This window comes from Schistocerca cancellata, chromosome 1, assembly GCF_023864275.1.
Source record: "Schistocerca cancellata isolate TAMUIC-IGC-003103 chromosome 1, iqSchCanc2.1, whole genome shotgun sequence".
In the NCBI taxonomy this organism is placed as follows: Eukaryota; Metazoa; Arthropoda; class Insecta; order Orthoptera; family Acrididae; genus Schistocerca; species Schistocerca cancellata.
In genome coordinates, this window is record NC_064626.1 from 514,979,202 (window position 1) to 515,267,559 (window position 288,358).

Below are 288,358 nucleotides of genomic sequence, written 5' to 3' on the forward strand. Positions count from 1 at the left end.
AGAGACGTTTTTTTCTTTTTTCTTTTAAGAATAAAGTCAGGTGATAGGCAGACTGAATAGGCCGGTTTAATATGAATTGATAGTCATTAGTCAATTACTGTCAACGGTTTATTATGAATTGGGAATCAATTTCTGGTGACAAAACGTTAAATGTAGTTGCTATTCTCGTATCATTGTTTCCTGAAGACATCAAAATCGTTAGACAATTAGCAGTGCACAGCCGGTCTATGACGAGACGCTTCTTTTAATCGTGCAGGTCGCAGTTATTAACAACTTTGGTTGGATGTATTTTATGTCTTGGAGGCGGTAGTATGTTTACAAATAAGTTGTGAGTAGTTCTTGACAGTGAAACGGAAGCATTTAATGCTATATACAAAGTATAACACGTGATTTGATGTTTTGGATGTCAAATATTGCCAGATCAGAGCGATGACAATGGATGTCAAAGGAAAAGTTACACAGTTTTCAATGGTGAGGTTAATCCCTTTACGTATCGAGACTACATTGTTATTGCACTTTTTTCTCACGCGGCTAGCGCTGTAGGAATGTGACATTCGCGTATTATCTTTATTTGGACCTAGGTTTTGATGCTTTTATTATTAGGCTGCTTGTCTTCACAGGAGAATTGTTGACTAAATTATGAAACGAAGATTTTGCTGAGATGGGAGTAAATTATATTCATTATGACCGCCAAGGTTAAAATAAAATAACCTTCCAGCATCACCGTAATTTCGTTGAAATGAGTGAAATTCAGATGGCAACTATCGTTCCTACCGTAAAATTTACATTTAGTTTTGATTCTCCAGCCAGTTTTTTTTGTTCAGAAATATGGACAGGGTAGATTTTGGGACGCAGAAAACTTTAGGTAATGTATTTTACATACTTTAATTCATCCATGTCCTGTGAGATAATATTATCGGTGATTGCTCAATTAGACGGAAGGTATGGTATTCCTTATGCTATGGGAAAGGAATAACAATTACCGAGCGGGATTTTATTAAATTGAGAATATTAACTACTTCCTCACTATACGTTCTAATGAAATTTGCACCGAATTAACCATTTAATTTCGAGGGCAATACAAATATCCAGTACTCACAAATACGCTTATTGTAGGCCCGGTACTAGAAGTGCAAATAAACTACAATAGTTGTACCATCCATGGATTCAAACATTAACACAAAAAAGGAGAGAATACGTTCTCCTAAAATATTTTGATGTTCCACTCACAGAAATGACACAGGGGGAAAACGTGTGCTTCTAAATTTGTATTTTGTGTGTTTCTCCTCAACAACCAATTTTCCACAGAGCAGTTGTTCAATGGAAGTAAGTAGGCCTATAAATTATTTATCGTGGATACAATTTCTTTAATAAACTAAATTGCCATCTGAGTGTGGTGTAAAAGTGTGAAATAAAATAAAGAATTACGAGTGCTCCATTGTGTTCAGTTAATAGTATACCTTCCTACCTTTATCAGACTTGGGTTAGAGAGCGAGATTTTTGAGAGAAAGATCTGTGCTAGGTCCAGCCATGTACAAATCACAAAGCAATAGTGTTAAATTTTTGAACTGCTGCTTTGGTGGCCATCATAAGGTACAGCATTTGGAGATTGTTACTGTCAGTAAAAGAAAATGTGTGTGAGAGAGAGCAAGCTTTAGGGTTAGCTGCATAGAACATGATGTTGATTTAAACTGCTCCAAAAAGAAATCTAAAGATGAATGTCTTTTGAGGAAAAAAGAAAGAAAAAACATTTTAATATTTAAGATGAAAACACTTTTTAATGTTCTGCAAAATCGTATTTATTTTCTCACAAACTGGTATTCGGATTCTCATGCCATCTCCAGGTGATAACTGAATGTTGCAAACACATTCAGTTGTCACCTGAAGATTGCCTGAGAAGCTGAAAGCCAGTTTGTGATAAAATAAATACAGTTTTGCAAAACATTAGGAAGTGTTTTCCTCTTTAATATTATTGTCATGTTCTGCCAAGCACCAACACACAATTCAGTAAATGTTTAAAAAAAAACATTTTTGTAATATTTCGACAACCTGATGCCTGTTATCATTTAAGGCTTCCTTAGATGTTAGAATCGACATCAGAGTTAACTGTTATTTTCCTAGCTGCTCATGAACTAAAATGGAGCCTTTTTCTTCTGTTTCCAAAATTCCAAGTAGCCTTGGATGCTACTGCCAGAATATTTTGATCACTGTTATAAAGGAAGAGGGGACGTTTGATAAATTATTTATTACTTTGCAAATGGATGGAAAACTGGAAAAACGAATCAGAACAAAAATACTGATTACAATTGTAACGTCCTAACAGATTACTTAACTTCTAAAATCGAGGTCCTCGGATGATGATGATGATGATGATGTTTGGTTTGTGGGGCGCTCAACAGCGCGGTTATCAGTGCCCGTACAATTTCCCAACCTTTGCTCAGTCCAATTTCACTACTTTCCTGGATGATGATGAAATGATGAGGACAACACAAACACCCAGTCATCTCGAGGCAGGTGAAAATACCTGACCCCGCCGGGAATCGAACCCGGGACCCCGTGCTGAGGTCCTCGGAGATTTCACAATGAATACTGAATTATCCCCCACCTGAAATCCAGTCAGTGTGTTCAAAGATTTAATAAATGATGATTTTCATATAACTGTAAATAATATACCATACCATAGGAAATAGGCGAGTCAGTGGAAACCCGTAATGAAACATAGTCTTCATTTTAACATTAAAATCACCAACACTACCAGACTCTACAGTAACTTGACAAGAGTAGTTGGATACTGTGGACTTGTGTGCTTGAGTACTCCAGGTTAAGAGCATTATCCTGTACAACTGTAAACTTTTGGCATGTCTGAGTGATTGCTGTTAGGCATGACAGTGGATAATTGTGGTGCAGAGAGCAGGGACGTTGACTTAACCACTTGAATCATTAAGAAGATACAGATGTTGTGCTTTCTTTTTTTGTGTCAGTGTGAGCTGTGTGCCACCTGGGTGCATTTTGTGTCAAGGCAAAACAATTTTTAGCTGGGAAAGTATAGGGCATATACTACCTCATTGGCTGAGTTACATGGGGTTTTATCTGGTTTTCGATGTATTTTCCTTGCTGCTCATTGAAACAGTTTAGGAATCTAAAAGTGAGGAAGTAAAAAGAAAACAGACTCTCATTAGAATGTAGTAGATCACTGGTGTAAACAGAGAACCACTTAAGACAGCAATTTCTCCGTAGTAGCTACGTACACATGGTCACTTTAAATTGTGTCATGACATGTGCCTTATTATGTACTCATTTGGGCTTAGCCAAGTGAGTCATTACTGGAGGTAGAAATCTTGTATGTACTAAACACTGACAGAAATGAAAACGTTCCATCATTAAGTGCCAGTCTGATATTTGTCATGGAGATGTTCATTAAGTGTTCAAACTTTCATTCTATTTTGAATGGATGTCCATCAGTTGTTAACATCAGTGTGAGATATGACTGCCACTGGCAATAAGATGCTGATGTATTTGTTGTGGTATTGAAGCAAACAGTCTCAGAGTGTCATCTTGAGGAGTTTGTCATGTCTGATACATATTTGGTGTCAGTTCTGCTGGAGACTGGCATGAAAATATATGTCTTCTCATCACATTCTAGACATACTCTGTAGATGACAAAACAGGGAAGCAGCCAATCCAATCAAGGCTCCATGCAGTCCTCTAAGCATTTGCTGGTTAACTGCATTGTGGGGTCTTGCATATCCTTCTGAAAAATGTCGCTTGGCACACAGGTCAGAATATGGTAACATGATTTGCCATCCTTGCCACAGACTGACGAGCATTCAGCCTCCTTTCAGAAATTTCCAGATCAATCTTGTCATATCCAGTAGCTCCTCTCATCATGATTCCAGGAGTTGGGGGGACATGAGTCTCGAGAATCACTCCTTCCAGTGACATTTCACCATTTCATATAAAGACACATGGATATTATTCTGAACACAACCAAAAGAAGTGAGACTCATCACTGAATACCACAGGATACAACTCAATGTCCCAGTTGACTCTACCTCTGCACCATACAAGTCTCTGTTGTCTGTGTAGTGTATCAGTGGTAATGAAGCAAAACCATCTGAGATCGTAACCCAGCTTCCAGTAATCTGTTCCTAACATTTCTTGGTGACACTCTGCATGTAACCCCTTACCAGATTTCAACTGCAGTCATCCATCTACTCATCAGAGCCAGTGTAGCAATTCTATGATCTCACAGTGTATTCCTTGTGGTAGGACATGTGGTTGCTCTTGTGAAAGTGTTCGTTGAGTCCATCTTGTCACCACACATTCTGCAGTCATTGTACTACTGCCAGCCCACTGTGTGATCTGTTGTTCGATGCTGTTATCCCTCAGGCAAATGGCTCGACCTTTCTCAAAGTGTGGAAAAAGTTGGTGTTAAGCTGCACATGCACTTGCTCTGAGCATGATGTGTTGTGAATTTCTCCAGCAGAGTTCCAGTAGCACATCCAATAGCCATTAGGTGCTTACACCATTCATCATCTGTGGGAATAGCTTTTTTTCTTTGCTGAAAATATACTCACATGATGATGAAAATTTAATCAGCATATCCCACTGGATATATTGGAGTAACAGTGTTGTGACATTTGATGAGTGTGTTTAAAGTGTAACACATTTCATTTACATGTGGGTGTTTTGGAATGTAGGCTGTGGTGACAGATTGACCTATACTGTAGTCAGAGGTCCAAGGTAGGCTGAAACATAACAGTTTGATTGTGTGTTGGCAGAGCCAACTGGTATGATGTCATGAGAATAATGCTGATGGTATGTGGAGCAAAGCAACCCCTGCCAAATGTGGATCAGTCGGACATGAATAAAATCAGGCTTTTTGCAGATGACACAGTTATCTATAATTAAGTGCTATCTGAAACAAGCTGCACAAATATTCAGCCAGATGTTGATAAGATTTCAATGTAAAGAGATTAGCATCTTGCTCTGAAGGTTCAGAAATGAAAAATTTTGTACTTAAGAAAATGAAAATATTTAGTATCCTAAGGCTAAAATATCAGTGAGTCACTGCTGGAATCTGCTAACTCGTACAAAAACCTGGGTGTAACACTTTGTAGTGATATGAAATGGAATGATCAAATAGGTTGAGTCATGAGTAAAGTAGGTGGTAGACTTCGGTTTATACTGGGGAAGTGCAGTCAGTCTGCAAAGGAGGTTGCTTACAAATCACTTATGTGACTGGTTCTAGAATATTGCCCAAGTGTGTGGGACCCATACCACATAGGACTAACAGGTGATGTTGAAGGTATATAGAGAAGGGCAGCACGAATGGTAACAGGTTTGTTTAATCCATGGGAGACTGTCACAGAGATACTGAAGGAACTGAATTGGATGACTTTTGAAGATAGACGTAAACTATTCCGAGAAAGTCTGTTATCAAAGTTTCAAAAATTGGCTCTAAGTGATTACACTAGGAATATACTACAACCCTCTATGTATCAGCCATATAGGGTTCATTAGGGTAAGGTTAGAATAATTGCTGCACATACAGAGGCATTCGAAGAATCATTCTTCCCTTGCTCCATATGTGAATAGAACAGGAAGAAATCCTCACAAGTGGCACAATGGGACATACCCTCTGTCATGCACCTCACAGTGGTTTGCAGAGTATAGATGTAGATGTAGAGTTGGGCACACCATCCATTTTGCATTAGTTGCTCTCGTGATCAGCCAGTGTGGAACAAAGACCATTCTGTTTCTGTGGAGAAGAAATGAAGGTCTTGGAATGAGTATCTCATATTGAAAGATGGTAGGATGTAATGATATAACAACACCAGTGTTTGCTTCATGTGTGGCTACATTGTCAGGAAGAAATTTGCAAAAATACAAATTGCTGCAGACACTAGGTGTTACTGCCTCACATACCACCTACATCTGTAACTGTATATGCAAAGTAATGCCTGTAGTCAGCAGAGGGACTTTTTGGAGAACTTCTCCAGGCAAATAAGACATAAAGTAAAACTGCTTTTGGCACAAAATGTCCATCAAATGGCAGCACTGGCTCTCCCTCTCAACGCATATCCTTTCCCAATAAAAGAAAATAGTAGACAAAGAGGAAACCAGGCAGTGAAGAAATAAAATTGAGAAGCATCTGAGTGGACATCTCTTATGTTGATGGAAATGGCTCCAAAATGGAGCTTCATATACGTACTGCAGAAACAGAAAGTCATAATGAAGTTTCAAGTTAGTGCACATTCTACTGCGTTTGAAAGATTCATTCTGGAAGTTCCAAGACACTTTCCTCCAGTGTCCTGGACTCACAACAACGAGGCTTTACGTATACAGTGTGATATGAATTGATTCAGGATTCCAGCAGAAAAAATTGAAACTCTTTGCACTGGAACATTTATGTCTCGACACGTTTAGTAGGATAGCAGTTCGTATCCCCATCTGGCTATATGGATTTAGGTTTTCCATTGTTTCCCTAAATTACTTAAGGTGTATGCTGGGATGGTTTCTTTTAAAAACACATGACCACTTTCAGCCCACCCCAGTCTGAGCCTCCTCTTTGATAGGTTGTTCAACCTCAATCTTTATTGCTTCTATGGGAGACACTTAAAAAGGCTGACACACCTGACTTAGGAACTACAGTTTGCACAAAAGGGATGACCTTTGTAGTTTTAGGGCAAAAGCTGGGCTAACTTCTTCTTCTTCTTCTTCTTCTTCTCTCTCTCTCTCTTCTTCTTCTTCTTCTTCTTCTTTTTTTTTTTTTTTTTTAAAATGACACATACCAATCTCACCACAGAACTACAAGCAGTTGCTGGCAAATTGTGCTATTGCAAATAACAGCATGCTTTTTATACCCGGCACAACATGATCCTATAGCAGGCCTGGCCTAGATTTGCTCTCTCAGAGTGCACTTGCAGTCCACAAATGCAGTCAAGTGTACTGAGAGCTCTAGCATCCCCTGCCACTGCACTATTCCTTGCAGGTGTGAGAGTGAGATGGATATACACTGAAGGCTACAAATGAGAGAAAATTGTAGCAGGGTTTTATTGGTAGTATTTGTTTCCAACCCTCTCTCTTTTTTGTTCCAAACTTATTACTTAATTATCTAAGTGCATTATATAGCGCAAATACAGCAGGCGGAACTACAAAAGTCTTTACATGCTTCATTTAACATTAAGATGTGTTGATTATAAATTTATACACATTTTGATTTATAATATAGAATGTATATGGATCTTTGGTTCGTGATACAGTCAAAGGACTATGTCAAATTTATAACAGAAAAAAGTTCACTCATAATGTATATTGAATGGAACCCAGAGATAAATTGAATGGCTTGTCTGTGCAGCTGAGGATATTACTCTTGGGGCAGCATTTTATAAAAAGTCTTTTAAATTGCTGGTTTGGACAAACAGATCATCAGATGACAATTTCATTATATCATCTCAGTGGCTGGTGTTGTAATGGTGTTTCCCTAACTCACAATAGTGCAATGGCATTTTAAGAATTTTACATGGCCTTTAAACTAAGTGGAGAGTAAAGTAATCTCAATTCTGTATTGAATGATGTGGCCTTTCCACTTTTTTTTGAGAAGTGGATGGGCACTATAGCATAGAACATAATTATAATTTAACACAAGATGACGATCTTCCTATAGCGACGTCCAGCTTCAGCCTCCCTTTTCCTTTCCCTTTCCCTTCTCTGCCTTCAGCTCCACTCACTGCTGTGCTTGGAGTTCTAGACAGGAGATTGGCTGAAGTGATCATAGAGCTGTGTTTGGCTAGGCCTGCCCTATAGACATAGAAGCTCTCGGAAACCTCAGAGCACATAAGTTTGGGAGTTGATGCTGACAGTGTTTTAGGGAAGGACAATACACTTCCTCTTATGATCATATTGATAAATGGTATGTCTAAAAATATGGCTCAGACAATGACAGAACACTTCCTTAATGTCACTGCTGTAGAAACACACAATCCAGCATTGCAGACCATTTAGAGAACTGTGGAGGCAGAAAGTTGTATGGTTTTTTCTGTTATTTTTTATATATTTAGGTATCATAGAGAAAATACACAACCAACCATTATACATGTTGCAACTGCAATCTGTGAAGTCTGTAATACAAGAAACATCTCCAGGATCAGGGCAATTACAGTATGCCATGTTGTGTCATCTGTGCTCCACTGTTAAAGATGAACCCACAGAATCTCTAATAAAATATGATTTTACGCAGTACATGGAGCTATGCAATAATTACAGAGGGGTGGACAAAAGTATGGACATAGCAGGACACAATACATTACCATGCCTAAAACGGCGTGGAAAATTATTGGCATTCAAAACAGCTTCTAGTCACCTCGTAATAGATAAATTCAGATCATATGTGGTTTTCAAGGAGTTCTTACACCATTCTTCCTGCTAAACAGTGGCAACTGCCGAAAATGATGGTAGAGGTGGATGGCAATCACACACTTTTCCCACCACTGTAGACCACCAATGCTCAATAATAGACCTAGTGACTGCGGTGACCAGGACAGATGCAACAGCTTTCTCCGTGTGCTCACAAAACCAGTGCTGGACTATAGAGCTGTATGAACAGGAGGCTTGTTGTCTTTTAACACAGCATAACCATTGCGGAACAAATGTTGTACTGCATGATGGACCTGATCCGCCAATATGCTTACATAATCCTTGACAGTAATGTGACCTTGCAGTGTAATCGTGGGGCCCATGGAATACTGTAATATGGCTGCCCAAATCATCAAGTGGTCTGCATCATATGCTTGGGACAGTGTGTGCTGGACACAAATTCGGCCAGAAGTTGGAAACAGTATGAAAGAAGACGCAGTTGACCAAGTTACTTTCTTCCATTACTCAGTAGTCCAGGTTTCAATGGCTTTGCCACCACATTTTCTGGTTACATGCATTTGCATCATGATGAGTGGTTTTGGAATTCCAGTTTGTCCCGTGGTTCCAGCTTAAGGACCTCCCTTCATGTTGTTTTGCTGCTGACAGGGTTTTGAGAGCGACATTCAGTTCTGCAGTGACTTTTGCAACTGTTGTCCTCTTACGTTTCACCACCATCCTGTGACTCAACACAACTTTTTGCCTGCATTGTGACAAATCCTAATATTAAAATCCTAATGATAAACTGCCAAAGCATTCACAACAAAGTGTCAGAGTTTTGAAGCGCTCAAGAACAGCAGTGAAGTTCACATAATACTGGGTACAGAAAGTTGGTTGAAACCTGAAAATGATAGCAGTGAGATTATTGGAGAAAATATAAGTGTTTGTCGAAAGGATAGGCAAATGGAAAGTGGAGGTGGTGTGTTTGTCGCAGCAGACAATAAACTCAAATCCACTGAGGTAAATACTGAAGCTGCATATGAGATTGTCTGGACAAGCCTCAGTATCAGGTGTGCGCGATAATTGGATCCTTCTATCACCCATCAGACTCAACTCCTGATGTAACTGAAAACTTTAGAGAAAACCTCAGTTCACTAGTATGCAATTTCCCCAATTGTACTGTAATCATTGGTGGAGACTTTAACCATCCAACAGTTAATTGGGAAAATGATAGTTTTGTTAGTGTTGGATGTGATGAGACATTCTATGAAACTATACTAAATGCCTTTTCTGAAAACTACATAGTTAGGAACTCCACTCATGATGGAACTATATTGGATCTAATGACAACAAATAGATCTGACCTCTTTGAAGATGAGCACATCAAAACTCGTATCAATGACCATGACACAGTTGTGGCACCAGTGATTACCTGTGTACAAAGGACAGCTAAAAATGACTAAAACAAGCAGTAATATACATATCTGTTCAGTAAATTAGATAAAAAATCAGTAGTGTCATATCCCAATGAGAAATCTGAAACTTTTAGCACAAGGGAGGAGCAATTTTTTTTAGTATATGTACCACTGAAGTGAGTATGACAGGAGCCTGTAGACGAGTTATGGCTCAAGTTAAAAGAGTAGTTGACCATGCGTTGAATAGAAAGGTACCGAGTAGAACAGTTCATAATGGGAGGGACCCTCCATGGTATGCAATCACTGTAAAGAAACTTCAACACACATTACTGCAAAATATGTGTAAAACAAAGCATAGAGCTATAGATAGAGAGATGCTGAATGAAACACGTTTGGCTGTCAAGAGAGCAATGCATGAAGCCTTCAATGACTACTGTAGAATAATATTGTCAAGTGATCTTTCACAGAACCCAAAAAATTCTGGTCATTTGTAAAGGCTGTTGGTGGCACAAAAGCTAGTGTCCAGTTCCTGGTGAATGAGATAGGAACTGAATTTGAGGGTAAGCAAAAGCTGAAGTGTTTACTTCCATTTTCAAATGCTCATTTACAAAGGAAAATCCAGGAGGGTTGCCCCAATTTAATCTTCATACCACTGAAAAAAATGAATGAAATAAGTATCAATGACAGTGATATTGAGAAACAGCTGAAATTGTTAGAACTGAACATACACTATGTGATCAAAAGTATCCGGACACCCCAGAAAACATATGTTTTCACATTAGGTGCATTGTGCTGTCACCTACTGCCAGGTACTCCATATCAGTGCCCTCAGTAGTCATTAGACATCGTGAGAGAGCAGAGTGGGGCACTCCGCCGAACTCACAGACTTCGATTGTGGTCAGGTGATTGCATGTCATGTGTGTCATATGTCTGTATGCGAGATTTCCGCACTCCTAAACATCCCTAGGTCCACTGTTTCCTATGTGATAGTGAAGTGGAAACATGAAGTCACACATACAGCACAAAGCGTACAGGCTGACCTCATCTGTTGACTGACAAACTGCTGTTAGTTTAAGAGGGTCGTCATGTGTAATAAGCAAGCATCATTCCAGACCATCACACAGGAATTCCAAACTGCATCACAATCCGCTGCAAATACTATGACAGTTAGGCGGGAGGTGAGAAAACTTGTAATTCATGGTCGAGTGGCTGCTCATAAGCCACACACAACGCCGACAAATGCCAAACAATGCCTCACTTGGTGTAAGGAGTCTAAACATTGGATGACTGAGCAGCAGAAAAACATTATAAGGCGTGACAAATGACATACACAATGTGGCAATCCGATGGCAGGATGTGGATATGGCGAATGCCCGATGAACGTCATCTGCCAATGTGTGTAGTGCCAACAGTAAAATTCGGAGGCGGTGGTGTTACAGTGTGGTTGTGTTTTTCATGGAGGGGTTTGCACCCCTAATTTTTTGGTGTGGCTCTATCACAGCGCAGGCCTACATTGATGTTTTAAGCACCTTCTTGTTTCCCACTGTTGAAGAGGAATTCAGGGATGAATATTGAATCTTTCAGCACAATTGAGCACCTGTCCATACTGCACAGCCTGTGGTGGAGTAGTTACACGACAGTAACACCCCTGCAATACTCTGACCTGCACAGAGTCCTGATGTGAATCCTGTAGAACACCTTTAGGATGTTTTGGAACGTCAACTTCATGCCAGGCTGCAACAACCGACATCGATACCTCTCCTCAGTGCAGCACTCCGTGAAGAATGGGCTACCATTCCCCAAGAAACCTTCCAGCACCTGATTGAATATATACCTGCGAGAGTGGAAACTGTCATCAAGGCTTAGGGTGGGCCAACACCATATTGAATACCAGCATTACCGATGGGGTGCCACAAGCTTGTAAGACATTTTCAGCTGGGTGTGTGGATACTTTTGATCACATAGTGTAGTCCGAAGGCCCGATGGAATACTTGACAGATTCTATAAAGAATTCGCAGCTGCGTTAACCCCTCTTCTAACTATAATCTATCGTAGATCCCTTGAACAAAAAACCGTACCCAGTTCTTGGGAAAAAGCACAGGTCACACTTGTCTACAAGAAGGATAGTAGAAGTGACCCACAAAACTACCGTCCAATATCCTTGACATTGATTTGTTGTAGAATCTTACATCACATTCTGAGCTCAAATATAATGAAGTATCTTGAAGAGAATGAACTCCTCATGCCAAACAGCATAGATTTCAAAAATGTTGATCATGTGAAACCCAACTCACACTTTTCCCACATGCCACTCTGAAAGCTTTGGGTCAAGGCAGTTAGATAGATGCTGTATTTCTTGATTTTGGAAAAGCATTTGACTCAGTATCACATCTACACTTATTGTAAAAAATATGATCATATGGGGTATCAAGTGAAACTTGTGACGGGATTGCGGACTTTTTGGTTGGGTGGACACAGCATGTTATCTGGGATGGGAGTCACTGTCAGATGTAGAAGTAACTTCAGATGTGCCCCAACAGAGTGTGTTGGGACCGTTGCTGTTCACGATGTATGTTAATGACCTTGCAGACAATATTAATAGTAAAATCAGGTTTTTTGCAAATGATGCACTTATCTGTAATGAAGTACTATGTTAAAGAAGCTGCATAAACATTCAGATAGATCTTGATAAGGTTTGAAAGTGGTGCAGAGATTACTTTAAATGTTTGGAAATGATTACTGTAAATGTTTAGAAATGTAAAATTGTGCACTTCACAAAATGAACAAAAAAAAAAGCAGCATCCTACGTCTACAATATCCATGAGTCACTGTTGGAATTGGCAAATCATACAAATATCTGGGTGTGACACTTTGTAGGGATATGAAATGGAATGATCGCATAGGTTCTGTCATGTTTGAACCTAGTTCTCTGTTTTGAATAACAGGAGAAGTGGAGCACTTACTTTAAAATTTTGTGTGCACCTTCCTTAAGTTGTCAGGAAGGAGATAGTAGTTTTTTTTAGGTTCGGCTAGGCAAATCACTATTTTTAACTTCTAATCACCCAGCCACTCACAAGTGGGTAAAAAAGTTTTAATATTTGTGTTCAGCCACTCAGTAAGCAATATTTTATTACAATTTTCTTATCTGCTTTTAGGTATACTAATTAGATGTTTAACAACATTCTGGTGATAATAGGATGGATATTTTAAGTGTTGTATGTTTTAGTGTATCTTCTGGACTCACCCCAAAACATTGGATGATTTTAATGTGGAGTAAGTTATCCAGTCTCATTTTCCTGTGATTATCCATATATACCTACCCATTTTATGATTTTATAAAAGAAATTTCTATAATGACCCAAGTATTTGATAGCAGGAGGACAAACACTGTTGGCATTGGTGAGGTTGAAGTGGTCAGTTCCCTCAGCAAGTTTGACCTTGAATGGAAGTAACTGCATAGTGCACTTAAAAACCTGCTGATACATGAAAATGTTTCATATTGCTATTTTTCGAATTGTGCTTAGTATTTTTTGTCCACCTCCCTCACTACCACCACTGCAAACTTCACACTGTAACAACATAAGTCAGGCGGTGTGAGCATTGATTGGATTTTGTTGGTGGTTTTGTTTAGGGTGTTGGTGTCAATTTTGCAGTTCTTGCATGGAATCACCCTCTTTATTCTGGAAAAAACTGACATTACCAAACATTCTTAAAGAAAAAGTGTTACTATATGCCGATGTGATAAAGTCACAGTAATACTGATTTTGAGAAAAAGTTCTTTATTCACTTTACTAAATGCGTTTTCAGCAAGGATGCTGATGACCATAATGTTGGACAACCTACCACCACCACGAGTACAGGCTGAATACATAGGCACAGGATTGATCAGTCTAAAGATTTAGCTAGATGTATCAGATATGCTGTATTGCTCCCCCCAGGGGGTTCACAACTCTTTTGTGGACACGTGCGTAGCGAGCACGGGACCCCGAGCTAATGTGGCCCTCCTTCCTTTCCGGGCTGCATACCTTCCCTTTCCTCATCCTTCCCCCTCCCCCATCTTCGCCCCCCCCTCACGTCTGGCTCTTTCCTTCCCTTTCTCCCCCTCTGGGAGTATGGTTTGTGCCTACGTCCGGAGACGGACGCTCTAAACTGTTACAAATTCCTTGCTTTCTATACTTGCAAGTCTTCGTCCTTCCTCTGTCCTTCTCTTTTCCTTCCCGCTTCTCTCTGCACTTTTCTCCGCTGCGGCGTTTGAGACCCCTGTTCTTTCCTTTCCCTTTCTCTTTTTTCCTCCCTGTGCGTGTCTGAAGGCCGACCCACGCACTTCCATGCGTAGCCGGTGACGGGGTAACGCATAATTCCCCGCCCCGGGTAGACAGGTAGGACACGTACGTACCCCCTGGTAACGGCCAGGCCCAGGGAGGGGTGATTACCTGAGCTGATACCTTCCGAAAGTGCTGATTGGTCCCTCCGTCCGTTTGTCGGGAGGTGTGACCTGAGGTGTGAACAATCACCTAAGGCGGGAGTGCCCTCAGTGAGGGCCCCCACAAGGGAGGAGCGCGCCATCGGAGACGCTGGTAATCATGGGGGATTCTTCCGCAATGGTTTCCTCACCTTCCACTATGTCTGCTCACAAACGTAAGTTCACTGAGTCTCAGCCACAGACAGTTCTTCCATCGTTGCCACAGTTCCTTGTTGTTTCTCGGTCTGACGAAGGTCACGACTTCTCCACGGTCAACCCTTTCATTATTCAGAAAGGTGTCGACGCAATTGCAGGTCCTGTAAAGTCTTGTTCCAGATTACGGAATGGCACCCTGTTGTTAGAAACAGTCAGTGCCCTCCAGGGCTGCGTACTTCTCTGCTCCACACCTTCCCTGTCCGGGTGGAACCGCACCGTACCTTAAATTCCTCGCGTGGAGTCGTTTATACACGCTCCCTCGATGGATTGTCTGACGAAGAAATTCAGCACTACCTGTCTGACCAGGGCGTAACGGCTGTTCATAGAGTTATGAAAAGGGTTGACACGAACATCATTCCAACCCGCACTGTCTTCTTGACATTTGACAAAGTTCAACTCCCATCGAAAATCAAAGCAGGCTATGAGATAATTTCCATTCGCCCTTATGTCCCAAGCCCTATGCGTTGCTATCGGTGTCAGCGGTTCAATCACACCAGCCAGTCCTGTTCCAATCCGGCCAAATGTGTTACGTGTGGCAAGGAAGTCCATGAGGGTGCTTGTCCACCTCCATCCCCTCGCTGCATCAACTGTATGGGTGACCATGCTGCTTCCTCTCGAGATTGCCCCGTTTTTAAGGACGAAAAGCTCATCCAGGAAATAAGAGTGAAGGAAAAGGTGTCGACCTTTGCTGCTCGAAAATTATTCGCCAGTCGCCAGCCCACTGTGCCTCAGACAGGAAAATACAGCACTGTCCTTGTTTCTCCTCGGCCAACAAAGGAGGCGGCCACACAGACTTGCGACCTCACCTTTAGTGCCACGGTCGTCAGATCGGCCAGTGCAAAAATCGCCCGTTCAACCTCACCACTTTCGCCTGCCCACTCTATGGCTCACCCTTCATCGGGTTCTGCTAAATCTCGAGCCCAAAAGTCAGACACCAAGCCTTCCAAAAAAGAGCATACTCGTGAAGAGTTTTTACGTACCGCAACTTCCCAACCATCGGTTCCTCCTTCATCTAAACATCATACTTCCAAGAAGGCTACAAAGAAACCCAGTTCCTCTCCTTCCCTGCCAAGGTGTGTCCCATCTACAGCACCATCTGGCGGAAATCGCCCTCGGCCGTCTTCTGTGTCGCCGAGGCGCACTGATGGTGGCCGGTCAACCGGCCGATCGCTGGTGGCAGGAGCTGCTCCTGACCAACCTATGGATCAGGATCTTCTGCCTTCGGCTGAATGCCATTCCATGCTGTCGGTCGCTAGCTCCGAGCAGTCTTTGAGTTGACAGCAACTTTGGTCACATTCCTCCATTTTCTGTTCACCCCATGTCCATTATCCACTGGAATATCCGCGGCATTCGAGCCAATAGGGATGATTTGTCGATCCTCTTACGATCCTACTCGCCGGTCATCTTCTGTCTTCAGGAAACAAAGCTGCGTCCCCATGACCGCTTTGTTCTCCCTCATTTTCAGTCCGTCCGATATGATCTCCCCTCTGTTGAAGGCACTCCAGCCCATGGAGGACTCATGATTCTTCTCCATGATACTCTCCATTATCACCCAATCCCCTTAAACACTTCCTTCCAAGCTGTCGCCGTCCGTCTTTCCCTTTCCGGATACACGTTCTCTCTTTGTACTGTATACATTCCATCGTCCACACCAATGGCACGAGCTGATCTCCTTCATCTTCTTGGTCAGCTTCCACCCCCCTATTTGCTGGTTGGGGACTTCAATGCCCACCACCCGCTTTGGGGATCTCCACATCCTTGTCCACGTGGCTCACTATTGCTAGACGTCTTCCACCAAGGGGATCTAGTTTGCCTCAACACTGGGGTCCCTACATTTTTGTCTGCCTCCACGACAAATTTATCTCATTTGGACCTTGCGGTCGGTACTGTTCCGCTGGCTCGGCACTTCGAATGGTTCGCCCTTGATGATACACACTCGAGTGACCACTTTCCATGTGTCCTTAGACTGCAGCCTCAACTGCCATATATGCGTCCGAGACGCTGGAAGTTTGCCCAGGCCGACTGGACACTTTTTTCGTCTCTAGCGACATTCGATGACCGTCACTTTCCCAGCGTTGACGATAAGGTCACACACGTTACCGACGTTATTCTTACAGCTGCGGAACGTTCAATACCACGCACCTCCGAATTGCCCCGGCACCCCCCAGTTCCTTGGTGGAACGAGGCATGCCGTGACGCAATACGCGAGCGGCGACGTGCTCTCCGCGTTTTCCGTCACCATCCTACTTTGGCCAACTGTATCCGCTATAAGCAGTTTCGAGCGCGATGCCATCGTGTCATCCGCGATAGCAAGAAGGCAAGCTGGAAATTTTTTATTAGCTCATTTAACACCTTCACTCCCTCCTCGGAAGTTTAGAGTCGGCTTCAACGGTTCTCAGGCGCACCTAGTTTCTCCACGGTCTCAGGGCTCACTGTCGCGCATGATACATTAGTGGACCCCATCGCAATTTCTAACTCATTGGGTCAGCACTTTGCTGAGATTTCGAGCTCTTCAAATTACCCGCCAGCGTTTCTCCCGAAGAAACATGCAGCGGAAGTGCGACCTCTTGCTTTCTCCTCTCAAAATCGCGAAAGCTACAATACTGTTTTCTCCATGCGGGAACTCCAACATGTACTCTCTTCTTCTCGCTCCTCCGCCCCAGGACCGGATGGTATCCACGTCCAAATGTTGCTGCATTTATCAACCCATAGTCTGCGTTACCTCCTCCGCCTTTATACTCGAATTTGGACTGACAGTACTTTTCCCAGACGATGGCGGGAAGCTATCGTCGTTCCTGTTCCGAAACCTGGAAAGGACAAACATCTCCCCTCCAGCTATCGCCCCATTTCTCTCACGAGTAGTGTCTGTAAGGTTTTTGAGCGTATGGTGAATTACCGTTTAGCTTGGTGGCTGGAATCCCGCAGACTTTTAACACCTGCCCAATGCGGATTCCGAAAGCATCGTTCTGCAGTTGACCATCTTGTTGCTCTCTCCACTTATATCATGAATAATTTTCTCCTGAAACGCCAAACAGTAGCAATATTTTTTGATCTGGAGAGAGCAGACGATACCTGTTGGAGGACAGGTATCCTCCGCACACTGTTCTCTTGGGGCTTTCGAGGTTGGCTGCCCCTTTTTCTTCGCGAATTTATGGCAGAGCGCACATTTAGGGTGCGGGTGAACACTGCTCTCTCCCGTACTTTCTCCCAAGAAAACGGGGTACCCCAGGGCTTCGCGCTGAGTGTTGTACTGTTTGCCATTGCCATCAATCCCATTATGGATTGTCTCCTTCCTGATGTCTCGGGCTCCCTCTTTGTGGACGATTTTGCGATCTACTACAGCTCTCAACGGACCAGCCTTCTAGAACGACGTCTTCAAGGATGTCTCGATCGCCTCCATTCTTGGAGCATCGACACCGGCTTCCGTTTTTCTCCCAGTAAGACCGTTTGTGTTAATTTTTGGCGACATAAGGAGTTTCTTCCGCCCGCCTTACATCTAGGTCCTGTCAACCTTCCGTTTTCTAACGTCGCTAGATTCTTGGGTCTTATGTTTGACAGAAAACTGTGCTGGTCCTCCCACATTTCCTATCTTTCGGCTCGCTGTCTGCAATCCCTCAACACCCTCCGTGTCCTGAATGGTACCTCCTGGGGAGCGGACCGAGTGGTCCTTCTCCGCCTCTATCGCGCCTTAGTGCGCTCGAAATTGGACTATGGAAGCGTTGTCTACTCCCCTGCTCGGCCGTCTATTCTTCGGCGTCTCGACTCTATCCACCACTGTGGATTACGTTTAGTGTCTGGAGCTTTTTACACCAGCCCTGTGGAAAGCCTTTATGCTGAGACTGCTGAACCTCCGCTGTCCAATCGGCGAGCAGTCCTTCTGAGTCGTTATGCTAGCCATCTGTCTTCCATGCCTGGTAATCCAGCCCATGACATTTTTTTCGATGCCTCCTTTGATGGAGGGTATGCAGGCTGCCCCTCCTCCCTACTACCACCGGGAGTCCGCTTCCGTCAATTGCTCCATTCTCTTTCCTTCCGCTTTCCTAAAACCTTCTTGACAACTTGGGGTACAGCACCGCCTTGGCTCCGTCCCCGGATCTGCCTGCTCCGAGACCTGTGTCGATTTCCGAAGGATGGTACCCCTTCACTTGTTTATCGTCGGGCATTTGCTGCTCTATGTGCACAAATGACGAACGCCACATTTATTTACACCGACGGCTCGAAAACATCGTTAGGTGTAGGGAGTGCCTATGTTGTTGGCGACACCCCAAATCATTTTCGGCTTCCCGACCAGTGTTCGGTTTATACTGCGGAGCTTTACGCTGTTCTCCAGGCTGTCCACTACATCTGCCGCCATCGGCAGATACAGTACGTTATCTGCTCCGATTCTCTCAGCTCTCTCCTCAGTCTCCAAGCTCTTTACCCTGTGCACCCTCTGGTCCACCGGATTCAGGACTGTCTGAGCTTGCTCCACCTGGGCGGCGTCTCGGTGGCGTTCCTCTGGCTCCCGGGACACGTTGGTATCTGCGGCAATGAGGCGGCTGATATTGCAGCCAAGGCTGCAGTCTCTCTTCTTCGGCCAGCTATTCAATATATTCCCTTCGCCGATCTACGGAGCGTTTTATGTCGTCGTGTTGTTCATTTATGGCACGTGCATTGGTCGACACTTCTCCAAAATAAGTTGCGGGACGTGAAAACTCTTCCTTGTGCTTGGACCTCTTCCTCCCGAGCGCGTCGTCGGGAGGAGGTAATTTTAACTAGACTCCAGATAGGGCACTGTCTTTTTAGCCATCGACATCTTTTAAGCGGCGATCCTCCCCCACTCTGTCCCCACTGCTCTCAGCTGTGGACGGTAAGACAAGACACCTTTTAATTGAGTGCCCCTATTTTCATCCGTTACGCGCCTGTCTACAGCTGTCGGCTGATATATCGTCAATTTTAGCAGATGACACGCGATCGGCCAATCGTGTTCTAGAGTTCATTCGTGCCAGTGAAATGACGTCAGTCATTTGAAGTTTTTTTTGGGATACCCAACCCCTTTCTGTAGTGGATTTTTAAGCCTTCCTTCTGCTTTTAGTTTCTCCAATTTTATGACTTTCTTTCCCACTGCTGCTGGTTTCTATTTTAGGTTTTTTACTGTTTCTTAAGTCCCGGACCGGGCGCTAATGACCTTAGCAGTTTTGCGCCCTAAAACCACAAAAAAAAAAAAAAAAAAAAAAAAAAAAAAAAAAAAAAAAAAAAAAAAAAATTCCTGTATTGCTACTAATGCCAGAAATTTTGGAAGTATTATGCTTGTTTATATTTGTCTTACCCCTTGCGAGAAATATGCCCAAGCAACACAATGTCAGGCTTGCTACATTGCGCATGCCTGAGGATTTTCACAACAAGTGGTCAGCACTATGGTTGTACTGTATGACTAGGTAAAATTAATGGCCAAGGATTTGGGAAGTAAGTGGTGGTTTCACTTGGACTGTAGTTTCAAGGGAAGAAAACATTCCAAACCATGTAGCCCACAAACTTCTCAGTTCTTTTGAGTCAGACTGAGAAGTTGAACAGCAGTAGTAGATGTATCCATGGACACAAAGAGAGGCAGGAAACTTAATTAGTACAGGAGATATATGTATCAGGCTGCCCTTTCTGTGGCTCAATGCCTAGTACAGAAACTCAAAACCTTTCATTGTCCCAAACTATCAGACAAATACAGAGTGATCGTGGTCAGAAAACAGCATCATATTCAAAAGAAGCTACAAGGCTCGTTGGATGTTCAGTCACACTAATGAAGTTGTAACAGTGAGAAAAGAGTGAGACGTTACACCCTATGAAGCTCATTTTGTCTGTTGGGCGTATTGAAGATGCTACTTTATGAAAAAATAAATTAAAGTTTGCTGGTTGAAGACCTTTTGTTCCACAGTCAAAACACTGTTAGTTGAGAGCTCACCATTTGTATTTTATTTGGTTTATGTTTAATAGGACCTTAGAACATTTGCAACAAAGTTGTTGAACTTGTCATAAAATGTTGTTGTTGTTGTTGTTGTTGTTGTTGTTATGGTCTTCAGTCCTGAGACTGGTTTGATGCAGCTCTCCATGCTACCCTATCCTGTGCAAGCTTCTTCATCTCCCAGTACTTACTGCAACCCACATCCTTCTGAATCTGCTTAGTGTATTCATCTCTTGGTCTCCCTCTACTATTTTTACTCTCCACACTGCCCTCCAATGCTAAATTTGTGATCCCTTGATGCCTCAGAACATGTCCTACTAACCGGTCCCTTCATTTTGTCAAGTTGTGCCACATACTCCTCTTCTCCCCAATTCTATTCAATACTTCATCATTAGTTATGTGATCTACTCATCTAATCTTAAGCATTCTTCTGTAGCACCACATTTTGAATGCTTCTATTCTCTTCTTGTCGAAACTATTTATCGTCCATGTTTCAATTCCATACATGGCTACACTCCATACAAATACTTTCAGAAACGACTTCCTGACACTTAAATCTGTACTCGATGTTAACAAATTTCTCTTTTTGAGAAACGCTTTCCTTGCCATTGCCAGTCTACATTTTATATCTTCTCTACTTCGACCATCATCAGTTATTTTGCTCCCCGAATAGCAAAACTCCTTTACTACTTTGTCTCATTTCCTAATCTAATTCCCTCAGCATCACCCGACTTAATTCGACCACATTCCATTATCCTCGTTTTGCTTTTGTTGATGTTCATCTTATATCCTCCTTTCAAGACACTGTCCATTCCGTTCAGGTGCTCTTCCAAGTCCTTTCTGTCTCTGATAGAATTACAGTGTCATCGGCGAACCTCAAAGTTTTTATTTCTTCTCCATGGATTTTAATACCTTCTCCGAATTTTTCTTATGTTTCCTTTACTCCTCGCTCAATATACAGATTGAATAACATTGGGGAGAGGCTACAACCCTGTCTCACTCCCTTCCCAACCACTGCCTCCCTTTCATGCCCCTCGACTCTTATAACTGCCATCTGGTTTCTGTACAAATTGTAAATAGCCTTTTGCTCCCTGTATTTTACCCCTTCCACCTTTAGAATTTGAAAGAGAGTATTCCAGTCAACATTGTCAAAAGCTTTCTCTAAGTCTACAAATGCTAGAAACGTAGGTTTGCCTTTCCTTAATCTTTCTTCTAAGATAAGTCGTAAGGTCAGTATTGCCTCACGTGTTCCAACATTTCTACGGAATCCAAACTGATCTTCCCCTGGTCGGCTTCCACCAGTTTTTCCATTCGTCTGTAAAGAATTCGCGTTAGCATTTTGCAGCTGTGACTTATTAAACTGATAGTTCGGTAATTTTCATATCTGTCAACACCTGCTTTCTTTGGGATTGGAATTATTATATTCTTCTTGAAGTCTGAGGGTATTTCACCTGTCTCATACATCTTGCTCACCAGATGGTAGAGTTTAGTCAGGACTGGCTCTCCCAAGGCCTTCAGTATTTCTAATGGGATGTTGTCTACTCCCGGGGCCTTGTTTCGACTCAGGTCTTTCAGTGCTCTGTCAAACTCTTCACGCAGTATTGTATCTCCCGTTTCATCTTCATCTACATCCTCTTCCATTTCCATAATATTGTCCTCAAGTACATCGCCCTTGTATAGACCCTCTATAAACTCCTTCCACCTTTCTGCTTTCCCTTCTTTGCTTAGAACTGGGTTTCCATCTGAGCTCTTGATATTCATACAAGTGATTCTCTTTTCTCCAAAGGTCTCTTTAATTTTCCTGTAGGCAGTATCTATCTTACCCCTAGTGAGATAAGCCTCTACATCCTTACATTTGTCCTCTAGCCATCCCTGCTTAGCCATTTTGCGCTTCCTGTCTATCTCATTTTTGAGAAGTCTGTATTCCTTTTTGCCTGCTTCATTTACTGCATTTTAATATGTTCTCCTTTCATCAATTAAATTCAATATTTCTTCTGTTACCCAAGGAATTCTACTAGCCCTCGCCTTTTTACCTACTTGATCCTCTGCTGCCTTCACTATTTCATCCCTCAGAGCTACCCATTCTTCTTCTACTGTATTTCTTTCCCCCATTCCTGTCAATTGTTCCCTTATGCTTTCCCTGAAACTCTGTACAACCTCTGGTTCTTTCAGTTTATCCAGGTCCCATCTCCTTAAATTCCCACCTTTCTGCAGTTTCTTCAGTTTTAATCTACAATTCATAACCAATAGATTGTGGTCAGAGTCCACATCTGCCCCTGGAAATGTCTTACAATTTAAAACCTGGTTCCTAAATCTCTGTCTTACCATTATATAATCTATCTGATACCTTCTAGTATCTCCAGGATTCTTCCATGTATAAAACCTTCTTTCATGATTCTTGAACCAAGTGTTAACTATGATTAAGTTATGCTCTGTGCAAAACTCTACCAGGCGACTTCCTCTTTAATTTCTTAGCCCCACTCTATATTCACCTACTACGTTTCCTTCTCTCCCTTTTCCTACACTCGAATTCCAGTCACCCATGACTATTAAATTTTCGTCTCCCTTCACTACCTGAATAATTTCTTTTATTTCATCTTACATTTCTTCAATTTCTTCGTCATCTGCAGAGCTATTTGGCATATAAACTTGTACTACTGTAGTAGGCGTGGGCTTCGTGTCTATCTTGGCCACAATAATGCGTTCACTATGCTGTTTGTAGTAGCTTACCCGCAAACCTATTTTTTTATTCATTATTAATCCTACTCCTGCATTACCCCTATTTGATTTTGTATTTATAACCCTGTATTCACCTGACCAAAAGTCTTGTTCCTCCTGCCACCGAACTTCGCTAATTCCCACTATATCTAACTTTAACCTATCCATTTCCCTTTTTAAATTTTCTAATCTACCTGCCCGGTTAAGGGATCTGATGTTCCACGCTCCGATCCGTAGAATGCCAGTTTTCTTTTTCCTGATAACGACATTCTCTTGAGTAGTCCCCACCCGGAGATCCGAATGGGGGACTATTTTACCTCCAGAATATTTGACCCAAGAGGACACCATCATCATTTATCCATACAGTAAAGCTGCATGCCCTCGGGAAAAATTATGGCTGTAGTTTCCCCTTGCTTTCAGCCGTTCGCAGTACCAGCACAGCAAGGCCGTTTTGGTTAATGTTGCAAGGCCAGGTCAGTCAGTCATCCAGACTGTTGCCCCTGCAACTACTGATAAGGCTGCTGTCCCTCTTCAGGAACCACACGTTTGTATGGCCTCTCAACAGATACCCCTCAGTTGTGGTTGCACCTACTGTACGGCCATCTGTATCGCTGAGGCACGCAAGCCTCCCCACCAACGGCAAGGTCCATGGTTCATGGGGAAGGCATAAAATGTAAAGAGCTCTTATTAAATAAGTTCCATCAATAATAATTATAAATGTCTATATACGCTGTTAATTTCAAATTACCCTTAGTGGGCACGAATAAGGAGTGCTAACAATGGCTGGCTAAGTGTTGGGAACCAACGTGGTGTTTTAAGATTTGGAGAAGGAAAAAAATCATGTTGATTGGAACATATGAGAATCTTGATCATTATTACGAGTTTAATATTTCCTATATTTCGCATGATTTAAGAAGCTATTATGAAAATTATTTCAATTAATGGTACATAATTTTCCTGTAGGTGGAGCTATCTTTCTCGTAGCCATCCATGTTTCTACACCTTGCAGTTGTCCTATGAGCTATTCCAGCTTAGCCATTTCTCCATTTCTGTTGATCTCATTGTTAGGTATCATTTCCTTTCACCTGTTTCCTCTTAATTTAAAAATATTTTCTGTTTTTGTCAGTTAAATTCACTACTTCCTGTGTTGTCCAAAGATTTCTACATGGCCTTGTCCTGTTACCTATGTGATCCTCAGCTGTCTTCAGTATTTCATCTCTCAGAGCTACTCATTCATCTTCTATTGTATTTCCTTTCCCCTCTTTCATTCCAACATTGCCTAATGCTTTCTGTGAAACTTTCAGCAATCTTTGGTTTCTTCAATTTATCTGTAAATTCCTACCTTTTTTGCAATATCTTCAGTTTCAATCTGCAGATCATGACCAATAAATTATGGTCAGACTTCACATCTGCTCTGGGAAATGTTTTACAGTCTAAAATGTGGTTTTGCAATCTCTGTCTCACCATTACACAATCAGTGTGAAACCTTCTCCACTGTGCTCAGGTCTCTTACAAATATATAACTTTCTTTTATGATTCTTAAACCAAGTGTCAGCAATGATTTAATTTTGGTCTGTAGAAATTTCTATCAGGCAGCTTCCTTTTACTTTCCTCCCCTCCATCCATGTTCTACTGTTTTTTCTTCTCTTCCTTTTCCTACTATTGAATTCCAGTCTGCCATCACAATTAAGTTTTTGTCTCCCTTAACTATGTGAATAATTTCCTATATCTTATCATTATCTCTTCTTCATCTGTGGAGCTAGTTGCCATGTAAACTTACACTGCTGTGGTGATTATTGGCTTTCTGTCTGTTTAGGCTACTATAATTTGTTTGCTATGCCATTCATCGCAGCTTAGCCGAGTTCCTATATTTTGTTATTCATTATTAGGACTACAGTTGCATTACTCTTATTTGATACTGTGTTGGTGACTGTGTACTTAACCTGACGGACAGTCCTGTTCTTCATGCTATTACACTTCACTAATCGATTATATTTTAGTTCAACCTATCCATTTTCCTTTTTAAATTGTCTCACCCAGATAAGTAATCGGACATTCAGCACTCTGAGTTGTGGAATGTCAATTCTATTTTTCTTGATGATGACATCCTCCTAAGTAGTCCCTGCCCGACATCTGAATGAGGGACTATTTACCTCCCAAATATTTACCCAAGGATGATGTCATCATCATAAGCCATACATTAAAGCTGCTTGGTCTCAGGAAAAAATAGCTGTGGCTTCCCCTTGCTTCCAGGCATTTGTAGTAGTAGCACAAGCAAGGCCATGTTAGCTAATGTTATAAGACCAGATCAGCCAATCGCCGAGTCTGTTTTGTGAATGCTGAAAAGACTGCTTCCCTCCTTTCAGGAACCATGGTAAGTCTAATGCCTCCACAGATACCCCTCCAATGTGGTTACACATATGATTGGCTGCCTGTATCATTGAGGCATGCAGTCCACCCCACTTTGGCAAGATTCACACTTCATGGAGTACACTACAATTTTGAAAACTTGGTTAATTTGTGCACTTGCATTGTAGGTGTGCCACATGCTTCATCTTCAATGAAAAGTAAAGCTTTCCTCAACACGAAGATTGTTTTGAATGCTGCAGCACTTCGCTAGGCACATTCCTATTGGGAATAATACAACCTTGCCATCCTCTGACCTTACAAATAACCTACCCAGCCATTTATGGGTAGGACGGGATGGGGTGGTCCTAATATTTAATGTGGACTAGGAAACATGGTGCACCTTGGCATTTTTCATATTGTCAGATGTGATAAGTGATAGAAAAAAATCCTTGGACTGACTGGCGATTCTACCCTAAACCTCTGTATTTGTAGTTTGGCATGTACCCATCAAATCACAGAACTTTTCTAAATTATTAGTAGTAGCAGGAAGGCATATTGGTGTGAACTCTTACATTCTGTAATCTGTTCCATCCATTAAACCTCAGAAAAGGGAGGTAATGACAGTGGCACGTAAAGTGCCCTCCGCCACACACCATTGGGTGGCTTGCGGAGTATAAATGTAAATGTAAATGTAAATCTACGGTAGTTTGAGAAACTATAAGGGCCGCTTCCAATTAAGGTGGAAGTGCTAATTTACAAGTGTAATACAAAGTGGAAACCTCCATATGAACCCCAAGGACATGACCCAGACTGTGGCAGAACATTTCGTTAGACATAAGCACTACTCCCAGTAAGGGTCCACCTCAGAGGTGGAACTTAATCCTTCCACAGATGAAACTTACAATTAACCCTTCTCCCTGGGAAAGTTGCATGTTACTCTTTTGTAGCTCATTAGGCAACACATACTCATGACAGAATTTATAGCAATGTGTTTCATTTTTCAAGCAATGTGAGAAAAATGGTAGTTTTTCAAACCTTGGAAGGACAATACTGACCTGAATGGTTGTCATAACATTCCCTTAACCATATAGGAAAGACCCGGATGTGAATGTCAACTTTATCTGGACTTCTAGATCTTGACAGTTTCTTAGTCAGTTTTCTTGTGGATTCAGCAGACAGAATTCTGTTGTTGATAATGTGGTGTTAAGGTGGCTATACAATAGGCTCCCCCAAGCAGTCAAGTATATATATGATGATAGTTCCTGGAGACTTCCTACCTAAAGGGGGGGATGGAAATGGCGCATCTGAAGATTCTTTCAGTGTCCTACTTATCCCAGTGCCACAATCAGTGATATCGTGCCAAAACAGTTTAAGTAAGAGAATGGTGTCACCTCGAGGCAGTATCTAACTGCAAGCATCTTATCATTCCAATAAACAGTAAAACAGCCTAAGTTGTGTGTTGATTGAAGTGTTCATTCCTGTTGGCTCCTTTTCCAACCATATTACAGTACCCCATCAGCTGCAATTGAGTGAGAGGTTGGACATGTGATTGGATCATATTGATTTCAGTGTCTCCACTGAGATGTGCACATGCACTGGGATTGCAAATGAAAGATGAAGTAATGAGTGTATAGATTTTTTAGATTACAGGGCGTCATATTTTATAACAATCTTTTGTTGTCTCCCCATCTACAGGATATCAAAGGTAGCCAATTGTAAGTTGCACCAAGAGGCAAAAATTATGCTTAAAGGTTAGCTAATCTTTTTACATAGCTACCTTACTAGTGGTCTTCCTCCCCAGGTATCATTCCAATTTTCCACACGCTCACATCAGAAACCCAAGCTTTTCTCTTAGGAAACAAGTTGGCCAACCTCATAAAACACTCTCTAGTCATTGCTCTTGCATGCCAGTTTAAGGCTGCACAGGTCATCAACAGTACAGTGCAATGGATCCTCCTCCTGAATTATCTGTGCTTCAAAACAATCCCATTTTAGTCCCACAGGGTGAAACATTTTGTTGTATTTAAAGACTTGGCACGTTTATCCATAAGTTTATCTTAAATTCCACATAAGTTCAGAAGCTTCACAGTACCACAGCTAAAACTGAACAATCTTTCGAATATTTTCATAGTTTGAGGCGGTGCAGTTGTAAGAAACTGTATTCGTACTTGGAATGACAGTAGTTCAGATCCCTATTTGACCATCCAGATTTAGTTTTTTTTGTGCTTTCCATAAATAATTTATGGGAAATTATGGCGACCTATGACCTTTGCATTCTGGTCCCTTCAACCCCACAAACCAACCAACCGGAAATTGTGGGATGCTTCCTTTGAAAACAAACGCAGTTGATTTCCATCCCATCACAGTCACAGCTTGTGCTCCATCTCTAATGGGCTTGTGTTCAATGCGAGGGAATTAAACCTCAAATCTTCCTTTGTAATGTTTCATTCTCTCACCAGTCACAGTACCATCCCTCAACCATTTTAGAAGTTCCTTAATACAGTGTGGCTTTACGGACTATTCTCATGTATGTACATCATGGAACCATCTTATCTCATGCTCGACTACAGAGTCTTCATTTCCTGAAAGCTGATGACTCCATGTTTCTTGTCCTTACAGGTAAGCAGGCTATTGCTTTTGTGTGTTTCTGCCACCACGATGCTGCCAACAAACTTGCAGAATTTTCTGAAAACCTCAGTCCACTCCTGTGACATCACTCATATTTAAATTCACAGAGTTTCTAACTTCACCTAAACAATACACTCACACTTGTTAACTCCTTCCAAAGGTTAGTACTAAGGTCATCCTGTAGTCATCAATTTCGAAGAACTTTTAGTGAATACAGCTCACAGATCACTCCACACACATCCATTGGCAAAGTTACAAATGACCAGTATGCGAAAGACCACTATTTCTGGTGAGGAGTAGACTGTTACCTGCAGTGGTGCGAGCATTGAGTGTGAGCGGTTGTCAGATTAGCAGGACAATAATCGTGCTTGTAGTAGCTATTTAACTCATTTGTATTATGAACCAATTGAGAGACTTATCTTTAGCTGAGTGTACCATTTACTAAGAAGCTATAGAAGGGAATGCTCCTGGGCAGGAAATGCAAATGGTAACCTCCCAAGGCTGGTGGGCAGGTACCAACTGGGCAACGATTGCAGCGGTAACAGACAGGACCACTAAGACTCAATCTGTAGTGGGTACCACTTCAGATGTGTGTTTCCTGTTGCCTACTGTGACAGCTGTGAAGACCATCTGAGTGGTGATTTATTGTCACAGATGTGATCCTTACTATCACATGGCTGGATTTCTTGCCCTCCTCTAATCTCATCGAGGACAAAAGGAACACTTCCATTTTGGTGCTGGATCATGTAGTTGAAGGTTGCAGGCCAGCCCACACAGTGCAGTGATCTGTCGGTACACTTCTTTGCCATGTCCCTGCCCCTGGTGCACCTGCTAAACGAGTTTCTGCCAATTGTACGACTTTTCAGGGTGCCATCTTCACTTCATCACTCCACAGTGCATCACCTGAGGACCTCACTTGGTCCTCCTGTATTGTCAACGCTCATATGACTGGCACCCAACAAACTCCACACCAGAAAAACAGAATTCAATGCAGTGGTCCAAGCAGGTGTGGCGTGACCGGATACCAATAGGGGTCCTCCCATTCATTTGGTGCTGAAGAAACTGATTGTTTAAAATGCCTGTCGAGACTACAGAAGACTTAACACTCAAAAGGAGAGGTTCCAAGGGGTGGGATCGTCTTATTGAAACCCCCTTTTCATTGATGTAGCTTAGTCTCCCAGATATCACAACCTGTAGCAATACATCCTGGTGTGCATACGAGTGTGAGTAATTGACAAAATAGAATTTCTCAAGATGTATTAGAGCCTTAAAAATACACTAACTGATGCTGAAGGTTGAGGTTTCATGTCCTGGTGGGTGCAATATACTTTATTCTCCGACCTTTATCATTATGACTGCGACCTAAAATGTTCGCATTTAAAGAAAATCATTATTTTAATTCAGTTGATTTAAATACAGTATTTCATTTATATTCCTCGGGTATGTCACTTTAATTATTGTTTATTTTCTCTCATTTTTTACTTACTTTTGTCCTTTTTCCATTTGGAATATTACACCAGGATGAATGGTTGCAGGATATAACAACTAGACCCATAACCTATACCGTTGTATAGGCAGCTTCGAAAAGCTGGTTCCAGCCCTGGGAATCTATTGTTGCTAGACAATTACTGATCGATATCAGGGATTTTGCATGCCATATGGTGCGGCACATTGTTTCCTCAACCTTGGAGCAAATAAAAGCCAAAAACCAAATGCAGTAGAGGACATCCATAAAATTACAATAACTACAGTCTTTGGACTATTTGAATATCCATACGTGCTCTGTGATGTTAAAAACATAACACGTATTCTTCAGTTCTTATCAATGATGTTTTGCAGGGATTGGACTTCTGTTTTGCATACATTGATTGTATGTTGGTGGCATCATATGAAAGACACCTGTAAATGGTTTTCCAATGATTTGATGAGTGTGAAATCATAAATTTAGCCAAATGCAATATCAATGCCAAAAAGGAGATGGTCCGCCGAAGTCAGTGCGCAAAACGTATTGGTTGTTAGGGGTGACACACTTTTACCTTCACTTTTTACTTTGACTGGATTAGGCCCATTTGCTGCTCCATGCAATCTTTGCTGGTCCCAAAGTACATGATTCCTTGCCTGTCATTAGGACTGAAAAACTACAGCTGGAATTTCCAGCCTGCCAGACAAGCCTCACTAAAGCCACTCTCACTGTGCACCTGATTGCCAACATACCACTAGAGATTTTCTCGGACGCCTCATCCTGCATTGGCACTGTACTAAAACAATGTTAATGAGTACAGACAACCTTTGGTTTTCTTTTCCAAGAAGATCACGGATAAGCAGCTACTATTTTACACAGAGCTTTCAGGCACATATGAAGCAGTTGTATTTCAGATTCATTGTTAGAAGACATGCCTTCACTGTATATGCAGACAATCAGCTGCTGGTTTTGCATTTCTGCTGCCATGGAATACTTGTAACTATTTTTCATTGCGAATCAACCTATTAAATGTGATATTGTAATTTATGACACACAATGTGCAAGCAAGCAGTTCAAAAAATATCACTGCCGACATTTTACCTTGAGTGGAAAGCATTTCTATTCCAGTGGATTTCTTCGAGCTAGTGGCAGTGAAAAATGACAAGGAGTTGAAGGACATACTGATAGTTGAGACAACTCTGCTCTTGCAACACACGTCACTGCCAGGCACTGAGTAGCTGATATATTGTGATGAGTCACCCGACTGGCACCAATTTTTTGTGCTTGCAATTCTATGATGATGGGTTTTCAACTTTCTTCATGGACTCGACCATCTGGGAAACTGCTGTGAGGGCAGTACTAATGCAGCATTTTGTATGTCCCAGTATATAGATGGACTGCTGTACAAGGACTCAGACCTGCATTACATGCCAGAAGTGCAAAATGATATGGCATGTACAGGGATTGAAGGAAAATATGGAAACACCACAAGAAGGGCATGCTTGAACATAAATGCAGACGCTAGCTGGGCCTACAGATGACACTGTTGTATTTGAGTATGAGCAGCACCTGTGCAATGCCTCATTACACTTCAAGTGTCAGTCGAGGTCAGAACAGTGCTTTATGGAGTCGTGAGCACATAATGTTGGAGCTGAGCTGGAACACGGGCATGTTGTTGGTGTTCATGTGGTAGATGCTTTCCTAACCAAGGTAGCCCAAGTGTTAGGTGCTTCAAGAAACACTGTATTGAAGATTTACACTGAATACAGAGGGAGCAGAAATACATCATCTGCTAAGTGAGTACACATACAAAAGTGTGTGTTGAGTGATTACGGCAGACAGCTTTCAGCGCCAGGCTATGATGGCTTCGGTTGCACAGCTTGAAGCTGCAGTGGATGGGCATCACTTTTGTGGGCCAGCCATGGGGATCCAATGGACATCCAGCACGTCTGAGTCTTCTAATTGGTCCTCACCAGTGGCTAGCCCAGTTACTGCTCGCCTCAGGGTGTGGCAGGTTGTGAAAGACTTCCCAGGGAGTCGCACTGTCGCTCAGCCCGATGCAGTCACCTGTCCTGTTTCAGAGGAAACCTTTCAGCCTGTAAGATCTGGGCAATTGCAGAGGGTGGTAGTTTGGAGCTCCAGTGTTAGGCATGTTATGGGTCCCCTTAGGAGCATGACTGCCAAGAAGGGGAAGAAAGACAATGTGCACTCCGTGTGCATACCGGGTGGAGTCATTCCAGGCATGGAACAGGTCTGCAAGGAATGCGTCCTTCCGGATGCCATGAAGAGCACAGGGTGCAGGCAACTGCAGTTGGTGGCTCACATCGGTACCAGTGATGTGTGTCACTGTGGATTGAAAGAGATTATCTCTGGTTTCGGGTGGCTAACAGAAGAGGTAAAGGCTGCCGGTCTTGCTTGCAAGATGAAAACAGAGCTCACCATTTACAGTGTAGTCGACAAGACCGATTGTGGACCTCTGGTACAGAGCCGAGTGGAGGCTCTGAATCAGAGGCTTGGATGATTCTGCAACCGTGTAGGCTGCAGATTGCTCGAATTGCACCATAGGATGATTGGGTTTTGGATTCTGCTGAATAGGTCAGGAGTCCACTAAATGCAGGAGGCAGCTACATGGGTAGAAGGGGCTGTGTGACATGGACTGGGTGGTTTTTTAGGTTAAACAGTCTCAGGAAAACACGAAAAGAACTTCAGTCTTTAAGGGTGCAGGGTGAACACAGGAAGAATATAGATACAGGAACCATTTGTGCAACAGTTGTGAATTGTCGTAACTGTGTTGAGAAAGTACAAGAACTCCAAGCACTAATAGAAAGCACTGATGCTCAAATCATTATAGGCACTGAAGACTGGGTAAAGCTGGGGTTAAGTTCAGCTGAAATTTTTGCGAAGAACCTAAAGGTGTTTCGAAAAGGATAGTCCAAACACAGTTGGCAGTGGTGTGATTGTTGCTGTTAAAAGTAGTTTAGTGTGTTGCAAAATTGAAATAGATAGTTTCTGTGAGTTAGTATGGTCAGAGGCCATTCTTGGCAATTGGAATAAAATAATAATTCCCAATGCAGATGATACAATTGCTGAAAGATTCAAAGAAACCTTGAGTTTGATTTCAAACACGTACCCGACTCATATAATTGTAGTTGGTGATGACTATTTTACCCTCAATATGTTGGCAAAAATACGTGTTTAAATCAGGAGGTATGCATAAAACATCATCAGAAATTGTGCTAAACATATTCTCTGAAAATTATTTTGAGCAGTTAGTTCAGGAGTCCACGTCAATAGTAAATGGTTGTGAAAACACACTTGACCCTTTAGCAACAAATAATCCTGAGCTAATAATGAGCATCAAAATGGATACAGGGATTTTTGAACACTGGGTTGTCATAAGGACCTTGAATATTGTAACCCGCAAATCCTCGAAAACTAAATGAAAAACATACCTATCCAAAGAGCAGATAAAAATTCAGTTGTTGCCTTCCTTAAAGACGGTCTCAAATCATTCCAAATTAACAGTGTAAGTGTAGACCAGATGTAGCTTGAAAAGCCAAAGTAAATAGTATCAGCAGCAATTGAGAGATTTATAGCAAATAAATTAACAAACAACGGAGCTGATCCTCCTTGGTGCACAAAACGGGCCAGAAAACTGTTGCAGAAACAATGTAAAAAATATGCCAAATCGAAATGGACACAGAATCTCCAATGGATACAGAAGCTCGAAATTTAGCGTGGACTTCAATGCGAGATGCTTATAATAGTTTCCACAGCAAAACTGTCTCGAAATCTGCCAGAAAATCCAAAGGGATCATGTTCGTACGTGAAGTACGCTAGCAGCAAGACAAATCAATGCCTCGTTGCACGATAGCAATGGAAATACTATTGACGACTTCACTTCCAAAGCAGAGTTGCTGAACACAGCCTTCCGAAATTCCTTCACCAAAGAACACAAAGTAAATATTCCAGAATTCGAATCAAGAAAAGCTGCCAACATGAGTAAATTAGAAGTAGATATCCTTCGAGTAGTGAAGCAGTTAAAAATCACTTAACAAAAGCAAGTCTTCTGGTCCAGACTGTGTATACCAGTGAGGATACTTTCAGAGTATGCTGATACAATAGCTCCATCCTTAACAATCATAGACAGCTGTTCACTCGATGAAAGCTCTGTACCCAAAGACTGGAAAGTTGCACAGGTCACACCAATATTCAGGAAAGGTAGTAGGAGAAATCTACTAAATTACAAGCCCCTATCATTAACATTCAGCAGGATTTTGGAACATATAATGTATTTGAACATTATTAATTACCTCAGAGAAAATGGTATATTGAAACACAGTCACCACAGATTTAGAAAACATCGTACTTGTGAAACACAACTAGCTCTTTACTCACATGAAGTGTTGAGTGCTATTGACAAGGGATTTCTAATTGATTCTGTTATTCTAGATGTCCAGAAGGCTTTAGACACTATACCTCACAAGTGGCTTGTACTAAAATTGCATGTTTATGGAATACCTTCTCAGTTATGTGACCGGATTCGTGATTTCCTGTCAGAGATGTCACTGTTTGTAGTAATTGACGGAAAGTAATCGAGTAAAACAGAAGTGATTTCTGGCATTCCTGAAGGTAGTGTTACTGGCCCTCTGCTGGTCCTTATCTATATAAATGATTTAGGAGACAATCTGAGCAGCCGTCTTAGGTTGTTTGCAGATGATGCTGTCGTTTATCTAGTAGTAAAGTCATCAGAAGATCAAAACAAGAAGATCAAAACAAATTGCAAAACAATTTAGAAAAGATATTTGTATGCAGCAAAAATTGGCAACTGTGACCCTAAATAACAAAACGTGTGAGATCATCCACATGAGTGCTAAAAGGAATCTGTTAAACATCAGTTACACAATAAATCAGTCAAATCTGATGATCATAAATTCAGCTAAATACCTAGGAATTACAATTATGAACAATGTAAATTGGAATGAAAATATTGAAAATGTTGTGGGGAAGGCTAACCAAAAACTGCATTTTATTGCAGGACACTTAGAAAACCTAACAGATCTACTAAAGAGATTGCGTACACTACGTTTGTCCATTCTCTTTAAGAATACTGCTGCACGGTGTGGGTTGCTTACCAGATAGGACTGATGGAGTACATTGAGAAAGTTCAAAGAAGGGCAGCACATTTTTTATTATCGTGGAACAGGGGAGAGAGTGTCACTGAAATGACACAGGATTTTGGGTGGACATCATTTAAACAAAGGTGTTTTTTGTTGTGGCTGAATCTTCTCATGAAATTTCAATCACCAACTTTCTCCTCCGAGTGCAAAAACATTTTGTTGACGCTAACCTACAACAGGAGAAACGATCACCACAATAATAGAAGGGAAATCAGAGCTCGCACGAAAGATATATGTGTTTGTTTTTTCTGTGCGCTGTATGGAATAACAGAGAATTATTGTGAATGTGGTTCGATGAACCCTCTGCCAGGCACTTAAAAGTGATTTGCAGAGTACCCATGTAGCTGTAGATATAGATGTAGATGATAAAATTGAAACAAATGAGTCCTTGATCACAATTTGTTAGTCTTATGAACCAGGTTTCAACACTTCTAAGAGTGCATAATGTCCACCTAAAATCCTGTGTCATTTCAGTTTGCAACCTGTGGCTGTACAGGTATGAGCAGCCCTTAGAGGCTTGCCTTCACACATTCCTTTTAAGTATTTTGTGACTAAAGCTCTTCTGGCTTGTTATTTATTTTATACGTGACATGTAAGTACTTTGTCTGTCTGTATTGTTAGTCAGTACTTACACTTTATATATATATATATATATTTTTTTTTCGCATAAATTTGTAATTATATTATAGACCACTGTAAATGTCTAAATTCTGATGAAGGCACTCTTAGAAATGTTGAAACCTGGTTAATAAGACTAAAAACTTGTGACTGAGGGCTCATTTGTTTCAATTTTAACTTATAAACGGTCACTGGACCAAGCAGCCATGTTCAAAACATTGAGATGTAGATGAAGAGGATTGTGACTTAAAATAAGAGGACAACAGCTGCAAAAATCACTGCAGAACTGAATGTCACACTTGCAAATGCTATCAGCACCAAAAACAACATGGAGGGAGCTCCATAAGCTGAGAATTGGAGGGTAAGCTGAATTCAGAAACTACACATCAGTGATGCTAACACTGCAACAGGAAAATGTGCCACTGAAACCATAAAACCTGGACTGTGGAGCAATGGAATTTGGTCAGATGACTCTTGCTGCACGTTGTTTCCAACAACTGACTGAGTTTACATCTGGTGTAAGCTGTTCCCAGCCTATGATGCAGAATGCTTGCTGCCAAGAGATAAATATGGCAGGAGTTGATGACGATTTGGCAGCCTTATTGTGGTATTCCATGGGCTTTATGATTACTTTGCAGATTGCATTACTGTCAAAGATTATGTTACTGTTTTTGCTGATCAGGTCCATCCCATGGTACAGTATTTGTTTCCTAATGGTGATGCTGTACTACAAGACAACAGGGCTCCTGTTCACACAGCTTGCATCATACAGGACTGGTTTTGTGAGGATGAGGATGAGGATGAGGATGAGGATGAATAGTTCGCATCTCCACTGGCTAACAATTATTACTGAACCTTTGTGGCCTACTTTGGAGAGAAAGGTGCATAATCGCTATCCACCTCCATCATCATTACCTGAACTTACCACTATTTTGCAAGAAGAGTGGTATAAGATTCCCTTGAAAACCATACAGAACATGTGTTTACCCTTACCAGTAGTAATAGAAGCTGTTTACAATGCCAAAAGTTTTCCTATACTGTATTAATCATAGTTGTATATTTGGTATTTCCATGGTTTTCTCCTCCCTCTGTAGGTGCTCCGCTTGGAAGTTTTGACATCCCAGAGACACAATTCTCACACGTCCACCTATGTTTTGTAGGACCACCTCCATTCACATGTAACTACTTGTACTACATCATGATGATCAACATATACACTAGGTGGCCAGAAGTATTCCTGTTGTAAACACGAACTGCTGAGGATCTGGTGCAGTTGGATTTCTCATTCTGGCTGTCACCAGCATTTGTCTTCTGAGTGGGGTCGGCAGGGAGAGGTGGAAATATTTTGTGCGATGGTATGGGTGTACAGGATACACATAACAAGTACTTCATCATATTGTGCAACTTCAAAAAATATTGTGGAACACCTACACCATTTCTTGAAGGACACTATTTATTACGTGGCATGTGATGAATTCGTGGATTGATGCCTTTCCAGCAGTGCTGCTATGATTATGAAGTGTATTAAAAGAACACTGGTGTACAGTGAAATGTTCGTGTGTGTCAGGAGATTCATTAAAACCATGTCGGCACGCAATGTAGCTGCACAGTCTGAGGTGCCTTGTCGCAGTCCGGGCGGCTCCCCCTGTCTGAGGTTCGAGTCTTCCCTCAGGCATGGGTGTGTGTGTTGTCCATAGTGTAAGTTAGTTCAAGTTAGATTAAGTAGTGTGTGGGCTTAGGGACCAATGATCTCAGTAGTTTGGTCCCACAAGACCTTACCACAAACTGGACCTCCGTACTCACTTAGGATTTCCTTGCAGGACTCCTGAGACAAGTAGAAACTTTGTAACTGGGTGGAACCACAAGGCTTGGGAAATGATCAACTTTAGCTTTCAAGGACCTGACATGGTCCACTGCACTGACTACTGAAGCTGCCCTGTCAAGGCCCTTACACAGTTGTGGATTGAAGTATTAGTGCACTCACTCAGCTTTAAAGGGTTAGATACATTTAGTGTGCAAGCCAGCTTACCTAACTCAGAAGACACCACTGAAACACAAGCCACCTCGAGACACAGAACACCTGCGACACTGTAGCTGTTGGCCATGCTGCGTCATCCAAGCAGTGCTGTCTGCCTGGGAACCAATTGGCCACCATTCACCGAGGTGCCGTAATTTCCCACCATCCTCCAGTCACAATAGAAACTCATCATACATAAAAAGTGTAGCTCCGTTTCAATCCAACGGAGATAGCATAGTCCAACTTAACTTTTAAAAAATGCATTTTTTAAATTTCCTCTTGGGGATGTGGTGCAACAACCTCAGTTAACAAGTCACTCCACAGATATCCATGGGCAACATCGTGAATGACTAGCAGTGACAGACAGAAGACGGCTTCCTCTTGCTCTGTCAGACATATGTCGTGAGAATAACGAGCGGGATGACTATTGCGCTTGTAGTGGTTACTTAACTTGTTCGTACAATGAAGCAAAAAACTAATCATTGTCTGAAATGTAGCGTTTACTAAGACTCTACAGACTTGCAGTATGACCAAGTGAGTTGGTACATTGATGTACATTTGGGTTGGAATTTCTTATGATTTCCTAATTTGCTTAATGCAAATGCTGGAATGCATCCTATGTAAAGACCACATCTGACTTCACGCCCCATCATTGTTCACTTCAAACTTGTTTTCCATCTGTAATGCCCAGAGGACGCTAAATTGTAATCTGATTTTCTTTGCATTGAATCCCATCAACTTTGACTAACAACATCTGCAGTTTATTGCCAGAAATATGCATCTGTATGTTAGACTCTGAACTGTCCCGCCCTGTCTGAAATCCTAGGTAAGTAACAAGCCAAACCTTCCATGAGTTATATTAATTTAGATGTTCTCATATCTGTTCATGTGAATGTTTACTCTCTGGTGTGGCAGAGATAGATATTTAAAATTAAAACCCATGCTTTCTCATCAGGTTGCTGGACTGTTTGTTAATCTATAATAATCATAAGCTTCTGAATCATTGCTGAGAAGATTGTTGGCAGCAATTTAGTCTTTCTTAGTATTATTCATGCTGTTTTACTAATTACTAGATAGTTACAAGGATTTCAGTTAGATTTAGAATGTGTGCCTTCGTTTAAAGAAATGGAAAAATGGTGTATTGATTGCCAGAAGACATGCTCTCATGTACTTGTTTTTGGTGGTACTATGATAGTCACTTAGTGAATGTATGGCCCCTGCTGTGATTGCTGAGTGTCTATCCTAGTTTTTGTATGCCTGGCAACTGAATAAATTAGTGGTAGTATAGTTAATAATATTAGTAGCAAAAATAATGTTTTATTGATTCATGTGTGTTGATACCTGATGATGAGCACTAGTGCCTAAAAACATGTCCATAAGAAATTATTGTCATAAGATTGACAATCTTTAAAGATTGTGAGGGACCATCATACACATATATATACCATATTTGATTATAATGCTGACATGGAAAAGTTATCTCCCAATATGAGTAATGATTATAATTTCTTTGGAATATGCTTCCCTGAAGAATTTGCAGTGTTTATTACAGAGATTTATGGAATTTTGAAGACACTAGAGAAGGTAAATTGTGGTCAAGTGAGGGATTATGTGATATGTTAAACTCAAAAAGTTATGATTACTCTCTAATAATTAGTGTTGATTTTCAGACACTATGTTTACTCTGTAATATGAATTACACCTTATCTCGAAGTAAATATAAATTTCTTTTAATAACGAACTATCTTTGTTTTAGAATAACAAAGATGAGAAGACGGAAGAGGTTGATGATGATTGGCGGAACTGCCCGTCACCCGACTCTCCAAGAAAACCAGTAAAATCGACAGCAGTTGTCAAGTATACTACAGTGCAAGCACCAGCCAACTTTGCAAGACTCCAGTGCAATACTAATTTAAATCTACCACCGTCCAATTGGCTCAGTAGCTCTGCTGAATCGTATGGATTACAGAATGTTCCTTTTCACTCTTCTGGCTTCTCTAGGTGAACTTATTGATGATTATATTTAACATCTTTACATATTATGAATTGTTAGTCCCCCATCACATTTTTCTGCCTATATGTGAAGGCTAATCTTAGGAACTGGTGTAGGTATTTTGGAACGATTTTCACTAATATGTAGACTGCTTCATGAGGAAGATTTGTGTCTATAATTTATTTCCACTACACCAGACAAATCGTCTGGCCGTAGATATTTAGTCCTACCCATACTAAGTCAGGGAAAGTCACTAGTTGTATAATAAATATGCGGATTATACTAAAGCGTCATAACATATAGCTCATGTGGGTTAATACTGCATCAGAGTGTCATTAATACTCAATTGTGTATGCGTAATGACAGTTTGTTCTGTGTTATAATAATTATTATGAAAATAATCAGCAAAGCCAGCAATGGGTTACATATCATTGAACAAGTATAAAGTGGTACATAGATATATGCAGAAGGGTACTAACTATTTCAGTGCCCATTGCATTTGCTTATCAAGCCACTGTAAAGGCAAAGAAAGATTCGCATGTCAATATCCTGGATTTTCCATTGTTTGAAAGATTCACATATAAATTTCACACTGTGTCTCATAACAGAACTGCTGGAAACTCATAAGAAGAGACTGTGAGTTGTCTTGAATATTGCTTCAGTGTGTAAGAGACTGTGCTTTGTCTTGAATATTGCTTCAAAGTGTACCTGTGATCATGTGTGTTTTAAAAATAGTAAATGTCTTTGTTAACAATTAATGAAAATTTCACCAATTTCAACTAATTATTCCTGGACTAGAGTAATTTAAATAAAATGCTGCATTTCTATACCCGCTGGCCATGTATACTACAGCCAGTCAACTAGACACGAGCACACGAGCACGTAAATCACCAGCTTGAAGGGTTAAAAGTCTGTTCTCTCAGCCACCAGAACCAAGCCTTCAAAGCTGAACTAAGTGAGATATCACAATGATGAAACACAGGACTTGTATTCAGAACCCCATCAAGCCTTCTAGATATAAGTTTTCCATGATTTCCTTAAATCATACAGGATGAATGCTTGGGCAGTTCCTTTGGAAGTACAGCCAGTTTCTTTCCCCAAGCTGAGCTTGTGGCAAGTATGTGACCCATCATTAGCAGTACATTAAGTGCTAATCTTCATTCCTCCCTTCCATCCTTGAAGATTGTTCAAAGTACATTGTTTGAAATGACCTTTCGGCCCCATCTTGAGCATCATTGGGTTGCCAGGTCACAGCTTGCCAAAATATCTGGTCAGTTTTATTATTAGGTATGATGTGGGTCAAAGTGTACACCATATTGAGGATATAGATGATTCAGTTCTTTAATAGTACAATTGTCAGGCTGTTTAAGCATACATAATACATGCAATTCTGTACTGCTCAAGGCAGAAATTTGAGAGTACTTGTTAAAGTGAAAATGGTTAATCTACAAACCAGACAGATTCCCTAACCTGATACTCCAGAAGCTTAATGACCTTATTGGAGATGATGTCATTATCATGATTGTTTGAAAGAAAATCTGCAGAGAAACCAAGGAAAGTCTCAGTTTTCACAATTAGACTCGTTGGAATATCATTCTTCACCAATTGAATTACTAGAAATGTATTTAACTGCAGAAATTTAGAGGGATAACATTGCTGTTATCTAGCTTCATTAAGATGGGTTGTAAGTTGGTTTTATTAGCCAGAAACAGATTTAATGGAACTACAGCACAAGCTCTATGCATCTTTCAAGAATGTGACATTTTTGAGGGCTTTTGCCATTGTTGAATTGGACGTGACTGGACTCTGAAAATTCAGTGTAATATGAAGCTACTCCATGCTGCAATCAAACCTTCTAAATACACTCCTGGAAATGGAAAAAAGAACACATTGACACCGGTGTGTCAGACCCACCATACTTGCTCCGGACACTGCGAGAGGGCTGTACAAGCAATGATCACACGCACGGCACAGCGGACACACCAGGAACCGCGGTGTTGGCCGTTGAATGGCGCTAGCTGCGCAGCATTTGTGCACCGCCGCCGTCAGTGTCAGCCAGTTTGCCGTGGCATACGGAGCTCCATCGCAGTCTTTAACACTGGTAGCATGCTGCGACAGCGTGGACGTGAACCGTATGTGCAGTTGACGGACTTTGAGCGAGGGCGTATAGTGGGCATGCGGGAGGCCGGGTGGACGTACCGCCGAATTGCTCAACACGTGGGGCGTGAGGTCTCCACAGTACATTGATGTTGTCGCCAGTGGTCGGCAGAAGGTGCACGTGCCCGTCGAACTGGGACCGGACCGCAGCGACGCACGGATGCACGCCAAGACCGTAGGATCCTACGCAGTGCCGTAGGGGACCGCACTGCCACTTCCCAGCAAATTAGGGACACTGTTGCTCCTGGGGTATCGGCGAGGACCATTCGCAACCGTCTCCATGAAGCTGGGCTACGGTCCCGCACACCGTTAGGCCGTCTTCCGCTCACGCCCCAACATCGTGCAGCCCGCCTCCAGTGGTGTTGCGACAGGCGTGAATGGAGGGACGAATGGAGACGTGTCGTCTTCAGCGATGAGAGTCGCTTCTGCCTTGGTGCCAATGATGGTCGTATGCGTGTTTGGCGCCGTGCAGGTGAGCGCCACAATCAGGACTGCATACGACCGAGGCACACAGGGCCAACACCCGGCATCATGGTGTGGGGAGCGATCTCCTACACTGGCCGTACACCACTGGTGATCGTCGAGGGGACACTGAATAGTGCACGGTACATCCAAACCGTCATCGAACCCATCGTTCTACCATTCCTAGACCGGCAAGGGAACTTGCTGTTCCAACAGGACAATGCACGTCCGCATGTATCCCGTGCCACCCAACGTGCTCTAGAAGGTGTAAGTCAACTACCCTGGCCAGCAAGATCTCCGGATCTGTCCCCCATTGAGCATGTTTGGGACTGGATGAAGCGTCGTCTCACGCGGTCTGCACGTCCAGCACGAACGCTGGTCCAACTGAGGCGCCAGGTGGAAATGGCATGGCAAGCCGTTCCACAGGACTACATCCAGCATCTCTACGATTGTCTCCATGGGAGAATAGCAGCCTGCATTGCTGCGAAAGGTGGATATACACTGTACTAGTGCCGACATTGTGCATGCTCTGTTGCCTGTGTCTATGTGCCTGTGGTTCTGTCAGTGTGATCATGTGATGTATCTGACCCCAGGAATGTGTCAATAAAGTTTCCCCTTCCTGGGACAATGAATTCACGGTGTTCTTATTTCAATTTCCAGGAGTGTATTATGGTATGAAACGAAATGAACTTGGCTATGTCCATGAGAAAGATCTCATGCAGTTCATATGTGGCTGGTTGCTGGAGGTTCTTGACAAATGAGTTGCTGATTTATTTGATGGTTGCCATGTCAGGGAATTGTGCCTTGTAATTTGGAGAAAGTTAACAAATTCCTCACCATGTTTGGCTAGGCATTATTGTGCTGAAATAAGACATGTGGATTTGCTTTAAGGAGTGCAGGTATTTAAAGTTTTTTGAATTCCTTAATATGTTGGCTGCTGTTTAGACTGCCTTCAATATGTATGAGTCTAGATCACATTTTGTATTCAGTCACAACCTAAACCATCACACTTAGTTCTTGTCTCATAAACTGCTTAGCAAAACAAAGAAAGTTTGAAAGTCTCCAGTGAATGCAATAAAGCCTGATCAAATGACTGTCACTGTAGGACAAGGTGAAGTTGTCCATAAGCACTGCATTTTGTTACTTGTAATTCAATGATAGTATTCATATGCCAATTGCAGTCTGATATTTTTTGTGGCTTGACAGCAATGGAAACAGATTTGTTGGTATGTATGACACCAATCTAGCCCACAGAAGGCAACATCAGAGTGTCAGTTGAGCCAGTAGTATGGTCTAGATGGCAACCATCCTGTGCTGTAGTTACATTGTGTGGTCCCATACCTATTCTTTGGTGAGTGTGGCCTCTTTTTATTCAGTGTGTAACCAGACAAATTACTGTTGTAACAGCATGCACTTTACAAGATAAAATTTCAAAGTATGACAAACCTATTTTCTGATGACATATCATTCTGTCTATGTGATACTGAAGTGCTGTTTCATATTGTTGCTTTATTTGGTGACTATTTACTGAGTTAGGAGTAGCATTGATTTTTACAGTCATACTAACTGTTAATATTATATTGCTGCTACAGTGTTCTATAAGTCCAAGGTTCGATTCATTTGGGATGTGTGTTCAAATTTTTTCTAATGCTATTGTAAATGTCTTGTGACTCCCAGGCTGGTGCAAACTTTACAGTTTGGTGCCATTTTGGCTACTTGTGTGTCAGATTTGTTCAATCTTTATTCAAGCAACTTAAATTGATGGTGGTGGTTATTTTTTGCAGTTTACAGAGGTTTTTATTGTAAGAGACTGACTTCATCATGATATGCTTGTTGTTGTTGTTGTTGTTGTTATGGTCTTCAGTCCTGAGACTGGTTTGATGCAGCTCTCCATGCTACCCTATCCTGTGCAAGCTTCTTCATCTCCCAGTACTTACTGCAACCCACATCCTTCTGAATCTGCTTAGTGTATTCATCTCTTGGTCTCCCTCTACGATTTTTACTCTCCACACTGCCCTCCAATGCTAAATTTGTGATCCCTTGATGCCTCAGAACATGTCCTACTAACCGGTCCCTTCATTTTGTCAAGTTGTGCCACATACTCCTCTTCTCCCCAATTCTATTCAATACTTCATCATTAGTTATGTGATCTACTCATCTAATCTTAAGCATTCTTCTGTAGCACCACATTTTGAATGCTTCTATTCTCTTCTTGTCGAAACTATTTATCGTCCATGTTTCAATTCCATACATGGCTACACTCCATACAAATACTTTCAGAAACGACTTCCTGACACTTAAATCTATACTCGATGTTAACAAATTTCTCTTTTTGAGAAACGCTTTCCTTGCCATTGCCAGTCTACATTTTATATCTTATCTACTTCGACCATCATCAGTTATTTTGCTCCCCAAATAGCAAAACTCCTTTACTACTTTAAGTGTCCCATTTCCTAATCTAATTCCCTCAGCATCACCCGACTAAATTCGACCATATTCCATTATCCTCGTTTTGCTTTTGTTGATGTTCATCTTATATCCTCCTTTCAAGACACTGTCCATTCCGTTCAGGTGCTCTTCCAAGTCCTTTGCTGTCTCTGATAGAATTACAGTGTCATCGGCGAACCTCAAAGTTTTTATTTCTTCTCCATGGATTTTAATACCTACTCCGAATTTTTCTTATGTTTCCTTTACTCCTCGCTCAATATACAGATTGAATAACATTGGGGAGAGGCTACAACCCTGTCTCACTCCCTTCCCAACCACTGCCTCCCTTTCATGCCCCTCGACTCTTATAACTGCCATCTGGTTTCTGTACAAATTGTAAATAGCCTTTTGCTCCCTGTATTTTACCCCTGCCACCTTTAGAATTTGAAAGAGAGTATTCCAGTCAACATTGTCAAAAGCTTTCTCTAAGTCTACAAATGCTAGAAACGTAGGTTTGCCTTTCCTTAATCTTTCTTCTAAGATAAGTCGTAAGGTCAGTATTGCCTCACGTGTTCCAACATTTCTACGGAATCCAAACTGATCTTCCCCTGGTCGGCTTCCACCAGTTTTTCCATTCGTCTGTAAAGAATTCGCGTTAGCATTTTGCAGCTGTGACTTATTAAACTGATAGTTCGGTAATTTTCATATCTGTCAACACCTGCTTTCTTTGGGATTGGAATTATTATATTCTTCTTGAAGTCTGAGGGTATTTCACCTGTCTCATACATCTTACTCACCAGATGGTAGAGTTTAGTCAGGACTGGCTCTCCCAAGGCCTTCAGTAGTTCTAATGGGATGTTGTCTACTCCCGGGGCCTTGTTTCGACTCAGGTCTTTCAGTGCTCTGTCAAACCCTTCACGCAGTATTGTATCTCCCATTTCATCTTCATCTACATCCTCTTCCATTTCCATAATATTGTCCTCAAGTACATCGCCCTTGTATAGACCCTCTATATACTCCTTCCACCTTTCTGCTTTCCCTTCTTTGCTTAGAACTGGGTTTCCATCTGAGCTCTTGATATTCATACAAGTGATTCTCTTTTCTCCAAAGGTCTCTTTAATTTTCCTGTAGGCAGCATCTATCTTACCCCTAGTGAGATAAGCCTCTACATCCTTACATTTGTCCTCTAGCCATCCCTGCTTAGCCATTTTGCGCTTCCTTTCTATCTCATTTTTGAGAAGTCTGTATTCCTTTTTGCCTGCTTCATTTACTGCATTTTTATATTTTCTCCTTTCATCAATTAAATTCAATATTTCTTCTGTTACCCAAGGAATTCTACTAGCCCTCGCCTTTTTACCTACTTGATCCTCTGCTGCCTTCACTATTTCATCCCTCAGAGCTACCCATTCTTCTTCTACTGTATTTCTTTCCCCCTTTCCTGTCAATTGTTCCCTTATGCTCTCCCTGAAACTCTGTACAACCTCTGGTTCTTTCAGTTTATCCAGGTCCCATCTCCTTAAATTCCCACCTTTTTGCAGTTTCTTCAGTTTTAATCTACAGTTCATAACCAATAGATTGTGGTCAGAGTCCACATCTGCCCCTGGAAATGTCTTACAATTTAAAACCTGGTTCCTAAATCTCTGTCTTACCATTATATAATCTATCTGATACCTTCTAGTATCTCCAGGATTCTTCCATGTATAAAACCTTCTTTCATGATTCTTGAACCAAGTGTTAGCTATGATTAAGTTATGCTCTGTGCAAAACTCTACCAGGCGGTTTCCTCTTTAATTTCTTAGCCCCAGTCCATATTCACCTACTTCGTTTCCTTCTCTCCCTTTTCCTACTCTCGAATTCCAGTCACCCATGACTATTAAATTTTCGTCTCCCTTCACTACCTGAATAATTTCTTTTATCTCATCATACATTTCATCAATTTCTTCATCATCTGCAGAGCTAGTTGGCATATAAACTTGTACTACTGTAGCAGGCGTGGGCTTTGTGTCTATCTTGGCCACAATAATGCGTTCACTATGCTGTTTGTAGTAGCTTACCCGCAAACCTATTTTTTTATTCATTATTAATCCTACTCCTGCATTACCCCTATTTGATTTTGTATTTATAACCCTGTATTCACCTGACCAAAAGTCTTGTTCCTCCTGCCACCGAACTTCGCTAATTCCCACTATATCTAACTTTAACCTATCCATTTCCCTTTTTAAATTTTCTAATCTACCTGCCCGGTTAAGGGATCTGACGTTCCACGCTCCAATCCGTAGAATGCCAGTTTTCTTTATCCTGATAACGACATCCTCTTGAGTAGTCCCCGCCCGGAGATCCAAATGGGGAACTATTTTACCTACAGAATATTTGACTCAAGAGGACGCCATCATCATTTATCCATACAGTAAAGCTGCATGCCCTCAGGAAAAATTATGGCTGTAGTTTCCCCTTGCTTTCAGTCGTTCGCAGTACCAGCACAGCAAGGCCGTTTTGGTTAATGTTGCAAGGCCAGGTCAGTCAGTCATCCAGACTGTTGCCCCTGCAACTACTGAAAAGGCTGCTGCCCCTCTTCAGGAACCACATGTTTGTCTGGCCTCTCAACAGATACCCCTCAGTTGTGGTTGCACCTACGGTACGGCCATCTGTATCGCTGAGGCATGCAAGCCTCCCCACCAACGGCAAGGTCCATGGTTCATGGGGAGGGGGGGGGGGGGGATGATGATATGCTTATTGACTTTCAATTGGGTGACACAAACACTGTGAACCTTCACCACCAAGGGAATTAAATATCAGTGCCTGATAAGTTTAATTTGACCTCAATTATTTTTTAAATTCCAGTTGTATGTGCAAGAAAGTCAAAACTGAAAGCAACGTAATCATAAATGGACATATTATAGAAAGTTTGCTCAATGTTCCCTATATTTACTGATGTTTAATTATATTAATTTTTTAATTTCTTACTTTAAAACACGATGTTATAGAAATGCATATTTTCTTTCTACAAAGTTGACAACATCTCTCTTCTGTATAAACTTTCCATTGTCTAATCAGATAATTTTACTATCTTTCCTGCAGTTTCTGCATGGCTCATATGTTCCCAGATTGTGTTGGAGAAGTGGATGTTGTATCAGACGCTGAAAATATAAAAAATTTACTGAAGATCCCATACAGTAAAGGTCCAGTAAGTACAGAAAAAAATGTTGAAATGGTAGTACATATGCTTGCTGTACAGCAAGCGGGAAAGTGTTTGCAGACATAATCTTACCAACAATGTGAACGTAAATCAGTGCACTTTGATGTTTTTAAAAGTAATACCCATTCTAGGTGAGCATGATGGTACATCGAATAGAAAATACATTGCTGATAGATGAATTTGATATACACAAACATCTTTTGCGGACAGCTGAATCCGAGTGGAAATGGCTGAAAAAGTTCTTCTATGAACACGTGTTCCAATCTCTTGGAGACAAGGTATGCTCTCTCCCTCTCCATCTCCTGCTTCCTTCTGCTCTTCCTGCATGGTGATTCTGATTCCTAATGACACTACTTTCATAATGCCACTGTGATTTCAGTTCCTTTGGATTTATCAGTTCAGTTTATTTTCTAGAATTCCAGTGATATATGCATAATGTCTGTGGCATCTCATACTAGAAATAAATAGCTCCCATTAGTAGCAAATAATTGTGGGGAGTATAATTTTAAAATCATCATTACAGGAGAAGATTGTTGTACATAAGGATAAGAGCCGATATGCTCTTCAGCAGAAGAGCCTAGTGTCCAAGTTTCTGTACCACAGCCTAGCAGTTACTGAACCAGGGTCACCACAAAAGGAAGATCTGCAGCCTGCAGATTCCATGCCTGTTGCTGAGGTAACTGTTGTAAGAACATGTTGGTTGAAGTGGAAATGAAGCAAAACAACACTCAGTTTGTTATATTCTGTCACTTTTGGCTTAATTGATTGTGAGAATGGTGAACAGTTTTGAGTTTTAAATTCCATCTCTTATTTGAACCATGAGTAGGGGTATTGCTTTTACATTCCAGAAGCTTCAATTGATTTGCAATAGAAATGTAACCAAAATTCATTTAAAAAACAAAACTAGATGTAGTTGACCAAGGGCAATGTGTTAGGTCTCATTTGTATAAGGGTATAGAAACATTATCAGAATTGTACATGCTGCATATTTGCATTATACATGGTTTTAAGTGTGTTTTGTGGTTTATTATGCAAATAGAGACACTAATTTGGACAACTGGTAGAAATATTTATATTAACGCTAAGTAAAATTATGACCACAGGTATTCACACAAAAGATTGTGTTAATATCACAGGACAAAATATATTCTGTAATTTCAAAGTGTATTGGAATAAGGAAAATAATTAGGTCATTGGAAGGGTTTGTCATGAGCGTTTGATCCTTTTTTCTTTTTCTTTTTTCAGTGTGAATACAGGAATAACAATTCTGTTAGCTCTTCATTTTGTTTATTGATATTGATTTGAGGCAGTGAAGCTTGTGTTCTGTAAAAACCATTATCAGAATTTTTGGGAGGAATTTGAACAGAATTTGTGTTCTTATGTGTTTCATGGTGCTTTGTCGGTTGTATTTCATGAAACAGATTTCCTAGCGTACCTATTGCAGATTTGCAAAGTAAGTCTGATGAAGGCAATAAGAACACACTTTGATGCAAATCTTATGTTCTGAAGTAATGTAGTCTCTTCAGTGGTCAAACGGGTCTCTTATTGAGGACTGTTTTCTTGACACCAAATGCTTGTAGTGTATGAAATAAGTATGTACTTTGCCAGTATTTGTATCACCTTTTCCATTGTAACTAGTACTTGTGTGCAGTAAAGCCTTACTGGTCTTTTCTGTGTGTGTTTTAGGTTTGGCCACCACTGCCTGATCCTCAATTTGAAGAACAACTGCCTGACCCATTATCAAATCACAAATTTACTCGCAATGTTCTGTGGACATTTGAGGACATCCAGATGCTTATTGGTACTGACATGCCAATTTTTGGAGGAACAACTCATCCTTGTATAAGTCTCAGGCTGAGGTAAATTGTGGATTTTTATGTACAGTGTGTTTCGAAATTACAGCAACAAATATCAAGGGGATATAGAACGTATCTTAAGGCACAAAATGTGGACAGAACCCCTGTCCGGACATGTCAGCCAATGACTCTACAGAGCGTCGAAGTTAAGGCACCAGTGCCTGTGATACCTTGATCATGATAGAAACTTTTGGGGACAATGGAGAAGAATAAATGAATAAATTTAAAGTAAGGGACCCTGGCCTAGAAACGAACGAGTCGGAAGTTATGTGATAATCATTGTGCTACCTCTTACAGTGGAATATGTGTATCAGGAGTATTGTTGCTAAGATTGTAGGGCAAGCAACTTCTAGAGGTGACAAAAAAAAAAAAAAGGTCCCATAAACATGGGCCCTAAAATGCATATCTGAGGAGCTGTGAGCAATTGTTCATCTTCCCTACTGTGAAACTTGTCACTTCTGTTGAAGAAGTGCTCAGAACTCTGAAGGTATTCATTTTAGAGCCAACATTTACTGAACATGTCTTCCTTGTTTTGGTCCATTCTACCACCTCTGAAAGTTGCCTACCCTATAGTCGTAACAACAAAAGTACTGGTACATGTATTCAAGTGTCGGAGGTATCAAAACAATTTTCACTTAAAACTTTCGATTTGTTCGTTTTCGGACCAGGGACCCTCATCTCTCATTTATACATTTATCCGTCTCTATCATCCCAGAAAATTTGTATCATCATCATCACCATTGAATCAAACCTGTCTGTGCATATATATGCAAGTGCTAGCATCTACAACTTCGTCATTGGATGACGTTTCCGGACACGGGTTCCTGTCTTCATTTTGTTTCTCAAGACACCTTCTACATCACTTCAAAGTTTGTTGCTATAATTTTGGAACATTCAGTATATGAGAGAACATATTGATTCATCAGTAATTATTCACAGTTTAAATGTTTAGAGTAGAGCTCATTCTTTGAATTCATTGAGCCTGCTAGCACTAGCTTGCCAATAATTTTCGGTTTTTTAAGGTAATGGTAGAACTTCAAAACTTTGAATAATAATTGGATGAACATTTTTGTTGCTGGAAAGTGGTACAATTGGAAGGTAACTAACATTATGAATATAGTTTTCTTGGGTTTTTAGGTTGCCACATTGGCTGAGGAAAGTGTTCTTCATTTCTGTTGTGCAGTTGCAAAGGGATTTTTCTATTGCTTAGCATTTTCTGTAGGCACTACCCTTCCTCGGATTCTTACTATTACATAACACTTCATGAGAAATTTTCTGTTAGCATTTCCAAGAAATCGGACATTTTTTGAGTGTAGATCACATGTAGAAAGTTATTTTTCAGTAGTGTGTGCCCCACAGCTTGGAGATGTGTGTTGAAAATCATATTTTACCACCATTAGCTGTTATAAAGACTTGTCTTATTGCTACTAATTTTGATTGTTACTGATCTTCATCAGTCACATGAAGTTTTGAAATTGCATTATCTGTTTTGATACATACATGATGGTCCTTCCTACTGTACAAATCTGGACAACAGAACTCTAACAATACAGCTGCTCTAAATATCAAATGTCTCAATAATGTAGTAGTACAACATATTCAACTTCCGTGTATGAATGGAGTAGCAAAGGTGACTGAAACATCTCCGAGCCTCTCTACTTTTTGACTAGAAAACTGTTTCCAGTAGCTTCATATCTCTTTGGCTATAAAATTTATATTGTAACATGGAATATTATGATTTTGCTAGACAACCTCAAAATTGATAACCCATGCTTCTGAACAATCCTTATTGCTTGTGATCATAAATGATATATTGTCAACATGGCTTAGATGTCTTAAGACCCAGACATGTTGTTCTGGAAAGAGAAACATTTGGAGAAGTCTGGCATTGATAAAATAGATTTTGCTGTTGAGAGTGATTTACTCAAATATATCTTGAAAATTACTGATGACATAAACAGTTGACTCATATTTATGAGACTGAATTTAAACTAACAAAAACGAACATTTCTGTATTTCCATTCTGGTAGGAGAAATTGAGACCAAAGAGGAGCTCTAGTCAGAGTTTCTATTATCATCATCATTATGCCTCATATATACAAAAATGACAAAATAATGTTCTTAGGAGATTTTAATGCCAGGTTGTGGTGAGCCTATCACATTTTGGCTGTAGACAACCGGGAGAAACATAATTATTTTATCTAATTAATGAAAATTGCTCCTAAGCAAGTGTGCGCAACTTAGGCTTCAGTTAAAGGGTCACTGACACCCAGGCATTCTGCCACCAACAAACATTGGCCAAAGAGGGCCAATCCTTTCAATTCAGTACTGCAATATGAGTGCTGTCTCGGTGCTACTGATTTCGAAACCTGAATGTACAAACTTCGGACAACAATCAGCAGAATTCAAATCGGTTTGTTTTCTTTGGTTGAATTGGTCAACTTTTACACAAGGAAGCCTGAATTGTGACAAACTTGTAAGTTTAATACTACAAAGAAGGAATTGGTGGCATCTTGAGGATGAGAAATATAACAACAGGGATATGTCTCAGGATGTATGGTCTCAAATCACTACTTTATTGGAAACCATAAGTTCCAAACAACTTAACAGTTTAATATTGATTAGTTAAATGTTACCATAGATTGCAGTACATATGTTCCATCGCTATCTAGCCATTTAAGGCACATCTATACTTTTTGCAGTATGTTATCTGCAACCCGAGCAAAATCTGTGTTAGAAATTTTAGGCCTAGATTGTAACCTCAAGCAATTACATGTTCAAGTGAGAAAGGTGACATATGTCATTTTGATGTGCAAAACGACTGTGGTAGATATTTTTTTGGTTGTGGTAGTAGAATATTATTTATCTGTGAATTATTATTAATGCTTGCTGGTGTTTCTGTTCCAGTATGATCATGATTCTGTTATGTGACGTGCTTTTACAAATGTTGTGTATGTTTTTGCAGTTATCAGTACTTCCGGTGTTTAGAGAACCTTATTCTAAAATATATGTTTGTCTTTCCCACATATGCTGAATGACAGTCATTGAAGGTTAATTGACATGTATCTGTTCAGCTGAAAATATTTGAAGTTGTGCATGGTGTTTGTTTTTCCTTTCATTGTCACCACAAATCATGTTGAGTTTGAAATAGAACATTTCTCAATTCATCACTAATAGTTGTGAAACTTGTCTGGTTAGCCCAGTAACTGAGAAAAGAGTGTACAATGCTCACCACATTCTTTTCACTACAGGTATTGGTCAGAATAGATTCGAACTTCTTTAATCCCGCCAAAAACTAATGAAGGTGATCAGTTGTCCTTTGACCAACCTGTTGGCCGATGTTGCCAAGTGACTTGTAATGAAGGCATCTGATGACCATTGTCTTTGCTGCTGTGAATGTAGCCTTAGTGATCCCTAATACCATATCTCAGCAGACTGATCACTGCAACACATTGTGATATAACCAAGATCAGAGCCTTTAAGAGCTAAAGAGCTTTAATGGTAAGTTGTTGTTCCAGAAAACTTTGTGAATACCTTCTGGATCTAAAATTTGATTTTTGGAGTAAACACAGATCTTTTTCTATACAGACATGTTTCACTAGAGTTGCAATATCATCAGCACTTTTTTTATTATTTTTTCCTATTAAATAACAGGGAAAAGTGCTTTATAGCATCTGTATATTTAGGAATATCAGCAATGCAGGAAAACACAGATTTGCTACTTATCATAAAGAAGACATATTAGGTTGCAGACAGGCACAATTAAGACACTTGCATAAAGCTTATGGCCACAACCTTCGTCAGTAAAAGAGAGACATACATCATTCATACACACAAGCAAGCTCACCTCATGCACACAACTGCCAGCTCCAGCATCTTGGGCCAGAATGCAACTATCTTCTGGGATGCAAGCAGCAATCTGGAAGGAACAGGGATGGGGAATGGGAAGGGGAAGGGGAAGGTGTGGGGAGGGGAGGGAGAGGAGGGAAAGGAGAGAGGAATAGTAGTGTACGGGTGGGGGGAGAGATGAACTATATCTGGTGGAGTGTGCAGGGCCTAGAATACCAACTGGTGCAGTGTCAGGAGGTTGTGAGGCAGGGAGGTGGGGAAAAAAGGAGAGGAGCTGTGAAAGATGAGTGGATGCATTGCCAGAGGATGGCAAATAAACAGGGTGGGAGATGAGAGAGGGGAGGAGATGATAAGACAGAGAGGGTGGGAACTCTTGGTTGGAGGCTGTGAGGACAGTGTGTTACTGTAGGTTGAGGCTGGAATAATTATGGGAACAGAGAATGTGTTGTAAGGATAACTCCCATCTACACAGTTCAGAAAATCTGGTGGTGGAGGGAATAATCCAGATGGCTCTCCCAATACTAGCAGATATACCACTATGCTCACTTGTTTCTGTGCATGCACAGCATTTAGCATACTCAGAAATGTAGAACTTCACACTCGGCAATAACCTACAGAGGTTATTGATGTCACTTGCTTCATCCTTGGTCACTGATTTATGTGCAAGTACAAAATGCGCAGGCACTTCAAGTTATCAATTTTGTCCCGTAAGTCCCTCATGTAAAAGTGGCTTTAGTGTGGTGTGGTGGCTGCGCTGGCTGTAGGGTGATGTAGCAAGTTGCCATCCAATAAGAGCTCACTAGCTAGAAATGGCTGACATTTCCTTGAATTTAAAAGGTTGATGATCAGTCTTGTTGCTGAGTACAGTATATTGGAAATATATGCAAAAAGACAAGACTGAGTTATAAGTGGCACAAGGAAAGGTGACAGCTGGACCCCTTCCTCATGTATTGTCTCGGTCCAGAATGCTTCGCATCAACTGTCCTGTTTTCCCGTTGCTGCCACAACCTAACACTAATTGTATCATAATTGCCTGGTGAAGCTAAATGTTGCAAGTTGTACTGGCAAAACTGATTGCGGATTACATCAGCATTCCCTCTGTCACATCTTAACGTTTTCACCATCCATGGTGTGAATCATCTGTCTTTTGTGCCACGTGTAACGCATTCAGTCACATCAAATGTCAGTAAGAAGAAAATGGGACAAAGTCAAACAAGAAGTTGAGTAAGAATGTAGAATTGAGGTGAATGTTAGTAGAAAGAAAATAAAATCATGGAATTTTTAGCATTGATATTATGGGTTTTTGCAGGGGATGCAAATTTATGGCATAGAAAAGCAAAGAACGTGAAATTGAAGTTGCACTGTAACTTTTTTATGTGTGCACCTTGTTAACACATGTTGTAGTTTCTGTGTCTGTATTTTGTGTTATAGCTGTGGCCAGATACCATAGTCATAGGTGAGAACACATTGGTATATAGTCACATCGGTGAGCATACAATAGGCAAATAAACAGAAGTGAGACTGAGGGCCTGGAATAGGCACAGCGCTTTGTGCGCATCTCTGCAGGTTGTGAAGTGACCTCTTTAGGTCGGCCATGGATGCACTTTTATTGCACACTGTTTAATTACATGCACACGCTATAAGCTTACAGCGGTCCTTTCCCCTTGGGGAAAAGTGTTCACTGTGGAGATGTCTACTTCCACGTCTTCCTCGGTAGGTGATGACTACTGGAGCAGGTGTGGTGCTGTCACAGGAGAATATGGACTGAAATGGCATGGGTGCAGACAGGCACGGTTGCCCATTGCCCTCGAGAGGCTGTAAGGGAGCACTGTTGGTGATGGTGCTGTATCCGTGTCCACATTCAGGTAGGTACTCGGCAATGGAGTCAGTAGAGAAGGCGGTGGCAGAGGTGACAGGGACTGCAGAGACAGAGATTGCCCGGCACTGACTACTCCACCTGACGGTGGCAGCATACTTAGTGAAGTGGTGCTGGAGCTGAAGGAGGCATGCAGCATGGCACGGGTGCTGATGCAGATGGTGGAGGCGGCCGTTGGAGGTGGAGGGTTCTCTGGTGCGAGGTTGGTCACATGTGGACGGAGCTGGTTGTAGAGTTGTGACAACAAGCCATCAGAGTTGTGCATGACACAGAGGCCAGTGACCTTGTAGTGATGGATGACTGCTGGTATTCACTTAGGACACAATCCAAATTTGTGGGCCCGGATGGTAGAACCTGGATGGAATCACTGCGAGTTGGGTGCCAGTGGTTAGCTGGGAATTGGCCAGAGTAGATGAAGCAGCATACGTAGCTGGCGGCTGTGATGCAACAACACCGGCTACATACGCCAACTGGAGTGAACCTATATGAACTAAGGAATGTATTGAGGGCTTCCTTGGGAGAAGATATGAGTGATATATATTTTTTTATCTGGGTTTTAAATGTATGGATCAGCCGTTCCACTTTTCCTTTGGACTGGGATTGAAAGGGAGGGGTCACAACATGCCAGATGACACACTTTGTTCATAAATTTTCAAAATCTTGAGATGCTAACTTCATACAGCAATCGTTCTAAGGGAAAGATCTTTGAGAGACCCCTGCCCCCTGACCTTAGCTGCTGTGGATGTGGACGGGCAACAAACCACATAAAGAAATTTTGAGAGAGCTTCAACTACTTCAAACCAAAAGGACTTAATGAATGCGCCTGCAAAATCAGCATGAATACATTCCCAACGGTGCTGGGCAGGGGGATGGGGGAAGGGAGTCATAGAGAAAGAGAGACCTGTGGTGCCACTTGATTGGTTGTGGGCAGGCTGTCACAATGCAGCCTCCCTGCCCCTCCTTCCCTCCCCCTCCCCCCTCCCAGGGGTCTTGCCACTTTTGGCAGACTCGTGCTTGACTACCGTGAGGCCCCAGCCTTTGCAGCATCCTTTCCCTTCCCTGCTGCATGCCTATCCTCTTGCTATTGTTTTTCCCCTCCCTTGGGGAACATTTTTATGGTGTTATTGGGAATGTTCCGCATTGTCTGTAGCTGACATAAGAACAGTCTCATCACTGTTTTTTGTTCCAATTTCCTTTCTTTCTTTCCCTTCTCTTCTCGTTCCTCTTTTTCTTCTCCCTCCCTGTGTGCTCCTGAAGGCTGGCCCACATGTCTGACGCGTAACAGGTGACTGGGTAACGCTTAATTCCCCAGCCCCGGGTCAACATGTAGGGTCTGCACATATCCCCTGGTACAGGCCAGGCGCGGGGGGGGGGGGGGGATTGTCTGAGCTGCTACCTTCCCAAATTGCCGATTGGTTCCTCTGTCGGGTGTTCGGGAGGTGTGAACAATCACCTAAGGCGGGTGCACACCCCCTCCCCTGTGAAGGGAGCCCCTAGCTGGAAGGAGTGCGCCATTGGAGGTGCTGGCAATCGTGAGGGATTTTCTGGCAGTGAACCTGTCATTTTCATAATCCATGTCTACAAAACGTAAACCGAATGAGGCTAATGATTCAAAAACGCTTCCAGCTGCACAACGGTTCTTCGTGGTTTCACGTACTGAAGATAGTCAGTCCTTTGCAAAGCTAAATCCATTTATTATTTAGAAAGGCATTGATGCAATTGTGGGCTCCGTGAAATCCTGCTCTTGTTTACGGAATGGCACTTTGCTTTTGAAGACTACTTCTGATTCTCAAGCACAACAACTGCTTGCCACCTGACTTCTCCATTGCTATCCTGTTCGTGTCAAGGCCTATACAAATTTGAATCCTTCCTGTGGTGTTATTTACACTAGGCTACTCGACGGTCTGACCTCTAATCAGGGTGGCAATGCCGTTCATCGGGTGATGAGAAAGGTAGATTCCTCCTTAGTACCCACAGACCCTCTTTTTCTTATCTTTGATAGCATGGTGCTTCCGTTCATGATCAAAGCAGGCTATGAAATTATCACAGTTCAATTGTACATTCTGAACCCGATGTGTTGCTACCAGTGTCATCGTTTCAAACACACTAGAACATCTTGTCGACACTCAACCAAATGTATCTCCTGTGGTAGACACGTGCACAAGGGCAATTGTCCACCTCCTTCTCCCTGCTGCAACAACTGCAATGGTGGCCAGTCCGCCTCCTCTCGAGATTGTCCCATGTATCTTGATGAGCAGGCTGTCCAGGAGATACGCGTAAAGGAAAAAGTGCCGTAACCGGTCGCTTGCAAGTTATTGGCTAGTCGAAAACCCTGCCTGCTTCTGTCTGGCCCTTGTAGTTCTGTTCTTGTTACCTCTTGCTCCAGAAGGACATGGACACACAGACATATGACCTCAAATTCAGCCCTGAGGTTGTGAAATTGCCCAGTGTCAAGGTAGCATCACCATCCCCTCATCCAGCTGTGCAACAAGCCATCAAACTCTAGCCTCAAGGGTTGAAGCCACCAGCTACACAACCAGCAGGTCAGAAAGGACAGAAGGAGTACTCCTGTGAAAACTTCCTATGACCCTCCAGCCAACCAACATCTGAGTCTTCCTCTGCTAACCAGAAAGGCTCAAAGCAGCCCAATAAAGGCAAACGGTCTTCTCCTTCTCTGACTCAAAGGTTCTCTTCAACAGTGTCATGACATAATATCTTCACCCGACTGTCCTCTGTGTCACCGTTGCACATCACCAGCCATGTTTCTGCGTTCGTCTCCTTAGACCGACAGCACAAGAAAGCCAAAGCTTCTGTGGGCCTCATTGAGCGTGATCCTGCTGCTCCTGTGCCCTGTAACAGTGAGTCTCTGCAGGTGGCACTCGGCAGCCATCGAGGTGGCATCTCTTCATTTTTTCATCATCATGACTCTCCTTCAATGGAATGTTCACAGCCTTCAATCCCACAAAGAGGATTTATGCCCACTTTTAGGATCGCAGTGTCCCTTTTACCCTACCTGCAGGAAACAAAATTGCGTCCTCACAACCGCTTTGAGCTTCTGTATTTCTTCCCAGTCCGTTTTGACTTTCCCCTCAAGGCTGGCATTCCATGTCATGTTGGAGTCGTACTGCTCATACGGGAACCGATCTCCTTGACTACCCGTCTTCAAGCTGTTGCAGTTCGCCTTTTCCTTCCTCACCTGAGTTTTTCCCTTTGTATCGTATATGTCCCTCCATCATTCAGTGTCACCAGGGCAGACTTGCTTCCACTTATTGGGCAGCTACCTCACCCATTTCTGCTACACGGTGACTTTAATGTGCCTCAGCGCCTTTAGGGTTCTCCCAGACGCTGTGAGAGAGGTGCCCTATTGGCTGACCTTCTTAATCAACTTGCCTTTTCTGGCTTAACACTGGAGCACCCACATTACTTTCCAACTCCTCGCACACTTATTCCCATTTGGACCTATCCTTCTGCACTGACCAGCTTGCCCTTTGTTTCGAGTGGTCCATTCTCTCCGACACCTACTTGAGTGACCATTTCCCATGTGCTATCCATTTGCTGTCTCCTACCCCATGTGAGGCACACCTAAATGGCAGCTTACTAAGGCTGACTAGTGGCTTTACTCCTCCCTGGCAATCTTTGAAGAACAAGATTTCCCCAGTTGTGATGACCTCAGTGAATATCTTACAAACATTCCCCTTACCACTGCAGAACATTCCGTTCCTTGCACTTTCATTTTACCACCCTGTGTTCAAGTCCATTGGTGGACTGAGGTATCTCGCGACACAATTCGCTCTGCGTTTTTAACTGTCATCCTAAGATGACAAACTGCATTCATTATAAACAGATGCGTACATAGTGTCATCACGTTCTTCGGAGTAGCAAAAAAGCCAGCTGGATTTCATTCACTAGTTAGTTTAACAGTTCCAACCCTTCCTCTGTGTTGCAGCACCTTTCTCTTGTGGGCAGGCACTTTCTGCTTAATACGTAGGTTGGAACTTAAATAGTGATGACACTGCTGTGGAGACACTATGCAATGGAATCTGCTATTGTTGCTTTTAGCACACATTGTTGACATACATACCTTACCTCCGAGCAAATGCGCTCATCTGTCCCACATCACTGGTGTGCGCACAATCGAGGGAAAGATAGTCACTTGTGAGTGAGGAGTCTAATGTAATGGTGTCACTATGTTTTTGAAACAGGAACAACGGAGTTGGATCAAGATTGAATGTGCCAGCGGTCGTACAGCACAACAGTGTCATCAAGATCTTCTAGAGGCGTGCAGGGAATCGGCATTGCCGTACAGAACAGTGGCATGTTGTGTAAAAGCCTTCTGTGAAGGACAGCAAACTATGGCAGACATGCATCAAGCAGGTCGTCCTAGTGTCTCTGAAGAAGCAGTGCCACGTCAGTGGACAGTGATTGATGCCATACGATTTGTGAGCGCACTTACAAAAATGGATTAGCGCATATGACTGTGCTTCGCATCCTGAAGGAACGCCTGGGCATGCGAAAAATTGGATCACGATGGGTTCCGGATGACTTAACGAAAATGCAGAAATGGATGCATTACGACGCTGCTCAGACGGACGCACTTGGAGCTCTGCGAGTGCGAAGGAGAGGCATTTTTTATGCCGTATTGTAACACTGGATGAGACATGGGCCACATCATACGGCCAAAATTGAAACGCCAATCCAATGAATGGTGTCATTATGGGTCGCTGTGAAAGTTGAAAGTGCGTCAGAGCCCCAGTATGGTGAAAGTTAAAGTTACGGTGATTCATGTGTACGACTGTGATGGTGTTATCCTAACGCATTATGTTCCTCCACTGTAGACTGTCAGTGCACAGTATTACTGTTTGTTTTTCGAGCAGCACCTGCGACCAGCTTTGTCAAAGAAGCAGCGACACTTTGTGCGCAACCCACCCATCATTTTGCACGACAATGCACGAGCGTATACAGTGCAGTGCCGTCTCTGTTCGGTCGATGGGACTGGGAAGTCCTTTACCATCCACCATACTCCCCGGACTTAAGTCCTTGTGACTTTTGGGAGGACGACGGTTCAATCCCGCGTCCGGCCATCCTGATTTAGGTTTTCCATGATTTCCCTTAATCGTTGTAGGCAAATGCCAGGACGGTTCCTTTGAAAGGGCACGGCCGACTTCCTTCCCCGTCCTTCCCTAATCCAATGAGACCGATGACCTCTCTGTCTGGTCTTCTCCTCGAAACAACCCAACCCTTGTGACTTTGATTTGATTCCAAAGGTGAAGGAACCACTTCGTGGCATTTGCTTCAGAACTGTTCCAGAGTTTCGATAGTCAGTAGACTGCTTCATTCACACCATCAACAGAACAGGCTCTGCTAATGGTATACTATGCCTTCCACATTGCTGGTAACAGGTTCTACACAACGTTGGTGACTACTTTGAAGGATAGTAACGGGTGCAAATATGTAACTCTTTTGTATCAGTTGTGAATAAATAGTTGCCACTATTTAAGTTACAACCCTCGTACATACAACTGCATCTGGGCAGAAGGCATGTTTCCCAGGCACTGGCATGAAACCACCATCGTACCCATACCTAAGCCCGGTAAGGACGAACACCTTATTTCTAGCTACTGCCCCATTCTCTCACCAGCTGTGTTTGCAAGGTGATGGAACGTGTGGTTCATGTCCGGCTGGTATGGTGGCTCGAGTCTCGTAATTTAATACTGACTGCACTGTGTGGATTTCGAGTGCGCTGTTCTGCAGTTGACTATCTCGTCACATTGTCCGCCCATGTCACATATGGTTTTCTGCGGCAATCCCAGACTCTGGCTGTATTTTTTGATTTGGAGAAGGCAAACAAAGCCTGCTGGAGTACTTGTATCCTCTGTACCCTCTACACTTGGGGCTCCCGTGGCCACCTGCCCTGTTTCCTTCAGGATTTTTTAAAAGAAAGAGTTTTCAAGTTGCATATGGGTTCTGCCTTGTCAGAAACCTTGATCCAGGAAAACGGTGTGCCTCAGGATTCCATCCTGAGTGTCATCCTCTTTGCTATTGACATTAACCCTATAATGGTCTGTCTCCCGCCTGGCATATCCGGCTTCCTTTTTGTTGATGATGCTGCCATCTACTGCAGTTCTCCACGGACCTGTCTCACTGAGTGGCGTCTTTAGCAATATCTTGATCATCTTGACTCTTGGAGCATCAACAATGGCTTTTGTTTTCCCACAGGCAAAACCATCTGCCTGACTTTTTGGTGGCAAACTTGATTTCTTCCACCATCTTTACAGCTTGGTCCTGTTGCTCTTCTGTTCATTTAAACTACGAAATTTGTGGGGCTCATGCTCGATAGGAAACTCCCATGTTGTGTCTTACCTGGCAGCTCGCTGTAAGCAGTCCCTCAATATCCTATGTGTCCTCAATGGTACTTCCTGGGGTGCAGATCGAACCACCCTCCTCCATTTTACCAGTCCCTTTTCCGTTGAAAACTAGATTATGAGTGCTTTATTTATGTGTCTGCACGTCTGTCTCTCTTATGTCTACCTAGAAGGGCTTTAAACAAGGTAGACTGGGAAGCTTTCACCTCTGTTGTCACTGTTGAATCTCCCCCACATGGTACCATCAATGTGTTAGTTGAGCAGGTCACTAGAATGATCATTTCTGCAGTGGAAAACACAATCCCTTGTTCTTTAGGGTGCCCCCCAGCAAAAGTCAGTACCTCGGTGGTCGCCGGAAATCGCTGAGGCCATGAAAGAGCGTTGGCAAGCCCTACAGCGACATAAGTGGCACCCTTCCATAGAGCACCTAATAGCTTTTAAATGGCTCCGTGCCAAATCTAAGTTGATATAGTTCCAATTTGATTTGCTTCCATGAAGCTACTGGGACTGGTCAGGCATGAAAAAGATGGGAATGTGCTGTCAGTTTCATTGTGATGTGAACCTTGGAATCGGTAGCACGCCCTAAACATTCCAAAAGCAGGGAGGAATGTTCCGAGCAGAATACGTCCAGTTGTTGTTGCGGAACTTGATGCGATACCAGATGCACTTCACCAGTAAAGAGAACCCAGAAATCTTGGTGTCTAACCCAAATAGCTTTTCAGTGTTGGGCTCATCTAATACTAGAAAAGTCAAAGGCCGAGCAACTGCTTTGTACACTACAAAAGTAGAAAACTGTCCCACTGTGGGTACTTGTTATTTGTTGTAACCCACTAGCGAAAGAGATATAGGAGACAACAGGACAATGCTGGTGATCTGTAACTCACCAACCAATGAGATACAGGGGACTATATTGGTGATCCAAGAGCTTCATAGGTTTGAAAATTTAATAAAGTAACTCTTGCACTCATGTCCACTTGCATTTTTAACATCTTTAACATTTACTTCATTTTAGAGTTTGTTTGGGGCTACCATCACTTGGGAAACACTGTTCACATCCATGTTCGTGAGTTGCACACAGGCACGATATGTCCATTTCTTTTACAGTGGTTGCACATCATCCAGTTCTTTGGGCATGCTGTCTGCTCATGTTGAACAAAACAATAAAGGCACAATGGAAGAGGAGCATGCGACCCCTGTTGTGCTGCTGCTGCTGCTGCTGTTTAGCACAGTGCTTCCCTATGCAGTGTGGAGCCCTGGTTGCACGGCTGCAACATTTGCTTTCCCCTATGAGCTAACGATGGTGGCCAAGGAGGAAAGGAAGAAATGGCAGCTATTTCACACAATGCTTATATCATATTTCCTGATGCCCTAGATACTTCAAAATAGTGAGCAATTTTCAGAACATCTGTGAGATAGAATTTCCACATTGTAAAACACACTCACGAATTTCCCTATCAGGATCCAGGCATGTTGTAGCATCACAATCCATCGAATCAGCATATGAGTCCCAGTGGGCTGCGGTGACAAACTTGCAATGATGGCTAAGCGCATGGTAGGACTCAGTGCGAGCAACAGTAATGTGAATATGTTTGCAACGACAATTAGTGAGCAACTGACACATTTCCTCAAAAGAGAGACTGGCAGTTTCCTGAAGAGGAGCTAGCTGACAAAATGTAATAAGCATGAGGAGAAATCCATGACAAAAATAAAGCGTTATACAAATTGGGGTTGATGACTCTGAAGCTTAAAAATTTTGCCGAAGGCGTTTTTCATATGCATCACAATCTCCCGCAGAATCATCATACAGAGGAAATGGTAGGGGCTATGTCAATGGATGTGGAACCAGTTGATCAATGAAGCTGCCAAATAGCTTAGTGCCAGCCTGCTGCTGGTTGGTGAGAGATCGCTGTTTTTCAGCAAGAGGTTGAAAAACTTCTTCTAACGATATGTTGGCTGTATATTGAAACAAAGAAACAAAGCACCTGGAGTAGAATGGTGCACTCATTGCCAAGTATGTTGTAACATTGTACAGACACAAAATCAGAAGTAACACCAACCACATATTATTGTGCTTCCACATGAAAAACTCCACAATTAAACTAAATTAAGTAAAGAGCAGTACAAAGTCCCATAACTATAGAACACAGCTTCGGTATATAGTCTTGTAGGTGAGCATGTGGTAAGCAAGTAAACATAAGTGAAGTAGAGGGCCTGGCAAGCCAGCCGTATTTTGGGCTGTTGTGCACACGCCGCATGTCCAGGCAACTTCTCTGGGCCTCTCTAGGCTGGGTGTGGAGACACTTGTATCCCTCGCTGTTTCATTATGTGACCACACATTATAGGCTTACGTCAAAGGTCTTTTTGCCAAAACCTCAATATGTATGGCAGTCATTTTGTTGTGTCTTTTTTGCGATGCAACATCTCCTCTATATTGTATCACGAGTAGCAATCTTTCTTTTTCTTAATAATGTTGTTATTCCATCCTGAATCAGGCAATCATGTGCGCAGTCTCTCTTTTCCTACATTGTTGACATTCCTACCTGGAGTTGCCATTGTTTGACAACTGATACTTTATATGACAGTTTTGTCAACCAGTACTTACCTTCAAGATGCGAAACGTGTAACGCTACGGATAGACATACACAGCGTGACTCAGGAGTAAAGGTACATGTTTTGAGGGGTGACAGTATTAGTGATTCTGAACAAAAAACTTGATATGGATGTATGCCATATTCTGAATGGCTTCAGAGATAGAACACATTTAATATCACTTTTGTATGTTTTTTTGAATAACTCAAAACTGCACCCTCCAGCGAAAATGTTTCACAATACAAAATTAGACTATATTAAATTTCCTACAAAAAAGGTCCTATTCATCTTTTTCCCTAGAACTAATAGTTTGTGCGAAGAGAGCGCAAGAATGTTGAAAAACTTGTTCCACGCGTATGCACTTTAGCTTATAGTTTTTGTAGGCCAATATGAGGTAGTTTCCTTACTTGATAGGCAACAAGTGTCCCATATCGAACTGTTCGTCTCAACTTGCTCTACACTATTGTGGTATATTGTAAACAGTGGCAATATTTGATAGTAAAGAAAATAAATAACAACGAATATTAAATGTGTTCTATCTTGGAAACCATTTGGAGTAGGGCATTAAGTCCATATGAAGCTTTTTATTCAGTATCACTAATACTATCCCTTAAAGCATGTACCTTTCCTCCTGACTCACCGTGTATAAAAATCAAAGTGGAACAAATTCCTTTGTCAGGAAGGAGGGAGGGATAGGTTGTTAAAAAGAAAAGCAGATTACTCAGATCCAAGGATGACAGGGACATATCGGCATAGAGAATGAGGGTAGATGAAGATCTTTGTTGCAAAAGCTAGAAAGTGCTTCACTTTCACTTTTATGTGAGTCTGTTGACAACACTACATATTATGTTTTGTGAACGTATCTTCTGGCCAGCAGTTCTGTCACATGATTTGTTAATTTTCTCAATTGAATTTTCTTTGATACAGTTGATACACTGTAGAACTGTCACCAGAGTGGTTTATTGATGTTTGTTGAGAGAATACTGTAACCTGATTAGTTTCATTCATATGAATGTTTTGGCAGATATTGAACCATCTAAATTTTAAACAATTATAAGAGGCACAAGTGTTTTAATTGGATAGATTGAAAAAATCTACTCACCAAGTGGTGGCAGAACACACACATAAAGTAAGTTATAATTAGGCAAACTTTTGGAGACAGTGGCTCCTCCTTCAGGCAGAAAGGTTGAAGGGGAAAGAAAACAACCAGAGAAGTCAAGGAAAAGGGGTGGATTTCAGAAAAATCACTAAGAATTGCGTGTCAGGAGAGACTTACAGGATGGGATGAGAAGAAAAGACTGTTGGGGTCAGCATTGGACAAGATTTGAAAACCTTAGAGGTCAAAGGTGGAAGACAGGGTAATATGCAAGACAGAGATTACTGCTTAAACATCATGCATGAGTTAATAAGAATGGAAAGTTCAGTGCATCATATGTAACAGACTTGGGAGGAGACCAGTGAAAAATAGACGGGCAAGACAATGAAATGATTCTTGAGTTTCTCCCGGCGTATTTGATAATCAAAATATCCACGGGTATGCTGCCGGTCTATAGTGTCCAACGGGCACAATATTTCGGCGATCAAACATGTCGCCATCATCAGGTGAACTGACGGACTGAGCTCCTGTGAACGTGCCGGCACGGAGATCCGTACGCTATGGCTGCTCAGAGGGAACTGGGTTCGGTCGCGGCGGCGGCCGATTTAAATACCCTCCGCCCGCGGCGCGCTCCCTCCGCCGTCCGCGCCCAGCGCCACGGTCGCGCGGTGGAACCGATTGCGACGGCGTCTGAGATGACGTCGGTGTGATGGCTCTGTCCGCCGTGGTCGTCACAACTATACGTCTGCTCGATTTACTCTTGATTAACCCGATCGCTGGTTCCCAAGCCTTGCTAAGATTATAGCCACAGTCCCGGTTTATGAGGTCGTCATTGGTGCGAATTTCGATGGCCTCTCTAACAACGCTGTCCCAGTATCTCGACGTCTGTACCAGAATCCTCGTGCGGTCATACTCCATGGCATGATTTTCCGACAAACAATGTTCAGCGACCGCCGACTTGCTCGGATACATCAGTCGAGTGTGCCTCTGGTGTTCACGGCATCGATCCTCGACGGTACGCATCGTCTGACCAATATACGACTTGCCACATTGACACGGAATCTGGTACACGCCGGCCTTCCTCAAACCGAGGTCATCTTTGGCGCTCCCCACTAGTGCACGAGTTTTATTTGGAGGACAAAACACAGTTCCGACCCGGTGTTTCTTCAGAATGCGGGCGATTTTCCCCGAGAGTGCGCCTGTGTATGGAATAAATGCAGTGCCTACCTCCTCCCTCGTGACTTCATCCATCTCAACAGGTTGTGCTGCAGTGGTTGGGCGGAGAGCACGTTGAATCTGCCAATCTGAGTACCCATTTTTTCGAAATACAGTTCTCAGATGTTCCAATTCCTGGGGTAGACTCTCTGCGTCGGAGATAGTGCGCGCCCTATGTACTAGAGTTTTAAGTACCCCATTCCTCTGTGAAGGGTGGTGACAGCTGTCTGCATGCAAATACAGATCAGTGTGCGTAGCCTTCCGATACACGCCATGACCTAGGGTGCCGTCAGCCCTTCTCTTGACCAAGACGTCAAGGAAAGGTAATTTACCCTCCGTTTCAGTCTCCATAGTGAATTTGATGTTGGGGTGTATGGAGTTTAGATGTGTAAGGAAGTCAAGGAGTTTATCCATACCATGTGGCCAGATGACGAACGTGTCGTCCACGTAACGGAAAAAGCAAGTAGGTTTCCATACGGATGACGACAGGGCTTCCTCCTCGAAGTTCTCCATGTACAAATTCGCTACCACCGGTGAGAGTGGGCTACCCATGGCGACTCCCTCCGTTTGCTCGTAGTATTCTCCATTAAAAAGAAAATACGTGGAAGTCAAGACATGCCTAAAAAGTTCAGTGGTCTTCTCATCAAACTTCTGACTAATCAATTCTAGTGACTCTCGCAGGGGTACCCTCGTAAACAAGGAAACGACATCAAAACTCACCATGATATCTGAGTCATCCAACCTGAAGCTATCAAGGCGTTTAACAAAATCCACGGAATTACGGATGTGATGAGGGCATTTACCCACATAAGGACTTAATATTCCCGTCAGGTATTTGGCCAACAAATATGTAGGTGCCCTGATGTTGCTAACAATGGGGCGTAATGGTACCCCCTCTTTGTGAACCTTCGGGAGTCCATATAGTCTAGGCGGTACCGGACCTTGGGGTAACAATTTCTTAGCGTCACCCTCCGGTAAATCTGCGTCTTTGAGAAGCGCCCTCGTCTTGTTCTCCACCTTCTTTGTAGGGTCAACGCTGATCTTCCGGTAGGAATCGTCATTTAGCAGGCTCTGCATCTTATCAGTGTAGTCCTTATGGGAGACAACAACTGTAGCATTGCCTTTGTCAGCTGGTAAGACAACAATTTCAGAGCGCTCCCTCAGATCACGAATGGCCGCCCTCTCTTTACTGCTGATATTTGACTTCATCGGCTTGGATTTCGTCAACGCACGACAAGTTTCACGACGTATTTCCTCGGCTGATTCTGGCGGAAGTCGAGCTGCAACCTGTTCAACAGCACTAACAATTTCTGCGACCGGAGTGAACTTGGGGGTGGGAGCGAAGTTGAGACCTCTCTGCAAAACCGAGACCGCATCATCACTCAACACCATGCCACTCAAATTGATGACAGTCTTGCACGGAACCTGCAGGGGTGGTTTGTCAAGGAGACGTGAGAACTTAGCTGTTTGACGTCCTGTAGCCTTCTTATGGGCGGAATCAGCTGACACCCAGGTGACACCATCAATCCAATCCCAGGAACAAGAAGTGAACTTACTAGCCAGTTGCAAATGTAGTTTGAGTAATTCCTGTGAGATAAACTCAAGGCTCCGGCGGGTGAATTGCACTCTCTCACGTACCAATGCGAGGCTGGCTCGTTTCTTGATTCTTTTAGCTGCTGCAGAATCGATGTGATGCATAACCTTAGCAAAATTTGGAACAACATTCTCGGAACGACATCTCTTTAGAAAGGCAAGAGTACTTAGCAAACGACATCTACGGTGGCGCAACTTTTCAAATTTCTTCATGCTGCGATACATCTCCTCCCCGTAAAGGTGTATGATGTGATTCTTGAGTTTCTCCCGGCGTATTTGATAATCAAAATATCCACGGGTATGCTGCCGGTCTATAGTGTCCAACGGGCCCTGCAGCAGCTAAAAGAATCAAGAAACGAGCCAGCCTCGCATTGGTACGTGAGAGAGTGCAATTCACCCGCCGGAGCCTTGAGTTTATCTCACAGGAATTACTCAAACTACATTTGCAACTGGCTAGTAAGTTCACTTCTTGTTCCTGGGATTGGATTGATGGTGTCACCTGGGTGTCAGCTGATTCCGCCCATAAGAAGGCTACAGGACGTCAAACAGCTAAGTTCTCACGTCTCCTTGACAAACCACCCCTGCAGGTTCCGTGCAAGACTGTCATCAATTTGAGTGGCATGGTGTTGAGTGATGATGCGGTCTCGGTTTTGCAGAGAGGTCTCAACTTCGCTCCCACCCCCAAGTTCACTCCGGTCGCAGAAATTGTTAGTGCTGTTGAACAGGTTGCAGCTCGACTTCCGCCAGAATCAGCCGAGGAAATACGTCGTGAAACTTGTCGTGCGTTGACGAAATCCAAGCCGATGAAGTCAAATATCAGCAGTAAAGAGAGGGCGGCCATTCGTGATCTGAGGGAGCGCTCTGAAATTGTTGTCTTACCAGCTGACAAAGGCAATGCTACAGTTGTTGTCTCCCATAAGGACTACACTGATAAGATGCAGAGCCTGCTAAATGACGATTCCTACCGGAAGATCAGCGTTGACCCTACAAAGAAGGTGGAGAACAAGACGAGGGCGCTTCTCAAAGACGCAGATTTACCGGAGGGTGACGCTAAGAAATTGTTACCCCAAGGTCCGGTACCGCCTAGACTATATGGACTCCCGAAGGTTCACAAAGAGGGGGTACCATTACGCCCCATTGTTAGCAACATCAGGGCACCTACATATTTGTTGGCCAAATACCTGACGGGAATATTAAGTCCTTATGTGGGTAAATGCCCTCATCACATCCGTAATTCCGTGGATTTTGTTAAACGCCTTGATAGCTTCAGGTTGGATGAGTCAGATATCATGGTGAGTTTTGATGTCGTTTCCTTGTTTACGAGGGTACCCCTGCGAGAGTCACTAGAATTGATTAGTCAGAAGTTTGATGAGAAGACCACTGAACTTTTTAGGCATGTCTTGACTTCCACGTATTTTCTTTTTAATGGAGAATACTACGAGCAAACGGAGGGAGTCGCCATGGGTAGCCCACTCTCACCGGTGGTAGCGAATTTGTACATGGAGAACTTCGAGGAGGAAGCCCTGTCGTCATCCGTATGGAAACCTACTTGCTTTTTCCGTTACGTGGACGACACGTTCGTCATCTGGCCACATGGTATGGATAAACTCCTTGACTTCCTTACACATCTAAACTCCATACACCCCAACATCAAATTCACTATGGAGACTGAAACGGAGGGTAAATTACCTTTCCTTGACGTCTTGGTCAAGAGAAGGGCTGACGGCACCCTAGGTCATGGCGTGTATCGGAAGGCTACGCACACTGATCTGTATTTGCATGCAGACAGCTGCCACCACCCTTCACAGAGGAATGGGGTACTTAAAACTCTAGTACATAGGGCGCGCACTATCTCCGACGCAGAGAGTCTACCCCAGGAATTGGAACATCTGAGAACTGTATTTCGAAAAAATGGGTACTCAGATTGGCAGATTCAACGTGCTCTCCGCCCAACCACTGCAGCACAACCTGTTGAGATGGATGAAGTCACGAGGGAGGAGGTAGGCACTGCATTTATTCCATACACAGGCGCACTCTCGGGGAAAATCGCCCGCATTCTGAAGAAACACCGGGTCGGAACTGTGTTTTGTCCTCCAAATAAAACTCGTGCACTAGTGGGGAGCGCCAAAGATGACCTCGGTTTGAGGAAGGCCGGCGTGTACCAGATTCCGTGTCAATGTGGCAAGTCGTATATTGGTCAGACGATGCGTACCGTCGAGGATCGATGCCGTGAACACCAGAGGCACACTCGACTGATGTATCCGAGCAAGTCGGCGGTCGCTGAACATTGTTTGTCGGAAAATCATGCCATAGAGTATGACCGCACGAGGATTCTGGTACAGACGTCGAGATACTGGGACAGCGTTGTTAGAGAGGCCATCGAAATTCGCACCAATGACGACCTCATAAACCGGGACTGTGGCTATAATCTTAGCAAGGCTTGGGAACCAGCGATCGGGTTAATCAAGAGTAAATCGAGCAGACGTATAGTTGTGACGACCACGGCGGACAGAGCCATCACACCGACGTCATCTCAGACGCCGTCGCAATCGGTTCCACCGCGCGACCGTGGCGCTGGGCGCGGACGGCGGAGGGAGCGCGCCGCGGGCGGAGGGTATTTAAATCGGCCGCCGCCGCGACCGAACCCAGTTCCCTCTGAGCAGCCATAGCGTACGGATCTCCGTGCCGGCACGTTCACAGGAGCTCAGTCTGTCAGTTCACCTGATGATGGCGACATGTTTGATCGCCGAAATATTGTGCCCGTTGGACACTATAGACCGGCAGCATACCCGTGGATATTTTGAAGACAATGAAAGATGCAGACAACTAAAACTGAGTGAAGAAAAGAGTAGCTACTGTGAAGAAATGCCAAGACAGAAGAAATTAATGTAAATTAAGGCCAGATGGATTGCGAGAACCAAAAACATGTTGTAGTGCTTATTCCCATCTGCGGAGTCTGAGGAACTGGTGTCTGGGGGAAGAATCTAGACAGTGCATGAGGTGAAACAAGCAACGAGGTCACAGGTATCATTTTGTAGAGCATGCTCTGCAGCAGGATATCGGATGTGGTCAGTGTACACCCTCTTGATGTCCATTCATCCTAGTTAATAATTTTATGGTAGTCATGCCAATGTAAAAGGCTGAACAGTGTTAACGTAACAGCTGGTATATGACGTATCACTTCATAGGTGGCTCTTCCTTTCGCAGTATATGTTTTGTCAGTTACAGGGTTGGAACAGGTTGTGGTAAGAAGGTGCATAGGGCAGGTCTTACAGTGGGGACGTACCCAGGGTAGGAGCCATAGGGTAGGGAGATGGGTGCAGAAGGAGAATAGGGTCTGACGAAGATATTGCGGAGATTGGGAGGGCGAAGAAAATCTATTCTAGGTGTGGTGGGCAAAATCTCAGACAGAATGAATCTCATTTCAGGGCATGATTTTAGGAAGTCACGGCTTTGTCGAAGTAGCTGACCAGGGTAATACTGAGTGACCGTGGTGAGCTCCAAAGCTGTTTTTTGGAGGGTTCAGCAGTACCAGTATTGGGAAATCTGCTTTTTGAACTAAGCTGGTGCGGTAATTATGTCCAGTGAAGGTTACTGTGTCAAGAGTCTGCTGTCAAGAATCTGCATCTGAACAAATATGTTTGCTTCGAATGCCATGACTATATGGGAGGGAATGTTTGACATGGAAAGGATGGCAACTGTCAAAAGCTAACTACTGTTGTTTGTTACTAGGTATAATGTGAACAGAAGTGTGTAGCTGTCCTTCGTTGAGGATGAAATCAACATCAAAAAAGTGGCACAGGATTCAGACCAGTTGAAATTTAATTGGAAGAAGGTAGGTAGAGATTCCAGGAATTTTAACAGGTCAGGCTCACCATGAGTCCATATGGTAAAGATGTCATCATTGTATCTAAACCAAACCAGGGACTGAAGACTTATAGATCCCAGGAAAGCCCCTCCAAGTGACCCGTGAAGAGGTTGGTGTAGGAAGAAGCCGGCTTTGTTCTCAAGGTCGTACCTGTAATCTGTTGATGTGTCTATCCCTCAAAGGTGAAGTAGTTAGTTGTAAGTAAAAGTTGATTAAGATGAGTAGGAAGGAAGTCGTAGGTTTGGAATCAGGTGAGTGCTGACTGAGGAAATGTTCAGCAGCAGACAGACCATGTACATTGTGGATGTTGTTATAGAGGGAGGTGGCATGAATGATGACAAGCAAGGTGTGCGGTGAGAATGGGATGGTCATGGATTTCAGAGGATCTAGGAAATGGTTGGTATCATTAATATGGGAGGAAAGTCTTTGTACTATGGGTTGCAAGTGCTTATCAATTAAGGCAGACATACTTTCGGTAGGTGCTTTGATGCCAGCTACTATAGGATGGCCAGGATGATAGAGTTTGTGGTTCTTAGGAAGAAGGCAATGGGTGGGGGTGCGTGGTGTGTGAGAAGTTCTATGTATTGAGGTGTCAGTCTTGTGAAGGGCCTGGGTTTTGTAAGGAGGGATTGCAGGTCAGGTGAAACCTTGACACTGTTTCCTAAATATTTTGATCTGCATCACTGACTTTTGGAGCAGTAGCTTATTTGATGATGGCTAAGGTAGGACTTGGAGAAAAAGCTTGCTAATTTACACAGCTGTAATTACTGTTCTATCATTGTCACCATTCTTTGTGTTTTCTTCTCTTTTGTCTTTTTTGGTCTTCCAAAACTACAGGATTGGTATAAAGTTGTTTCATATTGTTCTACTCTGACATTATATCTGAAAATATCTGTAACTTCCATTTTTATTACTTAGGTATGTGCAGTTATTGTGCAAATTATGGCAGTAATAACATTCCTCTTGCAAAGGATGAAATCTTATCTCTGTAACAGAAAGCGGAGGGTATCATTAACAGGCTGCATCTTGTAATTAGTGCTAACCTGAGAATTGCGAACATTACAGTGTGGAGTGGCAAAGGGATTGTTATTGGGTGCACTCTTGTTTCTGACCTATATAAATGATCTTCCAATGAATTTAAAGGGCACTTCCAAAACATTAATGTTTGCTGACGACACAAGCTTTCTCAACCATAGTAGACGCAGATTGGGTATAGCTGAACAGCCCACAAGAGGTTGACAGCTAACAGTTTAAATCTTAATCGCATAAAGGCTCATAATATGCAGTTTCAGACAAGTGATAATGACCTTTTATCACCAGAAGTAAACATTAAGGTCATACACTGAATGAAGCACAGCGTGTGATATTCCTTGGGGGTTAGCTGGATTACGAGTTAAAAGGAAGTCAACATATGAATAAACTAATCAAGAAGCTCAGTTCAGTGTTTCATACCATCAGAAATGTCTCCCATTGTGTTGACCAATAGACATATTTTCACTCTCTGTTGTCTTGTGCTTTTGGGGCTGTACACCTTAAGTCAATACAGTATTTCTTTAACAGAAGATAGTAAGAATATTATGTTAAGTAGACAAGTGTACATCCTGCAGAAGCCTTTTAATGATCTTGGAATTTTTGCCCTCTCTACCCAATACAGTTACTTCCTAATGGGTTTTGTTACTGATATCATAAACCAGTTTCTTATGAACTGTGATATATACAGTCACAATACGAGACACAGAAACAACTTTCATGCAGGGTCAGAATGGAGTAATGGTACTCTGGCAGTAAGATGTCATGTTCCCTTCAAAAGTGAAGCAAGAAATTGGAAAACCTTTCCTGTTCAAAAGAAAATTGAAAATGTACCTAATAAGCCACTCTTTCTACAAATTTTCTGAATATCTAAATCCAAGGATTTAAAATTTCTGTGAGCTACATCACAAGTAGCAATGTTTGTTGTGACATTGTGTGATAAGTAATAATGTACTATAAATAGCAGTAAATTGTAATAAAGCAAATATTAAGTTACTAATGATAGATAAAAAGCAGCTGTATAATAAAAAAATGAGGATATAGCAGTTGCGGTTCTTATTAAGTTACTCAATTAAATTTAGATAGCATGAGCATGAATAGGATCAGACAGTGTTGTGATGTTAATACGCTATACAGATTAAGTTTCTATGATGTCTCTGTCTCTTATTGATTTATACACAACTTGTTCTATGTCCCTGAAAGTTCTTCTTACTGATGGGATCAACAGGACAGGCATCCATGAATGAATGGATGAACTGTAGTTAATTTGACTTTCTTAATTTAGGTATCTATTATTCTTCATTTACAGGGATGCATCCAAGCCCATAAATGTACTGACAGGTATTGATTATTGGTTGGACAATCTGATGTGCAATGTCCCTGAACTTGTAATGTGTTATCATCTGGATGGCATTGTACAGAAATATGAACTGATAAAAACAGAAGACCTTCCACACCTAGAAAATTCCAAATTTTCACCGAAAGTGATTAGGGATGTAGCACAAAATATCCTTTCATTTCTAAAATCAAATGCAACAAAAGCTGGACACACATACTGGCTGTTCAAAGGTACATTACTTGTGACTATCACTTTCAATCTGCTATGCCATGTGTGTATATGTAAATTATATGTAGTAAAACATATTTTGCAGGAAAGGATGCTGACATAGTAAAATTATATGATTTGACCTCATTGTGTTCAGAGGTTACAGATGAAAAAGGACAGAATCCATTTACCATTCCTGTGGCCATGTTGTTATACAGGCAGGTAACATATGCCAAGTTTGATGTGTTATGCAGTAGAATGTATACTTAATGTTGTTCTTTTCTTATTTTTTTATACAGGTCCAAAGAAGATATTCTAAGAAATAACTTTATCAAATAATGAATATCAGTCAGTTGAATTCTTTTATTTTAATGAGATCTGATTGAAGATTTCACTGAATAGATACTTTAATGTCACAACAAGAAAAAAGTTAATCTAATGACTATTTTGATTGACAAGAGTCATTTGTGATTAATCTTTTGTAGTAGTTACTGAGAAACGTACTTACAAAAGTCGGTAAACTTTATGCCTCTTGGATTTCAAAAGCAGAAATGTAGTGCTCATGCTGCCTATATAGCCTTATTGATTATATCTTCATTTAAACTGCATGCTAGCAATTTTGATCAGATAGTTCATTGATGTCAGTAGGTAGCATGTTTTATTGCTTGTCATTGGAAGATTTCATAACTTTGGTATTTCAGTTCCTTACTTCACATCATTTTAATTTGAATGGGCTGAAAACTTATTGTTGCATCTTGCAGCATTTTTTTCTTGACCACTGTTTTCACTGTAGAGGAAAAAAGTTAGTTTTCTGGCAGTTGGGTATATGAGAGTACATAATTCTTTAGGTGTGAAACTAGGTATACATGCGAGAGAGGCTTTGCAAGTAACACATCTCTTGTAAACAGTGCTGAGAGTCACCTAACCATCAGTGTCCAAGAGTGAGGCAAGACCTTAGATAGTCGTGCTCTGCGAGTTTAGACTTCTCGTATAGATGCCAACCTCCATCACTCAAGAGCTGCTTGCTATTGCTCTCAGACAAGAAAAACTATACCAGGATTGTCAGGAGAGCTGAGAGTACTCTGACAGTGCTGAGCAGCCTTATTGCAGCCCAGATTTGTGCCATCTTTCACAGTTTGTACACTACCACTTCTTGGTAATATAGTTTGCCATTCTCATGCACACATTAAATAAAAGTACCAATGAAATGCTTGTTTTGAGCCATAATGTGTGGTCTTAGCATGTTTCTGAGCGAAGAAATTGTCCGTTTTACCTACCAAACACGAGCAGTTACCCTATTTCGAAAGTTCAAGACTTGAACAATGCTATGCAGCAAATAAAATGTAAAAATGTCATAGACATGTTATACAGAATTAACAAACGAAAATAAATAAAAAAGAATTAACAAATGAAAATAAATAACAAAAATTAAAAAAAAGAAACAATCACTAAAGAGACTCGATATGCCAGGTTAAAATGAAAACGTATATGAAAGACTAGCGCGAACCCACTACGCCACATGGACACTCAAACAGACTGCTCCATAAATGTGTACTGGCATTGTCAAGACAGTTGAAACTTCTCTCGCAATGGATATCCACTGTAAGTGAATGTTAGCAAAAAAAAGTGATGAATAAAGCTGCCAAAACATGGACTCAGGATAAAACTGCACTTTTAATTAGTTTGTATAATGAAAGGCCAATGTTATGTAATTTACAGTTACTTGATTACAGGAACTGAGATGATAAGAAAAGTTTTTTGGCTGAAATGACTGCACTTTGTAACACCTCCACAGAAGAAATTTACCAGAATATCCACTATTCAAGGAAACAGGAAAATAAGTTTTATAACATAATTTAATTAACATAGAGAAACACGTGAGGTTATGTTTGAAAGTAATCATTTTGGAACTTGGAAAAGTGCCATTTAACTTAAAGTAATAGAGCTTGTAATGAGTCGTATTATTATTATTATTATTATTATTTTCTTGTTCTTTTCTTTTTATTCATACAAGGTATATATAAAATAATAAGTACCATGGGGAAGGTTGTTAACAACTTGTAAGAAGGGAGTGACATATTCAGTCCACTTGGTATGTTTACAAGGTATATAAGTCCCCAAAAACCTATTGAATTCCTTAAACACCTTTTCTATGGAGGATGCTTCGGGATGAAATTTGGGTACTAAAAAGTGTTTGATTTAGTTGGAATCTACAAACTCTTTCCATTTACTCCAACAAAATATGTCTTCTTTTGACATGACTTCTGGTTTTTCTACTCTTGCAAAATAATCCTCTTTAATTCATCTTATTATTGAACTGGCTGTAACATTCTGTAAAGCATACAATTTTATGTATTTTGTGAAAATATCATGCAGGCTTACTATATATTTTACTCCCCCTTTACCTCTGGGATAGCGTCCAGCCACATCCAACAATACCTTTTCTAGAGGTTTCGTAGCTGCAATTGGATGTAGTTCTATCTGTTTGGAGATGTTTGAATGTTTTTCTTTCTGGCAAACAATACACTTTTTTACTACTTGTAGTACTCTTCATATAATGTTGGGGAAATAACAATATTTATGTATTTTACTGAGCATTTTGCTGTGCCATAATGGCCCCCAGCATTGTATGTGTATGAGATAAAATCATCCACATATTCCTCTGGCAAACTCATGCACTATTGTTCTAGTTCGGAAGGGTTCCTATGGAACGGAACACCTTTGTGAATAGTCAAAAACATTTTTAACTTTTCATCACTGTTATGTGTAAGTTTTGCTCTTACCTTACTCCAGCTTGTGTCTTCCTGCTGTAATTGCTCCATGTGTTTGTTTACACAAGTGGACATAGTATGGTTGAAATGTTTTGTCCCTCATCAGCATAGTTCTTATTTAACCTTCCTGCTCTAAAAGTTCGTTGAATTCCTCTAAGCCATGTGGTAGTCGAGAAAGAGCATCAGCTATTATGTTTTGATTTCCTTTTATGCATACTATTCCAAAATCGAATTCTTGAAGATACATACACCACCTGGCTATCCGTCGGTGTACCAATTTACAAGTTAACAAAAACAATAGGGACTGATGGTCACAGTATACTTTTTTGTGTTTACCCCATAGGAAATATTCAAACTTTTTAAAGGACCAAATTACAGCCAAACCCTCCAATCCCGTGACTGAATACGAACATTCAGTTTTGGATTAGATGTGACTGGAGAAACTAATTACTTCAGGGATGAGATTTCTCTCTTCTTCCTCCATTTGAAAAAGGACCATGAGAATATGTGTCAGTGCATAAACAGAAATCTTTCTTCATGTCTGGTTGAGATTAAATATTTGCATTTAATAAGGCTGGCTGGATGTTCTCGAAATTGGTTTGACATTGCTTGTCCCATAACCAAGGTCTGTTGTTCTGGAGAAGATTGAGCAAAGCATCACTGTTCATAAGTTGATTAGGGATAAATTTCCTGAAAATGACACTAGGCCTAAGTAGGCCTTTAATTCTCTCTTGTTTTGAGGAGTGGGGCAGTTCCTAATGGCATCAAGTTTTTTAGGATCTGTCAGTATACCTAATGAAGAGATTATGTGTCCTAAAACAAATTTACCTTTCTTGTCCAAAATTAGATTTCTTGAGATTTGCTGTTACTCCATATTCAGAAAAGCGGCTCAGTACTTGGTCAATTAATCTTAAACATTCTACCCAAATGGGTGTAGTGACTAAAAGGTCATGAGATGTTCAATCCAAATGATGATGCTTGAAATTTGTAGCTGCTGCCCCCCCACATATGAAGGTGGTATTCTTCCAACTTTAGTCATGTAGCTTTATTTTCCAATATAAAGACTGGAAGTCGATTATAGTAAGAAATTTAGCATTATGGAATTTCATAAGCTGTTTCTCTAAATTGTCTGGACGTGTTCGGGCTGGTACAATTATCTTATTAATGTTACTTGCATTTAGGACGAAGCACACCTTGCCGTCTGGCTTATTCATGGCCAAAATAGGACTACAATAAGGGGAAAATGATGGTTGTATTATGCCCCATTCAAGCAACCTGGTAATTTCTTACTGCTTCCCTCTTTGTCCATGGTATAGGGTATGAGGTAGAACGTAAAGTTTCATGAGGATACACTTCCATTTTGTACACAAAATCCTTAATAATACCTGGTCTTTTTTCAAATACATGTATATAAGCAAGTATCAGTTCCCTTAGTTTCGCTTGCTGTTCTTGAGATAAGCACTTTGATTCTCTTACCTTTGTGCTTATATTGTCGACATTTACTTCTGTTGCCGACTGTTCATTATTGTACGTGTTGACAAACACAACTATGGAATTAACCAATTGAATTTCAAAGTCACGTGTAACTTCAGTTTTACATCTATTAGTACTTCCTCTGATTAGGTCTATTACAAATAATTGGTTGTTCGCAGTGAAATGACTTGGGCCTTTTCCTATATCAGTTTGTAGTTGGTATGTCCTAAATGTATACATACCAATTAAACAATCAACTATTAATTTCTCTACTATCAAAAAATAGCATCCTACAGAGTCCTAATTGTATGGGAATTAGGGCTTGTATATTGACTCCTTTCGATTTATGACCAGTAGCAGTTTGTACCTTGCAGTTTTGGATTGGTAGTGTGGGTATACACCCACATTTCTTCAATTTTCGCAGGAATCCTTGTGACATCAAATTAGTCATAGCATCTGTGTCAAGCACAATGGGTACATCAAGATCAAATATTTTGGCTTTAATAGTAGCTTGTACCTCGCTCTCTGTCAGGTTTTTGTGCGTGCCCTCATTACCTTGATACAGATAATCTCTCACACCACTACCATGATATCTGGTAAAGCAAGCGGCGATCAAGCTTGTGTCTCCACTCTCCTCCAAAGTCACAGAATGGGGGCCTATTGTGACCAATTCAAGTTTTCTGGTGTTGCGGTGGCTGCGGTCTCTGGGTTAGGCGTAATTTCTACTACGTGGACTGTTGGTGTTTGGTTACACCAATTAGTATCCTGTGAGGCTCTTGACTGAAATTCTCTTTGCCTCTCCACGTTATTCGGCACATGTGTGTTACTTTGCTGGCCGAATTCTGCTGACTGTGGGTTATTCGGTTGTCTGGTATTTTTTGTGTTTCCCAAGCAATCGGCTGATTTTTGCCGATAGCTTGTGTCAGTACATATGATACAGCCTGGCCCGTTCTAGTTGTTTTTGGTAAATGTTTGCCCATTTCTTTTATATCTGCCTTTGAATTTATGTCTTTCTCCATTGCTGTTGCGATTACCGTTACCATTACCGCAGGTCTGTGTGGGGTAAGGTTGCCATCCATGATGTACTATGAATCCATTGTTTACTTGTTGGTCTGTAAATCTCTGTGACACTATTAGCACATTAACAGGCTTGGGTTTTACTGGTCTCTCTTCATATATAAAATCTATTGAGTCCAGTACAGATAGAAAGTATTTGGTGTCGTGGCCCGGAATGGTAATGAGTTTTTCCCTAGTGTGGGCAGAAAGACGGCTCTTTAAAATTTTCAGCATATCTACTTGAGATACTGGGTTTGTTCAGTATCTGGTTTTATTCAAATATTTTTCAAAATGGCCCCTTAAGCTTCCATACTTGCTATTTGAACGGAGCTGGGTTGAATACTTCACGTCTGAGCCTCTCTTGCATGGCCTTAGACCAATACTTATCCAGAAATGCTCTCTCAAACTGTTCATAATAGTGGCAACGTTCCGCCATGTCTGTAGCCCATAGCAGAACGTCACCCTGTCTCTACCCAACAACAAATCGTTATTTTCTGGGCTTCAATCCAGGTATGAGGTAAAACATTTCGAAATGCTCTAATAAAGACTGTAGGGCGTGTTATTTTCCCTTCAGAGGTAAATATTGGGAATTTCCAATGCCTAAGTAATCAATCATCTGCAAGTAATGTTGACAAATACGCCGTGCTGTCAGTAACAGGCATGTCTTGTTCGCTTGCGACCTAGTGTATGGCAACTGCACTTGCTCGACAGGATCAACTGCCGACAAGTGTTGTTGCATTGTGCAGCCTCCGCTATTTTCCTTCGATGGGCTAGCCCCATATGTGGGTAACCAGTGAAGATATCTAACTTCTCTAAAAGCATGGTATTTGTTTTCTTTCATATATTGTTTTGAAATGTCAGTAGTTTTAGCAACACTGCCTCATAACCTTTCCTCTGCTTCCTTTATACCCAAATCTATTTTAGCTAGACGTTGACTTTCTTTCTCTTTTAGAACTTCTTCTGCAGTATCTACATAAATTTTGCATTCTGACACTACCTTTTCAGCAAGGGTGCTGCACCTATCCGGCAACCCGGCTTCAGCTTTTTCCGTTATTTCCTTTACATCTGCACATAGCTTATCTCTCTGTTTTTTGGCAAATTCTGACTCTAAACTTAACTAGTCTACTCTTAGACTCAACTTGTGTATTTCTGTAGGTAGATTTTTGCATACATCTTGCAGCTCGCTGACTGCATTCATCACATCCACTTGGGGTTATGTCTCCTGAATGTGAGAATATGCTTCACTAAGGTTTGGAACTTACTTGCAAGTTGTTCCTGTTTATAGTAGGGATGTTACTTTTTCCGTTAATGTATTTATACTGCGGAACATGTTGGTAATTATTTCTTGTTTTAGCTGTTTACAGAGCTCTGTGAGCTTCCCGTATAACTGGTCAGATGATTAATTGCATGTAGTTTTGCTCACCTCACTGAACTGTTGACTAATACTGTTCTTGAAGCTATTAAATGCCTGATTTTGCTGTGTAAACTGTTGTGTTATTAGTTGCATGAGTTTTGTCAAATTGTGTGTCTCGCTAGTATTTGCATTGCTCGTATGAACTATTTCCTGATATTGCGTTCGCGCCGTTGTGAGCAAATAATCAAATGAATTTCCGCTGTCGATCACTCCAGTTTCACTATTTGAAAAAATGTTTCCCATTGAGAACTTAGAAATTGTTTCATTGATTGCCATAAAAGTGACATCATGATTAGTTGTATCACCAATGTCATCTTTTTTTTTTAACAGCGGGACATCAACCTAGTTGTTTTGGGTAGCAATTGGCCATTTCACGAGTTGGCGCTTTACTTTCAACTGTTGCCAACCTTGGATTTCTGACCTCTCGGCATATTGCATTTTTTAATGAGTTTTCAACAATGACCATTTCCTTTGACTCTACTGTGAACAGTGTTTAACAAAATAATGAAAAAGAAAGTTTCAAACATGAAATTTGGTTTGTATCGATACTTTTCAATTAAAGCAGTTTTATGTGCATATTCATTAATGAACCTGATTATTCTCCGAGACAATGTTAGAGAATTTGAATTAATTATTTTGCACTTTAATGTTGACTTTATACAGATTTTCGTCTTTTCTATAGAAATGAACTTTCCATAAATACATTAATTGGAAGGAAAAGAGATTGTCTACTGCAAGACAGACGGGACCATGCGCAGCATACAGATGTGTTCAAATTATTAGACTAAATACATTTTTTCCAAAACTTTACATTTATAACACATTTACATCCACATACAGATTATATTTGTACATTCAATACTTTGTATGCATGCCTTTGTTCTTAATCAGCATTTTTATCTTGACTGTCATGGTAGCAGATTTGCTCTTATTTCTCTGTGAGATCTTATTTGATGGTTATTGTAAATTTCCTTATCCTCTGTTTCATAATAGCCTGTAAATTTTCAGTTGGGTTCATAACAGGGCTATTCCGTGGCTAGGTCAACACTTTCAGTTGCTTTTGTTCCAAGTACTTGGAAACACTTGTGGCTTTGTGGCAAGATGCACATCATGCATAAAAATGGCAACTTTATTACGAAACCACTCATTTATTTGGGGGAAAGTTCCTTTTCAAGGATTTCATTATATTGTTCTTGCCACATTGTTCCTTCAACAATGTGTAATTTGTCACGACATTTCACGGACATAACACTCCAGACCATAACGAAAGCTGGATGCTTCACACATTGCTGCATACAGTCAGCTTTGAAGTATTCTCCAGGTCTGTGATGAACATACTGGCTGCTTTCTTCCATCACAGTGAGTTCGGAGTAATCACTGAAGCATACATGAGGCATGTGTACAAAATTGCAAGTTAGAAAAGTTTGGAATAGTAGTATAATTCAAATGTGCCTTTCTTCAGTGTCATAAAAACAGCACAGTTTCAAGCCAAAACTCATAACTTTAGATATCAGACACACTTAATTACCATATCATTGCACATACCTTAGCCCAGTTGTCACTTGTCCACTCCTGAAGTTGTTAAGCCCACTGCAATCTTTTTGTTTTCATGGCAGTATGATTTTCTGTTTTTTCCTTGGTCAGCATGCCTTTAAGCCGCATTCAAACAGCCTCCTCCTCACTGTCACAGGTGAAACTTCAACACCCAAACTTTCAGCTGATGTCTCATGTCTGTAGAAGTAAGTTTACAGTTCATTGTTACCATGTTTGTAACCCTTCTCATTGTTCTAGGACTGATTTTTCTTTCACGTCCACATTTTCCTTTTCTGTTTGGCTTGTATTCACCACCTTTCTGCACTGAAAGTTTGATTCTTCTGACAGTTTTCTGTGATTTTCTCATTCTGTCAGCAATTTCTCGTTCAGTATAACGATTTTCAGCAAGAAGTGCTACCACAGCAGAAACTTTCTGAGGTGAAACATCTTTTGTCTTCCCCATAACCTCACTTTCTTTGGAAACTCCGCGATTTATTCCTATAGCTAAAAACATGCAAGTTCACAAGCTGTATAATGTCTTGTTAATGTAACAAGAAGTTGATAGAATAAATAACAAGCTGGAGCACACCACAGAAACATAAAACATTACTGTAAACACAGTTTCAAAGCATGTAAACAGACAACTAACACCAACACGATTTGGAGGGAAAATGACAAATGTGAAAACTGTGAAAAATTCAGTGATCTGTGAGTGGCTGGGAAGGGAAATTTCGTGGCATCAATCAAACCATTAAAACAAATCAATTATTATGCTTTTCTCTCCTATTTTTACACCAGAAAACTTTGAGAATATCAAAAATAATTGTTTAGTCTTATAATTTGAGCACGTCTGTACAGCGTATCAGCTTTCTACCTTAACCGCTGAAATCAGCATTGCTGCTGCGTCTTGTTTGTAGGCAGATTTTGATAGTAATTAGCTCCTTCAAATTTTTATTGGTCCCAATCTCACGGACATGTAACAAATGCAACAAAAGTCTCATTAGTTTCTTGTATCAATAAAATGGATCATTTATCTCAAAAAATTTTTTAATCTGATCAATGGAAAGGTCTGTTCATATTCCACTCTGTACCGTCCTTTGAATGGTCACCATTGAATAGTGGCGAGAATGGGGGGGGGGGGGGTTAAAATATAATATATAAAGGAAACTGATTAATAACTGCTGCTAGAATAATTAAAAACAAATTTTGGAAAGAATAATTGAAAGAAATTGGAAGTTACACACATCCTGAGTGAACTTTAACTGGCGCTAATATCAGCAGACCTTTAAAGTCCATATATTTTTTAGATTATCCTTTGTCATTTAAATATACATACTTCTTTTTTCTGTTACCGCTATTGTGCATAGTACTTGGTATGACAGTATCGGTTCAGGATCACCCCTCCTCTGCTCACTAAAATTCTTCCTGCCTGCTTCAATCCTCTTGATGCAAGATTCTTGGCGGGGGCGAAATGATAAACAGATGTGGTTGTTAAGAAACTTCATTGCACTAATAAATTTTATAACATTTCTTTAATGTCCGGTTAGAATACACATTTTTGAACAATATTAATGTGGCGGAACTCTTCATCCGTCTGCCCGCTACGACTTATAGAGACAAACAGGTAAAGATACAGAAATTAATCAACTGAAGAGCATATTTCTACTTGTTTTGTATTTGTCCCAAAACACATCGCTGGTATAAAATAACTTGTTATTTTATATATAAACAAAAGAATAATAATAATAATAATAATAATAATAAAAGTAATAATAATATGATTCATTACAAGCTATATCTATAATTTTATATGATATATCTAAAAAGAAAGATGATGAGACTTACCAAACACACGTAGGAAAAATATACCTAAAAACAAAGATGATGTGACTTGCCAAATGAGAGTGCTGGCAGGTCGACGGACACACGGACGAACATGGGCATGCACACGGGATTCAGGCTTTCGCGGCAAACTGTTGCCTCGTCGAGGGAGGGACGAAAGGATGTGGGTTTTGGGGGGGAGGGTGGGGAGCCGTTCCGGTCCCGGGGGCGGAGGGACTTGCCTTGGGGCGGGGGGGGGGGGGGGATGGGTGTACACCGCACACACGTGCATATCCATCTGTATATGTGTGTGTGTGTGTACGCGCGAGTGTATACCCGTCCTTTTTTCCCCCTAAGGTAAGTCTTTCCGCTCCCGGGACTGGAATGACTCCTTACCCTCTCCCTTAAAACCCACATCCTTTCGTCTTTCCCTCTCCTTCCCTCTGTCCTGATGAGGCAACAGTTTGTTGCGAAATCTTGAATTTTGTGTGTATGTTTGTGTTTGTTTGTGTGTCTATCGACCTGCCAGCGCTTGTGTTTGGTAAGTCTCATCATCTTTCTTTTTAGATATATTTTTTCCCACGTGGAATGTTTCCCTCTATTATATTCATTTTATATGATATGGTATTTATTGATTATATTGGGTATTCAACAGACCTTTAGGAATTTACGAGTGGCCAAGTCAATACAAGTAAGTGTTCAGATAAATGTATGTCCAGGAATGCTTCATTTATCACATATCTGCTCTGTTTGGCTTTTGAACATCTATGGTTATCAAGATGAAATTGCTGTAATATTATTTCACTGTAATTGTTACTTTGCCAAATATTAAAGAGAATAAATGTAGGTGATGTTAGAAATATTGGTGTCACAAGCAGACTGTTTTTAAAACTAATGGATTTATACATAATAGTATCTAGATTGGCAATTCTGGGTCCAATTGTAAAGAGTATTTCTCTGTCTTATGTCGCTGTCATTCTCGTAAAATTTTGATTTTATTGTGGATTTTCCATCATAACTCAACAATGAATTTTTGCTTGCTCCAGAATCATTCCATTGCCTGATCCTCTCTCTTATCCAGTATGTACTCGGTCCTTTATGATTTTTCTTTGTCACTAAAAGTGTGAAAAGTGGAGCTGTAGCTTGATGCTCTTTCATCATAACCTCTTCCTTCATGCGCAGAACTTCAACAGAAAAATATTGTGGAAAGTGATCTGCCAGCTCTCAGAGAGATGCTCATCCTGCTGTGAGTAAATGGTTCTGACATCTGATGATGTGAGACTCTCAGACACTTACAGAACATACTCACAGGCAACTATTAGACAGTAACTATAAGCAAAAATTTGCCTCTAGTGTAAACATTTCTGTGAGTACTATTGATAGTGCCAAAATCTCTGAGAGCTAAAAACTTTCATGTTTACCCTAGCCCTTAGGTGAAAGTTGATATGTAAGAATTAACATAATGAATCAGAGTGTGAGGGGATATAGCTGAAACTTTAATGAAACTATACTTGTGAGACTGAAGAATTGTGCGTATTTTAATATCTCTCTTTATCTTAATAATTGTGGTTTGTGAATTTTTGCTTCATAAACTTGTCAGGCCAGGTAATCTAGCAGTAAAGTGCATATCTGGAAGCAGAGAGGTTTTGGGATAGAATCCTATTTTCACCGCAAAAATTTTCAGTTTGCCTTTAATCTAAGGCTTCACTGGCGCAATGGTGTGAGGTGTCACCAGGAATGTCACATGTTCTGGATTCTACATTAAATTGTAGGTTCCCTTTTCCCTGTTGGATAACTGGGGTAGATTAGGGACACGTGAGTTGCTGAAGTGGCATCTTTCAATTAGATTTGCTCTTGGCCATTGAGCCACACAGAATTTAGTTTTTTATTTATGACAGTGATGGCTTTGGCAAACATCAGAAATGATAGTATGACAATAATTACACTCACAAAATATATTACATTCTACAATTGTTGCATCTTATATCTATTTTTACTTTATTACTTTACAGCTGATATGCTACTGGTTTATATAATAAACAAACAAATCAAACAAAACACACAAATTAGGCCTCTGCCATGATCTGACTGGTTGACTGATATCTGCAAGGCAGTATGAGCAGTGATCTATGATTGTTGGCATGTGATCAGAATGTAGCCATTCCTTTCAGCCATTATTGCCAGGAGATGAATCTTGATGCTACTGCAGTTCCTCATTTGGCTTCATGCGGCTGAGTGTACCTTGCTCCAGACCTCCCTACTGCAGAAATATCTGAGGAGGTACTGTGAATCAAATTCAAGGAAGTGATGCTAACCATTTGGCTATTGAAGCAGTCCATATCACAAACAGAATTTTAAAATTCATAAAATTATAATAAACATTTTTCTACCACAGAATCTTTGGATTTTTCGTTAAAATGATTCTCCTTAGATGTTCTTGGAAAGTTTGGTAGTTTGTTAAACTGAGTCTGACCATTGAGGCATGATCTTCAGTCTGTCATTGTTAGTTTTGTTCTTTCGCAGAAGTAGTTAATATTTTGTACTAGTATTGTGATCGTGTACACCACTTCACTTGGTAATTTCAGTTGGCTGATTTCTACAACATTGTACTAACTTAATGTATAAAGAATGTATTGTTAAGTGTTTCTGCTGCACAAAGACTTCCTATCATGCATGAGGCTTATTGCTCTTTTTCAAAACAGCATCATCCTTTTTAAGTGGGCATCAGCAGTGGAGCTCCATAATTCAATTTCATTGTTAAGAAAGTGGTAGATTGTTCCACAGCCAAATATTACTGATTTTTGGCCACGAACTGTCTGTGTGAGCTTGCTATGGTGATATAAACCACTACTGGCTTTTACACATACATAACACTGGGGAACAGCCATTTTTTGTCCTAGATCTGTGACTTGTTCTCAACTAATTTTTGGTCCCTGAATTCAAAACTGTTAGCAGTTTTTCTCTGTCACACCAAGTTTTTAAACTAAAGGATACTCTCTCTTTACCCTAAAAGTCATTAAAACTGGGCATACAAAGGAAAATAAAGTGGGTACTAACCAAATGTAGTAGAATATTAGAATGTTTTATTCATTCAGAGGTTATTATAATATTCAAAGGTACATTGTGTTTATACAAATAATAAAAACAAAGATATTAGGGTACAAATTTTTGCTTATAACTTTTCCTACAATGTCTGGGGACATTCTCGCTTGATGCTCCAACAGTAGTCAGCCATCATACTGACATCCCATCTACCTTGATACCTTGCTTCCATAACCTTCAAATCTTGGTGGAATCGCTCACCCTGTTCAACGCTGACAGCACCAAGATTTTCCGGAAAGTTAGCAAGATGGCTATGTAAGAAATGCAGTTTGATACTCATGTTACAGCCAAGCTTTTTAAAGCTCCCTGAGAGTTGTTGAACAATTTCGATGTAATTCTGGGCTCGTGTATTTCCTAGAAAGTCCTTGACAATACTTTTGAATGCCAACCAAGCATTCTTTTCAATTTCGGTCATTGTTTCTATGAAATGTTCATCTTTAATAAGTTGTCGAATCTGTGGCCCATCAATGACACCAGCCTTCATCTTCTCATATAACAAGCTAGGAAATGCCAAAATGATATACTTAAAACAGTCCCCTTCAGTTGACAGAGATCTAACAAACTGCTTTTTGAGATCTAGTTTTATATGCAAAGGCCGAAATATAATGTTTTTTCTGTCAACGAGTGGGTGATTTACAATGTTTGGATCACCAGGTTTCAGGTCAGATCTTTTGCGGCCACTTTGACTGCACCCAATACTTCTCACGAGCTCTGCCGTCGCACATACACAGAAAACACGGATACTTGGTATATCCACGTTGCTGGCCAAGAAGGAAAGAAACCATTTTAAGGTCAATTTGTGCAAGTTATATTGCAACACATCAATGACCTTCTTTATGTCTTAGTATTTTCATGCAAGAAATTGGATGGCCTATTGGGACTGAACCGTATAAATTTCCATTGTGGAGGAGAACACACTTCAAGCTATGTTTTGAGCTATCTATAAACAATCACCATTTGGTTGCGTTATAGTCTGAAATTCCCAATTCCTTCAGTAAACCAGGTATGTTGTGGCAATACACAAATCCATCAGCACTCCAAAAGAACTGCAGAAATGCAGCCGGCCACGGTGGTCTAGCAGTTCTAGGCGCTCAGTCCAGAACCGCGGGACTGCTGCGGTCACAGGTTCGAATCCTGCCTCGGGCATGGATGTGTGTGATGTCCTTAGGTTAGTTAGGTTTAATTAGTTCTAAGTTCTAGGCGACTGATGACCTCAGAAGTTAAGTCGTATAGTGCTCAGAGCCATTTGCAGAAATGCACTTTCTCTCGATCGGAAGTATGTGATTTTAGCTCCTTTTACTAACAAGTTTTTTTCATGCAGTCTTGTTGCTATAAGTTCTGATGCTTTTTTGGGTAGTCCCAAATCCTGTACCAAGTCATTTAACTAATGCTGATTAAATCCTTTACGAACAGAGTCATCGTCACCTTTAAAATCTTTGTCGCTGCGGTCACTTTGATCTTCGCCCGATGCATCTTCTTGTATTTCCATCTCCAAAGAGGGTAATTCTTGACACACACACACACACACACACACACACACACACACACACACTGACGTTTTTACTATACAAAAGTAACAATCACTGGAGTGGTCTTTGGGCTCTCACTAAATCATTGGTATACCAAACGGAAGTTTATCACGTGTTCCTTTTGTCCACATTCTCAAACCCTCCATACACTGCTTGCAGACTTTGTGAGGGGCCCATGATTTATCTTGGTCGCCAATTTTTACTTTAAAATAAGCAAAATAGGCTTCTCTGACAAAATTACTGATGTTTGTCCGTTGACTGGGAATGGTAAAACTGCCACGTATAAAACACAATGAATCGGGGCTGTTTATGCACTTACTACGTGAACTACTAGTGGCAGACATAAAGAAACTTTTTTTGTTTACATATAAATAAGAAGTAAATACTGCTAATCTTGTGTAAATACAAGTTCTTGCACTACACATTGGAAACCGGCTTCACTATATCAGAGCGACAAGTACCCCTTTTTACTACAGCGTCTCAGCGTAATTGACCACATTAGTGTAGACAGTATGAATCTAAACCTGTCGCTCGGTATCACTATCCCCTCCAGTCGTCATTGGTTTAAGGTTCGCCAACAGAGTGCAGCATTGCTTTCTGTAACAAACAAGTTACCTGTCAGAAGTGTAATCACATACACAACAGTATAAACAAAACTTGACATGATAGGAAAAAACTAATTACAGTTTTGGAATTAGCATGTCTATTTACCCCTAAAACAGCCTAAGAATCAAAGTCAACAGAAATTAAGTTACAAATTGTTCCCCAGTGTAATTAACGTGATTTGTCCACCGAAAATTTTCATCAACTTAATCTGCAGAAATTTACTGCTGCCATTGTCTGTTGCTGAGATGTTACATACATTATTTACATTGGTGTCATGAAAACTACCTGTCTGAAATGCCAGTAACTGAGATATGGTGACATTACCATGAGACCCTGATCATTGAAGTACACTAGTGAACAACACTGATAGACAAAAATAACTTTCACATAATGTGTCACTGTCAAGTAACACAGATGGAAGCACCATGTAGGAATATCAACAATGTAGGAAAAGACATATTGCTACTTACTATAAAGAAAACATATCAAGTTGCAGACACGCACAATTAAGAGACGCTGACATAAAGCTTTTGGCCACAGCCTTCATCAGTGTAAGTGAAGACACACACCATTCATATACACAAGCAAGCACACATGCACACATGACCACCAACTCCAGCATTCCGGCCCGAGATGCTGGAGTTGGCGGTCATGTGTACATGAGGTGTGCTTGCTTGTGTTTATGAATGGTGAATGTCTCTCTTTCACAAAGGTTACTAGGAAAGTTTTGCAATTCAATAAGTTGCAGGAGGCTGATTGTTGCTGTGTTCTGAGAATACTTCATACTTGCATTGTAGCCACCGTGCCATGTGTGTGGACGCAGTCGTTCACTGGCAGAGTTAGTTTGAAGTGCTTGCTATCGCATCGAGGTCACAAAGTGAGATTCAGACATTTTTGTGGTACAATTTTGCACTTGGTTGAAACACAGGCCAGTGCTTTGAAGAAATGACTCTTCCACTTGGTGATCTATGCCCACATCATACAACTATATTCAGGTGGTACAGAGAATTCCAAAGAGGAAATTTCACTCTGGAGAATGCTGAGATGACAAGAAGGCCACTATCATCAGTTATGGAGGAAAACATTGATGCTGTGAGAAAGATGCTAAATGAAGACAGAAGAGTGACCTGTAAACAGATAGAGGATACCTTAGGGCTAAATGCACAGCAATTCGTTTGATTCTGCATCATCACTTGCAAGTAAAGAAACTTTGCTGTCTGTGGATGTCACATAGACTGATGGAAGAGCAGATAACATGATGTGTGTGACTTGGTACCAGGAGTTGTTAAAGAAGTTTTCTAAGGGACACTCTCAATATGTGAATAACATTGTGACAGGTGATGAGACTTGGCTGTTCTATTATGACCTGGCAGCTAAGATTCAAGACAAAGTTTGGGCCTTTGAAGATGATGATGCACCTGTAGCTGTCAAAAAATCCCGTTCAGTAAAGAAGAAAATGATAGCTTTTTTTCCCTAATCAAGTGGAATTGTGGAGCATGTTGGTTTGGACACAAGGAAGACAGTCACAGCTAAGTGGTACACTGAACACTGCGTGCTCAAAGTCATCCAGTCTTTGAAGAACCTGCAACTGAAGTCAAGGATGGACACTTGGTTCCTCCATCACAATGCTCCAGCTCACCGCACCAAAGCAAAGCACGCACCAAGTATTTGCGGGGTATAGAACTGAAACTTCTTGAGCACACTCCTTACAGTCCACACTGCGCTTCTTGTGACTATGCACTGTTGCCGCATTTGAAAATGAAGCTGAAAGGAGTGCAATTTTTAACTGATAAGGACCTTCTGAGGGCTTGGGAAAACGAGTGTTCCTTACTACCTACAGTAAGAACTGGTTTAGTGATTGGTTTCGGAGGATGGAGAGGTGTATTCAATGTGGCAGAAATTACTCCGAAAAAATTAAATAAATAAAGCTGTATTGCAAAACTTTCCTATTACCCTGTGTACTGATGAATGCTGTGGCCGAAGGCTTTATGCAAGTGTCTCTTAATTGTGCCTGTCTGCAACTTAGCTATCTTCTTTATGGTAAGTAACAACCTGTCTCTTCCTACACTCTTAAACTTGGACCATACATAAAATGAACTGTCTACTGTATAGTATGGAAGGCAACTGAAAGAAATACACAAGGAGACGAACAGAAATGACATATTTATACAAAGACAATAATTGTACTGAAGTCACTGCAATTAATGATGGTCCCCTAGACATTACAAAAGGAATGCATTGTTCTTTATAAAGTGGGTGATCACCATGGACAGCAATGCATGCTCTGCAACATGCTCCTATGCTGCCCACAACATTGGTAAGAAGTTCTTGTGGTAGGATATTCTATTCCTACCAACGTGGTTGGCAACTCATGGTTGGTTGTTTGTGCGGGTGGACATGATGCACGTTTCCCCAACGTATCTCACACTTGCTAGATCAGATTAATGTTGGGGGAATGGCAGGCAAGTTGATTCGCCGAAAATCCTCCCGTTCCGAAAGCTCCTCTGCCTGCGTTGCTTGATGCGGTTGTGCATTGTCATCTGTAAGAATGAAGTCGGGGCCAATTGCATCCATGAAAGGATGCACGTAGGGAATGAGCACAGTGTCACAATAACATTCACCGGTGTGTGTACCTGCTAAAAGGTTTGGAGGTCAGTACACCAGTGCAACATTGTTCCTCCCCACACCATAACATGTGGACCCCTAAAATGATCATGTTCAACATTGTTCCCAAGTGCATTACATGCCCCCGCCTCTCACCACATGAGGTTATATCCAGAATAACTGCTAAGACGGAATCTACTCTCATCAGAGAAGAGCATGTTACCCCACTCCTTGTCGGTCCAGTGCCTATGTTCTTGGCACCTTTGCAAATGCTGCAGCTCTTTGTGTGCCTACGGAACATGACATACTGGTTGTTGGGCAAAGAGACCACCTCCAGGCTGTCACCACAACAGTGTGAAGTGTGAGAGTGTGTGCATTGTGATACTGTTAAATGTGGTTGCAATTGCATCCACTGTTTGATGTGGGTGCCTTCTTGCCTGTTGCACAATGTAGAGGATATCTGCTGCTGTAGTTGACCATGGCCGACCACCTCCTTTCCTTTGGGCAGCAGTACTTATGCTTTCCGAAGGATCCTCATGCAAGTGAAACAATGCCATGAGCAATACCAGGGCTCTGTGCTACACTAATCACACTTTGTCCTTCTTTCAGTTTCCTAATGATTCTTCCCTGTCTGAAGTCCTCCAGAAGTTGTCTCTGGGCTATGTTGTACCGAACAACACTATCACAGTGCACTGTATCTGTTCACTGATTGACGTGCACTGTTTTTTCCTGCTTCATGTCATGGGGCCAGCCCATTTAGCACTATAGTCATGTTGACCCCATGCCATGTGATATCCAACTTCCTGTGCATTACTGGGAGACCTCTAGCAACATTCTCCCACACTTTCAATCGTTTCCACTGAATAGTTAATATGTTATGTTACTTTATTTAGCTTATTTATGTTACTTAATTAAGTTTTGGAGAGTTTTTTTTTTGTTACACCACTAGTAGCAAAAGGTTCTAGCTCCATATATTCTCTGCTATAAAATAAGATTGAAATGTTGCGTTTATAGCTTATTATATGCGAGTTAATAGGTTGTATTACTGAAAGTTTATGGTTTTATCATCTAATTTGTGTTTCAGTTCATTAGTTATGGTTCAGCAGGTATGTGACTAGAAGTTGCACGGCTGGCTCCCCAACACAACATGACTTCATTTTCTTTCTAAGTAACTTATGGTTTACTATGTTGAAGACTTTTGTCAGATCTAACTAGGGGAAACCACAACCACAATTTTTCCTGAGTGCAAGCAGCTTTACAGTGTGGTTAAATGACGATGGCATCCTCCTGGGTAAAATATGCGGGGATAAAGTAGTTCCCCATTTGGTTCTCCAGGCAGTGACTACTCAGGACATCATCATCAGGAGAAACAAAACTGGTGTTCTGCGGGTTGGAGCATGGAATGTTAGGTTCTGTAATCAGGCATGTAGGTTAGAAAATATAAAAAGAGAGGGATAGGTTGAAGTTAAATACAGTGGGTTAGTGAAGTGCAGTGGAAACAAGAAGAGAACTCCTCTTCAGGTAAGTACAGGGGTATAAATACAAAATCAAATGGGGTTAATGCAAGAATAGGTTTAATAATGAATAAGAAGATAGGAATATAGTAAGCTACTATGAACAGCATAGTCAATGCATTATCGTAGCCAATATAGACACAGAACATGCACCCGCAACCGTAGTACAAGTTTACAAGTTTATATGCCAACTAGCTCCACAGATGATGAAGAGATTGAAGAAATGTAGGACGAGAGAAGAGAAATTATTCTTATAGTTATGAGAGAGAAAAATTTAGTTGTGATGGGGGACTGGAATTCGATTGTAAAGGGAGGGGGGTAGGGAGAAGGGGGGGGGGGGAGAAGAAGAGTGGGTGAATGTGGACTGGGGTAAAGGAATGAAAGAGGAAGTTGCCTGGCAGAATTTTGACAGAGCATAATCTTTTCATTGCTAACACTTAAGAAACACAAAAGGAAGTTTTATATGTGGAAGAGACCTGGAGACACCAGAAGGTTTCAGATAGATATTATATAATGGTAAGATAGAGATTATTGAACCACATTTTAAATTGTAAGACTTTCCAGGGGCAGATATGGACTCTGACCACAATTTATTGGTTGTGAACTGTACTTTAAAACTGAAGAAACTGAAAAAAAAGTGGGAGATAGGACCTGGATAAGTCGAAAGAACAAGAAGTTTTTGAGAGTTACAGAGGGAACATTAGGCAAAGATTAACTGAAACAGGGGAAAGGAATATAGCAAAAGACAAATGAATAACTTTGAGAGAGGAAATAGTTAATGCAGTGGTGGATCATATAGATAAAAAGCCAAGCCTTGGTATAAATCGCTTGATATCTGAGGAGATATGGAATTTAGTTGATGAAAAGAGAAAATATAGAGATCCAGCAATGAAGCAGGCAAAAGGGAATACAAACGTCTAAAAAATGAGGTGGACAGGAAGGGCAAAATGGCGAAACAAGAATGGGTATAGGACAAATGTAAGAATTTAAAATGATATACCACTAAGGATAAGAGAGATACTGCCTAAAGGAAAGTTGCAGAGGCCTTTGGAGAAAAGAGAAACAGCTGTCTGAATATCAAAAGCACAAATGGAAAACCAGTTCTGAACAAAGAATGGAAAGCTGTAAACTGGAAGAAATATAATAGAGGGTCTATACAAGGCAGTGGAACTTTTGAAGGCAGTATTATGGAAAAGGAAGAGGACGTAATCAAAGATGTGATGGCAGATATGATACTGCAAGAAGAATGTGACAGAGCGCTGACAGATCTGAGTGAAAACATGACCCCTGGAGTAGATGACACTACTGATAGCATTAGGAGAGACAGACATGACACAATTATTGCATCTGGTGTACAAGTTGTATGTAGCAGGTGAAATACCCTCAGACTTCAAGAAGCATGTCATAATTCCAATTCCAAAGCTAACAGATGCTGACGAGCATGAATGTTACTGAACTGACAATTTAATAAACCATGGTTGCAAAGTATTAACATGAATTCTTTACAGAAGAATGGAAAAACTGATAGAAGCCAGCCTCAGGATTCCAGAGAAAAGTAGCTACACGGAAGGCAGTACTGACCCTATGCCTTATCTTGGAAGATAGCTTAAGGAAAGGCAAACCTTCAGTTATAACATTTGTAGTTTTATAGATAGCTTCTGACATTATTGAGTGGAATGCTCTCTTTGAATTTCTGAAGATATCAGGGGAAAATGCAGGGAGTGAAAGGCTATTTATAACATGTACAGAAACCAAATGACACGTATAAGAGCCGATTGGCATGAAAGGGGAGCAGTGGTTAGAAGACAGTGAGATAGGACTGTTGCCTATCCTTGATGTTACCTAATTTGTACGTTGAGCAAGCAGTAAAGTTAACCAAAGAAGAATATGGTTTAGGAATTGAAGTTCAGGGAGAAGAAATAAAAACTTCGAGGTTTGCTGACGACATTGTAATCTGCCAGTGACGTCAAAGGACTTCGATGAGCAGTTGAATGGAATGGACAATGTCTTGATAGAGCAATACAACATGAACATCAACAAAAGCAAAACAAGAATAATGGAATATAGTTGAATTAAATCAGATGAGGCTGAGGGAATTAGATTAGGAGACAAGACACTTAAGGTAGTTAATGAGTTTCGCAATATTGGGCTGCAGAATAACTGATGGTGGCCAAAGTAGAGAGGATATAAAGTATAGACTGGCAATGGCAAGAAAAGTGTTTCTGAAGAAAATAAATTTGTTAATATCAAATGTAAATTTAAGAGTGAGGAAGACGTTTCTGAAAGTGTTTGTGTGGAGACTAGCCGTGTATGGAAGTTAAACATATGTGGTAAACAGTTTAGACAAATAGAGAATAGGACCTTTTGAAATGTGGTGCTAAAGAAGAATGCTGAAGATTTGATGGCTCAATTGCATGGCTGATGGAAGGTACTGAGTAGAATTGGGAAGAAAAGGTATTTGTGGCAGAACATGACTGAAAGAAGGTATTGGTTGATAGGACACATTCTGAGACGACACAAGGTCACCAGTTTAATATTAGAAGGAAATGTGGTGGGTAAAAATCATAGAGGGAGACCAAGAAATGAATACAGTAAGCAGATTTAGAAGGATGTAGGTTGTGGTATTTATTTGGAAACGAAGAGGCTTGCACTGGATAGAGTAGCATGGAGAGCTACTTCAAACCAGTCTTCGGAGTGAAGACGATGATGACAACAACAACAACAACAACAACAGGCATGCATGCAATATGCATCCTCTGGTCCATCAGAGTGTACACTCCATGCAAGAACTATGTAATTACTGTGGTCATGGTTAGCTCTTTTGTGAAGCCGTGCTGAGAATATACAATCAGTATGTGTTTTGTGAGGGAGAAAAAAAGAGCACTTGATTGTGGCAGGATAATACTTTTGAATATCTTATTAAAGGTGGGAATTAGTGGTATTGGTCTGTAGTTGAAGACATCTTCCTTACTTCCTATTGTATGAGGTTGGTTTGAAAAGTTCTCAGAATGGAATAGAATAAAAGTACTTACATCACTGAAACTTTTTTATTTTTCAGTGTAGTCTCCTTGTAGATTAATGCACTTGGTCCAACGATTTCCAGTGTCTTGATTTGATCTCGAAAATGAGTTTCTTCAAGGCCTGCAAAATAGTTGTCACCTCTGGCTATCAGTTCTTCGTTTGAAGTGATTCTTCCTCCACCAAGAAAAATTTTCAGTTTTGGGAAGAGATGGAAGTCTGATGGAGCCATGTCAGATGAATAAGGTGGGTGTGGCAACAATTCGTACCTTGAAACTTCCTGGCAGATTAAAACTGTGTGCCGGACCGAGACTAGAACTCGGGACGAGGTACTGGCAGAAGTAAAGCTGCGAGGACGGGGCGTGGGTTGTACTTGGGTAGCTTAGATGGTAGAGCACTTGCCCGCAAAAGGCATAGGTCCCGAGTTCGAGTCTCGGTCCGGCACACAGTTTTAATCTGCCAAGAAGTTTCATATCAGCGCACACTCTGCTGCAGAGTGAAAATCTCATTCTGGAATTCATACCTTAGTTCATTTAATTTTGCCATGGCAATGGCACATGTGTGTGGGTGCGCATTATCTTGATGGGAGATGACTTTCTTCCTTGCTAAACCTGGCCTTTTTTCGCGTATATTTTGATGTAGTTTGTCCAGAAGGTTAGCATAGTATTCTCCAGTAATTGTTTGCCCAGTGGGGAGATAATCTACAAACAGAATCCCCTACACATTCCAGAACACTGATGCCATGACCTTTCCCGCGGAGGGAATTGTCTTTGCTTTCTTTGGTGGTGGAGAATCAGCATGTTTCCATGCTTTGACTGTTGTTTTGTCTCTGGCATATAGTAGTGCCCCCAAGTTTCATCTGTGGCCACAAACTGTTGCAAAAAATCTTGTTCGTTTCTCCTAAACTGGGCCAAACATTGTTCTGATATGTCCATTCTCATGTGTTTTTCATGCAGCATTAAGAATCGTGGCACCCACCTTGCAGATAAGTTTTTTATTTCCAATTCTTTGGTTAAAATGTGGTATACCCTTTCAGATGACATCTGGCAAGTGTGAGCAATTTCACGCTCTTTCAACCTCCATGACCATTTTGTGCACTTTTGAAATGATTTCTAGAGTAGTGACACATCTTGGCCAGCCATTGCATGGATCATCATCTAAGCTCTCCCAACCTTGAATCATTTGTCCTATGTATTCTGGAAATCGGCATGAATGTCTTTGCTTTCATACCTTTCTTTATGAAGTACTTAATCACTGCTCAGATCTCACTTTTTCCCATCTTTGCAAATCAGTACGCAGGAACAACAACAGAGCCATGCACCGCCACAGCTCTCTTCCAAGAGCAGTGACGTGGCATGTGTTTACAGGCAACAGTCCAATGAATATTGTGTCCAGCTGGTGAGTGCTGCGCATGAACTGGAAATGGCTGGCCGTGGTCTGTGTGACATGTGACCTGCGGCTGCGTGGCGGCAGACGCCATGGTATAGGCATTATACCACACTACCATTGTATTTGAGGCTGAATGCTTCTGTGTTCATCTTCTTGACACTTTTATGATATTTGTCGATTAGCTCTCAGGTTGTTTTACTTATATTATCAGATTGCACTGTTGCTTTGCTGTCAATGTGCTCCCTAAGGTTAGCAATTTCAGTCTTAAAAGATTTCTGTGCCTTATTCTACTTACCTCAAAATCTGTAGACTAGAAGATTTGTGAGGTAAAATTACATTATGTATAGTTTTCTTTAGTCTAATAGGACTTGGTGGGAGCTATAGTCTAGAATTACTTGCAATTTGGCAATGTTTTCCTACCTTCTGAATATTTCTGACAGTGTTGCAGTAGTCATTTTGCCTCAACAGCATTGAATAGAACACATTCAATTTGTCATCAGGCTCTTTCACCTGGTACACAGGATCCCATTTCTCCTCTGTTAGTTTTTGTTCATCATCATCATCATCATCATCATCATTTAAGACTGATTATGCCTTCCAGCGTTCAGTCTGGAGCATAGCCCCCCTTATACAGTTCCTCCATGATCCCCTATTCAGTGCTAACATTGGTGCCTCTTCTGATGTTAAACCTATTACTTCAAAATCATTCTTAACCGAATCCAGGTACCTTCTCCTCAGTCTGCCCCGACTCCTCCTACCCTCTACTGCTGAATCCATGAGTCTCTTGGGTAACCTTGCTTCTCCCATGCGTGTAACATGACCCCACCATCTAAGCCTGTTCGCCCTGACTGCTACATCTATAGAGTTCATTCCCAGTTTTTCTTTGATTTCCTCATTGTGGACACCCTCCTGCCATTGTTCCCATCTACTAGTACCTGCAATCATCCTAGCTACTTTCATATCCGTAACCTCAACCTTGTTGATAAGGTAACCTGAATCCACCCAGTTTTCGCTCCCATACAACAAAGTTGGTCGAAAGATTGAACGGTGCACAGATAACTTAGTCTTGGTACTGACTTCCTTCTTGCAGAAGAGAGTAGATCGTAGCTGAGCGCTCACTGCATTAGCTTTGCTACACCTCGCTTCCAGTTCTTTCACTATGTTGCCATCCTGTGAGAATATGCATCCCAAGTACTTGAAACCGTCCACCTGTTCTAACTTTGTTCCTCCTATTTGGCACTCAATCCGTTTATCTCTCTTTCCCACTGACATTACTTTCGTTTTGGAGATGCTAATCTTCAATCCATAGTCCTTACATTTCTGATCTAGCTCTGAAATATTACTTTGCAAACTTTCAATCGAATCTGCCATCACAACTAAGTCATCCGCATATGCGAGACTGCTTATTTTGTGTTCACATATCTTAATCTCACCCAGCCAGTCTATTGTTTTCAACATATGATCCATAAATAATATGAACAACAGTGGAGACAGGTTGCAGCCTTGTCTTACCCCTGAAACTACTCTGAACCATGAACTCAATTTACCGTCAACTCTAACTGCTGCCTGAGTATCCATGTAAAGACCTTTAATTGCTTGCAAAAGTTTGCCTCCTATTCCATAATCTTGTAGAACAGACAATAACTTCCTCCTAGGAACCCGGTCATATGCCTTTTCTAGATCTATAAAGCATAGATACAATTCCCTGTTCCACTCATAACACTTCTCCATTATTTGCCATATTTGTTTAAAGATATTAATGGTTGATCTATTCAGAGTTTTTCTTCTTCGGTACAACTCTTAGTATTTTTTGTAAAGCTGAATTTGTGTACTTTGTGGTTAGAATAATGAATATTAAAGCTACTTTAATTTACCTTATTTGCAACATTTATGCTGATTATAGCATAATCTGGTCTATTGGAGCATTGTGTCTAACACTCTTAAGGATCTGCGCTTACTATGTTTAAAATATTGTGCAAGTTTAATACATCTGTGGATTTCAAGTTTGCTATACTGTTTGAATTTACATCTGTTTTAAAGTCACCAAATATAGTGAGGTACTTAACTTGTGAACAATGCAAATTAGCTGTTTCAAGATGCACACACACAATAAAGAGCTATTAAAATGCCTGATTTTTTGGTTGTTGTTGTTGTTGTTGTTGTTGTTGTTGTCTTCAGTCCAGAGGCTGGTTTGATGCAGCTCTCCCTGCTACTCTATCCTACGTAAGTTTCTTCATCTCCAAGTAACTACTGCGACATACATCCTTCTGAACCTGCTTAGTGTAATCATCTCTTGGTCTCCCTCTATGATTTTTATCCGCCATGCTGCCCTCCAATACTAAATTGGTGATCCCTTGATGCCTCAGAGCATGTCCTACCAACCGATCCCTTCTTCTAGTCAAGTTGTGCCACAAATTCCTCTTCACCTCAATTCTATTCAGTAGCTTCTCATTAGTTACGTGATCTACCCATCTAATCTTCAGCATTACACATTTCGAAAGCTTCTATTCTCTTATTGTCTACATTCTTTATCATCCATGTTTCACTTCCATTCATGGCTACACTCAACACAAATACTTTCAGAAAAATCTTCCTGACACTTAAATCTATATGTGATGTTAATAAATTTCTCTTCTTTTTTCTCTTCTTTTTTCTCTTTTCTTTTTTCTTTTTCTCTTTTCTTTTTTCTCTTCTTCAGAAAAACTTTCTTTGCCGTTGCCAGTCTTCATTTTATATCTTCTCTACTTCGATCATCATCAGTTATTTTGCTTCCCAAATAGCAAAACTCCTTTACTACTTTGTCTCATTTCCTAATCTAATTCCCTCAGCATCACCTGACCTAAATCAACTGCATTCCATTAACCTCGTTTTGTTTTTGTTGATGTTCATCTTATACCCACTTTTCAAGACACTGTGTATTCCATTCTCCTTTACTACTTTGTCTCATTTCCTAATCTAATTCCCTCAGCATCACCTGACCTAAATCAACTGCATTCCATTACCCTTGTTTTGCTTTTGATGATGTTCATCTTACATCATCATTTCAAGTTACTATCCATTCCATTCAACTACTTTTCCAGGTCCTTTGCTGTCTCTGACAGAATTACAATGTCATCGGCAAACCTCAAAGTTTTTATTTCTTCTCCATGGATTTTAATTCCCACTCAAAATTTTTGTTTCCTGTACTGATTGCTCAGTATACAGATTGAATAACATTGGGGATAGGCTACAACCTTGTCTCACTCCCTTCTCAACCACTGCTTCCCTTTCATGCCCCTTGACTCTTATAACTGCCGTCTGGTTTCTGTACAAATTGTAAATAGCCTTCTGCTCCCTGTATTTTACACCTGCCACCTTCAGAATTTAAAGGAGAACATTCCAGTCAACATTGTCAAAAGCTGTCTCTAAGTCTACAAATGCTAGCAATGTAGGTTTTCCTTTCCTTAATCTATCTTCTAAGATATTTTGTAGGGTCAGTACTGCCCCACGTGTTTCAACATTTCTATGGAATCCAAACTGCTCTTCCCCGAGGTCGGCTTCTACCAGTTTTTCCATTCGTCTGTAAATTCGCGTTAGTATTTTGCAACTGTGACATAGTAAACTCATAGTTCGGTAATTTTCACATCTGTCAACACCTGCTTTCTCTGGGATTGAGGTTTGAGGATATTTCATCTGTCTCATACATCTTGCTCACGAGACGGTAGAGTTTTGTCAGGGCTGACTCTCCCAAGGCTATCAGTAGTTCTAATGGAATGTTGTCTACTTCCAGGGCCTTGTTTCAACTTAGGTCTTTCAGTGCTCTGTCAAATTCTTCACACAATATCATGTCTCCTATTTCATCTTCATCTATATTCTCTTCCATTTCCAAGTACATCGCCCCTGTATAGACACTATATACTTCTTCCACCTTTCTGCTTTCCCTTCTTTGCTTAGAACTGGTTCTCTATCTGGGCTCTTGATATTCATACAAGTGGTTATCTTTTCTCCAAATGCCTCTTTAATTTTCTTGCAGGCAGTATCTATCGTACCCTAGTGATATATGCCTCTACATCCTAACATTTGTCCTCTAGCCATGCCTGCTTAGCCATTTTGCACTTCCTGTCGATCTCATTTTTGAGACTTTTTTATTTCTTTTTGTCTGCTTCATTTACTGCATTTTTATATTTTCTCCTTTCATCAGTTAAATTCAATATCTCTTCTGTTACCCAAGAATTTCTACTAACCCTCATCTTTTTACCTACTTGATCCTCTACTGCCTTCACTATCTTGTCATCCGTTCCCTAATGCTCTCTCTGAAACTCTCTACAACCTCTGATTCTTTCAGTTTATCCAGGTCCCATGTCCTTAAATTCCAATCTTTTCGCAGTTTCTTCAGTTTTAATCTACAGTTCATGACCAATATATTGTGGTCAGAGTCCACATCTGCTCCTGGAAATGTCGTACATTTTAAAACCTGGCTCCTAAATCTCTTTGTTACTATTATATAATCTATCTGAAACCTTCCAGTGTATCCAGGCCTCTTCCACATATACAACCTTCTTTTGTGATTCTTAAACCAAGTGTTAGCTATGATTAAGTTATTCTCTGTGTAAAATTGTACCAGGTGGCTTCCTCTTTCATTGCTTACCCTCATTCCATATTCACCTTCTACTTTCCTTCTCTTCCTTTTCCTACTATTGAATTCCAGTTCCCCCTGACTATTAAATTTTCATCTTCCATAACTATCTGAATAATTTCTTTTATCTCATCATACATTTTTCAAGCTCTTTATCATCTGCAGAGCTAGAGCTAGTTGGCGTATAAATTTCTACTGCTGTGGTAGGCGTGGGCTTTGTGTCTATCTTGCCTACAATAATGTGTTCACTATGCTGTTTGTAGTAGCTTACCTGCACTCTTATTTTTTTATTCATTATTAAACCTACTCCTTCATTACCCCTAGTTGGCTTTGTAGGTATAACCTTGTATTGACCTGACCAGAAGTCTTGCTTCTTCTGCCTCCAAACTTCTCTGATTCCCACTGTATCTAACTTTAACCTATCCATTTATTATTTTAAATTTTCTAACCTACCTACCTTATTAAGGGATCTGACATTCCATGCTCCGATCCATAGAATGCCAGTTTGTTTTCTCCTGATAATGATGTCCTCCTGAGTAGTCCCCACCCGGAGATCCGAATGGGAGACAAATTTACCTCCGGAATATTTTCCCCAAGTGGACACCCATCATTTAACCATACAGTAAAGCTGCATCCCCTTGGGAAAAATTATGGCTGTAGTTCCCCCTTGCTTTCAGCCATTCATAGTACCAGCACAGCAAGGCCATTTTGATTAATGTTACAAGGCCAGATCAGTCAGTCATCCAGACTGTTGCCCCTGCAACTACTGAAAAGGCTACTGCCCCTCTTCATGAACCACATGTTTGTCTGGCCTCTCAACAGATACCCCTCCATTGTGGTTGCACTATGGTACAGCTATCGGTATTTGCTGAGGCAAGCAAGCCTCCCCACCTGTGCCAAGGTCCATAGTTCATTGGGGGGGGGGGGGGGGAGGTTGGGGGGTTGGTATTTTTGTAAAATAAAAATGCTGGTAAAGGTGGTGTCAGAAAAGAAACATGTTGCCATGTGCTATATTGACATACGGGGTCAGTCGTGTAAGATGTAACACCGCTTTTATTGGGAAACCGTATACTTTTTATAACTGTTTTCGATAGCACTTGAGAAGAGAATTACAGTGCTATAGAATTTTGTTAATGTTGATGTTGAAACTTGTAAAAAATTCGAGAAACGTTCTAGAATGTGAGAGCACGCTGGCCAGGATCGGCATTAGCCGTGCAAACACTGCCAAGCTGAGCTCTCATGCTATGCTGTGTCAGAATGTCAACACATTTGCGTGTTTACTAGTCTGCACTGCAGCCCACTTATTTCTGCTTCAACATTTGTTGTGTGCAGACATGTACACCAATGAGAAGTTGGATATGCTACTTTTATATGTATAATTTTATGCTTGACAAACTTCCCAAATCTAAACTATATAAAATGCAAAGTAAAACATGTCCAAGTTTTTATGTAGGACAGACAGAGAGGGTATTTAAGACCCACTTTTGTGAGCACTTGCTCAACAAAGATGGCAAAAATTCATAAAAATCTACTTCTGCAGAACACCTCAAAATGGAGAAATGCACACTTCCTCTCCCATCCTTGCTTAACATGGAAATTATACATATAATTGACAAGGGCTACAAAATGGACCTTTTAGAAGAATTTGAAATGTATAAACATTCTCATCTAAATTCAAAAGATTTGTTGGGTGACCAACTTGCATAAAAAATCAGACACTATTTTGATTGCATATTGTCTCTTATAAAATGTGAAAGTTAGCCCATCTGTTTCGTATATTAGAATTGTGTGTCACATTTTTCAAATATGTTATACTTAACTCCTTTATATGCCTTTGTTATATTGTTATATCTGCTTTTAGATATGTTCCTTGCTGCTAGTGCAACAGATATATAGATGTGTTTCAGTTATTGTAAATTGTCAAACAGTGTTTAAAATAATCACACACAATATGTAAATGTCTGAACATACCATTGCATTATACATCTGTGACTAAGGTATTGACTGTCTGCTAAACTAAGTAAGTTGCTGTAATACACTTTTTATACATTCACATAAATGTATAGCCAAGGTCTAAAGATTTGTAGTATCTGTAATTTTGTAGGATTCTGACAAATTAATTTGTCAAAACCGGTGAAGATGATAAAAATTTATTCGCAACAAATGACTGAAATTTATCCTGAAAAAAGAAAGAACAACTCTTTATATGGTAAATGTAAAAGAAGTACCATAAAAACAGTGTCCGACGCACCAGGCAGTTGCATGAAGTATTTAGATGCTAGTGCAGACAGGCAGCTTGAACATCAAAGAAAGGACAAGAAAAAAGCCTAACTGAGAGAACGTGAAGAAGTTGTTCTGGCTGCGACGCTAAAAATCCACGCAGCGATACAAGGCATATTGCAAGGAATGTGGAATCTGTGAGACGAGTGTCATTAGCATCATGCATTGACAGAATTTCCATCCTTATCATCTGTCGCTCCATCAGGCACTCGATGACTGTGATTTTGAATGGCGAACAGAATTTTGTTGGTTTGCCTTTTAGCAACTGAAATATACGCTACATTTTACCAGCATGTGCTCTTTGTTGATGAAGCAGTGTTTACTAACCATGCTAATGTAAATTTTCATAACATGCACTACTAGTCAATTCAAAATCTGCTCTGGCTTTGTCAGGTGCAGCATCAGCAGGCATGGAGAGTAAACGTATGGTGCGGTGTCAAAGGTAAATTACATTGTGGGTCCTTACTTCATCTTAGGCATTCTAAATGGACATTTGTACACACACTTTCATTGAACGAAAATACTGAATGAAATTTTGTTTTCAAACAGCCTGCGAAGTCCTCCCATTTGAGTCCTCTTGATTTCTTTCTATGAGGAACACTCAAAGATGCATTCTATGATGAAGCCCCAACTATGCCAGACAATGTGTGTCGCCGAATCACCAGTGCATGTTGTACTGTATCATCCACTGTAATTACGTTGTTCTTTCAAACAGAAATTGAAAATGTGCCTTTCAGTCCATGGCCAGCAGTTTGAATACATGCTTGAATGTAGGCTAAAGGAACTTTTTTAGAAGACAAAGTTTATATCATGTATTTTGGATGGCTACCAAACCATTGTTAGTAAAATGTTTATTTCATTTACATGTGTACAAAATTGCATTGCAGTGTCAAATAAGTCGACAGTGTTTATTACATGTGGCTGGTAACACTGTAATTATGCACTTATGTTCAGCATCAAATGACGTTTCGTTAAGAGGAATATTTATTTTGTGGTGTACAGGTGATCACCAAAGTATTTTTAATAGAATGTTTAGTACAATGAATGTTTCCCATATGATATAATTTAGAGCAGTGTAGCCAGAGACAATTGTCTAACAGCATGTATTTTACCATGTACAGGAAAAGATAGGTCAAATCTTATCTCTAGCATTTAGATATTTAATAGAGTAGTTGCTTTTTACAGATATAAGATCTGTTTATTTTTAAGAATGAACAGTTGATTTATCTGTTTTAGGTCATATACATCTGGGAGGATACTCAAATGTGAAATAGTTTTCCTAAGCTCTTTGTGATACACTAGACTCTAGACTTTGTTGTATTTCTATATACAACATTTGTAAGTGAATGACGTCTAGGTCATAAGTTGGTTCAAAGGGGAATAAAGTTTTATTCTCGTACCACAGGCCTACCTTACGGTTTACAACTATGCAGCCTGGTCCGAAATGCTGTTTTCTGCCACCATGCTCTCTCATTCTACAACATTTCTCATTTTTTTGTAACAAATTTCAAAATCAACATTAACAAACACCATATCACTGCAATTGTCTTCTCAAGAATATCGAATGCAGTTAAAAGAAGTTTATGGTTCCATTAAAAAATACTTATTTCAGTATCTCAGTTGATACCTGCACTAAAAGCATTTACCAAACAAAAATATATGTGCCCCTCGATGCTCTAACATTTGCCAAAAAATGCGTTTTGATATGTGTAACTATTAATGAAATAAAAGGAATGTTACGTCTTCCGTGACTCACCCGTATATTGTGTGTTGTTCATTACTTCTCCACCTAACAGGAACTGCTGCAGAATTCAGTCCTAATTACAATAAACTTTTGTCTTGTTTGAAAATAATATAGATGTATAAATGTGCTATTGTGCATGTTTGGTATTTCTTCAGATACTTCACCTCTGTTCTTTTCACATTCTTCATTCTGTCCTCGCAGTAAATTTCTGAACCAGTTGGATGATATTAAGTTCATTTTAAATCACAACATATACATATATTTCATATGCATTAATACTTAAAAAAATGGTTTTTAAGTGTAATGTCCATTTCAGAGTTGCAAGGAATATGAAACATTCACCAGATGGGCAGAGGCAACAAGGAACCATTCGGATGTTACTTAAGAATTGCTTGTCACTGCTTCCAAAGGAGAAGTATCCACAGGTATATTTAGTTTCTAGTACAGTGTTATCACTGAAAAATATTGGAATCTTTTCATTTACTCTTTGCCTTAAAGTTTAAAGGACATATATCAAGGCAAATATGTGTGTATTGAAATATGGGTAACCTTTTTCTAAGTAGTTAAGTTAAACATGATATCAGATGAGAGATTGTGTAACAGATAACAGAAGAAGGGATACCTGTACCATGTTTTTAGAAGCAGACTGTGATGGGGATGTGAGCTAATGGAAATTCAGTTGCAAGAATTACTGTGCCCTAGTTTTCTTCAATTTGTTATATCTTTAGTCAGATTTGACACTAACTTCTTTGTATATACAGTTAAAAAAGGGGAAGAAACCCGCTGATACTATCAGTTAAGAGATGGACAGTATTCAGCCTATGAGTTTTGAAACATACAGTAGCAATGTTATTTATAGAAGTGTCATAAACATAACGGTTTTTATGTCCCATCTACAGCGATGCCACTAGAGATGAAACATTAACTTATTTGGACAATGCTGGAGAAGGCAATAGACTGATCTTGTTGAAGGAACCATCTGCAAGTTAATTAGGAAAACCATGGGAAACATACTTCTGAATGCTCAGCAGGGGATTTGAACCCCACTCCCGTGAATACAAGTGCAGAGTCTTAAACATAGTGCTGCGTTATTTAGTTCTCAGTCTCTGAGTCTTTCATTAATCAATCATACTGAGGAAACCAGAGGGATCAGGTCTTTCATTTTTTATTGCATCATTTTCATCACAAAAGAAGTGTCTTGTTGAAGAGGCTGTGGTGTTACACATAAGATAAATATCATGATTATGTTCACAAATGTCATTGGATTTCAGGCTCTGAGTAGTGTCTTTTGCATTATTTCATGACAGATCACGCAGGTCATGTCGCAGATCATCTCAGATTTTCATGAAACTTTGCACATTTGCTTATACTTACAGCTTAAGAACTTGTGCAAAATCTTTTTGCTCTCAGACTAAAACTTTATCCTAAATAAAATTTTAAAAGTAGTGATATTCTGATAACTGGGCTCTGCAGAATGCCAATGAAAAATGGTACTTATCTACATGAATGCCCATAACTCTGGTGTTTATGAAGCTTTTGATTTGAAATTTTTTTCATAAGTTAAGAGCTGCACATACTTAACAGATATGTAATTATTTAACCAGTAAAGTTACAAAGAACGCTACAAAAAAATCTAATATGTGTAACTTTCCAATGTCTGTGAAAAGTACAGACACATTGAAAAATGCTTATATCACATTTCTCCAACCTGGTGGGAACTTATAATTTGCCTTAAATAATTCCCAAGACAGTACACATTGTAAAAAAATAAAATTATTAGTGGGTTTTCTACGAATGGACACAGAAATAAATCTGAAATCACAATACTTTGTATTGTGATAAAAAAATAAATAAATAAATTATTCTAACAAGGGAACCTCCCCATCGCACCCCCTTCAGATTCAGTTTTAAGTTGGCACAGTGGATAGGCCTTGAAAAACTGAACACAGATCAATCAAGAAAACAGGAAGAAGTTGTGTGGAACTATGAAAAAAATTAGTAAAATATACAAACTGAGTAGTCAATGTGAAGATATGTAACATCAAGGACAGTGTTAGTCAAGGAGCGCCGTGGTCCCGTGGTTAGCGAGATCAGCTACGGAACAAGAGGTCCTAGGTTCAAGTCTTCCCTCGAGTGAAAAGTATTATTTTTTATTTTCAGTTTATGTGACAAACTCTTACGTTTTCATCACTTTTTTGGGAGTGATTATCACATCCACAAGAAAACCTAAATCGGGCAAGGTAGAAGAATCTTTCTACCCATTCGCTAAGTGTACAAATTAGGTGGGCCGAAAACATATTCCTGTCATGTGACGCACATGCCATCAGCAGTGTCATATAGAATATATCAGACGTGTTTTCCTGTGGAGGAATCGGTTGACCTATGGCCTTGCGATGAAATGTTTTCGGTTCCCGTTGGAGAGGCACGTCCTTTCATCTACTAATCACACGGTTTTGCGGTGCGGTCACAAAACACAGACACTAAACTTATTACAGTGAACAGAGACGTCAATGAACAAACGGACAGATCATAACTTTGCGAAAATAAAGAAAGTAAAATTTTCAGTCGAGGGAAGACTTGAACCAAGGACCTCTTGTTCCACAGCTACTCATGCTAACCACGGGACTACGGCATTCCTGAATTCACTTTTTCCTTGATGTTGCCTATGTTGTGCATGGACTACTCAGTTTATATATTTTACTAATTGTTTTCATAGTTCCACACAACTTCTTCCTGTTTTCTCGATTGATCTGTGTTCAGTTTTTCAAGGCCTATCCACTGTGCTAACTTATAACTAAATCCGAGGGGGGTGCGATGGGGAGGTTCCCTTGTAAGTAAGATCATTGATACCTGACACCCACTGCTTCTGATTTTCACAAAAATTTTTCTACTTGTTACTTTCTGCGTCGCAATAGTCAATGGAAAATGTAGTTTGAGGGGAAGAAATGGAAATTTTTTACAAATGTAAATGCTGCAACTGAAGTTTGTCATTTGGATTGCCTTACTTCAGACAAAAATAATAATAATAATGCAGTAGCCATCAGAAAGATCGCGGGAGGCGCACATCGGCACGGCGCGTCACGGACAGTAGTTGCTGCAAGTAAAGTCCCGTCCACCAGAGGGCACGCGAGAATTCGGCTGCACCCTCTGCCAGCGGAACAACAACAACTCAGGCAGCACGGGCCGTGCCCAGTCAGTTCTACATCGGGCATGCCTATCAGACAGTTCCCGGTCTACCCTATGTGAAGTGCGACGGACTACATGAATCGTGTTAATACAAGTAATAACAGTAGTAACAATAATGATAATGACAACACATCATTGTCATATTTCCCCATATGTCACAGAAGGGATGTATTTCTATTGGAAAAAAAATAATAGCTACTCGTGACTTACGGGAAAACAGAAAATCAGCTTAAGCTGTTGTGGTCCAAACAATGATTTTTAAATATGTAAAACACTTTCTGACAGCTGATACAAGATTTATTTTTAGTGAAACTCTGATATTATTTAAAAAAGAAAAAAAGAAGGAACGTCCTGAGTTTTGATAGATATTGGATGTTCATTTAACACATGTCACATCATTGTTCAGAAGATCATTCAAATCAGATTATGTAAACTGACAACCTGTAGTAAGCGTGTACCTCATGGAAGTACAGAGCCAAAAGCTATAAATTTAATTGAAACATTGTCATTACATTGGTTAACTTTATTTACATTGTCAGATTAGCATCTGTAGACAACAGTTACTCTAGTCACACTAATGTTAATTTAAAATGTACATGTTCAGCAGTGAAGATCCCTGAAAGTATCAATGAGACTTTTTAACAGCACCTCTGTTTTTAACCCACCATGACAAATTATATTCTGTTAACTTCATATCTTTCTCATTAAAGTAATAGATTCTGCCTAATGATGTTGATTTAGGTACACCAACAGCACATAAAATGTTTTCCAAAGGCATAAAACAAGGGCCTTCCTTCTCAGGCCAAGATAATGACACTGCTGTTCCAAGTGGGTGGAGAAAAAGTAGTCCAATGTCTCCTCCTTCATTACAGACATTTCTAATGAAGGCAAAGTACCACCTGCTACAAAAGAATTTTGTTGAGGATGAGTGCATGTCCATTGTGGGGCATTTTCATTGAATGACTAAATGAAGGAAGGCTTTTTAGGAGAATTTACTCTTCTAAACTCTAAAGAATCACAAGAAAGTGGTTTATAATGGTGAACATTCCTAGTACCAGGTATTGTGCGAGTTGTCGAAAATCTCTTCTCAAGGTTCTTGCGTAGGAAATCTACTTTAACTTTCTCTAAGAAGTGAAAAAAAACATTTTTCAATATTCATTTTGCAGAAATTGTAAACTCCATTTCTTTTTTGACAGAATTTACGTAATCGTACATCATGTTCCATATCATCACTTATAAAGCAATGATTCACTGTTCTCGATTTACTTTCTTCATTTACCACATAACACACACAGGATGGATTGTACAGCTGCTTCTTGTCCAGTGGTAACTCTGACTTTCATTCTGAATTACAAACTATAGTTTTCAGCAAAGTTTATTAACAGAATTGCTTTTTCCAGGGTTAGTTTTTTTCCCCCAATGATTCTGACTGACACTTAGACATAAATGAGTGTGGTTTAAGTGCTTGTAATTTTGTTAACAACAAGTGTATGTATTCATCAACAGTCGCAGACTTCTTTACCAGTTCTGCTCGATGATCTGTGTTTATCCACTGGCTGAACTCAATTTCATCATCAGCATCTTTGTAAGCTAATTTCTGTTTTAATAATTCTGACAGTTTGTCATTACTGGGACAATTATTACAGTGATTAGGCATGCAATTGTAATTTTCAGATTCACATACAAGAAATTTTATAAGTTCTTTGTATGTTTCTTCAATGTGTTTGGTATCCAATAGCAGTTTTGGATACCACACACACACACACACACACACACACACACACACGCAGATTCTGAAGAGTGCGGCAGCACCAGCTGAAATACACAACTTTGGTGTTAGTGACAGAAATTTAGAAAGACCAATGTTAATGTTTGGATTATCCCATTTAAAACAAGAGTACAGTTCTCTTAACCTGCAAATGATGAGTCTTTTTTTGCACATTCTTCTGATTGCTTGCTTTGTCTTTTGCTCCTCGTGAGATTTGAGTATTCATCATTTTGGTAGAAATCAGTGGCAATCTGTACCACTTCATCAGCAATAACATTCCCCCTTTTTGGTTTAGGAACTGATAAAATACCCATTTCTGTTTTCAGTTTCCTTTGTTATCGAACCACGTACTCACTAACATTGAATTCTGACATTATATTTTCTTTTGACCGAGAGGGTGAGGCTAAAGCTGAAATTTGAATTTTTTCAGGTACTCTTACATTAGCCACTTTTTCTTTCATTAACAATATCATGGCATCACAATCTTTGGTTTTTCTTAACAATTTCATTATCAGATTTTTCTTCTCTATGGTCAGAGTCTTCAGTATTGCAGTCTAATGCCCAGCACACTTTTCTTTCCAAAACATTCTTCATTTTTTCTAGCCACTTTTTGCCATATGAAGCCTTGCTGTGATTTGTAATGGAGAGAGCACCTTAAATTGTGTAAAATTTTAGTTGCATCCTCAGTACTTTGGCTTTTTAGTATTTGATTCATGAAATGTCACCTCAGAGTCATCTACATCTTTTTCATTTGTTTCACTGATGTTCTGTTCACAAACCTTACCGCATGTTGTGCACGATTTTTGGCCTGGTTTTACATAGATTGTTTTAGAACTTAATGTTTCAGACAAAGACAATGAAATTGACCTCAAAGATTTTTTCTGTTTTTTTTGAAAGGATCACAAGAAGTTCTTTGGTGACTTTCATAACCTTTTAAGCAATAGTATCTGTAATGTCCACATATAGTAGCACTTTTTGATCTTGTTGAAAGCTTATCAGGTGTAGAAGTATGAAACTGGAATTTGGTTGCAATAATTACATGTCTGTTGTTTGAAACTGATGAACAATATTTTATTCAAAATAATCTCCATTGCTATTTATACATTTCTCCCACCCCTCTGGCAGGCTATGAATGCCACACCAAAAAATCAGGTCTTCTTTTAAAATGAAACAGTCAGCGACCCATTTTCGTACATTTTCATATTAACTGAAGCGTTGTTCAGCGAGAGCATGCCCCAGTGATGCAAATAGGTGATAATCAGATGGAGCCAAGTCTGGAGAATAAGGCGCATACCCTAGTATTTCCCAACTAAACGCCTTGATCGTTTCCCTGACCCATTGTGCTTTGTGTGATGGGGCTTTCTCCTGGAGCAATATGACTTTATATATCTATATTCCGGTCATTCTCCAGGTAATGCTTGATTTAATTCAATCATTTGCTGTTGGTAGCGATCAGTGTTAACATTTCACCAGGCTTTAGCAGCTCATAATAGATGACGCCTTTGTGATCCCACCAAACACAGAGCATTGTCTTCTTTCCAAAGCGATTTGGTCTTGCAGTGGATGTCAATGGTTTGCCTGGATTCACCCATGATTTATGACACGTAGGATTCTCAAATTATATCCATTTTTCATCACCTGTCACTATTCAGTGGAGAAACGACTTTCTTTTGTATCTGGTGATCAGCATTTCACAAGTGGTCTTTTGATTTGCTCGTTGTCTTTCATTCAGTTTGTGCGGAACCCAATTCCCACTTTCTTCACCTTTCTCTTAGCTTTCAAATGAAGAAAAATGGCTTTCTGCATCACATCCAGTTGTTCTGCAAGTTCCTGTTGAGGGTGAGTATCATCTTCATCCAATAAGGCCTGCAATTTGTTGTCTTCGAACTTTTTCGCTGGTTTCCTGTGCTCGTCATTTCTCACGTCAAAATCACCACTTTTGAATTTTTTGTGCCACTTAAAACGCTGCGTTTTCACAAGAGCGTGTTCGTAGCCGATGCAATTCTGCAGCAGTTTTCTTCAAATGATAACAGGAAACCAATGCTGTGCACAGATTGTAGTTCATAGGCACAACACTCAACATGTTTATGGGTTTGAAACAGATACCGATGTATGGAACTTGGCAAGACATTCGTCATCCGTTACAGGAAGCATATGGCGCTGCAGATGTGGGCCCTACACTGATGGCTAGCCCCATCTATAGGGAAATTCCGGTTTCATACTTCTACACCTGGTATATTGGATTGCAGCAATATCAAATCTCATTGGTCTTCTCTCAGCTCTTCTACTTTTTGTAGAGTTTTTACTAAGGCACAGGCTGTCGAATGATACGGTGTTTACAGTAATTTTTCAACAGTGCATGAATTCATATTTTCCACTGCAATTAAATGATCACTAATTCAATTCAAACATACTTTATACAAGTGGAATGATAGGGCCACATCACAAACACACATGACTTGTCTCACAGAAAGACAAAGTGCAACCAAGGCCAAATAGACTAATAGTTGCATGCCAGTTATTCTCAACAATGAATTTCAGCAATTTTTGCAAAGTTTTCATGCCTAGAAAGGTTTCAAACATGCTACTGCTGTCTAAGAATGCTTTTTATCACTGAGCAGGTGATTGGCTGAACAGATAAATCATATATATTATAGTCTTCAAAAAATTACTGAATTAGTCAAATGAAAGGAAATAAATTTTCACACTTAAAGTTACCTTGCCTGCCTAGAACGAGTTATACTTAAATATGCTAATTTGATACCCTTGTATCTGTGGCAGTGAGACAGTGAGTGGATGAAATTACTTAAAAAAGGATCCTTTTCCATTACAGCAAAAAATATTTTGATTTCAGAAGTGTGTCAATTAGCAGAAGATGCATTAAAATTTTTATTTTATTAGGAAGCTTGCAATCTAGGGGATTTTAAATAATCCAAAATCAGGTTGCCAGCATGTTGGAGAAATGTGATATAGGCATTTTTCTACATCCTCGCATTTTTTCTGAAATTGAAAATTGATATACCTTAATATTTTTTAAACATTTTCTTTGTAACTGTATTGCTTGAATAATTACATGCCTGTTAAGTATGTGCTTCTCTTAAGCACAAATCAAAAGTTTCATAAACACCTGAGTTGTGGGCATTTATGTAGATAAGTACCATTTTGCATTGACATTCTTGCAGAGCCCAGTTATCATAATATCACTACATTTAAAATTTGATATAAAATAAAGTTGTAGTCTGAGACCAAAAAGATTTTTCAGAAGTTCCTATGTTATAGGTATAAGCAAATGTGAATAGTTTTGTGAAAATCTGAGGTAGAAGGTTACAATTCCTTGAATTATTGCATGTTTTGATGTGGAATGACCATTTTATAACGGTCAAGTCACATTAATGTGACCACCTTAATAACTACATTTTGCAGTGCGGGCCATTGCAAGATGTACAGGAAGAGAGTCAGGGAGGTTCTGGATGTTACCAACAGGGATATGAAGCCATGTCAACTCCAGTGTCATGACTACCTGCACTAGATTTCTCATTTGAGGATCCACCACATGAAGTGTGATCTAGGTGGCCCTAGACATTCTCGATTGGGTTTAAGTTCAGAGAGTGTTGTGGCCAGGAGAGTATCAGTAACTCATCCTGGTGGTCTTTGAATCACACACAGACACTATATGCTGTGTGACACATTTCATTGTCCTGCAGGTAGATGACCTCATGCTGAGAAGAAACAAACTGCATATAGTGTTGGAAATGGTCCCCAAGGTTCGGTGCAATTTGTGTTGACCCACAATACCTTCTAGAATGGCAAGATCACCCAGGGATTGTTGCTGGGTGTTTGCTTTCAGACCTTGCACACTGCTTTCAGACATTTCATGCCATATATGCCAAGGACCATCTGTCCGATAAAACAGAACATGATTCCAGTGTTATCACTCAGTGTATGTCCACTTGTGGTACTGACCAACAAATTCCAGCCTTTATCACCAGTGAACAGCAGTCAGCATGGGTACATGAACCAGGGTCGTATTGCAGAAGCCCATATGCAGCAACATTCACTGAACAGTCATTGAGGAGACAATGTTGTTAGCCCTATGGTTCATCTCAGCTGTCAGTTGCTTAACAGTTGCACATCTGTTCGTCCATACACATCTCCACAGCTATCGTTCACCCCTGTCATCTATGGCCTGTGGTGCACCAAAGTTGCCTCAGCACTAGTTTTGGGCAGCGCCGTTTTGCTATGCACGTCATACTTTAACCACGACGGTACCTGAACAGTATAAAGACTCGAGTCATTTCAGAAATGTTTCTACCCTTGGCCCAAAAGACAATGATCATGTCCTTTTGGATTCTGATAAATTACACCATTTTTTCATTATATATCCTCCACTGCTACTGCTGCCACCTGCTATCTGTGAGTGGATATTACACATGGCCGTCGAACGTAGGTTGTGCTCACATTTATGTGACTGGACAGTGTATGCTACAATAAGACCATGTAGTTATTAATTCTCTATTAGCCTTTGTTCCCAAGATTGCATTCTTTCTTTGGTTACCTTATGGTAAAAGAAAGGTGGTAGAAGAAACTTCATTAAAAGGAAAATTACAAGAGGCAGGTTGGCTAGTCATTACTTACCTTGGGGATGTGAAATTCCAATTCACTCATGTAAAAGTACAGAAAACAATCCCAGTTGGTGGAATTGTTAGTTCATACTTCAGGAAGGGGAGAAGAATGGGTTGGGGCAGTTCGGAAAGGAGAGACAGACTACTCTGTCCTCATGTTGAGGAGGACATTCTTGTTGTCCTCACACAGGTAGGTATGTCTGAATGTGCAGTCTGAGTGACCTGTCTGTCTTATCTAACATTCCCCAACTGTACCTCTTTCATTTTTGATGAGGAAACTAACACTTCAGAAAGTTAAGAAACTTTTTTCAACTTGTATGTATCGGCAGTCCTTCAAATTTTGCCTCTTGAAGATAATTAGTGGCAAACCATTGTGTCTTCTTTTAAATATGTAATATGCCAGGTTTTCTATTGGGCTAACTAGAAGAAAAAAATTGTTCTGTATTGAAATCAGTTTTGTTATCAAAAATATAGTGCTTTGCAAAATAAAATATTTATTTTGACTTTCCAAAGCCACAGTTTTTTTTCCTGATTCAACCATCTTTTGTGCATCATATATATAGTACATTTTATGATCAGCTTGCACAGTAAAATTTATTTTCTAGAGAATTAATTTATTTTTCTATTATACATTCAAAAACAGAGCAGTTGTGTGAAGGCTTTCAGCTAGGAAAACAGTGATTACGGGTTTTTGTTCACATCAGGTGCACGTTTCAGATAGTGACATCGGCACATTACATGCTCTCCGACCTGTACATTCCTGCCGACATAGATCCGGCAGCTCCTGGTCTGAGTGAACACCTTGCTGATGAACGGACTTGCGACTCCGAAGATGAGGAGGAAGACAGAGATCAAGATGCAGGGAATGGTGAAGATAGAAGTGAAACTCATAACAGTGGCAGTCGCAGTGTAGCTGTGAAGTCTCTGTGCCTCACTACTGGCAGGAGAACAGGGAATGATGAGGGTGGTGGAGAGAGAGATGGAACATCGAAGTACAGTCCTCCCCCTCAATCTTTGCCAGGAGGGCTAGAAGAGCGCTGCAAATTTGCTCTTGTACATGTCGCTGCAGGCCTTGAATGCTTACCATTTTTTAATTGTGCAAGACAGACAAAAGAGAAGTCTCAAGAGCAGTCAGCTCAGGATGAACAACTATCAGGAAAAGACTATCAGGTAATTATAAATATATGTACTCCAATGGTATGCCATTCATAGAATAACATACAACTGAATAATATTTAAGCATAGTTCCTTTCTTTAATTTATCACAGATACATTCTATAGCCCCATAGACCAATGAGATCACTCTGGGTATGGAACATGTCAAGACTATAATTACAACTATCTATTTGTGTAGCAGTTCATTTAATTGCCCAACAAAATTTCCCTAGAAAGTACGACTGTAATGCAAACGGAACTGTGAGTGAGTGATAATCCTCTCTTAAAAGATTTACAGGCTCAGTTGCTGATATATTACTGAATAATCGGTACAGTAATACACGTATAATATAAATGTCACACACAAACTGCACAGTGACTAAATGATTTTAATCCAGTCTACATATTTTATTATCTCCTGAGAGTAATAAAATAGTGTAAGACATTCATTCATTTGGTGAAATTTCCAAAGTCACGAGTAAAATGTGAGAGTGATCCAAAAGAAATTGAGGTAGTTTAGTTTTTTTATAAGGAAACACATTAGGGAGAATATCTGTTGTGAAGCGGTGGTAATTATTCCAAGCCGCCAAAAGAATTTTTAGCAGAAGTTTCTTGATCTGCCACTAAAAGTGATTTTAATCACTCCTCTCTGGGAACTGAAGAGTTATTGAGAAAAAGAAGAATTCCTCCTGTGGATAATTCCCTGTCATTTTAGATTGCACATGAGCAAAAGAAATTGCTGTTTTAATCATTTGGTCACCAGTGTGGTAAAATAATTTTAATGGAAAATCTCCATAATTCAGTCTTTTCGTAGTTTACATTACATTATTCTCAGTTTTAAGGGTAGGCCCAGGAACTTGGTACTATCTCATTCCTGCAACTGTTGGCTGTATGCATCACTTGCATCTGAAACATGCAATCGGACTACAATGCCTGGCAAAAAGAAGGGAAGCACCCAGAAGGGGAGGAGGAAATTCGGTGAAACTTCACAGTTTGAGAGGGTCTATTGCATTATTTCAGTGATTACAAAATCAAGTCAAAACTACAAATAATGTGGCAGTATGAACCACCTTCTTGGTATGAAGGTACCCTCCCAACCCACCATGGCCTGGATGCAAGTACTGATTTGTAATTTGGTTGGCAAATGTGTCATAAAGCTGTTGCATCCTTACTTGAGGCAAGCTGGACCACAACAGTGTAATTGCTGATGTGCTGGATACTACCACTAGGATGGAATTGATGTCCGAACTATTGAGAACTTTGGGGGATCGTGCTGGCTAAGGGAGTACTAACATCACTCAGATAGTTCATAGAGACATGTTCCATTGTTAACAAGCATTATATTGTTGAAAAATGGCACCATGATACTGTCACGAGAAGTAACACATGAGGACGCAGGATGCTTGTGATGTATCATTGTGCTGTCAGAGTTCCCTCAACCACTCCCAACCATGACCTGAAGACATACGCAGTGGCTTCCCATACCATGATGCCAGGAGTAACACTTCTGTGCTGTTCCAAAACATTGGAAGAATATGACCTCTCCCCAGGTCACCGTGCTCAACACAGCCATTGGTGTTGTGTTAATGGCAGCCTAGGCATGGGACAGTAATTTCCTAGTCCAGCTGCTGCTGGCCCCTGGGCAAAGATGTGGAATCACACAGAATGTTGCAGGAAGTCGATTACTTTTTCTCAGGTGGTAGGCATAGATGTGAAGGTGTCGTGAAGTGCTTACAGCACACTATTGTGATCCTCCCTTGTGGTGGTCAGAAGTTGTTGACTAGAACTTTAATGATGCATATGCCTGTCCTCACATTCCAACATTGGGCCTTAGTCACATCCAAATGCTCCAAAAACCTGGATGTTGCATGATTTAACCAACCAGCCAAATGAAGAGTCACAGACCCCTTTCAAAGTAAGTCAGATGCTGAAAACACTGTTTCATATGAGTACACTGCATCTCCATGTTCTTCATGGTGTTCACTCAACATCTGACACTGTTCACGTTCCTTATGTACCACACCAGGCCTGGTAATAACTCTTGTGTTGTTCCCCTATGTGTGTTCAGATTCAAATGTGTTGTTATCTTGAAGCTCTGAAGTGCTGCATCTATAATTTAATTTTCTTCTTGGATGATGTTGACACAGCTTGGGGGCTTCGTTACCACTGCAGTTGTGCTTGTGCTGAAATTTGAGAATCTGGAACCAATTTCTACCGGTGAATATGAAATGCTTCTTTCAGCAGCTCCTGATTTTGTATATCAGTGCACATCAGACTAGTGACTAACGACTCATGAGATTGCACAAACCCCATACAGGTAGGAGAACAGATGATAACACTGCAGCTGCCATCCCACCTTGAAAATGTGCAGTATCCAGTCATATAATCTCCACATGCAAAACAGATGGCAAAAACCCATAGAGAGCTTAACTATGTAACTATCATACTGTTTCAACTATTGTGACCATTGTTCGTTGGCTGGGTAGACATAGGCCAGAATGACATGCTACGCCATGTAATTCCTAGCTTAGATGAATGATTTTACAACAGATGTATAACTTAAGTAAAAACTCTTGGCCTTTCAGTTACTAAGTTGTCATTACGTCTTCCATCTTACGTATATTATTGCATCAATTATTCTTTCCAAACTGGAATCTGGAAGGTATTAGTTCTTTTCTGTTGCTACTGTTAGATTACTTTGTCCAGAAGCTAGTTGAGCATTGTTGCAAATAGCCATTCATTTAATCCATTCTCAAATTCAGTAGATGCAGTAAAACCATAAATAACTGTGTCATAATCAACTTGCACATTGCTTCATTCAACTACAAATAGGGCTGATTAGCCAGTTACACTTTTAGCTTGACCTTAGAGTCTTCAGCTGAGTTAAAGTAAGAGATAAGCTTCACTGTCCATACTAAATCAAGCTAAACTCCCTTAAAAATGTAGAAGCCCGACTGTATCATTTAGCATTTTTTTTAAAAAGGTACAAAATTCCTTTGTACAGAATGTATAATTATTGTTACCACCCAATTGAAAAGTGTATAAACCATAACCAGGTTTTATCAGTTATAAATTAAATATTTGAAACTTAGTATAAAATACACTAGTGTGTGTGTGTGTGTGGGGGGGGGGGGGGGCGCAAGTTAAGACAACTGCTTGCATGAAGCAGGAACACAGGTTTTAGTCCTGGTCTGAACAAATTTTCACTTGTCCCTACTGAATTTATTTCAATGACCTACTGCACCCAAGTTCTTCATTTCTCTTAAAAACTTTTGTATACAAACGACCACTGTATCACAGTCATTTCTGTTCTGTTTGGTATGGCTGACAGAACAGGGACCAAACATATATAGTGTGAGAAATGTTGGAGGATGTGAGAGAAATCATTCTGCGGAAAGAGAGATTTTGAATATAATTTCTACATGTGTAGACTATTTAAGATTCTGAGGCTTACTCCAAAGCATTTTGAATAAGTCTCAGAATCTTTAGTACATTAGAGGAAACATTCCTGGACTGTAGAGATCTGGAAGATATACTGATATAAGTCAGTTTAAAAACATGAATGATTATTGTACCAAAATATGAAGGAATAAAGTGATCATCTCAGGTATTGTAGGTGTCACTTCTTCAAATTCACTTGAATTGTGAATCCCTTGAGTCTTGATACATAACTACAACCACTCTGCGCCTTTGACATCGTAAAATGTATCCCAAGACACATTTTTAGATTCATGAGTCAACCCATGTGCTTCAGTTCACTTAACAATAGGCACGAGGCTGTGGATATTCTACTTCAAATCTTCTTTTTGTCTCTCTTAATCTTCCATAAATATTTAAAGTTATTATTTGATATAACATAAAGTTCAAATTTAATATTACAACTAAATCACGTACTGTCCTTTTTGTGAGTAACCTCCTTAATTTAAAAACCAAATCAGTTAATAATCTTAATATAAACATAAAAAATGCCATATAAATTGACACCAAATGCTAATGTACAACGAAAATCTATGCTGTTATTTTGAAACTATTGACCAAATTCTGTCACATAAATTTTACACCAATTTGGTTGAAACTTTGGGCCAAAACTAAACTTGTCCCAAATAGTTCGATTGCAGACATCACCTGAAAAAAGAGGGGTGGTAATGGATAACATAATATTTGCTTGAAAGTTTAGCTTTAATAAGTTACTACTACAACCCTACAAGGTTGTGAATGTGGAACATTTGTTTTAATCTAGGCTGTGTTTTGAAATATCATAACTGCCATTAGTGTCTGACATTTGGTTAATCCTGATGTTTGATTCAACAGAATGTACATAAACAGTTCTATGACAAAATTAGACTGTTTAGATTCACCACGCCATAACTCCCATTTCACATTTGTGGTAATAGACTCTAATCCTGATTTTCTATTAGTTACTTCCCATGTTTTATTTGCGAGACTCTGTGAAACACTCTCCCAACTTTTGAACCAACATATCAATTTTTTTCCTTTAAGTCAGTGCTAGTGATCTTGAATCTGTCATTAAGTACAGTGATTGTGTGTTCCTCTGTCTGGCAGGATACTTTTCAAATGTAATGCCTTGACCATTTATATTCATGTTAGTACATCCAGTCCAGTATTTTTCAACTCAGCCACTTGAAACTTTATCTTTAGATCTTAATTGTTATACTAAATTATCATTTTGAGCTTTTAACTTTGTTAGCTTCTTCAATACCTCTTCCGTCTTGTGGGTGATTGCAGGTATATGCTTAAAAATAATATTTAATTGACAACTAATCTTTATTTACTAAAACTGTCATGTTAAGTAGATAACTTTATTTAAAAAATCTTCTGTACACAAATGCAGTGTAACTACTCCGTAACACACACAGAAAGATAATAATAAAAAAAATTGACTTCAGTGGAATTGAACAGTGTTGCTAGCATGGCTCACACATCACGACAATGATGGGAAACTGGAGTGCTGTACTCAGTGAACTGTGTTGCTGTTGGTACGTGTGCAGCTGACATTGCTACTGCCCACTGCTGTGGAATAGTTTTGGACATGATGAAGCATTTGTAGTCATTTGCTGTCTGTCACTGATCTTCCAAGTCGTTAACTGTATAAATTTTTTGTTGTAGTTGCTGTTGATTAATGTTGTTGTTATTCATTGACAGATTATTTCTTCTCAAATCTCTTTATCTCCATAGATATAACTACTTATTTATGTTTTCAGTGAATAGATTATAAATCTACTCACCAAGCGGCAGCAGGGGAACACACACGCAAAAGGATTTAACATTTACAAACTTTTGGAGCCAGTGGTTCCTTCTTCTGGCAGAAGAGTTGAAGGGGAAGGAAGAGGGATGAAGGAAAAGGACTGGAGAGGTTTAGGGAAAGGAGTACAGTTCAGAAAAGTCACGCAGAACCCTGGTGCAGGGGAGACTTAACGGACAGGATGAGAAGGAAAGAGTGATTGTTGGGGACTGCACTGAATGAGATTTGGAAACCTGAGAGATTAAACGTGGAAAACAGGGTAATGTGCAAGACAGACATTACTACTAAAATATTGTGCATGAGTTAATAAGAACGGAAAGCTGAGGGCATTGTATGTAACAGAGGTAGGAGGGGGGTCAGCGAAAAATAGACAAGTCAGAAAATGAAAGATGAAGAAAATGAAAATGGAGTAAAGAAAGGAGTAGTTACTGTGAATAAATGCTGAGACAGAAGAAATTAATGTAAATTAAGGCCAGGTGGGTGGCGAGAACCAAGGACATGTTGTAGTGCAAGTTCCCACCTGCGGGGTTCTGAGAAACTGGTGTCTGGGGGAAGAATCCAGATGGCGCTTGTGGTGAAACAGGCACTGAGGTCATGACTGTCATGTTGTACAGTATACTCTGCAACAGGATACTGCGTTTTGCTTGTATACAACACCCCCCCCCCCCCCTCTCTCTCTCTCTCTCTTTTGCTGTGTGTGTGTGTGTGTGTGTGTGTGTGTGTGTGTGTGTGTGTGTGTGTGTGTGTGTGTGATAATTAAGTTACGCAGTGATGAAGATCTTGTTTAAGAGCCTTTGTACTGCTCAACACTTTTGCATACAATGAATAGTTTTCTTTTCTCATATGTAATTAATGAAGGATGTGTTTTGAAATATAGTGTCTTATTATTACCAGCAGCTCTTAACTATTGAGGTTTAGAAGACAAATCTGTTGGGAAGACAGGTAATTGTTTCTTAATATTCATGAGTTCATGATGTGGGTTTAGTCCACCTGAAACAGAATGAAACTACTGAGTTTAAAATTTCGTAAATTGTATGTACAACAGAAAGTATGTTGTAAGGGCAACATAATATATTGGTATATATTTGCAAATGTGTGTGTGTGTGTGTGTGTGTGTGTGTGTGTGTGTGTGTATGGCAGGCAGATCTGGAGACAGAAAGAGCAAATGGAGTAACTATTCTGTTACTAAGTTATTGTTACTTCTATGTGGTAGAGCCATGGCCTGTTTAATATGTTGTTAAGGTCTGTTAACTGTATTTTTTACAGACAGCAAAAGTAGAGGAGAATGAAAAGCCAAAAATGGCGAAACCATTTGAGGCAATTCCTATGCCATACTCACCACTTAATAAAAAGGATCAGTGTGTGCATGACAGTTCAGCTGCTGCACAGAACTCACAGAAAAAGAGAAAGGATTCATTCCAAAACAAAATTCCTGGTATTCGAAGTTCATCAAAGCACAAGGATGAAGGGCAACATCAAAAATGTGATGAAGAAGACCTGTCACCTAAGAGTTTGTTGTGCAGGTATGTCCTCCTTTTCCAAACTTCACATTTTTGTACCTCGTTTTTCTTACTGACACTCCATCATATTTGGTAACAGATGCTACGTGTCATTGCTTGGTACAGTAATAGTAAATATATATTGTATCCTGAAAGTTACTAATTATTTTTATGTTTAGCAACATATGGAAAATCTTCCATTTTTTGTGATAAGTTTCATATAGAGAAACACCTATATCTGCTGTGCAGCTTAGATGAAAAATTCTGTTTCTTATTTCTTTGGTGTAGTTCTCGAACCTAGTAGCCAGAACCACACAATGACATATCTCTCTTGCTACACCTTGGTAGGCTAAATTGTTCACACACAAGCCCCATATCGAATCAGCAATTAATAAATATTGCTACAATTTTATGAATGTTGTATTCCTGTTCTCCATCATCTAGAGCAGCTTCTCCACATCATCAGTCCACTGCTTTTCTTTACATTGTTTTGCTGTGTTCTGTTAATGGTAATTCAGTTATGATTTCCATAACAGCTAACTACTGCGTAGGAGCACAATGTTAATTTTATGTGCAATCATAATTTCTACCACCTTATACTCTCTGCCTCTCTCTATTGATGTTTATTAATTGTATAAATGAAATACATCATGACACAGTCTTTAGCATGAAAGAGGGGAAAGGAGGATGGGGAGGAGGAGGAGGTGGGGGGGGGGGGGGGAGTGGAGAGAGAGAGAGAGAGAGAGAGAGAGAGAGAGAGAGAGAGAGAGACATTGTTGTCTAAATGTATAACAGCGTAACTTATTTTTTTTTTAATATCCGTGAAGCTTTTTTAATGTTGAGCTTTTTAAGATAGTCAGTAATAATTTCATACATTGGATTGTCTTGTTTGGTATCCACAAAGTTAAGCAAAAGCTTTTGCAAGATACTCTTCTGAAATCAATAGAAGATGGAATTAATATTTTATGTATTACTTGTGGCTATGATAAATCTCTTCCTTGTATGCCTTGCCACATGGACAGTACAATTTACTTATTGCTGAAAATATTTTCCATTAATTGAGCCCAGAAATATTTCTGGGAACAATGAATTGTGGCCACATCCTAGAAAATATTGCTGGATGTTTTTGCGGGGTCATTCTTGTATCAATACATTTCTTGCCTAGAAATATTTACAAACTCAGGTCCCAGTAATGCTATGAAAATGGGTAAACTGAATTTATGGAAAAGAGTACAGTCCTTCTACTTTTGCCATTTGCAATGTAAAAAGTAAAGAAAGAAGGGAACTCTGTTTTGTGGCTGCATTATTTTAAAGCAAGTTGAGTGCTTCCAAAACCTTAATTGATTAACTGATCCTCAAGTCAGCACACCATTCTGAATGAAATAGGCCCATCATTCGGTTTGACCAATAGAAATATGAATGGCTATACCAGTTACAAACAGTTACAACAAACTCAAGTGGCCGACTCTGCAAGAGAGGCGCTCTGCATCGCGGTGTAGCTTGCTCGCCAGGTTTCGAGAGGGTGCGTTTCTGGATGAGGTATCGAATATATTGCTTCCCCCTACTTATACCTCCCGAGGAGATCACGAATGTAAAATTAGAGAGATTAGAGCGCGCACAGAGGCTTTCAGACAGTCGTTCTTCCCGCGAACCATACGCGACTGGAACAGGAAAGGGAGATAATGACAGTGGCACGTAAAGTGCCCTCCGCCACACACCGTTGGGTGGCTTGCGGAGTATAAATGTAGATGTAGATGTAGATTAGCAATTATTCATAGGCTGCCGGCTACTGACTATACCTACCAAAGTTTGACACTGCACTTTAAAGTGTTAATTAATATTTCTGTTTATACGAGAAAATTGCAGTGCATGGGTATGTAAGAAGTAAGTTTTGAACAACAATCAAACCTTATTACAGCAACAAATTGTCATAAAATCTGACCTTAAAGAGATTTGGAAACATGTCAGGCTGTGTAAAGAATTTCTTCTGCAAAGGAACGAACATGTAAAATTTGACACTGACTGGATAATGTAATCCTTACTGGAACATCCTATCACACTTACATACATAGATAGTGTTGCATTTTGCTGTGCAAGTATGATACCTAGTTACCAAAGAAATAAGATCTTGGCTTTTGTAGTGTACATTTAATCAGTACACGATTCATGATTTTAATGGGAATATCTCAAGCCCTTTTTTAATTTTCATGTAATGTTCTTGTTAGCTACATATGTTAACACAAAACAATAATAATAATAATAATAATAATAATAATAATAATGCTTTTGTCTTTCTTTTATATTCACTGTTTTCAGGCTTAAAGCTGAGACGATGCCTACGTGGCAACAACCTGCGGCAACTGACAACACATTTTGGAGATCTCATTTAAGGATATTGCTCTATGAAAAGGCACGTCTTGTCTATGCAACTTTGGCAGAAAATGAATACTCTGCAGAGCGTTTTGGGAGTACATTGCGTTACACTGCAGCAGTTTTATGTTGTCAGAATCTTCTGGAGAGGCTTACAGGCTCATCTGCTTCACCAGGACTTGAGAGTTACCTCCTGGGTCGAGCTGGTGATGCATGCTTCCGCATAGTACAGGACTGGGTCTGTGTAGAACGCCATCGGCAAGACTTCTCACAACGTATGGAAATGGATAAGATTGTTCTTGGTGGAGAAATGTACTTAGAAGGTAGCATATCATCACATAACTCATATTTTCTGTATCAGTTCTATTGATTAAATAATTCCATAACAGCCAGTAGAAATGTATTAGTAGCTATTGTGTACAGTAATTCACTTTACAAATAGGTTTATGGTTGCAAAAAAGAGTTTCAAGTTTAATCCTTACATTAATACTCATATTTCACAAGTGTTATGAGAGTTGTGGTAGTAGCTGCTCACTACTGCGGTTCAATGTTTTCAAGTAATGTTCCATTCCCAGTGATGAATGAAGTGGGGTGGGGGAAAAGAGCTGAAATAATTCAGCAAGATTTTAATTTTAGTGTCCAAATGAATAGTCCATGGGCTTCAGCAAAGGTGTGTTTTGGCATAAGTGTGTAATATCTGAAGCAGTGGAAAATCCAGGATGAAATGTAACAATATTATGAAAAGAATAGTTTCTACTCACCATATAACAGAGATGCTGAGTCTCAGATAGGCACAACAAAAAGAATGTCACAAAATAAGCTTTCTGCCAACAAGATCTTAGCCAAAAATATACACACACACACACACACACACACACACACACACACACACACACAATGCTGCAACTCAGTGTCTGTGCTACATGTTGAATACTAACTATCCTTTTCATAATATTGTGTAATATTTTAGCAGCATTTATCCTTCACATCATCAGGTGCTATTGAAGAACGAAATGAGTGCTATGATCTGGCTTCCTCGTTAGTAGCTATCTTTTTCTTAATTCTGGTGAACTGTCATACTTGTGGTAGACCAGAAACCTACAGCCACATATTCACAAGGTACTCGATCTCTCTCCCTTTTGGGAAAAGTATTTTAACACTGGAGTGGGTGCGCCAATTTTTGTAATAAAAGTGGACGCATGGCGCACTTTGTACACATTTAAGAAATACCTGTCTTCATGTTACCAAAGTAAACATGAATGAGCGAAATCACAGTTTAATCTTAGTTCAGTTCAACAACAATGAAATAAATGTGCATTATATGAAGTAAATCACTGTTTAATTAAAATATAGTAAAATAAACTTCCATTATATCAGTTTGATGCCGCATGCAAGTCTTACCCCACAGTAATGACACACTCAAAGCAGTAAACAAAGCAGTTGCATCAGATCACAGTCAAACACTAATTATTTTGTATACAACTGCCTCATTGTGGGTTTGTGCTGCTAGATGGGAATCTGGGTCAATTTCTTGCACAGATTGTACATGTTTTCACCTACCACATAGTTTATTTTATATATACTGCTGCTCACTTGGACATATGACAGCACAGTTCTTTGCCTGCGGTCATTTCTTTCTTGAGTGAACATCACAGAGGAAGACTGAGATGAGTGATTGTTGATTTCTGTCTGTGTCAAATCAGTGCAGTCATATTCAATCACCATTTGTGTGATGATGAGTATTAATTTTGACATGCCAGAATCCATATTGGTGAAGCAACAGAAGACAAAACTAAGTACCAGTGCTTCTGTTCATGGTTTAGATTATGTGGTATGCACTGACTTGATAATCTGTCTGTGTTGTGACTCGCCGATCATTCAAAGTGCCGCCGCGCAATTACATGCGTCGCCTACATGCGGCGCTGTCTGCCAGCCATGCAGCAGCCGCGCCACCTAAGCGGCCAGCCAGCCAGCCAGCGGCCGCTAGACTTGGACTCGGAGCTCATTCGAATGTTACCGTGTTCACATGTATTGCTTTGTCAACTTGCTCAGTGACTTATATGTGTTGTATCGTTTCGAAATATATGTGTTCAACTTGACGTTATAACAATTGGCGACGAGGATGGGGTACGAACCCACGTGTGCAAAGCACTCACGGATGCCCAACAAAAGTATTCTCAAATTGAAAAAGAAGCTTTGGCCATTATTTATGCTCTTCATAAGTTTGGTGTTTTCCTCTATGGATCCAAATTTCATCTTGTTACGGATCACAAACCACTTGTTTCCTTGTTTCATCCATCATTGTCACTTCCCGACTAGGCTGCACACCGCCTCCAGCGTTGGGCTCTTTACTTGTCTCGTTTCAGTTATGAGATTCATTTCTGGCCGATGGCTCAACATGCGAATGCTGATGCACTGTCTCGCCTTCCCTCTACTCTTGTTACTGTAATGGTCTGCAATTTGCCTCTTCCGAATTTACGGATTTTTGTGCTTGTCACGGCGTTACACATGTCATGGCCCCTCCGTTCCATCCACAATCAAACGGTGAGGCTGGTCCGCACATTTAAGGCTCAGATGCGGAAATTCCTTACTTCTTCTGCTGCTGATGATGCGCTTCTCCAGTTTCTGGCTTCTTACCGTTTCACCCCCATGGGCGACCACAGCCCGGCTGAGCTCTTACGTGGCCGACAGCCCAGCACACTACTTCACCTTCTGCAGCCTTCCACCTCACGGCTGCGGGTGACTTCGCTTAGCCGGTTCACTGACAACGACCTTGTCTGGGTACGGGGATATGGTAAGCGGCTAAATTGGAGTCCGGGCCGCATCTTATGACACCGTGGCCGACGCCTGTATGAAATCCAGACGGACACGGGTGTTGCAGTGCGTCATTTGGACCAGCTTCAGTCTCGTGTGCCGGCATCGCCTGTTCCGAATGCCGCTACACCACCTTCGGCTCTACCTGATGCTCGGGATCTTGGCATCTCTCATTACTCACAACGCAGCCCTCTCACCGTCATCTCGGTGCCAGTACAGGAACGGATGCCACCGGGAGACGTGCCCATGCAGGAACCGGATGAACATCATCTGTCGGAACCAATCTACTCGCCTCCTTCTCCTACGGATGCCGACACATCGGCAATGTCTCCTGTTATATCAACTGGACTTGTCGCAACAGGCAGATTGGTGCACGGGTCCCCTGCCGGTTCGACCCCTACGTCTCCTGTCATCTCGTCCTGGTATCATCGGGGACACTTCCGTCTGTACAGGAAGCCTCCTCCTCGAGACTTTACGGCCAGTCAAACAACACCTATGGGCGTTAGCACTCTACAGGCCACCTCCATCAAGACCAGTGCAAAAATTTCAAAGGGGGGAGAAGTGTTGTGACTCGCCGATCATTCAAAGTGCCGCCACGCAATTACGCGTGTCTTCTACATGCGGCGTTGTCTGCCAGCCATGCAGCAGCTGCGCCACCTAAGCGGCCAGCCAGCCAGCGGCCCCTAGACTTCTCAGTGCTCATTCGAATGTTATCGTGTTCACATGTATTGCTTTGTCAACTTGCTCAATGACTTATATGTGTTGTATCGTTTCGAAATATATGTGTTCAACTTGACTTTATAACAGTCTGTCTGTGCAATATCTGTGTAGAATCTTAGGGGTGGCATCTGTAGGAAGTACGCAAAATATTCTATTAGGTGTAGCATTTGCCCTAGTCTACTCGTCTGCAACCATAAAAGATTTTTCTCTACAACTGCTAAATAAAGTTTCTTAAGGCACATATGCATATTTAAGTTCTTTTTGAAATCATAAAAATAAATAAGTAAAATCATTGTTTTGAATTTGGTTACTGACAATTTCTAATAGTCTTATATTGTTGACACTTGCAGCTAATGGTTAAACTGAATGCTGCTACCACCTGTGTGTCAGTGGACCAGACCCAAGTCATTCTCAACACTTTTAAATATCCTCTTCTACATTTCTCCAGATACACAAATATTTTCCCTTTTCGCTAAACATCTAATTGTTCACTTTGTGTTTAATTCCTATTGCTGCTGTAATGGGCAGTTTGGGAATGTTGGAAGGAAAGTAAGTCTGCACAGTGGACTTTGCATTCTTCTCAGCACAGTGCAGATGGTAATTCCTGTGGTTGATAAAAATAAGTCACATATTTTAGACACACTAAAGTAAAATCAGAAATTCATAAATATGCCCCAGAATAAAAGGTTGCACTGAATCAGATTAACAGGCATGGCAGGCCATACAATCTCATTTTACACAAATATGTGAAAGGTAAGGATTTTTTTTTTCCAAACTGTGGAGTGGATTGGGAGGATGTAGTACATTGCTGAAACCTGTTATAAATTTGGGCCCCAGAAAACTTACAATATTTATCTGAGTTCACAGATATTTTCACACCACATTCCTCCATAAAGCACAGGCCTAGAACAGGTTGTTCCAACTGTGCCCCATAGGCCACGAGTACTGCTGGGACCCATAAACCCACTAGCAGGCTGTAGTAGTTAGTTGAAGCTGCCTACCAAGTAGCATGTTACACACACTCTGCGTGTGCACCATCCACATGTGGCCAATCCTGCCCATGTGGACCTGACTGGTGTAGAACTGTCACATAGGCTTCTGCCTGGTTGCCCTTCCCTAGTTTCCACCTTCAGCCCACCCCTGTCCGGCCCACTTGTGCCCATGGGCAGCCAACTGCCCACTGGTGAGCACACAAGTTAGATCAGCCTAGCCTTGTCCAAATTTGACTACAGCATATTGAAACACTGGGCTACAGATTTTCTGAAACTGTCAAGCAGGAAGTGAAATGAGCTTCATGAATGAAGTGACACAGCAGTTAATACACATCATTTGCATTTAGGAGAAAAGGGTTTAAAATACCCCTCCAGCCATCCAGGTTTAGGTTTTTGATGGTTTTACAGAATCAGTTCAAGTCAACATTGAATGGTTCCTTTTTATTTATTTACATTTTATGGCCTTCATTGGACCGTTCTAGCCAACTTTATACAAAGAATTTTTCAGTTTCCTGTCAGCCCAGTACTTCTTCATTCTCTCAGATTTCATCCTTCTTCCTTCATCGGAAATCCCCCTTCCTATTGTCTGTTTGTTGATTCTCATTTGCAGTCTGGTTTGTTTGGCTGTGAGTTTCCCAATTTTGTCAGTTTCCTTTACATAAGCCATGATTGATTTCCTTTCCCATCTAATGTTGAGGTGAAATTAAATCTTCTTCCTTGTATAAAGAATCTGCAATGTTACTAATATGGCCTAACAAGCAATGTTACAATGTCTTTATGTGCAGAGAATTCTCCCATATTGGGGAAGCTCCATGTAAGATTAACATTTATTTTGTAAATGTTAAATGCTGTGTGGAATGAAATAAAAGAGTGCACTAGTTAAGAGTAAGAAGGGGGGGGGGGGGGGGAGGGAGGGCAATTTTGCTGTATTGAACTGTCTTTTTCCATATGGCAATCCTATGTGAGGCTTAGAGCATTGACGTTTGGAATATGCCACCTGTAAACACTTGTAATGCCACAGTGAAATAATTCAATGTGTGGGAGTTTGTTTCTGAAATGGACATGATCAAACCTTAAATTAGGTCATAAATGGAGAACTTGAGTGATATAATAATACTTCAACAGTGTTCAAACAGATTATGCTATAAAACAAACATGTTATCACTTGAATTGGTACATATATGATCATTGATGAGAACATTCCAGGAGAACTCGATAATTGCTCAGTTTTAGAGAAGGCAGTGACCAAATCTAATCTAAGAATTATGTGTATGATCATGTTAATTGCTGTGTTGTGAGATAAAATTCTGAGCAGTAGTATTTGCTTTTCTTCTAAATTGGAGGATTTTTCCAATGATTCCATTTACTTTTACTTCCTCAAACTATGTACATTATTAATTAGAATATTTTCTGCTTAAGTACTACTGATGTTGTTACATGTTTCATAATTTACCCTGACATTTTTGAGAACTTTGTGAAATTTTATTAATAATTTTTAAAAATCTGTCCACATTATTAATTAATATTGTCTTTCTTTGGTTAGAACTGAAGCCATTGCCAAGTGAAATTGTTAGTATGGGGCAAATGTTAGCAACTTCATGTAAATGCTATCAAAGGGCCCTTGAGGTGCAAGTATTCCAGCAGCAGAAACACAATCTCATGAGACGTCTTGGCAACGTCCATAATGAACTTGGCGTGCTGTATATGAACCAGGCTGCATGTAAGAGCTAAGTGTATACATATCATTAATAACATAATAATAAAACTTTGTGAATGATCTTAAAATGTATTAAATTTTTCTGACAAATTTAGAAAAAAATACTGTATGTTTCCTTACGAAAATATGTGTTTTCAGCATTATTCCAAGAACGGCGGAATACAGATGAATTTGAAGGTCTGCTGGCACAGTCGCAACATCACCTGGAGCAGGGTGTACAGGCATTTGAAACCGTAAATGATGTTGCAAATATGGCTTTGTTGTTGTCTAATACTGGACGTTTGATGCGTACCTGTGCCCACCTGTACACACCTGTAAATCGCACTACGCTGTCAAGTGAAGAGAGATATTACTACAATAAGGTTCGTGTGGATAAGTATTCTATGTAGGGCGGATATCAACATACTAGAGAGCATGATGCATGAGATGAGCGAATGAGCGATTAGATGTATAATGGAGTACTATAGTAGATGTAAAAACTGTCTGATAAACACACAGTCTGAGTGAAGTCAGTGATTAATGCCCAGCTTACACATCTGCTGAGTAAATAGATCTGATAACTAGTTAATTTGATCAATTTGTGTTTACTTTTGGCTTTTTAGGCAGAGCTACTCAACTTCATTTATTTTGTATGTAAGAATTTGCCATCTTTTATGTACATATTAGTTGGCATTGTTGCATGTGACTTAGAAAATATTGCAGTCAGTATTTCAGTTGCTCAAGCACAGCACTGCCTAAGTATCGAAGGGCGAACAGTGACACCAGCTTGGATGAATGTGGGAAAGGGCATGGTGAGCGGGCAGCAAATTTCATTGTGCAGCCAACCAAGGGAATCTGTACAACATACTTAGCTTTTTATGGACATATACCACATTTAAACCACAGTTTGCCCAAATCCATTTGAGTTGACTTGGACAAATACGTAACAGTAGTATATATTTGTGCAAGAGATGGTAAAAGCCTAGACAGGGCCGTGTTGCATCCTTAACATTTTTCTGCAGCAGTGTTATCAACGTTCACCTTGAGGTATGACAGGAACAAAATGGGGTGTGTCAGCTGCTGGTTCGATGCAGCCAGTGAGAGAGGGGTGGGCAGACAACACATTTGGAAGCTAGAAACATTGTAACATTCTCATGTCAGTATAGAACGAATACCTGATAAGTATTCGGCAAATAACAGCAGTGTTCTCAGAACCCTTCATAACTATGACCTCAGAAATCACATTAAATTAGGAGGGAACAGCCAAATATTTGTGACATTGAAGATATAAATTTCACAATGATGTTATCAGGCTGATGCTGATGATTAAAATTAGGCTTTAAGATAATCAGGATAAAAATTAATGTAACAATTTCTTTTGTTTGTTTTATTTCTCCTTGTATCATCAAATTGTAGGCAGTCAATTAATGACCTAAGTTTAGAATAGGTATAATGCCAAAGTTTCAGGCAGATGATTTATGCCAGTAGAAAGTTTGTAATTTTGATTAATCAGATTTTGTTGAAAATAAATTTTTACTGATTAGCCTCTTTCAAAATGGGGGGGGGGGGGGGGGGGCGTTGTCTTATATTCAGAGTCATCTTATACATGGATAAGTATAGTATCTCTCGGCGCATTGTTTTTTAATAACAGAAATATAAAAAAACAACAGTACAAAACAGTGTCTTTCCAAAGCCACACTTGTCAAATTTGACTAGCACAATGTAATCTAACAAAGGCAGTTGTGTAACTGGTCCCTGCAGGAATTATGTTTGGGTTTGTAATACGGGGCACAGCTTTATTAAAGGAGAAAGTGGTGCTTGCTGGTATTTCATTGTTAAAATGTTGAAATCAGTTTCAGAAAATTATTCAAGGACTTTTACAACAGTAATGGCTAATTTATTTAGGCAATCTATGATGGAAAAGAGAAATGGAATATGAGTAGGGGAGAATACAGACGGTGAGTGCAGTTTTTCACAAGAAATACACTGTATTCCAATCCTGGAGGACTAAGATTCAGATCATCATCTATTCATCCAGATTTATGTTTCCCACAGTAATTTTAATTTGGTGAAGATTATTCCTATGAAAAGGACATATCTAATTTCCTATTCTATCCTTGTTTGGCCTTAGCTTTTTGTCTTTCTCAAATTACTTTATCATTGTTGGTATTTATACCTCAGATTTGTCTCCTTTGCCTAAAGAGAGAGAAGAAAGAAGAAGAAAAGTACCTCATGAAGTGTTTATAGCTTCTTTTTCACACTGTCAGACTGTAAAAATAACAAAGAAATAATCATTATGTTGTCAATGTAATGCCTTGTTAAAATGTGCCCAGCCCCAAATGGTCAAGCATAAATGACACTATATAGTTGCTAAATTAAGCTAATATGGTACAGTGAGACACTAGAGTAAAAACAGCAATTTGTTCCTGTAAATTAAACATTCAAACTTCATGTGGAGAAAAACTGCTGATCAATTAAGGGAAAATCTAATATAAAACTACACTCAAATCCCTTGTCATTTCCTATAATCAAATCTTTTCTCCAAAATTTTTTAACAAGAGTTAAGGTAATCAGTAGTGCTGCTATTGACATCATCTCTATAGACACAGCAAATAAACTGCATATACCACACTTCTGCCCCTTTTTCTTATTGCGTGAAGCACTGAATCATGTACCATTCAATGTAATATCTTTATAGGTTGCTTATTAGTAGCTGCTTGGCAGTGGATGCAAGTAATGGATTTTGTACTGTGAATAAATCCTAATACACTCAGAAGATAGGCTGCAAAGGGTGTTGTTGGCTGATGAGAAATATCTTAGAACCTCTTCAACACTTGATGGCTTGTGGCAGTATGTGAGCTGCTTTTTTTTTTTTGCATAGCACATAGTATATCAATTTGATTTGTATGTGATTTGAAGCCCATTAGAACCAATGTCCTGGATGTATATAGTAAGACATTAATGTACCACACCACCTTATCACCTTTCTGCACTCACTCGGTGGTCAGATATTGAGTCTTAGCTTCTCAGCACATTTTGCTTTCTTGTGCAGTTTTGTATCAAGTTTAATTGATGTACAGATACTTCTAATCACATCATCTGTCAGAAGTGGAGTTATGGCCATAGTGAGTCAACATGTTTTATGAAATAAGTCAAGTTTAATAATCTTTCCACAACAGTATGAAATTAGCTTTCTGATAGCTATATACACACCATGTGATCAGAAGTATCCAGACACCTGGCTGAAAATGACTTAAAAGTCCTTGGCACCCTCCATCAGTAATGCTGGAATTCAATATGATGTTGGCCCGCCCTTAACCTTGATGACAGTTTCCACTCTCGCAGGCACTCATTCAGTTAGGTGCTGGAAGGTTTCTTGGGGAATGGCAGCCCATTCTTCACAAAATGCTGCACTGAGGAAGGTATCAGTATCAATGTCGATTGGTGAGGCCTGGCACAAAGACGACGTTCCAAAACATCTCAAGAGTTCTATAGGATTCAGGCCAGGACTGTGTGCAGGACAGTCCATTATAGGGATGTTACTGTTGTGCAACCACTCTGCCACAGGCCGTGAATTATGAACAGGTGCTTGATCGTGTTGAAAGATGCAGTTGCCATCCCTGAATTGCTCTTCAACAGCGGGAAGCAAGAAGGTGCTTTAAACATCAATGTAGGCCCATGCTGTGACAGTGCCACACAAAACAACAAGGAGTGCAAGCCCCCTCCTTGAAAAACATGACCACACCATAACACCACCACCTCCGAATTTTACTGTTGGCACTACACACACTGGCAGATGACGTTCGCTGGGTATTCGCCATACCCATACCTACACCCTGCTATAGGATTGCCACAATGTGTACCATAATTCATCACTCCACACAACGTTTTCCCACTGTTTGCACTCCTTCCACCAAGTGAAGCATTGTTTGGCATTTACTGGCATTATGTGTGGCTTACAAACAGTCGGTCAACCATGAAATCCAAGTTTTCTCACCTTCCACCTAACTGTCATAGTACTTGCAGTGGATCCTGATGCAGTTTGGAATTCCTGTGTGATGGTCTGGATAGATATCTGCCTTTTACACATTATGACTCTCTTCAACTGTCGGCAGTCTCTGTCAGTCAGCAGACGAGGTCGGCCTGTATGCTTTTGTGCTGTACGTGTCCCTTCACATTTCCAATTCACTATCACATCAGAAACAGTGGACCTAGGGATGTTTAGGAGTGTGGAAATCTCGTGTACAGACATATGACATAAATTACACCCAATCGCCCAAGCATGTTCGAAGTCCGTGAGTTCTGTGGGATGCCCCATTCTGCTCTCTCATTAGTCTAATGACTACTGAGGTCACTGATATGGAGTACATGGCAGTAGGCAGCAGCACAATGCACCTAATATGAAAAACATATGTTTTTGGGGGTGTCTGGATACTTTTGATCACACAGTGTATGTAAGAAAATAAGCAAGACATTAGAGACAAAGCAACAAATTGATACAATTTTTGTGTCTTGGAAAGATTAGAAATAAAATAGTACTCATGGACAAATATTTCTCTCTCTTTAATGAAAAGAAACATTTTAATGGACAATAAATGGAGGGTCAAAGGAATATTGAGCCAACATGTCATATAGTCGTTCTTTCACTTTAGCAAGCTGCTAAATATGAGGCATATCAGTGGGCCATGTCTGAGTGTTAGTTTCTCACGGAAAATTTTACTTTTCATGTAAAAAATTAAAACTCATCATTTTTAGATTTGTGTGTATTCTTTGCTATGCAGTCTCCCTCATTTGGTTTTGAGGAAACTATTCAATAAAAAAAATGAATTCTTTTGCATCATGTAGCCTCACATAATGGCTTTCCTTTTGTTATTCCTCATAACTGCTGTGATACTTCAAAATTAATTAGGCCAGCACACATTTTGCAGAATTCACAGTAAAAAATGTAGTCGCTGGCTAGTTTACATTTGGTGCATTTTTGGTCATACGTTGCTGCACAGCAACTGTAGAAAACACATTAAAATTGTTTTTAAAGGTGGAAGGAGAGCCGTACCTCTCCCCAGTCTTGAGAAAATAGATGATAATATATTTATACTTTGTTGCTATGGGCTACAATATGCCACTTCTGAGTGTGTGACGTAGTGCTATGCAGAATTGTGCTCCTGTTTGTCTTTTGTATCTGACTTATGAAGTCAGTTACAGTTACACTCTTAGCTTAACATTACATTAAAAGTTATTTTCATTTTTAAATTGTAGATAGACAATAGCAGATCCAGTGTCAGTGTTGCCTACATATTGTGTGCATCATTTTTTTCTTCTCTGCATTTACATTCCATCCTGGATTTTCCATTGTTTGATTTGTTAATTTCATTGTTCCATGTTGATGTTGCATTACAATATGAATACTTTATTGGTAACAATTATAATATATATGCCAGAGCATGAACAACTAAGTTAAATATAGAATATCTAAAAATCATTAACTAAAATGAGCTCAATAAACAAAATGCCGCAATTCATAATGACATTGAATTCTAGTTACATTCAAGTTCTAACAGTACTGTCTATTTAAACGGACATGGTGTTTAGATCATGAGATGACTGATGGTAGGGAAAGATGATTCTGTGACGTCTGTTGTAGACTCATCAGCCATTTTGTCTGACAGATGTCTTGTCTGGTTTGCAGGTACCAGTATAGAAAATAGTTTTGAGGTGATTGGTGGAAATCATTGTTATGGTACCATTGACATCCACTTTCAAATGTCTTCTCATCTCGAATGAGTACAGTATATGGTCCGTCATATGGTGGCTGCAAAGGCTTGCATGGAGCCTGACAACAGGGCTGCCACAAGTTCTGGAAATGAGGGAATTTAAATCAGGGAAATTTGAAAAAAAAAAAAAAACCCTCATCCTTGTAGCTTCTTGCGTTCCTGCCAATCCCCTCGGCTTGCAGTCAGTGCTGCCACCACTTCTTGCTGCTATCCTAGCAGCTGCCGACGAGAGGCAGGGAAGTGTGAGGAGTGGTTTGTTTGGCTCTGATTCTCAGAGACTGTTGGTTCATGGCCGGAGACAGTTGTCACCCGTGCATGAGTTGTGTCAGAATGATTGTGTGAATGTGTGTGTGAGCTCTCGTTTGCTGACAAAGGCTATGACCAAAAATTTAGTTGTGAGAGTGTGATTGTCTTTTCTATGTTCCTGTCTGCAGCTCAGTGATCACCTTTACAGTGAGTTGCTACCTATCCTCATTAGTGTCGATTTTCAGAGTATTCACGCGAGTTGTCTTTTGCATGGATTGATCACCGCATTCTCATTTTGTCAACAAGATGTCTGTGACATGTAAATAGCTGGCCACACAGTCGGCTTCCATGATGGGTGAAAACCGCAGGCCATTTCTGTGGGTATCTCTAACGGATCAGGTCTGCCAGTCTGAAGCCCATCATTTCCCACTAATGTGCAGGCGGTGCCTGTCAGATCTGGTTTCACTGATCTGCCTGCAGGCCAAGTCTGTTTGCGTGTGACGTAATGTGGCAGATTTTCGTGGTTTATCCATGGACTCAGGACTGAGGTGCTCGTTGGTAGGCCAGAGGCCACTGGCAATGGATTTCAGGAATTGCAACTGCCTCACAGCAAGAGCATTGTACAGTGCAGTGTTTTATAGAATTTTATTTATTCGAGTACATTTAAGCACTTTGAAAGAGGTTTGTATATTAGAAAGTATGGATGATAAGAGGAAGAAAATTGTGGCAGTCACTGGCAGTTTGTACGCTATGTGCTCATGTATTTCATGAAAGAAAACCACAAAATGCCTGGAAAATATCAGACATAACACAGTGGGCAATAACCGACAATAACAAATATAGTCAGGGTTGCCACCAGTTCTGGAAATCATCTATGTCAAATCTCTCATTGCCCAAAAGTGGAATGACATCTGATGCACTACTGCTCTCAGTAATAAACCACACACAATCATGGAGACTACTATGCTTTGGTGCTTTTCCTTCCACTCCACTGCTTTATGCTGTCTACACATTGGTCATACCAGGCTCACCCATTGTTTCCTCCTGTGTAACGAACCACCCCCACAATATGGTTGTGGAGCCAGACTGACAGTATCCCACATACTTTTGGGATGTTCCTTCTTTTGACCCTTCGTGCTAATTATAGTCTTCCTTAATTTTAATATTAGCAGACAGTTCATGGATGGTTGAACAGGTCCTCAGTTTCCTCCATGAAAGTGATTATTTCCAGAAATAAGGTTTTGCTTTACTCCTGGAGCAGAGGCAATGTGATTGTGGTTGGGGCCTTTCTTCACATTTTCTCAGTCTGAGAACCCATGACCACTTCCTCATGGAAAGACCACTCTTCTTTTCAGTTTCTAGATTTGGTATAACCTTTTGTGCCTTTTTCTGTGTGTGTTTTAACTCCCTTGTTTTATAATTTGACTCCTCTGACTGAATCCATCCACTTTTAGTGGCCCCTCTTTCTTCTGTGAGTAGCTTTGGAATCGCAGGACTGATTATCTCGCCGTTTGGTCTCATAAACCCTCTCAATTAATCAATCAATCAGTCTCAAAATTTGTCAGGGTAAAATGCTAAAACTTGTCTGGACATCAGGGAAATATCAGGGAATTTCATTTGGGGAAACTTGTGGCAACCCTGAACAAAAACTTGGTTACATTTCTAAGGGTTAGCGAAAGGAAAGGGTGGTGAATATGGTGCTCTCTTAGTGCAACTGCACGTAATTGGTGAATGTGTGAAAGTAATTTTGGAGCACAGTCTGATGCCTCAATAAGGTTGTTAAGCATATTGCTGAAAAATTCACAAGGTAATCGAATGGGTTGATCATAGAACAATTCTGCTGCTGTGGCATTAAAATCTTCCTTGATGGTAGCACAGAGACCTTGTAGGACAATTGGCAGAGCTTTTGCACAGCAATGCAGTTGATAGCATCTTAGAGGCACTTTAAATGTCTACTACAAACACTCAATTACACCATTTGCTGCTGGATGATAAACTGTGATTTGAATATGCCTCAAACAAAACAGCAAGTGGTTTGAGACGATGTGACTCATATTGGCTGCCTTGATTCGTGGTGATGTGGAGAGGGATTCTGATCCATGAAAAAAGCTGGTTGCAACATTTTCAGGAGTGGTGTTGACCATAGGAAAATCCTCAGACCAGCAAGTGAAATGGTTGGTGGTATTTGGGTAGTAGGTATGTCCTTTGGGTGGTGGTAACTGTCCGACAGTGTCTATTAAAACTCGTTCAAATAAGTGGTTGGTCGTTCAGGTCAGTGGTTGGTTAGAACAAAAGTGACAAGAGGTGCACTGATGTGTGGATGATTTTACTACAGTAACAGAACACACACTAATGCACAAAAGCTTTACAGTCTCTGCCCATATTTGACCATGTGAAAACTTGCTTAACCAGGTTTGTTGTACTCCGGACTTCAGGGTGGAACAAGTCACGCAGCAATGAGATTGCCTGTTGATGAAAGTTCATTGTCACAAATGTACTTGCGTTTGATGTAGAAAGATAACAATACGATGTTTGAAAACGACTGGTTCATAGTCGACTTCATCTGTAATTGTGTCTACATGGGAAAGGATGTTTGCCAGTGTATTCAGTTCCCCATCAGTGTCGATGATACACACCATGAATTGTGCTCAAGATTTGCAGTTGACATAGTGATGCTTTGTCTGACCTCTGATTAAAAGCATAAATTACTGTCTTGTAATCAGTGACTGGCATAAACAGTTAGCCTTGAAGCATACGACAAAATTTCTTTATAGAAGCATAAGCTACATGTTACTTGTGGTCATATGTTGACTAGCTTATTTGTGATGGAGATTGTCTCTGAATGAATAATACCAAGGGTTACCAATTTTGATTTATCTGTTGTTGAAGTGGAGCTTCTATAGTAGTTGCAAATGCATCAACGATCAAAGCAAGAAATGCTTGTGGAACAGGGTGTGCTAAAACTGTGGCCTCAGTGATAGAAGTCTTCACGTTGTTAAATGTCCACTTAATCCGTAACTTGGCTTTGTCGAACCTCATAAGAAGTCATTCAGTGGAGCAGCCAGAAGTGTGTTACTGTGCACAAAGTAGAGATAATAGTTAGCAAGGCTGAGAAATCTTTGCAACTCGCAGAATGTCACAGGCTGTGGAAAATTGTTTGTGTCTTCACTCTCTACTGTATAACCGAATTCCTTGGACATTAATGCTGTGACCAAGGAATTGAACTTCTAGTGCTCCAAAAATGTGCTTTGATGGATTGATGACTAAGCCGTGTGAACTGAGGTGAGGAGATTTGCCATTAAGTGATCCATATGTTTTATTTTAAAGTTAGACATCAGCAAAACATGAGTATAGACAAAGCAGAATATTGCATGTGACGTCATCCATAAAACACTTTGTGCAGCATTGCACAATCCAAAAGGCATTCTTGTGAACTCAAGTAGGCCAAATGGAGTCCAGGCAACAGTCTTAAGTATGTGTTTCTGAGCAATGGGTATTTGGTAGAAAGCATATACCAAGTCTCTTGTTGGGAGATGTGTTTGCTGTGGATATTTAAGAAGAAATCTTTATCGTGGTCAGCATGTGGGACAGGATATTGCTCAGGAATTGTTCTGGCATTAAGTTGCCAGGAATCACCACAGGAGCACCATCCATTGGTAATCTTTGGAATGACATGGAGATATGAGGCCCAGCTGCTGTTTGGTGCATGACAGATCCCTTGGATGCACATAAAAGAGAATTACTGTTTCACTGCCTTCAGTTTCTCTGGTGGCAACTGATGAGATCGAGCATGAACAGGTGGTCCTGACATCGTTAGAATATAGTGAACAGTTAGGTGCAGTACAGGTGCTGGTGTGAGTAGCTACTGAGTGATCTCCTGGATCTGTCTTAAGAAGTTCTACATATGGAGAACTCTTAAGTGATAATTCATACTGCAGTGTTGCCTACATTGCATAAATGCCCATGGCTAGCTAAGTTAGTAAGTACTTGTGTCAAGGTGGTGACAGTGGTAGGTTGTGAAATGAAAACAGATCTGCTCCAAGGGTGGAGCCACTATAAATGCCACAAAAACTCGTGATGATTGTGGAACCATCAGCAGCTCAGATGCTACAGTCATCCAGTCATAGTTGCTATGGTGAGACATTTGTGTGGATGGGTACACCGATTCGTCGGCACATATGTTCGCCATACACTACAGTTTCATACAATGTTTCCATTTGGAAAGCCACCATTACCAACTTCTGTGCACTCTTCCCATCTCATATAGGAAATGACATTGCTGATCCTCTGAGCCAAACCATCTACAACACCAGTGTACCTCAGATGAAGGCTAATGGTGGCATTTCATCCATGAGCATTGGTGGCTGGAATGTGGTGTTTGAAGAGCAGTGACTTGTGTGGTAAGCTTAGTGGTTTGTACTTGAAATGAGACCAGGGAGATGTCGGATTGTGAGAATACAGTTGCAACGCATGTGGACAGATACATCAGTATGGTCTGCTGTTTGTGCTAGGGCATCGAGGTTGACAACACATTTGATGAGTACCTTCCATGTGTCAGGTGTCAGACAGAAAGTGCAATAGCCAGATGTTTGGGAGAATGTCTTCATTAACCCTGTGGTGCAAGTGTCTACTGCAGTGGATAGCTGTTAATGTTGTTTCTTTGGCATTTTCAACAAGTCCTGGGGCTGCAAATGTATGTAGTCCACTCCAGTGGACACCCCTCCTACTGGTGCTGTGCCCTGCATGCAGCTGTAGCCTTAGGACTGATAGAAACACCAAAGGAGAACAGCTGTGCACTGCAGAAGACACGTGCACCACTGGTTTAACAGAATTGCCTGCTGGGGCCCACAGGCGATGCAGCAATTGAGAAGGAGTGCATTCATCTAACTTCTATGTGTGGCCCACAGAAACATGCAACAGAAAACAATATTCACACCAGTTTTTGAGCTCTTGCTCTTTTCCTACCTGCAGTGAGACTGACTATTGATTATCAATTCAGAGCTCTTGCCTGAACTGATGGAGGTGCTAGAGCAGGATCCATTAGCTAAGGAGGGGAGAGCAGAATAGTGTAAGGCAGGACTTTCAACAGATGTCTCTGTGGCTGCACAGGATGAGAGGCATTCAGAGGTTAGAGTATGTAAGAGATACAAAGAGGGAGAGGGCTTTGAAAAGGGAGGGAAATGTTCATGATTGAGAGGGAAGGGGGGGGGGGGGGGAGAGAGAGAGAGAGAGAGAGAGAGAGAGAGAGAGACCAGATTGTGGGGAAAAGAGTGGCGAGGGAAGGCAGTACATGATATGGACAGAAGAGGTAAGGGGAAAAGTAAGATGAGGCAGTGGGAAACAGGTTAGCAGAGGTTTAGGCCAGAGTGATTGCAAGAGCACAGTGTATACTGAATAGACAGTTCCCATCCACATAGTTCAGAGAAACAACAGTTGGGAAATGAGTATCCAAACAGTTCACATAGTGAAAAAGCTGTTAAAGTCATTTGTGTTGTGTTGTGCAGCATGCTTGGCAACTGGATGATCAAGTTTGGTGGAGCCGTTCATGCAAATAGACAGTTGGTTACTTGTTGTGACCGTGTAGAATGCCGGGCAATAATTGCAGTATAGCTGATAAATAACATCTGCTTTCACATGTGTACCTGCCTTTTATTGGATGGGGAATACCTGTGACTGGACCACAGTGGGAAGTGGTGGGTGGGTTATGGGACAGGTCCTGCATGTGGATTGACCACAAGGGATAACCCTTGAGAGTGGGATTGGGATATGGATGGACAAGGATATTGTGTGGGCTTGAGAACACTATTTTGAGGGGTGTCAGTAGAATTTTAGGTAGGATATCCCTCATGTAAGGGCATGATGAGGTCTATTTGAAGCTATGGTGGAGGAGGTGGTTGAACTTTTCAAGGCTGGTTAACTGGTTTACTGGTGTCATAGAAGATGATAGTATAGGAGATCTGTTTATGGATCAACTGAATATGATTTTGTCTGCCAATAAATGCTCTGGTAAGGTTGCTGGTATCTTTCGACAACTTCTGCTTTCCACTGTAGGTGCACCATCCATGGGAAGCGAGGCTGTAAGGAAGATTCTTTTGGACATGGAAGGAGTGATAACTGTCCAAAGGGAGGTACTGATGGTGGTTGGGTACTTGATATGAACAGGAATATTCATGGAGCCATCTGAGAATGGAGCTCAACTTCTCAGAAGGTAGCTCATTGAATTGAGAAGGACCAGGTGAAGCAAATTTGAGGTTATAAAGGGAAGAGCAAAGGTTGTCTGTGCCATGAGTCCAGATAATGAAAATGCCATTAGTGAATCTGAACCATACAAGGTGTTAATAAGTGTTTAGTTGCTAGGAGAGATTCCTCTAGATGGTTGATAAATAAGTTAGCATAAGATAGTGCCATGTGAATACTCATCGTAGCACCATGAATTTGTGTATAGATTTGGTCTATGAAAGTGAAACAATTGTGGATAGATTGGAGGATTAAGTGAGATGTGATGGATCTGGTGTCAGGAGGACATTGGGAAAGGTGGTTTTGCATGACCGTAAGCCAATGGGCATAGGGGACGTTGGTGAATAAGGACATCACATCCAATGTGACCAACAAGGAGTCTTGTGGTAACAGGACAGGAACTGTGGAAATATGTGTAACAAAGTGAGTATTGTTGTGAATGTAGGATGAGTTACGAACAGTAATTTGGAGGTGCTGGTCAACAAAGGAAGAGGTTAGTTCTATGGAATCATTATACTGAGCCACAATGGGGCAACTAGTAGCTAAAAGGTCAGATTAGCCGTGGGGCGAGGGGGACGGGGATGGGGGGGGGGGGGCAGGGCAGGAGTAGTGCCACTAGTATGAGGAGGGAGATGGACACAAGTGTCAAGTTGTGGGATGGACGTAAGGTCTTGAGGAGCTGCCGGATGTCATTTTTGACTTAGGGTGTGGTAATGGTCTATTAATGGCTAGCAGTTCAAATGTACAGTGGTTGACAGAACCCCTTAGGAAAATGGCAGCAAGGGGCAGGAAAGGACACAGGTGCACTCAGTGCATACACCTGGGGGCCTCATTCAACATGTTGAAGATGCTATTCCAGTAGCCATTGTGGAGTCAGAGTGCAACCAAGTGCAGACTGTGGTGCACGTTGAAACAAATGATGCGTGTCATCTGGGCTCCAAGGTCATATTTGGGTCATTCCCGTGGCTGATAGAAAAGATTAAGAATACCAGCCTTGTACATGCGGTTTCAATGAAGCTCACATTATGTAGCATTATCTCCAGAACTGATTGTGGCCCTTTGGTTCTGAGTCAAGTGGAAGGACTGAACCAGAGTTGAGGGTTTTGTACAAGTTAGGCTGTGACTTCCTGAACTTTCATCATAGGCTTGAGAACTTTAGGGCACCCTAAATGGGTCAGGTGTGCACTACACATCAAAGGCTGCTACTCAAGTAGCTCACTCCGTGTAAGGTGCATGCAAGGGTTTTTTAGATTAGCCAACTCTCCACCCAGTCCAGATAATGATAGCTGTGGGGAACCCAAAAGTGTCAGTGTAAGATCAAATAAATTTCTCCCACAAGTGAGATTATTAAAATCCTAATGCTTAACTGCCAAAGCATTCACAACATAGTGCTAGAATTTAAAATGCTCCTGAAAAGCAGTGAAGCTCACATAATACTAAACACAGAAAGCTGGTTGAACCTGAAATCGTTGTGAGGTTTTTGGGGAAAATTTAAGCGTATATCAAAAGGATAGGCAAATGGGAACTGGAGGTGGTGTATTCATCACAGTAGACAAGAAACTGTAATCAACTGAGATAGAAATTGAAGCTGCATGTGAGATTTTTTAGGCAAAACTCAGCATCAGAGGTGGGCATCAAATGATAATTGGATCCTTCTATCACCCCCAGACTCTTCTCTCAGTATAACTGAAAACTTAAGACAAAACATCAGTTCACTTGTGCGTAAGCTTCCCAATCATACTATAATCATCGGTGGATACTTTAATCATCCAGCAATTAATTGGGATAATTAAAATTTTGCTAGTGGTGGGCATGATAAGACATCCTGTGAAACTTTTCTCAATGCCTTCTCTGCAAACTTCATAGAAAAGATAGGGAGGAACCTCACTCATGATGGAAATGTATTGCATCTAACGGCAACAAATAGACCTGATCTCTTTGAGAATGTCCACATTGAAACTGGTATCAGTGACCATTCACAGTTGTGGCAACAATGACTGGCAAAGTACAGGCAGAAAGATATATATGTTCAGTAAACTAGATAAAAAATCTGTAATTTCTTATATCAGTGAGGAACTTGAAACTTTCGACACAGGTCAGGAGCATGCAGAGGAACTCTGGCTGAAGTTTAAAAGAATAGTTGACCATACACTGGGTAGATATGTACCCCATAGAACAGTTCATAATGGGAGGGAACCTCCATGGTATACAGTCATTATAAAGAAACTTAAAAAAAAAAAGTTAAAACAAAGAATATGGCTATAGATAGAGAGGTGAATGACATGCATTTGGCTGTCAAGAGAGCAGTGCATGATGCCTTCAATGACTACCTTAGTGGAATAGTGTCAAATGATCTTCCAAAAAATCCAAAGAAATTCTGGTCGTATGTAAAGGCTGTTAGTGGCACGAAAGCTAGTGTCCAGTTCTTAGCGAAAGAAACAGGACCTGAAATTGTGGGTGGCAAAGCAAAAGGTGAAATGCTTAACTCCATTTTCAAATGATCCTTTACAAAATAAAACCATTGCCGCAGTTTAATCCTTGCACCACTGAAAAGATGAATTAAATAAATATTAGTGTCAGTGGTGTTGAGAAGCAGCTGAAACCGTTAAAATTGAACAAAAGCTCCAGGGCTCGATGGAAAACCAGTCAGAATCTATAATGAATTTGCGACTGAGGTAGTCCTTCTTCTGACTATAATCTATTGTAGATCCAGTGAACAAAAACTGTACCAAGTTCTTGGCAAAAGGCGCAGGTCACACCCACCTACAAGAAGGATCGTAGAAGTGATCTACAAAACCAATTGTTGTACAATCTTAGAACATATTCTGAGCTCAAATAAAATGAGGTATCTTGAACACAATAACCTCATCAATACGAAGTTGCACGGATTCCAAAAACATCGATCATGTGAAACCCAACTTGCACTTTTCTCACATGAAATACTGAAAGCTTAGGAGCAAGGCATTGAGGTTGATGAATATTTCTTGGTTTCTGAAAAGCATTTGACTCAGTACCACATCTATGCTTATTGTCAAAAGTACAGTCGTATGGGGTATAAAGTGAAATTTGTGACTGGATCGAGGACTTGTTTGTAGGGAGGGCACAACATGTTTATCGTGGATGGAGAGTCATCATAAGATACAGAGGTATCTTCGGGTGTGCCCCAGGGAAGTGTGTTGGGACCCTTGCTGTTCATATTGTATCTTAATGACCTTGCAGATGATATTAATAGTAACGTTTTGGCAACTACTTTAAATGATCGGAAATGTAAAATTATGCACTTCACAAAACGAAAAAAACATAGTATCTTGTAACTATAATATCACTAAGTCACTGTTGGTATTGGCTAACTCATACAAATACTTGGGTGTTACACTAGTAGGTGTGTGAAATGGAATGATCACATATGCTCATTCATGAGTAAAGCAGGTGGTAGACTTTGGTTTATTGGTAGAAAACTGGGAGAGTATAATTAATCTACAAAGGAGGCTGCTTATAAATCACTCATGTGACAGGTTCTAGAATATTGCTAAAGTGTGTGGGGCTAGTACCAAATAGAACTAATAGGGATGTTGAATGTATGCAGAGAAGGGCAGGACAAATGGTGACAGGTTTGTTTGATCCATGGGAGAGTGTATTAACAGAGTTTCAAGAACTAGCTTTAAATGCTGATTCTAGGAATGTACTATAATCCACTATGTATTGCTCACATGGGGATTGTGAGGATAAGATTAGAATAATTACTGCATGCACAGAGGCTTTTAAACAACATTCCATACATGAATGGAGTGGTAAGAAGCCCTAATAACTGGTACAGTGGGTGTTACCCTTTGCCATGCACATCACCGTAGTTTCCCAAGTATAGATGTACATGTAGATGTAGATGTAGCATCATGTTCATTAGATCATGTTCATAAGATTTATATGCAGAAGTGTCAGAAAGTTGGTGTAGGTCCTGTGCATTCATGACCACTGCGGTGTAGCCTTTATCTGCAGGAAGGATGGTAAGGTCTGGATTGGTTTTCCATAGCAGTGATGTTGAACTCACTAGGGAGGGATTTAGGAAAGGAAGGTGAGGCCAGCATAAAAGTGTGGTATTTCTGAAAGATTACCAGAGGACAACTGGATGGAAGTGGAGGAGGATCATGGTTGGAGGAAGGTTGGAAGTGCTTCAGTCAAAGTTCTTTGTGGGGATTTTCATGGCTATTGTCAGTGGGATGTGTAGCAAAGGAATGTTGCCACTGCAGAGAATGAGTAAAGAAAAAGGTCATTTACAAAGCCAGTATGTTATGACTAGGGGGGTATCAGGAGCCATGTGTTTCATGGAGGTTGGAGGAAGCTTTTGGGGATGTGGAAGTTGGCAAGGAATTCGGTGATCTATCATGAGGAAAGGTGAGGACGTTGGATCAGAATGTCGGGCTTTTTTTAGGCTACAGGCCTTCCAAGAGGATGTCTAGCAGCTTCTCAAGACCTTAGGTTCCTCCAAATGTCTGGCACTTTAACCCATCTACCTCTTCATACCAGAAACCCATGCACTTCTAACTTTTACCAACTCGCCAAGCTCCTCAAATCTGACGCTACATTTCTACCTAGCGGCTCTTCCATGATCCTATTCCAGAAGTTCAAGAGGATATTTAGCAGGTCCTCAAGACCTTACGTTCTCCTGAATGTCTGGCAATTTAACCCAACTCCCTCCTCATACCAGAAACCCGCTGCACTGCTAACTTCTGTCTACTCCCCAAGCTCCTCAAATCTGACCCTGCATTTCTCCCTAGTGGCTGTCCCATTGTAGTTGGATCCAATGCTCTCACAGAATGAACCTGTTCCTTTATTAACCAACACCTCCAAACTGTTGTCCACAACATACCATCTTATATTCAAGATGCCAAACCCACCACATCTTTCCTAATCCTGCCAGCCAACTACATCGTGACCCACAAGTATTTCTTTTTTGCAGGGCAAATCTAGAAACGATTCATGGTACTTTCATGGGTACTCACATGGCACCATCTTATGTCAACTGATTTATGAACCATCTAGAGGAATCTTTCTTATCCACTTCACACTTGTAACCACTGTCTGGTTCAGAGTCATTGATGACATTTTTATGATCTGAACTCATAGCAGGGACAACCTTTGCACTGTCCTCCATAACCTCGACACCTACTCCCAAATTTGCTTCACCTGGTCCTTCACATCTCAGTGAGCTACATTCTCAGATGCTAATGTCCTCCTCATGATGGCTCCGTGAATATCTCTGTTCGTATGAAGTGCACCAAACGTAAACAGTACCTCCACTTGACAGCTGTCACCTCTTCCATGTCAGAAAGGCTCTCACTTATAGCCTTGTCACCATTGGATGGCGCATTTGCAATGAAAAACAAGAATTTTCAAAATATACCGATAACCTTACCGGAGCCTTTATTGACAGAGTAAATCATATCCTGCTCATTCATAAACAGCTCTCCCATGCCATCTTCTCCTCTGACACCAGTAAACCTGTTAACCAGCCACTGACAAGCACTCCTCTGATTGCCCAGTATCACCCTGGTCTTGAAGAGCTCAACCACATTTTCAATAGGGCTTTGACTGACTACATCTCATCGTGCCCTGCGATGAGGGGTATCTTACCCAAAATCCTACCCACATCACCCAAATAATGTTCTGCTGCCCATCCAAGCCACAAAATATCCTTGTCCATACTCCCAATCCTGCTCCTAACTCTGCAGCCCATGGGTCATTCCCTTGCAGTTGACCGAGTTGCGTGACCTGTCCCATACAGCACGCACCATCTCCTGCTACAGTCCAGTCACAGACATTTCCCACCCAATAAAAGGCACGGTCATATGTGAAAGCAGCCATGTTATATGTCAGCTATACTGCAATTATTGCACAGCATTCTTTGTGTGCATGACAAGTAACCAACTGTCTACTTGCATGAATAGCCACTGCGAACTTGGCAAACTTGACTCTGCCATTGCCAAACATGCTGCACATCACAACACAAATGACTTCAACAGTTACTTCAATATGTAAGCCGTTTTGATACTCACTCACAGCTCTAGTTTCTTTGAACTATGCAGTTGCAGACTGTCTATCCACCATATCCTGTGCCCTCACAAGCTTCTAGGTGTTAAACCTTCACTAACTTCTTTCTCACTGCCTCCCCGTATCTTTTCCCTTCTGTCTTCTGTCCACACCACTCAGTCACTACCCATATTGTGTACTGCATTCTCTTCCACTCTCCTCCCTCCCCCTCCCCCTCCCCCCCCCCCTCTCTCTCTCTCTCTCTCTCTCTCTCTGTGTGTGTGTGTGTGTGTGTGTGTGTGTGTGTGTGTGTGTGTGTACATACCACCCCTCACCCTTCCTTTCCTCTTTCTTCCATCTTTCACCCTTTCTCTCTTCACTTCCCCTCTCCCTCTTCCTCTTCAGCTTCCTCTCCCTTTCTAACTTTGTCTTAACTCTCTTTATCTCAAATGCTCTACTGTGTGAACTCTTTTCATCATGTTGCATAGGCTCTGAGTCGTCTGTCTCAGGCTATCACACTACCCCCTCCTTGCCTTGTGTGTCCTTCTCTAGCCCCTCCTCACTTGCATCTGTGCAGGCAACAGCTCTCAGTAATTGATAACAAATAGTCATTGTCTCCATGACCGGGAGTGTGTGTGAATCTGTATATTTTTGCTAAGAGCTCAAAAGCCAGTGTGTTCAATGTTGTGTATATATAGGGTGTTACAAAAAGGTACAGCAAACTTTCAGGAAACATTCCTCACACACAAATAAAGAAAATATGTTATGTGGACATGTGTCCGGAAATGCTTAATTTCCATGTTAGAGCTCATTTTAGTTTCATCAGTATGTACTGTACTTCCTCGATTCACCGCCAGTTGGCCCAATTGAAGGAAGGTAATGTTGACTTCGGTGCTTGTGTTGACATGCGACTCATTGGTCTACAGTACTAGCATCAAGCACATCAGTACGTAGCATCAGCAGGTTTGTGTTCATCACGAACGTGGTTTTGCAGTCAGTGCAATGTTTACAAATGTGGTGTTGACAGATGCCCATTTGATGTATGGATTAGCACGGGGCAATAGCCGTGGCGCGGTACGTTTGTATCGAGACAGATTTCCAGAACGAAGGTGTCCCTACAGGAAGACGTTCGAAGCAGTTGATCGGCATCTTAGGGAGCACGGAACATTCCAGCCTATGACTCGCGACTGGGGAAGACCTAGAACGACGAGGACACCTGCAATGGACAAGGCAATTCTTCGTGCAGTTGACGATAACCCTAATGTCAGCGTCAGAGAAGTTGCTGCTGTACAAGGTAACGTTGACCACGTCACTGTATGGAGAGTGCTACGGGAGAGCCAGTTGTTTCCGTACCATGTACAGCATGTGCAGGCACTATCAGCAGCTGATTGGCCTCAACGGGTACACTTCTGCGAATGGTTCATCCAACAATGTGTCACTCCTCATTTCGGTGCAAATGTTCTCTTTACAGATGAGGCTTCATTACAACGTGATCAAATTGTAAATTTTCACAATCAACATTTGTGGGCTGACGAGAATCCGCACACAATTGTGCAACCACTTCATCAACACAGATTTTCTGTGAACGTTTGGGCAGGCATTGTTGGTGATGTCTTGATTGGGCCCCATGTTCTTCCACCTACGCTCAATGGAGCATGTTATCATGATTTCATATGGGATACTCTGCCTGTGCTGCTAGAACATGTGCCTTTACAAGTATGACACAACATGTGGTTCATGCACAATGGAGCTCCTGCACATTTCAGTCGCAGTGTTCGTACACTTCTCAACAACAGATTCGGTGACCGATGGATTGGTAGAGGTGGACCAATTCCATGGCCTCCACGCTCTCCTGACCTCAACCCTCTTGACTTTCATTTATGGGGGCATTTGAAAGCTCTTGTCTACACAACCCTGGTACCAAATGTAGAGACTCTTCGTGCTCGTATTGTGGACGGTTGTGATACAATACGCCGTTCTCCAGGGCTGCATCAGGGATTTCATGCGACGGAGGGTGGATGCACGTATCCTCGCTAACGGAGGACATTTTCAACATTTCCTGGAACAAAGTGTTTGAAGTCACGCTGGTACATTCTGTTGCTGTGTGTTTCCATTCCATGATTGATGTGATTTGAAGAGAAGTAATAAAATGAGCTCTAACATGGAAAGTAAGCGTTTCCGGACACATGTCCACATAACATATTTTCTTTCTTTGTGTGTGAGGAATGATTCCTGAAAGTTTGGCCATACCTTTTTGTAACACCCTGTATATGTGCCACACATCAATCTGCTAGAGGTGCCTTTCCCTTATTTCTTGTTTAATGGTTGGGGATTTGTCAGATCTTGTTGATGAGGCCCAGATATCCTGGACTTCCATTGCCATGTCTTCATTGAGAGCATTGATGAATTCACTGTAGTTACTTTTGTTGGAAGTTATGTTGGCTAACATGAACTGGATTTCGAGCTGTACAAATTACAGAACAGGATTTTGTTCCAGTTGTATGGGGGTTTCACTCTTATATGACTCACGAGCGCAATCAGAATCCCAAAGATAGTTGGCGTCAGATTCTGTAGTGTTGGTAATTAGAGTCAATACATTAATTTTAAAATTAAATGTTCAAACAAATTTTGGGCTTGCAGCCAATTGTAGTTCAATATACATCCCATGACATTTCAGCTGGGCACCTGGTCATCATGTTAGCCATCGAAGATTGATGAAATGCCCACTGTTCTGCAATATATAGCACGCTGAGAGTATTCTGCACACTTGTCAGGGTCAAGTTGATAGATGGATAACACTTTCCAGCTGCAGCACCCTTGGTGGTGAACTGAGGACCCCAGCTGTTGTTTACCTTACCGCCCACTGCGGCCATTAGCGCACTCTGCTACCTTCGATTAGAGCAAGTCGTTGAGGTGACGGGGTTCCACACACTGACCAATTGGTATCTGCTATATGATTCATCATATTTTCTGCCAGGCGTATTTCCACGGATTTCTTGATAATGGAGCCCCAAAAATATGTTGCTGTGGCTGGAATCATTGTTTTCTCATATTTCATTGAATGTCCAGTGGAAATACATTGTACAGCAGTAGTGGACTAGCTTGATTGCAAAAGGCGGGTGCAACATTAATGTTCAGTGCAACATTCTTTCACAGTACTTGTAGTCTGATCTGTGTAAGCTATACCACATTGGTAATGTATTTTGTAAATTCTGGCCATCTGCGTTTTTTTTCTGACCTCTGCAATCTTAGATGGCAGAAGGAAAACCACTTTCTGTTGAAATTTATGAAGGATTCTTGCTATTTTAAACTAAATGTTGTCAGCAAGGAAGAAAAACTAAAGATATTGCTGGCATATTCTCTTCTTTCTCCACTTCTTGCTTCTTGTTTGTAACTGAAATGCCCTGTTAATCTGCCAAATAGAATATCCATTTCTCCTAAACATTGTCTTTAGGTAAGCGAGCTCTTTAGGCAAATTGTCTAATTCTCTGTGTGAGCTCTGTGTACAAGTGTCACGCCCATAGTTTGCAGCGGATGGTGACAGTTTGACACTTGAAAATACAGATCAGTATGAGTGAGCTTACAATAAACTGAATGCCGCAGTCTTCGATTGCTCACTTGGTGATGACCAGAAAGTGCCCAGTAGGAATATCATGGGATGTATTGAACGACGACTGAATGGCTGCAAGCTGAAAGTTGTTTGAACATTCAGTTCGCCAGGAAAATCTTAAAAGTTTACATCAGATGTTTTTACATGGAGACAATGGTCTCACATATCCGAAGTTTTGACAAGCTATGTGGTAAGAGAGCAAACTTTTTTAAGTTATTTGACCAGTTTATTGAAATCTAGGGACCAAGGCACGATATCAAAAGTTGCCAGTGTGATACTACAAGGGGTGTTCGGTAAGTAACAAAGTATACTTTTTTTCCTGAAAGCAGGTTGGTTTTATTCAGGATTCCAATACATTATATTTCTCCCCACTCTTTTGACTACAAAACCCTATTTTTCAATACAATCTCCAATCAGTGTGACAGCCTGATGCCATCTCACTGGAATGATCTGTATGTCCACACAGTACCACTCTACTGGTAGACGTCAGAGCCAATGTCTTGATGCGTCAATAATCTCATCATCATCCATGTACTACTTCCCAGCTCGGCCGGAGTGGCCGAGCATTTCTAGGCGCTACAGTCAGAACCGAGCAACCGCTACAGTCGCAGGTTTGAATCCTGCCTCGGGCACGGATGTGTGTGATGTCCTTAGGTTAGTTAGGTTTAAGTAGTTCTAAGTTCTTGGGGACTGATGACCTCAGAAGTTAAGTCCCATAGTGCTCAGAGCCATTTGAACCATTTTGAACTACTTCCCAAGAGTTCATGCTTCATTGGGCCAAACAAATATAAGTCAGGAGGTGTGAGGTCCAGGGTGTAGAGTGGATGAAGAACAGTCTGATAAAGTTTAGTGAGTTGCTCTCAGGTGCGCAGACTTGAAAGGGGCCTTGCAGAGTCATGAAGAAGTAGTTTGTTTGCATTTTTGTGGCAATGAACATGCTGAAGTCATTTCTTCTATATCTGAGGGAAGCACAATACACTTCCTCTTTGATCGTTGCATCAAACAAAATAACTTCTTGCGAGCCCCAGAAGACTGGCACCACGACTCTACCTGCCGAGGGTGCTGCTTTGAACTTTTTCTTCGGAGGAAAGGTGGTGGTGTGCCACTTTGTTTCTAGTTCTAAGTGATAAACACATGTTTCATCACCCGTGATGATGTTTGACAAAAAATTGTGACAATCAGTTTCGTAATGCGCAAGCAGTTCCACGCAAATGGTCGTTCATTGCTCTTTATGGTCTTCTGTTAGGTGGTGAGGAACCCAGTGGACACATACTTTTGAGTACCCCTGACTGGTGGATGAAAGTGTTGGCACTACCAACAGAGATGCCCAGGTGTGCAGTGAGGTGTTTGATTGTAATCCATCAGTCACCCTGAATGAGAGTGTCCGCATGTTCCAAAATTGCAACAGTCACAGCTGTGTGTGACCAGCTGGCACGCAGTAGACTGGTCAGGTTTGTGTGGCCTTCTTGCATTGATGGCCATCATCTCAATTGACAACTCACCATTTTTTGTTCACCTTCAGATCTCTGTAGACATTCTACAAGTGCCTATGAATATCTGTGATTCTCTGGTCCTCACCTCCCCCCCCCCCCCCCCCCAAAAAAAAAAAAATAAATAAATAAAATCCTCAGTGACAGTCTCCTCTTGGAGCCACTTTGAAGGCTACGTATAACGTCACATGTAACAGAACTTCATGAAACTATAATGGCTGATGCAGGAATATTCCATGATGTCTCACAACAAATTCTGCATTTTTTAATCAAAATTGGCCAAGGAAAAAGTATTGTGTTGCTTGTTGAATGCTCACATGTTAATTGCTGGTGCATGGAAGATTACTGACAAGGCTAGTCATGCTATTGTCAAAAAGAAGATTTACTGTGCAAGATAAAGACTAGATGCCATTTCAGAAGAATTGTATCAGTTACATTCATAGTTTACAACACATATTTCTCCTGTATGATGAGACTGGGTTGATGGAGTGACTGGCAAAGTTTGATTGGATGCATAAGAATGCAAGTTTTTGACAGATGTCAAAATTTGATTGTATGTTGCCACAGCAGTTGTTGTCACAAGAGGTAACTACACAATGTTCCGTTGTCAACTTTGCAGAGAATAATTTCAATTGTGCAGCACTGTCTGTATTAAGCAAGGGACTTAATTTTGCACCTACACCTAGAGCACCGCCTTTAATAAAATTTGTGAGTGGTTTTGAAAAGCCAAAAGACACCTTCTTTTGGGTGCTGCAGAAGAAATAAGAAGGAGAACTTGCTGTATTGTTTTTTAAAGTTTCTCCTCAGTGAAGTAACTTGACCTCTGCAGAAAAGACTGCTCTACAAAATCTTCAAGAGGACTTTGATGTAGTGGTACTGAATGCTGACAAAGGTAACATAATCGTTTCTTCACCTCTTAGTGGATATAACGATCAGATGTATGATCTACTAAGTGATTCTGTCTATAGACCTACAGGAAGATTGTTTACAACTCTACAGGATGTGCGCTGTGGAAAACTTCTGCACTCCTAAGTTCCTCCTCCTTAGCTCAAGAGATCATCAAGAGGTTAAGACAACATGGTTGTATGCCAACAGTACTGTGGCATTCCAAAAATTTATAAAGAAAGTGTTACATTACGTCCAATAGTGAGCAACATAGGAGCTCCATCATATGATTACCGAAACATCTTGCTTCTTTGCTGGGACCAGCTGTAAATAAGCTGACTTTTATCAATAGATGGGGGCTCTCTGTCTAAGCAGTTCAGACTGTTTACTTAGCTTCAGTGTGGTATACTTTTTACAAAGGTTCCTCTGGCAGATTCTTTGGCTCTAATGGGCAGTAAGTTTCAGTGGACGTTACTGTTTCACCACATTCTTTCGTCAACCTAGTTTATGTTCAGTCGAGAATATTTTGAACAGACTAACTCACCTTGGGCAGCCCTCTGTCTACCTTGGTGGCTAAACGGAGAATTTTGAGGAGAGAGTGTTTGAAACAACTGCCCTTAAATCAGCTTTATTTTGCTGGTATGCGGGTGACACTACATAGTGTGACCTCGAGGAAAAGATAAATTAATGGAATTTCTTCTTCATCTCAACTCCATTCAACAACATTCGATTCACTGTGGAGATAGAGAAGGATGGTTGTCTGCAGTTCTTGCATGTCTTGGTCAGATGGAAGAGTGATGGTTCTGTGGGGCATTCAGTTTATTGTAAGTCCGCTCATACTGATTGGTATTTGCAAATCTCAAGGTGTCATCACCTTACGTAAACTATGAGCATGCTTAAAAACACTCGTACACAATGCTCACACAGTTTCAGATCTAGATACTGTGCCTATAGAGTCCGTCCACCTAAATACAGTGTTCTGGAGAAATAGAAGTTCTGCCTAGCAGACCACAAGCCACATTCAGTTCAAACCAAGAAACAGGTAGTGGATAAAGAGGAGAACATGCTGGCAAAAGCCTTAGTGTTACTTCTTGTTATGGGCAGCACTTTGTTTAAAATAGCAAGAATCTTCCGTAAATTTCAGGTGAAAGTGGTTTTCCATCCACCATCTAAAATTGCAGACCTTCTGAGGTCAATGAAGGGTGACTGTTTATTGCAGAAGGCCGGAATTTACAAAATTCACTGCCAGTGTTCTATGGGTGACATAGATCGGACTGCAGGCGCTGTTAAAGGACACTGTGCTGAACATCTAGGTTGCATGTGTCTTTTGCAACAAAGCTAGTCCCATATTGCTGAACTCTGTATTTCATTGTGAGAAAACATTGATTCTGACCACAACAACGTCTTTTTGGGTCTTCATTATTAAAGAATCCATGGAAATATGCCTGATGCAAAATCTGATGAACCATGATAGCGGCTACCAGTTGGACAGTGTGTGGAACCCCTAGCTACCAGTTGGACAGTGTATGGAACCCTGTCAGCTCAACGATTTGCTCTAATCAAAGACAACAGACTGCATCAGTGGCTGCAGTTAGCTGAAGGCAGAGGATAGCTGAGTACCACGGTTAAACCAGCAAGGGTGCTCACCGGGAAGTATTGTACACCTATCAGCTTGAATTTGACACATGCACAGAATACTCACAGCATGCTGTAATGTTGTGGAAGGGAGAACGCCTTCGTAAGTCTTTGATGGCTCACCGAAGGATGACTGGCAGGTGCCCCATTTGTGAAATATGGGATGTATTGAATGACGACCAGCTGCAAACCCGAAATTTGTTTGAACAGAGTCAATGTGGCACTGGTTACACTCTAATGTTGGTGCTTGGAAAATGCACACCGCAGTTGACATGGTTGTTTCGCATTTAGCCTGTAATACAGCAGGGCTTGAAGTGTTGATGGTTGCCAAGGATGTTGCATTTTGGTATGAATATTTCATCGACAACATTTATAATATATACACGAGAACGCGAATAACTCATGTTAATAGAATCAGCAGTACTTTGCAGCTCAATTTTCATTCTGGCATCTCTCTTTGTGTATATAATTTTGTTAATTTCACTATTGTATTTTGATGTTATCTTCGGCCATTGTAACTGTATATTCTGCTAAAATATAGTAAAACAAAGTAGTCTGGTATTGTTGACATTTGAGAGTAGTACTTCCCCCCTGCGGGTTTGGGGGTAAGAATAGGCCCGCGGTATTCCTGCCTGTCGTAAGAGGCGACTAAAAGGAGTCTCACATGTTTCGGCCTTATGTGATGGTCCCCTCTCGGGTTTGACCTCCATCTTTCTAAATTATTCCGAAGAGCGAGCCAATTGGGGAAGGGCGCCTTACATGGTGCACTGTATCCGTAGTGCATTGAGACCTTTAGCCGGCTTTTTCGTCGTTGCAATGGTGTCCCACTCGTTTTCCATCTCTTGGGCGAGGATACGTCCCTGGGTGCGATTCCCACCATGCACTCTGCAGTGTTGCTTTTAACTGCGACGACGATCTTGGACATTTTTGCACCTAAGATCCAGCACGGTAGCCAGTCCGTTGTGGTGGGGCCGCCATGTACCCTGTTGGTTGTAGCCCCCTGACAACACAGGGATCGCTCTACTGATGCCTGCGCCGTTAACTCCCCACGTATGCCAAGGAGTAGATGCCCATCTCCCTGGGGCATCAGGACTCCCGGCAATGGCCTTCCTGCCAGGTGGCTATTGCTGCGGCTGGGTGGCGCCCGTGGGGTGGGCCCTTGGTCGGAGTAGGTGGCATCGGGGCGGATGACCCGCAATGAAGCGTGGTACATCATCTCTCGCTGGTGGGCCTCCACCAGCAGTCTCTAAGCGATTGAGGTGTAACCTCAATGGAAAGAAATTTGATCAAAGATCATTTCCCTCCCTGGCCACTCCATGGGAGGAACGTCTTGCTAAAGAAGGCAGTGGAGACTATTCACCCCGGTACCTCGTGTGTACGCGGGTTGATGGAGAATCGTTTATGTCGACCAAACCCCAGTTTTTTGTGGAGAACTTAGAGGACAAGTTCGGGGAGGTGGAGGGCTTGTCCAAAATGCACTCTGGTTCTGTACTCATCAAAACGGCATCCTCTGCCCAGTCACGGATGTTGCTCAATTGTGACAAGTTGGGGGATGTTTCAGTTAGCATTACGCCGCATAAGAGTCTCAACATGGTCCAGGGTATTATAATCCACAGGGATCTTCTTCTGCAGTCCGACGATGAATTACGCGCCAACCTCGAACGACGAGGTGTTCACTTCATCTGGCGCGTCCATCGGGGTCCGAGGGATAATCAGGTAGCCACCGGTGCCTTCATCTTGGCTTTCGAAGGTGATGTTTTACCCGAAAAGGTTAAGGTGATGGTTTACCGTTGTGATGTGAAGCCATATATCCCTCCTCCGATGCGGTGTTTTAAATGCTGAAAGTTCGGGCACATGTCATCTCGCTATACTTCCAGCATCACATGTCGAGATTGTGGACGTCCTTCGCATCCCAATACTCCATGTGCTCCGCCTCCCATCTGTGTTAACTGCGGAGAACACCATTCACCCTGCTCACCGGACTGTCGGATCTTCCAGAAGGAAGGGAAGATAATGGAATATAAGACCCTGGACCGCCTGACCTACACCGAGGCTAGGCGGAAATATGAGCGGCTACATCCTGTGCCTATGACGTCTACCTATGCCGCTGCTGCAACACCGGTTCGAACCTCTACAGTGTCGTCACCTGCAGTTCGCTCTCAGCTCTGTCAGAATTCACCGGCCCCCTTGGTTGTGGGGGGCACTTCACTCCCTGTTGCTCCTGCTCCATCTTCTTCAGGAGCAGCACCCTCCCAACCATCGGGGACATCAGCTCCCCCTTCCCAGCCGGAGAAGCGTAAGACTTCTTCGGCTACTCTCGCCAGGAAGGGATCCCTTGGGCACCTTCCTTTGCAAGTTCCGACCAGTGGAAAAGCGGACACACGAAAGTGGCTGAAATAACCACCCGTCCCTGGTCGTAGGGCCTCCCAGTCATCGTCTGTCCCTGAGACTGATCCAGTGAAGCCCATGAAGCCTGACCCACCGAAGGCACAGCGCGACAAGCAGAAAAAGAAGAAAGTCCCCAAGACCAACGATATTGCGGTGGCACCCGTCCCACCGCCTCCTACAAGCTCTGCGTCTGAGGACGAGGTGGAGCTTCTGGCGTCCGCTGAGGACCTCGCTCTCACCGGTCCCTTGGACACGATGGATAGCATTTGCACGGGTGCTCCATTGGAGGCAGCAGGTGACCCAGTGGCGTAATCTGCCTTCCCAGTCCCATCACGTCTTTCACAGACATGGAAAATACCATCCTCCAGTGGAACTGTGGCGGTTATTTTAGCCATCTACCTGAGCTACGTCAGCTTCTAAGCATGAGACCTGCTTTATGCATTGCCCTCCAGGAAACCTGGTTCCCGGCAATGCGGACCCCTGTCCTTCGTGGATACAGGGGTTATTACTGCAACCGTAGCACTTACAATTGTGTGTCAGGTGGAGCCTGCGTGTATGTCCTTACCTCTGTATATAGTGCTCCTGTGCCCCTTCAAACATCATTGGAAGCTGTGGCTGCCCGCGTAAGGACTACCCAGGACATAACCGTCTGTAGTGTCTATCTCCCTCCAGGTGGTACAGTCTCCCTGACCGAATTGGCTGCACTTGTCACCCAACTTCCCACGCCTTTTCTTCTCCTGGGGGATTTTAACGCCCACATTCCCCTGTGGGGTGGAACGAAGGTTACTGGCCGAGGCAAAGATGTCGAGAATCTCATCTCCCAACTCGACCTCTGCCTCTTAAACACTGGCGCCGCCACACATTTCAGTGTGGCGCATGGTACGTTCTCGGCCATAGATCTGTCGTTGTGCAGCCCAGGGCTTGTACCATCGGTCCACTGGAGAGTCCATGACGACTTGTGTGGTAGTGACCATTTTCCTATCGTCCTTTCACTACCCCAGCGTTGCTCCCATGAACGCTTGCCTCAATGGGCATTTAGCAAGGCAAACTGGGAAATGTTCTCCTCTGCAGCCACTGTTGACTCTCTCCCCCACGGTACCATCGATGTGGCGGTTAGACACTGACTGCAGCGATTGCTTCCGCTGCGGAACGTACCATTCCTCGTTCATTAGGGTGCCCACGGAAAGTCAGTGCCTTGGTGGTCTCCAGAGGTCGCTGAAGCCATTAAAGAATGTCGGCGGGCTCTTCAGCGACATAAGCGGCACCCGTCTTTGGAGAACCTAATTTTTTTCAAACGTCTCCGTGCTCAGGCACGGCGGCTCATCAAAAGGCGGAAACAGGAGTGCTGGGAGAGGTACGTTTCCACCATTGGTTCCCGTACTTCACCCTCCCAGGTGTGGATGAAGATTCGGCGCATCTTTGGATTGCAGCACTCTACAGGTGTCGCAGGGCTTACCATCAACGGGGCGGTATCCACCGATGTCGATGCAATCGCCGAGCATTTCGCCCAGCACTATGTTCGGGCCTCTGCGTCGGGGAATTACCCGCCCGCGTTCCGTGCGCTAAAACGCCAGGAGGAATGCAAACGGCTTTCTTTTACTTCTCGCCACCCTGAGGCGTATAACACCCCATTTAGTTTGTGGGAACTTCAAAGCGCCCTGGCACAGTGCCCCGATACAGCCTCTGGGCCAGATGGCATCCACAATCAGATGGTCAAACACCTGTCCCCGGACTGTCAGCGGTGTGTTCTTGCCATCTTCAACTGCATATGGAGCGATGGTGTCTTTCCGTCGCAGTGGCAGGAGAGTACCGTCATTCCGGTGCTGAAGCCTGGTAAGGACCCGCTTAATGTGGATAGCTATCGGCCCATCAGCTTGACAAATACTCTGTGCAAGCTATTGGAATGTATGGTGAGTCGACGGCTGTGTTGGCTGCTCGAGTCTCGGGGTCTTCTGGCTCCGTGCCAGAGTGGCTTCCGTCAGGGCCGTTCCACCGCCGATGCTTTGGTCTTTCTTGAGTCTGCAATCCGCACTGCTTTTTCCAGGCGCCAACACCTCGTCTCCGTCTTTTTCGACCTCTCCAGAGCATATGACACTACGTGGCGGCACCATATTCTCGCCACGTTGCACGGGTGGGGTCTCCGGGGCTCTCTCCCCATTTTTATTCAGAATTTTTTATCTCTTCGGACATTCCGCGTTTTAATTGGCACATCCCATAGTTCGCTTCATATCCAGGAGAACGGCGTTCCACAGGGCTCTGTATTGAGCGTGCCCCTTTTCCTTGTGGCCATTAATGGCCTTGCAGCAGCAGTAGGGTCGTCTGTCTCACCCACGTTATATGCTGACGATTTCTGCATCTTTTTCAGCTCTTCCACTATGTAGGTTGCAGGGAGCCATACGCAAGGCGCAGGCGTGGGCCCTAGCCCATGGGTTTCAATTTTCTCCTGCGAAGACTTGTGTTATGCACTTTTGTCGGCGTCGAACTGTCCATCCCCACCCTGAGCTCTATCTTCAGAATGCCATGCTCCGGGTTGTTGACACTTACCGTTTTCTGGGATTGCTGTTCGATGCCCGGCTTACTTGGCTTCCACATATTCGTCAACTCAAGCGTCAGTGCTGGCAGCATCTGAATGCCATTCGCTGCCTCAGCAACACAACTTGGGGTGCAGATCGTAATACGCTGCTGCAGCTCTACAAAGCCCTTGTGCTGTCCCGGCTTGATTATGGGAGTGTAGCGTATGGCTCAGCGTCGCCCTCGGCGTTGCAACTGCTGGACCCCATTCACCACTGTGGGGTTCGACAGGTGACAGGAGCATTCCGCACCAGCCCTGTTAATAGCCTCCTTGCTGAGGCTGGGGTTCCTCCGCTTCGTATTCGGCGTCAACAATTGTTAGCCAACTATGCTGCCCACGTCCATTGTTCTCCCCGTCACCCTAACTACCGTCTCCTTTTCGCTAATGCGGCAGTCCGTACCCCACACCGGCGGCCTCGATCAGGCCATACCATTGGGATCCGTGTTCGGTCACTCCTTAGTGACCTCGAGTCTTTGCCTCTTCCATCTGCTTTTCAGGTCCACCCACATACACCACCTTGGTGTATTCGTCGGCCGCAGCTTCGGCTGGACCTCTCACAATGGCAAAAGGATTCAGTTCCTCCTGCAGTCTTGCGCCGCCAATTTCTTGCTCTCCTCGATGCATCCCGCGACTCGGAGGTTATCTATACAGATGGCTCGATGGTTGATGGCCGTGTGGGGTATGCTTACGCTCATGCGGACTATGTAGACCAGCGCTCCTTGCCGGACGGCTGTAGTGTTTACACCGCAGAGCTAACAGCCATTTTTCGTGCCCTTGAGCGGATTCGTACCAGCACTGGCGAGTCTTTTGTCATTTGCAGCGACTCTCTCAGTAGTCTCCAGGCTCTTGACCAGTGCTACCCACGCCATCCCATTGTTGTTGCCATCCAGGAGTCCGTTCATGCTCTTGCACAGTGTGGTCGTTCAGTGGTGTTCATATGGACCCCGGGACACGTTGGGATAGCGGGAAACGAACACGCCGACAAGTTAGCTAAAGAAGCCACCCGCAAACTGCCGTTGGAGATCGGCCTCCCAGCAACTGATCTCCGATCGGTGTTACGGCGTCGGGTCTTTGGGATGTGGGCAGACGAATGGCGCACTCTGTCTGTACCCAACAAGTTGCGGTGTGTGAAGGAGACCACGACCATGTGGGGTTCCTCCATGCGGGCCTCTCACAGGGATTCTGTTATTCTCTGTAGGCTCCGTATTGGTCACTCTTGGCTGACGCATGGTCATCTGCTGCGTCGAGAGGACCCCCCTCATTGTCGCTGTGGTGAAACCATGACGGTGGCCCATATATTGTTGGAATGTCCTCTTTTAACCGCCCTCAGGCGAACTTTTAACCTCCTGGGTGATTTATCATGTCTTTTAGCTGACGATGTCTCTATGGCATATCGTGTTTTAGGTTTTCTTCAAGCAAGTGGCTTTTATAGGTCCCTCTAATTTTATTGCGTCACCCTCTTTTGTGCTGTATCTTTTTTACTTTGTTTTGTGTTGTAATTCGACTCCACCCTAATCTTTTAGGCTGGAGGTTTTAACGTGTTGCACAGTGGCTGGCTCATCCTATTATTTTCGTGATCAGCCAGCCACAGCCCTCTGCTGTGCAGTTTTAATTCCTTCTGCCTTTGTTCTCTATGTTGTTTTTGTTGCTGTGCTCCATTTTCCGTGTTGTCTTACCATTGACCATGGGGTTTTTCTTCCCCCGGAATTATACTTTTAGTGCTTCGCCTGACTGGTGAATGGTTTCACTGTGCTGTGTGTGTTTATGAAACAAGGGACCGATGACCTCTGAAGTTTGGTCCCTTTAATCCTCAAACCAACCAACCTTAGAGTAGTACTTACTAAAGTGGTTTGCATACTGTTCTACTTTTCTTAATGTTAGTATCACTCTTTCCAATAACGTAAGGCAATCATGTGGCTTAATTCATATAATACCAATGAGGCTGATGTCAGAAATTTTTATTTTGATCACATCTTTTATATTGTATTCCAGAACCCATTTGCCAGTTTAATAATAGATGTTTTGTCAAGTGCAATTTGATGTTTGTAGTCCAGAGCATGTTCTGTTACTGCTGGTATCTCAGGTTACCACAGGTGGTAGTATGGGGACAAGTTTTGCATCTATGCACTGTGAGGATATTGTGTAGGTTTGGTGACTGGAGGAATACCACTGTGGGAGGGGAGAGGATGACATTCCTCAGTTCAAGGGTACAACAAGGGGTAGTCAGAGTCCTGGTGGAGGATGTGAGTCAGTTGCTCCAGTCCTGGTTGGTACTTAGTCCTTTGTGGGCAGACAGTGGGCATGTGGGAGGTGTAGGTGTTGGGAGATCAAGTCACAGGAGATCTGCTCCTGTACAAGGTTGGGAGGTAATTTTGTCTGTGAAACCCTCACTGAGACCGTTGGTATATTTGAGAGGTACTACTCATCACTACAGATGCAGTGACCACTATACGGAAGGGATTTCTCAGCATGAAATGGGTGGCAACTATTGAAGTAGAGGTATTGTTGGTGGTTGGTAGTTTGATATGGGCAGAGGTACTGATGTAGTCATTCTTGAGGTGTAGGTAAGCATTGAGGAAGATGACTTGTTGGGTTGAGGAAGACCAGGTGAAGCAAATGGGGGAGGTACTGAGGTTCTGGAGGAATGAGTGTAGGGTAGCTTTACCATTGGTCCAGATCATGAAGATGTCATCAATGAATCTGAACCAGATGATGCATTTGGCACTCTGTGTGATCTGATAGGATTTCTCTAGTTGGCCCAAAAATAGGTTGGCATAGTGTGGTGTCCTGTGGATGCTCCTTACTGTACCATGGATTTGTTGTAAAGTTGTTGTAAATAAGGAAAAGTAATTGTGGCTGGGCATATAGTTGGTCATGGTGAGCATGAAGGAGGCTGAAGATTTGGAGTCTGTCGGGCATTGGGGAAGCACTCAGTAGTGGCAAGGCCATGATCGTTTGGTATTTTAAGGTAGAGAGAGATGGATAGTGATGACCAGGACACTGAATGGTAAAGGAACAGGAAATGCAGCAGAATGGTGGAAATCATTGGTGTCTTTTTATGTAGGAGGGTAGGTTATGGGCAATAGGCTGAAGGTGTTGCTCCACAAGGGCAGGGATACTCTGGGCAGGGGGGGGCAGGAGGGTACAGTAACCGGACACAATGGGATGGCCTGGGTAGTCGGGATTATGGACTTTAGGGAGCATGTAGAAGGTAGGAATGCAGGGTGTGGTAGGGGTAAGGGGAGAGAAGGACTCTGGGGAGGGGTTCTGGGATGGGCCTAAGGATTTAAGGAGAGACTGGAGGTTGTGCTGGATTTCTGGAATGGGATCACTGTGGCAGGATTTGTTGGTGGATGAATCTGAAAGCTGGTGTAGACCATCCACCAGGTAATTCAGTCCAGACCACAGTGGTGCAGCTTTTGCCTGCAGCTAGGATTATAAGGTCAGGGTCAATTTTTATGTGGTAGCTTGTGGTTCTTTCTTTAGATCTAAGGATAGTTTCTATTTTGAGGGATCTGGGGAAAGGTAGTGAATGTTAACAGGAGGTGATTTAGAGTTAGTGGGGATGGATCATGGCTGGATAGAGGAATAAGTCAGGTAGGGTTCAGTATTGATTTTGGTTGAGTCTGATTGGTAGGGTGTGAAAAAGTGATCCCACTGTAGGGAGTGGGAGGAGGAGAAGGGGTATTTAGTAAGTTCTGCATGGTTGAATTTTGGAGTGGGGAAAGGATTGATACTTCTGTGCTACTAAGGCATTTGAAGGAAATGTTCATGACTGTGTTTTGGTTTAGGTTCTGGATTCTGTTTGATGGTGGGAGGGAGTTTCTGATGGTGTGGTAAATGTAGTATGTCTGCAAGGCAAGGCTGGTGACCATGAGGGTATGTGGGCAAGGTTAGGAGGCTCTTTCAGAGATGGTGGATATGGGATCCCATGACAGGAGTAGGTGGTGAACAGGTTGGAGTGTTTTTTGGGGTGCTGTTGTGCATGCTGTTGTATTTCCTGGAGGGCACGGGTTTCAGTGTGAGAGATGGAATGAAAAGAATTTGGGACTGTAGAGGAGGAGAATTTTATGGATGGAAAGGAAGTATTGCGAGGAGGTTTGGGTCTGATTTACATGGCTTTACATGACTATTTTGCTAAAGGCTGTGGAATTTTGGAATTAGAACAGACGGGGGTCACTGTGGAAGGATGGGTTACAGCCTGAGATGGGTAATTTGATGATCAGGCCATTTGGGCAGGCTGGGTTCTGGCAAGGAATAGAGAAAATTTCTGTATTGTCTCAGATGGAAGGAGCAGGGATCCGTAGTGGTGGATAAAAATAAGTAAAAATATGTAAACTGCATAAAAATACACATGAAGAACTTGTATAAATATGTAACATACACAAAATTATGTGGGAAAAATCACAAAGAAGACAGAGCCATGAAGTATGGGGAAAAACTGAAACTAGAAGTAGCAGGACTGATAGTGAAAGGCAAAACTGAACTGGCATCGCTGTGGAAACACAATGAGAGCAAAGAGAAAACAAATAAAAAGACAGTAATGGCGGTTGGAGGGCTCAAGGTGGATAAGGCTTAACAAGTTTGCGTGGCACAAGAAGGTATGTAAATGACATGCAAAAATATGCTAGAATGAGGGAGGAAGTATTCTCAATTTTTAGCTCTGGGATTAATTGTATTGGAGGGAATAATGTGAGACATGAAATGCTTTCTGCATCAACAATCCACGCAATTGCATAGCTGTGTGTTGTGCATGGATGAGACAGTAGATACAATGTATGCAGTTTGAAAGGCGACTGGTAAAACAGAGGACAGAAGAGAAACAAAAGGACAGAAATGGAGTAAAGTGACGTGTTAGAAGATAGTGACAAATGAAAACAGCACAGGGCCGTGAGTTGGATGAAAAGCCATTAGGGAAAACAGAACAATAGAAATTCCATGAAGGAATAATGATAATATGACAAAAAGAATATATTGCTATCACCATAAAGAGATGTTGAGGCCTCCCTCTGAAGTGTAAAACACACACACACACACACACACACACACACACACACACACTCACAAGCACAACTCGCACACATAATATCACTGCCTCTGGCCCACTTTGGCCAGACTACAGACTGTGACTGCACCTTAGGAGGCGGCACGGGTGATGAAGGGGAAGTATAGCAGGGTAAGGTTGGGGGAGGGTGTAGTGCTGCTTATGGCAGCATGGTGGGCCAGGGGTGAGATGCTAGGTGCAGTTGGAAGATTTGGGGTGGGAGGACAAGAGGAGCAGAAAAGTATAGAAGGGGAAGAAGACTAGTAGGTGCGGTGATGGAATAGTTGAAGGACAGGTACTATCAAGGGAAGAGACCAGGGAGATTCGTATTAAAAAGTAATTAGTGATGCTGTCTTGTGTCATATTATTTATACCTGTCAGTTTTTCTTTGTGTTGAAAAGTAGTTACTGGTTAAAGCAATTCAGACATCAGACAGTGTACACATTATATAATGAAGATATTTTCATCTACTTTAATATTGTCTAAGGATATATCGAAATATTCTTATGAAGATGTAAAGAGATGTTATTACTGCTTTTGTGACGTGTATAGCAGAGGGACTGAGGAAGTGACTATAGTTACAGTGCTCCAATATTTTAAACTTTGGTACAGGGAACAGCCAACATTCTTGACAGCTTCATGACATGCATCCAGTGATATTATTTCCATTCATCAAGAATTCCAGTCTTCATCTCAGCAGTAGTGATGGGACAGATTAATGTATCCAGAAAGAAATTTTCACTCTGCAGCAGAGTGTGAGCTGATATGAAACTTCCTGACAGATCAAACTGTGTGCCGGACCGAGACTCGAACTCAGGACCTTTGCCCTTTGTGCGCAAGTGCTCTACCAACTGAGCTACCCAAGTACAACTCAGGACCCATCCCCACAACTTCAGTTCTGCCAGTACCTCGTCTCCTACCTTCCAAACTTCACAGAAGCTCTCCTGCAAACCTAGCAGAACTAGCACTCCTGGAAGAAAGGATGTTGCAGAGACATGGCTTGCCACAGCCTGGGGAATGTTTCCAGAATGAAATTTTCGCTCTGTGGTGGAGTGTGTGCTGATATGAAACTTCCTGACAGATCAAAACTGTGTGCCGGACCGAAACTCAAACTCGGGACCTTTGCCTTTCGCGGGCAAGTGCTCTACCAACTAATCTACTATTCAGATGTATGTTTCATTTATGCACAGGTGTCATGAGATGGATGGACGCAGCACATCTGCAAGCCGGGACAACGATACTCATCATGCCACACTAACGGTATATGATACCGAAAGAGACAAACTGCTTTAACTCTCATTTTTCAGATTGCAATTTCTGCTTTATTTGGCCAGAGTGTTTTTTTCTGCAACAGCACATTATTTGCAAAATCTGTAGTAATGCTTTACCATGAAGAGCCATCAACAGACACTCTAAAAATGAATGAAATTTCAGTAGCGTTCTGGCGTGTATGTATGTGTGTGTGTGGGGGGGGGGGGGGTGTAGAGGGGAGGGTGTTTGTATCTACATGGATTCTACCATGAAAAAGGATTCGTCTGTCCTAAGGCTAGTGAAGTTTTCATTCATCTTTGTGTCCCTATTGATGTCTCAATGTTTCTACTATTCTGTAAGGTGTTACATTTGCTCCAAAGTTATTTATAGACTGCCATAACTTTCCATACCATGCAGTAACAGTTATGAATTTATAGTATTTATTAAAAAGGTTGATTTCCTTCTTTGTAGGCTATGAGCTACTACCAGAGAGCTATCCATGCACTTGGTAACGCAAAAAATAATCCAAGTATCTGGCACTCTGTTGTATGGGAGATGTCAACAACAGTATTTACAATGGCTTCTCTACTGCAGGACTACCCAGAGCTTGGTACAAAGGTATGAACTTATCTGCTTGTTACTGTGTGCATGTATTAGTCCAAGTGCTCATACATGGATATGGTTAAAATATATCCCCAGCTATGTACACATGAAATTAAAACATTTCTATGAGATTGTTCCATGTAAATCATTCGTTGAAACAAACAAAAAGAACAAGCAAAAAGGCAAATTAACATGTCATGACAACCTAAGAATATGAATAAACAGTTTTTTCAGAGAGGTGTAGGCATTAAATAGCAATTATAACAAGGGTTATATGCATGGTTGGAGGTGTGCATTTGAAAGAATGACAAATCACCAAATGTTTGAAAATGAAGTAATGAGAATCATTTATTTATCAGTTAACAACAATTTATTGCTTCATTCGAATTTGTGTCATTGGGACAATACGGTCTTTGAAAATTAAGGAAAGATAAAAAAAGGAGAGAAATGAAAGAATTTTGATCTGAACAGTTAACATTCATATAATGTCAGTCAGGAAAGGCCATTCTTTGAAAATCAGGAAAAGGTATTTGTTTTTTCGTGCTATAGTCAGGAAAGGCCGTTTGTAGAAAATCAGGAGGAAAGGCCATTTGTTTTTTTGTGCTATAGAGCCAAGTGCCTAAATTGTTTTCAAAATATGAGTTCACTTTTCTCAGTCCACAAATAGTAATTGGAAGGGAGCAGTACCAGTTACATGCAAGTAAAAGGAAATGTGTCAAGTTGCTATCAGGCACAATTAAAAGACACTTGCATGAAGCTTTCAGCCACAGCCTTAATCAGTAAAACCAAGACACACACTATTCACACACTCAAGCAGGCACATCTCATGCACACGTGACCGTGCATGACATGTGCCTGCTTGTGTGTGTGAATGGTGTGTGTCATCATTTTACTGATGAAGGCTGTGGCTGAAAGCTTTATGTAAGTGTCTTTTAATTATGCCACTCCATAACTTGACGTGTGTTGTTCTTTACAGTAAATAGCAACCTGTCTTTTCCTACATTGTTGATAATTGTACTTGGAGTTTCCATTGTTTGATTTTTATCAAGTAAAAGAAAATATCTTTATGTGAAACATTATCTATAGCACATACTAGTTCGTTGAATTTTGATGTCCAAAGGGCACCATTTTTTATTACCTTTGTTTTTGACATAACATTTTACCCACTGTCAACTAAACCATAAAAATGCACAAAGAAATTATAAAAAATGTTTACTTTCAAGAAGAACACGTGATAATACTGCAATAGACACACTTTTCAGCTTTTGCCTTGGGGGAACATTTTTTGTTCCCTTTTCCTTTCTTTGTTTCCCTTATCCTCTCGTTTCTCCGCTTCGGCGTTTGAGGTTCCTCTTTTTCATTTTCCTCACTGTGCACACCTGATGGCCGGCCCATGCATCTGACACATAACAGATGACTGGGTAACGTGTAATTCCCAGTCCCGGGTCAACAGACAGGGTTCGCACATACCCACTGGTACAGGCCAGGCTGCTACCTTTCCAATTTGCCGACTGGTCACTCTGTCAGGTGTTTGGGAGGTGTGAACAATCACCTAAGGCAGGTGCACCCCCTTGTGAAGGGAGCACCCAGTTGGAAAGGAGTACCATCAGAGACGCTGGCAATCATGGGGGATTTTCTCACAATGAGCCAATCGTCTTCACAATCAATGTCTACGAAACGAAAACAGAATGAATCTAACGATTCAAAGACCCTTCCAGCTGAATCCTGGTTCCTTGTGGTTTCACGTACAAAAAGACAGTCAGTCCTTCGCAACATTAAATCCGTTTATTATTCAGAAAGGTGTTGATGCAATTAACAGCTCTATGAAATCCTGCTTTCATTTACGGAATCGCACTTTGCTTCTGGAGACTACTTCTGATTCTCAAGCACAACAACTGTTTGCCATGCCCTGCTTCTCCACAGCTTTACTGTTCGTGTCGAGGCACATAGAACTCTGAATTCTTCATATTATGATATTTACACTAGGCTGCTTGACAGTCTGTCCTAGGCCGCAATCCAATCATACCTCTCTGACCAGTGTGTCATTGCTGTCCATCAGGTAATGAAGAAGGTAGATTTCCTCCTTAGTGCCCACCTGCACTCTTTTTCTCACCTTTGATAGAGTGGTGCTTCTGTCCAAGATCAAAGCAGACGATGAAGTTATCACAATCCGACCGTACATTCCAAACCTGATGTGTTGCTAACATTGTCATCATTTCAATCACACTAGAACGTCTTGTCGACACACAGCCAAATGTGTAACCTGTGGTAGGGATGTGCATGAGGACGATTGTCCACCTCCTTCTCCCCGCTGTATCAACTACAGTGGTGGCCATGCCGCTGCCTCTTGGGATGTCCCATGTATCTTGATGAGCAGGCTGTCCAGGAGATCCTGGTAAAGGAAAAAGTGCCTTACCCAATTGCTCGCAAGTTATTGGCTAGTTGAAAACCATGCCCTCTTCCGTCTGGCACTTAGAGTTCTGTTCTTGTTATCTCTCGCTACATGAAGGACATGGACACACAGACATGCAACCTCAAATTCAGCTCAGAGGTTGTGAAATCGCCTAGTGTCAAGGTAGCATCACCATCACCTCGTCCAGCTGTGCAACAAGCCATCAAACTCTCACCTCAAGGGGCGATGCCACCAGCTATACAACCAGTAGGCCAGAAAGGACAGAAGGAATACTCCCATGACCACTTCCTATGACCCTCCAGCCAAACAACGCCTGAGTCTTCCTCTGCTAACTAGAAAGGCTCGAAGTCCAACAAAGGCAAACGATCTTCTCCATATCCAACTCAAAGCTCGTCTTTGACGGTGTTGCCTTGCTGGCCACCGTGTCGCTAGTGCGCGCCGCCAACCGTTGCTCTGTGTTGGACTCCACAGATCGACAGCACAAGCAAGCCAATGTTTCTGTTGACCTCATTGAGCAGAATCCTCTAGCTTCTGTGCCCTGTAACAGCAACTCTTCGCAGGCTGTCACTTGGCAACCGCTGAGGTGACACCCCTTCATTTCTGCCTCATCGTGACTCTCCTCCAATGAAACGTACATGACCGTCAGTCCCACAAACAGGATTTACAGGTGCTTTTAGCATTGCAGCGTCCCCTTGTACTCTGCCTTCAGGAAACAAAATTACATCTTCACAACCACGTTGAGCTTTCACATTTCTTCTTAGTTCGTTTTGACCTTCCCCCTGAGATTGGCATTCCATCTCATGGGGGCGTCATGCTGCTCATAATGGTTGATGTACAAAGTCAACCCATCTCCCTGACTACCTGGCTTCAGGCTGTTGCAGTTTGCCTTTTCCTTCCTCACCAGACTTTTTCCCTCTGTACCTTTTATGTCTGTCCATCATTTGGTGTGACCAGGGCAGACTTCCTTCAGCTTATTCGGCAGCTACCTCCCCCATTTCTGCTGCTCTGCTCTCTTAGCTGATATTCTTAATCAACTCAACCTCTTCTGCCTTAACACTGGATCACCCACATTCCTTTCCGACTTCTCGCACACCTATTCCCATTTGGACCTATCCTTCTCCACTGCCCAGATTGCCCATCGTCTTGAGTGGTCCGTTCTTTCTGACACGTACTCGAGTGACCTTTTCCCATGTGCTATCCATTTTCTGACTCCTACCCCACCTGCGTGCACAGCCAAATGGCAGCATACTAAGGCTGACACAGCTTTACTTGTCCCTGGCGACCTTGGAAGAACTAGATTTCTCCAGTTGTGACGACCAGGTGGAATATCTCACAAACGTTATCCTCACTGCTGCAGAATGTTCCATTCCTTATACTTCCTCTTTACCACACCACTCTCCATGATTTTAACCGTCATCCTATGATGGCAAACTGCATTCATTAATGACAGGTGGCTGCAAAGTGTCGTTGTGTTCTTCAAGATAGCAAAAAATCTAGTTGGACTCCATTCACTAGTTCTTTTTAACAGTTCCACCCCTTCCTCTGTTGTGTGGGCCGATCTCTGACGGTTCTCTGGGACCAAGATCCATTCACCAATTTCCGGCTTGACAGTAGCAGACAATGTCATCGTGGACCCTATTGCTATCCCCAGTGCCTTAGGCCACCATTGTTGTGGAAATTTCGAGCTCTTCCCACTATCACACTGCCTTCCTTCGCTGGAAACAAGTGGGTGGAGGAGGCTAGGGTGATACTCTCCTCTTCTCAGAATCGTGAGTGCTACTAAGAGGGAACTAGATCATGCTCTCAGTTCACCCCGATCCTCCGCCCCAGGGCCAGACGCTGTCCACATTCAGATGTTGCAGCACCTATCTCTTTAGGGCAACAACTTTCTGCTTAATATGTACAATCATCTGGGCAGAGGGTTTTCCTGTTGCACTAAAGTATGGGCGGTGTGCAGCACACACAGACATTGAGGGGCACTGAGAGAGTCAGAGAAGATGACGCAAGTGAAAAGTCTGTGTTGCCGGATGTACTCCATGACCTGATACTGGATCAAGAACTCATCTATAAATACTGAGCAGTGTGCCGGAAGCCGATATCGAAAAATGTTGGCGCTAATGACGAAGGCACACCCGAAACCACGATCAGTCTGAGAACCATCAGTGTACACAAATGCACTATTGTGAAGTTCCATGTGAAGGTCGTCAAACTGAATGTGACAGAGCGAGGCTGGAGTAGTGTCCTTACAAAGTGAATCAAGGCCAAGGTTAACACAGGCTATGTCACAAAGCCAAGGTGATGAAGAGTTCACACCCAACACGAAAGCTGGTGGAGGGTGGTTTGATCTGCACCCCAAGAAGTACCAGTGACGACGCATAGGATATTGAGGAACCGCATACAGTGGGCTGCTAGATAAGATACATGGGAGGAACAAGAGAGTTTTCTATCGAGCATGCACCCCAGGAATTTTGTAGTTTCAACAAACAGAAGAGCAACAGGCCCAAGATGTAAAGATGGTGGGAGAAACCAATTTCACCGCCAAAACTTCATACAGACGGTTTTACCAGTGGAAAAATGAAAGCCACTGTCAATGCTCCAGGAGTAAAGATGATCAAGACATCATTAAAGACGCCGCTCAGTGAGACAGGTCCATGGAGAACTGCAACAGATGGCAAAATCATCAACGAAAAGGGAGCCAGAGACGCCTGGTAGGAGACAGGCCATTATAGGGTTAATGGTGATAAAAAAGAGGATGACACTCAGGACGGAACTCTGAGGCACACTGGTTTCCTGGATAAAGGTGTCCGACAAGGCAGAACCCACACGCACCTTGAAAACTCAGTCTTTTAAAAATTCCTGAACAAAACAGAGAAGGCGGCCACGGAAGCCAAACTTTTAAAAAGTACGGAGGATACCAGTTCTCCAGCCACTGTGATGTTTATGTGGATTTCTGGTCATGTCGGTCTGCCAGTAAACTGAACTGCTGACGCTGCTGCCAAGGCTGCAGTCCTCTTACCTCAGCCCACTAGTTCCTATATTGCCTCCAGTGGTCTCTGTGTTAGCGTCTCTTGCCCATTTTTTAACCATTTACGTTCCAGCTTCGGTTTGCCACCTGAGTTATCGGCCGTTTTAGAAAATTATGAGCGGGCTGTCGACCATGTTTTACTTTTTATCTGCCAAAGCAATATTGTGCAGGCCATTTAACTTTTAGGTTTGGACATCTGCTTCTGTATTAGCCCTTTCTACATGTCTCTGTTTTTAGCTGTCTTCTCTTACGTCAGTTGGGACTAACATATAGTCATTTTTTAACTCCTCTCTGTGTTCGTGTTCTGTAGTTTTGACCTGGGCGTGAATGACCCCAGTTGTTTTTGCGCCGTTAAATAAAACAAACAAAGAAAGGGAGTGGGGATTATTGTGAGGGATGGTGTGAAAGAAAAGGTACAGAGGATAAGCAATGGGATTATGAAGGGGTACAGAGGATGAGTGACAGGATAATGAAGATCAGAATAATGACAAAGGGAAGAAGTATGGAGGTGGTTCAGGTGTATGCCCCACAAGTGGGCTGTGCATCTCAAGAGGTGGAGGACTTTGAGGAAGAACAACAAAAGCAGTTGACTGGACAAAGTATAATAGTCATGGGAGACTTAAATGCATACGAAGGGAGAGAAAAACAAAGGAATGAAAATGTACTGCGAGGAGACGGGTGGGAAAGTAGAAGTGAAGGAGGAAATAGATTGCTGCAGTTCTGTAAGAGAAATGGTTTAATGATAGGTAACCCATGGTTGCGGAAGAAAGAGAGCCATAGAGTAATGTAATACAGCAGGAATCTAGTGCAGAAGCATTGGATAGTGACTACTGGCTACTGGTGATGGCATGAGGTTCATGAAAGAATGGAAGAAGGCAGAGTACCAAGAAAGAAGGGTTAGAGTATATAAACTGCAGGAGAAGGAATGCAAGGAAGAATGCCAGGAGATTACACGGTAAAGGTTACCAAGGGATGAACTAGAAACACTAGAAGAGGAATGGGAACAATTTAAAAGTGCTATGGTAGAAGCTGCAGTAGCTGCATGTGAAATTACAAATGGTAGAAAATGGGGGAAGGAGACACCACAGTGGATTAGAAGAGTCAAGGAATTAGTGGGAAGGATGAACAGGGCCTTCAGACTGTGGTTCCGAGAAAGGACTGAATTAGCAAGAGAGGAGTAAAATAAAAGAAGAAAGAGGCAAATGACACAGTGGCTGATGAGAGAAGAAAGTGGATGAAAGAATGGACGAAGATGATGGAGGAAGATAGAGAATAGTTTTGAGAGTGGATGCAACAATAATAGATAGTGATGGGAATGAGATTAACATCAAAGATACACTGAAGATAGTGTGGAAGAAGTACTTTGAGCATTTGCTAAATCGGAAATCCAAAAAAGGGTCGAGAACAAATTGAGAGAGAAACAGCACAGCTTCAGACCAGGGAGGTCAACTGTTGGCCTCATATTTGCAGATAAGGTAACTCCAGCAGCACCATTGTGAAATCTGAGTTGTGTGAAAGTTGGAATTGAAAGGACAAATTGGTTCCAGCAAACAAATGGTGGGAAACAGGGCAGTGTGTTGTCATCTCTCTCCTCTTCCTTGTTGCCTTGGATGAGATGATGACTAAGGTGGCAGAAAAAACTGGAGAAGACGAAATGAAAGCAAGTAGTGTTCATGGAAGGCTTGATGTTCTGGAGAAACAGGGAGGAGGAGATTCAGGAACAGCTAGATTCTTGGGAAGTATCTGTGAGACAGTCTGAAGTGAAATTTAATGCAAACAAATGTGAGATCCTGGTTACAGCTAGATAGAAAGGTAGACCTACTAGCGGAATAAGGGTTGGAAGTGAGCAACTAAAGAAGGTGGAGAGTGATAAGTACTTTTGGAAGTATGATAGAGGAAGAGGCAGACAGGCAGAAGCATTCCTGTGAAGTGTTAGAACACTGGTTTGAAATAAAGATGTTCCACAAAAAAACCAAAGATGTGATTTATAGAAGTAACTACGACCCAATACTGATCTATGCGTCTGAAACATGGATTATGAAGAAAAGAGATGTAAAAAGATTTCAGACATGTGAAATGGAGTTCTACAGAAGTGGGATAGGAGAAACGAAGAGAGATAGGATGAAGAATGAAAAGGTAAGGGAAATATTGAAAGAGGAACCATCACAGAGAAAGGTAGAAACATGGAGACCAACATGTTATGGGCACTTAAAGAGAATGGAAAATAAGAGGATTCCCAAGACAATACATGAAATGGAGATGCAGAGGAAATGACCAAGAGGAAGACCAAAGCATAGACAGCTGAAAGGTGTGGAGGTCGGGACCAGAGTGAACACAGAAAGATGGTGGAAAAATAGAACTAGATGGCAAGGTTTGTGTTCCAAACAGATTCAGCCTGGAGTTCAAGATGACGATGACGATGACGACGACGACGACGACGATGATGATGATGATTAATTTTACATAAGGTTATTATGCAATTTCTTTGTTTCCCTTTTCCTAGCATGCATTAGGCACTCCTGTCTTGACCTTGGCCAAGCAACAGAGAAAAATCAGTATCTTGCTTGCCACACTAGACTTGCCAGTAAGTGCTTGCTTCCCCACAAGCCGCGCAATGCAACTCTCAAGAATTCTCAAGAAGATTGATTTTGATCTTTTGTGAGCAACTCAAGTCACTGAAGTTGATACAATTTTTGGACAGGCTGTGTTGCTCAGTCAGTAGTGCTCGAGACTGGTAACAATTGGGTCACTGGTTTGAGCCTTATTTCAATCCTCTTTTTTTTTTTTTTTTTGTTCAAATACACACACAGTTAGGACATGAAATTAATGAAATATATGCTAATTAACACATATCTAATAGTAATTTTTGTGGAAAAATGCTTGTCATCCTGTTTCTAATTAGATATCCCACAGTCTATAGTGTCAATCAGTGCACTGTAACTCTTTAAAAATATAACAAGTAAAAGCAGCTATCATCTTCTAATAGTAAAATGCATGCTGTAAAGTTTGCAAACTCACATAGATAACAAGTATTATTAACTCTCTCCCTGTGGAGATACTCCACTATTGTATTTCCCCTCAGTTCTCATGCATTTTTCATAAAGAATGATAATTAGATATGTGTCAATTAGCGTATATTTGACTATTTTTGTCTTTAAACTAGCTGAGAAATCTGGCATTGCCTGGATATTTGTTTATAGCTGTATCCAAGACTTCATATGTGTGGAATTTATTGTTCCCAGAATGAAATTTTCACTCTACAGCGAAGTGTGCGCAGATAGGAAACTTCCTGGCAGATTAAAACTGTGTGCCGGACCAAGACCTGAACTCAGGACCTTTGCCTTTCACGGGCAAGTGCTTTACCAACTGAGCAACCCAAGCATGACTCACGACCCGTCCTCACAGCTTTAATTCTGCCAGTACCTCATCTCCTACCATCCAAACTTCGCAGAAGCTCTCCTGCATACCTTGCAGAACTAGTGCTCCTGGAAGAAAGTATATTGCGGAGACATGGCTTAGCCACAGCCTAGGAGATTTATAAAGCTTCTTTTTATACAATGTTTGAAGTAGTGTGATTGGCGACATGAACGAAGAGCTTGTTTACTTCACTTACACAGGAAAGAGCTGTGTAGAGATGGTTGTAGGAAAAGCAATTGACATTAAGGTCCACATCTGCAACATGCAGTGTCTTTCCTTGTGCTTAGTTTACGGTCATGGCATAAGCTCACCAGAAATAATACACATTTAAAGCGAAATGGTAATTTGTTAGGAATACGCGGGATTCAGGGTATAAAAACTCGCTCAATTGCGCCACTTCCTGTCAGAATTTCTGCTTCTATGATGATTGTTGGAGGGAAGTAATTTTAAACCTATGTGAGTGAAGGGTTCTGAGGAGTGAAATTATATATGAAGCTTTCAATCAGAGTTTGCTTTTGGAAGGAATTTCCAAAGAGCCACTTAAAACCTAATTTTCTCTGAATGCAGAAAGTGTAAGGAGCAAAGCAATGTCTTTAAGCTCTTAATACACAAGCAAAACCAATAAATCTGTATACTCTAGCCAAGTAAATTCAGTGTTAGTTTTATTAGTAAAGATAAGATTGAATTCTGTCACTGACAAAAACTTCTGAAAATACATCTGTTATAACCCAAGAACACTGTATTTCACTGCTCAAGCAGTACACACAACAAGGTACAATACAAGAGTGGCCAGCGGAGCCTTGCGCTCTGGAATATACGGACACTAGTTCCAGACTGCGCATGCAACTGCTGCCATTTTAGCGGGCCAGGTAGCCTCTAGTGGATGAATCAGCCACACACTTCATGTGAACAGTGAAGTGGTGTACACACAAAACTGGTAATTACAGCAATGTCTGTCACTGAGGATTTTTATTTTTTAGAAAGACAGCAACATCTATTGGTTCTTTGGTGTGCTACAAAGCTGAAAGTGCCATCTGTTGGTCCTAAGATGTGCTATGCTGTGATTATTAAATGTTCGAACTACTAAGTTGAACAGGTGATCTTAGATAAAACTTTAAATTATATCTTTTTCCCCATATTCCAATTTTGATTAAATAAAATCCTGTATGTTACCACAAGCTACACTCAAGTTACCTGTGAAAACCCCATGGAAATTTGTCATGTAGCTTTTAGATAAGTGTGTTCAACCACACAGACATAACACAGATCTAACTTTAGTGAATTAAGAAATCTTGGAAAATTTTAAAGTGGATGTTCTTGAGAATTTTAAAGAATTGTATTGAACTGCTTTGGCATATTGATATGTGAGTTTTGAATTTCACATAACATAGGTATAAAGAATTACAAGAAATCCCATTCCTTCATGGTCTCCTGGTTGGAAGTATCTGTAAGCGAGTTGACTTGAAATCCAGGGTGATCACTTATTTTACATACTTTCTGTTGTGGCGTATCAAGACAGCCACGCCACTCGGAAGTAGCCGAAATGCACGCGTTAAATTCAAGCAGGCTTGCTGAGGTCTGAAACAGGATACGTAATGAATGCTATAAAGAAAAGTACATAGCTTCTGTAATACTTAACTTTAATCCATCATTTGTATACAGCATTCTTGATGATACAAGTGAGACTCTCTCTAGATATGGTTAATGGCGCCTTGCTAGGTCGTAGACATGGACTTAGCTGAAGGCTATTCTAACTATCTCTCAGCAAATGAGAGAAAGGCTTCGTCAGTGTAGTCGCTAGCAATGTCGTCGTACAACTGGGGCGAGTGCTAGTGCGTCTCTCTAGACCTGCCGTGTGGTGGCGCTCGGTCTGCAATTACTGACAGTGGCGACACGCGGGTCCGACATGTACTAATGGACCGCGGCCGATTTAAAGCTACCACCTAGCAAGTGTGGTGTCTGGCGGTGACACCACACTTTCACTTCCAATTAATAAATTAAGTATTTATTCAGCAAAAGCTACTATTGAGAATATTGTATAAATGTTGGAAGACATGCACCTACTTCCCAGTACATTTACTTCGTAATGTCTCATGTTGCTAATAATAAAAACCAGCTTCAAATTAACTGTGATTTGCACAACTGCCACAAAAGGCACAAAAGAGTTTCTGTGCAGACTCTCCTCTTTGCCTGGTCTTCAGAGAGGGATTTGTATTTTAGGGCAAAGATTATAACCAAGCTACCATCAAACATAAAGCCAGAAACTGGGAATCCAAATAAGTTATGAACACACTGTAGGAGCTTGACAAGCAAAGTGGGCAAGGAGAGAATTAAAAAAATGCGATGCTGTAGAAGAATTCCGACCAATTAGAAGGGTTAATCAAGTAAGTGATGAGGTACTGCAATGATTTGGGGAGAAAGTAGTGTTATGGCAAAACTTGACTAAAATAAGCAATTGGTTGAAAGGATACACCCTGAGGGATTAAGGAATGGTCACTTGGTTATGGAAGTGTGGGGTAAAAACATTACGGGAGACCAAGGCTTGGCTTCAGTAGGCAGGTTGATATGGACATAGGTTACCAACTGTTGTTACTAATATGTGCTATGCTGTTATGCAAAGATGAAGAGGCTTGCATTGAACAGAATAGTGTGGAGAGCTGTATCAAACTAGCCTTCAGACTGAAGACTAAACAGCAACACAGGATGTAAAAATGGGTTATTTAATATAAGTAAATAAACAACTTTACATTTAGCGGAGATGTTGAGTTGCGATAGGCACAACAAAAAGATTCGCACAGTTATGGCTTTTGGCCATTAAGGCCTTTGTCAGCAATACACACACACACACACACACACACACACACACACACACACACACACACACACCTGCAGTCTCAGATAACTGAAACCATCCTGGATTTTCCATTGTTTGATAAAAACAACTTTTTTTTTTCTTTCTGAGTAGCTGCATTCTTCCTGATTCGTGGTATTTAAATTAGCCTCAATCAGTATCAATACTTGGCAGCAGTTTAATGATAGGTAACTATTAATGCAGTTTCTGACAATTGCCTTTCTTTTTAATCTGTTACATTCACTCTTTCTGTATCCCTGAAAGTTCTTTTCCGTGGAGGAGGGGGGGGGGGGGGGGGCGGTGTCTATAGATCAGGTTGAGTGAATTAGTAAATTAATTCATGATGAGTGCAAGATGAAATTTTATATGACCCACTTAAGAGTCCAGCTATCATACGCATTATGAACTGTAGCAAATATTCAGGTGTGAGTCTGAGTGCATTGCCACCTGAGCACTTAAAGGTGGTTCAATCGTATGACACTGGACTCTTAGCAGAGAGGACAGCAGTTCAAATCCCTGTCCAACCATCTAGAATTTGGGTTTCCCATGGTTTATTTTAGTCATTTAAGGCAAATGTAGACATAGTTCCCTTGAAAAAGGACATGGCCACTTACTTAGCCAGTTACCTTTCTTGTCCTTCTCCCATCTAAACGTGTTCTCCATCTCTAACATTCTCATTAGCGATTCAGTGTTAAATCTTAATCTTCCTTCTGTATGTGATATCTTAATACCTTAACTACATCCTGATTTACAGTTACTTATTTGATGTTCAGCGTAGTGTACCTGCACCTATTAGTTATATCTATGTATTCTTTTGTACTAGAGTTTCCCTTCTTATTATAGACTCAAGAAGAAGTGGAGAGAGAAGTAGTGGATTTCTTGCAAAAAGCACTAAAATACTGTGATCTTGAAACACCAGGTCCACGACAGCTTGTTTACCAGTTCCGCGCAGCATCTATTCACCACCGTCTTGCATCATTGTATCATAAATCTCTCAGGTAAGTGTCATTTTTCTTTTTTCACCACCTTTCGTGTTTTAATTTTCTTATTTGCACAAGTAATTTGGTGTACTGGCATCCTTTCCCTGTTTGAGATATGGAATAAACATTTCCAAATTGTTCCTGAAAAGATGTAGTTGACACAACATATGGAAAACATAGTAAATAATTTTTATAATTAGAGGGATGTAACATATTAGGAAAACAAAATTATGAGGATAGTCCTTTTTTCAGATTATTTAGTTATTTTTTAAAAATTATTCTGAAGCCTATTGTTATTTATAGTCTGTATTTCTTAGTAAATGAAGTTTCAAGTACTGCTTCTCCTATGTTATACTACTTGACTACTTATAGTAGACTTCCATATTTACACCTAAAATTCATGAAGTGGTTGCTCAGTTTCTGTACTTAGTTGGGTTATGAATAACAACAATTTTGATGGCTTTTGATGCATAATAGCAAGGGATGTACAATGGTTAACATAATGTCAGTCCTTTTTAAAACTTTTCAGTCTTGTAGGATACCAAAGACCGAGGTATTTACTTATTTATATACACATTCATTTGACCAATTTGTGCTTAATGACCCTAGGATGCAGAATGCTAGTTGCAAATTACTTAGAATATGTGACATTTCAACAACTTCTGGGACAGTGAAATTCAATTAATAAAAACTATTGAGGAGAATAATAAATACATAAAATTAGATTAATAAACATAGTCAGTACCATAAAATAGATGTAGTTCAAGGGTTGTCATCTGCTGTTAATAGTTCAAAAACTAAAGCTGCAACAAAGACACAATCAAAGCACAACAAAAGAGAGTCTAAAAAATAAAACTCTTTTATCAAACTGTGCCTGTGATTCTTTCCTCACCACGACCGCACAAATACAGTTTTCTGTAACTGCTGTATTATGTGCCAAATCCCTCTGCCTTTTATGCATTTTTTCCTCTCTGACTCATTGCAGGGCTTCTTTATTCCTTACTCAATCAATCCATTCCATCTTCAACATTCTCCTGCAACACAGATTTGACAGACTTCTAACTGCATCCCTGTCTTTTTCATTGTCAGCTCATTTGCGTTTACATGTATGGTCATAGGACAGATACACATAATTATAGGTGTGTGTTGTTGACATCAATACATTGTAGAATTATGGATCATGTTTTATACTGACAAATTATGACGTTTTTGTAGAATGAAAATCTCCTCTGTAAAAATCAGCATGAATTCTGTACAAATAGATCTTGAGAAACTCAATTTCTCTGTTCATCCATAAGATATAGATTTCTATAAACAGTGACATGCTGGCTGAGACTGTGTTCATGAACTTTAGGACTTCATTTGATACGGTTCCACACTTTTGTTTAGCTGAAAAAATATGAGCTCACAAAGTACCAGACTACATTTATGATTGGATTCAGGACTTCCATGCAAATATGACTCAGTATGTCACCTTTAATGGAACATTATCATTGGATGTATAGATAATTTCAAGAGTACTCCAGGGAAGTGTTGCGGGAAGAGCTGCAGAGCAATGAGAATTAGGTAGGAACTGGCAATTAACCCTGAATGGATTTGTACATAAACAGGTAAAGAAGTAAACTATATTGTGGGTGTTCAGCTTTAACTGTGAAAAAGGTAAATAACACTGAATGCGGTATATCTTCAAGTTTCACTTACAAATGTTCAGTGTAGCTATCTGTTGTAACACAACAAATTCCCATCTGTAATCAATATCCTGCCAAATCCTATGAAGAAAGTCTTGTGTTTTCCATTTTTGCAGCTCGTTCATGTTTCCTGGAATCAGAGGAATAAAAGTACTTTCTTAAATGTAACACCATGCACAGAAGTCTGATGGGGTTAGATCAAGTGATCATGATGGCCACCACCAGAGTTGGCACATTCCTACAGAGATAAGCAACAACTTCACAATGATACTGTGGTGGCGTGCCATCTTGCAGGAATATAAATTCTGTGCCCATATCCTGTTGTAATTCAGACATTAGGTAATGTTCAACCATGTACGTGTACAATAGGCTAGTTACAATTGACTTGGCAAAAAAGAAAGGACCGTAAATCTTGTTACAGCTTACAGTGCCAAATACATTTACCTTAGGTGAGTCCCATACATGTTCGATTATGTGACGTGGCTTCTACTCATCCATATCTGATCATTATGCTGATTCACTTTACTGCAGGTGTGGAAGTCGGCTTTGTCACTGTATGCAGTTTTATTAAGAAAAGCACTTTCAGTCTTTATTTTGTTAAATGTTTCTACTCAAAACTCAGCTCATTTTTTTCTTTGTTACTTTCTCTCAAAGCTTTCCACAGTTACAATTTGTAGGGTTTGAGTGACAGGTATTTCTGTAATACCTTTTACACTGTAACACTAAGTGTACTCAGTTCAAAGCTGGCACATCTCATTGACTTACCTGGCCTACAAATGTCAGGCTGCTGAACTTGTTCAATTACTGTATCAGAGACACTGATTGACACTGACCCACTGTCCTATGTGATACACGGCTAGTTTTGGTGAAGCAATTGTTCCAGTTAATAACACTTTGTCTCTGAGGTGGTGGCTTGTGATATTTAGTCCTGAATTGTCTCTGAAATGTAGTAGTGGATCTGGATTCATGAAACCATAAACAACACTGCACATGCTCTACAGCCTTATACTACCCCATCATGACTGTTGGACTAACTCATTTGATCATTCCACCAAGTCGGCATGTCAGAAACTAACAGTGATAGGTGGGAATCAAGCTTGTAGATATAGAGCATTCAGTGCTGTATCAAATATTTCGGTAAGTTATTTACCCTTTCCACAAATAAAAGTTACTTTTGTATAACTAACTTACAAACGGCCTGCATTGGCAACAAATCACTGAAAATAGTAATAGTAGTAATAATTATCTAAAATGGCATAAATGTGGACCACCACATGAAATAAATAATAGGAAAAGTGGATTCTGGGCTGAGATTCGTTGCAAGAATCTTAAGGAAATGTAATTCATCCATAAAAGAAGTGATTTACAGGACACTTCTTTGGCTGATTCTTGAATATTGCTCATCTGTGTGGGACACTTACCAGGTTGGACCTAGTAATTGGAAATAATTGAAAAAATCCAACCTAGAATGACAAGTTTCAGCATGTGATTGATTAGTCAGTGTGAGAGTAAGAGTGAGAGATGTTCAACAAACTTCAATGGCAGATGCTAAAAGAGAGACATTGTGCATCGTGGAGAGATTTACCTTTGGAATTCCAAGATAGCACAAATTACAAGATAGTACATTCTGGTAACAGTCACACAGTGTTTTACTGCTGCTCACATATATCACATGAAAAGACAACAGTAAGAAATCAGAGAATTTACAGGTCATATGGAGGCCTACCAACTACCTTTCTTCCCACATGCCATTTATTAATTGAACAGGTAAGAGGAAAAAAAGGAAGTGGTATCATAAGCAACCTCCAACAAAAACTGTGAGATGGTTTGCAGTATACAGATATAGATGTAGATGTAGATTTGTTGATTGTCACTAGAGGCCAGAAAAAGTACCTAGATACAGCCACTTTAAGCTAATGATAATGATGTTTGGTTTGTGGGGTGCTCCTTGTCTAGCACAACTACCAAATCTTCAAAGGCCACACTTTCAGGATGCATGGTGAGGAACAGTTTTTTAGTGAGATGCTAAGTGGTCACACCAACCATAGCAAGAAAATAGGGAAGTTTTTTGTCAGTGGTCGAAAAGGTGATACACTAGACTCTTGCTAAACCGGCCATTCCTTGCACGTACGGGTGTTGGATTAGTGGAAGTGCCAGATTGTTGAGAGTGTCTAAAATTTAGTATAAAAACATTCCTTTGGAAACAGGAAATGTGGCGGGGGACGGGCAGAAATGGACAGTTCTGGTCTAGACACCGAAGGGCACAGTGGTAGAGCAGACGCGAAAGCGGACAGTTCGCCTGGAGACACCAAAGGATACAGTTCGGATTGAGACACGAAAGCGGACAGTCAGTCTTAGGCAGCTAGGAAGTGAAACGAATTAGAAAATTTTGCATTGTGTGGTATTGCGGTACTTAGTCTCTGAGTGGTGAGCAGCCGCATGCCTGGTGTTAACTCTTAACTTTTCACGTAGATAACTTGTATTTTGCGATGAGATTGTGAATGAATGATCAAACTGTGTCAAATGGATTTAAGCTCGAATGTAACAGTAACTAGATATGACCACTTTCACTATTAGTTTGCTTTCTGAATAAACATTATTCTAACCAAATCGCAACTGTGTGGCCTACATCACTTATGGATTGTTAATTTAGTTACCGATATTATCATTACTGTTATTATATGTTATGTTAACTTTGTATTTCGCAAACTTGCCATCAGCCAGACAATTTAACCAAAGGGACACAAGTGTCTGATTTAGGGCGTGTAGTGCGACACGTGCATTTCAACCCCTCAACGAGTTTGAGCCAAGACATTTCGACAAAGAGGAACCGCATGTGAGCCCGAACATCTTTGGGATGTTAGCTCACAAAGGGAATGGGCAGGCCAGTCCCACCTGCCGAATATCCACTCCTCTACCTGTATTGTTCGTGCAGTTTCAGGGTGAATGTATCCCTGAAAAGATGCACTGGTGGGAGGAGTACAGTGGCATGAGGGTACATCCAGAATTAGTACTCAGATGGAATCTGCTCTCATCTGAGAAGATCATACGATCCCACTTCCCATTGGTCCAGTCCCTATGATCTTGGCACCATTGCAAACGATACCTGTGGTGTACGGGTGTCAGTGGAACACAGTGTACTGGCGGTCATGCAAAGAGACCATCCCAATGCAGCTATCATGCTACTGTTGAGCCTAAGGTGGCATGCCCTGTAGTCCTGTTAAATGTGGTTACAGTTGCACCCACCATTTGACCGTGATCCCTACTTGCCCATTGCACAATGTAGAGGTCATCTGCTGCTGTAGTTGACCATGGTCAACCACCACCTCCCCTGTGAACAGCAGTCTTGTGGTTCAGAGAATCCTCATGCATGTGAAACAATACTGTGTGCAATGCCAAAGTCATGGGCTACACCTGTCACACTCTGTCCTTCTTTTAGTTTCCCAGTGATTCTCTCTTGTGTAAAGGTATCCATATGTTGTCTCAAGGCCATGTTGTAAAGAACACAACCACCACAGTGCACTGTAACTGCATACTGATTGACACACATTGTGTTTTCCTGTTCCTTCAGCTGCCTCTTGTTGAAGGGCCAGTCTCATTTTGCTCTATAGTCATGCTGACCACACACCATGTAATGTCCAGCTTTCTGTGCACGAGTGTGAGACATTTGGTGACATGTTACCACACATTCAGTCATTTCCACCAATTATTTAATATGTTGAATTACTTTAGCCATCTCACCCTTTAAGTTTTCAAGAGCAGTTTATTTTGGCTCATCAGTGTACAAGGAAAACTCCTGTAGACAGTGGCCTAATATGTGTGACATTACATGATGTAATGGAATGGAACATGGGTAATTTTTTGTGTGGCATCAGTGTTACATTTCTTGTGTGTAATCTGTAACTGTTTGGCATCTGATGTTAAATTTATTTAGTAAATTTCTCTTGTACAACTTTCTTGATGTTTGCTGAAGTGGCCCTACTAGTCAGCTCCACCTGATCTTGTTGCAGCAGTCTTCACAGGACTTCGTCTTCTAGTCCATGGATGGGTGCTGAAAGAGAGCAATAATTGTCTTCCAAGCTACTTGAATGATATGAACAACTGAACTTTAAACCTTCTATTTTATCATTTTCTCATACAAAACATCATGTCTCAATATGTAATGTCGTACACACTGCGGGTTGACAGAGCTTTTTAAAAATGATTTTGCTTGGATAAGATCAAAACAAGAAGTATTCTCTACACAAGACAGTTCAACAGTCCTTCATCATGGTGTCCATTGTAGCTATGTCCTTTTTTTTTCTTTTTGCACTTGTCTCCTAAACAGCTTCAAACCATGATACTAAGTAACAAGCAGCCCCACACAGCAGGTAGAGACATTTGCTCATTGTCCCACCTTGTAGATGTCATGGATTCAAGCTGTTCTCCCATCTGCACATATCATAATAATATCTTTCACAGGGGGATGTCCTGACACTTATATACTACTGAACGTCATGAACATCTTTTGTCATCATGGAAGCGTGGAAGATGGGACATATCATTTCCTAAAAATGTCATGCCACACTTCAGTAGTTGTTCGTATTTTCCTTCTCCTTCTTGTCTTCAGAAGTAATATTTTCCACACTGTTGCTCTGGTACTGTAATGGCACACTTAGCCAAGAACATTTTATGTGAGCCACACAATTGAGAGCAATAGAGAGATAGACAAAAAATTACCCACTGGCTACATCTGCTTGTGTAAGAACTACAATACATCATTTGTGAATGAGAATATACATTCTGCTGTGGCTAAATCTGTTTGACATTGTAACCATTCTTTTGTGATTGTGGTGAAGTTTTCAAAAGGTTTACAAATCAGGCATACAGTAATTTATCGAATTTTAGACAATATAATCAAATGAGAAATCATAAATACAATGTTATGTGTTGTACCGTGTCTATTTTTTGTGACAGATGTGCACTTTAGTAAATGTCATTCTATAAGAGCACACACCCAGACTCATTGAAATATTATGTATGTGGACAAACCTTTGCTTAATTGGTCACAGCAATATGTGAGAAACGTACTGGAAATATTATGCATCCCTCTTGAACATTTGCAATTTTAGGAAAATGTACTTCATGTTTTGTTATGGCAATGATACACTTATTTCTTTACAGAGGTTAGAAAATGGTGTTTGTCATCCAATTACCTTTTCTGATGAACCATTACAGCCTGTTTGTTCAGCAACTTTGGATACATGGCCATTGACAGTTTTTGCAGTCATCTCTTTGTTACTTACAGATTTCTTTTCAACATTTAGAACAATGTGTCTGGTTCTATTAGAGCAGTTGAGACCCCTTGCACCTTTTTTTATGACCAAGACTGAGTTGTTTTTTTCATTTTGTTTTAGCCAATTAGGGGCTGCAGAAGACAATTTAAATTATGTCTCATTTTCTTTTTCAATTTTCTACAATACTTTTACATTTTTTCACCATGTGCCATTTCTTTCTTCAAACAACTTGACACCTGCCTCTGCCTTTGAATACTTGTAAAATTAACACTTTGTTTCTGTAAAAATCACTTTCTGCTGCTTTTTCTTCTTCTATGTTGTGCATTTGTAAATCTTTTTTAACTTGGTAGATCCAGCTTGTCTTTTTTAGATACAGTGGGTGGGCACAAAAGTAATGAGAATTGGGCTGCAGTGGGGAGGACGAGTGGGGGAACCCATTTTTCGACCAGAGCCCGTTATGGTCATGCCATCTGAGCCATTGTATGAAGTTGTGTCACTGTGTGTGCATTGGTTCACCCATGAGAGTTTTTAAGTAAAACAACTTTCTCCATTTTGGCAAAAACATGAGGACAGATTGTAAAGAGAAACTTGCAGCTGTGAAATTTTGTTTTGTGTTGGGGAAATAGGCTGCAGAAACTATTGTAATACTTAAGACTGATTATGGAGATGTTGCCTTACAGAAAACAAGAGTGTATGAGTGGTTTTCACATTTTAAAAATGGAGCAATGTCAATTGAAGACCAACCCTGTTCAAGACACCCTTCAATGTTGAGAAGTGAAAAAAATGTCAACAAAATCAATGCAATCATTCATGAAGACCGTCGCCGAACTGTTGATTAACTCTGTGAGATGTCTAGAATATCATGGAGTTCAGTTCAGAGAATTTTATGCGAATATTTGCGCATGAGAAGGGTTGCAACCAAATTTGTCCCTCGCCTTTTCACAGCCAGGCAAAGGGAGCATCGACTTAAGGCAAGTTTTGAGCTTCAAAATCAACTCGAAGATGGCCCTGAATTTTTTTCCAAGGTGATTACTGGTGATGAATCGTGGTGCTATGAATACGACCCCGAAACAAAGCAGCAATCAAGCCATCGAAGATAAGTGGCACTCCTCAGACATAAAGACAATGCTCATTTGTTTCTTTGTGTGCAGAGATGTTTTGCATGCTTAGTTTATTCCCCTGGTTAAAACTGTCAACCAGGATTTCTATTTGGCGGTTTTGAAAAGATTGAGGGAGAGTATGCGGAAGAAAATGGCTGATCTTTTTCGCACAGGTGGCTGGTTGGTCCATCAACACTGATTGTCCACACCCTCTACTCACCTGATCTAGCCCCCTGTGATTTTTTTCCCCCCCCCCGACTCAAAAGGGTCATTAAAGGAGAGTGCTTTGTCACTGTGGAGGAGGTAGAACAAAAATCGCTGGAAGGCATAAAGAACATCCCGATAAGTGAATTTAAAAACTGTTTTGAAAAATGGGTGGATCATTTGAAGAAGTGCATGGTCAGTGAATGCTTTGAAGGTGACCAAAATCTGGTATAAAAATATTAAGAAATAAAGATTTTATGATGGATCTCCATTCTCCATCTCCCCCCCCCCCCCCCCCCCCCCTCCTTTGTATATTTGAAAATCTGTTTTGAATGCCTATTATCATTCAACCTTTATAAATATCAAAACAATCTGAGTTTTCTTTCCTCCGTGTTTCTGTTATTTTTTCTACATTTTGATGTATTTCTTCATTGATTCTCAATTTTCAGAGTTCTCTGCTGTTATTTGACCTAAACAACAAAACTCCTAAAGCTTTTATGTTTGTTGTTTCGTTATCTTCACATATAAAGTCTGGGATTAGGATATTTAATTATGTTATTTACTGTATGTTAATTACTGTATGTTAATTACTATTATTAGTTGATACACTGTCCATTTGAATCCTTTTTTTCTGAGAGTCTTTACTTCCGTACGCATGTGCTCATACTGCTCTGACTGTTGCTGTTTGCCATGGTTCATCACACTTAACACAACTCTCCCATCAGCCCCATCCCCATCCTTTTTTCCAACTGTTGTAACAGTATTCAACATTACCCCAAGTATTTTCGAGCGTGGTTACAGCTATGTTCGTCCTTATGTTGTGGTTCCTCATCCCAGTTTACGCAATTGAAAAAGGCTGACATAGGGAATGTTCCTACTGCAATATATTATTGCATTTAAATTTACTAATACTGTGAGTCGTCTTACATGTGAAGCTGGGTTTGGAGGTCTTATTTTGGATACATTGCTAGAGTAATTCATATTAATGTGCACTTGGCATTTTGCTGATTATCCGAGAAGAGACATGCTTGCTTGATATCTTCTAAAGTTGTCTCATTGTCCCCCTTGAAATTCTTCTCTGTAGATCATGACTTCAAACTTAACTCTTTTTAACAGTGAAATTTAGTGTTTTTCTTGGGATTGCTACTACGATCACTGCAATAAAGTTCCAAGTTTTAACTTTAAAGAATAGGGGTGCCACCTTATTAATTTGTTAAGTGAAGTAAGAAAACAATTATATCTGGTGATACAATACAATGAACCCTTTGTGAGAGCCAGTCGTATTAAATAACTTGACATAGTGATCACAAAGTCTGATCATACTGTTTCAAGCAACACAAATGCTAAACATAACTTAGCTGTCTGTAGTTCAGAGTTTTTGTGATCAGATTAACTTACTGTGAGGCAAGATTATCATTTGTATCACTTTCACTTTGTGAAAATAATTAGTCCATTTTATTATGAGCGATGCCCGTTCATATTACTGTTGCTTGCTGATGACTTCCACAAGACCAGTAAGGGGCTAAGAGTAACTGTTTCACATTTGCCCTCTGTGAGACAGATCTGCACATGGTGAAGGGTCAGAATGGAAGTGATGAATTTTTTTAACTTGTTTCTTCTCCTTTAAAAATTTTTCCAAAATGAAAAACTATTTAATATTTATCAGATCCATTATCCAGTTTCTCCAGTTACTGCAGCTTTGCCTTCCATCGTTTCTCAGTTTTATATTAATCTTAATTTGTTGATTTCTTACTCCCCTATTAATATCTGCTTCAAATAATGTTTATCATTTTTAAATAACAATAACCTTTTATTACTTGTGTGAGTGCAAGTATGCAATATGAACAATGGCTGAGTTCTTACTCAACTAAAAGCTTTACATAAATTTCATTTCTGTTGTCGCTATTGATTTGTATGTCTATGGAATGGAGTACTCTGAGGTCTTCCTTGACAGATGGTACAGTGTTGGAAGCTTCATGCAGCACATGCTGTGATGAAGGAAAGTCTGCTGTTGAATTCCATCTGCTGCACGCTGCCCAAGGAATACATCACACAAATAATAAATAAACAAAACAAATATTTAAGCATATATAAGATGTCACCTACATATAAATAACAACTTTCTGGGCTACTTCAGTCTCATTTAATTATTTTTAGAATTATAATAAAACTAGTTGTGAGCACACTTTCTCATTTATAGATGAAGAGGTGCAAAAATTTTGCTCATCTGATACTTATTAGAAAATTTCCGAAGTCCCTCATTTGATATTTATTAGAAAATTCTGAATTCACTTAATCTGAATTCTGTTTACTCATTCTGTGCATGGTGCACTTTTGTGGTAGCTTGGCCATGTCCACTAAGGTCATAGTGATGCAATCCGTTTGTTATCTCTATCCAGTTAATTTTTAATAAATGATATTGCGGTTCTAAAATGTCAGTGTGGGTAAAGACTTAAGCATTATTGGACTGATGTTTTATTAAAAAAAATTAACACTAAAAACATTAAATGATATTTCTGGGAATTGTACAGGGTGACCCAAAAGTCCGATGACATTTGAAAATTCGATACTTGATGGAATACTGTATGTAAGAGTTAAAAATTGACACACATGCTTGAAATGACATGGGATATTGTTGAAACAAAAAAGGTGCTCAATCATTAGCGTAACAGTTGATTTTTAGCAAAGATGATGATCTTTATCAAAAATGCTCATCATGTCAGCTGTCATTCATCAGGGACAGCGTTTTCAACAGCACTGTACAGCATACCAGTAGGTGTGGTGAGAAATTGCTGCCGGATGTTGTCTTTTAGTATCCCTAATCAGGTCGGATTATCGTGGTAGGCTTGTAACTTCAGGTAACCCCACAACCAATAATCACGTGGTTTGAGGTCTAGGGGCCTGGGAGGCCAAGCATAACAGCCGTAGTGGCTCACCAAGCCATCCTCAACAAAAGGTGTCTGCAAGAGATCTTTTTCACATGTAGCAATATGAGGTGGAGTGCCATCCAGAATAAAAGTTTTAGCTTCCAACCGGTGTTTGTCAGCCAGGTTAGGAATAACCTGACTCCCTCACTACTACAGCTCATGAGGTTTTTTATTTTCCGGAGTGTGTCAGTATTGAAGAGTTTCATGGAAGGAGACTAAAATTCAGGCTGAGTATATAATGATATAATTGCAAATTAAGTTTGGCAGCTGTTCAAATGCAATAGTGTTAATTACAAAATTATTTTTCTTTAAAATTAATGCCTTCTGCTTATTTGTGTTTGTTATAAATTCTGCAATTTTATTATATCCAGTGTTTTATACCTATCCTAATTAATTGGAAATCCTAGTGTCAGCTTGTAGACTACAGTCAGTATCAGCAACGGCTGACTCCCCCTTATTGTGTATCTGAAAATAGCGAGATAATTTTGGGGTAATGGGCCAGTGACACACTTATATCCTGTATGTTATGGATGTGTCTGAACAGTTTAAACAGACATACTCATATCCTTTTCATTTTTTACACATTAAGGGATATGTTAAGTATACCATGACTCAACCTGTCATTTTTTGACCACACTATATCTTTTCTATTTGTGAATGCACACAGTGAGGATTTAATTTTGTGTTCCACAGTCATTTAGGGGAAGTATACTTAGACTTATAAGATGGTTATCACAACCGGCTATGCTTAATTTCTGAGAAGACATGGCATTCAGAATAGTTAACTATATCCAACATTTTTCTGCCCACAAAACCATTAATTTCATTTGTTGTAGCTGGATATTATACACCTCTCCAAACTATAATTCTCATCCCAGTTTATGGAAATGGCCACACAGTTGACAGTCAAATATGGAAGTACTGATTCTTTCATAATTACTGCCCAGTAAATGTACCTTCAGCAGCCCAACTCCAAAATGACGTAAACATCCAAACTCATTCAAGCAGAGGTGCTAGCAGTCTTCTTACTCAATACCCATGCATTTCAAATAATAGTGTGACGGCTTTCATTGGTCGTAATTTAATCCCAACTTTTATTAAGGATTCTAACAGTACTTTATGAAAGTTTATCTCCACTGTTGTAAACGTTGCCTGTACATGAATAGGGAGCTTATATATTATTGTAACAAACTCCATAACTAACCAGTCTCATACCTTTCTCTGTTTAAGGAAATCAAAGTATACGAAGTGTGTTCAGAACGTATCAGATCTTTTTTCCTGCATGAATCAAGGAAGTATGGGAGACTTACTTTGGTGAACATGTGCAGTCATGATTTTTTTCATACCAGTAGAAAGCATTGGTTGCTGGCAGTTTGTCTCTTGAGTCAGGACATGTAGTGAGTGCAAATCGGATTCCTGCAAGTTGTAAAACGATAGAACAAATTGTGCAGAGATATTGCATCAAATTTTTTTCTGAAAGCTTGGTGATACCCGCATAGAAACCATTTGCAAAATTCAACTGATGCCATGAGCATCTCATGGATAAAGAGGCGGTACAACCACTTCAAAGGGGGCCCACACAGCAGACCCTCAACAAGCCAAAGACACATACACACAATTGGTAGGGTTGTAAGTGATTAGAGTTGGAGTTCTCTGTGATACATAGGATGGCCACCAGAGAGCATTATTGTTGTTACTGGGCCTGCTGGGAATGAACAGCGTCAGACGTTCAGTGACCACAATAAAAGATATGGAGGCACCACACACTTATGTGAGACAGTGTTATAAGTACCTGCCAGCATTTGATTGGGGCTTCATTATAGTCCCCCATTTGGTTGGCTAGTCAAATCATGCAATATCCAGATTTTTGGGGAGTTGGTATGCGACAGTGGTTGGCATACACATCATCAAGGATCTGGTAGACCCTGTGAGACCATCATGAGGGAGGATTTCTGTCAATTGCACCAAGAACATTGTAACCCCCTTGACATCTACGAGTTGTTATTACCTTTTTACTTCCTGTTTCTTCGCCATTATGATATGTAGTTTCAGAGCACAGTTTTCTTTCTTCTAAATGTAATATCATGGTTTTTCCAGTGAAACAGTTGTTGGCAAGTTCTGCTAAAAGTAAATCATGGTGAACTCTGTCAAAAATTTTGGAGACATCTGAGAATACTCCTGTTGTTTTTTGTTTATCCTTTCTAATACAAAATATGCAAACTCTGCTGGCGTTGGTGTAATGCTCCAACTGGTTGTGAAACCATGCTGGAAATCTCCTAATATGCTAGCCCACTTATAATTTTCCAAGAGACCTTTCGTCATTTCTTTTTCTGGACTTATATGCTAAAAGCTGTGAATAAGTTAACAGACTGACAGTTCTTCACATCCTTACATTGTCTCCCTCCTCCCCCCCTTTAAATATAAAGGTTTGACTTTGACTACAGCCAGTTCCGTCTTGTCAGAGAAAGTGCCTTCTATTAGAAGACAGCTTATTAGATGAACTATTAGCTCTTGTCAGAGAAAGTGCCTTCTATTACAAGACAGCTTATTAGATGAACTATTAGCTGTTTACGTTTTACATTAAAAATGAAGAGACTCCACCCAAGTCTGCAAGATTTTTTTTTATTCTTAAGGCTGTAGAATAATTCCAAAATGTCATTAATGACTACCACATGTATCTTACTACAGTCAAACCTCGATATATCGAATCTGTAAGAAAGACAAAATGTGTTCGGTATGTTGAGGGTTCGATACAATGAGGTTTCTGGTAGGAGGGGGTTTTACAACCAGTGATTTTTTTTATTACTGTGCTGTGATTTGTTTCACGATTTTGTATGCTATAGGTCTATGTTTACTTTTGGTAATATAAGAAAGGAATCAAGATAGATTGTTATGCATATTGTTTTATTTCTTCTGAGATAGACAACAATTTATAAGTTTAAAATAAAATATTTTCATCATAATAAAACTAAATTCCATAAAAGAATACCAAGTATGTACAGCAACAATTTATAAGTTTAAAATAGAATATTTTTGTCATAATAAAACTAAGTTCCATAAAAGAATATGAAGTGCGTATATAAAAATTTCCAGTAATCATTGGCTCTAAAAGTTATCTGTAATTTTGCTCACTTTAAACTTTTGATCAGCTTTGAGTCAGTTTCATTGTCTGTGATTATGATGGCTGAGAATACATTACCCTCTATCTTCTCACGCTTGCTCTGATTATGTTGAGAGGTGCCTTGGCCTGCCTGGCCGTCACTGGTGGTGTTTCTTCGACCTCCCTCTCACTCTCTTCCCCTTCCTCATCGTCATTGTTGCTGCCTTCTTTTTTATTTGCTGTCTTCACACAGCCAACGATCTTGGCCTCTGTTTGTGATTTTGCTACTGTAACATCATTGTCCACATCTACAAGATCTTCAAAACGAACTTGGGCAGTGTTAAAATGAGTCACCAATTTTGTCCATTCGGATTGAAGGATTCTGACAATAGGTGTCTCCTCCAAGTACTGTATAAAATAAAAACTTAAATTAAAATTCCCGTAAAACATTGTCAGAATCAAACTAAGATTTTACGTGCTTAAGTATGAAACTCACCAGATGCCTATTTTCATCTGTCATTGAAAATCCACATGTTCAGAAACAATTGATGATGATCATCAATATTGCATACTGTCATTCAGACCACTTCATACCTGTAGTTTTCTTTGGTGTTCTTAATTATTCCTTGATTAAGGGTTGCAATTTTGACGTAGTGTTCGGTGGTAAAAATAGTAATGTCACTTATTTTAATGGAGGACAGCATTTTGTGTACTGCAGTTGTCCACAAACAGGTTTTCCAATCATAAGTGGCTTGAGTTTTTCTGCACTAGTCATATTTGCTGCTAACAGAATGACAACACAATCTTTGCTTAGCTTGCCTCTGTAACATTTTTCTCCTTGGAAAGTCAAAGTTTTGTGTGGAAGATATTGTACATGTACATTTATACTCCGCGAGCCACCCAACGGTGTGTGGCAGAAGGGCCGGCCGCGGTGGTCTAGCGGTTCTGGTGCTGCAGTCCGGAACCGCGGGACTGCTACGGTCGCAGGTTCGAATTCTGCCTCGGGCATGGGTGTGTGTGATGTCCTTAGGTTAGTTAGGTTTAAGTAGTTCTAAATTCTAGGGGACTTATGACCTAAGATGTTGAGTCCCATAGTGCTCAGAGCCATTTGAACCATTTTTGTGTGGCGGAGGGCACTTTACGTGCCACTGTCATTACCTCCCTGACCACTGTGTCAGCATTTGGCTGTGGTATCATTGTACATACATAACATATCACCCTCCTGAATGCTAATGCTTGTGTTTCCTCATTGAAGTTCCTATTTTTCCTTCTAGTAGCACTCAATTTTCCTCACAAGGAGAAAAGCACCAAGTTCTTCACGAAGGAAACTTCTTAGAAATTTGGAATCCAAACCCAGGTGCTCCACATGACAGTAAGGCTCGATTAGCCTCAAATATAGAAGTGGACACATATATTTAATCTGTACAGATTTCTGACTCATACCCCAGAAAATTGTGATGAAAGAAGAATCTACTGAATCTTAATTTATCAGCTGCCAGAGGCTGTAGGGTGGTTTTTTTTTTTTTTTTGTGTGTGTGTGTGTGTGTGTGTGTGTGTGTGTGTGTGTGTGTGTGTGTGTGTGTGTGTCATCTATTTTCGACAAATGCCTTGATAGCCAAAAGCTTATATTGTGACAGTCTTTTTGTGGTGCCTATATGCGACTCAGAATCTCCGCTATATGGTGAGTAGAGCTTTACATAATATTGTTACATTCCATCCTGGATTTTCCATTGTTTGAATCTTAATTTATGGCATATGGCTTTAATCAAAGTATGTGACACCTGAGACAGATTCAACTACCATTTCTATTCGACGCATTACTTCATTCTACTTTTATTTCCTTTCTCTGTTCTTTTTATCACCAAGGATTTGGAACTTCTGTTATAGTAAACAAAATGACCCACCCTTATGTTCTTGACAGAGCAAGATTTTCAAATTCAAAGAGGCATCACCTAATCTTCATACATGCATTACTACTTCTTCAAAAGCTTGGTTGCAAAAGAAAGTTCGGTTTCATCAATTATAACACTAATTTTTACAGTGCAAGATGCAATTGCTTCAAATTACACAACCATATAAATATGTGCTCATCTTTATAGATTGTGGCACCCCAAAGGGTAAAATTTCCTCACTTTAATTTATTCTGGAACTTTATAAAGCAAAAATATAGATTTACATATAAATATTTATCTTCCTACTACGCACTGTGAAAGCTCTAGGTCCAAGTGACAAAGATGTTACTCACAGGGAAAAAAACGTAATTTTGATCAACATAACAGTGAAATGCAGCTTTACATATACAGGTTGAACTCGAACTCCACAGACAAAAGTAGGAGATGTTCAGGGACATTTAATGAGTATTTTGGTATAAGAAACTTTTATCTCTAATGGCTCATTGCAGCATAATAATGTAATTATGATTTATTTGGTTTATTACACCATTATCTTCTTTTTTACAACAGTACCTTCACAACAGACAGAAGCTTGTAACACACCGTCATCAAAATGAACAACACAAAAAACAGAGTAATGCAACTACTCCCACATGGAAAGTACTACAATGTGGCTGCCACCACTGTAGGAACAGTTCAGTAAAGTGTCATCACGCAATTCTTCCATTGCACTCTGTGAACCCATACACGAGATGCGTATCAGTCAACTCTTCATCAGTACACCTACCCCTACAGCCGTGTGTTCTTTTTGATGTACAACTAACACTACCAGAAAAACAATTCCAAGACAGTAATTAGCAGTACTAAATGCAAACTTGAAGACAAAGAGTAAATTAGGCATTACTGTTGACAACAGCTAGTACCATGAGTTAATGGAACAAGTTTGTTTCGAAACAAGACACACAGCACATATTGTCAACATATGCATTGTTGTGCAGATATTTTCAGTACAAAACAAATTAAAAGAAAAAAATGAGCATAAAAAATCACATGAATTGCAATTATTCTGTACCAGTCAACCAGAAACGAAGATTCTTATTTCAAAATTGTGAGGAAATATCACCAAACAACTTCAAAAATATTGTTGACATCATTAGGGTTCTACCTGTAAAATTATATTTTAACTTCTGTGAACACATTTTCTTCCACTGAACCAAAAAATGCAGATGTATTTCTCAACTCTAATAAATCACACGAGGTCACAGATATCAGTGTAAATAATACTGACACATTAAATGACAAACAGTAAATAACGAGTACTTACAGGGCCTCCTATGTGTCAGGAGTTAAATGTAGCATCAATGTGTACATATATGTGAGCAAGTGAAACGTTTAGCTACTATGTTCTACATCTGTCTGTGTCAGTTACACAAGTTCCAGAACATTCAATATTGCTGCTGAAATATATGAAAATACATATCTTAAATTACTTCTGATGCCAACTGCAGAGTTATGTCTCTCATAGTGTTTTTGAGTACCAATAATGTAACGGCCATTGAAATTGAACAATAGCCCTGTGTAGCACATGGTCTCCATGTCATTAGCAAGCAGGTGCAGCGTTAACTGGTGCAAATTATTTTGTGAAGTCATCAAAATGACCATGTGGAAGAGTGCACTGTGCAAGCATTCCTCGCGTGTGCAAGCATCCCTCGCCAATGGTGACTTGTCAGAGAAGCAGCAGTAGAGGTTTATGGGAAACTTTCACTTTATGAATAAGAAATCATCAGCCCATTACTAGACATATACCTACCAATTCTGGAAACCATAACAATGTATTCACATAAAGAGGCACAGAATCCTTAGTGCAGGAGCCTTGTTGATTCATAATAATGTTTGCCAACATACAACCAGGCAAACAAGAGAGGTATTCTGGCATGATGCATCTGATCAACCAGTATAACACTAATCTTTTTCCCAGAAATTCCATATGGTTTTACAATTTCAATTAATTTACTTATTTATGTGTTTTGTGGACACTATTTCCATAACTTTCTGTGATGTAAACTGTGACTGCATATTTATTACTATTATACCTTCTGTCAGTCAAAATATGGGTGCATTTGACTATTTACACAACAGGGTTTTTAGTTTAACCTTTACTTTAACCCCAGTATTTACAGATACCGCCTATACATAAATTCTACAATATTACAAAGTGGATCATCAAATAGAAACTATTTAAATTGTTTTTAAAACTGTTTTTATTACCTATCAAAACCTCCAATTTACAGTGGAAGCAGTCCAGTTTTTTATGGCTGCACACTTTGCTCCTTTAAAGTGCATAGATAAGGAAAGGCTGTGCAACGCAAAGCTTATTTTTATTCTTCCTGTTATATTTATGAATGTTATATTTATGAATGCCATATTATTTATTAATTATGACTGGTTCTTCATGATAAACTTCATAAGAGACTAAATGTATTGTTAGGCTGTCATTAGTACAACTAGTTTTTTTTTCAACAGTTGCCTGTGAGAGGATAAAGGATGGACATTAGATATTTTGTGAGTTTTAAAATTTTCCCACTGAACTAAATGTTCAAATTTTGGGCTTGCAGTCAGACATCGCCCAATTCATCACACGATCCCTCAAGTGGGCACCCGCCACTCATCCCCAGTCGAGCCATCAAAGACCGATTATGAGCTGCTCTGGTTCACAAAACACAGTGCACTGCAAGCACTCTGCACATGCATCAAAATCATTTATGAGAAACTCCCAAGTTAGTCTGCGTTAAAAACATCATCTGGTTTGTAATCTTGCAGGATCCTCTGTAGTTTGAACTTTTGCGCATCGCAGATTTTGTTATCTACACTGGCACTTTCCCCATTTATTCTTTGGAAAACAATACCCTGTGTTCCCTGAAATTTTTTGTTATCACCCATTACTTGCACGATACTTACCATATCTCAACGCTGCTGCAAAATAATCTGCCTTTTCCTTCAAAATAAGTCCATGAATGTTCATGTTATTGTTCCCCTATTGTTGGAACTTCTGCACTAAACACTTGTCTAACCTGTAAACTGAGCCTTTCATTGTCATTCCCGATCTGTCCCTTCATCTGTGATAATCATGCAGTCTTCAGTCTTGATTATTATCAACAGCGAGCTTGCTGGAATCCCAAACTCTGCAGCTATGTCTTTGTTTTTCTTCACTCCTACTTTCACTTGTCAATTAACTTTTGCTTTTCAGCAGTTGTCAGACATTTCTGCCTAGACCTCATGGCTGGCACTTACAGCTCACACGCAGTTGAAGCAAACACTGCCCTAAAAACACACCTGCACGTAGGGTGTGTGAAGTGCAACGAGATACAGATCTCACTGACACATCAATGCAGGGAGGGGAGGGACTGGGATTTCCCTGTTTGTGACACTTCAGTATACAGAGGTACTTTATGGCAGACTTTGATATATAGAGGTGACTTCAATATGAAAAGTTTTGTCCACAGAACTTCAATATGTAGAGGTAAAATCTGCCCTTCTCAAGTCTTCCATAAACTTTGATATCCTGTTGGGTTTTCTATGAAGTATCAGAGTTTTGGGCTTTCAAGGGAAGGGAATGAAGAAAAAATTCATACAGACAGGATGTCATTATCTAGGTTCAATATATTTAGTTTTGGCTGTACAGTTTGCTTCATTACTGAACTATTGTCATCAGTATTGTGTGTATTGTTTCACATAATTATCAATATTATCAGCATCTATAAAATAATAAGTAAAAAGGATTGCTAACAAGGAAGGCATAAACTTATTGTTAAACATTAAATATATGTTATTAATTTTAGTTTTGGTTGCATTTAATCACATTTGATTTACTGCAGAACAGCAAGATACTGAAATAGTACCTGAAATTTACAATCTTCTGCCTTCCTAGATAAATCTACATTACTGTATTTGTAAAAGCTAGACATAGTTTCAGCTATTTAGTTTTGCTGCTGTAATGCCTAATTTAAAACTTCTAGTGTGTTTTGTTTTTCTGAAAAAAGGGGGGAAGAGGGTAGGGTGTTGTCCACAAGAGCAATTGCTTTTGTGACATAGTATTTAGTTTTTGCCTTTGAGACAGAATTTGTCTTTACTGTGTTGTCTGTCTAACTTGTTGTTGAGTGTTGCTAAAATCTTTGTAATTACAAGTCCATCCCAGCAGAGAGATTGTGAGCAGAATTCAATATTCACCCTAAATTGCCTTTTTTGTCAAATTTTTAAATTATGAGTACATTATCATCTCATATCCTTATTCACATTTTGTTTGTTCATGATCATAGAGGTCAACAAGACAGTGTTGAACAGAAACAAAGATTAAATTGTAATTTTTCAGTGTGTGTGGTCTTCCCTTAAGCAGTCAATCACTACCCGTTTTGTGTCATTCCAGAAAACATTCTTTGTTGTTGAGAGAAAGAGAATGCAAGGCTTTGAACCATTTCACTAAACTATTAAGTCAATGATATGGATTTAAACCAAATTAAAAATAATTTATTTTCAAATTAAAATTGCATAACCCCTGCCCCTCCCCCCACCCCTCTTTTTATAAACTAGAAAAGACATTCTGTGCATTGGAAGTAACACCAACCAGTTGCAAAAATGCGGGTTTATTAAGCCTTAACATGGTTTTAATGGTTTATAACAGTCTTCTTCAGATGATGTAGGAAGTAAAATCACATTACCTATAGTCAGAGTGGGAGTTGTTGACATTTTATCCACTTAATCACCATATAAATACATTATAAAATGGTGATTGGATAACATGTACTAGAAAGAGCTGATGATTCCCACTTTGACTATTGATAGTATGATTTTACATACTAAATCATCTGTAGAAGACTACCATGGAAACCAAGGTCAGGGTTTAATAAACTTGTGTTTTTGCAACTGGTTGGCTGTTATTTCTAATGCACTGAAGCTGTTGCATGCACAGTTGCTGTAGCACAGTCATGTTCAAAATCTTAGTAGAGAAATCTTCTATACTTACGTAGATTCAGTGTTTCAGTTCACGGTGTTTGAGTTTGATGTTATAGATCATTTTGATTTTGAATATCTATTCATTTTAAGTATTCACATTTCAGATGCCAATGTGATGTTCAGGCCTCTGCACAAGTACACATGAGAGAAATTAAGGTGTCAGACTAGTGAGTTTGTTAGAAAGATAATGTGTGCACTTATTCTTATACATTTGAACTGTTGTTAATTACCCTATTTTATTAGAATTAAGTCCAGGTCTTCAAAATTGACAAACACTTTTGTGGCACTACTGTCAGGGAGTTTTTTATCTTATTTGTATGTTCTTCAGGTCACTTAGTGCAGATGATGCAAAGCGTAGAAATGTATTACAGCTGTCAAGAATGCATTATGAAAAGGCCAGTGCTCTGCTTCTGCAGCTCGAGCATCCTTCAGATTTCTTACGTGTGCAGCTGGAACGCATTGCTCTTTGCGAATTTTTAGCAGAAGGTTTGTTTCATGTTATTTATGATTCTCAAATAAATATTTTTATTTTTGTAATATACTTTTGAATATGGTTGTAACTGTTTTAGAACTGTGAAACTGCTGTGATTTTCATTTGAGTGAATTGTATTTTTCCACTAATGTAGGAACTCCTACTGTTGGTGGAAAAGTGAAACACTATCAGGCAGCATTAGAACTTATGCAGCAGTGTTTGCCAATTCTATTGATAATGACAGAAAGAATGACCTCCCACAAAGGAGAAGTGAACAGCCATTTAACAATCAACAATGCTGCAAAAACTGCAGCTGAAAGTGGCACCTGCGAAGAAAGTGTTCAGCGGCGGCAACAGAAAACAAAAAGTCATGTTGATGAAAAAAATGAAGAAAGAAACAAAGAAAGCCATGAGGGAATAATTGTTGAAGAGGAGGACAGTGCTGAGAGGACTGAAGAACAGCAGCTGCTGAAGCTTTTGAAAGAGCGCCTTCAGTATGTGTTACTCAAGCTCACTAAGATATACATTTCAAAAACAAAAAAAGAGTAAGTATTTTATTTCTGTTTGATTTATCACTTACTCTCTGCAAGCCGTATTTTCAGTATTTGTTTTCTATTATTTTAGAACCATATATGAAAATATTATAAAATGCATTGCAAACACACTTGTTAAATTTGAAATGAAATTCAAAATGGTATAGAACCTGCAGTTGATTCACTGAACATGTGAGTTGTCCGAGCAGAAGACCACTAAAGGAGCAGTAAAGCTATACATGATAAACCTGAAGTCCACAACAAAATTTTTGATGTTATTCAAAACTGCTTTCTGAGCATTTTGGTTCACTAGACCCATGATCTTTGTTGGCCCATTACAGAGTATTCATGTAATTGTGATTTTTTTCGGTTGGTTACACCAGTTACCATTTTTTTCTGTGAAAACACCTTCATAACAGTGAGAAGGCATTGAGTAGTGTAACAATCCTCATTTGCAAAAGTATGGTGCTGTGGCATTGTTGCTGTGGGAACAGCTCCACTAACATCTTTTGCTTCTCTTGTATTGTGTTTGTTACCTTCTTAACATCCTCTCTTCAGCAAATACAACATACATTTGTTTGTGACATGATGCCCTGGGTGCAGTACTTAGCAAACTTTGGTTAAAAAATAACTACTTAGGGGCTAATTGCAGACCGGTGCAAAACCATTCCTTCAGCCAACTCTTCATCGGTAAACTTATCTATTCTGCTGTGTAGAACCGTTAACATACAACTAAATGTGACAGAAAGACAAACCTGAGACACAACTGAACAACACCCAGTATAAGCAAGAGGGTGAAGAGTAAAGTGGATATTACTGTTGTCAGCAGCTATTATCATGAGGAAAAGGAACAAATTTGTTTCCAAATAATATACATGATGGTGCATACCATCAACATTTGCATTGTTGTGCAGGTATTTTCAGTGTGCTACAGATACAATGATAGATGAGAGCATGAAATCAAGTGAAATGCTATTTGTAATGAGCCACTAGAGACTGTGGGTCGCTCATACTGAAATACTCCTCCAAAATGCCTTTGAAGGAGTTCCATTTCTCCTTTTACACCATCACCATCACACTGTGTAATCTCGCATTGGGGGGGGGGGGGGGGGGGGGAATCTTCTGTAATACCTAGCACCCCTTTTAAACAAACTGCAGGTGTCAGTTGGCGGTGGGTAATTTTCATTTGTGGAGGATTTTAGATTTTCCACTTATCTACATTGTGATTTGAAGCACATGCACTGCAGACAGTTTGTGAATATTGCAGATTAAAAACTAAGCTGTGGACCATGAATTTTGACAGTGCAGAATGACAAGCAAGTCACCTCCAAGACCATAATAAAATGCACAGTTTTTAAGAATGGAAGCGTGCCTTTGTTCTATCTACCCTTTAGTGTTGATTAGTAATACCACGAAGGACACAGTAACATACACTGACAAAAAATCATGTGCATTTTTCATTCCCTTGATGTTTTGTAATAGTGTGTTCTTGCTCTTATTTTGGTGCGATACTCTTTTCTTGTTGGTAATTTTATCAGACAAATGTGTGATTCCAAAAGAGGAGCAGCAGCCTTTCAAGTAGTTGCAGGAGCAACAGTCTGGATGATTGGCTGATCTGGCCTTGTAACACTGACCAAAACAGCATTGCTTTGTTGGTACTGCGAACAGCTGAAAGAAAAGGGAAACTACAGCCATAGTTTTTTCCTGAGGGCATGCAGCTCTGCTGTGTGGTTACATGATGATTGCATTCTCTTGGGTAAAATATTCTGGAGGTAAAATAATCCCCCATTCGGATCTCCAGGTGGCGACTATAAGGAGGATTTGTCACCGGAGAAACAAAACTGGTGTTCTACGGATCAGAGCGTGGAACATTAGATCCCTTAATCAGGCAGATTCGTTAGAAAATTTGAAAAGGGAAATGGATAGGGTGAAGTTAGATATAGTGGGAATTACTGAAGTTGTTCCCTGGCAGGGGGGACAGGACTTGTGGTCAGGTGAATACAAGGTTATAAATACAAAAGCAAATAGAGATAATGCAGGAGTAGATTTAATAATGAATAAAAAAATTGGAATGTGGGTAAGCTACTACAAACAGCTTGGTGAATGTAATATCGTAGCCAAGATAGACGTGAAACCCACACACACCACTGCAGTACAAGTTTATATGCCAACTAGCTCCACAGAGGATGAAGAGATGGAAGAAATATATGATGAGCTAAAAGAAATTATTCTGATAGTTAAGGGAGACGAAAATTTAATAGTGATGAGGAAAAGGAAGAGAAGGAAAAATAGTAAGTGAATATGGACTGGGGGAAAGGAATGAAATAGGTAGTCACCTGGTCGAATTTTGCACAGAGTATAATTTAATCATCACTAACACTTGGTTTAAGAATCATGATAGAAGGTTATATATGTGGAAGAGACCTGGAGAAACTAGAAGGTTTCAGATTGATTATATTATCGTAAGACAGAGATTGTGGAACCAAACCTTAAAGTGTAAGGTGTTTCTAGGGGCTAATGTGATCTCTGGCCACAATCTGTTGGTTATGACCTGTAGATTAAAATGAAGAAATTGCAAAAAGATAGGAAATTAAGGATCTGGGACTTGGATAAGTTGAAAGAAACAGAAGTTGTTGAGTTTCAGTGGGAGCATTAGGCAATGATTGGTGATAATTGGGGAATACAGGAGAAGATGAATGGGTAACTGTGAGAGATGAAACAGTGAAGGCAGCAGATGATCAAATAGATTAAAAAAAAAAGCCTAGTATAAAACCTTGGATGCCACAGTAGATACGGAATTTAATTGGTGAAAGGAGAAAATATAAAAATGCAGTAAATGAAGCAGACAAAAGTGAATGAGATTGAAAGGAAGTGCAAAATGGCTAAGTAGGGAAGGCTAGAAGACAAATGTAAGGATTTAAAAGCTAGGTGGAAGATAGACACTGCCTACAGAAAAATTTAAGAAACCTTTGGAGAAAAGAGAAGCAGATATATGAATATCAAGAGCTTTGGTGGCAAAACCAGTCCTAAGCAAAAAAGGGAAAGCTGAAAGGTGCGAGGAGTATATAGAAGGGTTATGCAAGGGAGATATACTTGAAGGGAATATTAGAGAAATGGAAGAGGATGTAGAAAAAGATGAGATGGGTGATATGATCCTACAAGAAGAATTTGATAGAGCACTGAAAGAAGTAGGAGGACACAAGGCCCCAGGAGAAGATGACGTGTCAGAACGACTGATAGCCTTGGGAGAGCTGGCCTTGAAAGAACTCTTCCATCTGGTGTGCAAGATATATGAGACAGATGTCATACCCTCAGACGTCAAGAAGAACATAATTATTCCAGTTCCAAAGAATGCAAGTACTGATATGTGTGAGTATTACTGACCTATCAATTTAATAAGTCATGATTGCAAAATACTAACACGCATTCTTTACAGTTGAATGGAGGAACTGGTAGAAGTCAACCTCAGGAAAGGTCAGTGTGGATTCTGGAAAAATGTAGGAACATGCGAGGAATACTGACCATACGACTTCTTTTAGAAGATAGCTTAAGGAAAGGCAAACATACATTTATAGCATTTGTAGACCTAGAGAAAGTATTTGACAATGTTGACTGGAACACTCTTTGAAATTCTGAAGGTAGCAGGGGTAAAATACAGAGAGTGAAAGGTTATTTACAACTTGTGCGGAAACCAAACAGCAGCTACAGGAGTCGAGGGACATGAAGGGAAGCAGTGGTTGAGAAAGGATTGAGACAGGGCTGTAGTCTACCCCAATGTTATTCAGTTTGATCCTTGAGCATGCAGTGAAGGAAACCAAAGAAAATTTTGGAGAAGAAATTAAAGCCCAGGGAGAAGAAATAATAATAATAATAATAATAATAATAATAATAAATTGATACAGTTCCTAAACATAGTTATGAAAAACTGGAAAACCACACTTAATATCCAAACAAACTCTAATAATATCACATCACAACCAATACAGATTAAGCATGGAATATACCAAGGAGACTCATTAAGTCCTTTCTGGTTCTGTCTTGCTCTGAACCCACTATCCGACATGCTAAATAATACAAATTACGGATATAATATTACTGGAACATACCCACACAAAATCACACATTTGCTATACATGGATGATCTAAAACTACTGGCAGCAACCAATCAACAACTCAACCAATTACTAAAGATAACAGAAGTATTCAGCAATGATATAAATATGGCTTTTGGAACAGACAAATGTAAGAAAAATAGCATAGTCAAGGGAAAACACACTAAACAAGAAGATTACATATTGAATAACCACAGTGACTCCATAGAAGCGATGGAGAAAACAGATGCCTATAAATATCTAGGATACAGACAAAAAATAGGAATAGATAATACATATATTAAAGAAGAACTAAAAGAAAAATATAGACAAAGACTAACAAAAATACTGAAAACAGAATTGACAGCAAGAAACAAGACAAAAGCTATAAATACTTATGCTATACCAATATTGACCTACTCATTTGGAGTAGTGAAATGGAGTAACACAGACCTAGAAGCACTCAATACACTTACACGATCACAATGCCACAAATATAGAATACATCACATACATTCAGCAACAGAAAGATTCACATTAAGCAGGAAGGAAGGAGGAAGGGGATTTATCGACATAAAAAACCTACATTATGGACAGGTAGACAATTTAAGAAAATTCTTTCTAGAACGAGCAGAAACTAGCAAAATACACAAAGCAATCACTCATATAAATACATCGGCTACACCACTGCAATTTCATAACCACTTCTACAACCCTTTAGATCACATAACATTAACAGATAGGAAGAAAGTAAATTGGAAAAAGAAAACACTACATGGCAAGCACCCGTATCAACTAACACAGCCACACATCGGTCAAGACACATCCAACACATGGCTAAGAAAAGGCAATATATACAGTGAGACGGAAGGATTCATGATTGCAATACAGGATCAAACAATAAACACCAGATATTACAGCAAGCATATTATTAAAGATCCCAACACCACAACAGATAAATGCAGACTTTGCAAACAACAAATAGAAACAGTAGATCACATCACAAGTGGATGTACAATACTAGCAAATACAGAATACCCCAGAAGACATGACAATGTAGCAAAAATAATACATCAACAGCTTGCCTTACAACATAAACTTATAAAACAACATGTTCCCACATACAAGTATGCACCACAAAATGTACTGTAGAATGATGAATACAAATTATACTGGAACAGAAGAGCTTCTGTAAAGTTTGGAAGGTAGGAGACAAGGTACTGGCAGAAGTAAAGCTGTGAGACTGGGCGTGAGTCGTGCTTCGGTAGCTCAGATGGTAGAGCACTTGCCCGCGAAAGGCAAAGGTCCCGAGTTTGAGTCTCGGTCGGGCACACAGTTTTAATCTGCCAGGAAGTTTCATATTAGTGCACACTCCGCTGCAGAGTGAAAATCTCATTCTACAAATAGTAATATTTTGTGAAGTTGTGCTCATTATTCCACTGTCAGTTGTTACAGTTTCTGATGGAATTGGGTGAAGAGTATGGAAGCTTTATACAGGGTGTCTCTCCTATGGTTCATCAGGTGTATTTTCTCTGGGTTTCTACAGATATTTGCAATTTAGATTTTGCAATATGAAGCTGGAGTCACCCCAAAGAAATACTGGTTATCGGGTCTTTCATGCGATACCCAGTGTTGGTGGGTATTTGTTTCCTGTTAATAGCTAAATGGTTTTTAAAGTGGGATTTTACATGCCCATACAATTGAGGAGTCCCAGATTAGTCAAATGTGATATTTATGTTATCAATTTATAGTAACACGGACAGTAAAACACATAGTGACAACAGTGCCCTGGCCCGCGCTGATTATTCCCGCCACACAGCAGTGCTGTTCAGTTGCTGCTGATTATGATGCAAACTTTGCATCATAATCAGGAACTGTAATATCATATAAATTTCTAGTTGTGTGATGAATGGCAGCTAGCTCTAAATGTAGAAAAATGTAAGTTAACCCAGATTAGTAGGAAAAAGAAGCCCATAACGTTAGCATACAGCATTAGTAGTGTGTTACTTCACAGAGTCACATCGATTAAATATCTAGGCTTAATGTTGCAGAGCAATAAGAAATGAAACAAGCATGTAAGGATTGTACAAGGGGGCATTCAATAAGTAATGCAACACATATTTTTTCTGAAAGCAGGTTTGTTTATTCAGGATTCCAGTTGACCGTAGTATTCCCCACACTTTTCGCTACAGAGTCCTATTTTTTAACATAATCTTCGCTTGTGCCATCTACTAGTAGGGCTTGTATACCCACATGGTACCAGTCTACTTGTCCACAGTGGAGCCAGTGTCTTGCTGCATCAATAACCTCCCAACCATCCATGTATTGCTTCCCAAGGAGTGTACCGTTCTTTGGGCCAAATAGATGGAAATCTGAAGTTGTGAGATCCAGGCTGTAGGGTGGATGAGGAAGAACACTCCAATGAAGTTTTGTGAGCTCTTCTCAGGTTTGCAGACCAACAGGGATGTCCATTTAAGCAGTGAGGTGTTTGATTGTGACCCATTGATCACCTTGAATGAGAATGTCTGCCAGGAATAACAGCTACATGCGTCCAGCTGGCACACGGGAGATCGGACAGGTTTGCAATCCCTTTTTGCGATGATGACAAATGCCTTGGCCAATGACTCATTGTGCTTTTGTATGCTGCCAGGCCTCCTTAGACATTCTGCAAGTGGTTGTGAATATCTGTGATTGATGCTGTTGTTTTCCACCAAAAATGCCATTTTGGAGGCTACGTATAGTGCCGCCACCTGTTGGAGCTTCGTGAAACTTTAAGAGCTGAAGCAGGAAAGTTCCACAATCTCCCACAACAAATCACACATTTTTTTAAACTGAAATTGTCCTAGAAAAAAAATGTTGCATTACTTATTGAGCACCCCTTGTAGCAGGGAAGGCTAGTGGTCAGCTTTGGTTCTTTGGAAGGATTTTAGGCAAGTGTAGTTAATCTGTAGAGGAGGCTGCTTATGGGACACTAGTATGACCCATTCTTGAGTATCACTTGAGTGTTTGGGACCCCACATCAGGCAAGATTAAAGAAAGATGCCGAAGCAATTCAGAGGCGAGCTGCTAATTTTGCTACCGTTAGGTTTGGACAACACCATGGAGAAAATTTAGAGAAACTGTCATTTGAAGGCAACTCCAGAATGATTCTGCTACCACCAACATACATTTCACGTAAGTACCATGAAGATAAGAGAAATTAGGGCTTGTACAGAGGTTTATAGACAGTCACTTTCCCCTTGCTCTATTTGGGAGTGGAACGGGGAAAGGAAGTCATTAGTAGTGGTACAGGATACCCTCTGCCACACATTGTATGGTGACTTGCAGTGTATGTATGTAGATGAAGATGTATCTATATTTCAATCTACATCTGCCCCTTGTAATCATTTTCCTCTTCCTTTGACCCAGAACTAGTCTCTGGAGCTGACAGAAATGACCATGTCTTCAACCTGTTCTTTCAGCAGTCCTTCGTGAATCCATCTCTTTTCAATTACCTTCTTTGTATGGACGACAAGCCTAGATCAGTCCTGTGGGATAATATTTTCAATGGCTTCTTTTTTCAGCATTTCAATTTTTCTGGGTGTAACCTGCATTGCTACCTTTCAACTGGGTTCATACATTCTCAGCTACATTTAAATGAGCATGATATGGAGGAAGCTGGATTACACTTACATTTTTTAGCATTAGCCAGTTCTTTGACTTGGTAGCATGGAGCTTCTGGCCAATACAGTGCTACAAGTTCCATTAACTCCACTTAATTCATGCCACGTTCAGCTTTATCCGATGGAATATTTCTTTGCACCCAGAGCAGAATATCTGCTTTCCTCCATTGTATAGTTGGAGCTGTATGTACCACAAAAGAGTGGCATGGTGCATTGTCCATTACTATTGTTCAAATTATGAGAAATATTTTGCTGCAGAACATTAGAAAACCACTTCATGAAAACTTTGGTGTTCCTTTCCTCATGATAATTGCATTGCTTCCTGGAATGGAACAGCAGTAAACAGTTTGTAATGAAGCCATGAGCAGAGGCAGCATGAAAGACAGTTTTACTGCCACGATTTCCTAACTGTGATTTCGTTCCTTGTGCTTTGCTTTGACAATGTATGATACGCATTGAGCCAGGTCTTGTGCAGCCACACAATGTCTCTGAACAAAATGCTTCTCATGGCATTTAGGTATCAGCCTCTCTAGACTACTGTGTCACTTTTCTAGGTGATAAATGTCCAAGATGAAAAATTTTCTTACCAGAAACGAAGCCCATGAGGGCGAATTTGAAGTGATGACATACTCCCATTGAACAGCTCTGCTTCTTTCGGCTGAAAAGAAATTAAAGAAATTTATTCAAAGTAGGGTATTCCTTGTACTGATAGTAAGTATACACATGCTGGCACGTGTCGATACTGGTTACCCATCAGTCAACATTTTTTTCTTGCCAAAAAGTGAGGTAGTGTTGCTTCATCACTCATGTCTTCTCTTTCCTTCTGCTTCCCAATTCTCAGCACCATAGGTCAGTGAATGTTAAGTGCAGCAGCTGCTCTGTCAACCACTCTTTTAATGTCTAAAATTGGACTGCTACTATTGCAGTCGTTTTCAGAATAACTGTGCACAGAGCACACACTTTTACAGCCTTGTCCACGAATTGAAATTACTCTTCCAATGCTTGATATCTTCACAGTGGGAGAATGTAGCCTCGGATGATGCCGTTTATTGTGAATCTCATTTTCAGATATGCTGCACTATTATTATTATTATTAATGCAACACAAATACAGAAACATTCATTCACAACAAGTGACCACTGCAGAACACTTCAGTGCCAAAAAATACTTCACGATGAGAGCTGACAAACATAAATGCATCTAACGCGTGACACCACTTCATACTGTTTATACATGGTGTGGCGACAAGGAAGCTTTATTAAACAAACCCCTAGTGGCTTGACAGGGAAATCCAACTCGCCATTGGTGTCTGAGCAACAATGTCAAGTTACCTCTGTTGAGCCAATTTACAAAAGTCACAAGTAATTTTAAATGCACTATATATTACAGACAACAGCAAAATACTTTGGCATGCAAATTCAGGAAACAGCAGCAGCCATTAGAGTCTCACACAGTAACCCAAACGTAACCAATATATTGACAAGCACATTGTTAACACTATTCAAGTGATAACCTATGGAATGGAGATTGTATGGGAAAAACGCAAAATACGTGATAAGAAAAGAACAGAAACAGTTAATATGATGTTTATGGAATGAATACTAGGAATAGGAGAAACAGTACTATTGTGACTTATATATGAACTCACAAAACAGTCTTATTTTATAGAAAACATTAGATTTCAACACTGACCATATTGCACATGACCATGTCAGGAAAAAGGAGATTGACCTAGAGTTACCGTATTTACTCGAATCTAAGCCGCACTTTTTTTCTGGTTTTTGTAATCCAAAAAACCGCCTGCGGCTTAGAATCGAGTGCAAAGCAAGCGGAAGTTCTGAAAAATGTTGGTAGATGCCGCCACAACTAACTTCTGCCGTCGAATATATGTAGCGCTACACTGGCATAAATACTGGCGCCAAAGCATCTGCGTCAGTAAATAAATTTAAAAAAAGGGTGGAAGACGAGCTTTTTTTTCTCCGCCCCGAGTTTCGACCACTGCGTTTTCCTCCATTATCCAACGAAGTAAATACAAATTCCGTATTGTTCATCTTCGAATGTAGCAGAATTTCAATGTACTACGAAAATCCGACTGGCAATACTGTTTGGGATGCTTGTCAATATGGCCAACTATACGTTCTGAATTTTTTCATACCTGTGAGAAGAGATGGTTGCTAATAGGAACCTGATGAAATTTGAATCACATGCAGTATTCTCTTCACCATAAGAATAATACGAATGTAAACATTTTGTCATGTATTCTTTCCTGTTTGCTCCTATCTCATTTAAATCCTGTCTGCCTAATAAACTACGTAACTAGATTGAGACAACGGCAAAAGCGGAAGAATATACGTATCGTGTCATGTTTATATTCGTATTATTCTTATGCCTAATAGTGATACAGTCAGAAACGAAGCACGGCAACTGACTAGATTTTTAAATCTAAGATGACTCTAATTTCTGTGCAGAATTTGATGTACTAAAGAAGCGGCCGCAAAGATTTTCAAACGGAGAAAAATTTTCGCCTAACTCCGGTCAGAACATGTTCTATCATACGCAGTCCATTATTTGGTTCTTGATCATTATCAAAGAAAGCAGCAGCGTAAGTAACAGCAAATAGCAGTCTCTTGTCATTGTTTCGCTAATGAGACGATTCCTCTTCCTCCTTTTTTTTTTTTTTTTTTTTTTTTTGTAAGCGGCGAAAAGCAAGCCATGCCGCGAGCGGCGACAGGCTGTAAACACGCACTATCAGAATACGACAAACAATGCATGACACAGTACAGTAACGCATTTTCAGCTTTGAGTGACGTAAACACCTATAACAAAGAGAACGGCACTTATCAGATCAAAGCAAAATAAGCAATCGATTCAAACCAGACGAAGCACGTGAAAAAGGAAGGGTACCCGTATAAATACGGACGGAGCGCCTGACGCATAGCAATGGCTACCTGGTAAAGCTTAACTGCTAAGCTTACGACTCGAACCAAACTACTGTAGGTGTATCGTCATTCATTCGACCTAAATTGTGTATCATATTACAATGGACCAACTTTGTTTCGATTTGGAGGTGCGGCCTAAAACTTTTCTCTCCCCTTGAATTTTGAGTCTCAAATTTCAGATGCGGCTTAGATTCGGGATTTTTTTTTCCCCTTTATTTCGAGTCACATTTTGCAGGTGCGGCTTAGATTCGAGTAAATACGGTATACAACACATCAGGCAAAATGGATGACAGCTTTACCAGAGAATACAGAATCAGAGTCGTGTAGCAACAAGAAGCACTATACGTGAGTTTTATCATAAAATATGAACCAACAACAAATTCCACAAACTGACGGAAGAGTGCAAATATGTGTGTGTGTGTGTGTGTGTGTGTGTGTGTGTGTGTGTGTGTGTGTGTGTGTGTAGAAGGATGTAAAAAGTACCACATTATAATGTGAGCAGAGAGAACAAAAACTGTAACAGACTATAGCAGAGACTAAAACTTGTAAAATTTGTGTACGAAAGCTCAATCTGAAGTCACTTTCTCATTCATAATAAACAAACAACTCATGAAGCAGTGCTACTTACAAGTACAGCAAAGCTTGCATGAAGCAATCAGGAATATTGGCTGGATTTGTGATAAAACTGCTCCTAGCTTGTGCACCACAGTAATGCATTTGCTCGCCCTTTGTTCCTTGTTTGTGAATGTTTGGCCTGAAACGATATGATATTGATGCCATAACCTCCATATTTGCTGGACATCAGATTCTTGTCCATTCCCAAAAATAAATAAATCCTTAAAGCAGACTGGATTGTCAGATGTTTAGTTTCCCTGACCAGCAGTTACTTTCCATAAAATAAAACATTGAAACACAATATGGCTGTAAATAAAAGCAACAAATTTGTTAAAGTTTTCTAAAAATGTTTCTGCATGTTTTTAAATTTTCCCCACTATCTTCTCACTATTTTAAACTCAATTTTTTTGGAATGTTATTGCAGGACAGAAGGTCAACATGCAAAGCAGTGTAAAAATTTGTACCGCCGATCTCTGGAGGATGGCACAGATCTGTTAAGCCAACTAACAAGCATTTTGACTGACATTGGCTCAGGTCAGACTGCTGTGAATGCAGCAGTGAGGTGATAGTTGCTCTTTGCAAGTGATGCTCCTACCCTTTTAAGTTATGTGTGCTTTTTGCAAGATTTTTTAAAGTTATATGTTGCAGAAAATGTGATATAGAAAATTGTGAAAAGTTAAATACCCCCCCCCCCCCCCCCTTTTTGTTTTTGTTTTAGATGGAACTCGTGGTTCAGGAAGTTGTGTTTCAGTTCTCATAATGTTGGACACATGTGATAGTTCTTGGACTGTTGTAGTGGACTGCAAGGCTTAGTGCCCTGAAAAAATATTGTGACTGTTCTATAATAAAGAAGTATTTTCATATCTCTTGTTGTGTATAGTGATTTTATCTGTAGCATGAGTGAGTTTTATTTATTGTTCTTACCCGTCATTTGGTTCCTTTTAGTTTTAATTTTTTTATGCATTTATTTTTGGCCTTTAAATAAAATTTTGTTCTCATGTAAGCTATCAAAGTAAAGTGTAATTGAAGCACTGTATACAGCCACAGATGGCTTGTCTCTAAACATTTTGTGAATGGTGGATATATGACAACGTAAATGTTTCACTGTACTCCTTTGATATTGTTTCTAAAATTTCCTGTATTGTATTTTGTATAATTACTTTCAGAAATATATGAGTATTGATTTAATTGTATTTTTGATATCATTTGTCTGTAAAGTGTGAGGTTACAGTATGTTGCACAAATGTAATACTATTGGCATGACTATCGATCAGTCCTACTTTGAAGAGCACCTTCACTGTAAGGAACACTGAATCAGATGACCCTGAAAATCTGAAGCAGAGAAATAAATACGAGGGTTGTTTTTTAAGTAAGGGCAGTTATTATTTTTAAAAAAAGATACAAATACTTTTGTAAAAAAACTTTTATTTTCTGATTCTACACACTTTTACCTATTTTTCTACGTAGTTGCCTTGTTTATTTAAGCACTTGTCATACCGTACAACTAAGTTTTTAATTCCCTCTTCAAAGAATTCGGCCGCCTGCTCCGACAGTCAAGAGTTCACGGCCGCTTTCACTTCGTCGTCGTCATTGAAGCGCTGCCCGCCAAGATGGTGTTTCAGGTACCGGAAAAGGTGAAAATTGCTAGGAGCAAGGTCGGGGCTGCATGGTGCATGGTCCAAAACTTCCCAGCCAAAAGAATCAATCAAATCCCGAGTCTTTTGAGAGGTGTGAGGCCTAGCATTATCATGCAGGAGCATAACTCCTTTTGTCAACGTGCCACACCTTTTGTTTTGAATTGCTCTGCGGAGCTTCTTTAGAGTTGCACAGTCGGCATCTGAGTTGATTGTCGTTCCTCGTGGCATAAAGTCCATTAGCAAAATACCGCGCTGGTCCCAGAACACAGTTGCCATAATCTTGCGCTTTGACAGCATCTGTTTGGCTTTGACCTTGACGGGTGAGGTTGTGTGTCGCCATTCCATCAATAGTCGCTTGCTTTCGGGAGTGATATGGGATACCCATGTTTCATCTCCAGTGACAATTTGACTCAACATGTCATCCCCTTCTTCCTCGTAACGAATCAAAAAGTCCAATGAAGTGGCAAATCTCTTCCCTTTGTGGTCCTCTGTGAGGAGTCTGGGTACCCACCGAGAGCACAGTTTCTTAAAGTTTAGGTTTTCAGGCCCAATTTTGTACAAAACTGATCTTGAAATGTGTGGAAATTCCAAAGAAAGAGTGGAAATTGTGAATCTTCTGTCCTCACGAATCTCTGTTTCGACTGCAGCCACCAAATCATCAGTGATCACAGAGGGCCGGTCTGAGCGTTCTTCATCATGGACATTTTGACGGCCATTTTTAAACTCTCTAACCCATTGACGCACTTTACCTTCACTCATTGCATTCAAGCCATAAACTTCTGTTAACTGGCGATGAATTTCTGCAGCTGATAGGCTTCTCGCGGTCAAAAAACGTATCACTGACCGTATCTCACACGCGGTGGGGATCGTAAACATTATAAAGTAGCACAGCGATGCGTACACGTCAGCTACAGAGCTGCAACTTGCATCAGTGTGAATGGGAAGGATGCCGGCAAATGGCGTGGTGGCTTGTTGCAGCGTCCGCGTGAACTACGGGACTATACGCGCGGACGGCCCTTACTTAAAAAACAACGCTCGTACTTGTAGCTGCTAAACAGGAAAGTGTGGTCACTGAACAGTAAAGCTGCTGAACATAACTTACCTCAGCATTTCTTTAAATACAGGCTGCAAGAGAAGCTTTCAGCAATATATTGACATTTTCATCCTTCAAGTAACACTCTCCAAATCAAATGGGCTTCATTAATTGAAAGTAGCATTGACCATGTTCAGCTGGTTTCAGGCAGCTATCCTGGGCTGCTTAATAGCAGGGAGTCTGGGGCAAACAATCGCTCTGACATTGTCTTATATCTCCAGTGCTGCTGCACCTTCTGATATGAAGGACCTTGCCAGTTGTTACAACCTGAGGGTGAATAGTGTAAGGAGGCATAGTTGTGAAGCTTTGAGGAGGAGGCAGATAAGGTATCTGGCTTTACTTGAGACTGGGTGACTTGACAAAAAATGTAAGGTGTTGCACATTGCTGAAAGTTCATCTTAGCCATCATGAAATTCCTAGTCTGCTGGGTCTGTGACTGATTTCCATGAAAGATTTTATCAAGTACATTAGATGGATATATGGGTCATTTGGAGCTCCATCATTTGGCATGTGTGATAATACCCAGTGAAAATAACTGCAAGTTTGACAGAAAGTAAAATGTCCTCTTGGTATGATTGTGAAGGGGCCCCATCCAAAGTGTGGAAGTGCCTCTATTGATGGCATCTGAGCACACTAGAAGCAATTGATTGTAAACTGTGGCTTATGTCTGCTGTGGTGACACCTGCTGCATAGTTTTAGATACCATTTTTGGTCCCTTTAGATCTCTGGCTGAGGGGATGAAGACCTCTGTTCTTCCACACAGAGTAGAACAGCAGCTCTTGATATGCCCAGTCATCTCCAAAACCAGTCTTGACTCTCTGGTTTTGAATTGGGTGGGGATGTTAATTGAAAAGCTCCGACAATTCTGCAGTTATCTCAGGTGCAAATTTTTTTTTATTAAGCTGTTGTATTTGGAGAAGAAATGCTGGACCCTCCCCCTCATGCCCACTCTTCCCTGTATAATTAGCATGCACTAAAAACAGGAAGTGACTACGTAGGTGTTAGTAGCTGTAAAGTAAATGGGTTTTTTGGTTTAGAGAAATCCATCCAAACGATCAGTGATGGGTGGTTTATCTGAAAATCATGACTGTCTCCATAGCAGAATGAGTAGTGCCAACTGTTTGTGGTGCATGTGAATCCAAGTTAGATTCTGGTACCTCCTCAGATTTTTTTCTGTGGTAGGAAGGTCAGGACTGGGACCCATTCAACCTTGTGAAGCCAAAGGAAGAGATGCTTGAATAAAGAAGCAGCAGCAGCACCATGAGTATTCATGTATTGGCAATAATGACTGGTGGGAGTGACATGTTGATCACATGTTCCACGATTATAGAATGCTGTTTGTACCACCTTGAAGGCAGTAGCACGCCAAGTGGGACGTGCATAAGACCTAATCAGTGACTTACTGTCAGTGATGAATTTCGTGGTGCTCTACTAAAAACACTTATTTTTCCAAGACAATATTAATGCTGTGTGCAAAATGATTCAAGGGAATCGGCATATGACCTGCTGTGAGACAGAGGCATGCTGACGGCTGCAGTAATTTGATTTTTGAATAATATGTTGCTATGAAAAAGATGGGTTTCTGATGGTGCCACAGAACTTCACCAAAGCTGAAAACAGGCTTGTGTCAGTTACCATAAGGAAATGCTTGAAAAATTTGACAAATGAAATGGAAGCCCCATATACAACATTGTAATAGGAAATGAAACTTGGATATCTTCATGTGAGTGACAATCTAAGCTGTAGTCAACTTTCTGTCAGTTTCAGGATGAACCAAAATCAACAAAAGTGACATTTGCAAAGTGCTTCTGGGAAAGTGAACTCCTGTTTTTTGATTACACTGAGCATGTCATGACCATTGCTTTAGAGCATTGAAGGACATTTAATGCTGAGTGGTACACAACAATTATTTTGTCACACACAAAACAATCTGAAGTGTAACTTCATCCTTCATCATCTCAGTGTCAGGCATATACAGCATGTCAAATTATTGACTGCATGCAGAGAAAAACATTGAATTATTGAAATACTCTCTCGTGGACCTTATTCACTCGATTTGTCACTTAACAACTTATTTTTGGTCCCTTAAGTGTAACAAAAAGTGTGTAGACGGTGATTTTCAAGATAACAACATCAAGAGGAGAAAATGTTTCCAGGATATGTGGATGATGCTGTTGTATATTTCTTAGAAACAGGGATTGACAGTTCATATGTAACATAAATAAATGTAACATTGTTTGTGTAAATTGGCAGAAATACCTATTTTTGTTTGACTTTATCTTCAATAATCAGTCTTGGTGAAACACAACAACAAAACAGTTAGACGTATGTACCCAGAGTAATTTAAACTAATTGTTGAATTGAAGCTAAATGTAAGAAAGTAGATGCCAGGCTGAGTCTCATTGAATAAATCCAAAGGGCTGTAGATGTCATCCATAAATGAGCTAGCTTACAACATCTACCTTCTTGAACAGTGCTTACTGTTAAAATTCTAACAGCATATGTACTTCCATATATTTACTAGTATGATAAAATCAGAGAAAATTAAGTTTATGCTGAAGTACCACTACATTAAACAAGACAAAATAGCTGCTGCTTTTTGTTGGACATAGAACTGTTACATGCAATCCATGTCAAAATGAGATAAACTTGGACACTAAAATGAAGCTGTTATGTGTCTGCCACCAAGTAAAAGTCTTAACATGAAAGAAAAGACAGGATTATTAGAAAAAGAAAACACATGAGAGGAAAAGCTCACAAAATAATGGAACCCATATGCTATAGATGAAAAGTATTGATTAAATGCAATGACATAATTGCACTACAATACTAAAGGCTGATGGACTTACTTAGCAATTAAGAACAGTTGTTATATTGACATCTCTATAGTGTAGGGAGTCAGGGTTTTGTGACACTAGATATGGAGCGTCAGTGATGGGGGAATAGAGATCTACAAATCTTTAACGAGTAAAATTACCTTGCAACTGAAGGCTGAAAAAATTGTTTATTTGCGGAATAGAGATCGCTCTTTTGTCAAGGGTGGTGGAATGCAAAGCGACACTTTGTGGGCAGTGGTATGGACTCTTTCCTTGGCTCAGAGGGTGAGGTGTGAGTGAAACATTTATGGTTCCACTAGTGTCATTTATTGACACGTAAGACTCAGAATAACAAATTGTGTTTTAACTTGCTCAATTCCTCATGGCAGTTGTGCGGTGTGGAGTCATAGTGTGCAGATTCCAGTGACCACCGATGTGGCGACAGCTTATGTTGCAGCAGAGCGCCAGACAGCTATTCCTATATTCAGTACCGTACCCCTGGCCTACTATGGCAGCAGCACTGTCTTCTCCTTGTGCATTTGCTCTTTGCTCTATTAACAAGTGGCTCTGGCATTGTGTGGAGTGTTCCGACCTGGAATCGAGCCAACGAGCCTCGGGTTTCGCATCTTCTGGAGGAGTTCATCAACCTCTAAGTTCACAGGTGACCCATTTGGTGAGGTTGCAGTCCCTTCGTCCTCACCGGCCACCTGGGTAAGTACCAGACAAACTCCTTTCTGGTAACATCTGAGATGGCATCTTCTGCATTGACCTACTGGTGTGGTACTGACATCTTCTTCTGTCAAGCAGTGTAGAGGCTAAGTCATTGCAGTGAAGCCTGACTTCCACTGGCTAACCATCGAATCATCGGTCTGTCCATCCAGGTGACGTTTCTTCATCTCTTCTTTCTCCCCTCAAAGGACCCCCTCATACCCATATGTCAGAAATATTTATTCAGTATGTTCACCAATGTCGCGAAGTTTCCAGAGTGGCAACTGACTCTTTGGTCATTGATCTATGCTTCTCACGTTGGGCAGAAACATCACCAATGTTGACATGTCGGGGCTTTCCTTGTTTTACCTCAAATCTGGCATGATCGGGCATTGCCCTGTCGTCCCCCTCTGCATTGCCAGATACATCACGTGCATGAGTTCAGTATGCTGACAATTTCTGGAGCATGGACTGCTGATGTGCGAACTGTGCTGATAATTGTTCTCCTCGGAAGCATATAGCTAAGGTAGACAGAAGCATATAGCTAAGGTAGACAGAAGCATATAGCTAAGGTAGAATGTTCCAAGTTTTTAGGTATGTCCATTGATGAGAGATTAAATTGGAAGAAACACATTGATGATCTGCTGAAACGTTTGAGTTCAGCTAATATGCAATAAGGGTCATTGCAAATTTTGGTGATAAACATCTTAGTAAATTAGCTTACTACGCCTATTTTCACTCATTGCTTTCATATGGCATCATATTTTGGGGTAATTCATCACTGAGGAATAAAGTATTTATTGCACAAAAGCGTGTAATCAGAATAATAGCTGGAGTCCACCCAAGATCATCCTGCAGACATTTATTTAAGGATCTAGGGATATTCACAGTAGCTTCTCAGTATATATACTCTCTTATGAAATTTGTTATTAACAACCAAACCCAATTCAAAAGTAATAGCAGTGTACATAACTACAATACTAGGAGAAAGGACAATCTTCACTATTCAAGATTAAATCTAACTTTGGCACAGAAAGGGGTGAATTATACTGGCACTAAAGTCTTTGGTCACTTACCAAATAGTATCAAAAGTCTGACAGATAACCAACAAGTATTTAAGAAGAAATTAAAAGAATTTCTGAATGACAACTCCTTCTACTCCATAGAGGAATTTTTAGATATAAATTAAGAAAAAAGATTATTAAAAAATAAAAATAAATAAAAATAAAAAATAAAGAAAAATAAAAAACACACAAAAAATAAAGTTGTTATATTAACTTAAGTATGTTGTTAAATTAACCTAATTATGTCATGTATTGGAAAATTCGACTCGTTCCACATCATTACGAAATATCGTATTCATGATCCATGGAACTAGTATTAATCTAATCTAATCTGCCTGTGTGCTCAGTCATTGATCTGTCAAACTGCTGACTGCTGCTGCACAAACTCTGCTGTTCATCAGCCTCTTTGTTTCGACTGCTGCCGCTTTCGAATATTGTGGCTAAACATGTAAAAGTCTCTAAAATGTTCACTTAATCTTTAATAATGTAAGGACTTTAAGAAGTCCTTACATTTTTTCTGCCAGATCTCTGCTTTGAACAACCATAAATAACACACAATTGTTATACACAACCATAAATAACATGTAATTATTATACACCCTACATTCCTCCCCTGTCCAGAATAATTCTTCCTCAGATTTTCTCCTATGTCCATCTACAAATGATTAATGAACAAGAAACAAAAATAAAGTGGGAAGCTTTGTCTGTAAGGAAAATTATATAATACATTCGTTCCGTAATAGCTTGAAATACATCAGTGTTATGAGAACTTCTGAAAGTAATGTTAGAAATATGGTAGAATGATGATCACTAACAAAACAATGAAGTAGCAATCAACAGTTATTTGTACATACATGTGTATGAGTGTGTGCTCAGAATTTTTGTAGCCATTCAACTTGAATTTGATGTAGTGATATGTTATTGTTGTCTTGGGTTTTCGTTTGATACACAGGAAAGCAGTAAAAAGCATAACTATGAACAAGATGATTCCAAAAATACTTGTGCCCAAGATCATATTTCGCATTTTATGTTCCTCTTTCAACTGTACAATATGCTGCATCATAGCGGTGGCATCAATCTTGCCTTGTTGTGTAGTGATAAGAATATCTAATGATTACCGGATGGAGGAATCAGGGGATAGGTAAGGCAAATCTTGAGGAGCCAATAGTTGCATAGGTTTTTCTGGCCAATAAATTAGTGGGTAGGATGAGGTGGCAATGGTTGAACCGGTTGTGGTTGTAAGTAAGTAAAATTTCATGCCTGAGAGAGAACATATGGTGCCATTATCAGTCCACTACTGTGGAGTTCAACATGTTCAGTTGTAGCAGCAGCACCATCATTGAAACAGCGTGTAAAGATATCAGTAGGTTGGTTAACTGTGTAAAGCCAGTGCTCCCCTATTTGTTCAGAAAAATATAGTGTAGCATTTAGTATGTTGTACGGGCAATTTGAGGCTTTGTTTTGCTCAAAACATAGCTGGGTAGCTGGGATTCACAATTATCGGTGCTCACTTCAGTGACACATGATTGGCATATGGTAAACAGTGCATGTATGCAATTACTTACTTTTGCAACTGTCATTACTGCAGTAGCATTCAATGTTTTGGAGATTAGGGATGCCTGACATGACCGAAATTGTACAAGTTTGTTAACTTGGCCCCATTTCACTGTGAAGGAGTATAATGTATAACAGTCAAAGACATCCGTTTTGCCAGGCACCAGGAAGGAAATATGAATTCGTAATTTTACGTCATCTGTGTCCACTGGTACCTTAGCTAAGTGGTAGTACTGTGGAAAATGTTCCATATTTGCAGAGAAGATTAATTGTAGTGCCTGCAGTAACTGACGACAGATCCGCATCAGTACAAATGTAAAGTTTGTTGGCGATGGTAACATTGGCTGTTATTTGTGCATCCGTTGATTGATCTGTGAGTAATCAAAGTAACCTCCCTACTGAGATCTTCTTGTCCTCCCTGTCTAGTCTGGTTTGTACAGGGTTATTACAAATGATTGAAGCGATTTCACAGCTCTACAATAACTTTATTATTTGAGATATTTTCACAGTGCTTTGCACACACATACAAAAACTCAAAAAGTTTTTTTAGGCATTCACAAATGTTCAATATGTGCCCCTTTAGTGATTCGGCAGACATCAAGCCGATAATCAAGTTCCTCCCACACTCGGCGCAGCATGTCCCCATCAATGAGTTTGAAAGCATCGTTGATGCAAGCTCGCAGTTCTTGCACGTTTCTTGGTAGAGGAGGTTTAAACACTGAAGCTTTCACATAACCCCACAGAAAGAAATCGCATGGGGTTAAGTTGGGAGAGTGTGGAGGCCACGACATGAATTGCTGATCATGATCTCCACCACGACCGATCCATCGGTTTTCCAATCTCCTGTTTAAGAAATGCCGAACATCATGATGAAAGTGCGATGGAGCACCATCCTGTTGAAAGATGAAGTTGGCGCTATCGGTCTCCAGTTGTGGCATGAGCCAATTTTCCAGCATGTCCAGATACACGTGTCCTGTAACATTTTTTTCCCAGAAGAAAAAGGAGCCGTAAACTTTAAACCGTGAACCGTGAGATTGCACAAAACACGTTAACTTTTGGTGAATTGCGAATTTGCTGCACGAGTGTGTGAGGATTCTCTACCGCCCAGATTTGCACATTGTGTCTGTTCACTTCACCATTAAGAAAAAATGTTGCTTCATCACTGAAAACAAGTTTTGCACTGAACGCATCCTCTTCCATGAGCTGTTGCAACCGCGCCGAAAATTCAAAGCGTTTGACTTTGTCATCAGGTGTCAGGGCTTGTAGCAATTGTAAACGGTAAGGCTTCTGCTTTAGCCTTTTCCGTAATATTTTCCAAACCATCGGCTGTGGTACGTTTAGCTCCCTGCTTGCTTTATTCGTCGACTTCCGTGCGCTACGCGTGAAACTTGCCCGCACGCGTTCAACCGTTTCTTCGCTCACTGCAGGCCGACCCATTGATTTCCCCTTACAGAGGCATCCAGAAGCTTTAAACTGCGCATACCATCGCCGAATGGAGTTAGCAGTTGGTGGATCTTTGTTGAACTTCATCCTGAAGTGGCGTTGCACTGTTATGACTGACTGATGTGAGTGCATTTCAAGTACGACATACGCTTTCTCGGCTCCTGTCGCCATTTTGTCTCACTGCGCTCTCGAGCACTCTGGCGGCAGAAACCTGAAGTGCGGCTTCAGCCGAACAAAACTTTATGAGTTTTTCTACGTATCTGTGGTGTGTCGTGACCATATGTCAATGAATGGAGCTACAGTGAATTTATGAAATCGCTTCAATCATTTGTAATAGCCCTGTATTATCTTTAAATTGGTATTCAATGCTGTGATGGTAGCTTGGAGATACTTGTTCAATTCTTGTGTAACATTCATAATGGCCTTGGTGTTATTGAGTACTGCTTGTTTAAAGTCGTTTAACTTCGTGGTGTGCCAGGCAATAGTGGCCTTGGTGAGACCTGCTGTAACTGTTAATGTATTTAACTGTGTGGTATCGTCGTCAGCTGCTGTGCCGGAAATGGTTAATAATTTGCCACCTGCAGTCATCCAACTTCATTTAGATTGTTTAACTAAATGTGGCACTAATCCTTCTATTTGATGCAAATGGCCTTGTAACTGCTTGTATAAGTACTGCAGAGTCTTACATTAGCTTGCAACTTCATCAAATATCTCCGCTTTTATTGTTGCTGAGTTTAAGATACTAAATTCTAGCTCTGATCTCAGAAGTTCAATATGTATCTGCTATAGATTATATTCCAGTACTGTTGTCCACTGATCATTAGTTAGTACCACCATTCCCCTCTGACAAAAATGATGCCATTCCTCGACTGATGCACCTGTAATCCGTAGCTCGTGTTATTCATACTTGCAAACAAGAAATGTAGTCCTGCAATGATACAGGACCTCCATTGTGGTACAGGGTGATACCTCTAATATGGAAAGTAGTGTTGCTAAGTGTATCTTACATAATTATGATTTTATGGCGAAGGAAAAATTATTGTGCACTTTGTATGATCTAGATACCCTTATCAATACATTCTACGGGATGACTTAACTTTTACTTAAGCAAACAGTGTCTAATCATATGTCGGTACTTCATATTATTTAAAATCCAGAATTCCCCTTCGTGTATTTTGCTGATTCCCTTTTCTGTACCTGATTCCCTGTAAGTACGCTAATGCTAGAATCTGTATAATACAAAGCTTATTTACATTTGCATTAAAATGGTACATTTTGTATTGCGGATGCATAATTGACTGTGCATGGCTGAAGATTGTATGGGGCCAAGTGCGTGTTCTGTGTTGGTGGATCAGCAGTCTTCCTTTTCCATGGTGCAGCATGCTTCGGAACAGTATTTGCTACTGTCGGTGGCATCACATCTGTTACTCACTTAAAATGTTTCAACTGGCTTGCATGAACAATAGTTTTTTTTTTTTTTTTTTTTTTTTTTTTTTTTTTTTTTTTTTTTTTTTTTTTTTTTTTTTAACTGTAACTTGATGTTAACCGATGAAATGATTTCTACAACTTGTTAAGGACCCTGGTAATTTGTCACAAATTTTTTCATCTTTCCTTTAGCAATATAGGGAGTGGATAGAAAAAAACCATTGTCCAATTTTTAAATCCGGATACTTAATGTGTACATTGCCTAATTTCTCTTGCCATTCTAATGCTCTGGTATCTGCTTTCTGTATCTTTTCCTATACATGCTTAATAATTTGAGCAAATTTCCTAACTGCTTCTCCATCCTTTCCTTCTTTGGGTTTAATAACATCGAATGGTGATGGCATCTACCTTCCATAAATAACTTCATAAGGCAACACACTAGTTCCTTAATGTGTTTAGGCATTGTAAGCACTTGCACAGTATTGAGTGATGATATCCCTATTGTTGTGTTGGTTGTTGATAAAACAACTAAGCATCTTCCCAATAGTGTGAAGGACCCTTAATGTCCGTCCATTTGCCTTTGGTTGTAATGGGGTGGTGCGTAATTTACATACTTTCAGCAAATGGCAAAGTTGTTTCATGAGGTCAGACCTGAAGTTACTGTCTTGGTCAGTGATAAGTGCTTCTGGTACGACAAATTTTAAAATCCAATCATTGACCGTAACATGTGCAATGGTGTTTGCCTGTGGATCAGGGAGACTTATCATGCATAGATATCTTGAGAAATGATCTATAATCACTAGTACATACCTATTCCCAGCTGGTGTTTTATTAAAGGGACCATAAATGTCCATTCCTACTATTTGAAATGGGTACGACGCTTCTGGGAATCTTTATAATGGTATACGTAGACGGCAATAGTCTACACGCTGGGCGCAAGGTATGCAATTGCACACTTATTGTGCTACATTGTGCTTTTTTTGTCTCCCGTCAGAAACATTCAGCAACATGTCTTTCAGTAGCTGTTTGACCACAATGACTGAAAGAATGTGTTCATGGGCCTCTTGCATGACTTCCTGTTGGAGGTGTTTGAGAACCACAATTCTTGGTCTGAGTCTACTTGTTCCACACACGGCCCCATACTGTAGGCAAAACTGCCATTGTCATGTGTATCTTTTGCAATCTGCATCTGAAGCCTGTGCCTTTTTACATCCTTGTGCATCACGACCTACTGCTTCTAATACCAATATGTTTCTACTAAGACAATCTGTGGCATTAGGATGTTTCTTCTGCGGTTTATGATTGATTTCAAAATCCATTTTGGAGAGGCATAGGGACCAACGTGTCAAACGACTTGACGGGTCTTTTAGCCCAAGTAACCACTTGAGAGCAACATGGTTTGTGATTATCTTGAATTTATTCCCATACAGGTAGCACCTGAAATATTTTATATTATAGGTGACACTCAGTAACTCCTTTTCCATTGTTGAGTAATTCTTTTCAGCCATATTTAATTGTCTGGATGCATAGGCTACTGGATGTTCTGTACCATTAATATTTTGATCAAAAACTGCTCGCATAGCATGTCCAGATGCATCGCAGAAAAGGATGAATTCTTTACTGAAATCTGGATAGATTAATACAGGACTATGTATTAATTTGTGTTTCAATGTTTCAAATGCTGTGTCACAGTCTGTTGTCCACTGAAATGTTATACCTTTTTTCAATAACTGCATGAGAGGTTATGCTGTTTGTGCATAGTCTTTTATAAATTTTCAATATTAATTTGAGAGGCCTAGAAATTGCTGTACTTTCTTGATAGATTGTGGTGTTGGAAAATCTTTAACTGCTGTTAATAGCTGTGGATAGGTTTTGGATTCCGTGTCTGCTGATAACAGGCCCTACATATGATACTTCCTTTAATACAAAGTCACACTTTCCCAAATTTAATGTTAATTTAGCATCCTGAGACGTTGGAAAACTCCTCTTAAGTGCAAGTCATGCTCGTTGATGTCTTTTGAAAATATGATTATGTCATCAAGGTATTCTAACATTTTTGTCGGCAATTTGAAGTGTGAAGTAGACGTACAAACTTGCCACTTCTTTTATATGAGGTGACTTGCTTGAGATTCGCAGCTGATGTTCTTTGCTGGCTGGAAAACTCTCTTGACTTTATCTCTGTGGAATGATGCTAGGTACAGGAATATTTAAGCCTCTCTCTCTACTTGTGAAATAAGTAGATATGCGAACTTTACTTTTCGTTAACCAATGGTATATTTGAATTCCATACGGAATAAAATTCTCACTTTCCACATACATATACGACTTCCAGTAAGTCACTCACTCCGTCCAACGTCAGAAACAAATTTAACTACATTTATAAAAGAGATGACTGAATAACCATGACTCTACTTCACGTGAATCATAAGAAGGTCTTGCCTCTAACAAGGCTGGATTAAGAGTCCATAAGATTACTTTTTCAACTGTTCCTCTTTCATATAACAATAGTCAATGACACAATAGGAGCAGAGCTGCATAAAAACTCCATGGTTCTTCCTCTGAAACATCTATCAATTGCCTGACAAGTGCTTGTCGGTGCTGTTCGACCGCCTCATCTACTTTCTTCTCACGACTGACTTTAAACCTGCATACACACACGGTGCACAGTAGGTAGGATTTTACCATCCCACACTCGTATCTAGAATATCATGTGTTCGAGACGGTAAAAGGCTGAGTGGTTCTAGAATTCACACACAAATGCTCGAAGCACTACATTATATCATGCATTGTTGAGGTTTTAACCCATGTTATGCACCATCTAGCAATCTTTGTAATGTTGTGGGACACTTTTTAACCCAAAAGGTATCCTTAAGAATTACCAGTGACCTGAAGGGATTTAGAAAGTAGTTTTATGTCTGTCCTCTGGTGCAACTTCTATTTGATGGTACCCATTCCTCAAGTCAATTGTGGAGAAATTTTTTCTGTTGCTGAGATAGTCCATGGTATCTACAGTACTGGGTAATGGATACATGTCCAAAATTGTTTTGTTCTTTAAATGCTTGTCATCACAACAGAATCAATAACATTTTGCACCATCAGCAGATTTCTTTGGCACAATTAGGACATTTGCACTGTATGGTGCATCCAAATACTCTTGAAACTTCCTGGCAGACTAAAACTGTGCCCGACCGAGACTCGAACTCGGGACCTTTGCCTTTCGCGGGCAAGTGCTCTACCAACTGAGCTACCGAAGCACGACTCACGCCCGGTACTCACAGCTTTACTTCTGCCAGTACCTCGTCTCCTACCTTCCAAACTTTACAGAAGCTCTCCTGCGAACCTTGCAGAACTAGCACTCCTGAAAGAAAGGATATTGCGGAGACATGGCTTAGCCACAGCCTGGGGGATGTTTCCAGAATGAGATTTTCACTCTGCAGCGGAGTGTGCGCTGATATGAAACTTCCTGGCAGATTAAAACTGTGTGCCCGACCGAGACTCGAACTCGGGACCTTTGCCTTTCGCGGGCAAGTGCTCTACCAACTGAGCTACCGAAGCACAACTCACGCCCGGTACTCACAGCTTTACTTCTGCCAGTACCTCGTCTCCTACCTTCCAAACTTTACAGAAGCTCTCCTGCGAACCTTGCAGAACTAGCACTCCTGAAAGAAAGGATATTGTGGAGACATGGCAAGGTTTGCAGGAGAGCTTCTGTAAAGTTTGGAAGGTGGGAGACGAGGTACTGGCAGAAGTAAAGCTGTGAGTACCGGGTGTGAGTCGTGCTTCGGTAGCTCAGTTGGTAGAGCACTTGCCCGCGAAAGGCAAAGGTCCCGAGTTCGAGTCTCGGTCAGGCACACAGTTTTAATCTGCCAGGAAGTTTCATATCAGCGCACACTCCGCTGCAGAGTGAAAATCTCATTCTCAAATACTCTTAATATACCATCCTTTAATTGCTGATCTTAGAATTAATCAAGTAACAGTTGTAATTGGTAAGGAACTCGGTATGGTCTCCAATAAATTGGAGTGTTATCTCTTTTTGGAACCCTGTGTTGTGTGATGTTCGTTGCTGGTAGCTGTCCCTGTGAACTAAACAGATCCTGAAACTTATCCAACACTGCTTCTATCAGATCCCGTTCATTTCCTATTAAGCGTGATATCGTATGGCGCAATGCAGTTTTGTAGGTGGCTGGTTTGTCGCTATTGTCTATGTCTGACCAATCAAAATCACCTTCCTCTAAGGCACTTATGGTAGCTATTAACATTCCCTTTTGTAACTCCTTGTCTTATGTCCCAAAACTATCTACATGCACTGGTGCCTTCTGTACTCCATCAATTGTTGTGGCATGAACTATACTCCTGCATACAAAACAATGTGCTTTGTCTTATTCATCATTTTCTTCTAATGGTTCTGCTGTGCAGTGTGTGTTTGTGGGTAAAGCAGCATTAATGTCCACCCAAAATAGCTTTCATGTACCAAATGTTATTTTATCCCATGAATTTACCTTCAAGGATATTACTTGAAGTTTAGTTGATTCCTATTTCCAGGGAGAGGGATCTTGTGGCAGAGAGTCCTTGGCAGCTGTGTCACCCAATCAAAACAATTTTCCACTAAGCTTCACCGTTTGCTGCCCAAGTTTGATGGTGGCATGTTGTTTATTTAAGCAATCTAACCCTAGGATAACATCATATTCTGGATCATATTCTTCGCTTACCTTTGATATGACTTCCACAATCTCCTGGATTCAGGAAAGCTAACTGTAGGCTACAATATATTCTTCGTTTACCCTTAATTTGACTTCCACAATGTCCTGGAATCTTACTCCCTCAATGTAAAAGGTTAGTGGTGTACAACTTGCTGAATGTATGCCATCTCCACCTATGCCACTTAACTTATATCTTGGAGGGTCATATCTCCTGACCTCAGTGCACTGTCTGCCTATGACTGACACGTGAGCTCCAGTGTCGACTAATGTCTACGTGTTTCACTCTTAATAGTGCCTTGTAACCAGCACTCTGCCTTTGCATGTGCTTTAATAGCATAGAATTTTAATGGAAATGCCTGGCAGTGGTTCCAGGGTTCCCATTCCTGTTCCTGTTTAATGAACCCCTGTTTGCAAATTTGCCTATACTGCTACACTCATGATATGTATGGCCCACCCTTTGACAGTTTGTACAATGTGGCTGGTGATAGTTTCTCGCGATGTGTCCCTGCCGATCATATCTGAAACAATGAAGCTCTGTGAAACATATATTTTTTTCCTCTCGTACCGTGTTGCGGCATCTGTTTCCTGTAATGCTGTAGCAATCTTGACTGCATTAGTTAAATTCTTCGGGTGACAATCCATGCAAAAAAGTATCTAAGGCCCTATACTACAATTCTTGTAAAATATTCTTATTGGCCACTGGCTGACAATTGGTAAGTGTTACTATTAACTTTTCATATTCTATCCACAATCTTCCTGCTGTTTTTTGTGTCTTTGGGAAATGGTGTACAACTGCTCCCTATAAAAATGGCAACTGTTCTGCTTTCTAAACCTTTTGAGCAAATGTTATTTCAATTCATCAAAAGTTAATGCATTTCGTAACTCCTCGTGATATAGTGCACACACCTTAGCTTCCCTGATGAACTCTAACTTTATCATTTGCAACATCTGGTCATCTGACCAGGAATCAAGTTTAGCGGCTGCTAACAAATCAGTAAAAAAATGTTGCTATATTCTCGCTTGGCTTGCCTCAGAAGGGATTCACAAGGATGGCTATTGATGAATCTATTATGGGAGGAGTTGCACTAGATGTCGACCTATACTCAGACAGTTGATTCAACATTTCATTATTGTCAGACCTCAATTGGGCTACCTGATTATGTAAGCTCTGAACAGTCACGTGGCTTGTGTCTTACTGTCTATCATTGTAATGCTTTCCTATTTAACAAATGATGTTCCTACAAATATACTTCCTACGACACAAGAACATAGACTTTGCTGTATAACATCTAACATTAAAAATTTGATTACAATTCTGATAACAATAACGAGAACATCTAACACCATCTGAAAATAAATTTTCTAGCGTCAAATTTCTTGGAAAGAATGAGAGCTTTACATTGTTTGTTTTTTACACCGTGATAGTGTTACTTGAAAAGGATAAACATCTGGGACCAATTTGCACTCATCAGTATATTGAAATACTGTCCATTGGCTGCAGGTTGTCATCTGCTGTCTATGGGTTGCGTGGCCTGTCACTGGTGATGGCATCATGAATTTCTTCTACCACAAATTCCCTGCCATCTACACCTCAAAATAGAGCCAATGTTATCGGACACCAAATGTAGTGGGTCGGGATTTTGCGACACTAGATATTGGGCGTCAGTGACAGAGGGGAGCAAAGGTTGTTCCTTTTGTCAGGGATGGCTGGAGGGAAAGTATAACTTTGTGGGCAGTGGAATGGGCTCTTTCCATGGCTCGATGGGTGAGGTACAAGTGAAACATTGGTGGTTCCACTATTAGTCATTTATTGACACATGAGACCCTTTGAACAAACTGAGCGATAGATTGTGTTTTAACTCACTCAATTCCTTGTGGTGCAGTGTGGAGTCATAGTGTTCAGATTCCAGTGACGGCTGATGCGGCGACAGCTTGTGTTGCAGCAGAGCGCAAGGTGGCAAAGCAGCTATGGCATGGCGTGCTCCATCCTGGGATCGAACCAGCGACCCTCAGGTAAGGTGTCTTCTGGCGGAGTTCATCAACTTTTAGGTTCACAGGTTGCCCATTTGGTGAGGTTGCATTCCCTTCATTCTCACCAGCCACTTTGGTAAGTTCCACATGAACTTCTTTCTGCTAACATCTGGGATGGCATCTTCTGCATTGACCTATTGGTGAAGTAGCGACATCTTCTTCTGTCAAGCAATGTAGCAGCTAAGTCATTGCAACGAAATGTGACTTCTGCTGACTAACTATGGTCCATCCATCTGGGCGATGTTTCTTCATCTCTTCTTTCTCGTCTCAAAGGACCCCCTCAAATCCGTATGTTGGAGGTATTTTTCGCCAATTTCACGAAGTTCCTAGGGCGGCGACTGACTCTTTGGTCATTGATCTATGCTGCCACTGTGGGCCGAAACGTGACCAATGTTGACACACTTGCCAGCTTTCCTTGATTTACCTCAATGCTGGCGTTCTCGGGACTTGCCCTGTTGCTCTCCTCCACATTGCCAGATACGTGACACACGTGAATTCAGTATGTTGACAGTTCCTGTAACATTGACTGCTGATGTATGAATTGTGCTGGTCATTGTTCTCCTTGGAAGCATTTCCAGAGTGCTCAATCATTGATCTGATGAACTGCTGACTGCTGCTGCCCAAACTCTGCTGCTCTTCAGCCCCGTTGTTCGACTGCTGCCACTTTCGAATATTGTGGCTTAACATGTCAAAGTCTCTAAAATATTCACTTAACCTATAATAAGTCTTTATGTATTTTTCTGCTGGATCTCTGCTTTGAACAACAATAAATAACACACAATTATTATACACAACCATAAATAACAAATAATTATTATACATAATTATTTTACACCCTACAAAGGAGTGATGATAATAACAAAAAATTAAAATGCGGACAATAAACTTTTAAATGTTGTAAAATCAACCTGAAATGTTGAAAAAGGTGGATGCCAGTGAGGACACACTCCTAGAGTGTAGAAATTACAAAATTGTGATTTCTTGAGCTGTCCTCAGTTTATTTAGTTTTTCCTGTTGGAGGCTTTCATGAAGAACCAAAAACTTCAAAAGTTCTGTGACAAGCTAGGGTGCGACTTCGTGGACTTGTGTGCCATAGGATTGAGAACTGTAGGGTCCCCTCCAAGTGGGTCACATGTGCACTACACATCACATGACTCAGTAGCTGACTGTGTGTGCGGTGCATACAAGGATATTTTAGACTAGGTGACGCTCCATCCAATCCAGATAACAATAGTTGTAGGAAACCCAGAAGTATCAGTGTAAGAACAAAAGAAATTTCTCCCACAGGAGAGAGTATTGAAATTCTAATGGTAAACTGCTGAAGCATACATAACAAAATGCTCATGAAAAGCGGTGAAGCTCACATAATATTGGTCCAGAAAGCTGGATGAAACCAGAAATTGATAGCAGTGATATTTGTGGGGGAAATTTAAGTGTATGGTGAAAGGATAGGCAAATAGGAAATGGAGGGGCTGTTAGTGGCACCAAAGATAGTGTCCAGTCTGTAACAAATGAAATAGGAACTGAAATTGAGGGTAGCGAAGCAAAAGGTGAAAAGCTAAATTCCATTTTCAAATGTTTCTTTACAAAGGAAAACCTAGAAGAATTGCTCCAATGTATTCATTGTACCATTGAAAAGATGAATTAAATAAAGATTAGTGTCAATGGTGTTGAGAAACAGCTGAAACCTTTAAAACTGAACAAAGCTCCAGGTCCTGGTGGAATCCCTGTAGATTCCATATTAAATTTGTGGCCGAATTAGCCCTCTTCTCACTATAATTTATCATAGATCCCTCAAACAACAAACTGTGTCTAGTTCTCAGAAAAAGGCACAGATCACACCCATCTACAAGAAGGGTAGTAGAACTGATCCACAAAACTACCATCCAATATCCTTGACATCGATTTGTTGTTGAATCATTGAACATATTCTGAGCTCAAACATAATGAGGTATCTTGAATTGAATGACCACCTCAATGCCAACCAACAAGGTTTTCAAAGACATCAGTCATGCAAAACCCAACTCGGACTTTTCTCACATGAAATGCTCAAAGGTTTGGATCAAGGCACCCAGGTAGATGCAGTGTTTCTTGATTTCCAAAAAGCATTTGACTCACTACTGCACTTACGCTTATTGCCAAAAGTCGATTGTATGGGATATCAAGTGAAATTTGTGACTGGTCTGAGGACTTTTTTGTAGGGAGGACACAGCATATTATCTTGGATGGAGAGTCATCGTCAGATGCGGAAGTAACTTTGGGTTTGCCGCAGGGAAGTTGGGGCCGTCATTGTTCATGTTCTATATTAATGACCTTGCATACAATATTAATAGTAAAATCAGACTTTTTGCTGATGATGCGGTTGCCTATAATGAAATACTATTTGAGAGAAGTTGCATACATATTCAATCAGATCCTGATAAGAATTCAACATAGTGCAAAGATTGACAGCTTGCTGTAAGTGTTCAGAAATGTAAAATTGTGCACTTCACAAAACAAAAAAAAACGTATCCTATGACTATCATTTCAGTGAGTCACTGTTGGAATTGACCATCTCATACAGATACCAGGATGTAATGTTTTGGAGGGATATGAAATGGAATGATCACATAGGATTAGCCATGGGTAAAGCAGATAGTAGACTTTGGTTTATTGGTAGAAACCTGTGGGCATGCAAGCAACCTACTAAAGAGACTGCTTACAAATCACTCATGCAAGCCATCCTAGAATATTGCTCGAGTTTATGGGACCCGTACCAGATAGGACTAACAGGATGTTGAACATATGCAGAGAAAGGCAACATGGATGGTCACAGGTTTGTTTAATCCATGGGAGAGTGTCACAGAGATACTGAAGGAACTGAAGTGGCAGACTCTTGAAGGCAGTTGTAAACTATCCCGAAAAGTCTATTAACAAAGTTTCAAGGTCCGGCTTTAAATGATTACTCTAGAGCAGGGCTTCACAACATACGTGCTCGCGGAGCAAGCTGTGAGCAGTCAGGCGCGAGCACGCTACCCCCACTGCCGGACCAGAGCGGAGAGTGGGGAGAGTCACGTGTGGCACACAACAGCTGCCGCCAGTCAATGTAAATCCGCGGCCACCTGCAAGGGTATCACTCAGGAATTATTACTGCGACAAATGAAACAAATAAAGGAGAATGTACACGTGCCACATAATTTTATTAGCTTAGTGTATGCCTCTACACTCGTATTAATTTGTGAACTGTTACCCAATAGAAGGTGTCACTGAAGTGTGTGTGGGATTTTCGGTTATCTTGTACTTTTTGCCCTTTACAATTGCGTCTATGTTCGGAGTAATTGTTCTTGTGCACTGTAGGCGCAGCGTGCAGTTTAAATTTCGATCAGACAATGCGTTTCTCAGGCGCGTCTTGTTACATTTCATTCCAGAGAACATTTGTTCACAAACATACGTGGAACCGAACATTGATATTATTGTAGCCGCCAGTTTGTGCAAACGAGGAAATCTATCCTGAGGGAAGTGTCTGCAGAATTCCAAAATGTTTTTCTTGTTCTGAAATTTGTCTCTGTATTCTCTGTCACACTGCAGGTCAATAAGTTCTAGTTGCAGCTCAGGACGAATCTCTTCAATATTCGCTGAATATGGAGAGGAGAACAGATCAAAATCACTGTCTAGTGCTGTCAGATCTCGAAAGCGTTGATCAAACTCTTCCTTAAGGGCAACTAAACTATGTGAATAACGTTCACAGTCTTTGTGAACATCTTGCATGGATGATAATTTAGGAAAGTGAGCTAGATTTCCTGTTTCCAGCTGACTCACCCAAAGAGTCAATTTCATTTTAAAAGCTTGTATTCAATCTATGAATTGAGTAATTAGCAGATCTTTACCTTGTAGTGAAATGTTCAAAGCATTCAGATGGCTAGTTAAATCTGCTAAAAACGCGAGATCGCATTTCCATGAAGGCTCTTTCAATTCAGGAACACACATGTTATTTATTTCCATGAACATATTTATCTCATCTAATAGGGAAAAAAATCGATTTAATAATTCGCCACGACTAAGCCAGCGGACCTCGCTGTAGTAAGGCAGGCTACCAAACTGGCTTTCTACATCCTCAAGAAAGCTTTTAAATTTCGTGTGTTGTAGCCCACGCTTCCTTATATAATTGGTTGTACGAACAACAACACTCATCACATTTTTTAGAGTGATACTCTTTGCACGTAAGTTTTCCTGGTGGATCACACAGTGAACGCCCCTTATTTCATTCGGCACGGTCAGTTTTTTTCATTTTCTCCTTCAACAGCGCAATGAAACCTGATTTTTTCCCTATCATCGCTGGTGCACCGTCTGTAGACACTGAAACTAAAGAATTCCACGACAATCCTATATTTTCAACACTTTCTTCAACACTACTTAAAATATCACCTCCGGTTGTAGTGTTCTTCATGGCTACTACATTCTTTTATTAAATCGCCATCAGTGAAGGGGCGCAGGGATTTTGCTAAAAGCAAAGCAATTTTGTAACTCACTCTGAGAGCTGCCTCAGTTGATTTTTCTTCGTCGTTCAGATCTTCTTCGGATAGCTTCCTTTTAAGTTTAATAACTTCCTGTGCACGATCTGGTCCATCACATTTTCCACTTCCGTAGTCTTTCGCGTGGTACGACATATAATGTCGCTGCAAATTAAATTTCCTAAAAGAATTCAGCGTTTTGTGACGTACTAAACATTTTGCAACACCATCTTTTACTGTAAACAGATAAAATTCCTCCCAATGGGGGTTGAACTGCGAAAACATGGTTGGTGTTACACAACGGCGACTTGACATGATTCTTAACTTGCGAAGTGACTGTTCGTAGTACTTTAAACGTTACACAGTCGGCGCGAATTCAATAGGCACGCTGCGGCCATGTTCAAACGTGCGCGCGCATTTCCCCTCCCTCCCTATTCCGCGACCTTGCACCTGCTCGCGAGCACGTGCCTGAGCAGACGCGAGTACTCGCGCTCAAAACCGGCCAGTTGTTAAGCCCTGCTGTAGAGATACTCTACAACCCCCTATGTACCGCTCACAGAGGGATCATGAGGATAAGGTAGGAATAATCACTGCACGCACAGTGGCATTGAAACAATCATTCTTCCCACACTCCATACGTGAATGGAACAGGAAGAAACCCTAATAACTGGTACAATGGGATGTATCCTTTGCATGCACCTAATGTTGGTTTGCAGAGTACAGATATAGATTAGAAGCTCATCCTAACCTAGTGGACATTACTATGGAGTGGTGTGCACCCCACACTTTTGTGATGACTTAAAATGTGCTGGGTCTGTATGACTGTGCAGTAATGGCAGCCCATTCTTCCTCAGGAGTCAAAACCAGAGAAGGCAGGTAGTGATGTGGGACACTGGGGTCTGACATGCTAACTCATTCCAAAGGAATTCCATCGGGCTCAGGTCAGGATTCTGGGCAGGGCAGGCCATTTCAGGAAAGTTATTGCCTACAAACGATTGCTTCACAGATGTCGCTTTAAGAGAGAGTGCAGTGTTGTACTGATATAGGCAGTAATCATCTCCAAATTGTTTCTCTACTGTATACAGTAAACAATGCTATAAAATGTGTTCACATCGTTTTGCATTTAGCATTATCTTAAGAGCAATAAGGGGACAACACCCTAACTAAGAAAAGGAGTCTCGTATTGTAACACCAATCCTCCATACTTTACTGTTGGCACTACACAGTAAATGTTTCCATTAGATTGCCACAAGGTATAGTGTGACTCTCCACTGCAAGTCATTTGTTTCCAGGTATCCACTGTCCAACAGCATCACTCCTTCCATCACATGAAGCCTCATTTAGCATAGAATACAGACATGTGTGGCTTAGGAGGAGTGCTCCACCATTGTACACCGTTCTTTTAACTTACTAAACACAGTCATTGTACTAACTGGAGTGCTGGAGCACTTTGGAATTCATGAATGATTCCTTCTGCTGAGTTCATGCGATATTTTAGTCACCTTCCGCAGTGCTCGATGGTCCCTGTTGATCAGCCCTGCTGATCAACAGGGATCTTGGTTGGGCTGTAGCTGTTCTGTCATGTTTCCTTTTCACAATCACATCACTGACAGTCAACTCGGGCAGCTTTAAAATGGTTGAAACTTTGATGATGTATTTGTCACTCAGGCGGCAACCAGTGAATAGTCCACATTCAAAGTCTCTGGGTTCTCCTGACAGATGCAATCTTCTGTTACTGCTTCTCTGTCAATAACACAATATGTCTCTCCTCCTTTTATACTGCTGGGTCCACTCCTCATAGCATCTAGTGATCAATTCTGCATCACATAGGAATGTCTGGATAGTTACAATCAGGTAGTGGTACTTATGGCCAGGTGTGTGAATATACAGGGTGATCCTTATTAATATTTGAAAACATCTGAAGTGACATAAATGACACTTAGACAAGAAATTTAATATAAGACACATGCAGTTTTAAAAGTTGGGAAATACCCCAAAAATGGATGAAAACGTGGGACTCGTGACATCACCACGTGACATATGTCACCACATGTGCAGAAGTCGAGCATATTGGTTTTTGTACCTGATCATCCCAACCAGCCAGCCAGTGTGGCCGAGCGGTTCTCGGCACGTCAGTCTGGAACCGTGCGACTGCTACAGTCGCAGGTTGGAATCCTGCCTCAGGCATTGATGTGTGATGTCCTTAGGTTAGTTAGGTTTAAGTAGTTCTAAGTTCTAGGGGACTGGTGACCTCAGATGTTAAGTCCCATAGTGCTCAGAGCCATTTGAACCATCCCGACCTGAGTATTCACTTTGGTGTAGCTCTGGGCCTGTGTGCACAACTTGAGTGCATTCAGCTCAGGGTTTAAGTCTTGCATCTGACAGGCAATATTTTTCTCATTGTGGGAGACAGTTGTGTGTTTACACTGAGGTAAGATTTATTATTATGTATATTGGTCTCTCAGTCTCCACTGCTTTAAAGCAAAGTACAATACACCAAGAACCTGCCATATTGTGTCACAAGTAAATGAGTATAAGCTTCTGAATTGCATTGGTGACAGTAAATAACCTACATTTCCTTTACTAATAATGTCTGTAAAAAAAAAAAAATTAAAAAAAATGGAGAGACAAAAGGAAAGAAAAACAAAATGCAAGCAGCTTTTACTTCATTAAAGTGAGGATAATAATTTTGTAACTTCTACGTTTACAAGATTTCATGTTTTCAAACGGTGTTCGAAATTTGCTCAGATGCAACACTCAATCATCCTTTTATGTCCATGTGCAATGGTTGCACATGCGGTGAGGTATGCCATCTGGTGATGCTACATTTTCAACATTTCTCAAGTTTTGGGATTTTTCCTGACATTTGCAACCCCCTGTGTTTTATATTAAATTACTTGTCTCAGTATCATCAAGGCGTTTTAAAATGTTAATAAGAGTCACCAAGTATAATGCTGTTAATTCACTATTACAGTCTAATTCTGCAAACATGAGCTCCAGTTCTTCTCCTAACATGGAGCCCACATATCACCAGCTGTGTGACTTTGAAAAATGCCTCAAAAACTGGAACAACAACTTGGGAAAGAAAGCACAACCTATGTAGCTCTGGTGGCTAGTGAAATCGCCCATACTGGCCATGGTTAATTTTAATGTTGTGTCGACATTTAACAGGTGCCTAACATACACTATTGGCCCTTAAAATTGCAACACCAAACAGGATAATAAATAATGCAATTTTACTTTTTCTGTATATACTGTATATTGGGAAGACTATATGGTTAAATTTGTAGGTGATTTGGAAGTGGGCAGGTTAAGAAATCTAGAACACAGACCTGCAATCTATGGCTGTAACAGCGGCTCTAACAGGTCTACACATTAAGTTGAAATGAACTTGGATGGCTGATACAGGTACTGTACATCATTCTGTTCAGCTTCAACTCTGTGCCAGAGTTATCAGTTGCAGTGCTTGATGAATAGTGGCTTACTAGTCTCTTGCCAACCCATGACCACTTGTTTTCAATGAGTGAGAGGCTCATAGAACATGCTGGTCAGGGCAACCACCACACTCTATATTGAAACCTTATACCTCCCGAGGAGATCACGAATGTAAAATTAGAGAGATTAGAGCGCGCACGGGGGCTTTCAGACAGTCGTTCTTCCCGCGAACCATACGCGACTGGAACAGGAAAGGGAGGTAATGACAGTGGCACGTAAAGTGCCCTCCGCCACACACCGTTAGGTGGCTTGCGGAGTATAAATGTAGATGTAGATGTAGAAACAGGTCAGGACAGCACAGGTACTAACTGTAACACAACAGAAATGTAACAAATGCTCTCCAAATCACTGGCTACACAAACCACAGGTGATTGTGCAGTGTATTAAATGTCATTCGGCACAATACTGTTGCGTGCTTCTCTGCTGCTGCATCGTGGGAAGGAGTAGCAAATGCTGCTGACAGTCTTCAGTGTTCCTCACACTGTTGCTCTGTCGGTTTGGATACTTGACCTGCTGCAAAGAAATCCTTTTCTGACTCAAGGTACGTGACACGGCTGTACAATCCTGCACAGCCAAGTGAATAGTGTGTATGTCCCCTCAGGCACAAGTCACGTGAGGCTGCAGAGATCATGCATGACACTGAATCCACACTTTCTGTTTAAGAGGAGAAGAATGATTCGTGAGAGAGGTGTGAGGAGTGGAGGAAGCGACCTCTTTTCCACAAATTCCCAGCACTTTGGCTGCTGGGAGGTGAGGGGCAGTAAGGATGAGAAAAGGGCTGTGTTTTGCACTAGACATGTGCTCACATGTCAATTTAGGCTGTCTTCAAATTATGGATATCTGATGTGCATTTTGGAATTGTGTGTTTAAACATTTAACATTCAACGTACAACCAACTACATGAGCGCGTGTTAACACGTTGTTTAGACTTAAAGTCTCTAGATGCTGACAAAAGTACATTGATGTGCCCGTCATATGCTGTTCAGTTGACTGCACATTTCCATAGTGACCAGATGCGCAGGGTAATTATAATTAAACTTCAGCTACTTGAGGCATAGTTATTTGCTGTATTGGTACCCAACTTAATACAAATGATGTTCAGAATGTGCACTGCAGGATTTGTGTTGTTGGTAGTGCTGCTGTCTTAACTTGCCATTAGGCACCGACACTGGTATGAAGGCATCGGGTTGAAACACTAGCATCAGTGCGCATTACGGATGCGAACAGTCAATATGGATCTGGACAAGGTGGGCATGGCTGTACTAGTGAAGCTATTTTATCAAAACAACAGCAACAGTGCTGCCACTGTTCATGGTTATCGACGCTTTAAAGGAATAAGGAGAGGCCCTCTTTGTTTCCGATGTTGAAGAAGGTGATTTGTAATTTCGAATTAACTGACGATTTGGGAATTGCTCCTGGGAGAGACCAACGGTCCATTGTGCCACAAATTATTGAAGAAATTACTATTACTACGAACACCGTGTACAATCTTCAAGTAGTACACAAGATGTGTTACAAAAGCTGAACATTCCATTGACCACCGTTCAAAAAGTATTGCTAACAACTGTGAAATGGTAGCTTTAATGTTATTCCAGGCTGTCGTGGATGTAGGTAATCATCACACTGAGCAGCGTTTGTAAGCAGGAACATAAACATAGAACGCAATTAACAAATGTTACCCTCTCACGTGCCGGCCGGTGTGGCCGAGCGGTTGCCGGCACGGCATCTCAGCGTGTTGGGTCAGAGGGTTAGTCGCCCTCTGTAATAAAAAAAACTGAGATAATGGATCAACTACGAACTGAAACGGGTGTCTTGCGACGTCCGCACCGAGCAGACACAACGAACGAAAAACGAACAAAATAAGACTAAAAAAAAAAAAAAAAAAAAAGCGGTTATAGGCGCTTCAGTCCGGAACTGCGCGACCGCTACAGTCGCAGGTTCGAATCCTGCCTCGGGCATGGATGTGTGTGATGTCCTTAGGTTAGTTAGTTTTAAGTAGTTCTAAGTTCTAGGGGACTGATGACCTCAGATGCTAAGTCCCGTAGTGCTCAGAGCCATTTTTTGAACCTCTCACGTGGAAATTAAAATGAATTTCTTTCAATACTTTATTCGTTATTTCTCTTCGGCATATCATAACAAATCTTTCCACAAAGTTTAATTGTCCTGCTATCACTTGTTTTCCATGGGGCCCTCTCAAGTAGCGAAAGTTTGATTGTAACCGTCCTGTCTTTTGCGAGTGTCTCCTAATTTTGTTTGCTGGATGTTGCGAGAAATGAGTGAAACCGAAGGCGAGAATATTGACAGTGAACTACTAATTGAAAAAGTAGAAAAAAGCCCAGAAATTTGGAGTAAATCGTCGGAATTCTATAAGAATAAAATTTTGAGCCAACAACCTTGGGAATGATCTGTTTTGATCTTCCGTGACAGAAATGACTCAAGGAAAAAATATAGGTAAACAACTTTATCCTCAGAAGTACTCTTTCGTTCATATCATACGGTCTGCGCAATGAAGTCTATCTTCATTAACAATAACAACAACAAAAAATGCTAAATTTATCCCCAACGGTATCTGCTGATGAAGTAAATGCGCACAGCATTTAAGTAGCCCCCCACACTGACTCGGTAGAAATCGCGCTGCAGCCGTGATAGGACGCCTGGCCCACGCTGCGGCGACTTGCTGTCGCCGTGGTGCAACCATTCCCCATCGCACTGGCGCGCCTCAGCACCATGCACGTGTTCCTGATGCGTGCATGGGAGCTAAATCTTTCTCAAACGATTTTGACGAAACTGACCCGTTAAAAAATTTGATAATGTCACATGTTAATAGTATGATATCGCTATTATACGCGAACTATAACTTGGCATCTTTCAGTGGTGAGGGGGGGGGGGGGGGGAATCGGGGAGCGGGAAGCGAGCAAAGTGGCAGCGCAGGGGAGAGGTGGGGTGAGGAGGGGAACAAGCTCCGCGCCTGCGCGCACTGCAGGCAACGCAAACGTGTTTGTACTTCCACAAAAGCAGCTGTGTGTAGGACAGAGTTAATCGACAGTTAAATACTTGTTGCTAGTCGAAATTGAGATCAAATAAATGCGGAATTACAAGAAGGTAAAAGGCCAATTTACGACTCTAGGGATGGAAGACAACTTACTATTTATTTTTTAAATATACTGGATGTCACACATTTCAGCAAAGCTACAATAACATTCAACATAAATGTATAATAGAACAAGAGTGAAATAGGCCAATTTTGACGAAGCTTCTGGTAATTCCGATGCACTAACAGTTCCACTTTTGCACGTAATCGTTTTCTCTGACTCATCACTGGTATCTGAAGTGCCGACGTCAATAATGAGGTTGTTGTTGTCGTTGTTGTGGTCTTCAGTCCAGAGACTGGTTTGATGCTGCTCTCAATGCTACTCTATCCTGTGCAAGCTTCTTCATCTCCCAGTACGTACTGCAACCTACATCCTTCTGAATCTGTTTAGTGTATTCATCTCTAGGTCTCCCTCTACGATTTTTTCCCTCCACGCTGCCCTACAATACTAAATTGGTGATCCCTTGATGCCTCAGAATATGCCGTACACACCGATCCCTTCTTCTAGTCAAGTTGTGCCACAAATTTCTCTTCTCTCATTAGTTATGTGATCTACCTATCTAATCTTCAGCATTCTTCTGTAGCACCATATTTCTAAATCTTCTATTCTCTTCTTGTCTAAACTACTTATCGTCCACGTTTCACTTCCATACATGGCTACACTCCATACAAATACTTTCAGAAACGACTTCCTGACACTTAAATCTATACTCGACCTGTCCATTGCGCTCAGACAAGCATTCACCTGCTGATGGAGTAGAATGCTTCGTTCCTATTGGTTCCCTGAGGGAAGTGGTGCGTTGATGGGGCAGAGGGTATATAAAGGTCATTCTACCCCCAGTCTCCTCATTCTTTCGTCAACCACTGTAACCACTGTAGTGAGAAGCCGATCGTCTTGTCAAATGAATTGCCGATTGTGGAGTTTGTAGGTCTATGCTCAAAAATGTATGCATATCGCACATTGGAAAGTGCCACCCAGAGATGGGCTAAGGGTGTGCGTCGTATGGCATCGAGAACCCTCTCTATCGAAGTCTATTTGTGGTTCCTGTGCAGTGGTGATCGCGGTGCTGCACCGCAACCACCACATATGGTACGGCAGACCAGTATTCGATCGAGAGGACACGAGGTGTACACTGTGCTGCAGTCTAAAATCGGTCTGTCGCCTCATGATGATAAAAGGGTCATTTGTGATGACGGGACTGAAACTCGCCCGTACTCACATTACTCACTCGTTGCGAGAGAAGGGGTGGGGGGCTCTGATTGAGTGAGAGAGAGAGAGAGAGAGAGAGAGAGAGAGAGAGAGAGAGAGAGAGAGAGGAAGTGTGAAAAAAGAAAGAATAATACGGAAAAAAGAATAAAATTTTATCTTTATACATGTACACCATGTGTGTGAAAGAAAGAAAAAAGAATATACCAAAGAATATTAAAAAAAACCACAAAGTTTTTCACCTGCCGCTAGCCATTCAAGCCATAATAGTTTTTAAGTGTATGTATAGCTCACAGTCCATCAGAATTGTTACATAAAAAACCTTTGCTATTGTGGATTGTTGAAATTAAATTCTAAGCATGCGCAATCCATCAGAAGTTTTGTAAAAGCTGGGGCTGTGGAATTTAGTTGTCGTAGTAAAGAAAGTATCTCCACATTAGTTTTTAGCTTAGATTTATATAAAAAAAATAATACCAGTGTTACTGTTGTAGCGTGTAAGTTAAAAGTATTTCTGCATTGGAATAGCAGAGTCAATTTATACCTCTAGCATACTATATTCTACCTCAAGAATACTATATTGTACCTCAAGAACTATATTGTGTTTGTGTGAACTGAATAAAGCAAGAAAAAATTAGTCACCATACATCTTGGTTGTTATTTACAAAAGAAAGCCTTATCCCCTATTGCATTTTATATTTATATATATATATATATATATATATATATATATATGGGGGTCCAATTTATCTTAACCACCCTAAATCACTCTTTGTCCAGATGCAAATTACAAAATGTTTAAGCAAATGATCTTTAGCCGTCAGGGGGACATCAATCAGCATGATTGCCTTCGTTGCAGCTGTCCTTTTTACAAAGATATGAACAGTGGTATGACTTTTTTAAGTGGCACCCTGTATTTTTTATTCGGTAATTCATTTCCTCTCCTAGAGACCTATTCAAAAGTGTGTCTCAGTGTACCAATCACTGAAACACAACAGTATTAATTACATAACACAACACTGACTTTGAGCCCGGGATCATAAACTCGTCCACTTGCTGAGGTTGTCAGAAAACAAATGAAAACCAAGTAAAAACATAACACAAAATTGACTTTGACGCTCCTGTACCATTACTCACGAGTAGAACAGTCAAAGGTACTCATAGTGGTGACGCTGGACACCGATACACTGGTGCACTCATTGAATGAAAGAATTATTTACTGCTTGCAGTGTTGCCTGCTGAAGAGAATAACAAGCAAGCACGATACATTCCTGCATGTCCTCTGGAGTTGTTGGAATACCACGATAGACAACGTCTTCAATGCATCCCCAAAGAAAAAAGTCCAGAGTTAATGGAGAGAGGGACACCCATAGAATTACATTACAAGTTTTGAATAGCAGCAAACTTATAGATTCGATGCATCCTTGAGATCTTCTCCTTTCCCTTCACGCAGATAATGGTATCTATGTGATCGAATAATTTAAGCGCCGGCACCGTATCTTTATATATTATGCCAGGATCATCCCAGTGAATTCCATGGTAGAAATGTGTTAACCACGTTGCACTCTTCCGTGTCTTAGTACACTTCACATACTTGAAAGATCTCGGTGATGCAATGTTTGCTTAGAATGTCTCTATCATTCCTGCATCTTCGGTGTGCACCATATCTTTACATAATATCTGTTACGCTCATCATCATAGAAACCATAAAGTAAAGAAATACGGCATTAAAAAAGTAATAGCATCTTACTTGGCTACAGAACATACATTGCTATCATGGTGCCAAACTGACCACGGTGGACAAGTCTGTGCCGGTCTGCGAGCAGTGCTTGTGTCCACCTGGTTGTGGAAATTTTCCTATTCGACGAAACCGTACGTACGATTTCGCGATAATTTTACGTGCAGCTTTCTATGTATCTAGGGTTGCCACAATTTCTGTCTGAAATTGCCTCAAATTGACTAAAAATGGTCGTAATTTGGGAAGGATAAATCGGGCAAAGCGGGCTACTTCACTAGAGCTTAAAATAGTGAAAGATTGCAGCAAATGCTGCTTTTAGTTGCGAACAGCTGCAGCTACATATTTGTTTGCCAGTATCGGGCGCCAACAATTATTTTAGAATTGCTGTTGATTTTGTTATGCCCAACGTCAAGCTTTTTGTGGTTTTGGAGACATTAAACAGTTTGCAGCTTAGCATGAAAGTATAGTTCACCAATTTCAAAGACATAATGATTTTTAACGGTATGACGGCACATTTGCCAATTTCGCTGCTGTTACTAATTGCCTCTGTTTGAATGAATTCGAAACAGAGGAGGAGAAGGAGATTAGTGTTAAACGTCCTTTCGGCAACGAGGTCATTGGAGACGGAGCGCAAGCTCGGGTGAGGGAAGGATGGGAAAGGAAATCGGCCGTGCCCTTTTAAAGGAACCATCCCGGCATGTGCCTGAAGCGATTTAGGGAAATCACGGAAAACCTAAATCAGGATGGCTGGAGACGGGATGAAACCGTCGTCCTCCCGAATGCGAGTCCAGTGTGATAACCACTGCGCCACCTCGCTCGGTCGAATTCGAAACTGTCCAATTCTCTAAGTGCTTTCAGAGTGAATGTTTGACTTGTGCTTTACATCAGGTAAGTGATACTTAATATCTGCTATTCCGCCATCCACATTCTGCTTCATAGTCACGCCTCCCACGTTTTATGAAAAAATTAACCGCTACACGACTCAGAAAACAGAGAATGACGTTGCTGTAAAGCTTAAACTAAAGTGACATAAGGTACGCTGATGGTGGCCCATCAGTGTGCCATCGCACATTCGAGACATAGTGCTTAAAGCGTGGCTCATACTTTGAAATACGTCAGCTGGCAAGTAAAACATATATCATGTAGTAATGGTACAAGTTGTGTAGGGAACATGTAATAATCAAAAGCGTTCACTTGGCGACGACTCTTTATCAGTTTCATTTAAATATCCAAGAGCACATTACACGCATTTCTTGATTTCACCAGCTCAAACACGCTGTAAGCAGTAATATTCTCTTTTCCCTTGAATCCGTAGTTCGCAAGGTTAACTGTCGTAACATATTAAGGAAGTAAGAGCTATGGAATATTTTTTCTAATGTGTGGCTACAGCTCTGTTGTTGAACAAGCAGAGTCGCGCAGTCACTATCCTCCTTTAATAGCGATAACTAAAGCATGACCATGCTTTGCACACTACACTCACTACCGCTCCTCAGAACTACGGCATTACCTTATTCACAGACATCCAGGACATACTTGAATAACTGAATGATGATGGAATCATAGTGATTATTCAGTTACATGAAGCTGATGATGATGATGATGAAGCCCCTTACTCCTTGACAGAGTGTAGGGGAACGATGCTAGAGACCCGCACCGCCGTACTATTGAAGGTCCTAGTGGAGGTGGTTTGCCATTGCCTTCCTCCGACCGTAAAGGGGATGAATGATGGTGATGAAGACGACACAACAACACCTAGTCATCTCGAGGCAGGTGAAAATCCATGACCTCGCCGGGAATTGAACCCAGGACCCCATGCTCGGGCAGCGAGAACGCTACTGCGAGATCATGAGCTGCGGACAAAACATAAAATATAAAGCTAGTGCGCTGAAAGAGACAAACACAAGTCTGTAGCACGCTAGTAAAAAGCATTCTTTGCATTAAGGCCTATAGGAGGTTTCTACTTAACTGATATTCTTTTTTGAAATTCAGCTCCCACACACACGTTATAGGATCTAAACAGGGCTGTATCACTAACTCACAATTTCTCATACATGTAACAAACAAAATCTTTGTATGACTCTCTAACTGGATCTTTTGTTTTTCGTAACAAACTCAATTTCGCCAGTTGAAAGAACAGATCCGTCTCGCGGTGATCATCCTCCTGCTCCAGTGTTAAACAGGTACGGTGCTTAGCAACATGAACTTAGAAATGTCCTTAGACTACAGCAGTTTTGCAGTTTCTCCACCCACCTGCTCCGCCCGTGAAAATTAACTCCGAATGAACGTACTCTAGTATATTTTGCACTCACAATGATTTCTTAGTCAGGTGAAAATTGTGTGTGGTGGAAGCTATGCATGGAAATCACTGACACAAGCCTGACTTGGGTGTCTGAATATATAAAAAGACGCCACTGTGTGTTGACTGGATTTACAAGTATCGAAAATGCCAAAAAGTTTCGTGGAAGTGGTGAAATCGATAAACCGAAAATACTCTAGGTCTTTTTTAAATTGTAATTACATCCTTTATCCATCGACAAATACCCAATGGCGGGAGACTTTTTTGCAGTGCGATAACGACACCCAGATGGTGCAAGTGTGGACGTATCATAATTTTTTTATACGCCTATTATTGATAGTCAGAAATGTTATGATGCTGCTTGAGCGTGGAGGTACCGTGGCTTATGTTCTAACATACGTTTGTGGGAAGTAATCAAACTACTATTCACGTAAAAACAAAAAATATTGCGTACATCTAGTCATAATGGAAGGATACAATGGACATGGTGAATTGTGATTTCAACGGACTGAGAAGTATATCCCAACGTATGTGGTGATAGATTCAGTTTGTAAACAGCTGCACAGCATAGCAATGCAAGTGTTCAACTGGACCTGCTGTTGTGTACAAACAGGGCAGGCAACACGGCTGTAACAATACATCCCCTCATCGGCACCCTAAGCGTACGTACCCTCGCATTTTCCTTGTTGTTCTATCGGTAGTGATGTTGATTACAGTACACCAACCAGTGCTGGTGATGTCTTTCCAACCATTACGTCCGTGGGTGCAGTATTCATTATCACATAGTGCCAGACGCCTGTCCTTCATAACACTTGTTTGAGAGAATCTTGGCTGGATGCAGCATCTTCCAGAAGCGCTGATTCGAAGACTTTGTCAGGTAATTTCCTAGGACTGAGGAGAATCGAGACATATACCCGGTGTGAGTTTAGGTGCACCATAACTTTTTCGGGTGCTGTACAGATATAAAAGATAACTGCACTGTTTGAATACTGTCAGGAGACAATATTTAACGTGCTTTTATGAAATATAAACAGATAAATTAATACACAGCTTTATTTCTCAGGACTGTAGCAGAAAATCGGTGTACCACAACAGTCGTTTCGCGAACATAAAACACTGTTGTGCAGAGTCGACAATACGCTCTCAGAGCCAACAAAGGCGGCTTCTGCCGTAATAATCATCGCAGCCGCACAGGTGTTCCCAGTAACCAGTTTGAATACAGCTTTTGCTTTGTTCAACATGCCTAAAGCAAATTGCCCCGACAGCGTGAAGTTGCGAGGATATGTTCGAGAATTTGGAGAGAAGTTCTTTAGTACTGATGGGAAAATATTTTGTAAACTGTGTGAAGTTAAAGTTAGTACAGAAAAGCGCTTTAATGTGCAACAGCACTGTAATACCGCTAAACACAGCAGCTGTGTGAAACGAAGTGCTGAAAATAACAGCACGCAAACGCTGTTATTTGAACAGACTGGTCAATCGTCAACCGTGCAATCATTCTGCAAGGATTTGTGTGAGATGATGGTGTCTTGCAACATCCTATTGGAATAGCTGAAGAATTCACTCTTCAGACGGTTCTTGGAGAAGTACACAACACATACAGTTCCAGATGAATCTACACTGAGAAAGAACTATTTATCCGTATGCTACAATGATGTGCTCAACAAAATTCGAATTACTATTGCTGAGCAAAAGATCTGGCTGTCGATAGATGAAACTATGGATATTAGTGGGCGATGTATTGCAAATGTTGTTGGTGGTGCTCTAAAAGTTGATGGGCCCTGGAGATGTGTTCATACTAACGTGTGAAGCTCTCGATAGAGTAAACAATTCGACGATTGCTATTTTGTATGACAACTCTCTAAAGCAGTCAAAGGGCTTCAGATTCTCTACCGCAGTATGATGTACGCCACTTGCCTTGCACATGCGTTGCACAGAGTTGCCGAAGAGGTGCGATCAAATTACCCTGATGTGAACAAATTAATTTCCTGTGGCAAGAAAATCTATGTGAAGGCTCCGCTACGGGTCCAGAAATTCAAGGAACAAACACATCCAACTCCCCTCCCACCTAAACCTGTCCTTACTCGATGGGGTTCTTGGCTTAATGCTGCTGAGTATTACTGCACCAACTACATCCAAATAAAGGCAATCTTCTGTGAGCTTGATAGCGATGAAACAAGCGCTATCAAAATTGTGAAACAAGTTTTTACAGATACATTGTCTCGAAACTTGGCATACATCAACGCCCCGCCAGTTTTTCAGTGATATCAAAAGGCATCAAACGACTGGAAGCTGTTGGCACTCAGCTATGTGAGACCCTGAGTATTGTGCGACATGTGCAGAGTGAGTTGGGTCGAGCTCGTGGTCATGTGGCTGACAAAGTGAAAATGAAATTGCAAAGTGCTCTCCAACGGAATCCTGGATATTCTACACCGTGCAAAATTAGTGACAGTCTTTCAGGGAATGCCGCAGCATTTGAAGATACTGAAACAAAGCTGAACTCCAGTGACCTGGATGCCTTCAAATACGCTCCAGTGACGTCTTGTGAAGTGGAGAGGAGCTTTTCCAGGAGCAAAACTATCCTCAGCGACAACCGTAGATCTTTGACAATGGAAAACCTGAAAATGCACCTTGTGATCCAGTGCAGATAGTGAAGATTGACATACAGTATTAAATAATGTGAAACACTTTAAATACTATGTAGAAATAAAAACATTGTTTTACTGCTTCGACAGATGATCTTTTCACATGCACTTTGTGTTTAGAAAATAAAACATTCAGACATTCAAAAAATAGGTGTAAATTAGCCACAAACCCTACAGAAAGAAGGAACTATACTTACAGTATTTTGAGAAGTGAATTTTGTATTACTTTATGGTGAATAAAAAATTAAATAAACAAACAAGAATGCTTTAAATAAACTTCTTTTAAGTCATATTTTATTTTTAAGGTCATATTTATGTAAGTTTTAGGTCATAAATGCTTGCATATTTCACTGTGTTTTAGCTAATTAAAATCCAGACCGTAGTGATCACATGTTTTAACAGGTATTTCTCTGGTGTCATGTATGAAAGAGATGCCGCCGCCTCATCCTTGTAGGACCCGAACTGACACCTACGCATGGTTTGGCAGCTGACGGTCGTGTCACTTTGCGGGGGCTGCGGTTGCATCCAGACTTCTGGGAGCGTGTGCGGAGTTGGTGGCATAGGCATCGGGTGTCGAGTGGTGGGATGTGTTTTTTATTAGAAATCTTTTGTTTAAACTATATTCCATCGATTTCACCGATCAATACGATGCTGTGAATTAAAGAAAAACTCCCCCGTACATGTGAAGAATATCGATTTAATTAATTTCCATAAGTTTTTTATATTAACGTGGTGTTATCGGTACAAGGGAGAGTGTGTGTGAGTGGGTGACACGAAGCAGAACAGCAGGTTAAGTGCAGAACACTAGGTTAATTTGCATAATTTTTATTTAAAACGCAGTACAGTAGTTTAAGGGGGTGGGTGACAAAGAAGACTGCGCCAGATATGTCGTTCAAAAGCATGTGATATTCGAAAAGTGTACAAGAAAACGGTGGGAGGACATAACTAATTACTTAATTTGGTATCAAAGGCAGTACAATAGTTTAAGGAAATGGGGATGACATGGAAAACCATTTAACAGGACAATAGGTTAAGTGCCGACAAAGGGCCAAACATTAGGTTAAAACACACAGAGTACCCTGCCATACATTAGTTTTGCTCCATGTAATTACTTTTTACAAAACCTAAATGTTTCCAAACAGCAGAGCATGATGTGCAAGAGAAATCCAACCCCCAACAAACCGATTTTTTTTATAAGTAAACAATATACCCTTGAATTTCCTGTTTGAGATCCTTCCTCTCTACCAATTACCATATATTCCACACACTACCATGAATCCCCTAAAACAATATTCCATATACTATAATCGATTTCCCTCCAAATCACAGATCAACTGAGTCTTTTTCCCGCCAATTTACAGGAGGGATGCAAGGTGGGTGGGGAGGGGGGTTTACCAGATGGGAGGAGATTGATTAATTGATCAACTTAATTAAGTAGTCAATCAAACTGACAGTAGTGACAGGGGCTATTCCAATAACCCAGTCCTGAAAGTGTACCTGTAGCAGCAAGGGGGAGTGGTGGGTTGGAGGGAGGGGAGTGGGGGAGGGGGGTTGGGGTAGGGGAACAATAGGTTAAGTGCCTGTCAATCAAAAGGAAGGATCCTTTTAGCAGAACAATAGGTTAAGTGGCTGTCAAACAAAGTAGAACAATAGGTATGCCCTGAGTGCATATCAGCCACTGATGTAGGCAAGCCGCCTTAAGAAAATGTGCTGAAACGAAGGTAGTCCCTCTACTGATATCTCCACGTTCCAGTAACAAAGTCCTCTTGTTTTCAACCTTTCTCCACACGAAACCAATGGGCTTTAACAGTTTTCTGAGAGAGGTGGTACTCCATCTTCAACCAAACTTCTGTTCAAGAACTGGCAGAAGTTTTGACACACTCGGCACAACCTTTTTCACAGTGTAAAACTCTTCTATTGTGTCCCTGATGACTTGTTTGTTGAAGTCATCAACAGCTGCTTCGATTTCCCCGCTTTTTCTCCTAAGCTGAAGGAAATAAAACGCTTTTTTTCTACGAGCTGAAATTACATTCGAATAATTTTCAGAAATGTGTTGAAGTGTACGATGAGACATTACTATAAGCATCTGTCTCTCTACTGGCTCTATCAGTAAAAGAGCACACATTTTAAATTAATTACAACCAAATGTGGAGCTATTTAGAAATAAAATAAATTATGTAAATGTGAGACTAGAGCCTCCCATCAAGTAGACCGTTCACTGGGTGCAAGTCTTTCGATTTGACGCCAGTTCGGCAACTTGCACGTCGATGCGGATGAAATGATGATGAGAGGAGAAAATCTCCGACCCAACTGGGAATCTAACCTGGGATGGACATTCTCTCATGCTGACCGTTCAGCTACCGGGGGCAGACTATTTAGAAATAGGATTTAGGAAGAGGATTATAATTGAAACTAACCTCTTTTCACCAGGAGTTCCTGGGAACACGTCCTGGGAGATTCCTGGCAAATTCTCTAACTCTTGCAATACTACACAGGCTCTTTCCAGTATACATCGCAGCTCTGAGGGAAGACTGCCAAATCGGGTTTAACAGTGTTTTTTTTTTCGTCATTGCAGCGCTTCGCTATATTCATCATCATTTTACGACAAGTGCTCCTTACAACCGGACTCTTTTTCCGAACTGAAGTGGACGGTAGCTCCTGCGATGGGCCAGCAACAGTATCGTCACTCATTTTTGAAACAGTGAAAACAGTGAAACCACAGCTACTACACACCGACAGCAACAGCACAGCTAAGCGATCGACATATCAGGCAACGAAGCAGTCGACAAATGCAGTCTACACCACACAGTTGGCAACATGTACAAATCACAACGCCACTAAATCTCCCGACTGGTGCCGATAGTTTCCAGTCCGGAACTTGGGGGCCCACATGCCAAGTGATAGTTCCCATACAGTACTTGACAATCGGCTAGCAATCTTTCCAGTATCGGTCATAATTATTATGATTCGAATTTAACTAACCCATTCGTCGAGTCTGCATTGAAAAATGTACTCCCTGGTGCACTTTAGGACTGTAAATATTTGTAAAAAATATAGGGAATCCTATGTATCAATACTTAAAAACATCATTATTGGCCTTAGAAACGTCGACAAAAAGTATCGATATACCGACGAAAAAATTATTGACATTCTGGCCCATAAAAATATCGTCTTCGCTTTGTAAATATACTGCCGGTTTTAGAGCTGTAGATTTATTTAAATATTGATTTATTATTAGATATTCTGTACATCAACAAACTGGTAGCTTGCCTATCCCCGTTAGAGCAAGAATTGAAAGGAAAACGATGCACGTTCACGCTTGGTGATAAACACTGTGCTAACATTGTTAACTGCATGTAAGTGTCGCAATAAAAGGTGTTCCATGGGTCCGTCGCTCGATTTTGTCAAAATTGCGTGGTGAAACTAGACATTGCAGTTTCTGTTGGTAGCGCCAAGCGCTCATTACGTCGGCATTTCCCCTCAGACATCTCCGCCCATCCCGAAGACCAATTTAGTTTTTTGTTCCCCATTTTCAGCAACTGTTTTTAAGAATGCCGATGTGAAGAAACAACACACTAGTTGCATTTTTTAATGCAGATGGTGTGCTCTGTCTTCACATAGAAAATCTTGTTATTCCACTCACTCTGTCACCTTCCAGTGCAACTGAACGTCTATTGTGCCATGTATACTTGCTTCACACAGTCAAAAAGAAAGACTGGACGTGCTGAAAGCTCGAAAAGTAGTAAGACTCCTTCACACAGTGAAAGTAAAATTATGCTGCAATACAATTTGAAATGAACTACTTCAAATACGAACCGAAAATTATGAAAAAGAAAATAATATAAAATAAAAATATCGGCACTCGATATTGCCATTGTAATAACGATATGTCGTGGGAGTAAGTATCTCCGATATATTTCGGTAGTTTCTAGAAAACAATTTCGATATATCTATATTTTATCAACAGCCCTAGTGTACTTTAGCTTACATATTGTTGCATAAAAAGTGTAGCTAACATATCAAAGTTACTTTTCAAACAGAAAGCAGTGACATATCTATTCACAGTCTAGACTAAACACATTTTACATAGTAGAAGCATGAACTCTCCACTGATTTATGTTATGATAGAGAAAAATTGATTAGCAAAGATATATAATGCTGCAAAATATTACATGAATCATACCTTCTGTTGCTTCAGCTGTCTCAGAAGTGGGACTGCCAGGGACTCATCCAGGTCGTTTTTGTCTACTGTGTAAAAATTATCGTCGATGTTGGAGCTCAACCATTCATATTCCAGGCACAGTCTTGTGCAGAACAGTCGTGCAGGCCTACACCCAAACCGACTTTCGCAATCTATGTTGCATTTGCAAGGTATATGCTGAAGAAGCCTCTTGCGAGCTCGATGTTAGGGTTGTAAAGAGAGTCAACCCATTTTTTTGTCAACCTCCACCTCCATCACTATGGATCCGAGTAGTACAGTATGTGTGATTGATGAGAGGTTTTTTTAGCACCAACTAGTATTATTGAGTGGGAATATCTTAAATTTGCGACTTATATAGCCATTATGTGTGGAGTTGTACAATCAAAGTGCAGCAATTGTTTTCGAGGGTATTTGGATGGACGGAAGACTACCAAACTGATGGAGTTCTTGAGGACACCTCCCAAAAATAGTTTATGAAGATAAAATTTAGCAGCATCAGACAGCAATAATTTCACAAGTAAATTTTCTAACAAATGCAAAAACAGGGATAATGTCAAAATGCAATGAAAGTGGATTTGCCCTGAAGAAGGCAGCTGATGCAGCTGATAGTGCAGACAGCAGAATGTATAGCGTTGGCTCACAAGCATGTCATTGTTTTGGGAGAACACAGTGACCTTTTGGTCATAATAATGGATATCCAAACTCGACACAGTTTATATTTCCTCAAGCCATGGAGAGGTACAGCCCTCAGCTCCTCTACCATCTGGGAAGTGCAGTGGGGTAAGAGTGTTGCCAAGCACATGTTCTTCCACCATACCGTGTGTGGTTGCGACTGTGTCAATGCTATTCAACTATGGCAATATTAAATTTCTCTCACCAAACAGCTGGATCTTGAATTATACAGTACTGTATTCACTGATCCTTTCCAAAGGAAATAACACCTGCTGGTGTGAAATTACTGACTAACCTTTATGGTGGTAACCGCTCAACAACAAAACTCAACAAGCTGAGGCACAAGCAGTATGTGAAATCAGCCTCCAAGTCATGAGCAAACATGGCTTCCATACCTCCCATTGAAACTGCAGCTCAATAATGCACACTCAGAGTTTTCCATCAGGTGCAGCAGTGGCTCGTAATCTGCTCGGATCGAGAACAGTGGGGATGGAAGCTGATAAAAAATGTGTTGGCTCCCCCTACTACACTGAAACAGATTGCAAAGGTCAGTGTGGGTGTAGGTCTGTAGGACTGTTCTGCAGATAACTGTGCCTGCAGTGGGAAACATCATACTCCAACATCGACGATAATTTTGATACAGAAGACAGAAACGACCTGGATGAGCCCCAGGCAGTACCACTTCTGAAGCACGTGAAACGACAGAAGATATTACTCACGTAATATTTTGCAGCACGATGCATCTTTGCTAATCAGTCTTTCTCTATCGTAACATTAATCATTCAATTAATTCTTTTTTCAGCTGGAAAAAAGCAAAAAGTCACTGTTCAGGCTGGGCCTTCTATAGCGTTTACACATTGCCTGGACTTCCATTTTCTTTCACCTTGACCTTTTAGTGCCCATGAAACACTGCCTGGACCACCAACAGCCAAACAGAAAGGCGTGAAAATACTGCAGACATGGCATTAGTATAAATTTCCCTTGAAACATTGATAGTTAACTATACAACTTATCTAACTTTTGTATCTATATTATATCACTAGATGGCCCCTTTTTTCCAAATGGCGATTCTACTCGAATTGAAGACCCAATTCTGGGCTCGACATTCACTCATTTCATGATACATGTACGTTACTACATATACACTGATGAGCTAAAGCATTGCAACCATCTGCTTAATAGCTAGTTTGTCTGTCTTTAGAACGAAATACATCTCTGATTCTGCGCATCCGATATATGACAGTTTGTTGGTACATTTGTGGTGGTATGTATCATTAGATGTCTACGCACAGGTCACGTAATTCGCGTGAATAATGGGTACATATACACTGATGAGCTAAAGCATTGCAACCATCTGCTTAATAGCTAGTTTGTCTGTCTTTAGAACGAAATACATCTCTGATTCTGCGCATCCGATATATGACAGTTTGTTGGTACATTTGTGGTGGTATGTATCATTAGATGTCTACGCACAGGTCACGTAATTCGCGTGAATAATGGGTCGCTGATCTGTGTATGCGGTGATGGCGCCCAATAGCGATCCAGATTAGATTAGATGGATTCCAAAGGATATATATCAGGCGAATTTGGTCTCCTAGATATCAACCTGAGTTCACTATAATGCTCCTGAAACCCTTGTAGCACGGTTCTGGCTCTGAGACAAGGACAGTTATGTTCTTGAAATATAACATCGCCGTTAGGGAAGGTATCAAGAATGAAGGGATGCAGGTCCCAAGCAAGTGTAGGAGAATGTCTCCCATACCAATACTGGTCCCCCAACCTGCGTCCGTGGTGTGCTGCACAGTTCGAACCGCCATTATCTCGATGGCGGCGCTTGTGGAGTCGACCAATCGACCTAGTGCAGCAAAAATGTGACTCACCGGAAGAGACGACACGTTTCTGTTGATAGATGGTCGAATGCCGATTGTCCCGTGGCCACTGCAATCATAACTGATGGTGTTCTTGGGTCAACATGCGAACACATAGGATGGTCTGCTGTGGAGCTCCATGTTCACCAAGGTACGGTGAATGGTGTGCTCCAAAAGATTTTTGTGTGCACCAGCACGTCAACACTGACATTGGACTGTTGATGACTGGAAACATGTTGCCTGGTCTGACGAGTCTCGTTTCAAATTGTATCGTGCGGATGGATGTGTATGAGTATGGAGACAGCCTCATGAATCCATGGACCTTGCATGTAAGCAGGGGACTGTTCAATCTGGTGGGGGTTCTGTAATCGCATGGGGTGTGTGCAGTTGAAGTGATGTGGGACCCCTGATACGTCTAGAAACGACTGACAGTTGACATGTATGTAAGCATCCTGTCTGATCACCTACATCCATTCATTTCCATTGTGCATTCCGACGGACTTGGGCAATACCAGCAGGGCAACGTGACACCCCACACGTCCAGAATTGGTACAGAGTGGCTCCAGGAACACTCGTCTCAGTTTAAACTCTTCCACTGGCCACCAAAAAGCCCTGGACATTATTGAGCTTATCTGGGACGCCTTGCAACGTGCTGTTCAGAGATCTCCACCCCCTTGTATTCTTACGGATTTATGGACAGCCTTGCAGAATTCATGGCGTCAGTTTCCTCCAGCACTACTTCACGCGTTAGCCGAAACCATGCCGTGTCGTGCTGCGGTACTTTTGCATGCTCGCGGGGACCTTGCACGGTATTATGCAGGTGTATCAGTTTCATTAGCTCTTCAGTGTATTATTATTTTGTAGTTTTTGTATCTTGTCCAGTTCGGTTTTTAATGTATGTATTTTGCTGTAATGTCGATGTATTTTGCTGTAATGCCACTGTATTATTCTATACTGACACTACATTTTCCTGTAATGAAACTGTGTACGCTGTGACATTCAATTATAAACGTTTTGTACAGATTTCGACATCTACTTTTTAGTCTTTAAAATATCATACTGATTTTTCCAGTTACCTTATTGATGCTAGTATAGCCAGAGTGCCGACTTGTTGGTATTCTGTTTAATCTCGTGTACCTTTTTAAAATTTGCCTGTAGATACCGATAGCATGCTGAGTATTAATACTCAACATTTTAGTATGTGTTTACATTGGTAGCTGTCGTATTCTGAGCATCATTTCTGTAGAATATTGACGATCGATAATTGTGCTATTACATTTACGTGTGATGACAGTGTGCTCGATAATATTTGTTTACATAATGTTATTTCACTATTTTTTGTGTAGCGTTTTTGTGTTATTTATTCTGTAAGTAAGTTTCTGCAGTGTGTTTATTTTATCCCATTTGTGATTTATTTTTAATAAACGAGTCTAAGGCCAGGTAAAAGACTTAGACAGTACAATTCACGAAATGAAAGCAGCAGTTGTTACAGCAGTTCTGTACCGTGTAGTGTGCGAGTGTTTCACATGTATGTCAGACGTGCCAACTCTCCCAATTTAAGCGGGAGACTCCCGATTTTTCCTTCTTCCTCCCGATCTCCCAACAGGGAAGACCGATCTCCCGATTTTCAGAGCAGTTTCAATACTTTCCTTACTATTTGAAAATCCTGCGCCTTCGATATATTGGTGGATGACAAGGTATGGCTGCTACTTGCCTATGTTAACTTGGCAGATTGGTGCGGTGGCTGTCGGGAGCGGCAGTAGGCGTAGCTCTCGCTTCGCATTTACAAGGAAGTAAGGAACTTATCGTTGGCAGCGTTCGGAGACAAATGAATATCTTTCAACTAGTGCCAATTTCCTCCGCTTCTGGTAGCACCAGCGCAATCGTAAAGTTATCGTGGACAAAGAGTAGTAGATAGTTGTTCCAAGCGAAGTGATTTGCATTGTTGTGTCTAAAAGGCAGTTTTACCAAGTTAGGGGATTTCCCCCTAAATTTAGGGGGAATTAAGCTGCCTAGGGGGAAATTTAGTTCAGTTTTTGAAGAAGGTTAGGTCAGCTACGGGTGTGCTGAATACGTAACTACCATAATCAGACAAATTCAGACTGATAAACTTTTCAGATTATTTGCTAGGCCTAACATGTACAGCCTGTATAAAATTGATTTAAATTTGGGAAAGATGTCTTACGAATATAAGATGCCATGCATATATGGGTTGCATTATGAAATGAAAAGTGTGATCATCTAACAGTGATTTATTCACGAAAAACTGTGCTAATGTCAAAACAGAAATCTAATATACGTTAATTTGTTTCCTCGGATCGTAATTTCGAACTGTAGTTTTCTTGAGAGTATTTCATTTGAATGTGTGTGAATCCAAAGAAACCTGCGGAGCTCATCATTCAAATTGTTCAACATGTTGAATGGTAAATTATACAGTCCGAAGGCTCAGGTATGTCCATTATTTAGTATTTACATGTAAATAATAAAGCAAATGTAATTGAATTGTTACAGTTATTGAATTATTGCAACTTTAATCGTCAGGGATGTGTTGTAATTCACAATAGTACACCGCTAAAATTCTCCTGATTTTTCACTTTTGAAAGTTGGCATGTCTGGGAACTATAAACAGCCATCCGCCGGTGAGAGAAATCAGTGGTGCGGACAACAATGTCCAACCCACGCCTTGCGACCGCATGCCACGAGCGACGCGAGCAACGGGCAAAACTTTTATGAGATGAGACAGATATTTCATCACCGCATGTAAATGCTGTTCAATCCTGCTGGACAGCGTTGTTAATGGACGAAAGTTTAATAAGACATCGACAGTTTCCTGTATTTTCAAATGAAACAAAGCGAACGCACCCGGTAGTGTTTGTCCGAACCTTTAGGAATTACCACCTAGGACTTGGACAGAAGCTCAAAAGATCAAGTATGTGGTAGGACACACAGAAGATGACGCCCTTTTGTGGGCTACAGAGATGTCGGAACTCTGCGAGACAAATGATTTTGAAACACATCCAAACAAGACCCGCTACTGGAATAATCCGATATCTCATGTCAATGTATTGAAAACCTTAAAAAACAAGTTGGCTGCAAATGTTAGCGAAAAATTAATAACCATTCCCGATTATGATCTCGAGTATTTTCTCTCAGTGCTCAATAGATCTAATTCATGAGGATGGGCAAGACATGCCTAGTTATCGTAACGGTAATGAACACAACCCAAATGGGAGGAACAACTACGGTAACGGCAATGGCTTTGGAAACTATAATGGTCGTGTGCGTATGAATGAATGGCATCCTTATGCACAGCCGCGCCATAAGTGAAATCAATAGAATCGGTTTACCTGTCGGCCACAGGGTGACCGAATGTACGAAAATAAATATCAGCCCCATTGGTACGGCAATGGCCGAGATCGAAGAAGTTCGAGAGAAAACTTTGATACTAGGCGACAAGGAAATGCAAATTACCAGGATCGGAATGTGGAAAACATGGATCCGAGAGAGAACCGGCAGCCTGTACAGTCAAACCGAAACAACCGGGACACGAACTGGCGAACATACGGTGATCATAGTGGAAGTGACGTCAGAAAATGAAACAATACCTTTACCGCCTCCAGGAAATAACAATAATCGAGCATGACTAGAGGAAGAAGGTAATGAACTGTCAGTGTGCCACAGTAATAATATTAGCGACATAAACACTACCAGGAACAGAAATAGAAAAGAGGAAGTAGACACTGAAACAAACTTACGCGTACAGCACATTCGTAATCTATTTTTAAGGTATGATAAGGAAGCAGAAATGAAAGATTTGTTCACTGAAGCGGAAGAAACAACACGCAAGGTAAGTGAAATTATTCAAGCAATAATAAAGGTAAGGGTGGGGAACACAGATATACCATTTGTTTTGGATACTGGCGTGTCAACAAGCCTGATGTCAACCAACTTGTTTAAACAGACAGCGCTGGGAGTAAATGTACCCACGCTACCCGTAGAGACCTGTAAGATCGTAGCAGCAATGGGAAGTAAATCTAAAGTTATAAAAGTGCAGGCCAGCATACCCATTAGCATATGTGGTGTAATTTTGCAGTGTTCTTTCTTGTTAGTAGACAAACTATAGTGGTCTATACACTTGGTATGGAGGTGTTCAGAAGATATGCGGTAAAAATAGACATCGGCAGCAGGGAATGTCAGTTTCACGTAGGAGAGGGCACACTGACAGTAGACTTAATAAGAACTACAATGATAAATCAGACTAGGCATACACCTAACATTAATGTTAAACTTATCTACCCTCAAATCTTAATGGCAAATGAAATGGAACTTGATGATGTTGGTGGGGAGATCCTCGATGAGCAAACAGTAGACAATAAAATAAGTAAATCCACTTGTCTTAACATTGAACAGCGAAGTGAACTGACAAAATTACTTTTTAAGTATCATAGCATTTTTCGTAAACAACCCAGTGTTATTAAGGGATATGAATATAAAATGGGAGTGTACCTGCATGAAACATATTGTAGAACGTCATATGACATTCCTTGGGCAAAGAAAGAGGCAGTAAGACGAGAAATAGAGCATATGATTAGATGGAAGGTTATTGAAACATCGCACTCACCTCACTGCAGTCCGATTCTCGCGGTTGGTAAAACTGATGGAATGGTGCGGTCGGTGTCACACGCGAGAGAAATAAACAAAATCATGGTTCCTATAAGAACAAGCCCAGAAATTTAGAAGAGCAGTTATTAAAGTTTCATGGCATTAGGAACTTAACATCCCTCGATTTGAATACTTCATACTGGCAAATTTTATACTGGCATGAAGAGAGTAGAAAGTAGAGAGCTTTCATAAATGACGGAAGGAGCTACCGGTTTAGGGTGCTACCTTTCGTATTAAACGTGAGCGCTGGTTTGTGTATTGAAGCATTAGACAGAGTACTTGGACCAGAACTGCTTAGCCAGGTTACACTCTACGTTGATGACGTATTAATTGCGTCCCAAACATGGAATGAAAGGTTTTTCAAAAATTTTATGAATACGATGTCACAGTTAACTTTAAAAAGTCTGAATTCGGAAAAGACAAAATGAAATTCTTAGTGCTTATCATTTCACCACTAGGAGTTCTACCCGACCACAGTAAAATAGGTGCGATAACGCAATTTCCCAACACCCTACACAAAGAAAGAATTAAAAGGTTTTCTGGTAATGGCCTTGTTTTTCAGGAAATTTCTGCCACAGCAATTGTTGAACAGTAGTTCACTATTAAACTTACTGCGTAAAAACTACATTGGTAGTGGACTAAAGAATGCGAAAATGATTTTCAGCAGATTAAGCAGGCCCTTATTAACGCACCTATCCTTAAACAGCCAGATATGGACTTTTGCTTAAGCACCGATTCTTGTGTGGTGTCACCGCCAGACACCACACTTGCTAGGTGTGCTTTAAATCGGCCGCGGTCCGTTAGTATACGTCGGACCCGCGTGTCGCCACTATCAGTGATTGCAGACCGAGCGCCGCCACACGGCAGGTCTAGTCTAGAGAGACTCCCTAGCACTCGCCCCAGTTGTACAACCGACTTTGCTAGCGATGGTTCACTGTCTACATACGCTCTCATTTGCAGAGACGACAGTTTAGCATAGCCTTCAGCTACGTCATTTGCTACGACCTAGCAAGGCGCCATATTCAGTTACTAACAGATAATATTGTGAATCATGTACGGTCAAGAGCGACGTTCATCATTAATGGATTAAAGTTAAGTATCAAACTAATTACGTCCGCTTTCTGAATTCTCATTCCTTGTCATGTTCCAGACCTCACGTCAATATAGTTCTTCCCTCTTCACGCCAGCCTGCGTGAGCTAAAACGCGTTCATTTCGGCCTCCATTCGTAACACGGTGTTGGCTCTTCTGCCAACACAAAAGCTTGTTATCAGGGGCTCGGTGCGTGACTGTTTCAAATAATAACGAAGGATGGTAAAGAAGAAGTCAATATAACCAGTTTTGCTAATAGAACCGTCACATAATGTGGAAGATCTTGTTCTGTAACTGAGTTAGAAGCGTTAGCGGTAGTTTGGGCGTTTCGCAAATTTCAATATTACCTTTCTGGCGAACATACTAAAGTTTACTGTGATCATCAAGCTTTGTCCTTTCTCCTTACGTGTAAGTTGTTACATAAGAGAATAGCGAGTTGGTGTATGTTCAAGAGTTTGATTTTGATACGTAAAAGGGGAACAGAATGTTTTGGCAGATTCACTGTCACGTTTACCCCAATGCCTCATCGATTTCCACAAGTTAGAAGAACAAACATCAGTTTTCAAGATACTTTTAATAAATGATGGAACTTTTAAACCATATTAAATCAAAATGTGCAAAAACATGCAACGCTTGGAGGAAGAAGACCCGAGATGGAGCAATGTAATAAAAAATTTACAGTCTAGAACACACGAACATTTTGAGCAATATTACATTATACGTAATGGCGTCCTTTTTCATAGAAGAGATCGACGAATGGATAAGTGGTGTGTGTGCATACCTCAGGAATATGTGGACAGAAATTCAACACGCGCACCGCACATGGGGACACTTGGAGTGCTGAAGTGTGTTGCCAAAATTTCTACGTATTATTATTTCCCTAATATGAGGCGACGTATAGAGCAATTTATGAGAAACTTTGCGGTTTGTCAAAAGGTCAAGCATCAGAACAGGACATGTCTTAACGTACTACACCCAACAACACCAAAGCAACCAAGGGATCTTGTATCTATTGAGGCCGCAGGATCTTATCCCGAAGCCTGCGGCGGGGTCAAATACATCATAGTTCTGTATGACGTTTTCAGTAAGTATTTCCAGCTATACGCAGTCAAAACAGTGAGGTCTGGACCAATTATAAGGCGGATTATGGAAGACTACATACCACGCGTTGGGAAACCCCGCGCAGTACTAACTGATAACACATCAAATTTTACAACTGACCAATGGAAATCATTTTTGAAATCACAAAACATACGTCATATTTTACACCCGGAAGCAAGTCCCGTGAATTTAATAGATCTATCCGGACATATACACCACAGAATCAGAAGAAATGGATAGAATACCTGGGTCCGTTTCAACATATAATAAATCACCTACCGCACACATATAGAGGGTACACACCGGCCGGACTTATGTTTGAAAAGGTGGAACTAGACTAATGGACAAAACCGATACCTAAATTAGGGCACGAAGACGTAGCCTTAGATGAGAAGTACGACGAGCGCTAATAACACTGGAAGAGCAATCTCAAATAAGGAAAGGAATTTGCGACAGGAAATTGAAAAACTTAACTCATCCAAAATCATCGAAGTTAAAAGCATTGAATAAAAAATGGCAATTGTTATATGTTGGTCCATATATCATTGTTGACAAGCCACATCCTGGGTGCTACTTCTTAGGAAATATAAAAAATTGCAAAATAAAAGGCATGTATCCACATAAAGATTTGCGGAAATTTATTAAAAGAAAATTGAAGTCTCGATTTTTCCCTATCTGTTGTATCAATAAAACACGTGAAGGCAGGAGGAGGTTTGTCGCCATTTGACGAATAAACCGACTGGCGCTCGGTTCCTCTCCAGCTTGGGATGTACTTATGTTTCCGGTACTCTCTCCCTCTCCTACTATCCTGTTTAGCCAATAAGAAATGTTCAATTTTCTTCTACTATCTAACATTCAAAGAATGAGATGTAACCTAGTGAATAGAAATTTTCCTTGTATTTTGATATTGTACTTTCTTAAGACTTAAATACCTATACAAGCAAAGGAAACCTCATATTCCTTAAGGAAGCACGGAATATACAGCAAGAACTAAAACAACTATACACAATACTGAATGAGTGAAAACCATTAGATGACGTAGTTATACCACATCAGGAGCAAAAACTTGAATAATAGTGATGGAAAAGGAAGGAATTCACAGCGCTCGAACTTTAAGCGAGAGTCACGAACGGTGAAATATATTGCGACGGGCAGCCGCGCTTAAAGCGGAGCGTACAAACATATGCGAAGCGGCTAACAGCTGATTGTAGGGGCAGAGTAGGCCAAATGCAAGGTCAAGTTCAGTGTCACCTTGAGGACAGCCGGCTGCAGCCGAAATGCGCAAAGACACACTGCGCACTGCGACGGAAACCACTTAGAGTTTAAGCGAATCGACATCGACGGCGCGCAGCTAACTGGACAAAACAGAAGCGATACGAAATGGAGTACCTGTCAGCTGATTACTATAACGTATATCAGTTACACAAACAGAACGATTAGAGATATTTATTCCCAAGTCAGAGACTATACGAGTAAATCATTAGATTAAGCATACTTAGTTTTAAGAAAAGGAGCGCATCGGCTCAAGTAAACTATAAGGTGCGTAGAATACGCTAAATTTGTGAACTTAACATACGCTATTGAATGTACATAGTTAGAAACAAGTATAAGGATTAAAAGTAGAAGAGAATATATACAGAAAATGACCTATCCGACTATATACAACATGATTAAGACAAGTCTGAAAGAGAAGTAATAACATGCACGCTGTTAAATGCAGAGTAGAGAGCGGATAGGTGGAAAGAATACATTGAAAGCCTCTATGAGGGAGAAGAGTTGTCTGATGTGATAGAAGAAGAAACAGGAGTAGATTTAGAAGAGATAGGGGACCCAGAATTGGAAGCAGAATTTAAAAGAGCTGTGCAGGACTTAAGATCAAATAAGGCAGAAGGGATAGATAGCATTCCATCGGAATTTCTAAAATCATGAGGGGAAGTGGCAACAAAACGACTATTCACATTGGTGTGTAGAATGTATGAGTCTGGCGACATAACATCTGACATTCGGAAAAGCATTATCCACACAATTCCGAAGACAGCAAGAGCTGACAAGTGCGAGAACTATCGCACAATCAGCTTAACAGCTCATGCATCCAAGTTGCTTACAAGAATAATATACACAAGAATGGAAAAGAAAATTGAGGACGCGCTAGAAGACGATCAGTTTGGCTTTAGGAAAGGTAAAGGCACGAGAGAGGCAATTCTGACGTTGCGGTTAATAATGGAAGCAAGACTAAAGAAAAATCAGGACACGTTCATAGGATTTATCGACCTGGAAAAAGCGTTCGACACTGAATGGTGCAAGATGTTCAAAATTCTGAAAAAAAGTACGGGTGAGCTATAGGGAGAGACGGGTCATACTCAATATGTACAACAGCCAAGATCGAATAATAAGAGTGGACGACCAAGAACGAAGTGCTCGTATTAAAAAAGGGTGTAAGACAAAGATGTAGCCTTTCGCCCCTACTGCTCAATCTGTACATCGAGGAAGCAATGATGGAAATAAAAGAAAGGTTCGAGAGTGGAATTAAAATTCAAGGTGAAAGGATATCAATGATACAATTCGCTGACGACATTGCTGTCTTCAGTGAAAGTGAAGAAGAATTACATGATCTGCTGAACGGAATGAACAGTCTAATGAATACAGAGTATGTACTGAGAGTAAATCGAAGAAAGACGAAGGTAATGAGAAATAGTAGAAATGAGAACAGCGAGGAACTTAACATCAGGATTGATGGTCACGAAGTAGATGAAGTTAAGGAATTCTGCTAACTAGGCAGTAAAATAACCAATGACAGACGGAGCAAGGAGGACATCAAAAGCAGACTCGCTATGGCAAAAGGGGCATTCCTGGCCATGAGAAGTCTACTAATGTCAAATATCGGCCTTAATTTGAGGAAGAAATTTCTGAGAATGTAAGTTTGGAGTACAGCACTGTACGGTAGTGAAACATGGACTGTGGGAAAACCGGAACAGAAGAGAATCGAAGCATTTGAGATGTGGTGCTACAGACGAATGTTGAAAATTAGGTGGACTGATAAGGCAAAGAATGAGGAGGTTCTGCGCAGAATCGGTGAGGAAAAGAATATGTGGAAAACATTTATAAGGAGAAGGGACAGGGTGATAGGACATCTGTTAAGACATGAGGGAATGACTTCCGTGGAACTAGAGGGAGCTGTAGAGGGCAAAAACTGTAGACGAAGACAGAGATTGGAACACATCCAGCAGATAATTGAGGAAGTAGGTTGCAAGTGCTACTCTGAGATGAAGAGGTTAGCACAGGAGTGGAATTAGTGGTGGGCCGCATCAAACCAGTCAGAGAAACGGTGGAAGTTGTGCTGTGCTTAAGGCAGTTGGCTCGCAGTTGGGCGCCTTTGGAAAGATGACGGTTGAAATCCCCGTCCAGCCACCCACATTCAGTTTTCTCATGATTTCTCTAAATTGCTTAGGCGAAAGCCGGGACGGTTCTTCTGATAGGGCACGGCCGATTCCGTTCCTCATCTTCCTCTATTCGGAGCTCATTCCTCTCTAATGAACTACACTCCTGGAAATTGAAATAAGAACACCGTGAATTCATTGTCCCAGGAAGGGGAAACTTTATTGACACATTCCTGGGGTCAGATACATCACATGATCACACTGACAGAACCACAGGCACATAGACACAGGCAACAGAGCATGCACAATGTCGGCACTAGTTCAGTGTATATCCACATTTCGCAGCAATGCAGGCTGCTATTCTCCCATGGAGACGATCGTAGAGATGCTGGATGTAATCCTGTGGAACGGCTTGCCATGCCATTTCCACCTGGCGCCTCAGTTGGACCAGCGTTCGTGCTGGACGTGCAGACCGCGTGAGACGACGCTTCATCCAGTCCCAAACATGCTCAATGGGGGACAGATCCGGAGATCTTGCTGGCCAGGGTAGTTGACTTACACCTTCTAGAGCACGTTGGGTGGCACGGGATACATGCGGACGTGCATTGTCCTGTTGGAACAGCAAGTTCCCTTGCCGGTCTAGGAATGGTAGAACGATGGGTTCGATGACGGTTTGGATGTACCGTGCACTATTCAGTGTCCCCTCGACGATCACCAGTGGTGTACGGCCAGTGTAGGAGATCGCTCCCCACACTATGATGCCGGGTGTTGGCCCTGTGTGCCTCGGTCGTATGCAGTCCTGATTGTGGCGCTCACCTGCACGGCGCCAAACACGCATACGACCATCATTGGCACCAAGGCAGAAGCGACTCTCATCGCTGAAGACGACACGTCTCCATTCGTCCCTCCATTCACGCCTGTCGCGACACCACTGGAGGCGGGCTGCGCGATGTTGGGGCGTGAGCGGAAGACGGCCTAACGGTGTGCGGGACCGTAGCCCAGCTTCATGGAGACGGTTGCGAATGGTCCTCGCCGATACCCCAGGAGCAACAGTGTCCCTAATTTGCTGGGAAGTGGCGGTGCGGTCCCCTACGGCACTGCGTAGGATCCTACGGTCTTGGCGTGCATCCGTGCGTCGCTGCGGTCCGGTCCCAGGTCGACGGGCACGTGCACCTTCCGCCGACCACTGGCGACAACATCGATGTACTGTGGAGACCTCACGCCCCACGTGTTGAGCAATTCGGCGGTACGTCCACCCGGCCTCCCGCATGCCCACTATACGCCCTCGCTCAAAGTCCGTCAACTGCACATACGGTTCACGTCCACGCTGTCGCGGCATGCTACCAGTGTTAAAGACTGCGATGGAGCTCCGTATGCCACGGCAAACTGGCTGACACTGACGGCGGCGGTGCACAAATGCTGCGCAGCTAGCGCTATTCGACGGCCAACACCGCGGTTCCTGGTGTGTCCGCTGTGCCGTGCGTGTGATCATTGCTTGTAGAGCCCTCTCGCAGTGTCCGGAGCAAGTATGGTGAGTCTGACACACCGGTGTCAATGTGTTCTTTTTTCCATTTCCAGGAGTGTAGTTGTCAGCGGTACATTAAACACTAACCTTCCTTTCTTTCACAAGTGTGAGGAGTAGTTTTCAGATCTGTATTCGGCCATCAAGATTTTGGTTTTCTGTGGAAGACCGGGACTGTGTCTTCGAGAAGGATAATTCTATCCCCATACCTGTTCCTTCAGAGCTGATGATCGCGACGTCGACTGGAAGTTAAACATACGCGTATATTTAAAAAGTTCATGTAAGCTGTGTTTCCTGATACGAAAATAGTACTACCATTAATGAGAAATTGGTGTTTCAACTTGAATAGGTTCTTGTACTCAGTGTTTTGATGGCCTCTATACCACTCACACGAAATAAAAAAAAGCCTCGAGTCGCACAACGGAGTTAGGGATTATTTTGGCATCTTTCCTGTGCAGGTGACTGGGGAAGCCTCCAAAGAGGGAAGCACTATCTTGTGATGGACGTTAGGCGTCGTCTACCACATTTTCAGTCCGTAAACCGGGATATTCAGAAGAAATTAGTTGTAAATTTTATTGCTGGCGATGCTGAAAATAAACCTGACCATACTGCAACTACTAGGAATACCACAAAAATCATTGAATTTAAGACTGTTTGCGCTTGAAAGTCGTCCGCTATTTTGCTACCCCTTTCATAATTTTTATCTTTCCCTGACTGACAACTGTTTCATTCAATATTTCTGTCTAGCACATTTTTTTGTCTATCATGTGCCGATGCTTGAAGGAGGGTTTCTATTGGCCATTTGAGTTTATTTTATTTTCCGTTGAGTTATTGGTATCGATAGCCTCATTCCTTTCCATGTACCAACCCCCAGTGTAGTCATCTGCGTCAGATTAGAACATGATGACATAGCTTCAAGTTAGAAGCGGTTCTTTTCTTTCGTTTCTGGCAGCTATGAAAGAGTTCATTGGCGTTCTTTGTGCCTTCCTGGCGAGAACAAGTCTAAATGGCAGATGCGATCTTTCCTGCTGTTTTTAAAATCGAGTCCTCTGACTGGCCCTGTAGAATCCAGTGAAAAACTTTTTAGAAGTTTCTAGAACCTTTCTCTGTTTAGAAAGGACCTAGAGGCAATGACTTATTGCACTTTTTCATCCCCTATGTTGAATTAACAGCCCATACTTTCAGACAGGTGCTGCGGATTGGCCAATTGCCACTCCTCTTTACGGCACTGACTCTTCATACAGCATGCGGGGCAGGTTTCTGAATTTCCGTTATTGTCACTGGGACCTGAGCAGCCAGTAAGTACAAACATTCAGATGGAACTTGTAATTAGATATTAAATATAGCTGAGATATTGTATATTAGGTACCGATCAAACGTGTTAGTATCAGCGCCGTCATGCTTAGGAAGTGAATCACTTTACTTGTTTTTGGGCTCTGAGCACTATGGGACTTAACATCTATGGTCATCAGTCCCCTAGAACTTAGAACTACTTAAACCTAACTAACCTAAGGACATCATACAACACCCAGTCATCACGAGGCAGAGAAAATCCCTGACCCCGCCGGGAATCGAAACCGGGAACCGGGGCGCGGGAAGCGAGAACGCTACCGCACGACCACGAGCTGCGGACTTACTTGTTTTTGCTTTTGCATGTGAAAGTTAACGAACTTAAAATCATAAAATCAAGTTGTTGCGTTAGCTTGTATTCAGTTGCATAGTCACACTATGAAATTGTTGTTTACTTTTGCAGTAGTTAACCCCCCCCCTCCGCCCCCTTCTTCGTGATCTTCAGATGCAGCTGGGTTGGGATGTTAATTACATTTGTTCTAAATACATTGTCCAATGAGTCTTACGATTTTTCTAACCGAAGTGTTGGACGCCACATGGTCATTAGCCGCTACAACTCTGACCGTAACCCCGTTAGCTGGAGAAAAAAGATGCCCACAATTCTATCGAGCACGAGTAGTCATTGCATCAAATGAATCGTTCGCAGCTCCTTAGAAATTAATTGTAATTTGGAACGACACGTCTTTCGCTTATGCTGATTTCTGTCTCTAAGCGTTCGCTATGTGAGTGCATGCACGTAGATCAGTCTAAAGTAAATTATGATCCGAAATGTATGAAGCAGATTTTCACGCTGAATCTCTATGCTAAATTAACGAAATCCACATCTCCTTTGTGTGCATGCATGGGACTAATACACACGGCCCAGTCACATTAATGTTAATGCCGCCTATGTTCGACATTAAGGTGCACTAACCAGTCACAGACGTTGCTGGCAGCACTAACAGTAGAGGGTATATAAAGCGTGTCGGGGGGGACGTGGAAAAAAGTGCAATCGCTGTCATAATGCGGAAACGGAACGATTTATTTGACGTCCAAAAGGGCACGGTCATAGGCTTTCGGGCTCAAGGTGGAAGCATTTCTGAACAGCTGATTTTGCAAATGGTTCGCGTGTCACTGTGCTTAAAGTATACTATGCATGACAAAATGACACTATTCAAAACCGGCACCAAGGTACCTGTGTTGCACTATGGGTGCACCTGCAGAGCTGCACAAAGATATCAGAAAATAATATTGTAGCTCGTGTGGGAGCGGTGTCGGTAGATCTAACAGTAGTGCAGTAAGTTCTTGTAGAAATAAATAAGGAATCAAAAAGATATGTTGGAGCACGTGTGTGAGCAAGTAACAGGGCACGAGTAGATTCTCGTAGAGATACAAAGAAATAAGCAGAGTAGCAGACAAAACAATGGTCCTCACGACAACTGTGGGACATATAAACCATGCTACTTTAAAAGAACTGCACTGATTAAAGGTAGGTGACGGAGCAACGCAGAAGATAGGAAAATGCCTGTGGAACTGGGGACGATCGAAAACGAAGTAGTGATGGCTCAGAAGAGACGCGAAAACTTGAAACAAGATTGTGCCGGATTTGCGATTAACCAGCATGTGAGAGGTCCGATGAAACAGTGTCTGTATCTGAATTGGAGAAATATGAAAATCGAAAACGTTTCGTTACAGTCCAGAAATACAGATTATTCCCAGACACTACAATCGATTTACGTCCTGAAATGTATATGAGTCAGTTTGAGAAAACTTTACCATTGTCCTGGAACTAATTGCTGAGTATGATTTTTGTGTAAGGATACCTTTGGGATGATTTGGTGGCTCGGATGTGAATCTTGATGTGAGATTGCAGGACTTACCAAGAGTTAACGGAAGCCTTTCTCAAGAAATACTGGTAGAAAAGCATGCATGATCAAGTCAAACTCAGCATCCTTATGCAAAAGGCACATGACGAGTCATGTGGTAAGAAAACCACTTACTATTATTTCAAAGAAATTGTATAGAAAAACAGTTTCCTGATGTGCCTTTCGATCCTCACCTGCTTAAGTAAACTTCTAGGCCAGCTTAGAAGAAAAATAACAACTGTTAGGAGAAGCATCAGTGATATTAGTGGTTTTAATTATAACTTTCCCCCCATGAACCACGGACCTTGCTGTTGGTGGGGAGGCTTGCGTTCCTCAGCGATACAGATAGCCGTACGGTAGGTGCAACCACAACGGAGGGGTTTCTGTTGAGAGGCCAGACAAACGTGTGGTTCCTGAAGAGGGGCAGCAATCTTTTCAGTGGTTGCAGGGGCAACAGTCTGGATGATTGACTGATCTGGCCTTGTATCACTAACCAAAACGACCTTGCTGTGCTGGTACTGCGAACGGCTGAAAGCAAGAGTAAACTACAGCCGTAATTTTTCCCGAGGGCACGCAGCTTTACTGGATGGTTAAAGGATGATGGCGTACTCTTGGGTAAAATATTCCGGAGGTAAAATAGTCCCCCATTCGGACCTCCTGGCGGGGACTACTCAGGAGGACGTTGTTATCAGGAGAAAGAAAAATGGCGTTCTATGGATCGGAGCGTGGAATGTCAGGTCCCTTAATCGGGCAGGTAGGCTAGAAAATTTAAAAAGGGAAATGGATAAGTTAAAGTTAGATATAGTGGTAATTAGTGAAGCTCAGTGGCAGGAGGAATACGACTTCTGGTCAGGTGAATACAGGGTTATAAATACAAAATCAAATAGGGGTAATGCAGGAGTAGGTTTAACAATGAATAGGAAAATAGGAATGCAGGTAAGATACTACAAACAGCATAGTGAACGCATTATTGTGGCCAAGATAGATACGAAGCCCACGCCTACCACAGTAGTACAAGTTTATATGCCAACTAGGTCCGCAGATGACGAAGAGATTGATGAAATGTATGATGAGATAAAAGAAATTATTGAGATGGTGAAGGGAGACGAAAATTTAATAGTCATGGGTGACGGAAACTCTATAGCAGGAAAAGGAAGAGAAGGAAACGTAGTAGGTGAATATGGAATTGGGCTAAGGAAAGAAAGAGGAAGCCGCCTGGTAGAATTTTGCACAGAGCATAACTTAATCGTAGCAAACACTTGGTTCAAGAATCATAAAAGAAGGTTGCATACATGGAAGAAGCCTGGAGATACTGGAAGGCCTCAGACAGATTATATAATGGTAAGACAGAAATTCAGGAACCAGGTTTTAGATTGTAAGACGTTTACAGGGACAGATGTGGACTCTGACCACAATCTATTGATTATGAACTGTAGATTAGAACTGAAGAAACTGCAAAAAGGTGGGTATTTGAGGAGATGGGACCTGGATAAACTGAAAGAACCAGAGGTTGTAGAGAGCTTCAGGGAGAGCATTAGGGAACGATTGACAAGAATGGTGGAAAGAAATACAGTAGAAGAAGAATGGGTAGCTTTGAGAGATGAAATAGTGAAGGTAGCAGAGGATCAAGTAGGTAAAAAGACGAGGGCTAATAGAAATCATTGTGTAACAGAAGAGATACTGAATTTAATTGATGAAAGGAGAAAATATAAAAATGCAGTAAATGAAGCAGGCAAAAAGGAATATAAACTTCTCAAAAATGAGATCGACAGGAAGTGAAAAATGGCTAAGCAGGTATGGCTAGAGGACAAATGTAAGGATGTAGAGGCGCATATCACTAGGGGGAAGATAGATACTGCCTACAGGAAAATTAAAGAGACCTTTGGAGAAAAAAGAACCACTTGCATGAATATCAAGAGCTCAGATGGAAGCCCGGTTCTAAGCAAAGAAGGGAAAGCAGAAAGGTGAAAGGAGTATATAGAGGATCTATACAAGGGCGATGGTCTTGAGGACAATATTATAGAAATGGAAGACAATGTAGACGAAGATGAAATAGGAGATATGATACTGTGTGAAGAGTTTGACAGAGCACTGAAAGACCTAAGTCGAAACAAGGCCCCTGGAGTAGACAACATTCCATTAGAACTACTGACAGCCTTGGTAGAGCCAGGCCTAACAAAACTCTACCAAGTGGAGAGCAAGATGTATGAGACAGGCGAAATACCCTCAGACTTCAAGAAGAATATAATAATTCCAATCCCAAAGAAAGCAGGTGTTGACAGATGTGAAAATTACGGAACTATCAGTTTAATAAGCCACGGCTGCAAAATACTAACACGAATTCTTTACAGACGAATGGAAAAACTGGTAGAAGCCGACCTCGGGGAAGATCAGTTTGGATTCCGTAGAAATGTTGGAACACGTGAGGCAATACTGACCCTACGACTTATCATAGAAAATAGATTAAGGAAAGGTAAACCTACGTATCTAGCATTTATAGACTTAGAGAAAGCTTTTGAAAATGTTGATTGGAATACTCTCTTTCAAACTCTGAAGGTGGCAGGGGTAAAATACAGGGTGCGAAAGGCTATTTGCAATTTTTACAGAAACCAGATGGCAGTTATAAGAGTAGAAGGGCATGACAGGGAAGCTGTGGTTGAGAAGGGAATGACAGTGGTTGAGAAGGGAATGAGACAGGGTTGTAGACTATCCCCGATATTATTCCATCTGGGTATTGAGCAAGCAGTAAAGGAAACAAAAGGAAAAATTGGAGTAGGAATTGGACGATGACATTGCAATTCTGTCAAGGACAGCAAAGGACCTTGAAGAGCAGCTGAACGGAATGAACAGTGTCTTGAAAGGAGGATATAAGACGAACATCAACAAAAGCAAAACGAGGATAATGGAGTGTAGTCGAATTAAATCGGGTGATGCTGCGGGAATTAGATTAGGAAATGAGACGCTTAAAGTAGTAAATGAGTTTTGCTATTTGGGGAGAAAAATAACTGATGATGGTCGAAGTAGAGAGGATATAAAATGTAGACCGGCAATGGCATGGAAAGCGTTTCTGAAGAGGAGATATTTGTTAACATCAAGTATAGATTTAAATGTCAGGAAGTCGTTTCTGAAAGTATTTGTATGGAGTGTAGCCATGTATAGAAGTGAAACGTAGACGATAAATAGTTTAGACAAGAAGAGAATAGAAGCTTTCGTAATGTGGCGCTACAGAAGAATTCTGAAGATTAGATGGGCAGATCACATAACTAACGAGGAGGTATTGAATAGAATTGGAGAGAGGAGAAATTTTTGGCACAACTTGACTAGAAGAAGGGACAGGTTGGTAGGGCAAATTCTGAGGCATCAAGGGATCACCAATTTAGTATTGGAGGGCAGCGTGGAGGGTAAAAATCGTAGAGGGAAGCCAATAGATGAATACACTAAACAGATTCAGAAGGATGTAGGCTGAAGTAGGTACTGGGAGATGAAGAAGCTTGCACAGGATAGAGTAACATTGAGAGTTGCATCAAGCAAGTCTCTGGACTGAAGACCACAACAACAACAATTATAACTTTAAGATCTTGGCTGTAAGCAAACTGGTGTAGCACGTCGACCGACACAGTCAGAAAGGAATCGCGTTTCAGGCGACAGACATTTCTATGAGCAGAGAGATATGGAACCACCGTGCTATTCACGACAAAATAAACTACGTGGGAGACAGTACTCACAGAGATGCTTTACAGCCACAAGAAATAGACTTTACAATGAGAGATTCGAGCGACTGGACCAGGGTGGAGTGAAGAACCAATGGAGAGAACCATAGATGTACAAGATGCAGACACCAGAAACAATGTTTGCACTGAAGGGAGCAACAACGCTGAAGCTGACTAATAGAAAATAAAGAGGAATTTTCCACAATAAACGATTGAGAGACCAGACGATTGAATGTGAGTAGCTATGAGAATGATGATGACGATGATGATTCCAAAGAATGATGAATTAGAATCTGCCGAGCATAACTTCAAGGACTACAATTTAAGTGGGAGAAAACAACCTACGTTTCACAAGGGCCAGATATGAGGAGAATCGTGGATGTATGAATAGGAACGCCAAATGTTAATGATTGGAGTCAACTAGATGTCATGGATAGTGAAGAGATAAAGAGAGTGCAAGTATGACAATGACAATCCATGGGAAAATTTGTATCATGACCAACCTGAGTCAGTGGGAAGAAGGAACTGATTGCTGGTAATATCTTGGGGGAATTTATGACCGTGTATGTTAGAGAAATCGCAACAGCAGCTCCAAAGCTGTTAGTAACATTCATTTCAGTTTCAAATTTCGTACTACTATCTAGTACAGTAGAGAGCTGTGCTAAGGAAGAATACATGACTGTTTTAATGTGAACAAAATTTGAAATACAAATTTATGAGTACTGATAAATTAGAAGGGAAGAAAACGATTACAATTAATATCAGCTGTCCAGGGTGACCCAAGGAGACTTAATTATTTTGAGCTGCGATAAAATTTTTCAAACTGTTTGAGGTGAAGGAAGTAACAGTGTTGTGGCTGTATTAAGTATTGTTTAAAAATCATCTGAGACAGTTATGTAGTTTTTATTTTGTTGAGTTTATATTGTCGTGAAGTATAGTAAATAGTCTAATGATTATCAGTAATGCTCCCTATGTCTGGAGATTATCACACAGAGACATCTCATCCTGTGGTCTGTGATTAAAGTTGGGCAATAGACTGACAAGGATTAATCTCGTGCTGAAGCTTGAGAGAAAGAGGTGAGGTTTTGTAAAAAGACATGTTGTAGGGATTTGTATGTGAAATATATTTGACTGATTCTGGAGGCTTCATTGCCTCTCCTTCCTCCCCCTCTCTCATTCTCAGTGCTCATCTCAACATAACACAATTTGCATTGACCTCCATGATGCTGCTCAACTCTCTGCCAGTCCTTAATCCTTATCAAAACACACACAGCCTTTGGCACTTCCAGCACCTCATGGACCCTCCCAATTCTAAAAGTGCAACATCCTTCAAGGTGCCTATTAATCTAAGCTCTTATCTTATCAGTTCCTCCTGTCAAAACATTTAGCAACACCAGAAACTTCTGGGGCAGCATTGCTGCCCCATCATTGCTACCCCCTTCGATGACTCCCCATCAGTACTGGCCCAGTATCAATGTTGGTATCAACACCTTGGGCACCCAGCACCAGCTCCAGCTTGTTCAGCATCAGTGCTGCAAGGGCCCACCCTGTCACCACAGCTGGCACTCAACACTGCCGGCACCAGCACACTGCCAGCCCAGACTTACCACCACCAGCCCTGTCACTGACGACCCCTTCACCACTGGTCCTGTCATTACCACTCTGTCCACATCTTTGGTGCCCTAGTCATCCTTTCTGGTTCCTTCCCTCCTGGATATGGGTGACACACCATCCAAGTTTGGCTCATATGACACTCACAGTCACCCTCTGCTGTATATTTCTGAGGTACTTCCTGATACTGATAGGGAGGATGAAGCTTCAACAGTGCTCCTCAGACCTCTAGCTGCATTAGTGGCACATGACCTGGCACTTTACCTGACTCCGTCAGCTGCCACCTCTAGTAACTCATGGCACATGTTAATTCTATCCTGATGCTTCCAGTCTGGCTCTCAGAGGCCATCAGCCATCTGTCTTGTGATAATCCATCCTCATCAGGTCGCTTATCCACCACACTTTGGGTTCTTGTACATGCTTCTTCTATTATCTTGCTGTCCTTCCTCCTGGAACAGCCACACACCATGCAATTGCACTGTTTTCAAACAGGCATTGTTGCAAGACACAACACACCCTCCGAGAGTCGATGTACTGTGCGCTAGCCTGGTCGACTCTCGGGGCATCCTTACTCGATGGCAACACCACAGGAAACTGTCACATCACTCAAGGTTGCTGCCGTTCCACACCTACATCCTCTACATGCGCCACCAGCTGGACTCGCTCACACCTTCAGTAGTGCACTCCTGGGGATTTAGACACAAACCATGGCCACGGCAGATCCATCTTGAGCAGCCAGGTCGATCTTACTAGATGACAACTCTGCTCATCACTCTTTTTCAGGTTTGTTGCTACCAGTTCTAAGCCACACCAGTCCGTCAGTGCCACATCCAAGCCCCCAGACTTCAGCCAACATTCCCTGGATCGAGGTCTGGACCATCATGAGCTCCGATGCCACGGACTGGTTCCCAAATTTTGGAGTGCCTTCTCCCTTCAGATGTCATGTAACATCTGAGAGGGCTCCACCATCTCTCCCTTATGGGGGGAAGGTTGCTGTACACACAAGCTACCACATACAAGACAGTCCACAACCATACACTCATGTGCTGTAAGTTTCCTGTCAATGACACTACCTCAAGAAATCGAACGAGGACAGTCCAGCAACAATACAAACACAAGAGATTATTTCCAACCGATCCTCCAGCAGCTGGCACAGTACCATGTGGCGCCAGCCTCACCACCAGAGGTGTAAGCACCACCATAGACAATGCTGCTATTGCAGCCACTGCCTTGCTTCTGCAAGTCAAGAGCCCACTAACTGCTGAACCAGTATTCTTCCTCCGAATGGGTGTTTAGGATGTCGTCAGGACCCTCTACAGTTAGTTCACATCACCAAGCTGAACGAGAAGCATTTCACTATGGCATCCAAGCAGTGAAGTTATCAACGTGTATACCTTTGAGCTGAAAAGTAGTCTTCCCAGGTGATTCCTTGGCACTGGGCATCACATCAGTAATGTTTCCACTGTGAAAATCTATTCCATGATTCACTCTAACTTCTTAGAATCGACATTTCCGTCGTCATTTGGCAGCATGTTGACATGTATCTGAATCCCTCGTGAAGTCCTCCTCGCCCACTGGTTGCAGTATCGTCCTCGATGCCCCAGATTGACTCATTTCTGAGTGGTGGTTTCGGATCCAACACCTTTACTGCCTGAGGAACATTACACAGTGCATTTCTGTAGAGTACACAGCCCAACATCGTGTGCTCCAGGGTGACCCATACTGTCACAGGCTCAGTTGTCATTACTCTACCTCTTGGTTTTGTACTGATACTCTGCATATGGGCCATGATCGTCAACTAATGCATTGGCCCACTTGAAGGGTGAGGAAATCCCATTTTTAGCCACTCCCTAGTCTTAAGGAGAATTTAATACATTCTTCTACTTGTGCCTGAAATGTTCCACTCGTTTTACCACAGTTGTAAAATGCAGTCTTGCATAAACTTTATGGTATTAGCCTCTGTTCTAGATAGCCGTTTGACCAGTGCATCTTTTTGTCTATGTACCTTTTTACTCGTATACACTATGTTATCAAAAGTATCTGGACACCCCCAAAAACATACGTTTTCCATATTAGGTGCATTGTGCTGCCAACTACTGCCAGGTACTTCATATCAGGGGCCTCAGTAGTCACTAGACATTGTGAAAGAGCAGAATTGGGCGCTCCGCTGAACTCACGGACTTCTAACGTGGTCAGGTGATTGGATGTCACTTGTGTCACACGTCTATACGCGAGATGTACACTCTCCTAAACATCTCTAGGTCCTCTGTTTCCGATGTGATAAGTGTAAACGTGAAGGGACACGTACAGCACAAAAGCGTACAGGTCGACCTCGTCTGTTGACTGACAGAAGCTGCCGACAGTTGAAGAGGATCGTAATGTGTAAAAGGCAGACATCTATCCAGACCATCACACAGGAAATCCAAACCGCATCAGGATCCACTGCAAGTTCTATGACAGTTAGGCGGAAGGTGAGAAAACTTGCCTTTCATGGAGGAGCGGCTGCTCATAAGCCACCCATCACGCCAGTAAATAGCAAATGACGCCTCGCTTGCTGTAAGGAACGTAAACATTGGACGATTGAACAGTGGAAAAACGTTGTGTGGAGTGACGAATCATGGTACACAATGTGGCGAACCAACAACAGGCTGTGGGTATGGCGAATGCCCGGTAAACGTCATCTGCCAGCATGTGTAGTGCCAACAGTAAAATTCGGAGGTGTTGTTGTTGTGGTGTGGTCGTGTTTTTCGTGAAGAGGGCTTGCACTCCTTGTTGTTCTGCGTGGGACTATCACAGCACAGGCCTACACTGATGTTTTAAGGACCTTCTTGCTTCCCACTGTTGCCCATCTTTCAACACAATCGAGCACCTGTTCATAATGCAAAGCCTGTGGCGAAATGGTTACACGACAATTACATTCCTGTAATGGACAGGCCTGCACCGAGTCCTGACCTGAATCCTATATAACAATTTTGGGATGCTTTGAAATGCCGACTTCGTGCCAGGCCTCACCGATCGACATTGATATTTCTCCTCAGTGCAGCACTCCATGAAGAATGGGCTGCCACTCCCAAAGAAAACTTACAGCACCTGATTGAACGTATGCCTGCACGAGTAGAAGCTGTCATCAAGGCTAAGCATGGGCCAACACCATATTGAATTCCAACATTACCAATCGAGTGCGCCGCGAACTACTAAGTCATTTTCAGCCAGGTGTCCAGATATTTTTGATCACATAGTGTATCTTTTAGCAGTGTATCCTTTTCTCTGTGTATCCTTTTTTGTATCCTTTTATACTGTAAGGTGTATCCTTTTCATCTGTGTGTTCTTTTCATCTGTGTGTTCTTTTCATCTGCATGTTCTTTTCATCTGTGTATTCTTTCCATCTGCATGCTCTTTTCATCTGTGTGCTCTTTTCATATGCATCTTCTTTTCATCTGCGTGCTCTTTTAATCTTCTTGCTCTTTTAGCCATGTGCTCTTTTCATCTGTGTATTCCTTTCATCTGTGTGTTCCTCTCATCTACGTGCTGCTCTCATCTGCGTGTTGCTCTTACCTGCATGTTCCTCTCATCTGCGTGTTCCTCTCATCTGAGTGTTCCTCTCATCTATTTGTTCCTCTCATCTGTTTCTCCCTCTCATCTGTTTCCCCCTTCTCATCTGTTTGTCCATTGATCTATTTGTCCCTTGACCTGTTTGCCCCTTGATCCATTTTCCCTTGCGCTTGTCCCTTGATACGTTTGTCCTTTGATCCCTTTGTCCTTTGATCTCTTTGTCTCTTGATCCGTATGTTCCTTGATCCATTTGTCCTTTGATCTGTGTGTCCTTCGATCTGTGTCCTTTGATCTTTGTGTCCTTTGATCTGTGTGTCCTTTGATCTGTTTGTCATTTGATCCATGTGTCCTTTGATCTGTCTGTCCTTAGATCCATATGCCCTTTCATCTGTGTCCTTTGGTCCATGTGTTCTTTGGTCTGTGTATCCTTTGGTCCATGTGTCTTTTCAGCTGTGTATTCTTGTTGCCTGTGCGTCCTCGTCATCCATGTACCCTTTTTTGTCTAAAGGCCTTGTCTTGTAATTCAAGTGTCCCTGTTAACTGTGTGTTTTATTATTGGAATTGTGAGACTCACTAATCTCTGTACGTTTTGTGTAATAGAGAAGAAAATTGTTTGGTTTTGCTGAAAGTGCCGCAGCTGAGTCGAAGTTATCTCGGAAGCTGATGATGCAGCTGGTGCTGGAGAGGGAGGAGGAATACGGCGTCCACATCTACCACCATCTACCATTTGCACTCTGCTGAGGCAAGGGTAAGTCATCCTCAACACTGGTAAGTTACGTCGCTGGTGCACAAGGCACACAAAGTGTGGGTCAATTGTGAAATTTAAAATTTGAAGACTGGAATTTGACGCTTTTGAGCTATAACGCAAAGGGCGAATGATTTTCGTGGAGGACATTATTGTTTCGCACTTATCTGTGGAGGACATGTTCAAGAGGGTTGTAGCTTCTATGAAAGTCCTACTCAGACCCTGACACAGTGCTGATTCTTGACCACCCCCTCCCCTCCCAATCCCCTTTGAAGACGTCCTCTACGGATAGGAATAAAACATTGGAGCTGTCAAAGAAATTCAGTCAACCACCACATAATAACATGGAACATTTTAATAAGTGTCGGTAAAAAACTACCCATCATTTCCAAGGAAGGATGTAACTGACAATGGGCATACATTACTGAGCACTTTACGGGAAGTATACATATCAAAGAGAACGTGGGATTCGTTACCTATAGCAAAGTTTGTGTAGTGCTGTCTACTTAACATAACTGGAAAACATAAACAATGTTTATGAAAGTGATTTGTGTGCTCAGCTTTATATCATGGATTCAAATAACGCTACATGACACTCAGAATGCTATAATCAGTGTCCAAGAGCTGTGTACCATCTGATGACGAGTCGCTAGGGTCTTGAAACCAGTAATGATAAAATAAAAACTATATCATTACAAAAGGCGACTAGTTGAAGCTTTTTTCTGGAAGCCTATAATCATCACAGCCACCGTGTTGCACACCCATAACGCATAAAATTTTTATCTGACAGGAACTACTGCTGTCAATGAATGTAGGTCTAAAAAGAGCTACATGAAATGGATGTTTGGAGTCTTGCACTTTGCAGCAGCACATAAAGCTGCACGTCTTCAGTGGGTCAAAGAACACAGAAACTGGGTATTGGGCGACTGGAGGCTTGCACTATGGTCTGTTGAATCGATTTAGTGCCTCTTTTAAGATGCTGCAAGCCTTTGAGTGTAGCAACAGACTCACTGGGCAATGTGTGGAGGATATAGTTCAAAGATGGAACATTCTCGGTGACCAACTGTTGCCCTTTCTCCAAATCCTCACGATTATGCCTTGGAGATCCCCGTATTCCAAGATAAAGGACGTGTTCACAGAGCTGCACACATACCATCCTAGTCTGACAAACATTTCGGCACCCTATTGCACCTCGAATGGCCTGCTAAATTATCCAGTTGTAACAACAGAAATCCTATGACACTAACTGGTTGCTCTTTGGGATCTTATTATCATCGGTCATTATGAAGGTGTAAGGTTACAATACACATTTGACACATATACTGAACACACTTCCCTCTTTCTGTACCGACCTTTTCCTCACTATGTCTCTACATCTCATCCTGCCACCTCTATCTGTCTCTTCATCTTTACCTGCTCCCTCTTTGTCCATTTCCTCACTCTCTCTCTCTGACCATTTCTTCCTGCCCTCCCTCTACCAATATCCATTCTTTCTTTCCATCTCCATCTCACCCTCTTTTCCAACTATGCACTATCCCTCTACACCTTCCACCTGCCTCATTCATCTCCTCCTCCTCCCTCTCTCCTTCCACCCCCTCCTCTATCCGTTGCAACCTGTTCTCAGACATGCTTATAAGCACATGTACCACCTGCAATACAGTACTACTCCCACAAGATGCTTGTCATGCAGGGCAGACTATGCATCAGCGGTCTGAAAATAATTCGTTTGCCCTGACATATAGATCGCCAAACAAAGCAGGTCGGTTAAGTAGGTCGATAGGTCGTACTGCTCCAACACAAGACACCTGTCATGCAGGGCAGTATACATGTTTGGAACCAGAGAACCGTTTTTCGCCGCCGATAATTATGCTGCCCTAAAAAGTAGGTTGATTTGGCAGGCAGATATTGTTTCCCCACGAAATGACCATCATATATGGCAGCCTATATGCCAGGGGCTAAAAAACACCTTTTACCCATATCTCCATTCCTATAGGAGGTAGGAGGGTATAAACCCCACAGTGCCGATACTTATGAGGCCTGCTGTTTCTGTGCCATGTTTGGTTGAAATCGATCAACAGGCTTAGGAGAAGATCCTGGACACACACACACACACACACACACACACACACACACACACACACACACACACACCTTTATACAGGGGCAATTAAGCTGCATCTACTGCTGTTGTTTGATGCAACCTATAATGTTATAATAGGCTTTTATAAAACATGGGTGAGATTTTCATATTCTCTCTCTAGCTTTGTCCAAACTGTTATTCCTGCAGAAAAAATGAGCAGTAACTTTGTGTAGGAAATTTAACGTAGTTAAGTTTTCTACTGGGATACGTTTTCCCTGGAGTCAACAATTTTCGAGTTATTCAAGAAAAACGTCCAACACTGATCTTCAGTTACTTGTGTAGATAAAATTGATAACAATATTGTGGAGTTCAATGGCCTGGACGCTACTTCGGTTACGTGGGTGTCCCTAACTTATCCAAGTGGGAAAGTGGGGAAACGGGACTTCCAGTTAAACGTGGAATTCGAACCATTTGTTGTTTCTGGCTACTCCTCACACCACTGAGAGGTGAACGTTAGGTTAAAACGAAGAGTGAAACATCCGTGGTTCGACCGATATTCGATCTCGCGA

At 41.0% G+C, this 288,358-nt stretch overlaps 1 protein-coding gene across 1 annotated transcript; it reads left to right on the top strand.

Annotated features, from left to right (window-relative positions):
* The first annotated feature begins 280 nt into the window (after positions 1 to 280).
* LOC126178534 (erythroid differentiation-related factor 1) lies at positions 281 to 217,693 on the top strand. Its single transcript, XM_049924539.1, has 19 exons — positions 281 to 471; positions 39,112 to 39,356; positions 47,473 to 47,578; positions 47,722 to 47,868; positions 48,114 to 48,266; positions 49,277 to 49,449; positions 74,233 to 74,492; positions 74,576 to 74,687; positions 107,255 to 107,363; positions 117,232 to 117,684; positions 124,199 to 124,455; positions 126,748 to 127,124; positions 132,871 to 133,047; positions 133,183 to 133,406; positions 170,651 to 170,797; positions 183,332 to 183,486; positions 204,994 to 205,151; positions 205,292 to 205,682; positions 217,402 to 217,693. Exons 1-19 carry the CDS (start codon positions 430 to 432, stop codon positions 217,541 to 217,543), a joined length of 3,828 nt encoding a protein of 1,275 aa, XP_049780496.1. The 5' UTR covers positions 281 to 429; the 3' UTR covers positions 217,544 to 217,693.
* Positions 217,694 to 288,358: the final 70,665 nt, after the last annotated feature.

Coding starts and splice junctions, on each gene's coding strand:
- LOC126178534 (XM_049924539.1), top strand. CDS start 430: ATGACAATGGATGTCAAAGGAAAAGTTACACAGTTTTCAATG. Junction 107,364..117,231: donor CAAAGGAGAAGTATCCACAG/GTATATTTAGTT, acceptor TGCACGTTTCAG/ATAGTGACATCGGCACATTA. Junction 124,456..126,747: donor CCTAAGAGTTTGTTGTGCAG/GTATGTCCTCCT, acceptor CACTGTTTTCAG/GCTTAAAGCTGAGACGATGC.